Source organism: Oncorhynchus masou, chromosome 28, assembly GCF_036934945.1.
Source record: "Oncorhynchus masou masou isolate Uvic2021 chromosome 28, UVic_Omas_1.1, whole genome shotgun sequence".
NCBI classification, from domain to species: Eukaryota; Metazoa; Chordata; class Actinopteri; order Salmoniformes; family Salmonidae; genus Oncorhynchus; species Oncorhynchus masou.
In genome coordinates, this window is record NC_088239.1 from 17,871,903 (window position 1) to 18,158,039 (window position 286,137).

Sequence of the window (286,137 nt, forward strand, 5' to 3'; positions counted from 1 at the left end):
AAGAGCAGCCCAACACAGTAAAGAGCAGCCCAACCCGGTAAAGAGCAGCCCAACCCGGTAAAGAGCAGCCCCACCCGGTAAAGAGCAGCCCAACCCGGTAAAGAGCAGCCCAACCCGGTAAAGAGCAGCCCCACCCGGTAAAGAGCAGCCCAACACAGTAAAGAGCAGCCCAACACAGTAAAGAGCAGCCCAACACAGTAAAAGAGCAGCCCAACACGGTAAAGAGCAGCCCCACATGGTAAAGAGCAGCCCAACACGGTAAAGAGCAGCCCCACATGGTAAAGAGCAGCCCAACACAGTAAAGAGCAGCCCCACCCGGTAAAGAGCAGCCCCACCCGGTAAAGAGCAGCCCAACCCGGTAAAGAGCAGCCCAACACAGTATAGAGCAGCCCAACACGGTAAAGAGTAGCCCAACACGGTAAAGAGCAGCCCCACATGGTAAAGAGCAGCCCAACCCGGTAAAGAGCAGCCCCACCCGGTAAAGAGCAGCCCAACACGGTAAAGAGTAGCCCAACCCGGTAAAGAGCAGCCCAACACAGTATAGAGCAGCCCAACACGGTAAAGAGTAGCCCAACACGGTAAAGAGCAGCCCCACATGGTAAAGAGCAGCCCAACCCGGTAAAGAGCAGCCCCACCCGGTAAAGAGCAGCCCAACACAGTAAAGAGCAGCCCCACACGTTAAAGAGTAGACCAACACAGTAAAGAGCAGTCCAACCCGGTAAAGAGCAGATGGTTGTGTTTCTCTACGCCCAACCAGGTAAAGAGCAGATGGCTGTGGTGGTGCATTTTCGACTGGCATGATTGCCTCCCCATCTCAAAGAGACAAAGAGTACTTGCACAAAGTACCATATGCCCCAACGTTGCAGAGCATATGTTGCTGGCCACATGAAATGGAAAAACATCATTCGAGTAATGAGGTTTCTTGTCAAAGCGTCCATGCACTTCAACCTGGAGGCTGGCACGGACATGGACTTCAGGCGCACAGTCCAGACGGTTCCACTTTAACCTTGGAATTGTAAAGGATGATATCATTCGACTATGCCATCTTGAATGGTATGATCATATGTGACGCAGGCAGTGGGGTTGTGTTCATTAGGGGACATGTTGGAAACTGGTTTAAAATGTTATACAATGGAAAACAAAAATGAGCGTTTCTTATTGGTCAAGTCCAGTGTCATATACACTAGCCAACAAATGGCAGAAAACAGACTGAAAGGGGGAGGGACTACCTATACTTGTCCAATAAGAAAACCTTGTTTAATTTTCCGTAGCGGTGTGCACTAATGAATACGACCCAGGTAGTCCCTCTCCGTTTCTGTCAACTTTCATTCGTTTGATGCCTACTGAACACAACCCAGATATACTGATTGTGACCTTTGACCTTTGAGCATGAAACAATTCCTCTTACAGCCTGCACGTGTGGATGTAAAGAAAGAGCGATGGGAAGGCATGCATGTTACTGTGCCCAACACATTATGATTTATTACACCAATCACAACCCAACCTCATGGTAGAAGTGAAAATTCGCACCCTCACTTTAGAAGTGGTGGCTCTCATGGCTCTCGGGACGTTGGTGTGTATGACCTCACTCAGTTCAATGAAGGTGATTAAAACCGTGTCAGTGCACCATTGACTGTACAGTTTGAGGGGGAGCCTCAACGGGAGAATACAGTAGGTGCTATTCATCACCCATTCCTTAGTCACTTGTACTGTGGAGAATAGACCACAGGGTCAAAGTTATTCAAGGTTATGGGGTTTACGAATAATAGACAGAGCACCCTGCTGTCATTATTGACTTCGTTATAAAAACCATTGATGGAATGTTGAAGCAATGTTTACTGACAAAAGTGTAAAGTGGGCAGGTGGCGCCACAGATAGAGCAAGCCTTATGGGGGCCTTATGGGAGCGCTCGCCTACAGAATGGGCCTGTGAGTAGTACCCTTGACAATAGAAAATGTCTCTGTCATTACAGTTTCATTCCTCAGGAGAAAAGTAACTGAAAATCAATAGAATGTTAGTATTCTTCTAGGAAGACTGAATCTATTTCAACGGATGAAAACAATCTCTGTCTGTAACCTCCAACTCCCACTCACCAAGAGCAGACTGTGCGTGAAAGGGTAACTGGATGTGTAAGCCTAATACGTAACAGTGTAGGCCCTACACACGGTGGAGAGGCATAAACCTAGTATCCTAGATAAACCTAGTATCTCCAAAACTTTCAGGAATTGAAAACAATATATATCTTCAGATCTATTGGCATGTGGGCCTAATGACTCAACACCTGAGATACAAGGTTTTTTCAGGATGTCGATGAATTTCTTCAACCCTGGTGATTCAATGTACTCCCTTAGGAAGAATATTACTGACAAAAAATATTTAGATTAACCATATGCATCTTTTGTTTCTGATTATCTTAAAAGGCCCGGTTTAGTCAAAAACATGATTTTCCAGTGTTTAATACAATGAACAAAAATATAAACACAGTTCATATAAGGAAATCAGTACTTGAAATAAATAAATGAGGCCCTAAATCTATAGATTTCACATGACTGGGAATACCGATATGCAGCTCTTGGTCACAGATACCTTAAAAAAAAAGTAGGGGCGTGGATCAGAAAACCAGTCAGTATCTGGGGTGACCACCATTTGCCTCATGCAGCGAGGCACATCTCCTTCGCATAGAGTTGATCCGGCTGTTGATTGTGGCCTGTGGAATGTTGTCCCACTCCTCTTCAATGGCTATGCGAAGTTGCTGGATATTGGTGGGAACTGGATCTGGCTATAGTACACGTCGATCCAGTGTATCCCAAACATGCTCAATGGGTGACATATCTGGTGAGTATGTAGGCCACAGACGAACCGGGCCATTTTTCCATGCTGAAACATGAGATGACGGCGGATGAATGGCACGATAATGAGCCTCAGGATTTCGTCACGGTATCTCTGTGCATTCAAATTTCCATTGATAAAATGCCATTGTTTTCGTTGTCCGTAGCTTATGCCTGTCCATACCATAACCCCACCACCACCATGTGGCACTCTGTTCACAACATTGACATCAGAAAACCTCTTGACCACACAACGCCATACGCGCTGACTGCCATCTTCCCGGTATAGTTGAAACAGGAATTAATCCATGAAGAGCACACTTCTCCAGCTTGCCAGTGGCCATTGAAGTTTGTGCGTTAGCACACTGAAGTCAATTAGGACGCCAAACTGCAGTCAGGTCAAGACCCTGGTGAGGACGACGAGCACGCAGATGAGCTTCTCTGAGACGGTTTCTGACAGTTTGTGTAGAAATTCTGTCAGTTGTCCGGGTGACTGGTCTCAGACGATCCCACTGGTGAAGAAGCTGGATGTAGAGGTCCTGGTCTGGCATGGTTACATGTGGTCTGCGGTTGTGAGGCACATACTGCCAATTCTCTAAAATGACGTTGGAAGCGGCTTATGGTAGAGAAATGAACATGGTGGACATTCCTGCAGTCAGCATGCCAATTGCACACTCCCTCAAAACTTGAGACATCTGTGGCATTGTGTTGTGTGCACATTTTAGAGTGGCCTTTTATTTTCCCCAGCACAAGGTGCACCTGTATCATTATTATGCTGTTTAATCAGCTTCTTGATATGCCACACCAGTCAGGTGGATGGATTATCTTGGCAAAGGAGAAATGCTTACTAACAGTGTTGTAAACAAATTTGTCCACAACATTTGAGAGAAGTAAGCTTTTGTGCGTATGTACAATTTCTGAGATCTTTTATCTCAGCTCATGAAACATGGGCCCACTATATGTAATTTTAACTTACATGTCCGAAAGAGCCCCTACAGATCCGAACGCGACTGCTACAATAGAGAGAAATTTAACAATTTATGCTGCTGCTCTTGCATTTCACGAGAGTGGAGAGTGACGCTTGTTGTTGTTGTCAAAGTTATCAAAGCCACAGTAGGCTAGTCATAGAGCCTCAGTGTATAGCAAAAGTTATCAGATATCTAATTAATGGAATTAAAAGTTGAAGGAGAAGGAAAGGCTACAACGACCACGACTATATGAATGGAATTATTTGTAAGTGTAGGATGAGAAAGCGTTAGCACCGCAGCCTCAACTGGCCTAGCTCGCTAGCTTTACTAGCTTCTCCCGGTTGGATGCAATCAAGATTTGCACTATGCAATCATATTTGATAAATAATTGAGCTATGGCAGCTATTCATCTACTTGTTGCGTTTATAGTTTTGTTCAGTGTATATACAAAACATCTGAAGTAAAATTTTGTTTTTAAGGATGGAGGTCTAGTGGTTTAACATAACTGTTTATAATGGGCTTTGAGAAGATTGAAGATAGTGAGTGATTTCTTGAAAATTTCTGTTCTAGAGCTTCTATAAATACATTTTTTGCGATGGTTTGTGAAAAGTGTCACACTTGAATGGATTTGGTGTGTACAATTTCAGTTTTATTTTAATGTTACAGATCTATTAGTCTCTCGTTGACAAACTTTTTCTTTCCAACATTTAATCATTTTCAGTGGTGATTGGATTTAGTGTCCTAATATTTACACAGAAAACACTTGATTCTAAATCGATCATATTCTATACCTTTTCACTTGACATCAAGACACACAGATACCCATTCAAGTAATATCATTGAGACAGGTCAAATAACCTCCTAGACTAAGTCTAACAAAACCTATACAGGTCAAAGGCCATAACCATTAGGTTTTACAAGTCAATGATTGAGGCATTACTGTTGCAACACTTCAGTTTTAATTGGACAGCCCATCATGCTGTGTGTTTTATGGCCGGAGATTGGTGAAATTTTACAGCCTTAGATTGGTTGAACTTGTCTGCTCATTAGCTAAAATCCAATGACCCATATGTTCGCCTCAGTAAGCCGCTTGTTGGAACAGAGGGGTATTTACCCTCAGATGTGTGTCTCTTTGTGCAGGTGTTGGTCCATTTGTGTGGACTGGAAGTTAATTGTGTAAACTCTTGCTCTTCAGTGAAGAGTGAATATGAAATGATCTTGGGAACAAGCAATTATATGGCCACATTTACTACATTTACTACATTTTATTCAGAGGAGAGTAAAAGACAGAAAACATAGCAACAGTTTAAGCTAGAATACCTTTTATGTTTCCAAATTCCTTCCCTTTTCTAATCAGCAGAGGACCCTATACAGCATATTCCTCAGTTTCACTAATATTCATTGTGAGCTGAGAAATATGACAACACCAGCAAAAGTGATACTCGCCATTGTTATACACATTGTTATATTGTCATGTTATACGTTGTTGTATGGTGCGGCAGGTAGCCTAGCAGTTAAGAACATTGGGCAAGTAACCGAAAGGTCTCTGGTTGAAATCCCTGAGCCGGCAAGGTGGAAACTCAGCTGTTCTGCCCTTGAGCACGGCCGTTCACCCCCAACAACAACTGCTACAAGGGCACGGACGATGTGGACGTGGATTAAGGTAGCCTCACCTCTCTGATTGAGAGAGATTGAGTTAAATGCTGCAGTCAAATTTTGGTTGAATGCATTCAGTTGTGGACCTGACTAGGTATATCCTTTCCCACCCTGAAGCATAACAAGGTGACAGAACTTGAAAGGGAAAAATCACTTTATCATTGATTGAGGGTGGAATTGTCAAATAAGGTGAAATCAACAACAAATGTCACCATGTTATTGGATTTATGTTAAAATTTGGGTGGAAAAAATATAAAATGCCCTGACGTTGATGACTTTTTCAAATCCAATCAGTTTTCCACATTGATTCAATGTCATCACATAGATTTTTTTGGTTGAAATTACATGGAAACATCGTTGATTCAACCAGTTCTTGACTAGCGGGATAACACATGATTGGTTTCCTCTCGTCTCATACTGACAAAAGTGACAGCAAGAATAACCATCTACATGGGGGAAAGTAAACCCAGAAATACAGACACATACACATGTGAAAAATTAGATTTTCTTTGCGGCAGAGATTCAGATACTTGTTTTTCTTGCAAAAGTTTACGTCACTTTAAAGGGCAGATTACGTCAGTGACTGGAGCAGCTGCACAGAAAATGTAATTAGTAAGAGATGAACGCCACCCTGAGAAGCGCTGTGTATTTCCGAGAAGCTTTTTGGAAACAAATGTATCACAGCTCAAAACCCTTTCCATTATGACCTCATGCAGCCTATTGACTATGGTTTTAAGACCTAAAGTGCACCTTATGTGGCACCTTCAATTCTCCAATAGGTGGTTGAGGAGACGGAACAAGGAAGTAGTGAAATAAATGGAAATACTTAAAGGTCCAGTGCAGCTGTTCTTATCTCAATATCAAATTCTTTCTGGGTAACAATTAAGTACCTTACTGTGATTGTTTTCAATTAAAATGGTCAAAAATAGCTTCTTAGCAAATAGCAATTTTCCAAGTAAGAATTTAGCTATCACTGTCTGGGAGGGGAAAACTGAAAACTAGATGTTATTGGAAGAGAGGTTTGGAACTAAATTTCTTATTGGTCTATTAACTAATTTAACTACAGTATTTGAACATTGCTCAGCCTAGATCAGTTTCCAGGCACCATAGTGATGTCATATTCCGGCGTTTCACATCTCCCAGAGGGGATAGAGACACGCTAATGTTCAATGCAGCATTTGTCTGGCCCAGACGTGCTCCACGACATAACATGTTGTGCCAAAAATAAAATCACACAATCAATTGAATGTGTTCCCAAGAGGCTTTCCTGCCAAATATCATGCAATGTGGCTAGGATAAAACTCCAAGAGTGATTTGGGGGAGGAAAGGCATTGGTTTGGGTGGTGCTTCCCATACTGCTAATACAATTAGCGCATAGGCTCTTGACAACTGAAATCATTCCTAACTTTTTTTCAAGGGGAGGAAAGAAAATGCATGTTCTACTAAACACACCGATCCACCACTAGGTTCATTTCATAAGGGACTGTCTCTCTCTGTTTTCAATGAAGGCTTGCACACTTTTATAACTAGATTTAAAGATCTAAATGTCAGTAAACTATCTCAAATTACAGGAAGGAAGGAAGTGAAGGAAGGAAGGACGGAAGGAAGGAAGGAAGGAAGGAAGGAAGGAAGGAAGGAAGGAAGGAAGGAAGGAAGGAAGGAAGGAAGGAAGGAAGGAAGGAAGGAAGGAAGGAAGGAAGGAAGGAAGGGTAGAGGTGCATCTGCACATCTATCACTCCAGTGTTAATGCTAAATTGTAATTATTGTTGTTTTTGTCGTACTTTGCTTAATCTTGGCCAGGTCGCAGTTGTAAATGAGAACTTGTTCTCAACTGGCCTACCAGGTTAAATAAAGGTGAAATAAAAATAAAAATAAAAATAAAAAAGGAAGGAAGGAAGGAAGGAAGGAAGGAAGGAAGGAAGGAAGGAAGGAAGAGACAGATACAAGGCTATCGAGTGATGTCTAGGGTATAGGGATCTGTGTCTATTTAGAAAAATGGGATGAACTAGAGAGGAATGTGCTCTGTGGGGATTTGGGGCTATACCTGCCTGCCACAGTGGAAACCGATGGAATTATGTTGAAATAAGGCCTTCACTGAGTGGCTTAACATACCGATTAAAAATGCCCTCAAGCAGTCCCTTGTCCATCACGCTTCAATACTGCCAAAATCTGATGAGTCATTTCTCACCCTAGCTGTGTGATGTGGCTTCAATACTGGAGGAAGGGATTTGGATAGGAAAAATGCTAACTAGTCCCAATTAGGTAGATGTTCATGAATCAGATGTGTAACACAATGAAGTATTTGCTCTTACCAATCCAGAAGATTGTCAACCGTGGATGAATTTGGGTTCAAACAGGAAAAGCAGATGTTGGACGTGGAGATAGCAGCATTTCCAGGAAATACACCACAATTTTGGCAGAAACAGGTGGAGATGCATTCTCCAGTCAGTCCTGCACCCAATCAGACCGCACAATAAATTAATTCAAACAGGCAAATACAAAAGCATATACATTTTACTCTAAAATAGGCACCTCTACCCTGTTACCCTGTTGACTTCGCATTTAGGACATTTTTCAGTTTCATTCTGTGTAGGCTGTAAACTAGTAGCACCATAATTCCCCAAAAATGATATTACATTTATGTAATTTAGAAGACACTTGTCCAGAGCAACTAGGGTTTAGTGCCTTGCTCAAGATCACATCGACAGATTTTTCACCTAGTCGTCTTGGGTAAAACAAACCAGCAACCTTTTGCATACTGGCCCAACGCTTTTAACCACTAGGCTACAGTTACATGGCAAACATACAATAATGGCACTTTAACACATCAGCACCGAACCATCTGGATTTCACAAGAGCACTCTTGACATAGTATTGTCAATATGTTAAGAATTTGTTGTGCTTAAGATCCCGGACTGCATCTTTAAATACAGTGAAAGATCTTAATAGAATGTGAATGAAATCCACAAAGTATAGTGTGGTTAATGATACAGAGAGAGAGAGAGAGAGAGAGAGAGAGAGAGAGAGAGCGAGCACACGTGCCTGTGCATGTATTGGTATTGCTCCATGCCCTTCCAGTGAACTTTAGGATACTTTTTTTTTGCCCGTCCTTGATTTATTGTATGTTGATTTATTGTATGTCTCCTCTCCATCGAGGAAGCTGACTTCAGATCTTTGGTCAACAAGAGAACTAATTAAATGCAATTACGGAGGGGTTGGAGCAGGCTAGGCTAGGTGCTCTGTCCTAGCACATTATAGGAACTTAAGGTTCTAGCTAACATGCTCCGCTGCCTTCAATCCCTACAGGCAAATAACTAAGGTTAATGTCAAAACAGTCCACCAATGTACAAAACTGAGGACAGTTCTGTGCGACGAGGTCATTTGCACCAATGGTCATTCATTAGCAATAGAGCCCCATGTGCATGTGGAGTATTTTTAATCAACCCTCCATAGGGACTGGGTGCCCTAGCTAATTATCATTGAATGACATGTTGAGTAAGTCAAATAGTGGCTTTTACTTCTATACATTTGCTGAGTACAATTAACATGTTTTTTGATAGAACGTCACGGTTAGCTCTGTTTGATATAGCTTCAATTAACCCAAACAAGTCAAATGTCTGTTTACGAAACTGCAAAATACACATAGGCCTACCTTATCCTGACAACTGAATGATCTATCTGACTGTGAGGGGGGAGTCAGCCTGTATCTCTATCATTGTGCTCGTGCTAAGTGCTATCAGGCCTTATTGAGGCCTGGGTCAGGCTAGTGCTCTGACTGACAGTATGTTGCTCTTCGTTCTGTTTATTATTTTGTAAATATTGTAAGTATTTGGTGCTAGTTTATTTGCACTTTGCAAAATAAAATACTTCACCTTGGGCAGAAAAACAATACTATCCGTGTGTGCCTCCTTCCTGCAACAGTATATTCACTGTGGTAGCCTACCGCACAGACCAACACACGCAAATGGTTTATATGCTAGGCCCACTGCGTTATAATTCAATGGTGTTTTGAAGTGATCCCATTCTAATGAAAGGGCTATGATAGCCTAGGCTTCTTCTCGGCCTGTCCTCTCGATGCCCTTTAAAGAAAATGCCATATCACAGTATAAAAATTAAAGTTTCCCAGCAGTCAGGGAACATAATTTGCACATTGGAGATAGGGAAATTATCCCAGGATATAAGTCAGTCCAGTTTCACACTGGGCCTAGTCTTTCAATTAACAGCTATTTCCTTTCTCCAGATTAGAAAACCATATGGTGTTCAGAAATCGATATAACTCTATAACTCTCTATTATCTTGGGAAGATATGAACCTGTATGAATCTGCTCTGAACATCACATAACGTTAATGGTATTTGTTAATTCATATTTTTCTCCTTGAATATGGTCAATTTCAGGTTTATTCTTCTTACGTTTATGCAAGGATACAATGCAAGGACACTTTCCCTAGGCTACTTGAGGTGAAAAATGTATTTTGAGCAAGCTATTATTATTATGATCACTTAAACAGCCATAGATTGTAAGAAAAGTACCCAAATTATCCGAACAGTCAGAGATCGTGCCAAATTAGGTTTGATATTGACCTGTGACATTGAACTACTAACACATAAAATTATCAAAAACTGAACTTGATGCCCTCTCTGCACCAAATAGTTAATATTTGCATAAAAGATAGGCAGATAGGAGTTCATGTACGGCACTGGATGCGTTGTAATACTGCAGCACTGTGAGGCACATAGCATCCTAATAATGCAATCCAGATACGCACCAATAGATTTGCATAGTTCAATTAGACATGTTGCGGAACACAATCTGATCATAAATAATGAGTGTAAATGCGTGGGCTGCCATTTTGGGAACAAATAGGCACGACATTTGAAGGCATCATTGCATAAACATCCTTTATTTGCATTCTTAAACGTTAAAAGAGCTATAATGCCACCTCTTAGTACGTTTCAAGCTGAAAAATAACCATCATTGTGTGTGCTAAAAGGGAGCAGAGTCAAGCCTTCCACTACTGACTGCTAAACAAATGGGGTTAAAGCATGAATAAATGGCTGCACACAAGTACTCTTACAGCGCCACCACAGAAGAGTGCATGTTCCTAATAGAGCACCAGCACTCAATCGCAGAGATTATGTTGCAGATTTCAGTTCATTTCCCTGACAAGTGTGTGGCATTTTGTCATGGCACTGCTGTAATCATGCTACACGGTCTGCCGCCAGCCGTTTCTATGGTTTATGGTCTGTAGACTGGCCAGCGTTTAGCATATGATTCAACAAAAACATACAGAGTAGAAAAATGTTCATGGTTTGATTAAACATGCACTGTGTAACTACGTTTGTACAGCTGTTTTTGGAGACCCCTCTGGCAAGAATTGAGTATTTATATTATTTTTTTCTAGATTTGAACACGATATCCCAGAAACCTCATATTACATTGGTAGTTGCCGCTGGGATGATGTAGCATCAACATCTGTTCTGAGACTTTGTGGCTGTGTTATCTAACTGAAACTCAGTGTAGACCATTTTTACTTTGTGGCGGTGGTAACTAGTGACAACCCAACAGAGTCTGGAAATGTGAGACTGTCGATGCGATAACAGTTACGTACAAGATGGAAGATAACCCAATTCAATTTGAGCAACAATGTTGTCACAACCAGTACTAAAAAAGTTATACATGTTATATTTACATTTTCAGCCCCTTCTTTGGACACTGTGTTAACAAACCTCGAAATGAGCTTCAATGCCATACAACTCTCCTTCCGTAGCCTCCAACTGCTCTTAAAAACTAGTAAAACTAATGCATGCTCTTCAACCGATCTCTGCCCGCACCTGCCCGCCTGTCCAGCATCACTACTCTGGATGGTTCTGACTTAGAATATGTGGACAACTACAAATACCTAGGTTTCTGGTTAGACTGTAAGCTCTCCTTCCAGACTCAGATTAAACATGTCCAATCCAAAATTAAATCTAGAACCGGCTTCCTATTTCGCAACAAAGCATCATTCACTCATGCTGCCAAAACTGACCATCCTACCGATCCTCGACTTCGGCGATGTCATTTTGCAAAAACAGTCTTCAACACTCTACACAGCAAATTGGATGCAGTCTATCACAGTGCCATCCGTTTTGTCACCAAAGCCCCATATACCACCCACCACTGCGACCTGTATGCTCTCGTTGGCTGGCCCTCGCTTTATTCTCGTCGCCAAACCCACTGGCTCCAAGTCATCTACAAGACTCTGCTAGGTAAAGCCCCGCCTTATCTCAGCTCACTGGTCACCATAGCAGCACCCACCTGTAACACGCGCTTCAGCCGGTATATCTCACTGGTCACCCCCAAAGCCAATTGTCTGCTCTCAATGACTGGAACAAACTGCAAAAAATCTCTGAAGCTGGAGACTCTTACCTCCCTCACTAGCTTTAAGCACCAGCTGTCAGAGCAGCTCACAGATCACTGCACCTGTACATAGCTCATCTGTAAATAGCCCATCCAATCTACCTCATCCCCATACTGTATTTATTTATTTATCTTGTTCCTTTGCACCCCAGTATCTCTACTTGCACATTCATCTTCTGCACATGTACCATTCCAGTGTTTCATTGCTATATTGTAATTACTTCGCCACCACGGCCTATTTATTGCCTTACCTCTCTTATCCTACCTCATTTGCACATGCTGTATATAGATTTTCTTCAACTGTATTATTGGCTGTATTTTTTTAATTTCATGTGTAACTCTGTGTTGTTGTATGTGTCGAACTGCTTTGCTTTATCTTGGCCAGGTCGCAGTTACAAATGAGAACTTGTTCTCAACTAGCCTACCTGGTTAAATAAAGGTGAAATAAGATAAAATAAATAAATAAATGTAGCGGTTTATTGATTTTATTTAACCTTTATTTAACTAGGCAAGTCAGTTAAGAACTATCCTGGCAAGTTAGTTAAGAACAAATTCTTATTTACAATGATGGCCTGGCCAAACCCTGACAACACTGTGCCAATTGTGCGCCGCCCTATGGGACTCCCAATCACGGCCGGTTGTGATACAATCGAACCAGGGTCTATAGTGACGCCTCTAGCACTGAGATGCAGTGCCTTAGACCACTGCACCACTGATGCCTGTTGACCACTAGCAAGTTATTGGAGCTTTTGAATATTTTAAAAATACAAACAGTTGCAGCTTTAAGTGTGTGATGTATAGTCATTTCAAGTGGTGTAGCCTACACACAAACCACCAGAGTAAGGTACAGGTATCAATATATCTGGGCCAAAAGTATGTATATTTTGTCTCTATGACAGCTACATGCCCATACCATAATCATAAGTAGAGTACATTTAACCAATTTAATCCGTATCACATCAAGAATGTGTAGCAATTTGCATTTGAATTAGAAGAAATAAGAAAACTATAGGCCAAATCTGGACAATCTATGGATGTGTTACAATCTTGGTACATAAGAACTGCATGATTATGACGGCAAGAACTATTTCACCAAAAATACTTGGTTTACCCAAAATCCTTTTCGGAGGATTGCAGATTTAATGCTTAGTCACTCATGACTCAGGGAATAATCCAACCAGGATTTGGGAAAACCAGGGAATTTATTGAACATTCCAGGAATTGTGCAACCCTATACATAGCCCTGGGAGTAATATAGCACACTGTTTTGTGTGTCTGAGGTAAAAGAAGTATCGCCCCCTTCTAATGCACCCATGTAAAACACCTACCTTTTACATACCTGAAGCTTCCAAGGTTTTCTACAGGTTTGATCTTCTGGTTAACATTCTACTACTGTATTGATAATCATTACTCTCATTTCGGTTACATTTTTGTTGCTTGATACAATAATTTCAGAGACATTATTGCAGTGTGTCCAGGTAAACATTATACCTTGTTAAAACAAATTTCACCATGCCCGTTGAAACTGAGGGTACAATTTTTGGAATACAATTATACAATACAGTGAAATTATGCAAATCCGGGGATTTGGCCATAAATGCACCCTCAAAATGTTGTGATGTACGACACCACTGTTTTTCACTGTGAAGTGTGAACAAATGCTTGTTGTTTGACGAAGATAATTACATATTTTGTCACAGTGCCTTTCATTGAGTACGTTCACACGAACACTAATAATGTGATATTAATAACCTGATTATGGCAGTAGGCCGAGTATGGCATTAGTCATGTAAACACCTTACTCTTCGTATCTTAATCCGTGTAAACTCATAATCGAAGTAAGCATACCGTTTATTAAAACACCTGGTTTTCTGAGCAATCTTTTGAAATATTAGGACATGTAAACGCCTTAATCAGAGTTAGAGCGAAACATTGAATCTGCGCACGTGCAGTGCGAGTTTCCTTCTTTTGCGCGAGTGAAATTAATTCGGAGAAACTAAAAGTATGCATTTAAGAAATAGTTTTCACATACAAACCATAAATGTCTGAACTCCGCACCAAATAAGCATCACAAAAATAACATGGTTACTGTGGTACATTTATTCTGATTGGCAATTTTCTGCATCAGGTGGCCTGATTTGAGATGTGTCGACGCAAACAGGATTATTAGGGCAATCATTCTTCTTGCAAAGCATGTAAACGTTAAAATCGAACTATTACTATTCACATCGTATTATTGTGTGCATGTAATCACACTCATTGTATTCATTCCTTAGGATAAATTAGATATCATATATGATATAGAATATGTTGTTAATTCAGTTTATAATTCAGTTTATAATAGTAATTTAATATGGTTTTAGAGACAAGGAATTCCACTGTGGGCGTTGTATTGTAAACAAATAATTACACGTGTAGGCCTATAGGTAGGTTTTTCTTGCGTGTGTGAGAGGAACGTAAATGTGTGTTGAGAAGTGGGTGTCGCTGTGCATGCTGGTCCTAGAGCAACAGAACAACCGGGTTTTCACTGGTTACCACGGCCACAAAGTGATAATTGGCTATATTATTTAAAATAAATGTTGGTCTTAATTTGACGTTAGGCATAAAGTTAGCAGTGTGTTTAAAGTTAGGGCTGAGGTTAGGTTAAGATTTGAAAATCAGATTTTAAGAAGAGAAATTGTAGAAATGGGCGGGATTTATGATTTTGTGGCTGTGGTAACTAGTGGCGACCGAACAACAGTGTAGAGAGGGAAGACGATTCGAATGCTTCTTACTTTGGTAAGAAGCGAACAGTTCTTCTGACTGTCGGCGTAGCAGGGTTCAAAGTTGCTTCTGATCCGCAGCTTTGGATTTTTGCCAACTCGGATTGAGGTTGCTCTGTGAAAGCGGGCGAGATACAATGTATCCAAGCCTGATCTCTCATTGCTCCGTGGTCCTCTGACGAGCTAAAACCCCACTGTCTATGGAGGGACAAACGAAGAGCGCAACGCTCAGGTACCAAGTACCCCCATTTCGGTTATCTGGGAGATGGTAACAAATGAACGGCACTGGAGGGAACATGGTTGAGAGGACCAGCAAATTTTTGTTGATCGTCGTCGGATCCGTCTTCTTCATGATGATTTTATATCAGTACGTGGCTCCTGGGGTGATGAACTTCGGGTCTCCACAGGGGTACCTCGCCGAGGACAATATGGATATTTTCCCTACTCCGGATCCCCATTATATAAAAAAGTACTACTTCCCTGTCAGAGACTTGGGACGCACCGTTGATTTCGAGATCAAGGGTGAAGACGTGATAGTGTTTCTTCACATACAGAAAACTGGCGGAACCACTTTTGGCAGGCATCTAGTGCAAAATGTTAGACTAGAAGTCCCATGTGATTGCAGACCAGGGCAGAAAAAGTGTACATGCTACCGTCCCAACAGAAAGGAGACCTGGCTGTTTTCGAGGTTCTCCACTGGCTGGAGTTGCGGGTTACATGCAGATTGGACCGAGCTCACAAACTGCGTTCCTGGAGTGCTCAACAAGAAGGAAAACAAATCGAAAAAACTGAGGTATGTTGTTTTGACATTCCGTTTGCCATCTCATCAGTGGTGCCGTAGGCTATATTAGAATAAAGAGCCACACAACCACAGCCTATGCTGTTGACCCTATGCCCCACTCAACCCAGCGGGCGGTGTAAACACGGGCAATCTGCTCCCAACTGTGAAGTGAAAGTGGAAAATTACTGCGTTATCAACAGCTCTTGTAAACACCGATGGGATTCCTGTTCTGTTTTAAGTGGTTGCAATATCACACCAGGGTACATGTTCACATCGGTGTCCTCTGGAGTAGAAAGTACACTTTTGCTACCTTTTTACCATGACATTATAGGCTACTTAAATGTGTCTATTTCTATGACTACATTATTTAGCACACTGAACAATATAATGATTCTCTACGATTTTATCACACTGCTGTAGCTTACCTCATGTATTCACTTGACTTCAAACCTTTGTTGTTCATGGAGTGCTGCAAAAAAACACATACATACCATGAATTCACACATTCTGGGTTTGGACCAGATATGGCCCACTCCCTGCTTCATAAATGCCCGTTTTCACCTCAGTGTTGTTGAGATGTGTGGTACAGGCTGCAGTGCAAACTTTGCAGTTTTTTGGTGGGAGGCTTTGTTACACTCTAGCATCTTCCAATGCTATTTTGACAACAGAGACCCTCTGCAGAATTCTTCCCGTTCATTTGGGTGGTGCGAGGGTTTCCCTCTGAGTGCGGGTCTCCTGGCACATGGTACCACAGTAATCAGCATGCTCCCTAGCTGTGGACCACACTATTATGGGTGTAGTTTCACCTATCACTATGCTTCCAGGGCCATCTTTGTAGTAGTTTTAATGGCCAGAGAGTCCAAGTGCTGGTTTCTTTTAGCCTGGTGAAAACCAAGTTCCACATTGGGGCTTAACAATCACTAATAACCTAGTTAAATAAAGGTTAAATACGTTGTTTAAAAAACAAACACCTGTCCGTTATGTTACTATCAAATCATCATACAAAGTTGGGTAACAGAATGACGGCACAAACGGTCATTCTGTTGCGAAACTTTACATCTGCTCTGTTCTTCAAGTAAATGTGTTTTTGTTCAATTAAAAGTTCTATGCACAGCGATTTTTGAACTTTTACTATCGAAAAGCAATATCCCAAGTATAAATACATTAAAGTACACACACTAAAGGGTAAAAAAAAACATGTTTTTAACAAAATAGTGGGGGGGGAGGGGTTAGACACAACTGCAAAGTTCTAGGAGTAGGGCATTCAAGGAGTTTGTCTAATGGTAATACTTGATGTCATCGGCCTTCCCCTTCCTTGAGGAACAATGGAGAACAAAAGAGGAAAGCCCCCCCCCCACTTGTGCCATGTCATGACTTATCTGGACCACCTATTGAGATGTGCCTTGTGTTAAGTAAATGAGGTGAAAAGCAGACTGGAGTGCCACTATCTTTGCAATCATTGGTTTTTGTTTGGCATACCTACATTTTTTTAAGTGAAAAATCTTGAGTCTCGGCATCACTATGCTACCGTGAAATTGCCCTCATGCAGTATTATGAAAGTTGAGCCACAGTTTTAGGAGCGCAGTGGTTTGGAACATAGAATTGTGTCTGGGGTAATCATTCAAAAGGCATGCCGCATGCATGTTGCATACCCGTGTTTCCATGGCCAGTGTTAGTTGCCCTGATTCAAGGTCTCCTGACATGCTGTCAAATATGCATGGCGGTGAACAGTAATACATTTGGTTAGTTTTATTTTGTCGTGGCAGACGGAGCCAACATCTGAGATTGGTTTATATTGGTTTACTGTTTTTTCTATGTACATTTCCATGTATATTGAGACATTCATATCTTAGAAATGCTTATTATATTTGTATGCCAGTTTTTTGGAGCTCTATTTCCTGGGGGTGTTTTCATCTCTACCGTTGACCATTCAGTGTGAGTGATTGGCCTCTTTCCCTTATATGAGCTCTGGATACCACTGGCTGTTGTTGTTCCAGTCTCTGATGTGCCTGTATCACGGACGCATTTTAATAACGACTATATCCCTCCTTTCCCAACCACCGTGAAAAACAAAGCCCTGGATTGTGAGCGCCCCAAAAGACATGAAAAGGGGCCTTTTTAGAATGCGGCACAATGGCCGACCATCACGGATGGTCCACCACAGGCTATACTGATGGAAATTGGGCATTTCATGGATGATTATGTCCAATCACTGGCTGAGAAGGGGGTAAAAATACAAGCTCAAGTGGTCTATTGCTGCACACTGCTGGCTGAGCGCATCAATTATGTCCTGAAGCGCGGGTCTAATCTGGTTCTGCTGCCAGCAAAACCTCATAGTTATTACAGATGTGCATCACAACCTGCAGCTCTGACCAATAGAGCCACATCAACAAGTATCCCTCCCACCCACCTCTCTGTTTTTAACAACATGGATTGTGTGAGTGAGTTGGCTTACCCCTTGGCTTAATGAATGCACCACGTATTAGAAACCTGATTACGGTCCCCTCCAGCAGCTCATATTTTGTATTATATTCTACACAACATGACATGGCATCTGTCTGATAATGAATATGCTAGATGCACATTACATTTCGCTTCAAAATAGACACATGATTATCTGTGTGGTAATGTGAAGTAAACATGAGCATGATGTTTAGGTACCTCAACCTCATCATTGCTGGGTTTGACTGGTCACAGCCAGGGCATGCTATTCATGTGTTTGTTTGAACATCTAATTCAGAACCTCTAGAAAAGTAATGCAAGTACTTCAATCAAATAGCTGATAAGAGTGATGACATCAATGCCATTTAAATTGTGTATTTGAAAAGAAAGAAATGTCCTAATCACATCATACAGGGCATTCAAAACCTGTCTGTTGTTTTGATCACTATAATGACCCTTTTTTGCAGTTTTGAAAGTGGCTCCTGTAGACTGTGTGTATGCCTCGGATTAATCCTCCTTGTTAGTTATATGTGGTCATGTGATACTGATGTAATTCAGTGCAGAGCTCAGACTTTTTCTTTTATATATATCCGCCTTTAATGGATTTAATGGAGGGGGCAGTAACTCATTATGGCCATCATAAAGTACACAGTAAAGGCTCATTATCGGTGGCTGGCGCCCCCCCCCCCCCACACACACACATTTTCTGCGCTAAAGCAAACCTCGTTTTGTTGTTGTTGGTCATAAGACTGTAAAGTCACCAGGGCATCACCTCAAAGCACATTTACATGAGGACATCTGTTCCCAAGTATTCCCATGCATAACTAGAGAGGCATTTGTGATTTGTAATGTAATCAATGTTTGCCATTTTTCTGGTTTTGTCAAATGCTATGTCTGTTTGGGATTCTAGTGGTCAATTTGCAGTGTACAAATGATTTAGAACTATGTTCCGGCCCCCCGACCATCCACTCAAGGAAAAATCGGTTGAATGTAATTGGGGACCCCTGGCCTATATGTTATCACACGCACTCATGCATATATTACATAAACACGTGTACTGTACACACACGTGACAGGGGGGAAGAAGGTGATGAATGGGTGCTTTGGAGTTAATCTCCCTTGATGAAAGAGCAGTCTGTTGCATTAAGGTCTTGAAGGCTCTGAATGAAAACATGAAAAAAGATCCCTGAGTGTTCTCACAGCAAAACCTCTCTGGGGAGTAGGATTCTCAGGGTACTCATGAAATATCAAAAGTGCTTCCCTCAAGTATTGGTGTCTTTTTTCCCCCCGAAGTCAAGCTTCATCACCGTTGTGGCAATAACAGCTGCAGTGAATGAGGTCTTGCGAGCCGACAAGTACCTCAAACTAACTGAGGCATGGACCATCACCCTATCTCATCACAAGTATGCTCATATCACCCATGTTAATCTCTTCCATATGTCATGGGTCATTCCACAAGAAAGAGGATTTTGACACCCACCATCTTGGATTGTTCTGAAAATGTTTCTGTTAGAAACGGATAAGATTAGCATTCCTGCAACATTATTTTGTTGAAATATGATTTGATCTCTGAGAAATTAAGCTAACTGATTGTCTGCAAATTTGCCATTTTTTTTTAATTTATAGGATTCATGTAATATTCAATAAATATATAGTACCTAACATCCGATTTAGACTTTTCTAACAGTGAGTAGGCTGGCATGAGGAATCCAAAGAAATGGTCAAAGCCACACAATTAGCTTAATTTCTCAGAGATCAAATCATATTTCAACAAAATAATGTTGCAGGAATGCTAATCTTATCCTGTTTCTAACTACAGAAATGATTTCAGAACAATCTGAGATGGTGGGTGTCATGGCTTGCTTAAATTACATGGAACGACCCTCATGTTTTCCTAACCTCCTTGCTGCCTTAAGCAGAAATGGGACCATTTTCTAATCCGCTTGCATGATTAATTATATAGTCCCTCAAGAATGAAGACAGAGTTGCCCAGGTGTGGCAACGCTTTTGCTTGCATCGGTTTACGTGGGTATGTGAACTTTGGCAGACCGAGTTTCTTTCACATTCTCTCAGATTCTGCAATGTGTTTTTTCTAGAACGGCTGTGTCCTGTATTTGCGTGGGACTGGGTCAGGAGAGTTGTTATATCAATTTTACAGTATATTGCCTAATCTGTGTATGTCCTTCAAAATGCATTCAACAACATTTCCTCCCCCCACAGCACAAATGATTAGTTCCTGGAAAACATTCCCGACCTAGAAACAAGTTTGTGTGTCTACTCTACCAAATTCACTTACAATGGTTGATTATTTGAGCACTAATCTCTTAAGTATCCCTTGGCAACATACTATTTTGATTCCCTGTGGGACTGACTGTCTTGTCCTTTGTCTGCCAACAACAGAAAACATAATATTTAGAAAACAGGTACAATTACCCTATAGCCTTTGGGTTTTAATGACCCTCCCCGAGGAAGTTACCGACACTATTTCAATGTAATTCCCTGTCCTAGAGAGAAAATGCACGTTTAGGTTCCAGCTCTGAAGAATGACAAAGGCTACTTATACAAATTGGGTGTGGGAATTTCCAGGTGGAGTTGATAAACATCAACAAATAGGGCACTGACGGCTTTCGGTGTAGCTAGCTAGCATGCTAACCTAATCTCGCTATTTTGCTAATTTTTATCGAGTGAGCTTATGTTATGTTGTATTTTTTCCCTTATTTTTCCTTCACCATGTTCAAAAGATTAGCCAGCTGGCCCTGGCTGATTCTGGAGCTGGATTTGTCAAACGCATTGATTTATGGAAATATTTGCCACCGATAGAAACCACTGGCCTATCCCTGAAGTCTATGTGTTTTTCTACATTGAAATGGACACCGCGTTGTGCAACGTTTGCCGGCTGCGGCACAGAAAAGCCAAGTCAGTCCATGCTCATGGTTCTCACAGGGGAAGTGAAATGATGGGCTATAATGACCTTTGAATTTTATTTTGTGGGTGCCTTTTATCTGGTTTCTAGCTAACGATACACCAATGAAAGCAGTGGAGCATTTAGTGAAGCAAATCTTTAGTGGTCAAAAAACATTAATCTTGGGGGGACTGGGGGAGTAGGTTTGCAAAATGCTGTCATATCGTGCAATTATACAATTTTGTAAAATGGTCAGATACTGTATATTAATTTTGAATACAGACTAACTTAAAAATAAAGGAAAATTGACCAATTATCCAATGGATTATGGTAATTTTCACGTAAAAAAAAGCAGAGGTGCAAAAACATACAATTTGCACCCCCTGTTTTAATGTGCTCCATGGTTCAGGTGGCCAAGTGGACACAAGGCTGTTTGGCTCATCTCAGTCGTGAAGACGACTGACGTTGCATCTGTTTCTGATTAATATGCACTGCCAGGCTAGTGGGTGGTAACATTCAAATAAAACCCATCTCTGAAACTAAATGTTGGCTGAAAAAATGTAAAAGTCATATAGGAAAAGACACCGCATTTACACAGATTTTCACAAAGTGGGCAGTTCAGATTTGTCACTTCAAGCCCAAATATATCATACTTTGAAAACAACAATGATTTATTGACGTAAATCGTTGATCAATATCATGGATAAGATCTGGCCATCATCTTTAAGCTTTCTACTGGTGTGGCTGTTTTTAAAATTGTCAGTCTAGTCTCTTGCTTTGTCATTTAGACAGACATCAACAATTCTTCCCCCTAGAAATTGAAGTGAAGAATTACAGTTTGTGGCGTTAACCTACTCAACCTGCACACTGAAGAGGATCAGTATGCTGAAACATTTCTGCATAACTTGACTGCCGCGCGCATTTACAAATTTGGCCTCATGTTAATGAATAGAAAAATGTGATGTCCCTAAGAATGTCTTGTATGAACAACGATTCGCTAATGCGCTGGTATTCCTGCAAAGGACAAATGTCGTCTACTAGTCCAGCAGCCCAGACTGTGCAACAACATTGGTGTTGAGTGTAACTACTGCCTCAATAGCAGCTTGCCTTTCGCCCAAGTGATGCCATTGTTCCAGATTTGCCACTGTAGCTTTTCTTGGAACTGAAGGTGATCTATTTCATCAAATGAAAGGACACGGTATATCCCCCAGATCTGATTATTAGTGAGTGGTTGTGGGGTTGGACATTTTATTGGATGTACCACACTTACCACCTCAGATTTGAATGCTGGTGACAATAATCATTAATAATCAAATAGACTAGTCACCTTGTATTTATTAATCATTAGGTGACAGATGCTTAATTGATGCAAATATAAAGAGAGGCCCTAGATATTTTTGAATAGCATATTCTACCATCCTCTTAATAGAACAGGAATTCAGTAGCCTATTCTAGATGAAGGATAATGTGTTGAGCTAGTAACTACACTATCACCTATAGAGGCTTGGTGGGATACCGTGCTTGGTGTATTAAAATATAGGCTAGCTTGAGCAATGGACTTGGGCTGATTTTTCAAAAGGGGTCAGGAGGGTACGGGGGATGAGCAGATATAAATAACCTGTCAATTGGGGAATCCTCCTACCCCTGTAATCCTGTTGAAAGGTGTTCCTTAGAGGTAATAATAGCACCGGTGGTTTACGAATGTGATTTAGTGCATGGCTGTGGGACAGGGCCCGGCCAGCATGTGGCAGGGTATGGGGGCCATGGCTAAGCTACTAACGGGCTGTCTGTGGAGACAAATGAAAAGCCAAAGCCTCTCTGGCTTGCTTTCCCTCTGTGTGCAGTGTTTCCCCTATAGGCATTTAGCAGTGGCGCAAATAATACTTTTCGGGATGGTAAAAGGTTTTCAGCAATGGTGGGAAAAGTACCCTATTGTCATGCTTGAGTGATGACTTAAGTAAAAAATACTTTCAAGTACTACTTAAGTACTTTACACCACTGGTTTTCAGTGTAAACTAAAATGAGTAAAACCAGATAAAGCATGTAAAAAGATAATGGAGTATTATATTTTTTAATAACATCATCTTTGAGAACTAACATTCACTGTCTGGGAGAATATAAAATTCCAAAAATGTAAAATTCCATTTCGATGGCTTATGCCTTGTTCTTATGCTATGTCAAAAATGTGTTTAATTGAAGGAAATTAGCTTTGAAACTGATATTTTTCTCTCAGCCCCATGACAAAAGGTGTAGAATTGCAGTAAACTAGCTTTATTTAAATATATGTGTGTGTTATATAATATACAGATGAAGTCGGAAGTTTTACATACACCTTAGCCAAATGCACTTAAACTCAGTTTTTCACAATTCCTGACATTTAATCCTAGTAAAAAAATCCCTGTTTTAGGTCATTTAGGATCACCACTTTATTTTAAGAATGCGAAATGTCAGAATAATAGTAGAGAATGATTGTCATTTCTTTCATCACATTCCCAGTGGGTCAAAAGTTTACATACACTGAATTAGTATTTGGTAGCATTGCCTTTACATTATTTAACTTGGGTCAAATGCTTTGGGTAGCCTTCCACAAGCTTCCCACAATACGTTGGGTGAATTTTGGCCCATTCCTCCTGACAGAGCTGGTGTAACTGAGTCAGGTTTGTAGGCCTCCTTGCTCGCACACGTTTTTTTAGTTCTGCCCACAAATGTTCTATAGGATTGAGATCAGGGCTTTGCGATGGCAACTCCAATACCTTGACTTTGTTGTCCTTAGGCCAGTTTGCCACAACTTTGGAAGTATGCTTGGGTTCATTGTCCATTTGGAATACCTATTTGTGACCAAGCTTTAACTTCCTGACTGATGTCTTGAGATGTTGCTTCAATATTGTCACATAATTGTCTTTCCTCATGATGCCATCTATTTTGTGAAGTGCACCAGTCCCTCCTGCAGCAAAGCACCGCCACAACATGATGCTGCCACCCCTGTGCTTCACGGTTGGGATGGTGTTCTTCGGCTTGCAAGCTTCCCCCTTTTCCTCCTAACATAACGATGGTCATTATGACCAAATAGTTTTATTTTTGTTTCATCAGACCAGAGGACATTTCTCAAAAAGTACGATCTTTGTCCCATGTGCAGTTGCAAACCGTAGTCTGTTTTTTTATGATGGTTTTGGAGCAGTGGGCTTCTTCGTTGCTGAGCGGCCTTTCAGGATATAGATAGTTTCAAACATGTTTCCTCCAGCATCTTCACAAGGTCCTTTGCTGTTGTTCTGGGATTGATTTGCGCTTTTCACACCAATTTACGTTAATCTCTAGGAGACAGAGCGCGTCTCCTTCCTGTTCGGTATGACGGCTGCGTGATCCCATGGTTTTTATACTTGCGTACTATTGTTTGTACAGATGAACGTGGTACCTTCAGGTGTTTGGAAATTGCTCCCAAGGATGAAGCAGAATTGTGGATGCCCACATTTTTTTTCTGAGGTCTTGGCTGATTTCTTTTGATTTTCCCATGATGTCAAGCAAAGTTGCACTGAGTTTGAAGGTTGGCCTTGAAATACATCCACAGCTACACCTCCAATTGACTCAAATGATGTAAATTAGCCTATCAGAAGCTTCTAAAACCATGACATAATTTTCTGGAATTTTCCAAGCTGTTTAAATGCACTGGAAACTTAATGTATGTAAACTTTTGACCCACTGCAATTGTGATACAGTGAATTATAAATGAAATAATTTGTTTGTAAACAATTTTTGGAAAAATGACTTGTGTCGTGTACAAAGTAGATGTCTTAACCGACTTGCCATAACTATAGTTTGTTAACAAGAGATTTGTGGAGTGGTTGAAAAATGAGTTTTAATGACTCCAACCTAAGTGTATGTAAACCTCCGACTTCAACTGTATATAATGCTATTTTACCTTTTTTTTAACCTTTTTGTTTTACATTTGAAAACAAAACTTTTTTATACATGTCACCTACAACTTATAGACACATAAAAACAACGACTACATCTGCCCAGCCCTGCCTGCTCACCCCCCCGTCCCTAATGCCTGCGTTATTGTTTGCCACCTGGTCTTAAATTGTACCAATTGTGTTTTTTCTCATTCGCCCAAGCTATTTCAATAATAAATTATTTGATATTTCCATTGTGTCAATGATAGTGATTGACTTTACTATGTTTTCTAAATGAGTGACGACAAAAAAAGAATAGTCCAGCCCATCGAGTATCTCACTACACACCTATATGTCATGTCTTGAAATATGCAGACAGATGGATTAAAAATATGCTAATACTGTAATACTTCTGACAACCAACTTTCTAGCTCCGCCTACAACTTCAGAAGTTTGTAGTGTTACCAAAAAGCATGGAGTGAGTCATTATTAGTTTTACACTTATTTTGTCTCTTGTATAATAACTTCTATACATTAGTTTACACTGCATTTGAAAGTATTCAGACCACTTGATTTTTGTCCACATTTTGTTATGTTGCAGCCTTATTCTAATATGGATTCAATTGTTTTTTCTCCCTCATCAATCTACACACAATACCCCATAATGACAAATCAAAATAGGCTTTTAGACATTTTTGAAAATGTATAAAAAATAAAAACTGAAATATCACATCTACATAACTATTCAGACCCTTTACTAAGCACTTTGTTGAAGCACCTTTGGCAGCGATTACTGCCTCAAGCCTTCTTGGGTATGATGCTACAAGTTTGGCACGCCTGTATTTGGTAAGTTTCTCCCAATCTTCTCTGCAGATCCTTTCAAGCTCTGTCAGGTTGGATGGGGAGCATCGCTGCACAGCTATTTTCAGGTCTCTCCAGAGATGTTCGATCAGGTTCAAGTCCGGGCTCTGGCTGGGCCACTTAAGGACATTCAGAGACTTGTCTCGAAGCCACTCCTGCGTTGTCTTGGCTGTGTGCTTAGGGTCAGTCTCCTGTTGGAAGGTGAACCTTCACCCCAGTCTGAGTGGCTGAGCGCTCTGGAGCAGGTTTTCATCAAAGATCTCTTTGTACTTTTCTCATCTTTCCCTTGATCCTGACTAGTCTCACATTCCCTGCGGCTGAAAAACATGTCCACAGCATGCTGCTTCCACCACCATGCAGTTTGGCATTCAGGTCAAAGAGTTCAATCTTGGTTTGATCATGTGCCTTTTACTGAGGAGTGGCTTCCGTCTGGTCACTCTACCATAGACGCCTGATTGGTGGCGTGCTGCAGAGATGGTTGTCCTTCTGGAAGGTTCTCCCATCTCCTCAGAGGAACTCTAGAGCTCTGTCAAAGTGACCATCAGGTTAAGGGTCACCTCCCTGACCAAGGTCCTTCTACCCCGATTGCTCAGTTTGGCCAGGTGGCCAGCGCTAGGAAATTTCTTCAATTTTAATGATGATGGAGGCCACTGTGCTCTTGGGGGATCTTCACAGCTGAATACATTTTTTTGGTACCCTTCCCCAGATCTGTGCCTTTCAACACAGTCCTGTCTCGTAGCTCTACGGACATTTCCTTCGACCTCATGGCTTGGTTTCTGCTCAGACATGCACTGTCTACTGTGGGACCTTTATATAGACGGGTGTGTACCTTTTTCCAAATCATGTCCAATTAATTTACTTTACCACAGGTGGACTCCAGTCAAGTTGTAGAAACATCTCAAGGATGATCAATATAAACAGGATGCACCTGGGCTCAATTTCAAGTGTCATAGCAAAGGGTTTTAATATTTATGTAGATAAGATATTTCTGTTTTTCATACATTTGCACACATTTCTAAAAACCTGTTTTCACTTTGTGGCATTGTGTGTTGATTGAGGGAAAGCATTTATTTTATGAATTTTAGGATAAGACTAATGTAACAAAATGTGGGAAAAGTAAAGGGGTCTTAATACTTTCCGAATGCACTGTACACTGGATTAAGAATACAAACTGTATTAAAACTGTAAAATATATGTTACATCTGCCCCATTGCAAAATTAATAGAAATGTGGAAAATGTGCTTTAAAACAGCAGTATTCTGGCTCTGCCACCAAGAGGAGGGCCTCTAAAACCGCACAAATCCTAGTGAAAACAGTGTGTGTGTGAGCGAGCGACTGGTTTTAACCCAACCATATTTTACGAGTAAATTCTTTACTGTGGGATCTTGACCCCCGAGTGTGTTATCCTAACCCTGTAGCATGTGTAGACAACAATCTCTCTTGCTCATTTCTTTACCCACACTGTTCTGCTAATAAGAAAACAAAGTGCTTATCCAGATGATGATGTGTTCAATAGCTGCTGTTTATTATTTTTTTAAATGCCCACAGTTAGCATGTGTGGCCAGTCTGGGCTTTTGACTGTGGTAGGTTATTTAGGAGAGGGCATTTAGCTGACTTGATTAAATTGCCCGAGCCATTGCCCGAGGCATTTGTCAGGCTATCAAGTGTTTCCCCTGTATTCATTTAGCAGGGGTGGGTCGTGGCTGAAAAATCATTACCGCCACTCCAACAAATAATAATTTTCGGGATGGTAAAACGGTTTCAGTGTAAACTTAAACATCATTTTAGAGAATATGGCAGTACATCAAACCGACCTCACAACCGTGTAACCATGCCAGCCCAGGACCTCCACATCCGGCTACTTCACCTGTGAGACCAGCAACCCTGACAGCTGATGAAATGGTGGGTTTGCACAACCGAAGAATTTCTGCACAAACTGTCTTAGGGAAACTCCTCTTCGTAGCATAAGCTACGGAAAACAAACACCATTGCATTTTATCGATGGCAATTTGAATGCACAGAGATACCGTGATGAGATCCCGAGGACCATTGTCGTGCCATTCATCTGCTGCCGTTACGTCATGTTTCAGCATGGTAATGCACGGCCACATGTTGCCAGGATCTGTACACAATTCCTGGAAGCTGAACATGTCTCAGTTCTTCTATGGCCTGCATACTCACCAGACATTTCACCCATTGAGCATGTTTGGGATGCTCTGCGTCGAGGTACGACAGCTTGTTCAAGTTCCCGCTAATACCCAGCAACTTCACACAACATTGAAATGTAGTGGGACAACATTACACAGGCCACAATCAACAGCCAGATCAACTCTATGCAAAGGAGATGTGTCGTGCTTCATGAGGCAAACGGTGGTCACAGCAGATACGGACTGGTTTTCTGATCCACACACCTACTTCTTCTTTGTTTTTAAAGGTATCTGTGACTAACATTGTTTTAGAATTGCAGGAAATTCGAATTGGCTCCAGGCAAAAGTTCAAATTCTTCAGCCATTCCTGAACCTGCTGTGACCAAAAAACAAGCTACATATGGACAGTACCAAAACAAATGATCTAATTATTCTGTCTCTTCGCAGCAAAATCTGCGCTGAATTTGCCACCCCTGCTAAAAAAGAAATCCAGTGGGCTATCCGCATTAGCCTCCATCCATGAGGACGGCCACCCCAGCCACACATTCCAAGTAATTGGGAGTCTTAGTCACTCTCACTCCCACCCAATCCCCTTTGGCAACAGTGCATGAACTGTTCAGTCAAGTATGGCCTGCCCGCTATAACACCATTAGCTTTGAGGAGAAACTGCTTAAAGTGGCTAAAAAGGGGAGAAGATAGGAGAGGGAGGATGGCTTAATTGAAGTAAATTATTGAAGAGGCCCACTTCGCCACTGCCAATAAGCAGAAGGAGGTCAGACCCTAACTATTTTAGGTCTGACTCCTCTGGATTTAATTTAGCTGCTCCTCTGAACCTTGTTTTGCTCTGTCTCTGAGCAGAGTGGAGAGAGGGGTCTGTGCCACGGCATCTTGACAATCTATTTCAAGCTTATATTTGATTTCTGTCGTTATGTATTGGAGAGTGTGGGTCTTCTTGCCGTGCATCTGTTGCCAAACCTTCAGTTAGTGGGTTAGTCAGTCAGGGGCAAGCTAATACAGTCATTGGCGCATCTGAGGGTTTGGCTTCAAAATGGAAGTGCAGATTGAAATGGAATGCATAATGGGATTTCATATCAGATAGCGCCCTTTGTGCCCTATTTGTGTGCGGTCAATCCGCCTGCAATGGTTTTTCTCGTATTACGATAACCTGCTAACCAAATGCCAGTATTAGCCTACCTCACGATAACCTGCGAACTGGATACCAGTTGACAGTCTTTAGGTCATCCGAGTTTCTCCTAAATCATTTCTCCCCGTTGAATCCGTCTGACCTGACTTTTAGGCGAGCCCAAGGCACCGGAGCAAAGCCATGGCTCTCTGAGCCAGCGCCAGCATAGTCCTCGTGTTAATCCAATCAGATCAGTGGGGATTAAAGGCCGTCGGCACCAAAGAAGGCTCTGCGGCTTTGAAAATCCTTCAGCTTTGTTTGCCTGGGCAAGGATTGTACAGTGTTCACTGCTCTGTTGCTGTGTACATGTAGGCCTATACTGTATACAAGACAAGTTAGTAGTAGTTTATTTTTTAGGCAGTAAATCCAGTACATGCCTAAGGAGGAGGAGGATTTCTTTTGATTATAGAGTTGTGGAATATTACAGCATAAACGATGCACTAATAATAACGTGAGAAGACACTGGGCTTAGATCCACCTGTTGGACTTGATCCTCTAAACAAATAATTTGATGCTTGCTATGTTCTGATTGAGAAACATTTTACCCGTGTTAGCTTATCTCAAGGCATGCTATAATGGCTTACGTTGCTCAGCTCACAGATTCTAGGCTTTCTTTAACATGGTTCATCATAAACTCACTAGGAGGACAAGGACAAGAAATGTGCCTGAGTACAGGGCATTCGGAAAGTATTCAGAACCTTGTGTTATGTTAGTGCCTTATTCTAAAATGGATGAAATATTTTTGTCCCTTATCAATCTACACGCCATAACCCACAACGACAAAGCAAAAACATATTTTTAGACATTTTTGGAAATTTATTAAAAAAACAAAAACATGATTTACACAAGTATTCAGACCCTTTGCTATTAAACTCGAAATTGAGCTCAAGTGCATCCTGTTTCCATTGATCATCCTTGAGATGTTTCTACAACTTGATTGGAGTCCACCTGTGGTAAATTGAATTGATTCGACATGATTTGGAAAGGCACACACCTGTCATAAGGTCCAACAGTTTTCAGAGCAAAAACCAAGCCATCAAGTCAAAGGAATTGTCAGTAGAGCTCCGAGACAACAGGATTGTGTTGAGGCACCGATCTGGGGAAGGGTACCAAAGAATGTCTGCAGCATTGAAGATTCCCAAGAACACAGTGGCCTCCATCATTCTTAAATGGAAGAAGATTGGAACCACCAATCTTGCTAGAGCTGGCCACCTGGCCAAACTGAGCAATCTGGGTAGAAGGGCCTTGGCCAGGGAGGTGACCAAGAACCCGATGGTCACTCTGACAGATCTCCAGAGTTCCTCTGAGGAGATGCGAGAACCTACCAGAAGGAAAACCATCGCTACAGCACTCCACCAATCAGGCTTTTATGGTAGAGTGGCCAGACGGAAGCCACTCCTCAGTAAAAGGCACATGACAGCAAAAAGGCACCTAAAGGACTCAGACATTGAGAATCAAGATTGAACTCTTTGGCCTGAATGCCAAGTGTCATGTCTGGACGAAACCTGGCACCATCCCTATGGTGAAGCATGGTGGTGGCAGCATCATGCTGTGGGGATGTTTTTCAATGGCAGTGAATGGGACACTAGTCAGGATCGAAGGAAAGATGAACAGAGAAAAGTACAGAAAGATCCTTGATGAAAACCTGCTCCAGAGCGCTCAGGACCTCAGACTGGGGTTAAGGTTCACCTTCCAAGAGGTGAACAACCCTAAGCACACAGCCAAGACAACACAGGAGTGGCTTCGGGACAAGTCTCTGAATGTCCTTGAGTGGCCCAGCCAGAGCCCGGACTTGAACCTGATCGAACATCTCTTGAGAGACCTGAAAATATCTGTGCAGCGATGCTCCCCACCCAATCTGACAGAGCTTGAGAGGATCTGCAGAGAAGAATGGAAGAAACTGGCACACCTGTATTTGGGGAATCTTGTAGTGTCATACCCAAGAAGACTCAAGGCTGTAATTGCTGTTGAATGTTCTTCAGCAAAGTACTGAGTAAAGGGTCTGAATACTTAATTGTACTTTATTGTACTTTTACCCTCTTTCCTCCCCAATTTCGTGATATCCAATTGTGCGCCGGCTCATGGGTCACCTGGTCACGGCTGGCTGTGACACAGCCTGGGATCGAACCCGGGTCTGTAATGATGCCTCAAGCACTGCGAGGCAGTGCCTTAGACCTCTGTGCCACTTGGGCTGCACTCAGTTTGTTTATCTTTTTAATACATTCACAAGAATAAAATGAACTGTTTGTGCGTGGTTATCATAGAAATGTAGTGCCCTTAGTAGTGTGTAGATTGATAGAAGAGAAAAAAAACGAATCCATTTTAGAATAAGCCTTTAACGTAACGAAATATGGAATGTCAAGGAGTCTGAATACTAACCAAATGTGCTGTGTGGTTAACCCACAGAAATCTGAATGGATTCTAGTTTCAATTGACCCAGCTATCATTCCTGAGCGCTACTGTTAAAGCTTTTCTGTAATATAGTGTTTCCATGAAATGCTTCAGAAAATGTAGCTAGATATCGACCTCGGTCGCTAAACACACGACGACACACGTTGCTAAACAGAAACATTCAATGAATCCCTGCCTTATCTGTTTGCTGAGTTAGACAGAAGAAAAGCAAGCAGCATTGACTTTGCCCAGGCCATTGCACAAACAAGCCGTTTTTACCTCTTAGATCTATCAATTGAAGATATACCTGACTCAACTGTAGCAATTTGAAGAAACAAGGCTTAAGAGCTCTGTTAAGGGTTATCATCTTCTGTCAGCCATTGACTGATTCAACCCAATTTGATTCTCCTTGAGTAATTCTAGCCTCCTTATAGGCTCAATGTGCCTATGATTGACAGCTCACGGAAAATGTTGCCTCATGATATCTCCACTGTCAACGCTGCCATCGATTACAGTAGATATCATATAGGATTGCCTATCTTATCAGCGCAACATGTCAGCAAGCCTTTGGAAAATGTCATTCCCCTTGGCTTTTTTTGCTAAATGAACTTGACCTTGGTGGTGGGGTGTCTTTCTCAAAAGAAAATATTTGAACCAGGCCTTGATGGAGTGGCGTTCTGTCTTCTATCACACGCCGGCTAACTTGTTGAAAAATGGCACCCGGTAGTCATTTATAGCACAAAGACATGGTAAATGGGACATCTTCTGTGTGCACTAAATTGATTCTCCCGACAAGGGACAAATTGCAATGAGATGACTGATTAGCCGGAAAAGGGTTCTTTAATTAGGACTTTGTGGCCTTAACGTATGAGTTTGAAGGACAGCGTTGGTTTGGTTGTGTTCATGAGTTGACAGTGAAATAACAACTGATTTTGTAGCTTTTTCTCTACTCTCTTCCCCATCTTTTTTTCTGTGACCCAAACTTGAATAAAGAGTCCTCAAATGGTTCAGTCTAATAAAAGATAAGAGGCCTATCACATCAATCTGAGGTAATGTGTCTCCTCCAACTCCCCTGGAAGGGTAAGGTCCTCAGAGGCCACCGCTGTGTCAAGGAAACACTCTGGCAATTGAGCACATGCCAGCAGGATGTCTAATAGTTCGCTTAGTTTCGGTTTATGTGACTAAACAGGCAAGTATAATGTAGAGAGTCATTGTACTGTCTAAACCGCTATAGAATTATATTTTTCACAAGTACAAATATTGTATTTTCAGCTGTTTGAAGCTGGTGCACAAAACCGATAGTAAAAGACGCAAAAACAAAACTTAAGAATGGGAAGCATAGAAAAATTGCACATAGAACAGAGCTACCGCTTCTTAGACTTGCTTTTAATGAGAAAGAAATGTGTGTTATAGATATGTCAATGTGAATTTGGTCGGGTCGCCCAAAAAGTTACATATTACTGCTTAAATGTTCATACCCCTGAGTCAATAGAATATAATCAATAGAATCACATTTGGCAGCGATTACGACTGTGAATCTTTGTGGGTAAGTCTCTAAGAGCTTTGCACACCTGGATGGTACAATATTTGCACATGATTCTTATTAAAATTCTTCAAGCGCTGTCAAGTTGGTTGTTGATCATTGCTAGACAGCCTTTTTCAAGTGTTATGCCATAGATTTTCAAGCAGATATAAGTCAACTGTAACTCGGCCACTCAGGAACATATGCTGTCTTCTTGTTAAGCAACTCCAGTGTAGATTTGGCCTTGTGTTTTAGGTTATTGTCCAGCTGAAAAGTGAATTAGTCTCCCAGTGTCTGTTGGAAAGTAGATTGAACCAGGTTTTCCTCTATGATTTTGCCTGTGCTTAGCTATATTCCGTTACTTTTAATCCTAAAAAAACCTCCCTAGTGCTTGCCGATGACAAGCATACCCATAACATGATGCAGCCACAACCATGCTTGAAAATATGAAGTGGTACTCAGTAATGTGTTGGTGGATTTTCCCAAAACATAACGTGTTCTATTCAGGACATAAAGTTAATTTCTTTGACACATTTTATGCAATTTTACTTTTAGTACCTTATTGCAAACAGGGTACATGTTTTTGGCATATTCTGTACAGGCTTTCTTATTTTCGATCTGTCATTTAGGTTGGTATTGTGGAGTAACTACAATGTTGTTGATCCATCCTCAGTTTCCTCCTATCACAGCCATGAAACACTGTGACGGTTTTAATTGGCCTCACAGTGAAATCCCTGAGTGGATTCCTTCCTTCGGTGCCGTTCTTTGCTAGGCATTGGAAAACCTTCCTGGTCTTTGTTTGAATCTTTCAAATGAACTGCTCACCGGCAGAACCTTACAGATAATTTTATGTTTAGGGTTCAGGTCATTCAAAAATCACGTTACACTATTATTGCAGAGTAAGTCCATGCAACTTATTATGTGTCTTTTAAGCACATTTTTACTCCTGAACTTATTTAGGCTTGACATAAAAGGGTTGGATACTTATTAACTCAAGACATTTCAGCTTTTCATTTTGAATTCATATAAATCCACTTTGACGTGATGGGTTGTTGTGTGTAGGCCAGTGACACAAATCTCAATGTAATCCTTTTTAAATTCGGGCTGTAACAACCAAATGTGGAAAACGTCCAGGGGTGTGAATACTTTCTGAAGGTGCTGTACATGACCCATAGGGCTGATGGTTGCCAGGGATCTCATAATACGATATTATAACAACACTTAGGTGCCGATGTGCATTGCGTTGCTAACGATTCTATATGTATTGCGATTCGATACTGTGATTTTTGTTGCGATTCGATGTTCCAAACATATTGCTCACCATATGTCTCCGGCGGGGGAACAAGAGGAGAACCACGAGAGAACGAGAGTTTTGATCAGTTATGGAAAGAAGTGCTAAAAACAAATGGGATTTTTGGTGCAGGTACAGCAAACTAGCGCAAAAATAATATTGCAACATTGATATACCGTCAAAAATAATATCCTGATATGTAACTGTATCGATCCCCCCCCCCCCCCCCTTAACAACTATTGATTTACTGTAGAACCACAGAGTTGCCGCAAGTCGCAAAAAAACCAGGAGCTGCCTCTGCTAACGTCATTTCTGCACCATTTCAACATCCTTCAATCACCTATGCTTAGACTAACACCGTGACAACTTGCATACCGAAAACATTGTAGTCCAATCAACGCAAGCTAAATATCATGCGGCTCTCCATGGTGCTGATTCCTGTGTGTATGCGCATGTTTTGTTGTCGTCCTAGAAAAGGCTACCTGTCTAAAAGGCTTTTTGATGAGCCAGCTAGTTAACGTTAGCCTACTACATCTAGCTACATATTGAACTTCCGTTCTCTCAGGCTAGGGGCACAATGTATGAATTTATGGTTGAATCCGCATTATTATCATTGGCCGGTACACCATGTCCAAATCCCTATCCCCATTCATGGTTGCCCGAGAGGACGACGACACAACAAGATGCAACAATTCACGTTTTTTTCTGTCATTGACATTTTGCCTGTGATGTGAATGGTGTGAAGCTAAATTCAATCTGGCTTCCCTTGACAATTTATTTTTTTGGTGCGCCAGGACCATTCAGAGTTGGGCTCACTCAGCTCAACTCAACGCTGATTGGCTATTCTTTTAATAATAAAAAATATCAGGGAGGCCAAATGCTTGCTTGCTTCCCTTGCTATTGAATTCAGTGCTACTGGTGGCAACAATGTCATACTGTTTTTGACCAGACAGCATCAGATAGATGGGCTACACATACTGAGACAGAGGGACGCTGTTTTGCTCAATCGGATGCTTTCTCTGGTGACATACATTCAGCCACTTGTGGAATGAAGGACAAACACAGAGAGAGAGAGACTAAATAAAATTATTTTATATTATTTATTTATTTTTTAAAAATTTTTTTGGGGAAGCCTGGCTTCCCTTGGCATCCATGAATACACACCACTGCCTATTGGCCTTTATATATGACATTGGATGAATACTATTTTGATCCATCTCACTGATATGATGGACTTCTCATCATATCACCGCTGTAGTTCTAGTAATGTGATGGTCGCGCCATACTACACAATGTGAATGAGAAGGGGATGGGGAGAGGCAAGGAGAAAATGCCTGTAGTGATGTATTGCCCCTGCAGTGTTAGACAACTCAAGATGATCTGCTGCAGAGGGAAAGGGAGAGTGAGGGAGGGACAAGTAGAGAGAGGGAGGGAGAAGAAGAGGGAGAGTGAAGCCAGGGACAGTTGCTGCAGTGTTACAGCGTGGTTGTTAAAGGGTTTCACATTTAGTTTGTAATGGTACTCCATTCACACAATTGTTTCCAAATGTGGCTGCATCTTGACTGTATTCGCCCCATTTGTGTGTTCCTCCCCCCCATTTCAGTGTGTGAGTATAAGTCAGTGCAGTGGCTTCTAGTTTCCTAGGGTCTAAACCTATAGGAGAGGCCTGGTTGCCTATTCCCTCGTCTGACATGTATCCTAATGCCTCCCATTCAGAGCTGAGCGAGATTACCCTTCAGTTCTGCGTGCTGGTGCTGCTACCGCCACTTATGACGCCCACGACCTTGCCTACCACTCCTCACAGAGCACAGCCATCAACAGAACCCCTGTGGGTTGGAGGAGCCCTATGGTCTGTTCTGTAAGAAGGTGCTCCCATTTTAAAACCTGTGGCATGCAAATAAGCGAAGGAAATTGCGTGTATCCATTGGTTACATATTGAGATCCACTCTTCTCAGAGTGTGCATCATTCAATGGGACCACCCCGGGCTAGTAAAACAAATGATGTGGGTTCTGACAGCAAGGGTTCCCATTTAAATCATACATGTGGGGAAATTAAAGCCATCCATCATGTAACTTCTACAGAAAGTGTCAGCCATTTTGATTTGGCCGATTTTTATTTATTTTTTTAAATATTTTTTTTGTATGAGTTTTTAACCAATTTGTCCTTAGAAAGGCATTTCTCATACTGTACATACCACTGGGGTTGTAGCATTTGACAAGCAACCTCGACTCGGGAGCAATTTTGGTTACGTTCTATGCCTCACTCATGCCTTGTGCGATGGCTGACTCGGGATACAAGTCTGTCTCACCAAGCTACATACTCAATTCCAGCTTACTGTCAAGAGCATTGATAGACAAGAGGCTATGGTAAAGGGGAAAACCAAAGCCAGGAGAGAAATCTGAGGGAAGCGAGCGTCTGACAAGTAGGCGAGAGATCTCCTACCCGGTACGCAGCGAAATGTGACACGAGTGGGAGATGGGACTAGAGAAAAGATTGATGCGCATTCCACAGCAAAGATATTAATATCTATGTGGGCCACTATTTATATCGGTGCTATTGCTCTATACAAAGGGGATCCGAGGGCAGATATGTGGGGATTGCCAGAGGGTGAGTTACTCTACCAAGCATGATATACACTCACCGGACAGTTTATTAGGTACACCCATCTAGTACTGTACGATCCACAGGCGTGTTCCATGCTGACGTGATGGCATCACACTGTTGCTGCAGATTGGACGGCGGTACACCACCGCCACCAGCCTGTACCATTGACACCAGGCTGGATGGGTCCATGGGCTCATGCTTCCTATGCCAATTCCAACAGGAACCGGGATTCATCAGACCAGGCAATGTTTTTCCCCCTTCCACTCCTCAATTGTCCAGTGTTTGTAAGCGTGTAGCCACTAGAGACCCTTCTTGTTTTTAGTTGGAATCCGGTGTGGTCGTCTACTGCAATAGCCCATTCGCGACCAGGTTTAGCGAGTTGTGCATTCCGAGATGCCTTTCTGCGTACCACTGTTGTACTGCGCCGTTATTTCTGTTTGTGGCCCCCATGTTAGCAGGCACGATTCTTGCCATGGCCCTTTGACCTCTCTAATCAACAAGCTGTTTCTGCCCACAGGACTGCCGCTGGACTGGATGTTTTTTGTTTGACACACCATTCTCAGGAAACCCTAGACACTGTCATGCGTGTAAAACCCACGAAGGCGGATGTTTCTGAGATACTGGATACGTCGAGCCTGGCACCGACGATCCTACCATGCTCAGTCACTTCGGTCACTCGTGTTTCCCATTCTAACGTTCAATCGAACAGTAACTGAATGCATTGATAGCGGTCTGACTGCTTTATGTAGCAAGCCACGACAAAGTGATTCACTATCTGTAGGAGCAATCCATTTTTGTGAATGTGGTGGTGTACCTAATAATCTGTCGGGTGAGTGTATATTACTGCCGATCAAGGGCCAGAACCTCATGGCAGATAACCGAAGAAGAGCACAGTAAAGGTTGCTCAGTGATAACTTATGTGATGATGGAGTGTTTTGGAAATGCATATACCTTGGTCGGGGTGGGAACTTTGCATGATACCCACTGCGATTTACCAACAATGCAGTGCTCTAGGTGGTGGTATTCGTTGTGTCGGCCCTTGAATGGAGAATGCATTCGCTCATCTGTGGACCCCATTTGTGACTCAGTCAGCATGAAGCCAGAAATTGTGCAGCATTTATCCTATTTCCCTCCCTCCCGCCGATATTATTTGCAGTTATTCTTGGACCCAGCCTCCACTCCCCACAGCTGTTCTATTGGATGACTCACAAATGTGCCCATCAGTGCAGAAAGAAATTCCAAACAAGAAATCATGGATCAAGAAAAAAAAAGTAGGAAGACTGGTGAAATGAGGGAGGGGGGAGAGGGAGACCGAAGGTACAGTCCTGTAGGCTACACGTTGACCTCTAAAACTGTTGCCGAAGAGTAATTGATGACAAAAGCGAACAATCGTTTATCTCCTCCTCTTCATCAGGGTACACAAAGGCGTCGCTCCAGAAAATAACTTGCCGCCTTTCATAGTCTTCTATACCCCAGCTTCCCGAGGGGTGCTCATTCACTCCATCTGCCGGGCCGATAGTGTCGGCGTCAGTCTTCCTGGAAATCATGTCTTCAATCCAGTCCGTGTGTCTCCCCCATACCCCCACCCTGCTTCACTTTATAGCTCGCCGTGAATGAGCTGTCCATCAAAACCCAGATGTGTTTTCCCCTACGCTAGAAATCCATGTCAACTCTGGCATAAATCAAGTCACCTTTTTTATTCAAACCTTCAGAAATCTGACAAGTTATCGCTCATCTTTAATGTTTTTTTTAAAGAATAGTGACTGATACCTTGACTACTCTCTTAATTCCATTTTGATAGTCACATACAATGTTCCCGCAAAACATTATTTTCCGGCACAGAGCAAATTTTTAGGTCTGCTGAGCACAAACTTGAAAGTTTTGAAAAGTTTACGTGACTTCCAGTGTGCGTTTTACTGTAAACACTGAGTCTGTACCCCTTTAAGTTACAGTGGTCATGTAGGCTACTGTGGCTATTTGATCATAATGTAGGTCTACCAGAGTGGCCTGCCATCAAAAACAATAGAGAAAAAGCATCCCAAAACGTTTTAACATGGAAATAGCTGTTCTATCATTCAGCCTACAGTAGCAGCCAATATGTGGTGTCCAATGTAGGTCAACATTCCATGAGACTTTTGAAAAACCATGCAGGACTTGACATTAACCTGTTTAACCACTTGACCTTCAGATAAGGTGACTGAAAATTATGTTGTTTGATGCAAGAAACTACTTACAAAATAAAATGAATTATTATTCTCATATCGATTATTACAGAGAATCAGGTAAATTATGCTTTCCTCTGCTACTTAGCTGAGTAGTGCATGTCAATGCAATAGAATCCTACTCTGATGTGTTCTTCCTACTACAAAATTGCTTGCATAAATCATTTTGTTTCGGTATGTTGCATTGAAAGTGGCTAACTTTGCGTTGATTCGATCACAATTGTCACAGTAAAGGGAAATGTTGATAGTGTTAACAGGGAAAACTTGAGAACAGTGGTCACCAAACGTTTTTTTCAAGATGAAAGCTGAGATCTACCGTGTAAGCCTATGCAACATTAGCCAATTAAAAACAGTTCTGTAGCAATGAAGTTTGTGCAGTAAGCTATAGGCCCAATACATTATCACCGCATATCAACTTTCCTTGAATTACCCTGCCAATGCATTGTCGTTTTGGGCCGTTAAAAAAAATAAAAAAATATCCACATTGTAGGTAGGCTATATGATCACACCAGTAATAGATCCGTTGTTTTATTACTTGTGAGGCACAGCTGAGTGAGCATACATTTTAAATAATTAGCTTTTTTATTTTACTGGGCTGATGATGCTTGCATCTGATAGTCCGCTCTCCCTTTAGTCCGCTCTCCCTTTCCTCCACTGACACTGACCAAAAAGCCACACCGTCTTGCAGAGGATGGCGACACTCGAGTCACACCGCTTTATTTCTGCCTCCTGCACAAATTCATGTTGTTACTCCTATGAACAGAGAGTGTGAAATATTCATCAATATTAAAGACCAAAGCCTCTAATGATATAGATACACTTTCCTACTCATTCATTACTGCTGCAGTGCTTGTTGTAGCGCTGAGTGGAAATAGGAACAAACATTTTTATGGCTTATAAAAGTGTTGGATACAATGTGTTGACGGTCTCTCTAGTCTTGGTTTTAAACATTTTGATATCTCACAGTATCAGTTTTGCTGTAGCTTTCTTTTATGCTTGCTACTTACTGCAGACTTGTTAATCTGAGCAATCTGATTGGCCAGTGTTAGGCCTATAGTGCACTTGATTTGCTCTCTGGGCCCGCTGTGAAGGCAGAGTTAGTACCTTCAGACACATGAAATGGTTCAAAATGGCAACCACTCGCCTAGCCGGCACACAGGGCAGCTGAATCGGGTGCACCTCCCGTTAACAGCCCGAGACAAATAAAGTATGAATACAAGGCTTTATTGTTTGTTTTTTTTTTTTACAGAAATGTTTGCCAATCGACTAGGAATGCCTCGGAGATCGACCAGTCGACCGCGATCGATCGGTCGGTCGGTGACCGCTGCTCTAGAAAATTGAGTGAAATTCAATCTCGTGCTTCTCTGTTGGGCAGTCCCGGGAAGCTGTGCGGTAATCTCTGGGTACTGCACGCGTGCAGTTTAGAGGGAACATCGGTCACATAGGACTGCAGCTGTAGCAGTATTACTATTGAGTTTCATTGGAAATGGAACACGATGTGGCTAATGTGTTAGCAAGGTAGCAAATAACATCAGGAGATTCCAAATCAACAATCTTATGTCATGCTTTTAAGAACCTGAACGATGACACGAGGGTTTCAGGCGACTTCATTTTAGTCCAGTTGGCTCTCTGCGAAATACTGCAGCTCCATGTCCTGCAATATTCAAACATTTTGCTTTGAATTACTTTCAATACCAAACTCTGGCGCCGGTCCAGCATCTCTCCAGAGTTGAAATGTGATTCAGTGTTTTTCTTTCATTTTTTAAACCACCATATGGTGGACTCCCCTCTCTCTCTCTCAACACCATACTCGGAGGAGATTACATTTTTTGTATTAATGAGATAAAAGATGTAGTAGGGGCTGTATAAAAAGACATGAAACTGCAGCTGGAGAAGCTAATTTGATTTTGAGATTGCCCATACTCGATTGCCTTTCGTTTGGTTCCATTGTTTCGCTTATATCTGCTCTGGCCTGGAATATTTCACCGGCAACATTCCCAGGGAACATCAACAAAACACATTTGTTTATGTTTTTTGGAGAAGACTTCACCATGCCCCAAAAAATGCATATGAAGATTAAGATTTTAAAACCGTCTGATAGGAAGTTGAGGGATGTGCCTGATTGACTGATTGCCTGAGGACCTACCGACATTAAAATAGAAGATTGAAAGACTCCTATTAAAAAAAAAACCTTTAAGAATGATCAGACTTTTTTTCTCCACATGCACTCGACTAGTGGCTTCAGTCCACTCCTCCACCTCCTCTCCCTCTCACTGCATTGTAATTATTAGCCCTATGGAGCCCTGGTGGAGGGAATTCTTTAAGCTGCCATCTTGGCGCCCTTCCAAAACAGATGTTTTTGAGAACACAGAACAGAGACCGGCATAATCCTCTGTTAGTGCACTACTGAGCGGCGACCAGAGCTTGTTCCTTGAAAGAGATTCAAAGAAAGAGTACTTGCAGAGGGTATTTGAGGTTGAGTTTCCCGTTCCGTGCCCTCCTTTGTATGCTCTTTTGTGTCACAAGGTAACACCTTTAAATAGCCCCTTCAGAGGTCAATGTTTCAAGTTGGATTCAAAGCAACCCACTAAGTGTTGTGTTGGGCGAGCTTGAGAGTGTTCGGGTGGGGAGAAAGCTGGAAGGGGTGGGAGGGGCAGCATTCATTTCCCCAAAAAGCTTAGAAGGGTCAGTGTGAGTCGCAGGGTGCCAGTCTTAGTTGGACGGCATGTGAACAGGCCCAAGCGTCTGACAACCGTGCTAATTGAATTGTGGAAAAATGCAAATGCCAAACCGAGGGACGTATTGGGTTCGCTCTTAAACCGTGATGCACTACCTCCCATTGATTCATTAATTATTTTTCTCTCTTCAACTGACCACAGACAACAGCAGCTGCAAGCAAACTTGCTAGGCAGGTGGCGTCGTGGAGAAGTCGATTTCAGGCGTTTCACTCTCCCCTGCAGCTATGTCTTGAATGCACAGCTATGGGGCTTGGTGATTCAGTTCTGGTCTTTGAATTCATTATATACTGTTTACCTAAGGGCATTTTTATACTTGAATTCCTGTGGCCAATGTTAGCCCTGTAATTGGCTGGCATTGTAATGGAGTTGAACCCAACCCCTCTGTATTGCAATAGGAGCTTCAATTTGTAAAACTGGGAAATTGACAAATTTGTGACCTCTGTTAACCACTTTATTCTAGCCTTATGCATTGCTTACCCATATTCCCTTACATGCTTTTGTACGCAATGTAGGCCTACTGCATAATGCTATTTATTGTGGCATGGTTCTGCAAAATGTATTCTCTGTGGAAGTGTGACAGCAATAACTAGTGGATGATATTTGCAGGTCACACAACATAACCCCACGGTAATGGGAACCCTTGAGAACCTGAGGGGGAGAGATATATCTTCTTAGCTCTTAGGCCTTCCCCCACCCCATCCCGCTCTCTTCCTCTGAGCTCTGTTTCTCTTGCTGTCTCGTATTCTCGCTCCCTCTCCATCTCAGCAGGTTATGAATTAAACTTTGGAAGAGACAAGAACCCCGTCTCAACATTGTTTCCGTTTTACAGCGGGAGTTGAGAGGACAGGCGTGGGGCGGTACCCTAGTCAGATTGGCGTTGCTCTCACACAAACACAGAGTGAACAGAAATTTCAGCAGATTGAGTAAGAACAGTGCATAGGAAGTTCATAGGGAGGTATAGAACCCAGACAATACACCCCCCACCCCCATGTCTCTCTCTTGGAACCTTCCGCTCTCAGAGCATGCACAGTGCATGGACTGAATGGAATGCCCCAGGGGCGGGGGTGTGAAATGTGCCCCTCATGGAAGGAGAAAAAATAGCCTTATTCCTCCAGAGTCTTGTCTGCATTTGTAATTAACAGAGGGGCGGGGTAAAACGTTTGTGGGGCTTGTTTTTCTGTAAATAATTTATTTATCGTGCCGCAAACCCGCACAGGGTGTGGACATGCACCAGACAAAGTCATGTGCCAGGGCAGAGAAAGGAAATGGGATATCTATTTCACTACCCCCGCTCTTATCTGCGGGATGCATCTCTTCCTCAGTGTGAATTTCAGCACATCTTTTAAGCTTTTGTTCCCACCTCAAATGTTTTATGTCAGAGGAAGACTGCAGTGCTGAACACTCGTTTTTCATCTCAAGGGCAAAGGGGTTTTACAGTCTCAGGGCCAGGACCTGGCCATGGCAAGAGCCTGTCATTCCAGACTACAGTGACATGAGCTAAAATCCACATTTGAGGTACAGTACGTACACATGCACATTCAGTCTATATAATGTATGTGGAAGTATACCTTCATGACTATACTATACATAGTTAAACGTTTTCCACCTTGAGTCAGGATTTGTGCCATTGGTTTCAACTTGTTGAAATGGAAGTTAAACCCTGATAATGTGGTTCCCAATATTGTTGGGGTTGAGGCCATAACCCACCCAAAGCTGTGCAAGTGACCACGGCACCACGCAATAAACAAAGCAAAAGCCTCCAGGGAGCCATGTCCATACATACAGTAGAACCTGGGAAGAATTTGTCATGTTCCACCGGTCGTTCCTCCTGATCTGCCATTTGTGAAACACCACCATGCTGCAGGCCTGCATACCCAAACTGCATACAGATTCCTTCGGGTCTCTCTCCATCCCCAACATGCAGTATGTCTCTCCAATTCAGCATCCCCTCCAACACCACACCATCCCCTGCTTACTCACTCTTGCCCTCTCTCTCCATGTGGATTTGGTATGTTCCAGGCCATGCACTTCAAAGGGCCACCAGGCTCATCCCTCATTCAGCCAGAGACACGGAAATGGAGCGCGGGAAGGAAACAGGATATGGACAGGATAAAGAGAGAGGGGGGGAATCCCCCTCTTTGTGATTTACTGAGCCTCAAGTTATTCTGAGGTCACCGTATGGAACGTAGTAGTGGGTAGTGGAGACTCCACTGCCTCTTTACACATTGTGTAGACCGCTCTCCTCCTACCACCACACGTGTCAGCTGGTCTAACAAGTTCTTGCTTTTGTCCCATTTCATCCACCTCTCGCTCTTTCTCTCTCTCTCAGCCTCTGTCTCCTTTGGTTGTCTGTCATTTTTTTCTCCACATTCCTTCGCATCCTCTATGTATGGCGCTCGTGTGGCTGTGTAGCATATCCCCCTCCGTGCAAAACTTTTTTTCTTTAAAGCCCCCACCCCCTTACCCACACACAAAATGTCATGAAGCTCTCTTAGCAGTTTAACACTAGCTTGTGTGTTCATTACAATATTGACCAAATGCATTTGCATTTGTTTGCATGTGTCAGTGTATGAATGTCTGTGTGTGCTTGGGGGCCACAGACACACATTGACATTATAGACTGTTGTGGTCAAGGACCCCTGCCACCCCCATGGCCATTAAATACAGGAAACGACCACTGGTTCATTGTGGCAGTAATCACTCTGTGTACCAGCTCCCCTTCCCAAATGGTCACGTTATTAGAAAGCGCCAATTACATGTTTGGTAGCTGAGGGTAGTTGCCGCACAGAGGGGACGGACGCTTCCGCTTATCAAAAAGGTGGCGTCTGTACCTCATTATCATTTAGTGGGGTCACAGTAACCCTGCGCCAACGGGTGGTTAATGTAAGGCCCTGGACACTACCACAAAAAGCCCAGAATCTTCAACGTACTGCCATGTGTCCATTTAAAAACAAACTGCAGCTCAAGCCTTTAAAACTAATTAGGGGGTGAGAGGTCAATTTAAAGCTTTTAACATAGGCATCAAATTTATGGGACCTTTTAATGCGCACTGGTTTCCTTGAAAAGGTTTAAATGGAAAAACTGCCCATCTCTGTCTGAATACACTGGAGGTTGGCTTCTGAAATAGAAAAAGAGGACTATGGTGTCCATGTTCAGTCCTAAAATGAACAATGTATTATGGACAACGTAGAAGGAGAAAGAGGACCTTCTACATCTTGACTGTAGTGTTTACATTCAGACATGTTGGATTGTTGACTCAGGAGTTTCTCTTCTGAGTGTTTTCCTTGATACTATGAGACATTTTAATCTCCTATGCACAGGCTGTGTAGTCTTCATCAAATGGATAGCTGCCTGGAGTCTTATTAGAAGACAAATGCCATGTTGATAACAGTATGGCTACTTACAAGCTCATGCATCAGTAGAGATTGTGCCTTACCCTGACCACTACTATATTCATGCTTATGTATTTCCTAGAAATACTAACGTCTCATTCCGTGGTGCTATTTCCAACACAAAGCCTTGGGGGACAGTGTATGGATTGCTAATGGTCTGCTCTACTGTGTATAGACACATCTGGGGTATTGAAGGTTTACACCACTGTATAGCCTCAATGAGGCCCGGCCAGGGTTCCTGTGGGCAGGAATACATTAAAAAAAGAAATATATATATATTAAGTGGAACACGAGGGCAATTAGAAATCAATCTTACATTTGTTGATTTTTTTCGTTCTCCGGATGGTGTCAGATTTGTTATTTTTTTGTGAGTACTTAATGATATACTGTGTGTTCTTGTTTGGTCAATGATGATTGTCCGTGGTCTACGAGGTGAGACCACACTGTTTGAAAAGGGAGTAGGGTCACTGTTTGGGGTAGTCAGTAACTCTATGAAGAGTGTTTTAAGCCTCTCGTTGGTTAATGATAGCCTCCCATCTGAAACCAATTTTGGAGTTTGTTAAGTCCCTATTTTTGTATTAACTTTTTATTGTAATAAAAAGCATGAGCTGCCGCACACCCAGAGAAAAATATTGAGTGTAGAGGTGCTGACTAACGGTGAATAAACTGTAGGATATAAATAGTTACACACTCATATATAACTCCCAGTCATTTATTGGGTAAACCACCAATGTTTCGGCATCACTCTGCATTCTTCCGAGTTTTTATTGCAAAAAATGGTGGTTTCATAATCATACGTTTTCAGAGAAGACCGAGTTTATGATTTAAATATATTTTTTAAGTCTAGTCAATGGGAACAATTTACATAAAACATAACTTTCAGCTGCACTTAACCTTTATCATCCCTAAAGTAACATGGCACTTGGAAAAATTCAAGAAGAACATTTGAGAAAGAATGAGGCCCAATGATTGAATTTACTGATCTAATTTGACCCTGTGTAAAAAAAAAAAGAAAAAGCAACGTAATTACAGCTCAGAGAAACTGCTTGGCTGGTCTGTGGGACACAACAGACCGACACATGTTATTTGACGCCTCAGACGTTTCTATTTTCCTGGAAGATCACACTTTAACATGCCAAAGCTTCTTCTCCATGCTAAGTAGTCCAATCTTCTGGTACCTTAGCATATACAGTGCATTCGGAAAGTATTCAACCTCTTCCCCTTTTCCACATTTTGCTATGTTACAGACTTATTTTATAATGGTTTAAATATATTTTCCCCTCATCAATCTACACACAATAACCCATAATGAAGAAGCGATAACAGGTTGTTCAAAAAAATTTTTTTTTGTTCAAACTAAAAAACAGAACTTATTTACATAAGTATTCAGACCTGTTGCTATGAGACTTGGAAATGAGCTCAGGTGCATCCTGTTTCCATTGATCATTCTTGATGTTTCTATAACTTGATTAGAATCCACCGGTGGTAAATTCCTTTTTGTTTGGCATGATTTGGAAAGGCCCACCTTCTATATAAGGTCCCCAAGTTGATATTGCATGTCAGAGCAGAAACCAAGCTATGGTGTTGAAGGAATTGTCCATAGAGCTCAGAGACAGGATTGTGTCAAGGCACAGATCTGGAGAAGGGTACCAAAACATTTCTGCAGCATTAATTGTCCCGAAGAACACAGTGGCCTCCATCATTCTTAAATGGAAGAAGTTTGAACCACCTAGACTCTTCCTAGAGCCGGCTGCCTGGCCAAACTGAGCAATTAGGGGAGAAGGGCCTTGGTCAGGGAAGTGGTTGAGAACCCAATGGTCACTCTGACAGAGGTCCTCTGTGGAGATGGGAGAACCTTCCAGAAGGACAACCATCTCTGCAGCAATCAGGCCTTTATGGTAGAGTGGCCAGACGGAAGCCTCTCCTCAGTAAAAAGCACTCAGAAAATCAGACTGGAGTGAAGGTTCACCTTCCAACAGGACAACGACCTGTTGGACACAGCCAAGACAACGCAGGTGTGCTTCGGGACACGTCTCAATGGCCTTATGTGGCCCAGCCAAAGCCCAGACTTGAACCCTATCTAACATTTCTGGAGAGACCTAAAAATAGCTGTGCAGTGACTCTCCCCATCCAACTTGACAGAGCTTGAGAGGATTTGCAGAGAAGATTGGGAGAAACTCCCCCAATACAGGTGTGTCAAGCTTGAGGCGTCATACCCAAGAAGACTCGAGACTGTAATCACTGCCAAAGGTGCTTCAACAAACTACTGAGTAAAGGGTCTGAATACTTATGCAAACATAACATTGAATGCTCTAATTTTAATACATTTGTTAAAAAAAATGTAAATCTGTTTTTGCTTTGTCATTATGGGGTATTGTATTCAGATTGAGGGGGGAAACAATTTAATCCATTTTAGAATAATGCTGTAGCATAATGTGGAAAACGTCTTGAGTCTGAATACTTTCCAAATGCACTGTATGCCGGGTGTATGGTTGACTTCTAGGCATCCGACGTATAGCAGACATTATCACTCACTGTCTGTGATGTACACTTCACCAAGTCTTACACACTGGCGTGCAGAGGATATCTGCCTCGTTGCCACTGTCTAGTCAATAGAGCTATCTTACACTGTGACTTTTTCGGCAATAAGCTAAGAGGGGCACTTGTATGACTTTATCTCATAGGGATGACAGCTGAACTCTTGTGCTGGTTTTTCTTAAAGTTTCGTAATCATACGCCTGGTGTTTGAGTCTCTGCCAAAAGGCAGAACGTCTGCTCTGAAGCTTTTTTCAGCCAGCATCTGTTTGAGGTTAGTGGCGCATGGGATAGTTATGGTAGAGAGCTCATGGAGTGACAAATTAAAGAGTTTACCCACACAAGACACACTATGCCCTCCCTCTTTGTTTCAAAGAAGGCTGAAAGCCTGGTTAGCGTAGCTACGCCGTTCAGGTTACCAGTTAGTTGGCTGTTATTTGTCTTGGATAATCCTTGTTTTGGATTCTGTACAGTCTGAACTTACTCACGGACTCATCAAACCTGGCCCTTTCTGTAGCCCCCCCACTATCCAGAAGGTCACAGTTCATTTAGCATGGTTGCCTGAGTGGTTGCCGCCAGACAACAGAAGGAGAAAGGTCAAAGGTCAGCATGGGGACACGTTTCCGAGGGGCGCTCCTTTATTGGTGTGATTAGATTACCTCTCCGGAGGGGGAGGCATCTCGTGTCAAACGCTGCTGTTTATCAAGACCTTGGTGGTGAGGTACTGTCCAGCCAGACAAGGCAGGGGGCCTAGCTAAGGTCCCAGCACGGTCCCAGCACGGTCCCAGCACGGTCCCAGCACGGTCCCAGCACGGTCCCAGCACGGTCCCAGGATGCCTGTGATTTATCGCTCTTTTCCTTCCTCTGATGTTTATCGTATATGACCACTCTCTTCGAATCTTGATAAAAACCAGTAGCCTTGTTGAATCAGTTCATAGTACTATGTCCATGTTACCCCAAATCCAATCTGGATGGGACAATCTAACTAAAAGGCCGTTATGGTAATCATCTTGATTGATGGTTGGTGTCTTGGCTCTTGGCGAGGCGGGTGTCATTGCATGAGCCTGACCCCCACTGGTCCCCATCACCCTGTTTTATACTCAGCCAAGGGGGTCAGAAAGGGGTCAAGTGCCCAGTCGTCATTCATGTCGCAAGACCTTGAGATCAAAGTACCCATCCACTGGTCCTCTACCTCGTGATAGTGGAGGAATCATAGTGGTTGTGGGGTACCAAAGGGAGTGATGATGCAATCAACCATGAGACCAAATAGAGTCCTGTCAGGTAGCATTGTCAGCAGTGCCTAGCATCGTTAAGACAAGGTTTGGTGCATCCACTCCTAACAGTTAATGCCAACAACAGCTGTGGTACTGACAGTGTTTTATATTACTATAATGATGATGGTGATTATGATTGTGGCTCATTTGTTAGATCAAATGATGGGGTGGATATCCCACTCAGTGGGTATCTCTTTGTAAATCCACACCCAGAGTTCAGGAGGGCTTCTGTGGATTGTCAGTCCCTGGTGGTTAAGATTATCCCTCGGTGAGATCCCCTTTGCACATTGTAAATACTACTAATCTGTCCCCCACAGCATATTGTGTGGCATTTAGGGGCCCTATAAAGCGATGAAATACTGTACTGCACACAGACTGCTCCAATGGGGGTTCAGTGGCACACATAAAGGTAAAGATTGAGGCTAATATAGACTATCCATCCTTTAACTTCTCCAACATCCAGCATCATTCCCCCCTCTCTTGCTACCTGGTCTGGGATTAGTCAACAGGAATCGGATGGATTATGAATGAAATATGTTTTTAAATGCAGTTCAAGCTGCCATTAGCACAAAAAAAAGCTGCACTGAGCTTATTTCTCAAATAAGCTATTTTACTGATCCCAGTGTCAGTTCCCCTCTGTCCAATTACAACATGCAGTAGTACAGCTTCATCTGCAGCCTCTTTCAACACTAACCAAAACATGGCGTCGTTTGTGGACACTTCCTGCCAGGAAGGTAGAAAATAATAAAAACGTGCATTTGGCAGGAAAATTTGTGATCCATTTCTCTACAACGGCAGCTTTTCCTTCCCCATGCTGCTCTCCTTCTGGTCAGAACAGCAGCTCTTACCGGCAGCTGACAAAGGGCAGCTGACGAGGGTCTCTCTCGCACTCGGGAGAACAGGAGAATACCACTCCGCTTACCCCGTGTTACAACGAGCCATGCATATTGCATAGACTCCTTTCTCTCAGAATCCCATAGAATTGTACAGAGTGAATACAGATGTACATGGGAATGAGATGTATTGTACACATCCTAAGAATAGAATCGCTTAATGTGGTCTGGCACCTCCTAAATATTTAATGCGCCATTGTTTCAGTCTCTTAAATGAACTTGCATGTGTGCACACACACACACACACACACACCGAAATTCCTTTTTTTTAATGCATTCTGTAGTTAATCCGTTGGCGCAACCCTGGCTTCAAAAGACATGTTTTGATGAAGCGTAAACATCTTTTGTTTGACTGTATTCATATTCTCTTACACCCCTTTTTTCTTTTCTGACTTTCTCTCCTATTTGGTTTGCTCGCTGGCTGCTTCCTGCCTTGTGGTGTAACACCTACTACCTCGGGTCAAGGTAAGAGTACTACTTCCTAGTACTTCCACATCACTGTCCCTTTCTTGTCCTTCGGCCCTCATTTCATTAAACAGCAGTTTGGTGTGGATGTGTCAATTTGATTGAAACAGTGTTTGAAACATTTTCTCATGTGGATGCCAATAGGAATGCCCCACGGGAAACAGTGTCCCATTCCACATCGGTGGCACTGCCTTTTGACCATATGGGCCCCAAATAAGGCGGACATGTGACAGCAAGCACCGCGGAGGCCTTGAATGAACTGGTGCTCTTTGATGTGGAGAAGGGGACGCTGCAGGAAGACAAATGACTTGTGTGGGGGGAAGGAGGCACAGTCAGAAAGATGCCAGGCCTGACAACAGGAGAAGAAAGTGTAGTCTGAGGAAGTGGTGAAGTGGACAGGGAATAAGCACAAAGATGTAGAAGCAGGGTGACAACAGGAGAAGAAAGTGTAGTCTGAGGAAGTGGTGAAGTGGACAGGGAATAAGCACAAAGATGTAGAAGCAGGGTGACAACAGGAGAAGAAAGTGTAGTCTGAGGAAGTGGTGAAGTGGACAGGGAATAAGCACAAAGATGTAGAAGCAGGGTGACAACAGGAGAAGAAAGTGTAGTCTGAGGAAGTGGTGAAGTGGACAGGGAATAAGCACAAAGATGTAGAAGCAGGGTGACAACAGGAGAAGAAAGTGTAGTCTGAGGAAGTGGTGAAGTGGACAGGGAATAAGCACAAAGATGTAGAAGCAGGCTGACAACAGGAGAAGAAAGTGTAGTCTGAGGAAGTGGTGAAGTGGACAGGGAATAAGCACAAAGATGTAGAAGCAGGCTGACAACAGGAGAAGAAAGTGTAGTCTGAGGAAGTGGTGAAGTGGACAGGGAATAAGCACAAAGATGTAGAAGCAGGGTGACAACAGGAGAAGAAAGTGTAGTCTGAGGAAGTGGTGAAGTGGACAGGGAATAAGCACAAAGATGTAGAAGCAGGGTGACAAATAAGCGGGAGAAGGGAGAAGAAAGTGTAGTCTGAGGAAGTGGTGAAGTGGACAGGGAATAAGCACAAAGATGTAGAAGCAGGGTGACAACAGGAGAAGAAAGTGTAGTCTGAGGAAGTGGTGAAGTGGACAGGGAATAAGCACAAAGATGTAGAAGCAGGGTGACAACAGGAGAAGAAAGTGTAGTCTGAGGAAGTGGTGAAGTGGACAGGGAATAAGCACAAAGATGTAGAAGCAGGGTGACAACAGGAGAAGAAAGTGTAGTCTGAGGAAGTGGTGAAGTGGACAGGGAATAAGCACAAAGATGTAGAAGCAGGGTGACAACAGGAGAAGAAAGTGTCTGAGTCTGAGCACAAAGATGTAGTGGGAGAAGAAAGTGAAGTGGACAGGGAATAAGCACAAAGATGTAGAAGCAGGGTGACAACAGGAGAAGAAAGTGTAGTCTGAGGAAGTGGTGAAGTGGACAGGGAATAAGCACAAAGATGTAGAAGCAGGGTGACAACAGGAGAAGAAAGTGTAGTCTGAGGAAGTGGTGAAGTGGACAGGGAATAAGCACAAAGATGTAGAAGCAGGGTGACAACAGGAGAAGAAAGTGTAGTCTGAGGAAGTGGTGAAGTGGACAGGGAATAAGCACAAAGATGTAGAAGCAGGGTGACAACAGGAGAAGAAAGTGTAGTCTGAGGAAGTGGTGAAGTGGACAGGGAATAAGCACAAAGATGTAGAAGCAGGGTGACAACAGGAGAAGAAAGTGTAGTCTGAGGAAGTGGTGAAGTGGACAGGGAATAAGCACAAAGATGTAGAAGCAGGGTGACAACAGGAGAAGAAAGTGTAGTCTGAGGAAGTGGTGAAGTGGACAGGGAATAAGCACAAAGATGTAGAAGCAGGGTGACAACAGGAGAAGAAAGTGTAGTCTGAGGAAGTGGTGAAGTGGACAGGGAATAAGCACAAAGATGTAGAAGCAGGGTGACAACAGGAGAAGAAAGTGTAGTCTGAGGAAGTGGTGAAGTGGACAGGGAATAAGCACAAAGATGTAGAAGCAGGCACAAAGATGTGACAACAGGAGAAGAAAGTGTAGTCTGAGGAAGTGGTGAAGTGGACAGGGAATAAGCACAAAGATGTAGAAGCAGGGTGACAACAGGAGAAGAAAGTGTAGTCTGAGGAAGTGGTGAAGTGGACAGGGAATAAGCACAAAGATGTAGAAGCAGGCTGACAACAGGAGAAGAAAGTGTAGTCTGAGGAAGTGGTGAAGTGGACAGGGAATAAGCACAAAGATGTAGAAGCAGGGTGACAACAGGAGAAGAAAGTGTAGTCTGAGGAAGTGGTGAAGTGGACAGGGAATAAGCACAAAGATGTAGAAGCAGGGTGACAACAGGAGAAGAAAGTGTAGTCTGAGGAAGTGGTGAAGTGGACAGGGAATAAGCACAAAGATGTAGAAGCAGGGTGACAACAGGAGAAGAAAGTGTAGTCTGAGGAAGTGGTGAAGTGGACAGGGAATAAGCACAAAGATGTAGAAGCAGGGTGACAACAGGAGAAGAAAGTGTAGTCTGAGGAAGTGGTGAAGTGGACAGGGAATAAGCACAAAGATGTAGAAGCAGGGTGACAACAGGAGAAGAAAGTGTAGTCTGAGGAAGTGGTGAAGTGGACAGGGAATAAGCACAAAGATGTAGAAGCAGGGTGACAACAGGAGAAGAAAGTGTAGTCTGAGGAAGTGGTGAAGTGGACAGGGAATAAGCACAAAGATGTAGAAGCAGGCTGACAACAGGAGAAGAAAGTGTAGTCTGAGGAAGTGGTGAAGTGGACAGGGAATAAGCACAAAGATGTAGAAGCAGGCTGACAACAGGAGAAGAAAGTGTAGTCTGAGGAAGTGGTGAAGTGGACAGGGAATAAGCACAAAGATGTAGAAGCAGGCTGACAACAGGAGAAGAAAGTGTAGTCTGAGGAAGTGGTGAAGTGGACAGGGAATAAGCACAAAGATGTAGAAGCAGGGTGACAACAGGAGAAGAAAGTGTAGTCTGAGGAAGTGGTGAAGTGGACAGGGAATAAGCACAAAGATGTAGAAGCAGGGTGACAACAGGAGAAGAAAGTGTAGTCTGAGGAAGTGGTGAAGTGGACAGGGAATAAGCACAAAGATGTAGAAGCAGGGTGACAACAGGAGAAGAAAGTGTAGTCTGAGGAAGTGGTGAAGTGGACAGGGAATAAGCACAAAGATGTAGAAGCAGGGTGACAACAGGAGAAGAAAGTGTAGTCTGAGGAAGTGGTGAAGTGGACAGGGAATAAGCACAAAGATGTAGAAGCAGGCTGACAACAGGAGAAGAAAGTGTAGTCTGAGGAAGTGGTGAAGTGGACAGGGTGTAATAAGCACAAAGATGTAGAAGCAGGCTGACAACAGGAGAAGAAAGTGTAGTCTGAGGAAGTGGTGAAGTGGACAGGGAATAAGCACAAAGATGTAGAAGCAGGCTGACAACAGGAGAAGAAAGTGTAGTCTGAGGAAGTGGTGAAGTGGACAGGGAATAAGCACAAAGATGTAGAAGCAGGCTGACAACAGGAGAAGAAAGTGTAGTCTGAGGAAGTGGTGAAGTGGACAGGGAATAAGCACAAAGATGTAGAAGCAGGGTGACAACAGGAGAAGAAAGTGTAGTCTGAGGAAGTGGTGAAGTGGACAGGGAATAAGCACAAAGATGTAGAAGCAGGGTGACAACGGCATTGCTCAATTTGACTTTTCCATTTCAATTTGTTTTCGTGACAAAGATGAAAGCATATTGGCAAAGCCAAGCTATTCTTCATATCTTCCAGTCAGTGTCCTCTTTTATACTTATCCTAGCATCTCTCTGAGGTTTTTGAGTTGGCTTCTTGGCCAGGTATTTCTAAATAGATATTCTATATTTCAGGATAATATCCTTTTTTTAAAACTCTTGGTTAAAAAATACAAGCTAAATAAGGTCAACTATTTATCGAAGTTGTTCATCAAGGAATGGATCTCAAAACACTGCCACGTTGTCTTATCGGGGAAAACATATTTAAAGGTTAATCACCCATCAAAGCTGTCTTCTCTCATAAAAAGTTACCTCACTGTTAAATGTATCAAAGCAGTTGAAAGAGATGAAATGTCAAGAAGTGGATGGGAAAGTAATTTTTAGAGTTTCAAGTGTCACTTTCATGTGTTTAATAGCTCTTTGGTGTGCTGATAAATACACTACATGACCAAAAGTATGTGGACACCTGCTCGTCATCTCTCGAACATCTCATTCCAAAATCATGGGCATTAATATGGAGTTGGTCCCCCTTTGTTGCTATAACAGTCCAGAACACTCTTCAGTAAGGCCATTCTACTGCCATTGTTTGTCTATGGAGATTGCATGGTTGTGTGCTCAATTTTATACACCTGTCAGCAAAGGTTGTGGCTGCTATAGCCGAATCCACAATTCGAAGGGGTGTCCCCATACTTTTATATATCTATAGTGTAGCTCTGCCTCTTGGCCCGTACCTCAGTGGTGTCAAGCAATACCATTGTTTCTTTTCTGACATGCTTATTTTTGCCAGTGAGAGATTCATGCTACTGACCCTATGGATGTTCTAGCATTGGGAACATGCTATCATGTATTATGGACAACCATTGCTGCTCCCAGATATCATAAAGAATAGATGTCGTGACCGCTGTGGTAACATTCTGTATGGTAAATTCACCTTTCTCCAATCTCTCTGGACTGCTGATGCCTTTTGTCATAAATGTCATAAGGAGTATGTATCTATTGGAAAACCACCCTTTTCCATATGTGAGATTAGGCCTATACTCTTGTCATGAGCCAACGGGTAATAACCCTTTGAATGAATTGTTCAATATAGAGTCAATGTGGAAGGGAAAGCGAAAACCAAATTTGATAAGATTAAGGGGTTTATGTGTGAGTATTGAGTGTTTTGTGTTGTCTCTCCTTTGTGTTTTGTTTTTACTTCAGAGTTTTCCTTTAGCTCCAGCTTTGACTCTAGGGTTTTGTTCACAGAGACATGTTGAAAGGTCGCGCCCTTTCTGTGACCCCCAGAGAAAGTTTGCGACCCTCTGGCATTTGTGTTGTGACGTGTCCCTGTGGCCGGAACCTAGCTGGCTCTGAGCGTTTGTGTTTCTCCTGTACATTTGCTTTAGAATTCTCTCAGCAGTGACCTTCCCACAGATTCTTCAATGCGTTATGTTTAGGAGGATGGGCCCTGACAGTGGAAAGCAACACCAGCTATCGCCATAGAAACAGAATTATGGTGGTACGTTTTGCAAGCCAGTTTTTTGCAGTGTCAGGTAGAGCTTGGTTATATGGACAAAAATCCATATTGCAATAAATTGCCTGAATTGATGGGACAACGATAAATGGTAGGATAAGTTTAACATTAATGTGCACCACATGTTTTTATGTATTATCTTTGAAAATACTACTACTAGTTTGATGGTTGTTATTAATTAAGATATTAATTGTCACATTAACAATCACCTATATTAGCAAACTTATTTCATTTTAAACTTTAAACACATTTCTCTAGCATAGGCTACTTATCATTAATGAAGGATATCAGCGAAATTCCTGCTGTTAGTGATCGGTATGGTCGTGTCGATCATGTTCGGTTTATCGTCCCAGCTCTATTGTCGAGCTCATTGCTCAGCCCATGAAAGGTGGGTGATAAGACCTGGGTGTTATAGATGCTTAACTTCATACAAAGGTGTATGTATTGCATGGAAAATCCAATGCCCCTCTCTCCTTTATGTAAATTGAGATAAAGAGAGAACATTTTGGCACTGTTTAATGACCATCATGCATCACTTTAACTCCACAGGATGAGTCACAGTGTGTAGGAGTATTGAGAGATAAGAGAAGCTACTGACCCTGTTTCCAACTTGACACCCTGCCCTTTAAAACAGAGATGGGTCTAAATTTAAATAAAGATATCTTGAGATGAGTAGAAAAGCCAACTTTCAATATAGGGTCTGGCATGTATTAAGCACTTATTCTTTAGACGTGCTTAGTCAGTCGACAGATCCCCAAACCTTAGAAGAGACCCCCTGCCCCACAATCCCACCCACTCCTTAGTTCATCCCACCGTTCCCCATGGTCCCATCACTCCCTTGTGGGCATGTCTTGAGACATAGTGTGGAGAGCAGAGCAAGACCTCTTTGAGTAAGCGCCATCTGTGCATAATACATGTCCCCAGCACCTCCAGAATGAATGAAATATTCAGCGGTTTCAGGGGATGAAAAAATGATGAACCGAGTTGGAAGGAATCCCACTAATTTCAAACTAGTCAGCTCCTTCTCCCACTTTGTAGCCTAGATAAGAGAAAATGCCCTATAACCGGGAATGGAGGCCAGCAACATTTCTGTTGTTTACAACCAGTTTGAAAAGAGTACTTCCCTGACCCCCTTTTCTCCCGATGGACTGGAGAACACCTGGATGGAACTGATTTGTCATTTTCTTTTTCATTCTATTTTGTTTGGTCTGTTGTCCTGAAATTGACTTCTTTGTTCCCGGTTCAAACCAGCTGTGATATTGTTGTGCTCTTCGGCGCTTCCCCAGCGTAGCAGACAGACACCAGCTAGGATCAAACTGTGATTTGTGTTCTACTTTTTACCTTGTACTGTGAGCTGTTATCAACTAAACCCACTGCGTAAGCTTCTGTGTTATAATCTGCCAAAATCAACAACATGAATAATGATCAAAGGAGCCACGCCATCTTGCAGGACAATGCTCTGTCTCTACAGTCTTTATGAAAGCGAAACTTGTCGGAATCAGACTCTCTCTTATGTGTGCGTGGGGGTTGGCAAGAAGGCTATGACGAGAGGGAATGTGAATACATATCGGCATGCCCCATAATCTAATAACCCCTCCTTGCAGGTGCAAGCGATTGGCACAGTTCCCAGCCTGCACCTGCCTAAACCAACCCTGAATAAGTATTTTATGTTTTTGTGGGCAGTTGCGTATCTTGGAATTGTTCGGTCACCAAGATCTACCTGCATCCAACGGGGATCCATTCCCTGGCGCTTTGATTCCTCCATCAGTGATTCACGGCATAATTATTATGCACCAATTATGTTTAAGCAAAATGATTCAAGGTGCATATGGCCTTGACGGTAAACCTTGTCTATTAGTGTAGTGGCCAAGTCAGGCAGAAGGTGCTGAGGAATGATGGCGAGATGGAGATTGAGAGGCTGAGGCTACCGGGGAGGGTGGTTATGCTTGTAAAGGCCCTTATTAGCTAGTGGGATTTAGCTTATGTCTCTTTGCGAGTTAAAGGAGAACAGGAGAAGGGGTCATCGGGGAGCGGCTATTACATAGCTCGGTTCAGGCCCTCTTCGTCTCAGAGGTTAATCTCAGCGGAGCGGTGCGCTTCTCTGCCCCGTATTTACAATAATGGAGATTAGCTCTTCGCTACGGTTCCGCCGGGTCTCAGCTAATATCTTTCTGCATGCACTCATTTGTTTATTCCTTCACACTTTGAGACCTCTCCGATATAAAAGGTGAAGCCTGAGCGCTTGAGACGTCCGCAGTTTTTTTTGGCTTCACTGATGGAGAGTAGCAGAAGGATAGTGCTAGAAAAGGCTATGACCTTGAACATGCCTTACATGAAAACATTACATGAATAGGTGAATATATGACCACAGAACAAAAGGCTGACTAACAGATGGAGCCAATACAGACCCGAGACAACGAGTAAACACTTGTTCTCTCGCAGACAAATGTGGACACAGGGAGAAATCTAAATGATGGCCATTGTGTCTAAATTGAACAGGAAAATTGACGAGAAAGATGCACAAGTACCAGGTTGAGGGAATTCCAAACAAAGCATAGGTTACAAACGCGGGTGTCATGTCTCGGGCAAAAGATAAATGGCAGGCTGGTTGTCTCCTAATGATTATGGAGGTATAATTTGATTTCACATTCGCTCAACCTGTCCTTTTCACTCTCTCTCTCTGTCCTTCTTTTTTTTAAATGGTCGGTTACGGATGCCAGACATAACTCCCGATCTTAAAGGGGAAACAGTGGTATTAGCCTATCTACAAAAATGTGATCTTCAAATGTAGTTTATTTGATTGACTGGTTTAGACCTATAAATGTATGGGCCTAATATGTTCCAGGGAGAGATGAAAACAGACCCAAAGACGTTAGTGTTGACACGTCACCATACCAGAACTTTGACTTGGATACCGGTACCAGGTTTAGTGTCCCGATGCTCGATTATGATACCACAACAACAGAAAAGAAGGCATATTAACCAAAGTTACAGAATGGCACTTGATCCACAGATAAACTCAGCTACTGCTCAGTTCAGTCATTGGGCATCTTTTGAGTACAATGTCATTACATTTGAATATTTTCATTGACATTTGTCTAGAGACAGCCATGTATGCATTATGTTAAAAAAATGTAACTAGGCAAGTCAGTTAAGCACAAATTCTTATTTTACAATGATGGCCTACACCGGCCAAACCCTCCCTTAACCCAGACGACGCTGGGCCAATTGTGCGCCTCCTTATGGAACTCCCGATTTAAGGCTAGTAGTGATACAGCCCGGGATCGAACCAGGGTCTGCATCAATTATACAAATACAAACAATTTGGCTTTGTTTTTACCAGTCTAAATACAAAAAAACTAAATGGTAATAATTTATTTGAAAGGTAAATCTATATTGATAAGCTGGGTAAATCAAGATGTAGCTAGCCTAGGTCTAATCACAATTCAGGTGAATGCATATTATTCACTAGGAGTGTGTGCATGCATTGAGTTATTGGGCTTGTTTTAGTTCATTTCATGGCGCTACAGATTACAAACAATCCTTTCCATTTAGGACTTTATTTTATTGACAACTGCTAGGATAACATATTTTATTGTACTGATCAACAGCATTTGCATGGAAGAAGCAATCTCTTCGTTTATAAATGTGTGCGTTGTCTCTTTAAGAAAGTAATGATGTAATTTTCAAGGCAGAATATGGCTATGGAATCTAGTGAAACCAGACAGGAGACAAAAAAATAGTTTTTGGTGGCGAGGGAGACAAAGTGAATTAATAACGTTTTTGGTCACACTCAGCTTTGAAATCAACATATTTTGTGTTATGGTTTGCATATAATCACAGAGTACTATGGTAGTGAATTCCACTGTAAGCAAGCAAGGAAAGTTGGCCTACAATTAAAGCTGGAAGCTACAAGTATCACCTTGCATTGTGAAGTGTTTCTAGCCTGTATGGACATTGTTTTGCGAACAGTTTCAACATTTCTACATGCCATGTTGCATTATTCAAGTGTGTTAACTGCTGTGCAGCATGAGTGGGGAGCGAACATGGGTCCTCACATCTCCAAAAATGTCTACAGCTGCACCATCGAGAGTATCATGAATGGTTGCATCACCGCTTGGTAAGGCAACGGCTCGGCATCCACACTATAATGGGGCTGTGCTGATACAGTCCCGATCCTCAATCACAGGACTCATTTGACAGAAGTACCGAACGTACCAAACTATTTTTATTTTAGTCAGAAGTACAGGAGTTTTGGTATACCACACAACACCAGAAAACACTGCATCCATTGAGGGACGACGTTGTGCAACCCTGACCTAAGATTAGAATAAAAGACTGAACGACTGATATTGAACTTTAGGACTCGTGACTCAATTTTCGCAGAAAATTCTCAAATCTATTTAGAATCAGAATGAAGAATAATCTTGTTAATACAGTGTCCGAATGCATTTTAAATGTGCCTTTAGAGGCCATGCAATTCAATACTAGTCTTTAAAGCAAAAGCAATTTAGGTCAAAATAATTCATATTAACAAAGGAAATAGAGGAACTAACAGTACAGATGGCAATAAAAAACTGTACCATAGAGGCACACTATACATTAGAAGAAAAACAAAAATAAATGGAGGAAATTATTCAAGAAAGATTAAGTTTAATATATTGTAAAATACATTTTAAATGGTATTCAGACCCTTTACGCAGCACTTTGTTGAAGCACCTTAGGCAGCGATTACAGCCTCAAGTCTTCTTGGGTATGACGCTACAAGCTTGGCACACCTGTATTTGGGGAGTTTCTCCCATTCATCTCTGTAGATCCTCGCAAGCTCTGTCAGGTTGTTTTGGGAGCGTCGTTGCACAGCTATTTTCAGGTCTCCAGAGATGTTCGATCGGGTTCAAGTCTGGGCTCTGGCTGAGCCACTGAAGGCCATTGAGAGGCCATTGTCCGGAAACCACTCCTGCGTTGTCCTGGCTGTTGGAAAAACATTCCAGGTGAAGCTGGTTGAGAGAATGCCAAGCATGTGCAAAGCTGTCATTAAGGCAAAAGATGGCAACTTTGAAGAATCTCAAATATAAAATATATTTAGATTTGGTTAACACTTTTTTGCTTACTACATGATTCCATATGTGTGATTTCATAGTTTTGATGTCTTCACTATTATTCTACAATGTAGAAAATAGTACAAATAAATAAAAACCCTGGAATGAATAGATGTGTCCAAACTTCTGACTGGTACTGTATATATTTACAAACAAAAATATATGGGGGATTGGAAATTATGCAGACAAGTACATTGATGGAAGCCACAATTTATCTGCACTATTAAAGCTGATCTACCCTCTAAAAAAATAACAAAAATAATCACTATGCATTAGAGGTCGACTGATTATGATTTTTCAACGCCGATACGATTATTGGAGGACCAAATAAGGCCGATACTGATTAATCGGCCAATTTATAAATAAATAAATTAATTAAAAAAATAAACATAATAATAATAATAATGATAATAATAATAATAAAAATAAAATTTAAAAAAAGTCACACAAAAAATATATATATACAGTGCCTTGCGAAAGTATTCGGCCCCCTTGAACTTTGCAACCTTTTGCCACATTTCAGGCTTCAAACATAAAGATATAAAACTGTATTTTTTTTGTGAAGATTCAACAAAAAGTGGGACACAATCATGAAGTGGAACGACATTTATTGGATATTTCAAACCTTTTTAACAAATCAAAAACTGAAAAATTGGGCGTGCAAAATTATTCAGCCCCTTTACTTTCAGTGCAGCAAACTCTCTCCAGAAGTTCAGTGAGGATCTTTGAATGATCCAATGTTGACCTAAATGACTAATGATGATAAATATAAATAAATACAATCCAACAGCCAGAGCCGTCAGTCAGCATGGAGCAGCCAGAGCCGCCAGTCAGCATGGAGCAGCCAGAGCCATCAGTCTCCCAGGATCTGCCAGACTCTTCCAGATCCGCCAGTCAGCCAGGATCTTCCAGATCCGCCAGTCAGCCAGGATCCGCCAGTCAGCCAGACTCTTCCAGATCCGCCAGTCAGCCAGGATCTGCCAGAACCGCCAGCCAGCCAGGATCTGCCAGAGCCAACTACTTGCCTGAGCTTCCTCTCAGTGCTGAGCTTCCTCTGTGCTGAGCTTCCTCTGTGCTGAGCTTCCTCTCAGTCCCGAGCTACCCCTCAGTCCCGAGCTGCCCCTCAGTCCCGAGCTGCCCCTCAGTCCCGAGCTGCCCCTCAGTCCAGTGGGGTCCTTGGTGAGGGCTACTAGGCCAAGGTCGGCGGCGAGGGTCGCCTATCTAAGGACGCGAGGAAGATGGACTAAGACTTTGTTGGAGTGGGGTCCACGTCACGCGCCGGAGCCGCCACCGTGGACAGACGCCCACCCGGACCCTCCCCTATGGGTTTTGGTGTGCGGCCGGGAGTCCGCACCTTGGGGGGGTCAGGCCAGGGTGTGACATGGGTTTTGGTATGTGGTGTGTTTTGTCTTGGGGTTTTTCATAGGTATTGGGCGTAGTGGGGTTTGCTAGCAAAGTCTATGGCTGTCTGAAGTTGGTTCTCAATCAGAGGCAGGTGTTTATCGTTGTCTCTGATTGGTAACCATATTTAGGCAGCCATATTCTTTGAGTGTGTGGGTGATTGTTCCTGTCCCTGTCCCTGTGTTAGTTTGCACCAGTTTAGGCTGTTTCGGTTTTCACGTTACGTTTGTTGTTTTTGTATTGATTCGTGTTCCTTGTTGTATTAAACATGAATCTAAATAGCCACGCCGCATTTTGGTCCGACTCTCCTTCACATAAAGAAAGCCGTTACACTAACCATAAACATCAATGCCTTTCTTAAAATCAATACACAAGTATATATTTTTAAACCTGCATATTTAGTTAAAAGAAATGCATGCTAGCAGGTAATATTAACTAGGGAAATTGTGTCACTTCTCTTGCGTTCTGTGCAAGCAGAGTTAGGGTATATGCAGCCGGTTGGGCCGCCAAGCTCATTGCGAACTGTGTGAAGACCATTTCTTCCTAACAAAGACGGCCAACTTCGCCAAATGGGGGATGATTTAACAAAAGCGCATTTGCGATAAAAGCACAATCGTTGCACGAATGTACCTAACCATAAACATCAATGCCTTTCTTAAAATTAATACACAGAAGTATATTTTTTAAACTTATATTAGCATACTTAGCATATTTAGTTAAAAGAAATTTGTGTTAGCAGGCAATATTAACTAGGCAAATTGTGTCACTTCTCTTGCATTCATTGCACGCAGAGTCAGATTATATGCAACAGTTTGGGCCGCCTGGCTCGTTGCGAAATAATTTGTCTGAATTTTACATAATTATGACATAACATTGAAGGTTGTGCAAGGTAACAGCAATATTTAGACTTAAGGATGCCACCCGTTAGATAAAATACAAAACGGTGCCATATTTCACTGAAAGAATAAATGTTTTGTTTTTCAAAATGATTTGACCATAATAATAATAATAAAGACCATAATAATAATAACGAGTTAAGGCTCGTATTTCTCTGTGTTATTATATTATAGTTAAGTCTATGATTTGATAGCGCAGTCTGACTGAGCGGTGGTAGGCAACAGCAGTCTCGTAAGCATTCTTTCAAACAGCACTTTCCTGCGTTTGCCAGCAGCTCTTCGCAATGCTTCAAGCATTGCACTGTTTATGACTTAAACCTATCAACTCCCGAGGTTAGACTGGATTAGGCTAAAGTACCTATTAGAACTTCCAATAGTCAAAGGTATATGAAATACAAATGGTATAGAGAGAAATAGTCCTATAATAACTACAACCTAAAACTTACCTGGGAATATTGAAGACTCATGTTAAAAGGAACCACCAGCTTTCATATGTTCTCATGTTTTGAGCAAGGAACTCAGCTTCTCTAGGGTATGTGGGACGCTAGCGTCCCACCTGGCCAACATCCGGTAAAATTGCAGAGTGCCAAATTCAAAATACAGGAATACACATAATAAGCATTCATAAAATATACAAGTGTGATACATCGGTTTAAAGATTAACTCCTTGTTAACCCAGCCACTGTGTCAGATTTCAAAAAGGCTTTACGGCGAAAGCATACCATGCGATTATCTGAGGACAGTGTAAAAAAGCATACAATCATTTACCAGCCAAGTAGAGGAGTCACTAAAGTCAGAAATAGCGATAACATTAATCATTTTGATGATCTTCATATGGTTGCACTCACAAGACTCCCAGTTACACAGTAAGTGTTTGTTTTGTTCGATAAAGTCCTTCTTTATGTCCCAAAAACTCAGTTTTGTTGGCGCGTTTTGTTCAGTAATCCAATGGCTCCAAGGCTCTCACAGCAGGCAGACGAATACATACTAAAAGTACTGGTAAAGTTATTTGAAACATGTCAAACGATGTTAACTTGTTATGGCTGCAATCCCACTAATGGGATAAGTGTCATCAACAACCGCTGAATGGCATAGCGCTACATTCAATAAATATTACTACAAATATTTATATTCATGAAATCACAAGTGCAATATAGGAAAACACAGCTTAGTCTTTTGTTAATCCACCTGTCGTGTCAGATTTTGAAATTATGCTTTACAGCGAAAGCAATCCAAGTGTTTGTGTAAATGTATCGATCGCACGACAAAACATTAAGTACACTTCGCATCAGGTAGCTTGGTCACGAAAATCAATCAAATTAATCGTTTACCTTTGATCTTCGGATGTTTTCACTCACGAGACTCCCAGTTACACAACAAAAGTTCCTTTTGTTCCATAAAGATTATTTTTATATCCAAAATACCTCCGTTTGTTTGGCGCGTTATGTTCAGAAATCCACAGGAAAGAGCGGTCACGACAACGCAGATGAAAATTCCAAATAGTTTCCATAATGTCCACAGAAACATGTCAAACGTTTTTTATAATCAATCCTCAGGTTGTTTTTAAAATATATAATCGATAATATATCAACCGCAAATGTCTTTCACAGTAGGAGAGGGAAAATCAATACCTATCCGAACTCTGTTGCGCGAGCAAAACTCATGTGACCACTTGACACAATGTTATCGTTCTGGCTCATTTTTCAAAATAAAAGCCTGAAACTATGTCTGAAGACTGACACCTTGAGGAAGCGATAGGAAAAGGAATCTGGTTCATATCCATTTAAATCCAGCAATGGGAGGCTATGGAACATGGAGTTTTCAAAATAGAGGCCATTTCCTGTTTTGATTTTCCTCAAGGTTTCGCCTGCAATATCAGTTCTGTTATACTCACAGACAATATTGGAGACTTTAGAGAGTTTTCTATCCAATACCAATAATAATATGCATATATTAGCAACTGAGACTGAGGAGCTGGCAGTATACAATGGGCATCTTTTCATCCAAGCTACTCAATACTGCCCCTGCAGCCATAAAAAGTTAATAATTAATCCTCAGCTTGTTTATTGTCTTTATAATCAATAATATTTCAACCGGACAATACTGTTTTCAATAGAAAGGAAAAATAACAAATGCGCCGAATCAGGTCTGCAAAGTTCTCTGACCAAAATGGCTGTTTACTCGTCGTTTTTCAAAATACAAGCCTGAAACCATGTCTAAAGACAGTTGACATCTAGTGGAAACCATATGAACTGCAATCTGATTCCTAAGCCATTGGATTCTCTATAGGCATTGAGTTGAAAAACAGCCACATGGAAATAAGTCCACTTCCTGGATGGATCTTTCTCAGGTTTTCGCCTGCCATATCAGTTATGTTATAGTCACAAACATTATTTTAAAAGTTTTGGAAACATAATGTTTCCCATCCAAATCTACCAATTATATCCATATCCTAGCGTCTGGGCCTGAGTAACAGGCAGTTTACTTTGGGCACACTTTTCATCCGGAGGTGAAAATACTGACCCCTACCCAAGAGGTTAAACGTTATCTTTTTTACATGGCACATATTGCACTTTTACTTTCTTCTCCAACACGTTGTTTTTGCATTATTTAAACCAAATTGAACGTTTCATTATTTATTTGAGACCAAATTGATTTTATTGATGTATTATATAAAGTTAAAATACGTTTATTTTTTTATTTTTTATTTCACCTTTATTTAACCAGGTATTTTTATTTATTTTTTATTTTACCTTGATTTAATAATGGCCTAGGAACAGTGGGTTAACTGCCTGTTCAGAGGCAGAACGACAGAATTGCGACCTGGCCAAGATAAAGCAAAGCAGTTCGATACACAACAACACAGAGTTCAACATGGAGTAAAACAAACATACAGTAGAAAAATAAGTATATATACAATGTGAGCAAATGAGGTGAGATAAGGGAGGTACAGGCAAAAAAGGACATGGTGGTGAAGTAAATACAATATAGCAAGTTAAACACTGGAATGGTAGATTTGCAGTGGAAAAATGTGCAAAGTAGAGAGAAATAATGGGGTGCAAAGGAGCAAAATAAACAAATAAATAAATAGTGTTTATTGTTCATTCAGTATTGTTCATTCAGTATTGAGAGATATTGTATATTGAGATACTATCTATATATATATATATATATATATATATATATATATATATATAATACACACACACACACACATCTCAATACTGAATGAACAATACTGAATGAACAATAAACACTGTCTCCTCGGTAAGAAAAGCACCACTTATTTTTAAAATTAGGAATCCAATGTGCCATTTGTTTATTTCTGTGTTTACGTGACTAATGCTACTACTTTTTGGAAAATGTGTTGATTAATCGGTATCATCCTTTTTTGGTCCTCCAATAATCGATATAGGCTTTTTTTGGTCCTCCAATAATCGATATAGGCTTTTTTTGGTCCTCCAATAATCGATATAGGCTTTTTTTGGTCCTCCAATAATCGGTATAGGCTTTTTTTTGGTCCTCCAATAATCGGTATTGGCGTTGAAAAATCATATTCGGTCGTCCTCTAGTAGGTATTTTGAAATACACCGGTATTTGGTATAAACGGTATATCGCCCATGCCGATGACTCACAAAACTCAAAGGCGCAGTCTAAACCTAGACTCAGCCTTGAATGCAGTTGTGTTCCTACACAGGTTTTAATTGTTGCTGAATTGTTATGTTACAGTACAGACCTTTAAGTTATCAGTGCACAACACCTAGAGCTTGTAGGTTTCTGATTAATCTCGCGCCAGCGGAATGGTCTCGTGGGAGGCCAATATTGATTCTGGAGAGAGTTTACTACCCGGCTATAAGTGTGTGTCTACGAAAACAATTTTTGCTCGCACAGCCCAGTCTGTCTGAGTCTGAGCGGGCAATTCAAAGCGAAGTCTCATAAGGGCCCTTGTTGTTTTTGCCAATGTTTCTTGCCCCCACTGTTTTGATGCTATAAATAGAATTTGTGGAGATGAATGCCCTCAAGGTGTTCTTAGACGAAGCTCGGAAGAAGTTTTAGCCACTTCATAAACTCCCTGGTTTCTCCATGGCTGGTTGGTTGTTTTGCCTCAGTGATGTGACCACTTCTGCCATTATAGGCCTGTGATGCCTGGTTGGCAGATGCTGATACAGTAGGTTGTCTGTTTACATGGCAAAAGGCTCCGAGTGGCCACAGGTCAGATCTTGGGCCAGTGCCAACGACTTGGCACTGTTGCATTGTTGGCACTGGCAGATTAGACGGAGGTGCGATGTGATGTTGGGTTCCTTTGATTAGGGTGGGTGTGTCTACAGAGTGAAAGCCTTTCAGTCTAGCGGGCCCCTGAGCTCTAATCTGTCATTTAATTAGCTGGGCTATCTGTCACTCTAATTGGGGGGCGGTCACAGCCTGTCAGATTGGCCCTGGCATACCCGCTTTTACCCCATCCCCCGTTCAGGAACGGCAAGGGCTGTCTAACCTCGGGGAATGTGGCACCTCGTTCTGTAAACGGGACAACAGGCTGCAGGCTTTCCTTTGAAGCTCCATGCCGCTCCTGCCGGAGTATAACCAACCCGAACTCTCCTCCATCCGACTCCCTAACCACAATGTGCGAGTAAGCACTTGTCAACGAGGGTGTCTAGCAACTCACCCAAAGCGTATATTGTTCATAAATGTTTCAACTGCCCTAAGCCTCCTGAAATACAGTACCAGTCAGAAGTTTGGACACACCTACTCATTCCAGGGGTTTTCTTTATTTTTACTATTTTCTACATTGTAGAATAATAGTGAAGGCATCAATACCATGAAATAACACATGGAATCATGTAGTAACCAAGAAATATTTTATATTTGAGATTCTTCAAAGTAGCTACCCTTTACCTTGACAGCTTTGCACACTTTTTGCATTATCTCATCCAGCGTCATGAGGTAGTCACCTGGAATGCATTTCAATTAACAGGTATGTGTTGTTTAAAGTTAATTTGTGGGATTTCTTTCCTTAATGCGTTTGAGCCAATGACTTGTGTTGTGACGTGGTGGTGTGTGTGGGGGGGGTGGGGGGGGGAGGCGCAAGTCCATATTATGGCAAGAACAGCTCAAATAAGCAAAGAGAAACGACAGTCCATCATTACTTTAAGACAATCAATCTGGAACATTTCAAAAACTTAGAAAGTTTCTTCATGTGCAGTTGCAAAAACCATCGAGTGCTGTGATGAAACTGGCTCTCATGAGGACCGCCACAGGAAAGGAATACCCAGAGTAACCTCTGCTGCAGAGGATAAGTTCATAGAGTTAACAGCCCCGCAAATAAATGCTTCAGAGTTCAACAGACACATCTCAACATCAACTGTTCAGAGGAGACCTTCATGGTTGAATTGCTGCATAGAAACCACTACGAAAGGACACCAATAAGAAGACACTTGCTTGGGTCAAGAAACACAAGCAATGGACATTAGACTGATGAAAATCTGTACTTTGGTCTGATGAGTCCAAATTTGAGATTTTTGGTTCCAACTGTTGTGTCTTTGTGAGAGGCAGAGTAGGTGAACGGATGATCTCTGCATGTGTGGTACCCACCGTGAAGCATAACGGAGGAGGTGTGATGGTGTGGGGGTGCTTTGCTGGTGACACTGCCAGTGATTTATTTAGAATTCATGGCACACTTAACCAGCATGTCTACCACAGCATTCTGCAACTATACCCATCACATCTTTTTTTGCACTTTTGTGGGGCTATCATCTAGTTTTCAACAGGACAATGACCCAATACACCTCCAGGCTGTGTAAGGGCTATTTGACCAAGGAGAGTGATGAAGTGCTGCATCAGATGACCTGGCCTCCACAATCACCTGACCTCAACCCAATTGAGATGGTTTGGGATGAGGGACCGCAGAGTGAAGGAAGTGAAGGAGAGTGAAGGAAAAGCAGCACAAGTGCTCAGCATATGTGGGACCTCCAAGACTGTTGGAAAAGCATTCCAGGTGTAGCTGGTTGAGAGAATGGTAAGAATGTGCAAAGCTGTCAAGGTAAATGGTGGCTACTTTATTTAACACTTTTGTGGTTACTACACGATTCAATTTGTTTTATTTCGCAGTTTTGATATCTTCACTGTTATATTATAGAAAATAGTACAAATAAAGAAAAACCCTTGAATGTGTAGTTGTGTTCAAACGTTTGACTGGTACTGTATGTCCGAGCAGCCTCGGTTGCTTGAGTCCGAGCAACAGTATCACCCCAGAAATACAGAGTGCTATTTGTATCGACTTACACAAACAATTGCCAGGCACAAACCCTCATGCAGCTATGCCCAATATCAATACGGGCCTCTTTCCTTCTCTAAAGGAGCATTCCTAATCAATGTATGCTTCTTTGGATTGGATATCTCCCTCTATCTCTCTCCCTGTCCCTGTATGAACTGGAATGAAAATAATGTACTCCTTTGGCATATTAATTATCGGCATGCGGAATTAAACCGGAATTGTCCCTGTCCCCGAGGGATGAGCTGTGCATGGGGAATAAAGAGACTTTATCTTCTGAGGTTATTCACTCTGAAGCGTGACAGTCAGGCCCACCCTTTTCTCACGTAATAACATACTGTAACCAACTATTGAATCATATCAGCACCTTTAGTGAAATACAGCCCCACTGGGGATTGTCTCTTTCCTTTTTTTGCTTGGTGATTCTACTTGGGAGATATATTAGAGAGGGGGAGGAGGCGGATAGGGTTCATAATAATGTAGTAGGGCTGTGACAGTATTTTGGCCAGCCAAATGACCGCGGTCACCATAATAATAGTTCAAAATAAAAATAGTGTTCTTTTTTTAATGAAAATGTTCTTCTCTCACCGCTCCTGACTACGTGCTGCCATATAAGTTGAACATGCGTCCCCATTCAAGTCAATGATAGCATAATGGTTGTACTGGCAGCCATTGTGAGTGTCTACATTGTAGATGACAAAGGTTAAAGCTGCAATATGTAACTTTTTGGCGACCCGACCAAATTCACATGTGAGTTATAGATCTGTCATTCTCACTGAAAGCAAGTTTATAAAGTGGTACAGGACTCCCGGGTGGCGCAGTGGTTAAGGGCGCTGTACTGCAGCGCCAGCTGTGCCATCAGACACTCTGGGTTCGCGCCCAGGCTCAGTCGGTGTTTCCTCCGGCACATTGGTGCAGCTGTCTTCCGGGTTGGATGTGCGCTGTGTTAAGAAGCAGTGCGCCTGGTTGGGTTGTGTATCGGAGGACACATGACTTTCAACCTTCGTCTCTCCCGAGCCCGTACGGGAGTTGTAGCGATGAGACAAGATAGTAGCTACTACAACAAATGGATACCAGGAAATTGGGGAGAAAAAGTGGTAAAAATTCATTCAAAAAATGTAAATTTTAAAAACATGTTCTATGTGCGCTATTTCTATGTTTCCCATTTCTAAGTTTTGTTTTTGTGTATTACTTTCGGTTTTGTACACCAGCTTAAAACGGCTGAAAATACAATATTTTTGGTTATGGAGAAGATATTTCACAGCGGTTTAGATGGTACAATGATTCTCTATACTTGCCTGTTTTATTACATAGTTTACCTAATTTCAATTTATCAATTTGGTAAACCGGAAATGGCAACGCGATCTCTGCATAGTGCATCTTTAAGACAACAGGACAACAATATCCCATAACTCTTTGCAACAATGGAACCAGCTATGCTAGTTCATAGTGGCCCTGGAAATAAGTCTCTCACTGTTGTCGCCTGTTATAGACCCCCCTCAGCTCCCAGCTGTGCCCTGGACACCATATGTGAATTGATGGCCCCCATCTATCTTCGTTCTGTTAGGTGACCTAAACTGGGATATGCTTAACACGCCGGCCGTCCTACAATCTAAGCTAGATGCCCTCAATCTCACACAAATCATCAAGGAACCCACCAGGTACAACCCTAAATCTGTAAACATGGATACCCTCATAGATATTATCCTTACCAACTTGCCCTCCAAATACACCTCTGCTGTTTTCAATCAGGATATCAGCATTCACTGCCTGCATCCGTTATGGGTCCGCGGTCAAACGACCACCCCTCATCACTGTCAAACGCTCCCTAAAACACTTCTGCGAGCAGGCCTTTCTAATCGACCTGGCCCGGGTATTCTGGAAGGATATTGACCTCACTGATACAGCCCTTGGTTCACTCCAGACCTGACTGCCCTCGACCAGCACAAAAACATCCTGTGGCGTACTGCACTAGCATCGAATAGTCCCCGCGATATACAACTTTTCAGGGAAGTCAGGAACCAATACACACAATCAGTTAGGAAAGCAAAGGGTAACTTTTTCAAACAGAAATTTGCATCCTGTAGCTCTAACTCCAAAATGTTCTGGGACACTAAAGTCCATGGAGAATAAGAGCACCTCCTCCCAGCTGCCCACTGCACTTAGGCTAGAAAACACTATAATCACCGATAAATCCACGATAACCGAGCATTTCAATTAGCATTTCTCTACGGCTGGCCATGCTTTCCTCCTGGCTACCCCAAACCCGGCCAACAGCTCCGCACCCCCCGCAGCTACTTGCCCAAGCCTCCCCAGCTTCTCCTTCACCCAAATCCAGATAGCAGATGTTCTGAAAGAGCCTCAAAACCTGGACCTGTACAAATCAGCCGGGCTAGACAATCTGGACCCTCTCTTTCTCTAAAATTATCCGCAGCCATTGTTGCAACCCCTATTACTAGTCTGTCAAAGCCCTCTTTCGTATCGTCCGAGATTCCTAAAGATTAGAAAGCTGCCACGGTCATCCCCCTCTTCAAAGGGGGTGACACTCTAGACCCAAACTGTTACAGACCTATATCCATCCTGCCCTGCCTTTCTAAAGTCTTTGAAAGCCACGTTAACAAACATATCACCGACCATTTCGAATCCCATCACATTCTCCACTGTGCAATCCGGTTTCAGAGCTGGTCAGGAGTGCACCTCAGCCACGCTCAAGTTACTAAACGATATCATAACCGCCATCGATAAAAGACAGTACTGTGCGGCCGTATTCATCGACCTGGCCAAGGCTTTCATCTGTGTCAATCACTGTATTCTTATCATCAGACTCAACAGCCTTGGTTTCTCAAATGACTGCCTCGCCTGGTTCACCAACTACTTCTCAGATAGAGTTCAGTGTGTCAAATCGGAGGGCCTGTTGTCAACTGATCGCTGTCTGCCCGACTAGCATCACTACTCTCGACGGTTCTGACTTGTGGACAACTACAGAATATGTGGACAACCACAAATACCTAGGTGTCTGGCTGGACTATAAACTCTCCTTCCAGACTCATATTAAGCATCTTAAATCCAAAATAAAATCTAGAATTGGCTTCCTATTTCACACCATGCCTCCTTTACTCACGCTGCCAAACATACCCTCGTATAACTGACTATCCCACTGAGCCTCAACAAAATAGCCTCCAAAACTCTACTCAGCAAACTGGATGCAGTCTATCACAGTGCCATCCGTTTTGTCATCAAAGTCCCATATACCACCCACCACTGCGACCTGTATGCTCTTGTCTGCTGGCCCTCGCTACATATTCATCGCCAGACCTACTGGCTCCAGGTCATCTATAAGTCTTTGCTAGGGAAAGCTCTGTCTTATCTCAGCTCACTGGTCACGATAACAACACCCGCCCGTAGCACGCGCTCCAGCAGGTATATCTGACTGGTCATCCCCAAAGCCAACACACCGTTACTGGAACGAATTTCAAAAATTGCTGAAGTTGGAGACTCATATCTCCCTAACTAACTTTGAGCATCAGCTATCTGAGCAGCTTACCAATTTGCTGCAGCTGAACACAGCCCATCTGTAAATAGCCCATCCAACTACCTACCTCATCCCCATATTGTTTTTATAGACTTTTTTGCTCTTTTGCACACCAGTATTTCTACTTGCACATCATCATCTGCACATATCACTCCAGTGTTAATTTGCTAAATTGTAATTACTTCGCTACTATGGTCTATTTATTGCCTTACTTCCTTACTCTATTTGCACACACTGTATATAGATTTTTTTTTCTATTGTGTTATTGACTGTACCTTTGTTTATCCCAAATGTAACTCTGTGTTTTTTGTTGCACTGCTTTGCTTTATCTTGGCCAGGTCGCAGTTGTAAATGAGAACTTGTTCTCAATTTTGTCTTAACCTGTATATTTTTGACCTAGGCGAGTGTACCAATAGGAGCAAAGCAGGAAGTAAAATATGTGCTGTGATTCGTTGATTCAACTCAACTGTTTTGTTGTTTTTATATACATTTTTTAATTCAAATGACAAAAAACAACTTACATTGCTACATCAAACATGTCTAACAAAACAAAGGTATTTACAAGAAAATACTAAAACGTACAAAAAGTATGAATACAAATAAGAATAAGCATTTCTAGTGCAATTGTATTCACTCTGAAAAAAATCTTGTTATAATGATTCAGGAACATGTTATTCTTGTTGTTATTCACTAGGGATAATGTCTTAACCAGATAACTAAATTCAATCAAAAATGTGTCATTTTGGTATAGAATTCCAGAATTTAGTTTTTTGTATGAAGTATTTGGCAACAAGAATAAAATAAAACAATCACAATAATTTCAATGGTCTTGTTATCATTGCAATAGTAACATATAATATCCTTCATGTCAAAAACATGGGTAGTGTTCATAATGGTAAATAAGTATTCTGCAAGGTTTTCACAAAATTCTGACAAATTTACATTCAAAGAACAAGTGAGTCAGATTCTCACCCTTTTCACACAAAAAAACTCATATCAATAGCAACAAATTTGGACAATGTAGAATTACGTGAATATATCTTTAAATTTGTTTTGTATACAATATCTGTAAGGCCTTATCCAAGCTTTTTTCCAGACAATGTCAGGAATAACCATGTTCCAGAAAAATGTTCCTCTAGGCGTAAGTTGATTCTGTGAATGGAGAATTTGTCTTATATATTTATTACAACAAGATTTCTCAAGTAAGCCCACGTCTTCCAAACTGAGTTCTGGATACGCTTTGTGATCATCACCAAAGCTAAGATGAGTTTATTAGTGTAGTTAGACCACTGTGAATGGCTTTGATCACAGAAATAAATTATCTGAAAGGTATTGGAAACTCATTCAATGTTATAAGTTGTCCATATCTAAGAATATTACCCCTGTTGTCAAAAACATCAAGAACAAAGTGAATATTCCTCTCATGCCTGCTGGGGTAGAACAATGACTTATTCCTTACAGTCATGTCTGAATTATTCCACAAAATAGCCTTATGTGGGGAAGAATTGTGCAAGAAACACATTTTCCAGGCCATTAAAGCTTGTTGGTGAAACCTAGCCAATTTAGCAGGTAATCTTTCAGGAATATAATTACATTTCAGTAAAAATTGAAGACCTCCCAACTTATTAAACACATAATTTGAAATGAAATACCAGGCAGTGTAGCCTAGTGTAGCCTATTGGTTAGAGTATTGGACTAGTAACCGAAAGGTTGCAAGTTCAAATCCCTGTGCTGACAAGGTTCAAAATCTGTCGTTCTGCCCCTGAACAGGCAGTTAATCCACTGTTCCTAGGCCGTCATTGAAAATAAGAATTTGTTCTTAACTGACTTGCCTAGTAAAATAAAGGTTTAAAAAAATCTTCTTGAAAGTGTTATTCATGTCAACAAAATCCATTCTCTAATTCTTTTATTAGAGAGGACTGACTTTTTTTAGTTTGACTTATTTTTCCAGATGAAGGTCTTGTTGATCTCTTTACAAGTAGAGGGATTTACAAATAAAGATAATGAGGGGTACACAAAGCGAGACAGTCCCTCTGCCTTGGACAGAAGCACTCTCCCAAGTATAGAAAGATCCCTTTATTGCCAGTTATTAAATATATTCACGGTTTTCTTAATTTCAGGAGAGAAATGCACATGTTGTTTGACTAAGTGTTTTTTTGACAGATGTATTCCTAAATATTTAGCACAGTCCTTTCCAGGAATATCTTCTATTTCTTTATCATCAGTCATATAAATATAAGATTTCACATTTAGAATCATTCCGTTTTAATCCTGATGCAATAGAGAATGCAGTGATCACTTTAAGGGCATGGGCAACCTGGGCTTTTTCTATATAAAAAAGAGTCATATCATCAGCCAGTTGGGAAATGTTTATTTCTTTGTTAAAAATGGTTCAGCCATGCAGATTTGCATTATTCAGAATATTAAGAGATAGAAGTTCCACACCCAAAATGAATAAAAACGGCAAAATTGAAACATCAAATTATTAGTCAAATATATTTTTGCAAGAAAAGACTTGGGTCATGGAAGTAGATGGGAATTTCTCAAAATATAAAATCAGAGTTGTAGCCATTAAATGTGCCAAAGAGCTGATGCACTTAAAGAATCTTAAAGAATAATAGTTGATGAGATAGCTTGACAGTTTTCTAAAGAAAAGATAATCTATCTCAAATCTGCATTTAAATCTTTACAGCTGGAATTAGAACAGCTTCACACAGATCTGGCAAAGACCAAGAACAAAATGGATTGAAGAGGGGGAAAGAAACACTAGTTTATTTTTTTGCACTTGAAAAGAGAAACTACAAAAGACTGCACTCAAAATGAATGATGTGTTAGGCAAAGATCCCATTACAATATCAACACATATCAACATTCCTTTTATGAAAACCTTTACAACTCACAATTTCAGGAAGATGGCTGTGAAAGCTACATTTGCGACATTCAGAATTATGTCCCTGTAATTGAGGATGATTTCCACTCAGTTTGCGATTCACCTGTGTCTATTGAAGAAATTAGAGGCCCTGAATTCAATGAAATTCTATAGACAGTTTTGGGAGTTACTAGAAGACCCTATTTTTAATGTTTCAAGAATGCATTAAAAATGGGGAAATGGTCTCCACTATGAAACTGGGGCCAGATTCACCAAACCTTCTGAAGACTACATTTCTTCTTAACTGCCATTTTATTCCTTACCTGTAGACTTAAGAAGAAAGTTATTGGAAATGTTCTTAGGGTTTTTCCTCAGTTTCTCCCTAAGGCAAAAGTTGGAATGAAAAATAAATGGGATTCTTGAAAATAATGCTTTAGGATTTCTTCTTGGAAATGTACTTAACTTTATGACGGCTAAACCCTTGTCTTGAGACGAATGGATCCTTTTGGAAACATGAAAATGTTCTTGCATCACAGACACAGTTGGCTACCAGATATTTAAATACAGCAAAAAAAAAAAAATTAAACATGCATTATCTAGCTAGCTAGTAATTAACAATATTTGAGAAGTGTTAAATAGCTAGCATTAGCTCGTCAATTTGCAAAGAAGAACTTTGCTATATTACACTGGGGCGGCAGCGTAACCTAGTGGTTAGTGCGTTGGACTAGTAACCAGAAGGTTGCAAGTTCAAACCCCAGAGCTGACAAGGTACAAATCTGTCATTCTGCCCCTGAACAGGCAGTTAACACACTGTTCCTAGGCTGTCATTGAAAATAAGAATTTGTCCTTAACTAACTTGCCTGGTTAAATAAAGGTAAAATAAATAAAAAATGTTGTTGGCTATAATGTTGGGACGCATTGGCTAGCTAAGGTAGCTACCTAAATTACCGGTTGTGCAGTCCCCTCTCCCATCATGGACAACACCTTCTCCTCCAGCTGGTACACATGAATGGTCTCTTAGCAGCCGACTTGATGTCGGACCACTTCTTTTTTTTACGGCGTCACTGTGCTTTGCCATACCCCCGACGGCAGAGACAGACTTGGCCCACCCTCTCTTTTTGGTGTCTGCGGTGACCCCACAGTTATCAAGTCTCCCCAACAGCAACCTTTTCCTGGTTGCTATTTCCTCCACCATCACTTCAAGCTCTTGTTTGCTGAAGTTTTTATTGCGCTTTCCTTGGTTATCTATTTTTGATTTTGATGTACTGTAGCTAACGTTTAGTCTGGCTGTAATGTGTGAAAAATAATGTTTTTTTGTGTGTGTGTTGCGAGCCAACTACAACATTTTTAATCTCAAGACCAAGCAAAAAAATAATTGTAATGAAATGTAAATCAACACTTTATAATAGTGGGCCAAATCCTATCATCCCGGTCACATAGGCTTATTTATTTGTTTCAAGCGTGTCACAAATGTCAATGCCACATAAGAAGATATTTACAAAGTTCCTAAGAACACTACGAATTCCTAAGAACATTTTGAGGAATTGCATTTACAAACTATCTTATGAACTTCTTATTTTTTGTCTTAAGCAGCTTCTTAAGTTTTTTCCATAAGTAATATTCGTGAATCCGGTCCCGGGGTCTTATTTCACTGATTCCGAAGCCCGATAATGATTCAACTCAACTGACATTACAAGAAATACATTCCATTGCATGAGCACACATCAGTGAACATCATTTCAATTAACATTCTACATTATGGAGAGGCAGGGAAGCCTAGTGGTTAGAGCGTTGGACTAGTAACCAAAAGGTTGAAAGTTCAAATCCCCCCAGCTGACAAGGTACAAATCTGTCGTTCTGAACAGGCAGTTAACCCACTGTTTGTTCTTTTAACTGACTTGCCTAATTAAATAAAGGTCAAATAAATAAAAAATTACCGTGGCATCACAATACCAGGCACCCATGAGTTTACTCGTCAAATTGCTAGGGTTAGAGGTTCCAAGCCTGTTATTTGGTAGGCTAGTATTAGTCAATGAGTTTAACTTTCACATAATTGAAATGACTAACTGCTTTTTTTATTGAATTCTTACCCCTTTTTTCTCCCCAATTTCATGGTATAGAATTGTTATCACTACAACTCCCGTATGGGCTCGGGAGAGACAAAGGTTGAAAGTCATGCGTGCTCCGATACACAACCCAACCAAGCCGCACCGGAAGCCAGCCGCACCAATGTGTCTGAGGAAACACCATGCACCTGGCAACCATGGTTAGTGTGCCAAACCCTCCCTAACCCAGATGACGCTATGCCAATTGTGCGTCGCCCCACAGACCTCCCGGTCACGGCCGGTTACGCCAGAGCCTGGGCGCGAACCCAGTCTCTGGTGGCACAGCTGGCGCTGCAGTAGAGCGCCCTTAACCACTGTGCCACCCGGGAGGCCCGACTAACTGCTTTTACGGGGTTTTATTTTCAGTTGTTAGTTAGGCCTCCTTGAAATAACCTTGTTCTATATGGTGAGTGGTTCTGTAAGATGATTTACTTGCCTGGTAGGTGGGAGTAGTCTAAGCTGTTTTACCATCCTGGAGATATCTTCTGGCCATTTTAAGTGTTGCCCATTAGCGGAGGTGACAGACTGACATGACTGGAGCAGGGTCAGGCCCAGCAGGTTGCTCCACCCTCATTCCCAGCTGTCATCCACTGCGCCAGACAGGCACGGTGGCATTCCCCGGATACCAGGAATGACGACACAGCCAACAGAGTGGCAACGGAATGGAATTAGATCTATTACGCCCCGCTCTTTCCCCGTAATTATTTTCTCCGTAAGTGAAAGAGACCGACATGCACATTCCCCTGTGACGAAAACCTCTTTCCATATTGACATTTTAAGGAAAGTGAGCTGGCTGTACTACAGTAGCACACAGCTGTTATTTGAATACTGGTATGGGAAGCGTACTCTCTTCTGTCTGGGAATGTTTGCTGTATCAAGGTGATCATTCCTTATGGACACAGCTCCAGATTCTCTTGGAAATGTGTTTTGAGTAAAGCTGACCCACAGTGATTTTCTCCACCTGTATCCTCTGCTGCTACAGAGTGTCTGTGTGCAGAAGTAGGCTAGATGGTGCAAGGTCTCCGCTGCAGCGTGCACTGCATATTGGAACAAAGGCCTCAGACCATTTCTATCCAACTGCCCTTTCTTACGCATCCCCGCACTCTCTCCTTCTTATGACAATCATTTATTCGAATATTTTTAATAAATGGACACTTCCGAACATCCTTGAGGATTGAAAGGATTTTAGTATGGAATTGATAATACATTTCCAAGTTTATGGCCCACTACTTTACACTAATGGTCTGTGAGGGAAATGTTGAAGCTGTTTAGAGCGAGTAAACACACAAATCGCTCCCTAATAATACCCAAAGGACGAGACTGACTGAGTGCCTTGAAGCAGCGTTTTTTTTAATCATTATTTGAACCTACTGAAACTATTTACTTTTTGGAATGCTTTCTGCTGTGGGGAAATAGCCTACTTAAAAGCACTTTAGGTTGTCAATTGATTTTAGTGTTGTTTTCTCTTATTTGCAAGGCCATTCCATAATAAAGAGTACTAACACCTAACAATTTAGAGATGATTGCGATTTCCTTTGTCGAAGAATTGCATCTCAGAGCCGACTTTCTTAGCACAGCAATATCCAAATAAAATCTGGTGCAGAGAGTTGGACATGAAGCCCTGTTATAGCGTATTGCTAAGGTTTTATACTTCCTTGAATAAGAACCAATCAGGAAATGGATGATTGTGTCAGGGCCACGGTCTGAATGAGCCCAGAGGAAAACTCTCCACAGTCAGCCATCTTACATTCAACAGTATTTCCATTCTGCTGGGCCCATTCTTCCCCTAAAGAGGGGCGATGCAGAGGGCAGGGGATCTTTAACCTGCCACAACATTCCTTTATTCTGGCGTTTTCACGGCTTATCCTATCGCGCCTCAAGTCTATGTTTACAGGGCTTTGCAGATTTACCATGAGAATAGGGCCACGTCGGGGGATTTTTGCCGTGCACGCTCGACTGCATCTTGTTCAATATCACAACACTTTGATTTGCATGTTAATATGGCCCCCGCTGAAGTCACCCCATGAGACTCAACAATAAGCAAAGAAAGGATAGAGACTATATTCTCCGTATGTCTGTCTCTCTCTTCCCCCAGGAATAGTGATATTTCTTGTATCTTTTTTTCAGGGGGTGATCTTTTCTCCTCTTCGATATGCTCATAAATCAAAACACAAGACCGCTGCAACATAATTGAGTCGTTAAAGGCCAAAACGGTCATTTATAGGATTGCTATTGCAATTTGGGAGAGTACTCCCCTGCAAATGAACGCCGGCATCCAACTCGATCGATACAGGGCTGTGTGGTTGAGTCATCCAATCTTTCACGGATGCCTCCGTGAGAATAGGGGTTGTCTTGCTCAGAACCCCCCCCCCCCCCCAATCTCTTTTGTGCACATTCTAGTTTTTAGTTTTAGAGCTTCTTTTTCTTTTCCTATAGTGGATTCATCCCAGGAGTTTTCCAGGGCGATTTGTCAGATTCATTCTCTCATTAGGTACACATCTCCCATAAACCCATCCGGCGTTGCCTCAGTAAGGAGCCTCCATTTCCTGGGGGCCCAGCTGCTTGTTGGGCCCCAGTGCTCCTGCTGTGTCTTGCTCCCCCCAACCGTCTTCGCTCTCTACCCCCTACCTCATCTTGACTGGCTTACAGTGTGCAGTAGCATCCTGCCACGCATCCTGAAAAACATGTATTTTTGTGTGTCATGAGATGGGATTTAATCCTCACATGCGCAAACAGTCGCACTCTCTCTCTCTCTCTCTCACACACACACACACATTTGAATTAAACATAAGCTATGGAAGGTAATTGTGTCAAAGCTTCACAGGGAGGTAAAACTGAAAAATGAGACCCATTAGCATACTGAGCAGGGGAGATGGAGGGAAGGAGAGATGGAGGGTTGGGGAGGAGAGCCAGTGAGAGCGGGAGCATTTCTAGAGAATTTCAAAGAGTACGCCTCACCATCGTCTCATTAACTCTCTTTAGCTGAGGTGGCATGTTGAGTTTGGATTTGAGAATCTTCGAGGGTTTCTCAGATCAAATCATGTTCTCCCCAACAGCCCTCTGGATCTTTGATCAGCCTGTGTTTCCCTAGGCAGGGCGATAGGTGATCACCGCGCAAACGGATAAGCATGTAGATGACAAGTGAAGGACAATAGCTCGATTACAGTGGGAGCAGCAGATGATGACGTAGTCTGAGCTTTTCATACATCGCTCAAGTTCAAACACGCTTTTGGTGGTGTTATTTGGATGTTTCTGTGATGTTTGGAGATTAGGAGTTGTTCGAGATGTTTTTAATCCACCGTGTACTCAAGATCAGAAACACAGCTGCAATCCCTTAGGGAAAGAAAAGTGAAAGCTGAATGGGATTGAAAATTGAAGGAACAAATGTAAAGATTTTTTTTCAGTCGTCGTAAGCGTTGTCGGCGCCCGAGGCGTACAGTGTACTTGGCAGGGGCGTTTTGTTGTTCAGTCCGGCCATGATACAGTGGGGCAAAAAAGTATTTAGTCAGCCACCAATTGTGCAAGTTCTCCCACTTAAAATGATGAGAGAGGCCTGTAATTTTCATCATAGGTACACTTCAACTATGACATACAAAAAGGAGAAAAAAAACCAGAAAATCACATTGTAGAATTTTTTTATGAATTTATTTGCAAATTATGGTGGAAAATAAGTATTTGGTCAATAACAAAAGTTTCTCAATACTTTGTTATATACCCTTTGTTGGCAATGACAGAGGTCAAACATTTTCTGTAAGTCTTCACAAGGTTTTCACACACTGTTGCTGGTATTTTGGCCCATTCCTCCATGCAGATCTCCTCTAGAGCAGTGATGTTTTGGGGCTGTTGCTGAGCAACACGGACTTTCAACTCCCTCCAAATATTTTCTATGGGTTTGAGATCTGGAGACTGGCTCGGCCACTCCAGGACCTTGAAATACTTCCTACGAAGCCTCCTTCGTTGCCCGGCGGTGTGTTTGGGATCATTGTCATGCTGAAAAACCCAGCCACGTTTCATCTTCAATGCCCTTGCTGATGGAAGGCGGTTCTCACTCAAAATCTCACGATACATGACCCCATTCAGTCTTTCCTTTACACGGATCAGTTGACTTGGTCCCTTTGCAGAAATACAGACCCAAAGCATGATGTTTCCACCCCCATGCTTCACAGTAGGTATGGTGTTCTTTGGATGCAACTCAGCATTCTTTGTCCTCCAAACACGACGAGTTGAGTTTTTACCAAAAAGTTATATTTTGGTTTCATCTGACCATATGACATTCTCCCAATCTTCTTCTGGATCATCCAAATGCTCTCTAGCAAACTTCAGACGGGCCTGGACATGTACTGGCTTAAGCAGGGGGACACGTCTGGCACTGCAGGATTTGAGTCCCTGGTGGCGTAGTGTGTTACTGATGGTAGGCTTTGTTACTTTGGTCCCAGCTCTCTGCAGGTCATTCACTAGGTCCCCCTGTGTGGTTCTGGGATTTTTGCTTGTGATCATTTTGACCCCACGGGGTGAGATCTTGCGTGGAGCCCCAGATCGAGGGAGATTATCAGTGGTCTTGTATGTCTTCCATTTCCTAATAATTGCTCCCACAGTTGATTTCTTCAAACCAAGCTGCTTACCTATTGCAGATTCAGTCTTCCCAGCCTGGTGCAGGTCTACAATTGTGTTTCTGGTGTCCTTTGACAGCTCTTTGGTCTTGGCCATAGTGGAGTTTGGAGTGTGACTGTTTGAGGTTGTGGACAGGTGTCTTTTATACTGATAACAAGTTCAAACTGGTGCCATTAATACAGGTAACGAGTGGAGGACAGAGGAGCCTCTCAGGTCTGTGGGAGCCAGATCTAGCTTGTTTGTAGGTGACCAAACACTTATTTTCCACCATAATTTGCAAATAAATTCATTAAAAATCCTACAATGTGATTTTCTGGATTTTTTTTCTTCTCATTTCGTCTGTCATAGTTGAAGTGTACCTATGATGAAAATTACAGGCTTCTCTCATCTTTTTAAGTGGTAGAACTTGCACAATTGGTGGCTGACTAAATACTTTTTTTGCCCCACTGTATGTTTATGCCCAGGCTTCTGTCTCTGGATCTGCCTCGGCTGGTTTTGAAGGTCTGGAAGAGCTGACTAAATCTCCAGGTTGTTTTAGCGAGTCTTTCATAACGCACGCCCACCAATCAAAAGACTGTCTTTTCCCATAATCCCCAGCACAAGGCCTTGAGAGTGACGGTCGTTTGGAGCTCTGACTGCACCATCTGTTTCATCATTAGCCCATCATTAACTAGCACTTAGTTACCCCATGGCTGATTGTCACTTCTCTGACACACACACACACACACACACACACACACACACACACACACACACACACACACACACACACACACACACACACACACACACACACACACACACACACACACACACACACACACACACACACACACACACACACGTACGTCACAACAGGCCTCTTGTTTGGTGCAGTGTTCAGTGCCGCACTGTAATTGTGTAATGGTAATCCACTCATCTTGGTCTCTCTGAGGTGCTGGCCTCTCCCTCCAGAACTCACACAGGTCTGTGCCTCTTCTCTCCCACTGGGTTGTAAAAGAGCATCTCTTAGCTTCCTGTCCTACACAACCACTGATTTGATTGCACTTGACGGGAGACCGCAATACCCAGGCCTTTTCTCTCTAAATACCTATGTATCTAGTTCACTCTCCCTCTTTTATCAGTGGTAGTGATAGAAAGAAAATGAATTTCTATAGCAAGCCTGCTTCATGATTTTAATCCTTAAATTCATGCAGCTTTTGTTGATTTGTGGTTGGAAAAAAATCAATAGTAACAAATTGCAATATTATTTTTGGATGGTAGTATATTTGTGTGTGTGTGTATTTTCTATTTTTCTTCTAGTTGGCTGTAGCTGCCCCAAAACTACTATTTTTCATCTTACACTACAGCTTGTTCTCCATCTTATTTTTAAATAGTGAGCCAATGTGTTTTCAGCACTTTTATTTCCCTGACTGATAAACTAATTTTCTCATGGTCTCTTTTGTCTATCTGCAGAATACGTATAGAGAGCAATATGTTTAGATTGTCAAATCGCGGTATCAGATCACACTGAACAAAAATGTTAATGCATTATGCAAGAATTTCAAAGATTTGACTGAATTACAGTTCATATAAGGAAATCCGTCAATAGGCCCTAATCTATGGATTTCACATGACTGGGAATACAGATATGCATCTGTTGGTCACAGATACCAAAGAAGGAAAGGGTTGGATCAGAAAACCAGTCAGTATCTGGTGTGACCACCATTTGCCTCATGCAGCGCGACATCTCCTTCACAGAGCATTTCAGGCGGTTGATTGTGGCCTGTGGAATGTTGTCCCACTCCTTTTCAATGTTTGTGCGAAGTTGCTGGATATTGCCGGGAACTGGAACACGCTGTTGTACACTTCAATCCATTCCAGAGCATCCCAAACATGCGGAATGGGTGACGTGTGGTGACTATGCAGGTGAATTGTGTACAGATCCTTGGAACATGAGGTTGTGCTTTATCATGCTGAAACATGAGGTGATGTCGGCTGATGAAATGGCACGACAACGGGACTCAGAATCGCGTCACGGTATCTCTATGCATTCAAATTGACATCGATAAAATGCAATTGAGTTCGTTGTCTGTAGCTTATGCCTACCCATATCATAACCCCACCTCCACCATGGGGCACTCTGTTCACAACATTGACATCAGTAACCTGCTCGCCCACATGACGCCATACATGCTGTCGTCTGGCATCTGCCCAGTACAGTTCAAACCGGGATTAATCTGTGAAGAGCACACTTCTCCAGTGTGCCAGTGCCATCAAAGGTGAGCATTTGCCCATTGAAGTCGGTTACGGGCACTGAACTGCAGTCAGGTCAAGACACATTTGTTGCCCCACATTTGAGAGAAATAAGCTTTTTGAGAGTGTGGAACCTTTCTGGGATCTTTTATTTCAGCTCATGAAACATGGGATCAACACTTTACACGTTGCCTTTATATTATGGTTCGGTATAGAATCGTGAGAATCGCAATGCATATCGGCACCTAAGTAACGTGATCATATTGTATCCTGAAGTCGCTGGCAATTCCCAGCCCTAGTATCATTTGCACTGCAGCAATTAACACAATTGTAATATTTTATAATTGTTTGTTGTTTTTCTGTGTGCTTTCTGCTGGATGTTGTCACACCCTCGCTGGCCTTGTCCTTGGCCCTGGTTTGTTGTAGGTAAGTCAATTGTTAATCTCCTGCCTCTCATAAAGCCAGCTACTGGGATGAAATATGGCACTCGTTTTTGTCCTGTCGTTGAAACAGTGGCCACTACTGGCAATAGATGTTCATTGTAATTTCAACATCCTAGCCCTGCCACTTTGTTCGGGAAGCTGAGGGATGGGGCTGGTGAATTGTAAAACCAATGGGTATATCATTCATAAGCTATGTCGTTCATTGAAATGACCATTGAACAGAAAGATTGTTCCTTTAATTAAAATAGGAGAAAGAGGGTTTTTCTTGCATACCGCCATTATATACAGTATAGTGTATGTGTGCCAAATCTAGACTCCTTTAGCAGTTGGCATTTGGCACTACTGAAAATATCTAAAATCCCATCAAAAGAATCCTGGATTGATTTCATAAATTCCACCTAACTTGTTTTCTAATTGTAAAAGATTGATTTGAAACAGACCTGCATAGTCTAGACTGAATTGCTTTAGCAAACAGCTGCTAAAGTAATGGCATAATAGTGTTATCAACAAGGCTGCTAAAGTAATGGCAGAATAGTGTTCTCAACAAGGCTGCTAAAGTAATGGCAGAATAGTGTTATCAACAAGGCTGCTAAAGTAATGGCAGAATAGTGTTCTCAACAAGGCTGCTAAACTAATGGCAGAATAGTATTATCAACAAGGCTGCTAAAGTAATGGCAGAATAGTGTTATCAACAAGGCTGCTAAAGTAATGGCAGAATAGTGTTATCAACAAGGCTGCTAAAGTAATGGCAGAATAGTGTTATCAACAAGGCTGCTAAAGTAATGGCAGAATAGTGTTATCAACAAGGCTGCTAAAGTAATGGCAGAATAGTGTTATCAACAAGGCTGCTAAAGTAATGGCAGAATAGTGTTATCAACAAGGCTGCTAAAGTAATGGCAGAATAGTGTTGTCAACAAGGCTGCTAATGTAATAGCAGAATAGTGTTATCAACAAGGCTGCTAAAGTAATGGTAGAATAGTGTTATCAACAAGGCTGCTAAAGTAATGGCAGAATAGTGTTATCAACAAGGCTGCTAATGTAATAGCAGAATATTTCTATCAACAAGGCTGCTAATGTAATAGCAGAATATTTCTATCAACAAGGCTGCTAATGTAATAGCAGAATATTTCTATCAACAAGGCTGCTAATATAATAGCAGAATATTTCTATCAACAAGGCATATAGCATCCTGTTCACATGTGTCTAATGACACACAACAAAAGAGAACCAAACAGACCAACACATTACTACCAGATGGTGTACCCCATCACGGCGGTGCGTAAATAAATAGCCAACAGCTCATTTTGCCAGCGCTAACTGGCATTTAGTGCATTAAGCGACATCAAATGCCTGATGATTTATTTTCCGACGACTTTCATTAAGTTTAATCCGCCACCACTAAAAGGTGTTTAATTGCTGGGCTGCTCTTAAGAAAAGGAACCCGGGTAGCAATAATGCAGATTCATCTAATAGCGTCAATTTGTATTACTATGATTTTAAGAAGTTTTTTTTTGTATGGGTTTGTGTGTGCAAGGCATTTTCCCCGGGCGTTGGTAGCTATAGGCTATATTGGGAGTTGCTTATAATGATATTTTATTGGTATGCATGCTCTTATACATGTAAAGGTAATAATGTTTATGGAGCGGTGTTTTTTTTAGTGAGAAGTTCTGATTAGAGTTATGTCAATGGGTACCTGCGGTAGACTGTATACTGCCGTAAGACAACGTCTGCTTAGACAGGTCATTACTCGTGTTGACGGAACCTTGCCCTAAAGTCACATGACATAACCTTGTTAGAAAGCATAGAACAGTTATGACCGTGCACCATGGCGTTATACCGCCACAGTTACTACGTCTGGCGTGTGTGTGTGTGAAAGTGGCAGGCGCTATATCATTCCCATAAGAGTTCATACAGGCTTGGTGTGTTTGCTAACATCACGGAGAAGTGTGCTAAAGTAAGTCAATGCTGCCCAAGGACAAAATAATGACCTGTTAATCCACAGCTAGTGTTGTGTGTGTAAATGAAGACAGAAAGGGGCTGTCACACTTGACAGGTACCCACTCCAGGCTTTCCAATGGGGGGGGATGTTTATAACTTACTGACTGTTTTAAGAGGAGGGAAAAATGTCTTGCCACCTCGCTATATTTTCCTCGGCTTGAAAATTGTTAGTAACGCTGTCTCTTTGTTTTGATGGAGAACATCAATGGGAATCTGGAATCTTCCGTGGAATAGAAAGGCATGATATACTATACCTGCATGCCGCAGCCATCTGGCGTTTCCAAGGTGACTGTATTATGAAAAATAAGCAAAAGGTTGGTAGACTGTGGGGGCTATCAGCTGTCAGGGAAAGTCCGGCTATTGACGGTGTTAGAGCCAATCTAGAACGAGTGGCTCCTACAATTATTGTGTGAGAGATACGGTTCGGCTGCTGGGTGAAAGGAATTCCGTTCAGTTTCTGTGTTTATTTCCTCAGTGAGGTCTGAACTGTGAGATTTGACAACCTCTTCTGAGACCTGTGTGATGTAGGTGTACCATTGCATACGTCTTGCATCACATTCCCATCGTCAGATGACATTGTCGTTGTCTTTGGCCACGGCAGTCCCTTTTGACAGATTTGCCCCGTACAGTACTAGTCAGAAAGTCTTCCCAGTTCTGTTTGTGCTGTCTTGCCATGGTCATTGCGTTGGCATGACAACGACCATAGGAGTTTGCTATGTAGAGCTCTGAGACAAGGCTAATGCAATACGTCAAGGAACTGTGAATTTCTCATTTGTCCTGCTGACATTCTCTTTGACACCTCTGTTAATGCCATTCTAGCCTTTGTGCGTGTATGTGTGTGCGTATGACCGCCATTCAGGAAGTGGTGACTCACCACCTCTACACTCCTTCACGGGGACTTATTCCAACGCCTCTACAAGCGCACCACGCAGCACGGCCACGGGATATATCAAACCTGTACAGACCTGGGGTCAAAAGTCATTTGAAAATGTGTTTGTGGTCATATTCAGTATAATTGCTAGGGAGACAAGCTCACTGTGGATATCTAAAGTAAGGGTCGTGCACCGACTCCCTCATGTCCCAACACATGCCCTGTATTATAGGAACAAGACTGTCAATGCCCCGGGCCAAGCAACTTTTTCCCAACCATGGTATGTGTTGGCACATAGTGCAGCTGGGGCCCTACACTGGACTTTAAACTTCACATGCTCTGAAATATGAGGGGAATGGAAATGGTGAATAAGCAGCGTTGAATGAATGGAATGAGTTTTTCAGAGAAGTCAGGATGTCATCTATTGCCACAGATGAGCGAGCAGCGAGGCAGTGAGAGTTCCCTAAAACAAGGCAGTTGTTTCTAAGTGCTAGGCTGCTTGATGGAGTCCTATTGGGCAACACACTCATGTACACGCACACACGTACACGCACACACACACAGACACACACAGACACACAGACACACACACACACACACACACACACACACACACACACACACACACACACACACACACACACACACACACACACACACACACACTGAAACTAAATGCGGAAGACACATTTCAGTTGAAGGCATTCAGTTGTAAGTTATTCAACTGACTAGGTATCTCTCTTTCCCAAACGCACAGCATGTTCCCTGATATTAATCTGTGAAAACAGCCATGAGAGCCATGGTATAGACTGGGCAGCGCCACCAGAGGTCCCTGTACTAGTTGATCTTATCACATGTGCAAATAGGTTTCTCTGGGATTGACTTATCTCTGGCCACAATGGTATGGGAGAGGGAATGATTGAGGAACATAACGGTGTGTGTGTGTCTGTCCATACGTGCCGTCTGTACGTCCGTGTGTGTGTGTCCACATTTCAAATCAAATTTGATTAGACACATGCGCTGGATACAACAGGTGTAGACACCTTACAGTGAAATGCTTACTTACAAGCCCCTAACCTACGGTGCAGTTTAAAAAAATATGGATAAGAATAAGAGAAAGTAACAAGTAGTTAAAGAGCAGCAGTAAGGGGGCACCGGTTAGTTGAGGTAGTATGTACGTGTAGGTAGAGTTATTAAAGTGACTATGCATAGATGACAACAGGGAGTGGCAGTGGTGTGGTGTGGGGAGGGGGGGGTAGAAGCCTCTTGGACCTAGACTTGGCGCTCCAGTACCGCTTGCCGTGTGGTAGCAGAGAGAACAGGATATGACTAGGGTGGCTGGAGTCTTTGACAATTTTTAGGGCTTTCCTCTGACACCGCCTGGTATAGAGGGGTCCTGGGTGGCAGGAAGCTTGGCCCCAGTGATGGTAGTGCGATTGTCCCAGTACCTCTGTAGTGCCTTGCGGTCGGAGCCCAAGCAGTTGCCATACCTGGCAGTGATGCAACCAGTCAGGATGCTCTCGATGGTGCAGCTGTAGAACCTTTTGAGGATCTGAGGATCCATGCCAAATCTTTTTAGTCTCCTGAGGGGGAATAGGTTTTGTTGTGCTCTCTTCACAACCGTCTTGGTGTGCTTGGACCACGTTAGTTTGTTGGTGATGTGGACACCAAGGAACTTGAAGCTCTCAACCTGCTCCACTACAGCATCATCGATGAGAATTTCCTCTAGTCCACAATCATCTCCTTTGTCTTGATCACAATGAGGGAGAGGTTGTTGTCCTGGCACCACACGGCCAGGTCTCTGACCACCTCCCTATAGGCTGTCTCGTTGTTGTCAGTGATCAGGCCTACCACTGTTGTCATTGTCAAATTTAATGATGGTGTTGGAGTCGTGCCTGGCCGTTCAGTCATGAGTGAACAGGGAGTACAGGAGGGGGCTGAGCACGCACTCCCGAGGGGCCCCTGTGTTGAGGATCAGCGTGGCGGATGTGTTGTTACCTACCCTTACCACCTGGGGACGGCCTGTCAGGAAGTCGAGGATCCAGTTGCAGAGGGAGGTGTTTAGTCCCAGGGTCCTTAGCTTTGAGGGCACTATGGTGTTGAATGCTGAACTGTAGTCAATGAATAGCATTCTCACATAGGAAAGGGCCGTGTGGAGTGCAATAGATATTGCATCTGTGGATCTGTTGGGGCGATATGCAAATTGGAGTGGGTCTAGGGTTTCTGGGATAATGGTGTTGATGTGAGCCATGACCAGCCTTTCAAAGCACTTCATGGCTACAGACGTGAGTGCTACGGGTCGGTAGTCATTTAGGCAGGTTACCTTAGTGTTCTTGGGCACAGGGACTATGGTGGTCTGCTTGAAACATGTAGGTATTACAGACAGGGACAGGTTGAAAATGTCAGTGAAGACACTTGCTAATTGGTCAGCGCATGCTCGCAGTACACGTCCTAGTAATCCGTCTGGCCCTGCGGCCTCGCGAGTGTTGATTTCTGCGTAGTACAGTGTGTTACGTGCGTCTGTATGACTGTCTTGTGTGTGTATCTAATGTGTTTACCCCCTGTATTTAGACATTAATAATAATATATTTGGCTTAATTACGTTCCTAATTACACATGTTTGGCCCCACGCTGGCTCCCTCTGCGGGGAAGTGACAGCTGTTCATTTCCTGGCTCTGACTCAGACACTTGCGTAACTCCGGAGTCGAAAGGGAACAGATCTCCTGCGGCTCCATCTTTCTGAGAAAATGCCCTTGGCTTCTTCCCGGTCTGAAGGAGTGTTTGCGGGAACGTTTGGGGAAAGGCAGGCTGGTAGAGTGTTATAGGGGGAAATGGAAAACTGTTCTGCAGAGAAAAGACACACACACACACACACACACACACACACACACACACTCTGCATCTATGTGATGGCGGTGTCTGCCTTATCAACGTAATTAATGTCAACATTAGTGCTTGGCTCGGCCCATAATGGCCTCTCTCTCTCTCTCTCTCTCATACACTCTCAATGCAGGCAGTGCTATTATACTCAGCCACAAACTACCTCTTTGAAAGGGACAGTCTCTTATCGATCCAAAGCCCAAATCTGTCTGTCCTCCTCCCTCTACCTCTACTCCCCCCCCCGCACCTGACTGTGTGATAGTGGGAGACGTGCTCAGCCAAGCCTGACGCCCAGGAGGAAATGGGCAGAACAAAGTCGATTTTAGGGAGGAGGGAGGGCTGACAAAATGCGAAAGACCCAAGTTAATGTGCAGATGAACTGATAATCATCTCAAAGCCAGAGTACAGCTAGTGGGAGAGTGAGCTCTACAGCTGTGGTGCGTACAGCACTAAAACACCGTCATTCATCCACCCGCAGTATGTGGGATGACAATGTATGAGCCAAGATCTCACATGTAGGAGCCAAATGTTACTGAAGGATCTACACACAACCACATTTGATGTTCAAGATGTTCTATATTGTCATATACTGTCATTCTCTCTCAAGTCATTTTTTACTACCTACCCATTCTCCCATCACCCTCATTTTATTTTTTAGGATCATAATGTTGCCAATTCAGTCAGTAGTCACTAAATAATACACCACCGTCATTATTGCTCCCCCATTCTCCTTTTCCCCTGTCCATCCATCTATCCCTCCATTGCTCCATCCCTCCTTACCTTGCTCCCTCCTCTCTCTCTCTCTCTGTGAGATTTGAGCCGTATAGTATTAAAATGTCAAAAGGCCTGCTCTTTTGGACTCTCCCGTCAATGAAGGCCAGTGGCGATGTTTAAGGGATGTGAAGTATGAGGATGTCGGAGGGCAGAGCTCCAACTGTTTACTTTGCTATGTCACGTATCATTAGGCCAGTCGGTAAGGCCTCGCTGCTCATCTCACCTGGCCCTCCACACCAAGGCCTCCCCCACCATAACATGCCCCAGGCCGCTCATTGATCAAACTCAAAAGCCTTTTAACAGCTTTTTTTATTTACACACACCATGCCCCTCATGGTGTGTGTGTGTGTGTGTGTGTGTGTGTGTGTGTGTGTGTGTGTGTGTGTGTGTGTGTGTGTGTGTGTGTGTGTGTGTGTGTGTGTGTGTGTGTGTGTGTGTGTGTGTGTGTGTGTGCACTACATTGATTCAATACCCATCTATATCTATTGGCTCTGTATGCAAATCTCCTTTATTTCTGAACGTGAGCACCCCAATGATTCTGTTAGCAGATTTCTCACCTTACCCAAGGAGTGAAACAATAAACAAACCTGCCGCATAATGAGCTCAGGGGGAAAAATCATGTTTTCCCCAGCAAGACTTGGTGCTTCCAATTATCACTGTGTTACTGTGACAGGCTCCCCGCGGGCTGGGATCTCAGCGCTTCTCCTGAGTGTTTGTTTACACATGTGTACAGTATGTGCCTTAGCATTTGTCTCTGAGGTGTCAAAGAGGCAGTGTGCATCTGATGCTCCTTGTCCTAACAGAGTTTATTCGCTCATAAGCACATAACCCACCATACATTCATCTTATGCGATAACTCGCCTGTGCGGCAGACGGCTGCTTTACCCTGACTCCACTTGGGAGTCATTCCGAGCGTTGCACGAAGCTAGCTAGTTCCATAATGCACATGGATATGCAGGAACTGTGGTCGACTGTTAGAATAATCATTTTTCCTAATTTTGTTGTTATTGCGGAGTTTGAGAATCTAATTTGGCTCAGAAGCTTATGAGATATTAGTGTCATTCATCAAGAGTACGCTGTTGTCAGCCAGACAGAGAGAGAGAGAGAGGGGGGGAGACAGAGCGGGAGAGAAAGAATAGACGACTGATAGAGAGGGACTCTGAGATGGTGAAAGCGAAATGGACAGAGAGCGGGAGAGAGGCTGTCTGAGAGAAACCTTAGGCGTGGTAAAAGCTATGGCGGGCTCCCCGTTGTGTGTGTCGCTCACCCTCACGGCTGAGCTCTGCCAAAACCACCCAACCAACCCTAAAGCTTGAAAGCCCTGGCCCCCAAGAAAATGACAGCATTTTGACAGCAAATGTTTTTCCCCCCTTCCCCTTTTTACTCCCACACTTCTCTTCATGTGCAGCCCACCCACTCTCTCCATATTGTTTAGGCTGACAAGACAGGAGCTAAGCGACTGAGCAAGCCAGGAAAAGGAGAGGGAGAAAAGAAATGGGCAGTTCTCCAAAGAAGGCAAGAATGAGGAGAGCTAGTAAGGAGAATGGAGGACGGCGAGAGGAGGGGGGAGAAGAAGCAGGGGAAAGGCAACTGCTTCTCGCTTCATCGATTCTCCAAAAAAAGAGGGGAAAAGGAGCCACGTTCCTTTCAGATGGAAGGGGAGCAGCACGGCTGCTATCAACTGCCTGCTACCTCACATGGAGGTACATTTCCATGGCAACCCTATTAGAAAGCCAATAGAAAGGGACCTAAGGGTGAAAGGGGAATGCCAAACGCTGGGGCAAAGATGGTTGACTGTGACAGATGGTATAGGCCAGGGTACGGAGAAGGTTATTACAGAGAAAGGAGGGTGGAAACCCCTACACATGTTGGATCGTAATTTGATCACCCCGTTGCAGGATAACTTTCCATTGAAACTTGAACTGTATTTGAGGTTTAAAAAGGCTTCTGAAGTTGTCATTTCCACTTCATCACTTGACTTGATTTTACAAATGCATCAACCCCTACATAAATGTCCGTTAATTATAATCCACATAATAATTCACATTTTGCTGCTGTAGCAAAGGGACTCAAATGTAAGTCCTGCATCTGTAGATGGATATAATCGTGTTAGGTACGTCTCCCGACCTCTTCATGTAGAAATTCAGGAAATATTTGCTGTCATGTTAGTCCCCGACTATGTTTTTCTCAACTGTATCGCTGTGTCTATGTATTGTGATTCAGCCCTGCTCTGAATTTGAACCAGCAAACCACAGCAGTTTGCACCCACAAAGACACTCACTGTGCTCTTCAGGCAATAGTTTCTTGATTTTCACCCTTCTACAGATCTCAAGCAAAGTAACACAGCATCAATACTTAAACTATTATGCCTCACTTGCATTCATTCATTCACTTTCCCCCTTAAAACACAGACACACACTTGCTGTAGACACAAGCACACGCATTCTGGCTCTGAAAAGTTCCACACAGCCGGCTAGCCAGCGCGCCTCTAAAGCATGTAATCTTCAAAAATGTACAAAGCCAAAATCCCATTGCTTCTGCAAGAAACCTCTGAGGTAATATGCGTGTAAAATATGACGTTTGAGATCCAAGGCTTTCCTTTTTTTCTCTTTTCCTCTCGTGTCTCTTCCTGCAAGCTTGTTTAGAACACACACCTCTCCCTGCATGACAAGCAGGATCTCCGAAATGAAAAACCTTGAAGTTCATGGATTGCGGGTCAAAGGTCGCCGAGAGGTGTCCCACCACCGCTCTTATTATCTCCTGGATTTATGGAAGTGTTTCATTTTCCTATCCTTTATTATTCCGCCAGGCTCCACCTGGCAGGAGTTAGTCATAAATAACCATAAAGTTAACCATGAAGCTCTCTGTATATCACTCGGGGTCTGTCGAGTTTGAAGAATAACAAATGTCTTTATTAAGTAGCCATACCTCTGCAGTATATCAAGTCTGACTGTAATTCCAAGCCCCCTCCCTCTGTTCTCCCCCCCCATGTCTTCTCTTTCTCTCCCATGTACATTCCCTACTGCGTTCCTGTTCATTAGTTTGGAGATATTATTCTGCGGGGCTCTGGACATGATTCACCGCCATGACACCTACTCACGTCGTCTCGACAGAATGGTTCAGTTTAGTGCACATTTATATCTCTGCTTGACTCGAGCTCGGCACTTTCCCTAGCTCCTCCAGACATCCTCCACCAGCTTTCCCCAGTTGAAATGGCAATCTCACATGGACCCCCAACTGTACCCAGTTAAAATGGCAATCTCCAATAAGTGGCCAAAAAGGAGAGTTAAACGTCACCTGTTGCCAAGTATGTTGCCCTTAGCTTTCAGAAACTGCTAGAAAGGTTAGATATGACCTATACTTTGCTGTGAACTCTAGATAATCACTGGTATTACTACAGATAGGTAGCTTTTGTAAGTGTAAAGGTCAAAAGAAGAAAGGAAGGAAAGACTATACGTTTCTTTAAACAAACTGTCAAGTGAAAATCTCACTTTTAAACGATCATATTCTATTAATGCATATACAAATAATGTTGACTCGTCCTATACTCATACTTGTGGCCAAAGCATACATTGGAGAAAAAAAAACACTTCAAAAACCCACCTCGAACTTGTACCTCAGACAGTTTCAGAAATGTTTGCTCTTTCCTAATTGAACATGTCATCTTCCACACCATTCAAACACAGAAAAGCTGCTTTTTAACATACTTAATTAAAACATTTTGGAAGGAAAACTATTTCACTCATATTGTAATTAATTATAGGTCATATTTCATAGAAATCTGGAAACGCTGGACAGTTACTTTAAGTAATAGGCTGTGTAATGCAGTTTAGTTATGGCTGTTTCTCCCCTGGCCTTGTATGTTGGCAATGGCGTAATGTAAATGAAGGTAGACCTAATGCTCATATCAAGTAGCCTTTATCTGTCCTTTCTGTACTTTTGCACTCACCCTGAAGGCTGTATCTAGCTAAGTGTAAGCCTTAATTGCTAATGCTAATAGCCAGTCATTATGCAGCTGTGTCAAGATGGCGACTGCTGGGTTGGGTATTTGGTTATGTTAAAAACAACAACAAAAAAGGTACTCTGGTCCTTCTGTACTGCAGTCAGAGCTTTTGTATACCGGCCATTATCAAAGGTGTCTAGCATATACTGGATGATTTGGGGCTGGTTTCCCTGTATATTGGATAGATTAAGATGATCAATACAACCAAAGTCATCCACTGATTTTATGACAATTGTTGTTCGACACAATTTCGGGCTGGAAGACTGGGACCTGATTTGTTTTTTTGCCTCGTTATTTATGACCTACTCTCTCTTGCAGAACACCTGCCACTGTTGAGCATCGTTGACCATTTAACGACACCCCCCCCCCCCCCTCGAGTGACAGGGAGACGATCTTGAATTCCACCAGTGTCCGGATTTATCATGCAGTTCTATTCGGCACACCTATCTGCACAAAAAAATGGATAATCTTTTATTTCACCACACTGGGTTCTCTGGCATCAAGGGGGCATCTGCCAGTATCAGACATGGCTGTGACAGGAGCCAATCCTTTTTTCCACCCAAAGGTTATTTATCTACCAATGGTCCCAGTACTGAAAACCCTGGCCGTATTAAACATGTCGAAAAAACCTTATTTCTTATTGCAGGAAATGTAATCTAAATTTGTAAGAAAAAAAACTTAGCTTTATGAACAAATTCAGAGAATTCAGGAAATGTGGCTTAAAAATGCAAACATTTCAGAAAAACCCAACAAGTTGGGGGCTTCTAAAATGGTCTCTAAAATTCAGCCACACCGACAGCGCCCATTGCCACGCCCCTTCCACACCCACCAATTAAGCCGTTTTTTTTTAACCAGAAAAAACCCTGGACATGTTCACAATTCCAAGAAAAGCCTGAACTGATAAATTATTCTGGCTCCCAAAAAATAAAATATTCTGAGCTTCTTTGATAGTAGAGGGAAACCTAATTGAAATTCTGCTCCCTGCCTTTCTTTCTCTCTCGCCTCTCCCTCTTTTTATTTCACCCACTTTACTGCCTCGCTGCTGACACTGTGAAATTTCCGCCTACTGCTGCCACCGCTACCAACTCTGCACCCACTCTTTGAGCGGTTCAGTGGGAGAGCAGAGCACACCGTCCGCTATCCATGTAACCGCGTGGGGGGATTACAGCTTGTCCTAAAATGCCACTGTGTCTTTATCACTGTGAACATTTCTCATCTAAGTGAAACACCCACCTGCACAACCATCCAGTTGTTTCTATTTAATATAGAAATGGATGATATGATCCTGGGCGACTTCTGTTTTATATTTATCTCTATGGATGTGTGTTTGTAACCTTCATTTCTTGATTATGGTTATTATATTCAATCTCCTCCCGAGGACTTGTGGGTCTTAGAATAAATAACTCACGGTGACAACGGGTAAAGGACTATCTTGTATTAGTTCTCCAAACACAATAACACAGCCAAGTAGGAATCACATCAACATCAAAAGCTATTTTCTTTCCCTGTGGACACGCACAAGTGCCTTCTGGGAATAATTTAAGTGCTAAACAATAAAAGGTGTACTGTCAGTAATAATGACTCAATATACACTACCGTTCAGTTTGGGGTCACTTAGAAATGTCCTTGTTTTTTAAAGAAAAGCACATTTTTTGTCCACTGAAAATAACATCAAATTGATCAGAAATACAGTGTAGACATTGTTAATGTTGTAAATGACTATTGTAGCTGGAAATGGCAGATTTTTTATAGAATATCTACATAGGCGTACAGAGGCCCATTATAAGCAACCACCACTCCTGTGTTCCAATTGTAGTGTTAGCTAATCCAAGTTTATAATTTTTAAAGACTAATTGATCATTAGAAAACCCTTTTGCAATTATGTTAGCACAGCTGAAAACTGTTGATGTGATTAAAGAAGCAATAAAACTGACCTTCTTTAGACTAGTTGATTATTTGGAAATGTACAGAAACAAAGAACTTTCTTCTGAAACTCAGTCTATTCTTGTTCTGAGAAATGAAGGGGATTCCATGTGAGAAACTGACAAGAAACTGAAGATCTCGTACATTGCTGTGTACTACTCCCTTCACAGAACAGGGCAAACTGGCTCTAACCAGAATAGAAAGAGGAGTGGGAGGCCCCGGTGCACAACTGAGCAAGAGTACAAGTACATTAGCGTCTAGTTTGAGAAACCGATGCCTCACAAGTCCTCAACTGGCAGCTTCATTAAATAGTACCCGCAAACACCAGTCTCAACATCAACAGTGAAGAAGTGACTCTAGGATGCTGGCCTTCTAGGCAGAGTTCCTCTGTTCAGTGTCTGTGTTTTTTTGCCTGTCTTAATCTTTTCTTTTAATGGCTTTTTCTTTGCAACTCTGCCTAGAAGTTGTGCACTGGGGCCTCCCACTCCTCTTTCTATTCTGGTTAGAGGCAGTTTGCGCTGTTCTGTGTGTTTCCAGCCTCAATAGTAATTTACAACATTAACAATGTCTACACTGTATTTCTGATCAATTTGATGTTATTTTAATGGACAGAAAAGCGTTTTTCTTTCAAAAACAAGGACATTTCTAAGTGACCCCAAACTTTTGAACGGTAGTGTACACTGAACAAAAATCTAAAACACAACATGCAACGTGTTGGTCCCATGTTTCTTGAGCTGAAATAAAAGATCCTAGAAATTTCCCATATGCACAAAAAACGTATTCCTCTCAAATTTTGTGCACACATTTCTTTACATCCCTGTTAGTGAGCATTTCTCCTTTGCCTAGATAATCCATCCACCTGACAGGTGTGGCATATCAAGTGGGTTTGAAACTGTGGGTTTGCACTAGGGTTGGGCAGTATGCAGATTTGCACACCTTCGTACCTGTGGCATCCCGGGATATATATGGTATTACCAGTAGTGCACACAAGGGGCTAAAAAAGCCCAAAAACATACTTTACCAGAATGCTAACAAGTACTAAGGAATTCTCATAGTAGATGCTAGGTAAATGCTAATGAGTGCTTGCAAACTTTTTTCTCTCAATCAACCAACAAAACACATTCCACATTCACAGATGTGACAGACTGAAAAAAAATATATACATTTTTAAATAATATATATATATTTTTAATTACATTTGTTTTTTGTTTGTTTTATAAATATATATATATACATACATATCATACATACATACATACATACATACACACACATATATACATATATACACACACATATATACAGTGCGGCAAAAAAGTATTTAGTCAGCCACCAATTGTGCAAGTTCTCCCACTTGTAATTTTCATCATAGGTACACTTAAACTATAACAGACAAAATGAGAGAGAAAAAATATAATTTTTAATGAATTTATTTGCAAATTATGGTGGAAAATAAATATTTGGTCACCTACAAACAAGCAAGATTTCTGGCTCTCACAGACCTGTAACTTCTTTAAGAGGCTCCTCTGTCCTCCACTTGTTACCTGTATTAATGGCACCTGCTTGAACTTGTTATCAGTATAAAAGACACCTGTCCACAACCTTAAACAGTCACACTCCAAACTCCACTATGGCCAAGACCAAAGAGCTGTCAAAGGACACCAGAAACAAAATTGTAGACCTGCACCAGGCTGGGAAGACTGAATCTGCAATAGGTAAGCAGCTTGGTTTGAAGAAATCAACTGTGGGAGCAATTATTAGGAAATGGAAGACATACAAGACCACTGATAATCTCCCTCGATCTGGGGCTCCACGCAAGATCTCACCCTGTGGGGTCAAAATGATCACAAGCAAAAATCCCAGAACCACACAGGGGGACCTAGTGAATGACCTGCAGAGAGCTGGGACCAAAGTAACAAAGCCTACCATCAGTAACACACTATGCCACCAGGGACTCAAATCCTGCAGTGCCAGACGTGTCCCCCTGCTTAAGCCAGTACATGTCCAGGCCCGTCTGAAGTTTGCTAGAGAGCATTTGGATGATCCAGAAGAAGATTGGGAGAATGTCATATGGTCAGATGAAACCAAAATATAACTTTTTTGGTAAAAACTCAACTCGTCGTGTTTGGAGGACAAAGAATGCTGAGTTGCATCCAAAGAACACCATACCTACTGTGAAGCATGGGGGTGGAAACATCATGCTTTGGGTCTGTATTTCTGCAAAGGGACCAAGTCGACTGATCCGTGTAAAGGAAAGACTGAATGGGGTCATGTATCGTGAGATTTTGAGTGAGAACCGCCTTCCATCAGCAAGGGCATTGAAGATGAAACGTGGCTGAGTCTTTCAGCATGACAATGATCCCAAACACACCGCCCGGGCAATGAAGGAGTGGCTTCGTAAGAAGCATTTCAAGGTCCTGGAGTGGCCTAGCCAGTCTACAGATCTCAAACCCATAGAAAATCTTTGGAGGGAGTTGAAAGTCCGTGTTGCCCAGCAACACCCCCAAAACATCACTCCTCTAGAGGAAACCTGCATGAAGGAATGGGCCAAAATACCAGCAAGTGTGTGAAAACCTTGTGAAGACTTACAGAAAACATTTGACCTCTGTCATTGCCAACAAAGGGTATATAACAAAGTATTGAGAAACTTTTGTTATTGACCAAATACTTATTTTCCACCATAATTTGCAAATAAATTCATTATAAATTCTAAAATGTGATTTTCTGGATTTTTTTTCCTCATTTTGTCTGTCATAGTTGAAGTGTACCTATGATGAAAATTACAGGCCTCTCTCATCATTTTAAGTGGGAGAACTTGCACAATTGGTGGCTGACTAAATACTTTTTTGCCCCACTGTACATACACACAAAGAATCATTATTAAAAAATAAATATATATATATATATAAAACTTGCAGCAGCACTATCAAGGTTCTTATTAGCTATTTCCAGCCTTAGCTGAGACAATGAGCAAATAATTTGTTTTTAGATTTTACAGCACCTTACATTTCCCTAATCACCCCATTCACTCTGTCCAATTTGAAATACAGTTGAGTAGTGGAGACCAGAGTCTATCAAACTTGGGCTGTCTCTTGCGGATGTCATAAGTGAGCTTTTCAAGAGGGAGAAAGTCAACAATCTGGTCAATCCATATTTTAAATGTAGGAGAGGTCTTAGAGGCCCACAATAGAATAATACATTTCTTAGCTAAGTATGTAATCGTCATAAGCAAATTTCCTCTGTCAGGATCAAGAACAAAGTCCTGCTGGGCATTAAGAAGATAGATACACGTGGTCATATCAAACTGTACATCTAGTATTTTCTGTGCAGAAGTATGTATAGATTGCCAGAATCTGGCAATCTCTCTCCTGCTCCAAAACACATGCATATAAGTTCCACTTTCAGAGGTACATCTTTTACAGTTAGGAGAAATGTCTGTTTTCATTCTAGGGAGTCTCAAAGGAGTGTAATAAAATGTGTACAAAAATGTGTAATTAGATTCTTTCATTTTTACATTAGTAGAGGAGCAGTATACCCTGTCGCAAACCTCCGCCCATAACTCATCACTGATAGTCAGACCAAGGTCCTTTTCCCAGATTATTTTCAAAGGAGTAAAGGAGGAGCCTCCTTTCTCAGAAAGGAGTCTGTAGATATAAGATATTTTGCCTTTAATGGATTGTGCTGTGACAAGAAGGGTTTCAACTTCATTCAACTGAGTTCTAAATTTCCTCTTGAAAGTAAATGAGGAAATTACATGTCTAATTTGAAGATATGTATTTTTTAAATGGGCTCTTGGCACATTGAATTCACTGCAGAGCTCTTGAAAGGATTTCAGTGTAGTGGTTTTCTGATGAAATAGGTCTGAAAAGGTCCTGATTCCTAGAGTATGCCAAAGATTAAAGTTGGCATCCCTCAGGGCTTTTGGCAAGTCTGGGCTGCCTACTATAGGCGAGTGAGAACATATTTGGGAGAAAATGCCCAGGTATTTCTTACAGTCCCTCCACGCTAGTAGGGTGCTGTAAATCACAACGGTTTTGGCTATGTTGCCCACTTCACTAAAGTTATTAATGAATATAATTGAGCTTAAGGGCAATGAACCACAGGATTGGGTTTATATCTGAATCCACTTTGACTCTTGTCTGTTTGTGATCCATGTTAGCATGTTGCGGATTTGGGCAGACCAGTAGTACAATTGAAGAGAGGGAAGGGCAAGACCACCCTTAAATTCAGGTTTCGATAGAGTGGAGAACGATCCTAGGTTTTTTATTGCCCCATATAAATTTGGTGATGCTTTGGTTAGTTGTTTTGAAAAAGGAAACTGGGAGATAGCATGGGAGCATCTGAAATAAATAGTTCAGTCTAGGGAGGATGTTGATACGGATGACATTAATTCTTCCTACTGAGCTAATTGGCAGGGAGATCCAGGTTTGGAGATCGTTCTTGATTCGATCCAGGAATGGAAGTTAATTTTCCTTGAAAAGGTTATTCAGATCTGGTGTTATGAAGATCCCAAAGTATTGAAACCCCTGTGTCTTCCATTGGAAAGGACATAGTGTCTTCATAGAGCTGGTGAGTGTAATATTGAGAGGGCAGACAGTGGATTTGTTCAAATGTATCTTATAACCTGAACTTGCCATACTGAGCAATTGTGTCTAAAATGGGAGGGATTTCTCAGGGTTGGATATGTAGAGCAGGACATCTTCCGCGTAAAGCGAAATCTTGTGCTGCAGGCCGCCTGCAGAAACACCCATAATACTTGGATTGCTCCTTATCAAGGAGCCAGAGGCTCCGCCCCCAACAAGTAGAGCAGAGGGGACAGCGAGCACCCTTGTCTTGTGCCCTGTCCCAAAGGGAATCTGTCAGAGTTCAGTCACCATGGCATTTGGATGAGAGTATAGTGATTTGATCCATTTAATAAACTTTGGGCCCATATTGAACTTGTCTAAGACTGAGAACAGAAAGCTCCACTCCATCCTGTCGAACGCCTTCTCAGCATCCAGTGAAGCCAGCAGGACAGGGGTCTTCTGTGCGTTTACTTGATCAATAATATCAAAAAGATGGTGAATGTTATCAGAGTAGAGGGTGTTATCAGAGTAGAGAGTATCTGACAGAGTATCTGTCTCTAAAAAAAAACAGTTTGGTCTGCTTTGATTATTTTGGGAAGGAGAGTGTTTTTGGCAAGCAATTTGGTAATTATCTTGTAGTCGAAATCCAACAAGCTTATGGGCCGGAAGGACGAGCAGGATAGAAGGTCCTTGTCTTTTTTTGAGCAACACTGTAATGCGAGCTGTGTGCATTGAGTCTGGGAGAACTCAGTTTTTGCAAAAATCCTCCAGCATTGGCATGAAGATAGGGCTGAGCTGGGGCCAAAAAGCTTTGTAGAACTCTCTGGGGAATCCATCTGGGCCTGGGGACTTATTAGGGGGCATGGAGGTAATTGCCTCCAGGATCTCCTCAGGTGTGAAAGGGGGGGTTGAGATCTTCTTGGTCGATCTCTGATAGTTTAGGTAGCGAAATTCCCTCTAGAAAGGAGTGGAGTTCTCCCTCTGCGTGTTTTCTCTCAGAGGTATATAGTTTGCAGTAAAAATCATGAAAAGTTCAATTGATATTTTTTGCATCATATGTGACCTCGTCCTCTGCTGTTCGGATAGCCACGATTGTACGCTCTGACTGCTCTTTTTTGAATTGGTAAGCAAGCAATCTACTAGGCCTATTGCTATACTCATGGTATTTCTGTTTAGTAAAGAAAAAATGTTCAGTCAAAATTCAGTTTGGCTTTGGCTGCTTTAAGTTGACTCCAGGAGGTGCTGTCTGGGGATTGTTTATGTACTTTTCACAGCTTTCCAGCTCCCTCTCCAGATCTAGCCTGTGTGCTTCCATTGCTTTTTCTTAGAGGAAGCATATGCAATTAGATGACCTCTTAGTGTGGCTTTAGCAGCGTCCCACATTGTGGCCGGAGAAACATGAGAATCTTTGTTGTCTTGTGTGTAGTTGTCTATCCATGTAGTTACCAATGTATGGAACGCTTCGTTTGATAACACGGAGGTGTTGAATTTCCAGCTCTTTGACCTCGGGATGTTTTTGCAGAGGTCGAAGCTGAGGAGGACAAAGGCGTGATCTGAAAGTGCTATGGGTCCGATTGTACACGTGGTTGAATTTATGAAACTCTTTGGGATAAAAATGTAATCTATACGGGAGTAGGTGTTATGGACATTAAAGTAGTATGCATAGTCCATAGATGAGCTATTGGTCTCTCCAGATATCTATCAGTCCCATCTCTTTAGTAAGAGAGTTCAACATCTTTGCAGATCTAGGATTTGTGGTGGGGACTTGAGATGATTTGTCTAGGGTTGGGTTAAGGGTACAATTAAAATCTCTGGCCACGACGCCAAAGGAAACACAATGCTCATTGAACAGGGTTATCATTTAGTCCATACAGTGACCCAGTTATCAAAATAAATCTCCCCTCCGGATCAGATATGTTTTTTGTCAATTATGAATGGAACATTCTTATGGATAAGTATGGCTGTGCCTCTACTGTTTGATTTGAAAGATGAGAAATACACCTGTCCCACCCAAGCTCTGCGGAGTTTGGCATGTTCGGCATCACAGAGGTGTGTCTCTTGTAATAGCGAGATGTCTGCCTTTTCCTTTTTTAGAGGACATAGTATATTTTTCCATTTTATTGCATGACCGAGACCATGGCAGTTCCATGTCATGGCAGTTCCATGTCAATAGATTTAAGGTGCTAGTCATCGTCATCGAACAGTAATCGAACTTTAGTGCAAGTCATCTCTGGGTAAAGGTGGATAATAGTTGTGTACATAAAATAACAATATCTGAACACCCCAGCTGAGTTCCCAAACAACTAGACATACCCCGTTAGATCTATTACCTCCCGCTCAGTCTCAATTCTGTGTTCTGAAAAAAAAAAAAAAAAACGGGAACAGTTAGCAACGCACAACATCTCCCCCTCCCCACCAAAGAAATGCCTCATCCTCTCCTCTCCACCCCGCATTGAGTAAATGACAACGTAGCCCCCGTCCAGACCACATTAAAAGAGGTAGAAAATAAAATCAATAGCCCAGCCTACATATACCTCCCCCCACAGGGAACCACAAGTAATAAGAGGGGGGCTTCTTGGAGGCTTTTTCTGTCGCTAATGCTCGAGTCCGGGTAAAAAATGTTGCCTTTTGTAGCCGCCATGACTTTTTGACTAAAGCTAAAGGAGTTTAAACCTGAAGTGGAGGTAAGATTAGGAATTGGAAACTACTTGTGAGGAGCTCCTAGTTCATGTGGCCATCTCGTTCAACGGTCACGTGATCCCCGCTTGCAAACTTTTACTACTACGACAGACAACCCACCTCAAAGTTAAGCAAGTATCTCAAAATGCAGTTTGCAGCACGCACAAAACAAATATTAGGCAGCAGGGATCTTAATCCAGGAGGGAATTGTTACCAATTAGCTTGATCTTGCAAGCTAATGTTAGCAATTAGCTAAACCCAGCTGGAGAGAATTTAGATATATACCTTACAAACATAAGTAGTGAATGTCATACAAGTGTAACTTGATCACCTCACTTAAGTTTGCGCTGCAGGAGTAACTCACCTCATGAAGCTCACATTTTGCTTGTTGCACTTCTTTGTAAACAAACACACATAGCTGTCTCAAACCGCTGTTTTGGGAAACTAGTACTGGAAAGCTTCATACTGAAAAATGATCTAATGGGCGAAATGAACGCGATCAGCTTTATCTATTACCTAGTGCACAAGTTGACTGGAGGTGGTTATTTAAAAAGTACTAGTATTCAAAGCCCAGAAAATGTCACTTACCAGAATGCTAACAACATTTTAACAAGTACTAAGGAATCCTCAGAGAACTGCTAACTAAATGGTAACGAGTGCACTGTGAACATTTTGTGACCTAAAGTATACAATTAACTAAAAAATGCTACACAGTTTGCTGCGCGCACAAAACAAATATTAGCCAGCAAGGCTCTTGATCCAGGACAGGATTGATTATCTGCGGTTCCCAAGCAAATGCTTGATTTTGGAAGAAGCTAACCACTTAGCTAACTAGCTACTAAATTAGCAAACCAAATGCAAAACTGAAGAACATCTATCACATTAGACTGTTAGCTTATAAGATATCTAGCTGGCAAACATTTAGTTGTGAATTCCATACTGTAATTACATCACCCGGCGTATGCTGCACGACAGTAAGTGACTCAATAATCCGGTCTCATCATTGTGTGCTTGTAAACAATCACCACGTGACAGGGGGACTACCGTAAACTACATAACAATGTGACAGGTGAAATGAAGAATGCGATGTTCTTTATCTCCTAACGTATTGCTCAATTTGACTGCAGGTATCTACTTAAAAAGTAGACACAAATATTCACATTTATTAAGACTTTCAACGGTATTGAAAAACCATCCTGAGGATTTTTCTAAATACCCAGGTATATGGTGTATAAGGTATACCACACAAGCCTAGTTTGCAAAAACTGTCACAAACCATCCCAGGGAACCTCATCTGCATGCTCCTCGTCCTCACCAGGGTCTTGACCTGACTGCAGTTCGGCATCGTAACCAACTTCAATTGGCAAATACTCACCTTTGATGGCCACTGGCACACTGGAGAAGTGTGCTCTTCAGAGATTCATTCCTGTTTCAACTGTGCCGGGCAGATGTGTATGTGTGTATGGCGTCGTGTGGGCAAGTGGTTTGCTGGTGTCAAAGTTGTGAACATAGTGCCCAATGGTGGTGGTGGGGTTATGGTATGGGTAGGCATAAACTATGGACAATGAACACAACTGCATTTTATCGATGTCAATTTGAATGCACATAGATACCGTGTTGAGATCTTGAGGCCCATTGTCGTGCCAGTCATCCGTCGCCATCACCTCCCGTTTCAGTATGATAATGCACGACCCGATGTCGCAAGGAACTCTACACAATTCCTGGAAGCTGAAAATATCCCAGTTCTTCCATGGCCTGCATACTCACCAGACATGCCACCAATTGAGCATGCTTGGGATGCTCTGGATCAACATGTACAACCACGCCTTCCAGTTTTTCCAATATCCAGGAACTTCGCACAGCCATTGAAGTTGGACAGCATTCCACAGGCCACAATTCACTCCCTGATCAACTCTATATGAAGGAGGTGTCATGCTGCATGAGGCACAGTGGTCTTCTGATCCACGCCTCTACCTTTTTTTTGTAAGGTGTCTGTAACCACCCGATGCATATCTGTATTCCCAGTCATGTGAAATCCATAGATTAGGGCCTAATGAATTTATTTCAATTGACTGATTTCCTTACATGAACTGTAACTCAGGGAAATCTTTGAAATTGTTGCGTGTTGCGTTTAAAAAATATATTTTGTTCAGTGTAGGTTTAGAATAAACGTATAATTACAAAAACGGAGGCAACAGTCGTCCCCTGTTTCAGGCACTTAAATATATTTATAATTTGCTTATGCTGTATACCATAGAATTAACAGTTTGCTCATTTTTTTATAATAAAAAATGCACAACATACAAAAATAGCATGAATCGAGAAAGGCACTGAACATAACAGCATCTTTTGTGATTAAGTCAATGACTCAATATAGTTTCTAAGTAGAAGTGTAATTCCAAACCCCAGGCTACATGTTCAATCTCTTGTCTATTTAGAATCTAAGATCAAGAGTGTCTATTTAAAGGAAGTACTTCCCCTTCATATCTACAGTATTAAGGCTGTAGGGAAGGATCATCATTTCTATTTTGTATTTATCTTTGAATGTTAATGTTCATTCTCTATGTATTATCTATGATCAGGAAAGACTATTTAACGGAAATACTCCACTCCCTATCTGTCATAGTGCCCCTCTGCATCTCCATATCTACAGTATTATATTATGGCCGTAGAGGAGGCTCATTTGAGCCTAATTTAAGATGACATGTTCCACTGGAACGCAGAGTAGAAAGAACAGCAACCTGGAAGATGTTACAGTGCTAATGATATGCGACCATCTTGGTGAAGTGCACAGGCAATTTGCTGCAAATGTATTAGTGGTCTCCGTGATATCGGTATCACCCAACCCATTATTTAGGCTATGGGCTTATTGATGTTCTAATGAAGATGATTTGGTGTCGTATCATATTTCTGTGTTGCGATGTTGCTGTCCAAATACGTCACAATGGTATTATCATTTATAAACACGGAATAAAAATAATTGCAATGTTCAAGACGAGTCAAGTTCTGCAGTTCACACTGATAATCCCAGAGAAGCACAAGATGAGCCATCTTTTAGGTATCTACTTCAAATGTACGTCCAATACCATTGCCTTCGATTCCTATAGATGCCGTGTTTATCTCTTTCTCAAAATGGACACTGATGAAGCAATAGTAATTCAAATGGCCTCGGGATACAGCCACTTAACTCCCTCTCACTTACTTAATGCACTCCGGAAATCTAAAGCGCTTTCTTTGAGAGAAACTTTCCGTTGAGAGTCAACAGCGCTGTTGTGTTCGACAAGGCCTCTGAAAGGCTATGTAAATCCTTGCTCTATATCCCCCACGTTCAAGTCAAGTACTTCTGGCCCCCGAAAAGCTGAAAAGAGACTGCGTTCTGAGTTGTTTGCTGTTGCGGCTGAATGCTTGGTTAGACGCCCTGAAGCCAGTCTGTGCAGCCTCTCGCTGTAGCCTAAAAACGACGGTGTTGCTTGCCGTGTTCCCACTACCAGTGTTATTGATGTGTTTTCCTTTGAAATCCTGTGTTCCCGGGAATCTTCAAAGGGTCTTTAATGGGTTTTAATGTGACGTTGGAATTAGACGCCTTACTGTTGCGGCGGTGGCAGGTTTAGGTGTAACTAACCCAGTGGTGCTCCACGAAGTGTCTCTTCCCCCAGTGTTGAATTATTCAGCGTCGCTCTATTTTCACAGTTTGAGAATGCCAGCGGGGTGTTCTTAGTGGAAGACGAATAGAGATGGAGAATCGTGTGTGGGTGTGCCTCACTGCCTGCATATGTGTCTATGAGGTGGCCTTCTTCAACCAAGGAGTACACCACTAAGTCCCTGTCTGGCGACACTAGGCTGCATACTAATTGAAAAACCATGAAGCTCCAGCAAATACAAAGAAAGTGCACGGGTGGATTGGATGAGGCTACGTGTCCAGAACCAGTCCAAATCTAGTCTACCTCCGGTCTGTTCATCTGTTTTTCCTTTCTCCTTTCCTTCTTTCGTTCTTCAATCTGAAATGTGTGTTGAGTGCCTTTAACATCTGGCCCCGGGCCCCCAGAGTCCTCTTCAGCACTGAAGCCCCTCTCAAATCCCGTAGACTGTCATCTCTCCTATCAGCATGACAGGGCCTCTTTCTCTCTTTCTCTCTCTCTGCGGGTTCATCTCAATAGTCTAAGCTGGCTCATCTCTACTCTTCCATCTGCACTGATGTGGAAGAACCTGACAGGGGAAATGACATGACACTCATACACAATCCATGTCTCAATTGTCTCAAGGCTTAAAAATCCTTATTTAACCTGTCTCCTCCCCCTCCTTTACACTGATTGAAGTGGATTTAACATCAGGGTAACATCAGGGATCATAGCTTTCATCTGTTCAGTCTACGTCATCGAAAGAGCAGGTGTTCCTAATGTTTTGTCCACTCAGTGACAGTTTCCAGATCACTGCAGATGAAAGAAAATAGAGGAGAGGAAACTATTGAGATACACACTTGCTCTAGGACTATACTAGCCACAGCCCCACAGACCTCTCTCACCTGCCCATCCTTCTGAGAATATTACCAGCTGGACAGTGTTTCCCCTGCCATTGTATAGGCAGGGCGAGCTCCCCTGCTGGATCCATTGCCCCCCACCTAAAGGATTGGACTGTTGGTGTCAGAGGATGTTGCCTCAGAGGCCTTTGCATGTGGCCTGGAGAAATTAACTGGGGATAAGACTGCAGCTGGGTGATGCTGAGGTTAGTCAAAGGTGTCACACTTAATAGTAACCATCTTCATTTGGACGTTGTAGTAGGTGCATTCATTTTGTTCGCTTGCCGTTGTACCCGCCAAACTCTTTACCCCGGGAACAGTATATTCAGGTGTTGACGTCATGCCAATTGAAGATGACATCAAGTCAATTCAAGGCGGACAACCAAGGACTTCATCACTTTCTTGCTGTCCCTTTTGGAGCTGACGTCCCACTTAGAAATGGCTGCCCCTGTTTCCTGTTTGTTGTGTAGAAAATAATTAGTTTAAAATCTAGTCCCTATGGAATCGGGAGTGGAGAATGGATAATCGTCCTCACCCAGAGAGAGCTAGTTTTTCTGCAGAGAAAGAAAAGAAGTGAGGAGTGACTACTGACGTGAGGAGTGACTACTGACGTGAGGAGTGACTACTGACGTGAGGAGTGACTACTGACGTGAGCAGTGACTACTGACGTGAGCAGTGACTACTGACGTGAGGAGTGACTACTGACGTGAGCAGTGACTACTGACGTGAGGAGTGACTACTGACGTGAGCAGTGACTACTGACGTGAGCAGTGACTACTGACGTGAGGAGTGACTATTGACGTGAGCAGTGACTACTGACATGAGGAGTGACTACTGACGTGAGCAGTGACTACTGACGTGAGCAGTGACTACTGACGTGAGGAGTGACTACTGACGTGAGGAGTGACTACTGACGTGAGCAGTGACTGCTGACGTGAGGAGTGACTACTGACGTGAGGAGTGACTTCTAATATCAGATGGGAGTCTTTAGAGACATTCCACTTCGTCACACACACACACGTAATATAGTCTGTCAATGACCTACTCTTTGAGAAACACACACATACATTTATATCCACAGATTTACACACACAGATGCTTTAAACAACATACTGAAACCGTAGTCATACATTTTCACTACACATCAAATAGGCTAGTAGCCAATCCTCAAAAAGGCCTTTCGTTTTTGATACCCATAGTTTTTGCCTTTAGTTTTTGATAACAAACACAACAATTTTACGTCTTTAATGTCTCCCATTTTGTGAAATGGATGGTTGTGGGAAAATATTTTACTGCAAAAGTGGTTAAATTGCCAGATATTGTGACACACCCCCTAAACTCAAAACATGCAGAATAATGTCTGGCTGGACGGGGATGGGCCACATAAGATCATGTAACCTAATATTGCAAGCTCTAATATAGCAAAAATTGGAATACAAGTAGTCAGTTGTCTGCCCTACATACACAAACAAACAGCATTAGGAGATCTTAATGCTTCTTGGTAATATAGACCTGTAAACAGAGAGATGCAATAGGTGGAAATATCAACTACAAATGATTTATGATGAATGTAAGCTTTACTTTTGGGTAGCTGATAAATAGACAACTTTCCAAGTCAAACGTGGTGACGTTCAGTGCTTGTTGGTCCTGCTAGACAAAGATACACATAGTTACATGTTTTTTGATGATGTAGTTATTGTAATCTAATGGGCTTTAAGGAAAACAAGTGGGCTGAAACAACGAAAACTGTCATTTATTTTCAGTCAAAGGGTCCCCTGTAGATGTTATGTTAAGCTTCTTGCAATTACGTTAGGGGACCCCCTAGATTTGACTGCCACGATACCATTAAATGGTGGTTTAATCAGCTGTATTTACATGTTTTAAATGAGACATCTTTCAAATTTGTGTACTCTACTTATGACCTGTACTCAATAATATTTTTGTCCAATATAGCTATGTTGGGTATCCAGTAGGCCTGCCATAATGACACTCAAACACCATCGTCTGGATACAGAAAAGGCAGCTGACTGCTTGGCACCAACTGTGTTATAACCTGTACCTCCAGGATTGGGCTCTTAAGTCACCACCTTATTATTAAGAAGTAAGCTTTGATTCATTGCTAGTCCGAAAAGGCTGCCTGAATCCAACATGGCCTTCCGGTGGCTCGCTGCATTTGTGATGCGCATTGGGACGTTGTCGTGCACTCTTATGCTGTTTGGGTTGAGCTGTCTGCCCTGTCCTCGATAGGCCCATGCCACCATCAGTCCTCCCCTCTGGCAGTTACTAGAGACAGAGACATGTCAGGAGGCCATTCACCAGCCAAGATGCCATCTGGAAAGTGCTGCTGTGCATTGCCCTTATATGTACCTATTTTGTTACCACCAATGGCTGGCCAGCCCATGTGACACCTGAAGAATGAGCTCTCATGCTGGGGTGACTCATGCATTGATCTGGGAAACTGTGCACTAATCCCAACACCCCTATAAGGACATAATGGCACATTTGGCAAACAAGAGGTCCCTTAGGATGGTAGGACTTATAGAAAGATGCTGTTTGTCATTGTGTATGGTGGCTGGGGATTGACTGGGGGATAGTGGTCCTTATGCCCCCTGCTTGATCAGCTCTACCACCTCTGCAACCCCTTTTTACTTTTCATCAAAGGAATTATTTTCAAATATATATGTGGCTGGGGCTGTGCTCATAACCAACGCCTCATAACCAACCTTTCATAGTCTATGACCTACACTCTAAGTAACCTCTAGGAAACCCGAGGTCACCCTCAGGTTCTGTCACTCTCCTCATGCCCTGCTGGCCCTGCCCCCAGACCCTAATCACAACCAACTACCCAGAGTAAATATTGGCCAAATAATCATCCTACATGACTTCCAAAGGAATATAAAGGAAAATGTTTGACTTTACCTGCAGGACTTTTTGCCGCATTCAACATAACAAACTCTGGTCACGCTTTATTTGGATAGTCCCATCTGCTCTACAGATGGTCATACTATATGCAACTGCTTGCTAAGTTTAGGGTTAGGTTCAGAATAAGGTTAAGGTTAGAGCTAGGGTTAGTAGATGGTTAGTTTAAATGTTTCTGATTAGTCTGTAGAGCATCTACAGATGGACTAACCAAATAAACTGTTACCAACACTCCAACCACATGTCAGTTAGGTGGTGGAAAGATCTAAGGGAAGATCTGTTTCTGACAGCTCTTTCACAGACTCTCTCTTAAACAAGTGGCTAACCAACCATTCCACAACTGGAGTAGATTAAGATGTTACTGGGATCCCCGTTAACCGACACCAATGACTACAGCTAGTTTTCCTGGGGTCCGACACATTTTTTATTTTATTTATTTTTATTTCACCTTTATTTAACCAGGTAGGCAAGTTGAGAACATGTTCTAATTTACAATTGCGACCTGGCCAAGATAAAGCTAAGCAGTTCGACATATACAACAACACAGAGTTACACATGGAGTAAAACAAACACAGTCAATAATACAGTAGAAAAGTAAGTATATATACAATGTGAGCAAATGAGATGAGATAAGGGAGATAAAGGCAACAAAAAAAAGGCCATGGTGGCAAAGTAAATACAATATAACAAGTAAAACACTGGAATGGTAGATTTGCAGTGGAAGAATGTGCAAGGTAGAGATAGAAATAATGGGGTGCAAAGGAGCAAAATAAATAAATACAGTAGGGGGAGAGGTAGTTGTTTGGGCTAAATTATAGATGGGCTATGTACAGGTGCAGTAATCTGTGAGCTGCTCTGACAGCTGGTGCTTAAAGCTAGTGAGGGAGATAAGTGTTTCCAGTTTCAGGGATTTTTGTAGTTCGTTCCAGTCATTGGCAGCAGAGAACTGGAAGGAGAGTCGGCCAAAGGAAGAATTGGTTTTGGGGTGACCAGAGAGATATACCTGCTGGAGCGCGTGCTATAGGTGGGTGCTGCTATGGTGACCAGCGAGCTGAGATAAGAGGGGACTTTACCTAGCAGAGTCTTGTAGATGACCTGGAGCCAGTGGGTTTGGCGACGAGTATGAAGCAAGGGCCAGCCAACGAGAGCGTACAGGTCGCAGTGGTGGGTAGTATATGGGGCTTTGGTGACAAAACGGATTGCACTGTGATAGAATGCATCCAATTTATTGAGTAGGGTATTGGAGGATGGTCAGTTTTACAAGGGTATGTTTGGCAGCATTTGTGAAGGATGCTTTGTTGCAAAATAGGAAGCCAATTCTAGATTTATCTTTGGATTGGAGATGTTTGATGTGAGTCTGGAAGGAGAGTTTACAGTCTAACCAGACACCTAGGTATTTGTAGTTGTCCACATATTCTAAGTCAGAACCGTCCAGAGTAGTGATATTGGATGGGCAGGCAGGTGCAGGCAGCGATCGGTTGAAGAGCATGCATTTAGTTTTACTTGTATTTAAGAGCAATTCGAGGCCACGGAAGGAGAGTTGTATGGCATTGAAGCTCATCTGGAGGGTTGTTAACACAGTGTCCAAAGAAGGGCCAGAAGTATACAGAATGGTGTCGTCTGCATAGAGGTGGCATCATTGATGTATGCAGAGAAGAGAGTCGGTCCAAGAATTGAGCCATGTGGCACCCCAACAGAGACTGCCAGAGGCCCGGACAACAGGCCTTCTGATTTTACACACTGAACTCTATCAGACAAGTAGTTGGTGAACCAGGCGAGGTAATCATTTGAGAAACCAAGGCTATCGAATCTGCCGATGAGGGTGTGGTGATTGACAGAGTCGAAAGCCTTGGCCAGGTCACATCAATAACACTGGTAGTGGGAACACGGCAAGCAACACCATCATTTTTAGGCTACAGCGAGAGGCTGCACAGACTGGCTTCAGGGCGTCTAACCAAGCATTCAGCCGCAACAGCAAACAACTCAGAACGCAGTCTCTTTTCAGCTTTTCGGGGGCCAGAAGTACTTGACTTGAACGTGGGGGATATAGAGCAAGGATTTACATAGCCTTTCAGAGGCCTTGACGAACACAACAGCGCTGTTGACTCTCAACGGAAAGTTTCTCTCAAAGAAAGCGCTTTAGATTTCCGGAGTGCATTAAGTAAGTGAGAGGGAGTTAAGTGCAACAATTTCGGCAGATCATTTTAGAAAGAAAGGGTCCAGATTGTCTAGCCCGGCTGATTTGTAGGGGTCCAGATTTTGCAGCTCTTTCAGAACATCAGCTGACTGGATATGGGAGAAGGAGAAATGGGGAAGGCTTGGGCGATTTGCTGTGGGGGGTGCAGTGCTGTTGACCGGGGTAGGGGTAGCCAGGTGGGAAGCATGGCCATCCATAGAGAAATGCTTATTGAAATGATCAATTATAGTGGTTTATCGGTGGTGACAGTGTTTCCTATCCTCAGTGCAGTGGGCAGCTGGGAGTAGGTGTTCTTATTCTCCATGGACTTTACATTGTCCCAGAACCTTTTTGAGTTTGTGTTGCAGGAAGCAAATTTCTGCTTGAAAAAGCTAGCCTTGGCTTTTCTACCTGCCTGTGTATATTGGTTTCTAGCTTCCCACTTCACTGAAGTGTTTCAGGGAGCGTTTGACAGTGATGAGTGGAGGTCGTTTGACCGCTGACCCACTACGGATGCAGGCAATGAGGCAGTGATCGCTGAGATCTTGGTTGAAAACAGCAGCGGTGTATTTAGAGGGCAAGTTGGTTATGATGATATCTATGAGGGTGCCCATGTTTACGGCTTTGGGGTGGTACCTGGTATGTTCATTGATCATTTGTATGAGATTGAGGGCTTCAAGCTTAGATTGTAGGATGGCTGGGGTGTTAAGCATGTTCCAGTTTAGGTCGCCTAGCAGCACGAGCTCTGAAGATAGATGGGGGGCAATCAGTTCACATATGGTGTCCAGAGCACAGCTGGGGGCAGAGGGTGGTCTATAGCAGGCAGCAACGGTGAGAGACTTGTTTTTAGAGAGGTGGATTTTAAAAGTAGAAGTTAAAATTGTTTGGGTACAGACCTGGATAGCAGGACAGAACTCTGCAGGCTATCTTTGCAGTAGATTGCAACCCCGCCCCTTTGGCTGTTCTATCTTGTCTGAAAATGTTGCAGTTAGGGATGAATTTTTGGTGGTCTTCCTAAGTCAGGATTCAGACACGGCTGGAACATCCGGGTTGGCAGAGTGTGCTAAAGCAGTGAATAAAACAAACTTAGGGAGAAAGCTTCTAATGTTAACATGATCTAGCAACCTTTCAGTTACTAGTCCAACACTCTAACCACTAGGCTACCTGCCTCCCCTGTACAGGCATTACTGTTATATATTCAGGCTGAGATAACATTCCAGTTTGTTAATGGGTCTCGTTGGCATTGAAGCGGCATCTGCCTGAATCCAACTGTTGTAGAAATGGAAACTGATCACCTCGCAGCCCTGTATATCCTGCCAGCCATACAGGAAGGATACTGGCCTTGTCGCTGCAGCTTGCCCAGAGTCAGTTAGCTGTGCAAGCTGGTCAGGCCCCAGAACTACAACCACTACTGGCTACTTTGTCTACTCACCCTGTTAGGACACACACATGTCCTGTAACCTCAAAGACGCTGAATCCACCAAAGACGTTGAATCCACCTATACGCTACTCGAGTGGCTGACTGTTGTATTACAGGTTGCTTTCCTGTTACTTGGTTATGCTACTATGTACTTGTGTGTGAAAAACATGGACACCATCTAGTTGGCTTCAGCTTTTCATACACAGCGGAGGCATGACAGTGCCACACAGTTCTCATACCAAGAGACGTATGAAACCCTTCTAAAATATATCTATCAATTTACCCACTTTTGCAGTAAAATATTTGTACACAACCATCCATTTCATAAAGGGGAGACATTAGATGTGGGAAAACATGGTTGTGTTTTGTTCTACCTCAGGTAGGGGTATCACAGCCTTGCCACTAGCCTAAAAAAAGTCACATGGCCATAGAAGGGACACACATCTTCCAAGCTGATGCTAGCAGGATGCCACTGAGTCTGGACTTTCCCCCAGCCCTCTCTCCTAACCCCATGTTTACCTGCGGTATCTTATACTTTTCACCCATTTGAGCCACACGCCAAAGTGCTCGAGAGGGCAAAATGGTGACTTCTAGAGAGATAATGAAGCAGCACTACTTCAGCAAAGTGTCAGTCAACAGAGCTAAATCCTGAGCCGTATGACCAGCCTCCTACGCCTCAGTAATAAGGCTAAAGCCTTGGCCAGTATTAGTATTGACTGGCCGCGCGTAAAGCGGGCAGGTAGGTAATTACCAGGTTATTGGCTCATGCAGCCACCCTCTAATGCTGTCGGGGCATGCACACGGCTGCCCAGTTTAATCACTGTGGAAACAGGGAGAGATGGGTGATTAAAAAGGGAGGGGGGGTCTATCAGTAGTCAGGACTCGGCCTCGCACCAATGGGCTCCAGGGGCCTGCAACACCATAATGACCTCATAGGAGAGCGGAATGGAACAAGGCCTCTCCCCTTGGCAGCAAGAGAGATGGGAAGATAAGCAGGAGATGGAGAAAGAGGGGTGACAGAGTGAGATTAGAAAAGAATGAGAGAAAGAGAGAGAGAGGGAAGATTGGTGGTAAGTGGACAAAGGAGAGGAGTGTGAACGATTTGGGGGGAAGGCGAAGAAAACATTTGGGCGACAGACAAAAAATAGAGAAGAAGAAAGAGAGAGAGATTCTGGAAGTGAGACGGGTTAGAAGGAAAATACTCCTAATTCTCCCTCTTCGCTCCTCTGTATCACTGCAGTGCACCGCTCCCGCCCTCCCTGCATTGGGACTTTGGCTGAAGTGCCTTTGGTTCTGGTCCAGATATGGCCGGGGCGGTGGAGTGTGTGTGCCTGCGCGGATGGCAGGTGAATGGGAGGATATGTCATCGTAATGGCTCTGTGTAATGTGGTGTCACGCCGTGTGAGGAACAGGCACCATTGTAAAAGGGTGCCTATGCAAGCGTTATTCAGAGGCTTCCACAGCACAGCACTGCTCTACCGACTGTGTGGCTCAGTGGTTCGATTCCCGCTGGGGCCACCCATATGTAAAAGTAGTGGCCCCAGCCGACTTGTAAGTCGCTTTGGACAAAAGCGTCTGCTAAATGGGATATATTATATATATTATTATATATTACAGTGCAGCAGCAGCAGCACCAGCACCGGCCCCGGTCACTCTCCTTCCTCCTCTTTGCCATTTTCAATCTTTCTCATTTCACCTCGTGCTGTTTAATTTCCCTTTTCATTCTCTCATTCTCCTCTGTCTCTTTTGTCTTGGTTATATTTAACGTTTTCTCTTTCCTTTTCTGAAGCTGTCCTCTATTTACCCCCACCCCCCCACCCCCTTTCTCGCTCTCTCTCGGTTCTCTTCCCACTCGTTCTCTTTAACTTCCCCTTCGCGTAGCTGTTGCCTCCTACTGTGCATATCTTAACGTCAACATTGTTTGTTCTACTTCTCTTAATCTCGGGTTTGTCTTTCATCTTTTCAACCAAAGGCGGCCGACCTATAGTCTTTATGTTGTTAGTTAGAGAACTGGTTGATTTTTAAACTACCACTTGAGAATCTATTGAGTTTAGTGTTACCTAATTGTTTGAGAAACACTACTCTGTCCATCTATCTCACTCAATGTTGTGAACATAAGAAAACATGGCCTCACTTATCTTTTTAGAGAACAATGTAAAAACGGACGTCACGCCGGCTGAGGGGCTTGTCAAAATATTGTGGTATGGATATCTCTTGTGGTATGGATATCTCTTGTGGTATGGATATCTCTTGTGGTATGGATATCTCTTGTGGTATGGATATCTCTTGTGGTATGGATATCTCTTGTGGTATGGATATCTCTTGTGGTATGGATATCTCTTGCGATATGGATATTGGAATGTGATTTCAATGAATTGTGCCGCCTTAATCCGTGTGACTTAATTTACTATACAGTAATTGTAAATCAACATGTTCTCAGTGATTTCAAGGAATATTTTGTGCATACTGCCATCAAGTGGCATTGTTGTGAATTACATCCTAACTAATTCTGTGCTGCATCCAAGTGTCTGTTTTTAAATGTTTGTAAAGTATTTTGTATGTAAGGTCTTTTTCTTTATGTGTCGGACCCCAGTAAGACTAGCTGTCAACATTGGCGTTGCCTAATGGGGATCCTAATCAAATCCAAAATCAGTCATGGTTGGTCTACTACACAAAGAACACGTGTGTGTTATAACACTCTATCCATCTTGTGAGACGCTGTCCTGTTTCTGAAATACTCATCTTATGGCAAATTGTCATCATTATTGCTATCCCATTAGAACAGCGCAGTCAGCATTTGTGGCTGATGGATGGGCCCAGTACTGGTAGTATCTATCAACAGTGGTGCAGAGTTGCTCCGCTGTGGGTGGGTGTGAGAGTGCGACTTCATCGCCTGCTGTGTGGTTTCTTGTGCGTGAATGTGAGTGTGAACTAGATGGTCTGTGTGTGTATGCAAGAGAAAGACACATACACACTCAAATACAACAGCGTGGTGTCTAGCAAAAACTCTGAGAGAGAGCAGACACACAAAGTCTCTGTGTCTCAATTCCAACCCCATCATATCTCATTCTACCAGGTGTGATGGTGGGGTGGGGTGGGGGGGGTCCTGCCATGTCGTACACTATGATTCGCTCGTAATGTTGACTGAGCAGAGCGCTAATTTGTAATGAGATCAGAACTCCCACTTGAAACCCACCTCCAGACTCCAGTTCTCCCCAATCCAGCTCAGCCATTCATCAAGAAATGCTAATTTTTTCCCCCTCTCTCACATTAGTTCCCCTTCTTATCTTCTCTAGTCATACCAGGGGGCATGGCAGGGTATTGAGGTGTGATATTCTATTCTTCTTTTGTTTTGTGCATCTGTATGCTAAAGGGGATAAACTACTTTTAAAAAGTTAACAGTTCTTTTGTTTCTCAATGTGAGAAAGGGCCATTTTTCCCACACCCAATTCACTCCAATTATACAAAACTCGCTAATGCGGTCAAGTCCCCTGGAATTTTCCTGAGAATCGCGAAAACCCCAAAGGACTAGAATTCCAAACTCAAAAAGTATTGAACCTTGACTACTACACTGATACTAGACAGAGGTGGGCGCGATTGGACACGGAATGAGAGACGATAAGAAGAGTAGTTGTCATCCCCTGTGTACCCCTTCGAAGACCTGAAAGTCTGACCCTTTCACCTGCACCTGCCAAAACAAGGGGCTCCTCTTTTCCCCCTCAGTTACCTGGCACAAAATGGCCGCCTTGTTGCGTCACTGTCTCTCTTTTCCAGCCAGGGGTGTAAACGAAGTAGCAGTTGGCTCTATTGTTGATTGAATTGAACTTGGCATTACTGTGCCCACTGTCTCTGTTTTAAAGGTTGTGTTATGACCCGGCAAATGTAGATAAGAGTATAGGGATCACTCTGAATCATTATCAGACCCCGTCTCCAGCTCTCTAACCCAAATCCTATTACCATGGTCTGTCTGTTTTGCCAAGGCAGTGACCCTTGGCCGTTTCTCTAGTCAGATTGAATCTTAATGTTGTTATGACATAAGTACAGGCCAGACAGTGGAGTTTAATGGGAAGAATAGCGAACAGTTTGTTCATCTGGCGTGTAAAGGAGAACAGGGTTGTGTAGGCGGGGGCTATGGATGTTGGGGTCAGGGTTGGTCAACAACAATACACACACACACACACACACACACACTGCCCCCCGGAGTTGGAATGTATTTACTGTTGTCTCGGTGTCTGTGAATGTCTGGCTGCCGCTGCAAAGCAGTAGAATACCACACCAAGGTCAGGCCTCTTGCCATTGCACGACAGGTATTTGTGATTACACAGATGCAGAGGAATGTTCCGCCCCTGTTTTCTCTCTCGCTCTCCCCATCTTTTATCCTCTGGAGATGATTGTTTCAAGATGTGCGTCACTCCAGGTCTCTGGTCTGGACCCCGTAGCCCCTGAGGTCTGGAATTTTTGCTATCTGGTTAAGCGCCAACAATAATTTCCCCAATATATCAAAACTGAAGTCAATGTCAACATTCACTGCAGTGATTTGTGATGACACGAAGCACCCCTGATTCTTCAGACTGCCTCCCCCCCCATTTGAGTACATTTATACGTTTCACAGGTGTGCTCATCATAATTCACATCAGTTTTTGACAAAACTTCCAAGTGGCCGGTAGAATGTGCATGGAAATCTTTATATGGTCACTGTTGATCCTTGAAGGCTTCCGTAGTTCATCTCATGTTGAGGAGACCACAGCGCAACCAGATTTGATCCTGCTGCCTTAGTCAGTCGTCGCTCATTCGTGTTTCTTGAAATATCACTGTGTTGATTTAGTTTTCAATCACTGTGATTTCCTCTGTTGTGTTTTGCAGGAAGTTCTACTACATCACCCTGCTGAGGGACCCTGTGTCACGCTACCTGAGCGAGTGGCGCCATGTGCAGCGCGGCGCCACCTGGAAGACGTCCCTCCACATGTGCGACGGGCGCACGCCCACGCCCGAGGAGCTGCCGCCCTGCTATGAGGGTACGGACTGGTCCGGCTGCACCCTGCAGCAGTTCATGGACTGCCCCTACAACCTGGCCAACAACCGGCAGGTGCGCATGCTCGCCGACCTCAGCCTGGTGGGCTGCTACAACCTCTCCACTGTGCCCGATAAGCGGCGCTCGCAACTTCTCCTCGAGTCAGCCAAGAAGAACCTGCGCGACATGGCCTTCTTCGGTCTGACTGAGTATCAGCGCAAGACGCAGTTCCTGTTTGAGCGCACCTTCCGACTGCGATTCATCCGCCCCTTCGTGCAGTACAACAGCACGCGGGCGGCCGGCGTGGACCTGGACAATGACACGGTGGCGCGCATCGAGGAGCTCAACGACCTGGACATGCAGCTGTATGACTACGCTCGCGACCTCTTCCAGCAGCGCTATCAGTACACTCGGCAGCTGGAGAGACGTGCGCACCGCTTGGCACTTCGGGGTCGCGGTCTCGACCCCCGGGATTTTCTCAGAGATGAGGGCGGTATGGGGGGTGAAGGGACAGCCAGGCTGCCCACAGAGGACTACATGAACCACATCATCAACAGGTGGTAGCCCCCACCCACCTCGACACCCACTTTCCTGACCTCCCCATTGTCTTTTCTGGTGAGGTTGCATCAGAGTGATTGTTTAGGAAAGGTGAAATTTGGCACTTGTGGTTTGGGAAGGAGACCGTTGCAGAGGATTGGGTGACTTACCTATGGACTTTGCATGAGCCAAGCTGTGGGTTGCGGACCTGATGATATCCCTTCTAGCTCCTGGATGACATAGACCTTTTGGTTTTCTTAGACTATGTGGAGAGGTCAGATATTTGTGATTGGAGGCCCATGATAAACCTGAGTCACCCTCTGGAGTTCTAGAAGCAGCAACTGTCTCTACACTCCTCAGATTTTCCTTTACAAAGTAAACAAACTTGTTTGACTTGCCGTTCTATGTCTTAGCCCACAAGAATAACCTATGTGCTTAATAAGTTGTTTGAGGAGTTTCAAAGCAGTGAGATGAGAAATTACCTGTACTTTGGGCCAAAAGTATTTCAATAGTGTCTAAGCGAAGGACATTTCCGACAAGCTATCTTTTTATTTATTCAATTGCTTCTGATCATTTGAAATAGATATTTTTCCAATGTGAGAGACTATTTGGCCCAACTTGATATACAGTATGGCACTTGTAAGTGATATAAAGTCATGATTGTCATAACATAACCATCAATTTGCTGAAAGTTTACTAACATGTATCAAAGTTTAGAGTTATATCTTAATATAAATGACGGATAAACAGATTTTTTTTTACACTTGTATGTTTTTACCATTTTGTCTGAATGTCTATGAAGAGGCCAGTCTCTTTGGTTCCGATGTATTTTAATTCACCCGTTGGATTGTGATCTGTACACTAAAGGAGATGTACATGAATGAGAAGGTAAATGATTGACATGAAGGTTTGTTATGCGGTTGTCTATGAACATTTTCGACCACATAATCTAGATACAACAATGGATGCTCACCAGGAGACGGACTGGGGGTCTCATACTGAAGACACTAAAAACAGGAAACACTGTCCTTCTTATTACTTGTACAAAGTTCTCTGTGTGTGTGTGTGTGTGTGTGTGTGTGTGCGCGCGCTTTTGTTTCTGTGCTTTCCCTTCTCTGTTTGGGATCAAGTGTGTCATTTAAAACCAGAATCCATGTAATGGATGGATTATTAGTCGAGGTTACCATGCTCTCCAAGATTTGTTTTATTTTTAATAATGCATATTTAAGTGTCTAAAATTGCAACAGGTAAAATATTAAAGTTGAAGAATGGACAGCCTCTTTCCAACCACACTCTTTTTTTTGTTAATAATCTTTTAAAAAAAACATTTCTAGATAGAATGATCCCCTGGAGAACGGTGTGTTTAATTAAAATTCAAACACAATGGGTATGGACATGATATAACCATTATCATTAAATACTTGTGTATATGGAACATCCATATTTATCCTATTTATAATTCTGCTCACAAAGTCTCCAATCCAACAGCAAATACTGTGATCCCACAGGCATGGCCAGTACTAAAACCAGGGCCACATCTGAATGTTTTGGGAGTGTTAAGATGCTAAGGGATTATTATTATTATTATTATTATTATTATTAAGGAAATGTGGACCAGTGTGTGCAGATTCTGCAAATGACTCATAGTCGTGTCATCAATAGCAGAATGTTTGTTTGAGTGACTTCTACTTATGTCCCAGGGCTCATAAGCAACCATTTCATGGTAAAGTCTACACCAGTTGTATTCGGTGCACGTGACAAAATAACATTTGATTTGATTTGACAGTCTCCAGAGCAGAGGTCAAACAATAGGTTCCAGAAGGTTTCGCTGATGCAAAGTATTTTTTATCTTATTTGGGAAAGGTGTGTGTGTGTGTGGACATGTTTAACTATACTTGTGGGGACTAGAAGCCCCCACACGAATAGTATATAACCAAATATATACTGACCAACTGGTGACATTTTGTTAGTCCCCATTAGAAAAATTGATATTTCTAGGGAGTTAAGGTTCAAACTAGGGGTTAAAGGTTACTGTTACGAGTTACGGTTAAGATTAGGGTGAAGTTTAGGGTTAGGGAAAATAAGATTTTAAATGGTAATCAATTGTGTGTCCCCACAAGGTTAGTTAAACAAGACTGAGTGAGTGAGAATTGAGTGATGTAGGGCATTTGTAAACAAAGTCTCCAGTCTGGTCTGGTTTTACCCATATTGTATTATTGCTGTGAGTATTTCTGTTCTTCATGCAGATTGAATCTTCTATTCAACAATAATAATAAAAAAAAAGATATTCCTTTGTATTTCAGTCTCTGCTCCTATTCCTTGTACTCAGAATGGACCGGGCAGCATCATTTGTACTCAGAGTGGACCGGGCAGAATCCTAAAAACGGCTCTGAGATCAACCTCTCTTGGAGCGAGCTACAGCATGTTGCCAAGGACTCAAAGACATGGGAGCACATTGTGGTCATGTCCCATAGGGGATGAAGAGGGTAGAGTAAGTAAGTATTGGTTGTTTCAGTTCACACACAAATGACCTCATCAATGACCCACAATGAAAAGGATGACGCTGCTAATACATATCATGGTAGCATCTCTATGAAATGTTTTCATAAGTAACATAGCCCATTTCATTTGATCAACACAGAAGTAATTCCCTTTATGAATAATATCCACCCACATTGTGGCCAGATGGAGAAAAAAAAATCAGATAAAACATCTTCCAAGTAAGAAACATAGCAGACAATCACTCTGGCCTTTTTGTCAGGCAGACTCATGGCCAAGGTAAGTTGACGCTTAAGCTTAAATGAATAATCGGCAGATGAATGAGTTGCTTTGGGTTGAGAACAGGGACTTGTTCTTAACCCAGTGTCGTCTGCACAAAGTCAGGAAACGGAAATCAGGAAACGTTTTGAGATTGTGTCCAGTCGTGTAGGGTTTGAAGAAGCGGCAGTGGAAACGGAGAGGGTTTGTGGACTATCATGCCCTCCCTGTCCCTGCAGAGCCAGGCAAACAAATGGCAACAGCTGGCCAGGTTTAACCCGGGGGGAAATCTGCTCGAGTTGAGCTCCACATGAGGCATAGCTGAGGGCATACCGTGGTCACATTCAATCACCCATTATGTATAATTATTCTCTCCAGAAAAACATTGCATTAACAATGTATAAAAGCACTGCCACAAAACACACCACAGCACCACAGCTGTTCTCTTGGAATACTGATACTGTGTTCATGTTTTAACTTATCACACCATACAGGAGAGCAAACCGCTTGATGGGAAATTGGGTTATTTATAGGTGAAGTTGGTCATAAACGTTTTAGTATTTTCTAGTGTAAGCATGATTTTGATAAACAATGTAAACCTACATTTGTTGTCATATGTAGTGCTTGTGAATGCCTAGCGGAGAGAATATAAACATAAAGATGGAATCCGCAGTACAGGGAAACAGTGCCACTGGCTGCCCCACTACGTTATTGTTTTTGTAGCAGAGCTGAAGAGCGTCGCGCTGCTCGCCCAGCGAAACAAAAGAAGAAATACATGATTGTGCTCTTCTATTGCTTGTGCAATGATGTCTGTGGTGGAGAACTCTGTTTATTGTTTGCAGTAACATCTAAGTTGGTGTAATATTGCACACTGACATGTCTGTTTCACCATTAAAGATTCCATCTTTAAGGGTTCCATTGTTTTTTTCTTCAATTTGACTGTTGAAACATTACTTGAATTTGTTTCCCACTTACCTCACAATTTCAGTTCCATTTTTACAGTTTTCTTTCAAATGTGTGTCTCAATTTCCCACTGCGTTTAAAATGAACATGTGTCCACAAACACAACTAGGTGCACGTGTTGCTATATCTGACCTCAACCCCAGACATCATGAATGAACTGAATAACTAGTCTTTATACTGATATAGGTATACATGTTGTCCGGTCAACTGGTGGCTGTGTCCGGAGAGAACTCCAAATAAAGATATCATCAAAACACTGCATGGAAAAATCTGTGGATTTGGCAGAGAAAGAGAGAGGCTGAGGAAATAGCAGGAAGATAACCCATGTAGTATTGTGCATTTTTCAGTTTGCTCCAGAAATGCCATTTTCCTTATACTTCTCTTCACATTCAAATGGTGTTAGTGGGGACAGAATTGAATTAGCAGAGGTATTAGTGTATGTGAGATAAAACTGGTTTACTTCATAGAAAGCTCTATATGCCACAAGATCAAAAGGGGGAGGCATGTAGCCCAGAGGTTTGAGTGTTGGGCCAGTAACCGAAAGGTTGCTGGATCAAATCCCTAAGTTGACAAGGTAAAAATATGTCATTCTACCCCTGAACAAGGCAGTTAACCCACTGCTCCCAGTAGGCTGTCATTGTAAATAATAACTTATTCTTAACTGACTTGCCTAGTTCAATTTAAAAAAAGACTGCCTCAAAACTAAGGCTGCTTTTGTTATGGTCTCAATGATTCAGACTATTTGTCTATTTGGTCTCCCTTGATGAGTGATTCTGTTACATTAATTGAATCAAACACAACAGCATTCCAACTCTGAGCGGTATTTATATCATTGAGCAAAGTATTGATTGACATAACAAAATCGTTTATGTGAGGTGACATAGGGTGACTGCACCAAAACTTTTCACTGAGCCTTGAGTGGATGTTGATTGAATATGGAACCGTTTAACAAAGAGCTCTGTCTCCATCTGCTGGCTCTATGCTGCCTTTCAACAACAATTCCTGCTCATGTTAGCTGGACATGTCCCCATTTATTGTTTGAGTGAAAGATTAACTTAGAGTCAACATGTATACTGTATAATTACATGTAATAAGCATGTATAAGCAGTAAAAACATTTATAAGAGCTTTATATTATATTATTTTTCAATGCTGTACATTTTCAAGTCTTACAACATATACAATTGCATTATATAACCACATACAGTTGAAGTCGGAAGTTTACATACACCTTACATACACCTTAGCCAAATACATTTCACAATTCCTGACATTTAATCCTAGTAAAAATGTCCTGTCTTAGGTCAGTTAGGATCACCACTTTATTTTAAGAATGTGAAATCTCAGAATAATAGTAGAGAGAATTATTTCAGCTTTTATTTCTTTCATCACATTCCCAGTGGCTCAGAAGTTTACAAACACTCAATTAGTATTTGGTAGCATTGCCTTTACATTGTTTAACTTGGGTCAAACGTGTTGTGTAGCCTTCCACAAGCTTCCCACAATAAGTTGGGTGGATTTTGGTCCATTCCTCCTGACAGAGCTGGTGTAACTGAATCAGATTAGTAGGCCTCCTTGCTCGCACACGCACATTTTCTACAGGATTGAGGTCAGGGCTTTGTGATGGCCACTCCAATACCTTGAATTTCTTGTCCTTAAGCCATTTTGCCACAAGTTTAGAAGTATGCATTATTCATTTGGAATGGAGGACCCATTTGCGACCAAGCGACCAGGCCTCTCTCATCATTTTTAAGTGGGAGAACTTGCACAATTGGTGGCTGACTAAATTCCCCACTGTACATCCACAGGTACACCTCCAAATGACTCGAATTATGTCAATTAGCCCATCAAAAGCTTCAAAAGCAATGACACAATTTTCTGGAATTTTCCAAGCTGTTTAAAGGCACAGTCATCTTAGTGTATGTAAACTTCTGACTTCAATTGTATGTACAATGCTACAGGATTTTCCATCAGCTGTTCAATTTTCTTAATTTGAAAATATCCCAGGTCTAGCCAGTGAGCATGGCAAGCTCATCACCATCATGTTCCTCCTGTGTGCTTTCCCTCAAGGCATTCTCAAGTCTGATCCAGAACACCTCCTGGTCACGCTCGTCTGTGGGCCACAACAAGTATGTTTTCCGACGCACCATCTTTCATAACCAAGTGTAAGGAGAGAGACAGTAGAGTGTAATGAGAGAGACAGGGATCTCTTCGAGAAACACCATCAGAAGAACATCGCTCCCCTCACACAGAAGTCTGACTGGCCACCTGGAACTCCAGAGCCACCACTCACTGCGGAGAAAGTCACGGGACACCACTCAGAGTGTGCATCTGTTTCTCTAGGATAGCCTCTACTCTTGAAAGGTTGAAAGGTCTTGAAAGGTTGTCCGTCACATCTGGGAGGCTCCAAATAGTGAAATTAGATCTTTCAAGCGAGAAAGAGAATGCAACCATTGAAATAGTTTTCTTTGTCTCCAATTGAATTCCAGCCAGGAATTCTGTTTCTATCCCCATAAGGAGCAAGAGCTTCAATCTGTGGTTGTGAGCAAAAATGCATGACTTTGGATGTAATCCATAGTTGTTTGTTTATGTAGGCAAGAGCAGGAAAGCCACTGACGTTGAAATAGTCAATGTTGTTGCCCAAAAGACTAAGCCAGGACAAAGAGATGGTGTTGTACACCCCATTCTGTACACTTTGTAGTTTATTCATAGAAATGTCAGCCGATTCAATGTTAGGAAGGAACTAAAAAAATTAAATGGACATTTTGTTCATTAGTTTGTTTTTTACAAATCGAGGACCCGTTAACTGTTTCAGGTTGTGGAATGCGTCAACCTTGATCACTGAGTTGTTTCTGGAGATGTTTCGAAAATAGAGAATGTGTAGTCCTTTGAATTCACCTCCACTTAGAGATGCGAGTTTGTTCTGGTCCCGGGTTAGTACACCCAAATGACGGAACTTGAGAAATGTCTCAGGTGAACTGTTTTGAATTTTGTTCTTGGACAGATTGATCTTGGTGGCATTTTTGGGGATGGTCTGTAGAGCATCCGACACATTCACAATGGTTTGACTCCTACACCAGATAGTGGTGGGGTCATTATGATGAGAAGCATGAATAAAAGAAAGGATCTTGACATCTTCTCTTCACCGCCAATTTAACCTGAAATACAGAAAAGTAACACGAGCTAGTAAACTTTAAAAAAAAATCACCACAGCTGTGATGGAAACAGGTCGTTTCGGTAAATATTATAAATGCCGACAGATCATTTGTTCGTTTCACATGGTAGAATACTTTTGTGTCGGTAAAATGTATTATGCAATAAATGGTGGTGGAAACGCCTTTAAGAGCAAATATTGATATAATAGCCATCATATCGAAAGTAAATTTGGAGTCACGCGATGATATGGTGTGTGGTCCACCCACTATGACTCGGGAAACCATGCAGTTTATTAGGCTACAGATTATTATTATGATGATGATGATGATGATCTTCACAGGGGGGTGAACGTGCACAGTGATCTTGTTGCTACTTTCCAATAAATATGAAGGGTCTTTTTCTGGTGACATGTTGATTGGTGCTTGACTGCCATTTGACAAATAAAAATATAATCCCATGTAGACTAGTCTACCTGCACAGCCTACCCCCACTGTATCTGCGAGCGCACATGACAAGACGACAGGCACATTTTCTATTAAACGCTAACCGTTTTTGTGACTAAACTATCAATGGAAACCCATTGAACATACATTTTGTGTGCTACGTAATCGCGCACTGACTTTTCTACAGACCAGAGAATCTTCTTTCTCATGGTCTTAGAGTTGGTGCCTTTTGGAACATGATTCCATATGTGTTATTTCATAGTTTTGATGTCTTCACTATTATTCTACAATGTAGAAAATTATAAAAAATAAAGAAAAACCCTTGAATAAGAAGGTTTGTCCAAACGTTTGACTGGTATAGTACCACGGCTAAGGGCTGGGTCCAGGCACTCCGTGTTGTGCCGTGCTTAATAACATCCCTTAGCTGTGCTATATTGGCCATATACAACACCTCATCGGGCCTTATTGCTTAATAATAAACCTTGCTGAAATGTATCCCCTGCATACAATGCTGCCTTCAATCATAATACTGCATAATAATAAGTTGAGACGTCTTAACCTAGCGGTTAAGAGCATTGGGCTAGTAACTGAAAGGTTACTGGTTCGAACCACCGAGCAGACCAGGTGAAAAATCTGTCTGTTCCATAATTGCACCTGTAAATCGCTCTGGATAAGAGCGTCTGCTAAATGATGTACATTTAATTCGCTGTGGCTTTGCTTAAGCTGTAGCTAGTACCTAGAAATAGTCTACCCCCAGGTAGTCATATGATATGGATGTCATACTAAGACAATGATTAGTCAATCATGGTAAATACACAAACGCACTGTGATTTAACGTACTTCTCATAATAGAAGATGATATCTCCAACTTAATACCTTATTGCATTATCTATGTGTGTTTCTCTTACAATACATCTATTAAGCCTCACCACACCTCAAAAATAACATTTACCTGATTAATCAATAACATGATTTGATTTGATCTATTTTACAGTTACACACACACACACACACACACACACAAACAAACACACACACACACACACACACACACACACACACACAAACACACACACGCACACGCACACACACACACACACACACACACACACACACACACACACACACACACACACACACACACACACACACACACACACAGACCGACAGACAGACAGACAGACATAATTCAAGTATCATTAGCGTTGCCAGACTTTAATGACCTCTCGTGTATTCATATGTGGACAGGCATTTGTTCGACTTATTCCTCTGCTGGTTTTCAGTGGATTAGTCATTCTGGCTAGGGCTAACGTGTTTATGGTTGCCATGACAACAGTCAAACTTTGTCAGAGCAATTCACCCATTGATTGTCTTTAGCGTCAGCTAGCTGAGCTGACTCTAGAGGCTCTTTTACCACACATCCTGGCAGGAGAGCAGCAAGAGACAGAGCAGAAAAACTGAGGGGAAGGTCTGGTATATTCAACATTTAATTTAGAAATTGTTGGATTATTTATCCTGTGTTCTTTTCCATTTGTGTGGATGCGCATAGTGAATGTTATGGAAACACTTGAACTACAGTATCCATAGACAGTGCAGCGCATTGTTTGATTTCATATTATCATTACACCTGGCATAGGGCATTAGACAATTGCGCAATATAAGTTATTCTAATAATAATTTTCAATGGACCAATGGGTTTATTTGTTAAAACTATGTTGTTCAATACTGCAATAAACTTATGCGTAGATCATGTAAAGGTGTAAGATAATTATAGAAAACTGGATCAAATTAAGATCCTACACTTGACTAGACCATGTCGTCTAATAGTTTAAAACCCAAAAGTGACTATTAACTAACTCCTCTGCGCTTTAAGATGTGTGACACTAAGAATCTCCAGCCAGTTGAAGTAGTGGACCCTGAGGTGGATGAGGGGTCCGGCATCCCCCCAGTGGAGAAGGTGGATCCAGAGGAGGAAGTGTCCAATCCTCCCACAGAGGAAAGCCTTGATGCTGGGAAGACGATGCAGGACAGCCCTGAGGAAGCAAAGAGGGAACCAGAGAACAAGGCCGACGGAGAGCTAAGCCAGACAACTGCACCCGACCATTCAAATGAGTTAAAACCTCCACTTGTTAGTATACGAAAAGGTAAAGTGCAAGTGCAGTGTCTTGCGAAAGTATTCACCCCCCTTGGCATTTTTCCTATTTTGTTGTCTTACAACCTGGAATTAAAATAGATTTTTGGGGGGGTTGTATCATTTGATTTACACAACATGCTTACCACTTTGAAAATGCAAAATATTTTTTATTGTGAAACAAAGAAGAAATAAGACAACAAAACAGAAAACTTGACTGTGCATAACTATTCACCCCCGCAAAGTCAATACTTTGCAGAGCCACCATCTGCCGCAATTACAGCTGCAAGTCTTGGGGGTGTGTCTCTATAAGCTTGGAACATCTCGCTACTGGGATTTTCACTCATTCTTCAAGAAAAAACTGCTCCAGCTCCTTCAAGTTGGATGGGTTCCGTTGTACAAAATCTTAAAGTCATACCACAGATTCTCAATTGGATTGAGGTCTGGGGTTTGACTAGGTCATTCCAAGACATTTAAATGTTTCCCCTTACACCACTTGAGTGTTGCTTTAGCAATATGCTTAGGGTTATTGTCTTGCTGGAAGGTAAACCTCTGTCCCAGTCTCAAATCTCTGAAAGACTGAAACAGGTTTCCCTCAAGAATTTCCTTGTATTTAGCGCCATCCATCATTCCTTCAATTCTGACCAGTTTCCCAGTCCCAGGTGATGAAAATCATCCAAACAGCATGATGCTGCCACCACCATGCTTCACTGGGGGGGATGGTGTTCTCGAGGTGATGAGAGGTGTTGGGTTTGGGCCAGACATAGCGTTTTCCTTGATGGCCAAAAAGCTCAATTTTAGTCTCATCTGACCAGGGTACCTTCTTCTATATGTTTGTGGTGTCTCCCACATGTCTTTTGTCGAACACCAAACGTATTTGATTATTTTTTCTTTAAGCAATGGCTTTTTTTCTGGCCACACTTCCATAAAGCTCAGCTCTGTGGAGATTATAGCTTAAACTGGTCCTATGGACAGATACTCCAATCTCCGCTGTGGAGCTTTGCAGCTCCTTCGGGGTTATCCTTGGTCTCTTTGGTGCCTCTCTGATTAATGCCCTTTTTGCCTGGTCTGTGAGTTTTGGTGGGCGGCCCTCTCTTGGCAGGTTTTTTGTGTTGCCATATTCTTTAAATTTTTAAATAATGGATTTAATGGTGCTCCGTGGGATGTTCAACATTTAGGATATTTTTATAACCCAACCCTGATCTGTACTTCTCCACAACTTTGTCCCTGACCTGTTTGGATAGCACCTTGGTCTTCATGGTGCCGCATGCTTAGTGGTGTTGCAGATGCGGGGGCCTTTCAGAACAGGTGTATATACAGTGGGGAGATCAAGTATTTGATACACTGGCGATTTAGCAGGTTTTCCTACATACAAAGCATGTAGAGGTCTGTAAAATCACATTGTATGATTTTTAAGTAATTAATTGGCATTTTATTGCATGACATAAGTATTTGATACATCAGAAAAGCAGAACTTAATATTTGGTACAGAAACCTTTGTTTGCAATTACAGAGATCATACGTTTCCTGTAGTTCTTGACCAGGTTTGCAAACACTGCAGCAGGTATTTTGGCCCACTCCTCCATACAGACCTTCTCCAGATCCTTCAGGTTTCGGGCCTGTCGCTAGGCAATATGGACTTTCAGCTCCCTCCAAAGATTTTCTATTGGGTTCAGGTCTGGCTAGGCCGCTCCAGGACATTGAGATGCTTCTTACGGAGCCACTCCTTAGTTGCCCGGGCTGTGTGTTTCGGGTCGTTGTCATGCTGGAAGACCCAGCAACGACCCATCTTCAATGCTCTTACTGAGGGAAGGAGGTTGTTGGCCAAGATCTTGCGATACATGGCGCCATCCATCCTCCCCTCAATACGGTGCAATCATCCTGTCCCCTTTGCAGAAAAGCATCCCCAAAGAATCATGTTTCCACCTCCATGCTTCATGGTTGGGATGGTGTTCTTGGGGTTGTATTCATCCTTCTTCTTCCTCCAAACACGGCGAGTGGAGTTTAGACCAAAAAGCTCTTTTTTTGTCTCATCAGACCACATGACCTCCCATTCCTCCTCTGGATCATCCAAATGGTCATTGGCAAACTTCAGACGGGCCTGGACATGAGCTGGCTTGAGCAGGGGGACCTTGCATGCGCTGCAGGATTTTTATCCATGACGGCGTAGTGTGTTACTAATGGTTTTCTTTGAGACTGTGGTCCCAGCTCTCTTCAGGTCATTGACCAGGTCCTGCCGTGTAGTTCTGGGCTGATCCCTCACCTTTCTCATGATCATTGATGCCCCACGAGGTGAGATCTTGCATGAAGCCCCAGAAAAAGGGTGATTGACCGTCATCTTGAGCTTCTTCCATTTTCTAATAATTGTGCCAACAGTTGTTGCCTCCTCACCAAGCTGCTTGCCTATTGTCCTGTAGCCCATCCCAGCCTTGTGCAGGTCTACAATTTTATCCCTGATGACCTTACACAGCTCTCTGGTCTTGGTCATTGTGGAGAGGTTGGAGTCTGTTTGATTGAGTTTGTGGACAGGTGTCTTTTATACAGGTAACGAGTTCAAACAGGTGCAGTTAATACAGGTAATGAGTGGAAAACAGGAGGGCTTCTTAAAGTGAAAATAACAGGTATGTGAGATCCGAAATTCTTACTGGTTGGTAGGTGATCACTTAAAAATCATACAATGTGATTTTCTGGATTTTTGTTTTAGATTCCGTCTCTCACATTTGAAGTGTACCTATGATAAAAACTACAGACCTCTACATGCTTTGTAAGTAGGAAAACCTGCAAAATCGGCAGTGTATCAAATACTTGTTCTCCCCACTGTATACTGAGATCATGTGACAAATCATGTGACTTTATTTAACCAAATTATGTGACTTCTGAAGTGAATTGGTTGCAACAGGTCTTATTTAGGGGCTCCATAGCATTTATTTAATTTCTTATTTGAAAGTAATTATTTTCATTTCACTTCACCAATTTGGACTATTTTGTGTATGTCCATTACATGAAATCCCCCAAAAATCTATTTAAATTACAGGTTATAATGCAACAAAATAGGAAAACTACCAAGGGGGATGAATACTTTTACAAGGCACTGTATATGGGTAGAACTATAGACATACAGGAAGTACAAACACAGACCATGCCATACAGTACATTGAAGCTCTGATTTTATTGGCCACGAAAATAGACAGTCATGTTTTGCCATATCAACAGACGTGGGTGTGAGTGGACACAGGCGAATAGGAGGTCACAACCCTAAAAGCACCAATCACACGGCATCGGCAGCTCTTCCTTCCTCAACTGCCAGTACAACTGTGAGTATTTACGAAGTCAAGACAGCTGAAAGGGCACAAAGGGTGTTAACCCCTCAGTCATTTTAACTTTTGATGGGCATCAACTGATCAGTTATTCATATCTCACAATATGGGTGAAGTTTCTTAATGTGGAGAACCCTAAACCCTGTCTCTCTAAACGAATGTCACAGTAGCTCCGCCAGGTTGTGTTTTCTTTCACTCCCATTCTGTCTGGATGTGATTAGGTTTCAGGGAAACGGACGATGGTACTCTCCAACGAAGCCAGGAAAGAGATGGCCAAGCAGGCCAGGGCTGCCAAGGATGAGCGTCGGGCCATGCTAGATGCCCGCCACAAGTACCTCATAGCCAAGCTTGTGGACAGTGTGAGCCTGGGGGAGACTGAGGTGGAGGAGGCCTTTATATCAGATGACAAGGTAAGGGATTTGGTCAGACATTCACAAAATGCATCCAAACTCCAATAATACTAACTGTCATAAACTCTGCTCTAGTTCAATTTGATAGATGAGTTTTTTGCGCCTAATGGATCAAAGAGGTTGATATTCTTCTATCAAGACATAAAAGTGGTAAACTGACCTTTCTCTTCATTGTCATCATTAAAAAAATGGAGCGAAGAACATCAGTCCTATAATATAACATGATGGTGCTTTTTCCCATCTCCCTTTTTCAGCCTTCATCAAACCACCCCACCTGGGCAGACACAGTCAGTTCTACCCCTGGGCAGAAAAAGCTCTTTCTCACCACTGGTACTTCAGAGGTAACGTTTTGCTGCAGAACTGATTGAAGTCCGTGTTGGTTCTACTTCTATTTGAAATCCTTGTCCGGAACTTCTTCCATTTAATAATTGTCTCTGACAAAGGTTTCTAGCCCTAAAAGGGGACTTGAATGCCATCATGGCTTACAAGACACAGTCTGTAATTTTCACATTCTTTCTTTAAAGTATACACTCCTGCACTCAACACCTTGCAGGCACAGTAATGGGGAAGAACACTCTTCGTGAAATATACCAGAGCCCCCTTCTCCAAACAAGCGTATCAGAATGACCTCATAATTACTAGTTTGGTAATGTTTGTATTACGTTGGTATTGGAGACAGAGCCTCTGCCACTTCTTAAGTATTGATTTCCATGGTATCAGTAAAAAACAAGACTCTTTCTTTGTTTCTCTCATTCAGTCTCATCACCAGACCGTGTGATGTGTTGGCTCTTATGTTTCAGGCCTTACTTGAAAAGTGTTTGTTTTTCTTGAGAACGACAGACAAGGCCATAACGACCGCCAATGTTTCTCAGGTCAGTAAGCCTAGCGTTTCTAGCCACCACTTTAGTGGCACTGTTTACGAATTGTTTCACTGTTTTGCTATTGCTCTTGTACTGCTTGTTTCTTCCAGGAAGTGAATTTCGGAATGCTGGACTGCACTAATGGGAGCATTCTGTACAGTATGGAGAAACTGTTCTCACAAATTATGCTGCCTGCACTCAAGTCTCAAGAGGTAATTCCCTTTTGAGTATAATGCCCTATCAACATGCATGCTAAGTTGTTCAAAGTAGACAGAATAATCAAACACAACATAACAGGGCGCTGTAGTGAAGCGGGTCGAAAGTTTCAAGTTCCTTGGTGTCCACATCACCAACAAACTATCATGGTCCAAACACACCAAGACAGTCGTGAAGAGGCACGACAACACAGTATCCCCCTCAGAAGACTGAAAAGATTTGGTATGGGTCCCCAGATTCTCAAAACGTTCTGCAGCTGCACCATCGAGAGCATCTTGACCGGTTGCATCGCCACCTGGTATGGCAACTGAGGCCAAGCTTTCTGCCATCAAAGACCTATATACTAGGCGATGTCAGAGGAAGGCTCCAAAAATTGTCACAGACTCCAGTCACCCAAGTCATAGACTGTTATCTCTGCTACCGCACGGCAAGTGGTACCGGAGCGCCTAAGTTTAGGTCCAAAAGGCTCCTTAACAGCTTCTACCCCCAAGTCATAAGACTCATAAACACTGTATCTGTCACGTCCTGACCATAGAGAGTCCTTATTTTCTATGGTGGAGTAGGTCAGGGTGTGACTGGGGGGTTAGTCTAGTTTATTATTTCTATTTGGGTGTTCTAGTTTTCATGTTTCTATGTTGGTGATTTGTATGATTCCCAATTAGAGGCAGCTGGTAATCATTGTCTCTAATTGGGGATCATATTTAAGTAGTGTTTGTTCCCACCTGTGTTTGTGGAATATTGTATTTTGAGTAAGTGTATGTAGCACCTCTGTAGTCACGGTTCATGTTAGTTTATTGTTTATTGTTTTTGCTAAGTTTCACTATTAATCAATTATGTGGAACTCAACATTCGCTGCGCCTTGGTCCGTTTCTACAAACGATCGTGACAGTATCCAATGACCACCCAGACAATTTTCATGGACCCCCAGGCCCCCCCCCCCCCGTCCCCGTCCCCCACACCTTTGTTTTTACACTACTGCAACTCTGTGTTTATCTATGCATAATCACTTTACCCCTACCTACAGTGCCTTGAGAAAGTATTCGGCACCCTTGAACTTTACGACCTTTTGCCACATTTCAGGCTTCAAACATAAAGATATAAAACTGTATTTTTTGTGAAGAATCAACAACAAGTGGGACACAATCATGAAGAGGAACGGCATTTATTGGATATTTCAAACTTTTTTAACAAATCAAAAACTGAAAAATTGGGCGTGCAAAATTATTCAGCCCCCTTAAGTTAATACTTTGTAGCGCCACCTTTTGCTGCGATTACAGCTGTAAGTCGCTTGGGGTATGTCTCTATCAGTTTTGCACATCGAGAGACTGAATTTTTTTCCCATTCCTCCTTTCGAAACAGCTCGAGCTCAGTGAGGTTGGATGGAGAGCATTTGTGAACAGCAGTTTTCAGTTCCTTCCACAGATTCTCGATTGGATTCAGGTCTGGCCTTTGACTTGGCCATTCTAACACCTGGATATGTTTATTTTTGAACCATTCCATTGTAGATTTTGCTTTATGTTTTGGATCATTGTCTTGTTGGAAGACAAATCTCCGTCCCAGTCTCAGGTCTTTTGCTGACTCCATCAGGTTTTCTTCCAGAATGGTCCTGTATTTGCCTCCATCCATCTTCCCATCAATTTTAACCATCTTCCCTGTCCCTGCTGAAGAAAAGCAGGCCCAAACCATGATGCTGCCACCACCATGTTTGACAGTGGGGATGGTGTGTGTTCAGGGTGATGAGCTGTGTTGCTTTTACGCCAAACATAACGTTTTGCATTGTTGCCAAAAAGTTCAAGTTTGGTTTCATCTGACCAGAGCACCTTCTTCCACATGTTTGGTGTGTCTCCCAGGTGGCTTGTGGCAAACTTTAAACAACACTTTTTATGGATATCTTTAAGAAATGGCTTTCTTCTTGCCACTATTCCATAAAGGCCAGATTTGTGCAATATACGACTGACTGTTGTCCTATGGACAGAGTCTCCCACCTCAGCTGTAGATCTCTGCAGTTCATCCAGAGTGATCATGGGCCTCTTGGCTGCATCTCTGATCAGTCTTCTCCTTGTATGAGCTGAAAGTCTAGAGGGACGGCCAGGTCTTGGTAGATTTGCAGTGGTCTGATACTCCTTCCATTTCAATATTATCTCTTGCACAGTGCTCCTTGGGATGGTTAAAGCTTGGGAAATCTTTTTGTATCCAAATCCAGCTTTAAACGTCTTCACAACAGTATCTCGGACCTGCCTTGTGTGTTCCTTGTTCTTCATGATGCTCTCTGCGCTTTTAACGGACCTCTGAGACTATCACAGTGCAGGTGCATTTATACAGAGACTTGATTATACACAGGTGGATTGTATTTATCATCATTAGACATTTAGGTCAACATTGGATCATTCAGAGATCCTCACTGAACTTCTGGAGAGAGTTTGCTGCACTGAAAGTAAAGGGGCTGAATAATTTTGCACTCCCAATTTTTCAGTTTTTGATTTGTTAAAAAAGTTTGAAATATCCAATAAATGTCGTTCCACTTCATGATTGTGTCCCACTTGTTGTTGATTCTTCACAAAAAATACAGTTTTATATCTTTATGTTTGAAGCCTGAAATGTGGCAAAAGGTCGCAAAGTTCAAGGGGGCCGAATACTTTCGCAAGGCACTGTACATTTACAAATGACCTTGAATAACCTGTATCCCCGCACATTAACTCGGTACCAGTACCCCCTGTATATAGCCTCTATATTAAGTTATTGTGTTACTTTCTATTTAGTAAATATTTTCTTATATATCTTAAACTGCATTGTTTGTATGTACCTATTCAGTACATGTGACATATACAGTTTGATTTGAACTCTCCTATATCTCCTCTACTTCAACCCCAATAAATGTTTTGTTCAATCCTCACCAGAACTGGGGCTCCATGAAGGATGGACTTCAGAATGCACAGATTCAGGACTTCCTGAGTTCAGTGGACAAGTTCATTAGCCACCTCTCCTCTGCCAGACTGAATATGGAGGGAAGGTTCCATCTACACAGAGTGGACACTGGACAGAGCCTAAGCAGCCTGCTAGGCCCAGCAGACTACACAGCTGCAGGTATAGATGTTACCTCAGTTATGGTTTTGGTGTTTAAGTGTTTGTGTGTGATTAGCGACTGTCCACTCTGTTGTATGTTGTGGGAAATGTATTCATTCTTACGTATGTGCCTGTCATTGTATGTCAAGCAATTATCCCCCCTTAGGGATTAATGCAGATGATTTAATTTAATTGGTAGTCCTGTGAAAAGACCCACTGAAAAATCTATTTGAGTAGAATAGACGATGTATAGTCCAGCACATACACAGGAGGCTGCTGAGGGGAGAACGGCTCGAAATAATGGCTGGAATGACACAAACGGAAAGGCATCAAACCATGCGTTTGATGTATTTGATACCATTCCCCTGATTCCGCTCCAGCCATTACCACAAGCCCGTCCTCCCCAATAAAGATGCCACCAACCTCCTGTGAGTACATCCTACAAGGGCAGATACTACAAGCTCATACTGCACATGAGAAAATAAATGCTCAAAGTAAGTCTGTAACATATACAGTTTGTCTCTTCCCTCAAGCCAATAACTCCGAACTGGTGGAAGAGCTGGAGGGAGTTCTCCTTCACTGGGCCCACCAGATCGAACAGGTGCTGACAGAGGGCGAGCAAATGAGGAAGGAGGCCGATGACATAGGGCCCTCTGCTGAACTGGAGCATTGGAAAAGCCGCATGACCACTTTTAACAGGTACACATACTCACTTGTCATGCCACCCACCAGAACATTTCCCCCTTTTTCTGACACAAGTGTCAACTCCACACTCAGTCTGTCTCATTACAAAACCTTAGAACATCTGTTACATTTACGTAACTTAGCAGACATTAGGGTCAAGTGCCCTGCTCAAGGGCAAGGCCCTTTCGATTACTGGCCCAATGCTCTTAACTGCTAGGTTTCCTGCCTATTCCAATGACTTGTTCTGTTATGCTGGCCAATATATTTTTTTAATGCTGCATGTCTTGTTTGGTGTGTTGGTTGAGTGCACACTAGTCTATATTGATTGTGATCAATGTTTTCTCAGCCTAATGGATGAGATCAAACGACCTCATGTGAAGAAAGTTATTGGAGTGCTGCAGGTGGCCAAGTCAAAGACACTAAGGACATGGAGAGAGCTGGTCAGTTTCACTCTCTCTATTTTCTATATACTCTATATCTAAAGGCCTCTATTTTCTATATACTCTATATGTAAAGGCCTCTATTTTCTATATACTCTATATGTAAAGGCCTCTATTTTCTATATACTCTATATGTAAAGGCCTCTATTTTCTATATACTCTATATGTAAAGGCATCTATTTTCTATATACTCTATATGTAAAGGCATCTCTTTTCTATATACTCTATATGTAAAGGCATCTATTTTCTATATACTCTATATGTAAAGGCATCTATTTTCTATATACTCTATATGTAAAGGCATCTATTTTCTATATACTCTATATGTAAAGGCAAGCATTTATTATCAGTTGCATTCCATCATTTTGAACATGGATATTTTGAAATCAAGTGTTACATTTTGGACTAATGCTCATATATGCTTATAATATATATGCATATAATGCTTGAACTGCACCGTTGGTTAAGGGCCAGTAAGTAAGCATTTCTCAGTAAGGTCTACACTTGTTGTATTCGGCGCACGTGACAAATTGATTTGATATCCTGCGACAGAGTACAGTGATTTTTATTGTGCATTTCACACAGTTCAGTGGGGTTGTGTGGAAGTAAAAATCAAGCCCTGTAGAAACATAACACACATCTTATCTACGGTAGGATGGAAACATCACTGTTGTGGCAAATGAAGCAAAAGACAATATGAAATACCTCTACACGTTGGAGAAGTTCTTTGGCCCACTTGGAAAGTGCACTCCGGTAAGAACTTTGACACCAAACAACATTGTATTGGTTGCATTCACATATTCAGCAGATGTTATTGCAAGTGCAGCGTATTGCTTGTGTTCCTAACTCCAACAGTGCAGTAATATCTAACAATACACAACAACACACACAAATCTAAAAGTAAAAGAATGGAATTAATAAATATAGAAATATTAGAACGAGCAATGTCGGATTCTGGAGTGTGTGTATATATATATATATATATATATATATATATACAGTTAATTACATTTTAATACATACATATAGACTTTATATAGACAGTATGTGATGGGATGAACAGACATTATGGACAGTATGTGATGGGATGAACAGACATTATGGACAGTATGTGATGGGATGAACAGACATTATGGACAGTATGTGATGGGATGTACAGACATTATGGACAGTATGTGATGGGATGTACAGACATTATGGACAGTATGTGGTGGGATGTACAGACATTATGGACAGTATGTGATGGGATGTACAGACATTATGGACAGTATGTGATGGGATGTACAGACATTATGGACAGTATGTGATGGGATGAACAGACATTATGGACAGTATGTGATGGGATGTACAGACATTATGGACAGTATGTGATGGGATGAACAGACATTATGGACAGTATGTGATGGGATGTACAGACATTATGGACAGTATGTGATGGAATGTACAGACATTATGGACAGTATGTGATGGGATGTACAGACATTATGGACAGTATGTGATGGGATGTACAGACATTATGGACAGTATGTGATGGGATGAACAGACATTATGGACAGTATGTGATGGGATGTACAGACATTATGGACAGTATGTGATGGGATGAACAGACATTATGGACAGTATGTGATGGGATGTACAGACATTATGGACAGTATGTGATGGAATGTACAGACATTATGGACAGTATGTGATGGGATGTACAGACATTATGGACAGTATGTGGTGGGATGAACAGACATTATGGACAGTATGTGGTGGGATGAACAGACATTATGGACAGTATGTGGTGGGATGTACAGACATTATGGACAGTATGTGATGGAATGTACAGACATTATGGACAGTATGTGATGGGATGAACAGACATTATGGACAGTATGTGGTGGGATGTACAGACATTATGGACAGTATGTGATGGGATGAACAGACATTATGGACAGTATGTGGTGGGATGAACAGACATTATGGACAGTATGTGATGGGTTGAACAGACATTATGGACAGTATGTGGTGGGATGAACAGACAATATGGACAGAATGTGATGGGATGTACAGACATTATGGACAGTATGTGGTGGGATGAACAGACATTATGGACAGAATGTGATGGGATGTACAGACAGATTGGACAGTATGTGATGGGATGTACAGACAGAATGGACAGTATGTGATGGGATGTACAGACATTATGAACAGTATGTGATGGGATGAACAGACATTATTAACAGTATGTGATGGGATGTACAGACAGTATGTGATGGGATGAACAGACATTATGAACAGTATGTGATGGGATGAACAGACATTATTAACAGTATGTGATGGGATGTACAGACATTATGAACAGTATGTGATGGGATGTACAGACATAATGAACAGTATGTGATGGGATGAACAGACATTATTAACAGTATGTGATGGGATGTACAGACAGTATGTGATGGGATGTACAGACATTATGGACAGTATGTGATGGGATGTACAGACATTATGAACAGTATGTGATGGGATGTACAGACAGTATGTGATGGGATGAACAGACATTATTAACAGTATGTGATGGGATGTACAGACATTATGAACAGTATGTGATGGGATGAACAGACATTATTAACAGTATGTGATGGGATGTACAGACAGTATGTGATGGGATGTACAGACATTATGGACAGTATGTGATGGGATGTACAGACATTATGGACAGTATGTGGTGGGATGTACAGACAGTATGTGATGGGATGTACAGACATTATGAACAGTATGTGATGGGATGAACAGACATTATTAACAGTATGTGATGGGATGTACAGACAGTATGTGATGGGATGAACAGACATTATGGACAGTATGTGATGGGATGTACAGACATTATGGACAGTATGTGGTGGGATGTACAGACATTATGTGATGGGATGTACAGACATTATGGACAGTATGTGATGGGTTGAACAGACATTTTGGACAGCATGTGATGGGATGTACAGACATTATGGACAGTATGTGGTGGGATGTACAGACATTATGGACAGTATGTGATGGGATGTACAGACATTATGGACAGTATGTGATGGGATGTACAGACATTATGGACAGTATGTGGTGGGATGAACAGACATTATGAACAGTATGTGATGGGATGTACAGACAGTATGTGATGGGATGTACAGACATTATGGACAGTATGTGATGGGATGTACAGACATTATGAACAGTATGTGATGGGATGTACAGACAGTATGTGATGGGATGAACAGACATTATTAACAGTATGTGATGGGATGTACAGACATTATGAACAGTATGTGATGGGATGAACAGACATTATTAACAGTATGTGATGGGATGTACAGACAGTATGTGATGGGATGTACAGACATTATGGACAGTATGTGATGGGATGTACAGACATTATGGACAGTATGTGGTGGGATGTACAGACAGTATGTGATGGGATGTACAGACATTATGAACAGTATGTGATGGGATGAACAGACATTATTAACAGTATGTGATGGGATGTACAGACAGTATGTGATGGGATGAACAGACATTATGGACAGTATGTGATGGGATGTACAGACATTATGGACAGTATGTGGTGGGATGTACAGACATTATGTGATGGGATGTACAGACATTATGGACAGTATGTGATGGGTTGAACAGACATTTTGGACAGCATGTGATGGGATGTACAGACATTATGGACAGTATGTGGTGGGATGTACAGACATTATGGACAGTATGTGATGGGATGTACAGACATTATGGACAGTATGTGATGGGATGTACAGACATTATGGACAGTATGTGGTGGGATGAACAGACATTATGGACAGTATGTGGTAGGATGTACAGACATTATGTACAGTATGTGGTGGGATGTACAGACATTATGGACAGTATGTGGTGGGATGAACAGACATTATGGACAGTATGTGATGGGATGAACAGACATTATGGACAGTATGTGATGGGTTGAACAGACATTATGGACAGTATGTGATGGGATGTACAGACATTATGGACAGTATGTGATGGGATGAACAGACATTATGGACAGTATGTGGTGGGATGTACAGACATTATGGACAGTATGTGATGGGATGTACAGACATTATGGACAGTATCTGATGGGTTGAACAGACATTATGGACAGTATGTGGTGGGATGTACAGACATTATGGACAGTATGTGATGGGATGTACAGACATTATGGACAGTATGTGGTGGGATGAACAGACATTATGGACAGTATGTGATGGGTTGAACAGACATTATGGACAGTATGTGTTGGGATGTACTGACATTATGGACAGTATGTGATGGGATGAACAGACATTATGGACAGTATGTGATGGGATGTACAGACATTATGGACACTATGTGATGGGATGTACAGACATTATGGACAGTATGTGATGGGTTGAACAGACATTATGGACAGTATGTGGTGGGATGTACAGACATTATGTACAGTATGTGATGGGATGTACAGACATTATGGACAGTATGTGATGGGATGTACAGACATTATGGACAGTATGTGGTGGGATGTACAGACATTATGTGATGGGATGTACAGACATTATGGACAGTATGTGATGGGTTGAACAGACATTTTGGACAGCATGTGATGGGATGTACAGACATTATGGACAGTATGTGGTGGGATGTACAGACATTATGGACAGTATGTGATGGGATGTACAGACATTATGGACAGTATGTGATGGGATGTACAGACATTATGGACAGTATGTGGTGGGATGAACAGACATTATGAACAGTATGTGATGGGATGTACAGACAGTATGTGATGGGATGTACAGACATTATGGACAGTATGTGATGGGATGTACAGACATTATGAACAGTATGTGATGGGATGTACAGACAGTATGTGATGGGATGAACAGACATTATTAACAGTATGTGATGGGATGTACAGACATTATGAACAGTATGTGATGGGATGAACAGACATTATTAACAGTATGTGATGGGATGTACAGACAGTATGTGATGGGATGTACAGACATTATGGACAGTATGTGATGGGATGTACAGACATTATGGACAGTATGTGGTGGGATGTACAGACAGTATGTGATGGGATGTACAGACATTATGAACAGTATGTGATGGGATGAACAGACATTATTAACAGTATGTGATGGGATGTACAGACAGTATGTGATGGGATGAACAGACATTATGGACAGTATGTGATGGGATGTACAGACATTATGGACAGTATGTGGTGGGATGTACAGACATTATGTGATGGGATGTACAGACATTATGGACAGTATGTGATGGGTTGAACAGACATTTTGGACAGCATGTGATGGGATGTACAGACATTATGGACAGTATGTGGTGGGATGTACAGACATTATGGACAGTATGTGATGGGATGTACAGACATTATGGACAGTATGTGATGGGATGTACAGACATTATGGACAGTATGTGGTGGGATGAACAGACATTATGGACAGTATGTGGTGGGATAAACAGACATTATGGACAGTATGTGGTGGGATGTACAGACATTTTGTGGTGGGATGAACAGACATTATGGACAGTATGTGATGGGATGAACAGACATTATGGACAGTATGTGATGGGTTGAACAGACATTATGGACAGTATGTGATGGGATGTACAGACATTATGGACAGTATGTGATGGGATGAACAGACATTATGGACAGTATGTGGTGGGATGTACAGACATTATGGACAGTATGTGATGGGATGTACAGACATTATGGACAGTATCTGATGGGTTGAACAGACATTATGGACAGTATGTGGTGGGATGTACAGACATTATGGACAGTATGTGATGGGATGTACAGACATTATGGACAGTATGTGGTGGGATGAACAGACATTATGGACAGTATGTGATGGGTTGAACAGACATTATGGACAGTATGTGTTGGGATGTACTGACATTATGGACAGTATGTGGTGGGATGAACAGACATTATGGACAGTATGTGGTAGGATGTACAGACATTATGAACAGTATGTGATGGGATGAACAGACATTATTAACAGTATGTGATGGGATGTACAGACAGTATGTGATGGGATGAACAGACATTATGGACAGTATGTGATGGGATGTACAGACATTATGGACAGTATGTGGTGGGATGTACAGACATTATGTGATGGGATGTACAGACATTATGGACAGTATGTGATGGGTTGAACAGACATTTTGGACAGCATGTGATGGGATGTACAGACATTATGGACAGTATGTGGTGGGATGTACAGACATTATGGACAGTATGTGATGGGATGTACAGACATTATGGACAGTATGTGATGGGATGTACAGACATTATGGACAGTATGTGGTGGGATGAACAGACATTATGGACAGTATGTGGTAGGATGTACAGACATTATGTACAGTATGTGGTGGGATGTACAGACATTATGGACAGTATGTGGTGGGATGAACAGACATTATGGACAGTATGTGATGGGATGAACAGACATTATGGACAGTATGTGATGGGTTGAACAGACATTATGGACAGTATGTGATGGGATGTACAGACATTATGGACAGTATGTTATGGGATGAACAGACATTATGGACAGTATGTGGTGGGATGTACAGACATTATGGACAGTATGTGATGGGATGTACAGACATTATGGACAGTATCTGATGGGTTGAACAGACATTATGGACAGTATGTGGTGGGATGTACAGACATTATGGACAGTATGTGATGGGATGTACAGACATTATGGACAGTATGTGGTGGGATGAACAGACATTATGGACAGTATGTGATGGGTTGAACAGACATTATGGACAGTATGTGTTGGGATGTACTGACATTATGGACAGTATGTGATGGGATGAACAGACATTATGGACAGTATGTGATGGGATGTACAGACATTATGGACACTATGTGATGGGATGTACAGACATTATGGACAGTATGTGATGGGTTGAACAGACATTATGGACAGTATGTGGTGGGATGTACAGACATTATGTACAGTATGTGATGGGATGTACAGACATTATGGACAGTATGTGATGGGATGTACAGACATTATGGACAGTATGTGGTGGGATGTACAGACATTATGTGATGGGATGTACAGACATTATGGACAGTATGTGATGGGTTGAACAGACATTTTGGACAGCATGTGATGGGATGTACAGACATTATGGACAGTATGTGGTGGGATGTACAGACATTATGGACAGTATGTGATGGGATGTACAGACATTATGGACAGTATGTGATGGGATGTACAGACATTATGGACAGTATGTGGTGGGATGAACAGACATTATGAACAGTATGTGATGGGATGTACAGACAGTATGTGATGGGATGTACAGACATTATGGACAGTATGTGATGGGATGTACAGACATTATGAACAGTATGTGATGGGATGTACAGACAGTATGTGATGGGATGAACAGACATTATTAACAGTATGTGATGGGATGTACAGACATTATGAACAGTATGTGATGGGATGAACAGACATTATTAACAGTATGTGATGGGATGTACAGACAGTATGTGATGGGATGTACAGACATTATGGACAGTATGTGATGGGATGTACAGACATTATGGACAGTATGTGGTGGGATGTACAGACAGTATGTGATGGGATGTACAGACATTATGAACAGTATGTGATGGGATGAACAGACATTATTAACAGTATGTGATGGGATGTACAGACAGTATGTGATGGGATGAACAGACATTATGGACAGTATGTGATGGGATGTACAGACATTATGGACAGTATGTGGTGGGATGTACAGACATTATGTGATGGGATGTACAGACATTATGGACAGTATGTGATGGGTTGAACAGACATTTTGGACAGCATGTGATGGGATGTACAGACATTATGGACAGTATGTGGTGGGATGTACAGACATTATGGACAGTATGTGATGGGATGTACAGACATTATGGACAGTATGTGATGGGATGTACAGACATTATGGACAGTATGTGGTGGGATGAACAGACATTATGGACAGTATGTGGTAGGATGTACAGACATTATGGACAGTATGTGGTGGGATGTACAGACATTATGGACAGTATGTGGTGGGATGAACAGACATTATGGACAGTATGTGATGGGATGAACAGACATTATGGACAGTATGTGATGGGTTGAACAGACATTATGGACAGTATGTGATGGGATGTACAGACATTATGGACAGTATGTGATGGGATGAACAGACATTATGGACAGTATGTGGTGGGATGTACAGACATTATGGACAGTATGTGATGGGATGTACAGACATTATGGACAGTATCTGATGGGTTGAACAGACATTATGGACAGTATGTGGTGGGATGTACAGACATTATGGACAGTATGTGATGGGATGTACAGACATTATGGACAGTATGTGGTGGGATGAACAGACATTATGGACAGTATGTGATGGGTTGAACAGACATTATGGACAGTATGTGTTGGGATGTACTGACATTATGGACAGTATGTGATGGGATGAACAGACATTATGGACAGTATGTGATGGGATGTACAGACATTATGGACACTATGTGATGGGATGTACAGACATTATGGACAGTATGTGATGGGTTGAACAGACATTATGGACAGTATGTGGTGGGATGTACAGACATTATGTACAGTATGTGATGGGATGTACAGACATTATGGACAGTATGTGATGGGATGTACAGACATTATGGACAGTATGTGGTGGGATGTACAGACATTATGGACAGTATGTGATGGGATGTACAGACATTATGGACAGTATGTGATAGGATGTACAGACATTATGGACAGTATGTGGTAGGATGAACAGACATTATGGACAGTATGTGATGGGTTGAACAGACATTATGGACAGTATGTGGTGGGATGAACAGACATTATGGACAGTATGTGATGGGTTGAACAGACATTACGGACAGTATGTGATGGGATGTACAGACATTATGGACAGTATGTGATGGGTTGAACAGACATTATGGACAGTATGTGGTGGGATGTACAGACATTATGGACAGTATGTGATGGGATGTACAGACATTATGGACAGTATGTGATGGGATGTACAGACATTATGGACAGTATGTGGTGGGATGTACAGACATTATGGACAGTATGTGATGGGATGTACAGACATTATGGACAGTATGTGATGGGATGTACAGACATTATGGACAGTATGTGGTAGGATGAACAGACATTATGGACAGTATGTGATGGGTTGAACAGACATTATGGACAGTATGTGGTGGGATGAACAGACATTATGGACAGTATGTGATGGGTTGAACAGACATTACGGACAGTATGTGATGGGATGTACAGACATTATGGACACTATGTGATGGGATGTACAGACATTATGGACAGTATGTGATGGGTTGAACAGACATTATGGACAGTATGTGGTGGGATGTACAGACATTATGGACAGTATGTGATGGGATGTACAGACATTATGGACAGTATGTGATGGGATGTACAGACATTATGGACAGTATGTGGTGGGATGTACAGACATTATGGACAGTATGTGATGGGATGTACAGACATTATGGACAGTATGTGATGGGATGTAGAGACATTATGGACAGTATGTGGTAGGATGAACAGACATTATGGACAGTATGTGATGGGTTGAACAGACATTATGGACAGTATGTGGTGGGATGAACAGACATTATGGACAGTATGTGATGGGTTGAACAGACATTACGGACAGTATGTGATGGGATGTACAGACATTATGGACAGTATGTGGTGGGATGAACAGACATTATGGACAGTATGTGGTGGGTTGAACAGACATTACGGACAGTATGTGATGGGATGTACAGACATTATGGACAGTATGTGGTGGGATGTACAGACATTATGGACAGTATGTGATGGGTTGAACAGACATTATGGACAGTATGTGGTGGGATGTACAGACATTATGGACAGTATGTGATGGGATGTACAGACATTAAGGACAGTATGTGGTGGGATGTACAGACATTATGGACAGTATGTGATGGGATGAACAGACATTATGGACAGTATGTGATGGGATGTACAGGTATTATGGACAGTATGTGATGGGTTGAACAGACATTATGGACAGTATGTGATGGGATGAACAGACATTATGGACAGTATGTGATGGGATGAACAGACATTATGGACAGTATGTGATGGGTTGAACAGACATTATGGACAGTATGTGGTGGAATGTACAGACATTATGGACAGTATGTGATGGGATGAACAGACATTATGGACAGTATGTGATGGGATGAACAGACATTATGGACAGTATGTGATGGGATGTACAGACATTATGGACAGTAGGTGATGGAATGTACAGACATTATGGACAGTATGTGATGGGATGTACAGACATTATGGACCGTATGTGATGGGATGTACAGACATTATGGACAGTATGTGATGGAATGTACAGACATTATGGACAGTATGTGATGGGATGAACAGACATTATGGACAGTATGTGGTGGGATGTACAGACATTATGGACAGTATGTGATGGGATGTACAGACATTATGGACAGTATGTGGTGGGATGAACAGACATTATGGACAGTATGTGATGGGTTGAACAGACATTATGGACAGCATGTGGTGGGATGTACAGACATTATGGACAGTATGTGATGGGATGAACAGACATTATGGACAGTATGTGATGGGATGTACAGACATTATGGACACTATGTGATGGGATGTACAGACATTATGGACAGTATGTGATGGGTTGAACAGACATTATGGACAGTATGTGGTGGGATGTACAGACATTATGTACAGTATGTGATGGGATGTACAGACATTATGGACAGTATGTGATGGGATGTACAGACATTATGGACAGTATGTGGTGGGATGTACAGACATTATGGACAGTATGTGATGGGATGTACAGACATTATGGACACTATGTGATGGGATGTACAGACATTATGGACAGTATGTGGTAGGATGAACAGACATTATGGACAGTATGTGATGGGTTGAACAGACATTATGGACAGTATGTGGTGGGATGAACAGACATTATGGACAGTATGTGATGGGTTGAACAGACATTACGGACAGTATGTGATGGGATGTACAGACATTATGGACAGTATGTGGTGGGATGAACAGACATTATGGACAGTATGTGGTGGGATGAACAGACATTATGGACAGTATGTGGTGGGTTGAACAGACATTACGGACAGTATGTGATGGGATGTACAGACATTATGGACAGTATGTGGTGGGATGTACAGACATTATGGACAGTATGTGATGGGTTGAACAGACATTATGGACAGTATGTGGTGGGATGTACAGACATTATGGACAGTATGTGATGGGATGTACAGACATTATGGACAGTATGTGGTGGGATGTACAGACATTATGGACAGTATGGGATGGGATGAACAGACATTATGGACAGTATGTGATGGGATGTACAGACATTATGGACAGTATGTGATGGGTTGAACAGACATAATGGACAGTATGTGATGGGATGAACAGACATTATGGACAGTATGTGATGGGATGAACAGACATTATGGACAGTATGTGATGGGTTGAACAGACATTATGGACAGTATGTGGTGGAATGTACAGACATTATGGACAGTATGTGATGGGATGAACAGACATTATGGACAGTATGTGATGGGATGAACAGACATTATGGACAGTATGTGATGGGATGTACAGACATTATGGACAGTAGGTGATGGAATGTACAGACATTATGGACAGTATGTGATGGGATGTACAGACATTATGGACCGTATGTGATGGGATGTACAGACAGTATGTGATGGGATGTACAGACAGTATGTGATGGGATGAACAGACATTATGGACAGTATGTGATGGGATGTACAGACATTATGGACAGTATGTGGTGGGATGTACAGACATTATGGACAGTATGTGATGGGATGTACAGACATTATGGACAGTATGTGATGGGATGAACAGACATTATGGACAGTATGTGATGGGATGTACAGACATTATGGACAGTATGTGATGGGATGAACAGACATTATGGACAGATGTGATGGAATGTACAGACATTATGGACAGTATGTGATGGGATGTACAGACATTATGGACAGTATGTGATGGGATGTACAGACATTATGGACCGTATGTGATGGGATGTACAGACAGTATGTGATGGGATGTACAGACATTATGGACAGTATGTGATGGGATGTACAGACATTATGGACAGTATGTGATGGAATGTACAGACATTATGGACAGTATGTGATGGGATGTACAGACATTATGGACCGTATGTGATGGGATGTACAGACAGTATGTGATGGGATGTACAGACAGTATGTGATGGGATGTACAGACAGTATGTGATGGGATGTACAGACATTATGGACAGTATGTGATGGAATGTACAGACATTATGGACAGTATGTGATGGGATGTACAGACATTATGGACAGTATGTGATGGGATGTAGAGACATTATGGACAGTATGTGATGGGATGTACAGACATTATGGACAGTATGTGATGGGATGTACAGACATTATGGACAGTATGTGGTGGGATGTACAGACATTATGGACAGTATGTGATGGGATGTACAGACATTATGGACAGTATGTGATGGGATGTAGAGACATTATGGACAGTATGTGATGGGATGTACAGACATTATGGACAGTATGTGGTAGGATGAACAGACATTATGGACAGTATGTGATGGGTTGAACAGACATTATGGACAGTATGTGGTGGGATGAACAGACATTATGGACAGTATGTGATGGGTTGAACAGACATTACGGACAGTATGTGATGGGATGTACAGACATTATGGACAGTATGTGGTGGGATGAACAGACATTATGGACAGTATGTGGTGGGTTGAACAGACATTACGGACAGTATGTGATGGGATGTACAGACATTATGGACAGTATGTGGTGGGATGTACAGACATTATGGACAGTATGTGATGGGTTGAACAGACATTATGGACAGTATGTGGTGGGATGTACAGACATTATGGACAGTATGTGATGGGATGTACAGACATTAAGGACAGTATGTGGTGGGATGTACAGACATTATGGACAGTATGTGATGGGATGAACAGACATTATGGACAGTATGTGATGGGATGTACAGGTATTATGGACAGTATGTGATGGGTTGAACAGACATTATGGACAGTATGTGATGGGATGAACAGACATTATGGACAGTATGTGATGGGATGAACAGACATTATGGACAGTATGTGATGGGTTGAACAGACATTATGGACAGTATGTGGTGGAATGTACAGACATTATGGACAGTATGTGATGGGATGAACAGACATTATGGACAGTATGTGATGGGATGAACAGACATTATGGACAGTATGTGATGGGATGTACAGACATTATGGACAGTAGGTGATGGAATGTACAGACATTATGGACAGTATGTGATGGGATGTACAGACATTATGGACCGTATGTGATGGGATGTACAGACATTATGGACAGTATGTGATGGAATGTACAGACATTATGGACAGTATGTGATGGGATGAACAGACATTATGGACAGTATGTGGTGGGATGTACAGACATTATGGACAGTATGTGATGGGATGTACAGACATTATGGACAGTATGTGGTGGGATGTACAGACATTATGGACAGTATGTGATGGGATGTACAGACATTATGGACAGTATGTGATGGGATGTACAGACATTATGGACAGTATGTGGTAGGATGAACAGACATTATGGACAGTATGTGATGGGTTGAACAGACATTATGGACAGTATGTGGTGGAATGTACAGACATTATGGACAGTATGTGATGGGATGAACAGACATTATGGACAGTATGTGATGGGATGAACAGACATTATGGACAGTATGTGATGGGATGTACAGACATTATGGACAGTAGGTGATGGAATGTACAGACATTATGGACAGTATGTGATGGGATGTACAGACATTATGGACCGTATGTGATGGGATGTACAGACAGTATGTGATGGGATGTACAGACAGTATGTGATGGGATGAACAGACATTATGGACAGTATGTGATGGGATGTACAGACATTATGGACAGTATGTGGTGGGATGTACAGACATTATGGACAGTATGTGATGGGATGTACAGACATTATGGACAGTATGTGATGGGATGAGCAGACATTATGGACAGTATGTGATGGGATGTACAGACATTATGGACAGTATGTGATGGGATGAACAGACATTATGGACAGATGTGATGGAATGTACAGACATTATGGACAGTATGTGATGGGATGTACAGACATTATGGACAGTATGTGATGGGATGTACAGACATTATGGACCGTATGTGATGGGATGTACAGACAGTATGTGATGGGATGTACAGACATTATGGACAGTATGTGATGGGATGAACAGACATTATGGACAGTATGTGATGGGATGTACAGACATTATGGACAGTATGTGATGGGATGTACAGACATTATGGACCGTATGTGATGGGATGTACAGACAGTATGTGATGGGATGTACAGACAGTATGTGATGGGATGTACAGACAGTATGTGATGGGATGAACAGACATTGTGGACAGTATGTGATGGGATGTACAGACATTATGGACAGTATGTGATGGGATGTACAGACATTATGGACCGTATGTGATGGGATGTACAGACAGTATGTGATGGGATGTACAGACATTACGGACAGTATGTGATGGGATGTACAGACATTATGGACAGTATGTGATGGAATGTACAGACATTATGGACAGTATGTGATGGGATGTACAGACATTATGGACCGTATGTGATGGGATGTACAGACAGTATGTGATGGGATGTACAGACAGTATGTGATGGGATGTACAGACAGTATGTGATGGGATGTACAGACATTATGGACAGTATGTGATGGAATGTACAGACATTATGGACAGTATGTGATGGGATGTACAGACATTATGGACAGTATGTGATGGGATGTAGAGACATTATGGACAGTATGTGATGGGATGTACAGACATTATGGACAGTATGTGATGGGATGTACAGACATTATGGACAGTATGTGGTGGGATGTACAGACATTATGGACAGTATGTGATGGGATGTACAGACATTATGGACAGTATGTGATGGGATGTAGAGACATTATGGACAGTATGTGATGGGATGTACAGACATTATGGACAGTATGTGGTAGGATGAACAGACATTATGGACAGTATGTGATGGGTTGAACAGACATTATGGACAGTATGTGGTGGGATGAACAGACATTATGGACAGTATGTGATGGGTTGAACAGACATTACGGACAGTATGTGATGGGATGTACAGACATTATGGACAGTATGTGGTGGGATGAACAGACATTATGGACAGTATGTGGTGGGTTGAACAGACATTACGGACAGTATGTGATGGGATGTACAGACATTATGGACAGTATGTGGTGGGATGTACAGACATTATGGACAGTATGTGATGGGTTGAACAGACATTATGGACAGTATGTGGTGGGATGTACAGACATTATGGACAGTATGTGATGGGATGTACAGACATTAAGGACAGTATGTGGTGGGATGTACAGACATTATGGACAGTATGTGATGGGATGAACAGACATTATGGACAGTATGTGATGGGATGTACAGGTATTATGGACAGTATGTGATGGGTTGAACAGACATTATGGACAGTATGTGATGGGATGAACAGACATTATGGACAGTATGTGATGGGATGAACAGACATTATGGACAGTATGTGATGGGTTGAACAGACATTATGGACAGTATGTGGTGGAATGTACAGACATTATGGACAGTATGTGATGGGATGAACAGACATTATGGACAGTATGTGATGGGATGAACAGACATTATGGACAGTATGTGATGGGATGTACAGACATTATGGACAGTAGGTGATGGAATGTACAGACATTATGGACAGTATGTGATGGGATGTACAGACATTATGGACCGTATGTGATGGGATGTACAGACATTATGGACAGTATGTGATGGAATGTACAGACATTATGGACAGTATGTGATGGGATGAACAGACATTATGGACAGTATGTGGTGGGATGTACAGACATTATGGACAGTATGTGATGGGATGTACAGACATTATGGACAGTATGTGGTGGGATGAACAGACATTATGGACAGTATGTGATGGGTTGAACAGACATTATGGACAGTATGTGGTGGGATGTACAGACATTATGGACAGTATGTGATGGGATGAACAGACATTATGGACAGTATGTGATGGGATGTACAGACATTATGGACACTATGTGATGGGATGTACAGACATTATGGACAGTATGTGATGGGTTGAACAGACATTATGGACAGTATGTGGTGGGATGTACAGACATTATGTACAGTATGTGATGGGATGTACAGACATTATGGACAGTATGTGATGGGATGTACAGACATTATGGACAGTATGTGGTGGGATGTACAGACATTATGGACAGTATGTGATGGGATGTACAGACATTATGGACAGTATGTGATGGGATGTACAGACATTATGGACAGTATGTGGTATAGGATGAACAGACATTATGGACAGTATGTGATGGGTTGAACAGACATTATGGACAGTATGTGGTGGGATGAACAGACATTATGGACAGTATGTGATGGGTTGAACAGACATTACGGACAGTATGTGATGGGATGTACAGACATTATGGACAGTATGGGGTGGGATGAACAGACATTATGGACAGTATGTGGTGGGATGAACAGACATTATGGACAGTATGTGGTGGGTTGAACAGACATTACGGACAGTATGTGATGGGATGTACAGACATTATGGACAGTATGTGGTGGGATGTACAGACATTATGGACAGTATGTGATGGGTTGAACAGACATTATGGACAGTATGTGGTGGGATGTACAGACATTATGGACAGTATGTGATGGGATGTACAGACATTATGGACAGTATGTGGTGGGATGTACAGACATTATGGACAGTATGTGATGGGATGAACAGACATTATGGACAGTATGTGATGGGATGTACAGACATTATGGACAGTATGTGATGGGTTGAACAGACATTATGGACAGTATGTGATGGGATGAACAGACATTATGGACAGTATGTGATGGGTTGAACAGACATTATGGACAGTATGTGGTGGAATGTACAGACATTATGGACAGTATGTGATGGGATGAACAGACATTATGGACAGTATGTGATGGGATGAACAGACATTATGGACAGTATGTGATGGGATGTACAGACATTATGGACAGTAGGTGATGGAATGTACAGACATTATGGACAGTATGTGATGGGATGTACAGACATTATGGACCGTATGTGATGGGATGTACAGACAGTATGTGATGGGATGTACAGACAGTATGTGATGGGATGTACAGACAGTATGTGATGGGATGTACAGACATTATGGACAGTATGTGATGGAATGTACAGACATTATGGACAGTATGTGATGGGATGTACAGACATTATGGACCGTATGTGATGGGATGTACAGACAGTATGTGATGGGATGTACAGACATTACGGACAGTATGTGATGGGATGTACAGACATTATGGACAGTATGTGATGGAATGTACAGACATTATGGACAGTATGTGATGGGATGTACAGACATTATGGACCGTATGTGATGGGATGTACAGACAGTATGTGATGGGATGTACAGACAGTATGTGATGGGATGTACAGACAGTATGTGATGGGATGTACAGACATTATGGACAGTATGTGATGGAATGTACAGACATTATGGACAGTATGTGATGGGATGTACAGACATTATGGACAGTATGTGATGGGATGTAGAGACATTATGGACAGTATGTGATGGGATGTACAGACATTATGGACAGTATGTGATGGGATGTACAGACATTATGGACAGTATGTGGTGGGATGTACAGACATTATGGACAGTATGTGATGGGATGTACAGACATTATGGACAGTATGTGATGGGATGTAGAGACATTATGGACAGTATGTGATGGGATGTACAGACATTATGGACAGTATGTGGTAGGATGAACAGACATTATGGACAGTATGTGATGGGTTGAACAGACATTATGGACAGTATGTGGTGGGATGAACAGACATTATGGACAGTATGTGATGGGTTGAACAGACATTACGGACAGTATGTGATGGGATGTACAGACATTATGGACAGTATGTGGTGGGATGAACAGACATTATGGACAGTATGTGGTGGGTTGAACAGACATTACGGACAGTATGTGATGGGATGTACAGACATTATGGACAGTATGTGGTGGGATGTACAGACATTATGGACAGTATGTGATGGGTTGAACAGACATTATGGACAGTATGTGGTGGGATGTACAGACATTATGGACAGTATGTGATGGGATGTACAGACATTAAGGACAGTATGTGGTGGGATGTACAGACATTATGGACAGTATGTGATGGGATGAACAGACATTATGGACAGTATGTGATGGGATGTACAGGTATTATGGACAGTATGTGATGGGTTGAACAGACATTATGGACAGTATGTGATGGGATGAACAGACATTATGGACAGTATGTGATGGGATGAACAGACATTATGGACAGTATGTGATGGGTTGAACAGACATTATGGACAGTATGTGGTGGAATGTACAGACATTATGGACAGTATGTGATGGGATGAACAGACATTATGGACAGTATGTGATGGGATGAACAGACATTATGGACAGTATGTGATGGGATGTACAGACATTATGGACAGTAGGTGATGGAATGTACAGACATTATGGACAGTATGTGATGGGATGTACAGACATTATGGACCGTATGTGATGGGATGTACAGACATTATGGACAGTATGTGATGGAATGTACAGACATTATGGACAGTATGTGATGGGATGAACAGACATTATGGACAGTATGTGGTGGGATGTACAGACATTATGGACAGTATGTGATGGGATGTACAGACATTATGGACAGTATGTGGTGGGATGAACAGACATTATGGACAGTATGTGATGGGTTGAACAGACATTATGGACAGTATGTGGTGGGATATACAGACATTATGGACAGTATGTGATGGGATGAACAGACATTATGGACAGTATGTGATGGGATGTACAGACATTATGGACACTATGTGATGGGATGTACAGACATTATGGACAGTATGTGATGGGTTGAACAGACATTATGGACAGTATGTGGTGGGATGTACAGACATTATGTACAGTATGTGATGGGATGTACAGACATTATGGACAGTATGTGATGGGATGTACAGACATTATGGACAGTATGTGGTGGGATGTACAGACATTATGGACAGTATGTGATGGGATGTACAGACATTATGGACAGTATGTGATGGGATGTACAGACATTATGGACAGTATGTGGTAGGATGAACAGACATTATGGACAGTATGTGATGGGTTGAACAGACATTATGGACAGTATGTGGTGGGATGAACAGACATTATGGACAGTATGTGATGGGTTGAACAGACATTACGGACAGTATGTGATGGGATGTACAGACATTATGGACAGTATGGGGTGGGATGAACAGACATTATGGACAGTATGTGGTGGGATGAACAGACATTATGGACAGTATGTGGTGGGTTGAACAGACATTACGGACAGTATGTGATGGGATGTACAGACATTATGGACAGTATGTGGTGGGATGTACAGACATTATGGACAGTATGTGATGGGTTGAACAGACATTATGGACAGTATGTGGTGGGATGTACAGACATTATGGACAGTATGTGATGGGATGTACAGACATTATGGACAGTATGTGGTGGGATGTACAGACATTATGGACAGTATGTGATGGGATGAACAGACATTATGGACAGTATGTGATGGGATGTACAGACATTATGGACAGTATGTGATGGGTTGAACAGACATTATGGACAGTATGTGATGGGATGAACAGACATTATGGACAGTATGTGATGGGTTGAACAGACATTATGGACAGTATGTGGTGGAATGTACAGACATTATGGACAGTATGTGATGGGATGAACAGACATTATGGACAGTATGTGATGGGATGAACAGACATTATGGACAGTATGTGATGGGATGTACAGACATTATGGACAGTAGGTGATGGAATGTACAGACATTATGGACAGTATGTGATGGGATGTACAGACATTATGGACCGTATGTGATGGGATGTACAGACAGTATGTGATGGGATGTACAGACAGTATGTGATGGGATGTACAGACATTATGGACAGTATGTGATGGGATGTACAGACATTATGGACAGTATGTGGTGGGATGTACAGACATTATGGACAGTATGTGATGGGATGTACAGACATTATGGACAGTATGTGATGGGATGAGCAGACATTATGGACAGTATGTGATGGGATGTACAGACATTATGGACAGTATGTGATGGGATGAACAGACATTATGGACAGATGTGATGGAATGTACAGACATTATGGACAGTATGTGATGGGATGTACAGACATTATGGACAGTATGTGATGGGATGTACAGACATTATGGACCGTATGTGATGGGATGTACAGACAGTATGTGATGGGATGTACAGACATTATGGACAGTATGTGATGGGATGTACAGACATTATGGACAGTATGTGATGGAATGTACAGACATTATGGACAGTATGTGATGGGATGTACAGACATTATGGACCGTATGTGATGGGATGTACAGACAGTATGTGATGGGATGTACAGACAGTATGTGATGGGATGTACAGACAGTATGTGATGGGATGTACAGACATTATGGACAGTATGTGATGGAATGTACAGACATTATGGACAGTATGTGATGGGATGTACAGACATTATGGACCGTATGTGATGGGATGTACAGACAGTATGTGATGGGATGTACAGACAGTATGTGATGGGATGAACAGACATTATGGACAGTATGTGATGGGATGTACAGACATTATGGACAGTATGTGATGGAATGTACAGACATTATGGACAGTATGTGATGGGATGTACAGACATTATGGACCGTATGTGATGGGATGTACAGACATTATGGACAGTATGTGATGGGATGTACAGACAGTATGTGATGGGATGAACAGACATTATGGACAGTATGTGATGGGATGTACAGACATTATGTACAGTATGTGATGGGATGTACAGACATTATGGACAGTATGTGATGGGTTGAACAGACATTATGGACAGTATGTGATGGGATGAACAGACATTATGGACAGTATGTGATGGGATGTACAGACATTATGGACAGTATGTGATGGGATGAACAGACATTATGGACAGTATGTGATGGGATGTACAGATATTATGGACAGAATGTGGTGGGATGTACAGACATTATGGACAGTATGTGATGGGATGAACAGACATTATGGACAGTATGTGGTGGGATGAACAGACATTATGGACAGAATGTGGTGGGATGTACAGACATTATGGACAGTATGTGATGGGATGTACAGACATTATGGACAGTATGTGATGGAATGTACAGACATTATGGACAGTATGTGGTGGGATGTACATACAGTATGTGATGGAATGTACAGACAGTGTGGACAGTATATGGTGGGATGTACATACAGTATGTGATGGAATGTACAGACATTATGGACAGTATGTGATGGGTTGAACAGATATTATGGACAGTATGTGATGGGATGAACAGACATTATGGACAGTATGTGATGGGATGTACAGACATTATGGACAGTATGTGGTGGGATGTACAGACATTATGGACCGTATGTGATGGGATGTACAGACAGTATGTGATGGGATGTACAGACAGTATGTGATGGGATGAACAGACATTGTGGACAGTATGTGATGGGATGTACAGACAGTATGTGATGGGATGAACAGACATTGTGGACAGTATGTGATGGGATGTACAGACATTATGGACAGTATGTGATGGGATGAACAGACATTATGGACAGTATGTGATGGGATGTACAGACATTATGGACAGTATGTGATGGGATGAACAGACATTATGGACAGTATGTGATGGGATGTACAGACATTATGGACAGTATGTGATGGAATGTACAGACATTATGGACAGTATGTGATGAGATGAACAGACATTATGGACAGTATGTGATGGGATGTACAGACATTATGGACAGTATGTGATGGAATGTACAGACATTATGGACAGTATGTGATGGGATGTACAGACATTATGGACCGTATGTGATGGGATGTACAGACAGTATGTGATGGGATGTACAGACAGTATGTGATGGGATGAACAGACATTATGGACAGTATGTGATGGGATGTACAGACATTATGGACAGTATGTGGTGGGATGTACAGACATTATGGACAGTATGTGATGGGTTGAACAGACATTATGGACAGTATGTGATGGGATGAACAGACATTATGGACAGTATGTGATGGGATGTACAGACATTATGGACAGTATGTGATGGGATGAACACACATTATGGACAGTATGTGATGGGATGTACAGACATTATGGACAGTATGTGATGGGATGTACAGACATTATGGACAGTATGTGATGGAATGTACAGACATTATGGACAGTATGTGGTGGGATGAACAGACATTATGGACAGTATGTGATGGAATGTACAGACATTATGGACAGTATGTGGTGGGATGTACAGACATTATGGACAGTATGTGATGGGATGTACAGACATTATGGACAGTATGTGATGGGATGAACAGACATTATGGACAGTATGTGATGGGATGTACAGACAGTATGTGATGGGATGAACAGACATTATGGACAGTATGTGATGGGATGTACAGACATTATGTACAGTATGTGATGGGATGTACAGACATTATGGACAGTATGTGATGGGTTGAACAGACATTATGGACAGTATGTGATGGGATGAACAGACATTATGGACAGTATGTGATGGGATGTACAGACATTATGGACAGTATGTGATGGGATGAACAGACATTATGGACAGTATGTGATGGGATGTACAGATATTATGGACAGAATGTGGTGGGATGTACAGACATTATGGACAGTATGTGATGGGATGAACAGACATTATGGACAGTATGTGGTGGGATGAACAGACATTATGGACAGAATGTGGTGGGATGTACAGACATTATGGACAGTATGTGATGGGATGTACAGACATTATGGACAGTATGTGATGGAATGTACAGACATTATGGACAGTATGTGGTGGGATGTACATACAGTATGTGATGGAATGTACAGACAGTGTGGACAGTATATGGTGGGATGTACATACAGTATGTGATGGAATGTACAGACATTATGGACAGTATGTGATGGGTTGAACAGATATTATGGACAGTATGTGATGGGATGAACAGACATTATGGACAGTATGTGATGGGATGTACAGACATTATGGACAGTATGTGGTGGGATGTACAGACATTATGGACCGTATGTGATGGGATGTACAGACAGTATGTGATGGGATGTACAGACAGTATGTGATGGGATGAACAGACATTGTGGACAGTATGTGATGGGATGTACAGACAGTATGTGATGGGATGAACAGACATTGTGGACAGTATGTGATGGGATGTACAGACATTATGGACAGTATGTGATGGGATGAACAGACATTATGGACAGTATGTGATGGGATGTACAGACATTATGGACAGTATGTGATGGGATGAACAGACATTATGGACAGTATGTGATGGGATGTACAGACATTATGGACAGTATGTGATGGAATGTACAGACATTATGGACAGTATGTGACGAGATGAACAGACATTATGGACAGTATGTGATGGGATGTACAGACATTATGGACAGTATGTGATGGAATGTACAGACATTATGGACAGTATGTGATGGGATGTACAGACATTATGGACCGTATGTGATGGGATGTACAGACAGTATGTGATGGGATGTACAGACAGTATGTGATGGGATGAACAGACATTATGGACAGTATGTGATGGGATGTACAGACATTATGGACAGTATGTGGTGGGATGTACAGACATTATGGACAGTAAGTGATGGGTTGAACAGACATTATGTTCAGTATGTGATGGGATGAACAGACATTATGGACAGTATGTGATGGGATGTACAGACATTATGGACAGTATGTGATGGGATGAACACACATTATGGACAGTATGTGATGGGATGTACAGACATTATGGACAGTATGTGATGGGATGTACAGACATTATGGACAGTATGTGATGGAATGTACAGACATTATGGACAGTATGTGGTGGGATGAACAGACATTATGGACAGTATGTGATGGAATGTACAGACATTATGGACAGTATGTGGTGGGATGTACAGACATTATGGACAGTATGTGATGGGATGTACAGACATTATGGACAGTATGTGATGGAATGTACAGACATTATGGACAGTATGTGGTGGGATGTACATACAGTATGTGATGGAATGTACAGACAGTATGGACAGTATATGGTGGGATGTACATACAGTATGTGATGGAATGTACAGACATTATGGACAGTATGTGATGGATTGAACAGACATTATGGACAGTATGTGATTGGATGAACAGACATTATGGACAGTATGTGATGGGATGTACAGACATTATGGACAGTATGTGATGGGATGAACAGACATTATGGACAGTATGTGATGGGATGTACAGACATTATGGACAGTATGTGATGGAATGTACAGACATTATGGACAGTATGTGGTGGGATGAACAGACATTATGGACAGAATGTGGTGGGATGTACAGACATTATGGACAGTATGTGATGGGATGTACAGACATTATGGACAGTATGTGATGGAATGTACAGACATTATGGACAGTATGTGGTGGGATGTACATACAGTATGTGATGGAATGTACAGACAGTATGGACAGTATGTGGATAGAATGTGTAGTATATCTGAGGAATAGTATATGTACAGCAATAGTTAAATAGGGTGGCCTTGACTAGAATACAGTTTTTACATGTGAAATAGGTAAAACACTATGTAAACATTATTAAAGTGACCGGTGTTTCATGTCTATGTACATTGGGCAGCAGCCTCCAAGGTACATAGTAGAGTAACCGGGTGGTAGCCGGCTAGTGACAGTGACTAAGTTCAGGGCAGGGTACCGTGTGGAGGCTGGCTAGTGACAGTGACTAAGTTCAGGGCAGGGTACCGTGTGGAGGCTGGCTAGTGACAGTGACTAAGTTCAGGGCAGGGTACCGTGTGGAGGCTGGCTAGTGACAGTGACTAAGTTCAGGGCAGGGTACCGTGTGGAGGTTGGCTAGTGACAGTGACTAAGTTCAGGGCAGGGTACCGTGTGGAGGCTGGCTAGTGACAGTGACTAAGTTCAGGGCAGGGTACCGTGTGGAGGCTGGCTAGTGACAGTGACTAAGTTCAGGGCAGGGTACCGTGTGGAGGCTGGCTAGTGACAGTGACTAAGTTCAGGGCAGGGTACCGTGTGGAGGCTGGCTAGTGATAGCTATTTAACAGTCTAATGGCTTTGGGATCAAATCTGTTTTTCAGTGATATCAGGATGGGTGGAAATATGCAATAAGACGATATATTCTGAGAGCTTCTAAGGCTAGAAATTCTAATGCTTATAACTTTAACCATTCAGATGAATGCTTTTGCAAAGTGCAAACAGTCCTCCCAGCCTTAACTCATGTATGTTTATACACAGATCCTTGGAACTGTGCATGCCACAAACAAACATAAGATATAAGACGACAATATTAAAACGCTGCACCTGTATGTGTACGACCAATTAGACAAGACATGTCACTGTTTATTACCTCTTCTAGACGACCATGTTGGAACACATTCCCAGACTGATGAACAGCATCCGTATGATCCACAGCATCTCCCAGTACTACAATACCTCAGAGAGAATGACCTCTCTCTTTGTCAAGGTCACCAACCAGATGATTACAACCTGCAAGGCCTACCTATGCCAGGATGTGACCAAGGTCTGGGATCATGACAGGTATTTATCCAGATATAATCATATATGTGATCACTGAAGGAATTGAACCCACAGCCTAGGCATTGCTAGCAGCTCACTCTTAGCAAATGAGCCACACAGTTGGCTTTCATGCTCCCTGGTACAAAATCAATTATGCTCTGCAATTTTTCTGGTCTGCTGAAGTTAACATGTATTTCATGTCCTTAGCAGTGTCCCTGCCTGGTTGCTACAGAAACACGAGTGGACATTATCAATGTTTTAAACCTGTATTGTCATATTTATGACATGTTGCATTCTTAACATAAAACAATTCCCCTTGTTATATACAATTTATATATATATATATACAGTATATATATATAAAATGTTATGTTACATTCGTATTCTAAAATGGATTAAATAGTTTGTTCCCTCAACAATCTACACACAATACCCCACAATGACAAAGCAAAAACAGGTTTTAAGAATCGCAAATGTATTTAAAATAAAAAATGTAAATAAAATATTTACATAAATATTCATAAGCTTTGCTCAGTACTTTGTTGAAGCACCTTTGGCAGCGATTACAGCTTCGAGACTTCTTGTGTATGACACTACATGCTTGGCACACATGTATTTGGTGAGTTTCTCCCATTCTTCTCGGCAGATCCTCTCAAGCTCCGTCAGGTTGGATGGGGAGCGTTGCTGCACAGCTATTTTCAGGTCTCTCCAGAGATGTTAGATCGGGTTCAAGTCCGGGCTCTGGCTAGGTCACTCAAGGACATTCAGAGACTGTCCCAAAGCCACTCCTGCATTGTCTTAGCTGTGTGCTTAGGGTCATTGTCCTGTTGGAAGGTGAACCGTCGCCCCAGTCTGAGATCCTGAGCGCTCTGGAGCAGGTTTTCATCAAGGATCTCTCTGTTCTTTTCTCTCTTCATCTTTCCCTCAATCCCGACTGGTCTCCCAGTCCCTACCGCTGAAAAACATCCCCACAGCGTGATTTACCATAGGGATGGTGTCAGGTTTTCTCCAGACGTGGCGTTTGGCGTTCAGGCAAAATAGTTCAATCCTGGTTTCATCAGACCAGAGATTCTGGAATCCTTTGGAATCCTTTGGGTGCCTTTTGGCAAACTCCAAGCAGGCTGTCATTTACCTTTTACTGAGGAGTGGCTTCTGTCTGGCCACTCTACCCTAAAGGCCTGATTGGTGGAGTGCTGCAGAGATGGTTGTCATTCTGGAAGGTTCTCTCATCTCCACAGAGAAACTCTGGAGCTCTGTCAGAGTGACCATCGGGTTCTTGGTCACCTCTCTGACCAAGGCCCTTCTCCCCCGCTTGCTCAGTTTGGCTGGGTGGTCAGCTCGAGGAAGAGTCTTGGTGGTTCCAGAGTTCCATTTTAAAACCCTGAAGGCCACTGTGTTCTTGCGGACCTTCAATGCTGCAGACATGTTTTGGTACACTTCCCCAGATCTGTGCCTCGACACAATCCTGTCTCTGAACTCTACGGACAATGCCTTCGACCTTATGGCTTGGTTTATGTTCTGACATGCATTGTCAACTGTGGAACCTTATATAGACAGGTGTGTGCCTTAATGGAAACAGGATGCACCTGAGCTCAATTTCGAGTCTCATAGCAAAGGGTCTGAACACTTACAGTATGTAAATAAGGTATTTCTGTTTTTTTTATTTTTAATATATTTGCAGAGATTTCTAAAAACCTGTTCTCATTTTGTCATTGTGCAGTATTGTGTGTAGATAAATGAGGAAAACATTTTAATTTAATGCATTTTAGAATTAGGCTGTAACGTAACAAAATGTGTAAAAAGTCAAGGCGTCTGAATCCTTCCCAAATGCACTGTATGTGTATGTATATATATATTGGGGTCACTGTGGAGGCCAGGTCATCTGATGCAGCACTCCATCACTCTCCTTCTCGTTCAAATAGCCCGTACACAGCCTGGAGGTGGATGTGTGATGGTGTGGGAGTGCTTTGCTGGTGACACAGTGATTTATTTAGAATTCAAGGCACACTTAACCAGCATGGCTAGTACAGCATTCTGCAGTGATATACCATCCCATGTGGTTTACACTTAGTGGGACTATAATTTGTTTTTCAACAGGACAATGACCCAACACACCTCGAGGCTGTGTTAGGGCTATTTGACCAAGGTCTTTTTGAGGGCTATTTGAGTGCTGCACAAGATGATCTGGCCTCCACAATCACCCGACCTCAACCCAATTGAGATGGTTTGGGATGAGTTGGACTGCAGAGGGAAGAAAAAGCAGCCAACAAGTGCTCAGCATATGTGGAAACTCCTTCAAGACTGTCAGAAAAGCATTCCTCATGAAGCTGGCTGAGAGAATGCCAAGAGTGTGCAAGGCAAAGCGTGGCTAATTTGAAGAATCTAAAATCTATTCTGATGTGTTTAACTATTTTTGAATACGGCATGATTCGATACGTGTGTGACTGACGCTTTCAAATCAGTCTTATGTAGTAAAATATGAAATTGTGTTTTTTACATTGGATAAAAGTAGAGACGCAACGCTACAAAATGGTATATCATACACTACAGTTGAGGAACAATGGGGAAGAAATTTGGCTTTGGAAGTTGATAAACTTGATAAACTATAGCTAACCAAGCAAATACAGTGCCTTGCGAAAGTATTCGGCCCCTTTGAACTTTGCGACCTTTTGCCACATTTCAGGCTTCAAACATAAAGATATAAAACGGTATTTTTTTGTGAAGAATCAACAACAAGTGGGACACAATCATGAAGTGGAACGACATTTATTGGATATTTCAAACTTTTTTAACAAATCAAAAACTGAAAAATTGGGAGTGCAAAATTATTCAGCCCCTTTACTTTCAGTGCAGCAAACTCTCTCCAGAAGTTCAGTGAGGATCTCTGAATGATCCAATGTTGACCTAAATGACTAATGATGATAAATACAATCCACCTGTGTGTAATCAAGTCTCCGTATAAATGCACCTGCACTGTGATAGTCTCAGAGGTCCGTTAAAAGCGCAGAGAGCATCATGATGAACAAGGAACACACCAGGCAGGTCCGAGATACTGTTGTGAAGAAGTTTAAAGCCGGATTTGGATACAAAAAGATTTCCCAAGCTTTAAACATCCCAAGGAGCACTGTGCAAGAGATAATATTGAAATGGAAGGAGTATCAGACCACTGCAAATCTACCAAGACCTGGCCGTCCCTCTAAACTTTCAGCTCATACAAGGAGAAGACTGATCAGAGATGCAGCCAAGAGGCCCATGATCACTCTGGATGAACTGCAGATATCTAAAGCTGAGGTGGGAGACTCTTTCCATAGGACAACAATCAGTCGTATATTGCACAAATCTGGCCTTTATGGAAGAGTGGCAAGAAGAAAGCCATTTCTTAAAGATATCCATAAAAAGTGTTGTTTAAAGTTTGCCACAAGCCACCTGGGAGACACACCAAACATGTGGAAGAAGGTGCTCTGGTCAGATGAAACCAAAATTGAACTTTTTGGCAACAATGCAAAACGTTATGTTTGGCGTAAAAGCAACACAGCTCATCAGCCTGAACACACCATCCCCACTGTCAAACATGGTGGTGGCAGCATCATGGTTTGGGCCTGCTTTTCTTCAGAAGGGACAGGGAAGATGGGAAGATGGATGGAGCCAAATACAGGACCATTCTGGAAGAAAACCTGATGGAGTCTGCAAAAGACCTGAGACTGGGACGGAGATTTGCCTTCCAACAAGACAATGATCCAAAACATAAAGCAAAATCTACAATGGAATGGTTCAAAAATAAACATATCCAGGTGTTAGAAGGGCCAAATCAAAGTCCAGACCTGAATCCAATCGAGAATCTGTGGAAAGAACTGAAAACTGCTGTTCACAAATGCTCTCCATCCAATCTCACTGAGCTCGAGCTGTTTTGCAAGGAGGAATGGGAAAAAATTTCAGTCTCTCGATGTGCAAAACTGATAGAGACATACCCCAAGCGACTTACAGCTGTAATCGCAGCAAAAGGTGGCGCTACAAAGTATTAACTTAAGGGGGCTGAATAATTTTGCACGCCCAATTTTTCCGTTTTTGATTTGTTAAAAAAGTTTGAAATATCCAATAAATGTTGTTCCACTTCATGATTGTGTCCCACTTGTTGTTGATTCTTCACAAAAAATACAGTTTTATATCTTTATGTTTGAAGCCTGAAATGTGGCAAAAGGTCGCAAAGTTCAAGGGGGCTGAATACTTTCGCAAGGCACTGTATATACAGTGGCAAGAAAACTATATGTGAAACCTTTGGATTTACCTGGATTTCTGCATAGATTTGTTGATCTGATCTTCATCTAAGTCACAACAATAGACAAACAAAGTCTGCTTAAACTAATAACACACAAACAATGATACATATTTAAGTCTTTATTGAACACACTGTGTAAACATTCACAGTGCAGGGTGGAAAAGGTATGTGAACCCTTGGATTTAATAACTAGTTGACCCTCCCTTTTGCAGCAATAACCTCAACCGAACATTTTCTGTCGGAGCAGATCAGACCTGCACAGCGGTCAGGGGGAATTTTGGACCTTTCGTCTTTATAAAAACCATGTCAGTTCAGAAATATTCTTGGGATGTCTGCTGTGAACCGCTCTTTTGAGGTCATGCCACAGAATCTCAATCGGTTGAGGTCAGGATACTGACTTGGCCACTCCAAAATGCATATTTTTTTTTGTTAAAGCCATTCTGTTGTTGATTTACTTCTGTGTTTCTTGCCGTTGTCCTGTTGCATCCCTGCAAAATGTCTTGATTAAGTTGGGAATTCATGTTTCCGTCGATGATAGCAAGCCGTCTAGGCCCTGAGGCAGCAAAGCAGCCCCAAACCTTGATGCTCCCTCCATTATACTTTACAGTGGGGATGAAGTTTTGATGTTGGTGTGCTGTGCCTTTTTTTCTCCACACATAGTGTTGTGTGTTCCTTCCAATCAACTCAACTGTAGTTTCATCTGTCCACAGAATATTTTGCCAGTAGCGCTGTGGAACATCCAGGTGCTCTTTTGCAAACCTCAGATGTGCAGCAATGGTTTTTTTGGACAGCAGTGGCTTCTTCCGTGGTGTCCTCCCATGAACACCATTCTTGTTTAGTGTTTTACGTATCGTAGACTCGTCAACAGAGACGTTAGCATGTCCCAGAGATTTCTGTAACTCTTTAGCTGAAACTATAGGATTCTTCTTATCCTCATTGAGTATTCTGCGCTGTGTTCTTGCAGTCATCTTTGCAAGACAATCACTCCTAGGGAGAGTAGCAACAGGGCTGAACCTTCTCCATTTATAGACAATTTGCCTTACCGTAAACTAATCAACATCAAGGCTTTTAGAGATACTTTTGTAACCATTTCCTGCTTTATGCAAGTCAACAATTCTTAATCTTAGGTATTTTGAGATCTCTTTTCTTCCAGGGATGGTTCACATCAGGCAATGCTCCTTGTGAATAACAAACTCACATTTTGTGAGTGTTTTTGAAAAGGGCAAGGCAGCTCTAACCAACATCTCCAATCTCGTCTCATTGATTGGACTCGAGGTTAGCTGACTCCTGACTCCAATTAGCTTTTGGAGAAGTCATTAGCCTAGGGGTTCACATACTTTTTCCAACCTACCTGCACGTTTAAATTATGTATTCAATATAGACACGAAAAATACAATAATTTGTGTGTTATTAGTTTAAGCACACAGTGTTTGTCTATTGCTGTGACTTAGATGAAGATCAGATCAAATTTGATGACCAATTTATGCAGAAATTAAGGAAATTCCAAAGGGTTCACATACTTTTTCTTGCCACTGTATATATACTGTATGCCATAATTATACCACATTATACACATAAATATACCCCATATTAATCAATCTCCATGTGTGACAAATTAAACCCTGAATGAAAAATATTGATTTATTTTGCAATCTAACAAACTGCAGCTATAAAACCGTTTTGACCTATTTCCATAAAGTAAGTAAGCCTCTGAGATTGAGGTAAGGATGCAGCATAGTCATGGTATGCAAGCAATATTATAAGTCACCCAATAACTTCTTGCAGAAAGTGGCCCTACTTTCCAACTCATATTTCAGGACAAGTCTACTCTGAAAAATGTTGCTTCATTCATAAGTACATTTGTCTATTCTAGAGGATATTCAAATGAAAGCAGTTAATTTTACATTTTAGCTTCCAACTAATCAACAATTATGGTGATGCATGTGAGGTTATGTTTAAAATTGTTCTTAAGTAAAGTAAACCTACGACTGTGCCAAGCAACTATTGCGAAATAAATATTATAGTATAATTATATTATTCACACTCTGGAAGGATTTCTATGCCTTATTTGTTAGCATATGGAACCGTGTTACTGAAGGACGTCTATGGCATGTCTCCTCTCAGAAACGAGATGTTGAGAAGGATCAGAGAATGCACACAGCTCAACCAGGAGTATCAGCTGTGCTTCCAGAGGGTGCGAGAGAAGCTTCGGGACAACCCCAACGACAAGCAGTTTGAGTTCAGGTAAACAAAACAAAAAAGTAGACGAGCTGGAGAATATAGACCCGGGTCAATTACCTATGCTTTTATTTTCCTATTCTCAGTTACATGTAAAAAACAGTTTTTTTAACCAATAAAATAGTTCAAAAACGAATTGAGTGCATCTCAAATAAACACTTCATCTGTGTCACTGCAGTGAGAATTACATCTTCGGCAAATTCGACACATTCTGCAAGCGCCTGGAGAAGATTGCAGACATGGCCTCCATTTTGGAGGACCTCGCATCTCTGCAACACATGAAAGTGGAGGGGATTGAGAAGATCTTTGTTCGCTATCAGACCATTGTGACCACCACCAAGTCCAAGACCTACAATGTGCTTGACCACCGCAAGTTGGAGGTGCTATTTTATTTTATTTATATATTTTACCTATATTTTACCAGGCAGGTCCAGAAACATTGCATTTACAATGATTGCCTGGCAAGAGACATAAAGCCTACTGTGGGGCAGGGGGTGGGGATACAAATAAAACACAGACGGAAGACACTTGGCAACAGTACAGATACATCACCAGACAGTGGAAGCAAAGCACATCACAACAAGAAAGGCATCGCCGCACGACATGAAGAGAGTCCTATGGCAACAAGCACCATGGCACAAACAATGTTAAGGGGAGGCAACAGAACATGAGAAAACAACAAAGTGTCAGACCACAATACAAGTAGCATAGCACTACTGAATAGCCAAATGGACAGATAGAGGCAACAAATAATAGCAGCGCAAGCAGCCAGTCAGAAAACAGTGAGAGTGTCCATGATTGAGTCCTTAATATCAAATGTATGATGAAGTGCTGGTTGTAAAAACAGACGATAATCTGGCTATTACAACTGCCATAACTCCATGAAATTGTAATATAATGGTTTCTGTGAGGGTTTTAAGTTGATCAAAAGTGTTGTATTGAATTGCCTCTGAATTGTATGAGTGCTACAGATCCTGCTCTTTGCTCAGTTTGACAGTGACTACACAGAGTTCAAGTTCCAGATCCAAGGACTCTTCCAGTCTCTCCAGTCATTGCTAGTGGCCTGGTTTGAGCAGTCACTAACCGTGAGTTCTCACTGATCCAAAAGTCTCTATGACATCTAAGGGTACCAACTAATCTCGAATTGTAAAGCATGTTTCTATGATGATTCGTCACCTTTCACCTCGCTGAATTCTTTCTCTACCATTAGACTGAGCGAATGCTTGACCTCCTCTCCAAGTTTGAGAATGGCGTCGGTAAGCAGCTGGACCTCACAGACAGATACATGGCAGTACTGCAGCGCTATAGCCGAGACCTGGAGCTTGTCAGGAAGATCTATCAAAAGCAGAAGGACAACCCTCCCATTCCGCGAAACATGCCTCCTGTGAGTCCATGTAGTCCAACTTTTCGTAAATGTGCCGCACATAGAAAATTGGTAGCATTTCATGATAAAAGCATGATGAATTATGTGTTTTTCTTCCAGCATTCAACTTACACATTCACTGTTTTGTTATAGAATAATGTACTTAGCCCTCTGTGGTCACTGCAAAATACATTTCACACATTTGCTGGCTGCCCACAGAGCTATGCAGCACTTCCTCAGTTAAATTTGATGTGGGGTGACTATGGTGTTAATGTCAAAGCCTGTATGAAAGAGGATCTAAAGTAGGGCTCTACAACCCTGTTCCTGGAGAGCAACCGTCCAGTATATTTTTCACATCTGATTATAATAACTAGCTGGTTGATAAGATGAATCCGGTTAGAACCAACCCGGGTTGGAGTGAAAACCTACAGGAGGGTAGCTCTTCAGGAACAGGGTTGGAGAGCCCTGATATAATGCATTTATCCCTTTTCAGACATTTAAGGCATACTAAACATACAGTGTGAAGAACATGGACAGCACATACAGAATGTCAAGAGTCTTTTTGGTCTTCATAGGTTTTAAAATGCTTCTCTCTCTGGCAGGTTGCAGGGAAGATTATGTGGTCGCGGCAACTATTCCGAAAGATTGAGTTACCTATGTCTATCCTGAAAAACAAAATGGACATTCTAAAGGTAGTCTTTTACAATTTCAACAACATTTCCTCAATTGTTTTGTTTGATATGTAACCCTAAATGAGGTAGATGTGATACTTTGGGTTGACACTTTTCAAACTTTGTGTCTTCTGAATTCATACTTTTGTGTGGGAAATTAAATATAATGTGACATCAATGAAATGTGATATCTACAGTAACTAATTTGTATGGTCCCCAAAGAAAAATATGGTTTCATTTATACTCTCATTATATTTAGAATGCATGCCCAGTACATTGCTTCATTCTGAGCAGTATGCTAGTGTAGATATTGTTACAGAGACTCATGCTTCTCTTTTTGTCTGGCAGACCCCTGAGATGAGGAAGGTGATCAGAAGCTATAACAAAATGGCCGCCGTTCTCCTTGAGTTCGAGCTCCTGTACCACAGAGGCTGGAGCCAAGCCGTGGAGATGGGCCGTCACGGCCTGAATGCATCGCTGCTCGTCAGAGACCCAGAAACAAAGGTTCTGCCCATTCCAAAGTGCCGCTAATGTCGACATTATATTCAGATAATGGCCTTTTCCTTAGAGGCCAAAGCTATAGAACTAAGCAACACCTTGCATTATTTTTCATAATGTTAGCATTCTATAAGTGTGTGTTGTGCAAATTTGAGATTTCATTAACATTTTCGTCATTTAGCAGACGCTCTTATTCTTAGCGACTTACAGGAGCAATTAGGGTTAAGTGCCTTGCTCAAGGACACATTGGCAGATTTTTCACATAGTTGGCTCGTGGATTCGAACCTGCAACCTTTCCTTTATTTGCCCAACGCTCTTAACCGCTAGGCCTACACTCTCCGATTTCACTCTGTTAACTCACCCTTCAATATTGTGATTCTTGCTTGCCCAGAAGATATATGTTAATCTTGACTCCTTGGTCCTGGAGGTTCTGCATGAGGCTAAGTGCATGCATAAGCTTGGCATCGCAGTCCCAACTGTGATCCTGAATATGTGTGCCAAAGAAGTCGAGCTGAAGGCCCAGCAAAACAGGTGAGATATTATTGATTGAATCAAGTGTTTCAGTAATCAGTAAAGTGTTGAACTAAACCAAAACACCCTGTATCTCCCAGGACCAGGTTTGGTGACCAGGTGTTGACTATGGGTCTAATGTACAATACATGTCTATTTTTTACAACAGTTGAAGCAAAAATGCACATGGTATCATAGAGGATGTTTTAATAGTGAAATCCCTTTGTCCCAGGCTACAGGAAATGCTGCAGGACTTTGAAGCAGTCTTATCCAGGATCCCTCCCATCCTCCTCCCCCTGATGCAGCCCTTCATCAGACACGTGGAGAACTCTCTCTCCCCAGGGCTCACTACTCTCTCCTGGACATCACTCAACACTGACAGATGTGAGAGTAGTTTACTGGTAAAATTCGACAGGGTTCTCCTATTCAAGTCCTGGAGACGGTTGTATAGTATGTGTGCAGGCGTTAGTTCCAACCCTGTGGTAATACACCTCGTTCAGCTAATCATAACCCATAAGGAGGATTATGTTTGGGTTAAATATCTGAATCAGGTGTGTTACTGCAGGGCTGGATTTAAGCATTGAATCTGGGATTGTGTTCTTTCAGTAATATTCAGACTTAACCAAACAGACTGTCCTTTTCTTGTAGTCATAGAGAATGTATATGGAGTACTGCAAGAACTGGAGCAAGTTGCAAAGGTTGCCATGGATACACTGGAGTGTCGCATCGAGAGAATCCTACAGGCCATGTCGTCCACTGCCCTGCTGGTGCTGCCCGAGGATATGCCCGTTTCATCCCAAAACTTTCATAGCCAGGCTGAGGACACTGTGAGGTCTGCTGGGAAGGCACTGAGCATGTGAGTGTTGACTGAGCTCTACAAATTATACAGAAAGGTCAATTATGCCTATGTTTGTTTAGTCCAATATGTGACATCTTAGTGTCATTACATGGTTTGTTATGGACTTGCAAAAAGTGACCAACAGACAAAGGAAAATAAAGGATTGGTGTTTTCAGAGTAATCGTCTCTCTATTACCATTACCAAGAACAGCATCATTGATCAAATCATCAGGGTATCATTGTTTGAAACGTTTGCTCAGTTTCTCTTCAGCTCTTTATCTTGATTTCACTGCAGCCAAAGTAAACAAGTAGAAATGTCTATGTACGAGATGACTGACGAGCTGAAAAAGAGGATGACGCCAGCAGAAGTAGTCAACCTAAAGGTGGGTTAGTGTGACTGACTCGGGGAACAGCGCAAGTTTTCAGGTCTCAGGACAAAGTTACTTTTCACACAAGTGTGGTTCAAGAAGCCACCTCTGTTACATTAGCAGTAAACGCACAACTACACCTGTCAACAATGATAGAGCCTTTGTGTAACGCCTCAATGTTCTCTGATTCAGGGGTCTCTCCAGTGTCTACACCCGGATGCTAAACAGAAGACACGCTGCCAGTTGTGTCTAGCCTGTTGCTTTTACAACCTGATGGCTCAGCTGTGCCAGAGGAACACAGAGGCCCTGGTCAAAGGTGAGATTTCCAATTGTTCTTTTACCTATGTGAGGTCATCGGGGTTGGGATCAAACCAAGACATTAATTCAAATGCAATAATTCAATGAAAACAATACACATTGGCAATAATAGTTAGTTGCTTTTGACTGAGTACCAAAACTGCCCCAAACTGACGTATGTTTTCCTATAATCATTTACATTTTCATAGCTACAAGGTCATCCCTTGATTCTCTGAGGCGAAGGCTTCATGTGGCGAGTTCCAAGTACCAGTCGTCCTCGTACCTGAGTCGACCACAGGTCCAGGTTCCTCTCTTCGAGGCCTCTATTCAGCTGGCCATTCCCAACATCGTCCTCAAGCCCAGTCTAGAGGACATCCAGGTACTCCTTGACACATTTAAAGAAATAGTCCAAAGTCAAAGTTTATTGGCAAATTGGATAGAAAAGATTAATGGAAATTCTATATATTTAAGTCTATTTTATGTTATGAATATACACATTAGTGTGTTTATTGCTATCTCTTCAATATTCAATTATTTTCCACTGATAAATCACATAGTATGGTGGCATTGTCCTCTGTCTTTGTCCCTTGCTTGTGTCTCACAGAGTACTGTCAACAAAGTTGTGAGCATTGTGCTGTCTATGGCTACAGACATCCCACTATGGACATTTTCCCATCTACATCACACGCAGCTTCAGGTAGGCTTGCTATCTGGTCGATATATCTGCTGCTTATTACGTCTGCTGTGTTGCCTTGGACTTTTCTGCTCTAACCCACTGTCAATATTTCTTATTGTTCTATATTTGATGAATTGGTACCTTTTCTCCATATAGTGTGTTTTATTTATTTTTAGTGGTATTGTGTGTTGTCCTGTTCACTGTTGGCCAGGTTGTATTGTAAATGAGAATTGGTTCTCAATTGACTTATCTGGTTAAACAAAGGTGGAATAAATAAATCAAAGAAATAAACTAAAGATTTCTGAATGGTATTACTATCATGTTTTCACTTATAATTATTCCTACCTTAAATATTGTTGAGAAATTGAATGTAAGAAGTGATCCAAATTGGGGTCTTTCCCTGTGCCCCTCCCCAGGCAGAGCAGGCTGCAGTCAGGGACGCTGGGGACGACGGCCCCCTGACCAAACAGCTGGTCCTCAAGCCCCTGGACCGGCAGCTGGCCGAGCACAAGGACGTCACCAAGGCCGTCATCCAGCTGGGTTCCATCGTGTCCTCCCTCAGGACCGAGGCCGGGGATGTACTGCAGGAGTTCCATCACTTCTCCACCCTGTGGAATCAGGTCTGCTGGGCTGGAAATGTTAGCGATACATAAAAGAATGCTGGTGGCATCATCTTTGAATGATCCATTAGTATTCAAGTTTTACCAGAGCCAGGATGTACTAAGCCAAGAATGAAAGAGAGAAAGACTCTATGTCGATGAATTGATGTACTGTATACAATGATTTGATATGATTTGATCATATTTGACCGTTCGGATCTATATAACATGACTCGTATTGTTCTCCCCAGGACCCAGAGGAAGAAGTGAAAACCTTCCTGGAGACCAGTCCATCCCTCCCAGCGTTCAGCACTCAGATTTCCTCCTACTCTGTTAGTGACATTCACTCATTGTTTTACATATTGGATGGTTGTCATTAGATTTTGATCGGTTTGATGTGTTACTTGCTCACCTCATGCAGAAAATGGAAGCTCAGATTGACAGCTTGCCAGCCTCCTGCACTGTGGGTTCAGTCCTGTTCCACACAGAACACCTTAAGCTCTCCCTGACCCAGGAGTGCCGTGCCTGGAAACGGGCCTTTGGATCTGCGCTGAACAGCCAGGCCTCAGCCGACATGGCCGACATCTACTCCTTTGTGGACGGCCTGACCAAGAGGCTCCAGAGGCCCGTCGAAGACCTGGAGGACGTTAGGGGAGCCATGGCCTCTCTCCGAGAGGTCAGAGAGGCAGAGATCCGTATAGACGCCACCATCGGCCCCGTGGAGGAGTCGTTTGCCCTGCTCAACCGCCACGAGTTGATCTTCAGCGACGGGAACGCAGAGAAGGTGGACGGGCTGACGTACGCCTGGAGGAACCTCAATGCAATGGTGGGTGGAAAATGTCATGTATTTCACGTCACATTTTCTCACCTGACATTTTATTGTTCCTCTATTCACTTGTCTTGTGTGGAGTTTCTGATGCCAAACATTCTCTTGTCCTGTGTGGAGTTTCTGATGCCAAACATTCTCTTGTCCCGTGTGGAGTTTCTGATGCCAAACATTCTCTTGTCCTGTGTGGAGTTTCTGATGCCAAACATTCTCTTGAGCTCTGCTTGACTTGTCAATCACCTTGTAACCCACTGAGGCAAAATATAAGAAAAGGAATGTGGAATTTGATTAAGTTTAAGACTCACGTACATCGACTGTGGTAGTTGTTGCAGCCAACCAAGACATATATTCTGTACATGTGGCAGTAGAGGGCAGCAAACCACTGAGTATGTGACGAACATGCTCTTCTTGCTCTCTCTCAAGTATGAGTCAAAGATGGTGGATAAATGAAGACCGTTTACCATTTTTATTTATGTCACGGTTCCTGTCTGCTTTAAGGCCCAGTGCAGTCAAAAACATGATTTTCCTGTGTTATATATATATATTTACACACCATGCGGTTGGAATAATACTGTGGAATTGTGAGAATTATGATAATGCCGTTTTAGTGTGAGAGCTGTTTGAAAAGACCGCCTGAAATGCCCACCTCTTTTAGTGGGATGGATTTTTGGCCTGCCTGGTGACCAGGCAGTAAATTAGTTAGACTAAAAATAAAGACTTCCAAACCTCTGCCAGCTTGACCATTTTCATTGAAAACAATCACAGTAAGGTATTTCATTGTTACCCAGAAATGATTTGATATTGAGATATAAACAGCTGCATTGGACCTTTAAGGGCTGGCTCTCCCATAGGCACCAATGCTTTAGCAGCTTGATCTGGTCTGCTTAGTTCATTAACTGTAAATTAATCAGAAAAAAGGAGCAAGTGAGATGTTTCACTTCCTCTTCCATCTCTGTTTGAGCTGTGCTCTGTATCTGAAACCAAAACAATGTCCATCAAAAGGTGATGGAAACCCAAAACACCCTGGTGAAGATTCAACCTGCCATGAAGGCAGACCTACTGTCAGGGGTAGAGACCTTCCAGAACTCTGTCCAGACCTACTACTCAGATTATGACAAAAGGTAGAATACAGTTATATTTTCCATTCAGACATTTTGCTCAATAGTTGATAGATTCCTGTAATCCACATGCTTTATGTTCATCAAGTGGCCCTGGAGTTGAGGGGTTGACCCCAGATGAAGCCAGCGACAGACTGCAGAGCTTCCAGGCCCAGTTCAATGAGCTGTGGAGAAAATATGTTACCTACTCTGGAGGGGAGGAGCTATTCGGCCTCTCAGTTAACGGTGACTATTCTCACATTTATATCCACATTGAAATACACTGTTTCCTGGACCCATATTTTACATATCCTTGGACTTCAAAACACTTTCAATGGAGATTCAGGACTTGGCTAATATGGCTAATATCTCTCATTAACAGATTATCCCGATCTTCAGAGAATTAAAAGAGAGCTGGGTCTTTTGTCAAAACTTTACACACTCTACAACTCTGTCACTGAAAGTGTCACTAGTTACTATGATATCCAATGGGCCGACCTAAACATAGACAAGATCAACAATGAACTTCAGGATTTCCAGAACAGGTAGAATCCCATGGACTGTGATATATACATGTCAATATGCTGTATTGGAAAATAATCTAAACGATAGATAAATTAAAATTGAGTTGCTGACTAATCCTTGTGAACATTATGATTACTCTATTTTTCCACTTTCCATAAGAATCCGGAAACTTCCCAAGGCGTTGAAGGAGTGGCAAGCCTTTAGTGACCTGAAGAAGACAATCGATGACTTCAACGAGACGTGCCCCCTACTTTACATGATGGCTAACAAGGTGAAACAATACCTTTAATTTAATCATCTACAACTCATATTGCTTTTCCTGGCGTTTGTCCCTTTCAATCCCCTCTCCCTTTCAGGCGATGATGTCCAGGCATTGGAGCCGCCTGAGTGACCTCACAGGTCACATCTTCGAGGTGGAGTCGGAGAGCTTTGCCCTCAGAAACATCATGGAGGCACCACTGCTCAAATACAAAGAGGATATTGAGGTACTATGTCACCAAATCCCCTCACCAAAATGGGCAAACAATATACTTGTAAAATAAAAGTAGGTGTGCTGTGTTTATCTGGACAGGATGTGTGCATCAGCGCCGTGAAGGAGAGGGACATCGAGGCCAAACTGAAAGACGTAGTGGCAGAGTGGAGCAGCCACACGCTCACCTTCGCCCCCTTCAGGAACCGGGGGGAGCTGCTACTGAAGGGTACTGACACTGCAGAGAAGGTGGCCCTCATGGAGGACAGTCTGATGGTGCTGGCCTCGCTCATGAGCAACCGGTAGGTACCACCACATCCTCATGTCTGATTTGATCGACTGGATTTCGAACCCAGGTACCACAATATTAGTAATCAGACATGAATTCAGAATTGAATTCAATGTTTACTGTATCTCTTCTAGTTGACCATACAGATAGTTGTCGATAGCGGCAGGTAGCCTAGAAGTTGAGATGCAGGCAGCGTAGCGGTTTGAGAATTGGGCCAGTAACCGAAAGGTCGCTATTTTGAAATCCTGACACGACAAGGTGAAAAATCTATCTGTGCCCTTGAGCAAGGCATTTAACCCTAATTGCGTCATGGTCACTGTTGATAATGGCAGACTACTTTTCCAGGTATAATGCCCCATTCAAGCCTTCCATCCAGCAGTGGGTGCTGAAGCTGTCTAACACCACTGAGGTCATAGAGAAATGGTTGACGGTTCAGAACCTGTGGATCTACCTGGAGGCCGTATTTGTCGGAGGGGATATCGCTAAGCAGCTGCCCCAGGTCAGAACAAGCTGAACCATGCTCTGTTTACCTGTTGATTCACTATTGTTTCACTTGAATGTAGATTCAATTGGAACTTAGTGTGGATTCCAGGCTATTCAAGTAAGGATATGGCCACTAAATCTGTCCCATATAGGAAGCCAAGAGGTTCCAGAACATCGACAAGTCCTGGCAGAAGATCATGCAGCGTGCCCACGAGGTGACAGGTGTGGTGCAGTGCTGTGTGGGGGACGAGATCCTCAGCCAGCTGTTGCCCCATCTTCTGGAGCAGCTGGAGGTGTGTCAGAAGTCCCTGAGCGGGTACCTGGAGAAGAAGAGGCTTGTGTTCCCTCGGTTCTTCTTTGTCTCTGACCCTGCTCTACTGGAGATCCTGGGACAGGCCTCAGACTCCCACACCATACAGGTACTGGACTGGTCAAACTAAAAACATTCTATGGCTGGGTTACGTTAGGGCAATATTTTCTTCTACTGTACTGTTTCTCCATGTCTGGTATGGCCAGAGATACCATTGATACACGACCATGCCAAAAGTATGTGGACAGCTTCTCATTGAACAGCTCAATCCAAAATCATGGCCATTAATATGGAGTTAGTTTCCCCTTTGCTTCTATAACAGCCTCCACTCTTCTGGGAAGGCTTTCCACTAGATGTTGAAACATTGCTGCAGGGACTTGCTACCATTAATCCACAATAGCATTAGTGTGGTCGGGCACTGATTTTGGGTGATTAGGCCTTGCTCGCAGTCGGCGTTCCAATTAGTCTCAAAAATGTTCGATGGAGTTGAAGTCAAGGCTCTGTGCAGGCCAGACAATTTCTTCCACACCGATCTTGACAAACCATTTCTGTATGGACCTCACTTTGTGCACGGGGGCATTATCATGCTGAAACAGGAAAGGGCCTTCCCCAAACTGTTGCCGCAAAGTTAGAAGCACAGAATCGTCTAGAATGTCATTGTATGCAGCGTTATATGTAGCGTTATGATTTCACTTCACTGGAGCTAAGGGGCCTATCCCGATCCATGAAAAACAGCCCCAGACCATTATTCCTCCTCCATCAAACTTTACAGTTGGCACTATGCATTAGGGCAGGTAGCGTTCTCCTGGCATCTGCCAAACCCAGATTTGTCTGTCGGGCTGCCAGATGGTGAAGCGTGATTAATCACTCCAGAGAATGCGTTTCCACAGCTCCAGAGTCCAATGGTGGCAAATCCCTCCCATTTTAGACACAATTGCTCAGTATGGCAAGTTTTCAGGTTATAAGATGCTCGGACATGGAAACCCATTTCATGAAGCTTTCGGCAAACAGTTATTGTGTTGACGTTGCTTCTGGAGGCAGTTTGGAACTCGGTAATGAGTGTTGCTACAGAGGACAGATGATTTGTGCACGCTTCAGCACTCAGTGGTCCCATAGCACTTCGCGGCTGAGCTGTTGTTGCTCCTAGACATTTTCTCTTCACAATAACATCACTTACAGTAGATCGTGGCAGCTCTTGCAGGGCAGAAATGTAACTAACTGACTTGTTGAAAAGGTGGCATCCTTTGACGGTGCCACGTTGAATGTCACTGAGGGGCAGCAGGTAGCCTGGCCGTTAGGAGCGTTGGGCCAATAACCGAAAGGTAGCTGGATCGAATCCCTGAGCTGACATGGTAAAAATCTTTCGTTCTGTCCCTGAGCAAATCAGTTAACCCACTGTTCCACAGGCGCTGATGATGTGGATGTTGAGTAAGGCAGCCCCCCCTCGCATCTCTCTGTTTGAGGGGTTGGGTTAAATGCGGAAGACACATTTCAGTTGAATTCATTCAGTTGTATAACTGACTAGGTATCCTCCTTGCCTTCTTCAGTAAGGCCATTCTTCTGCCAATATTTGTCTATGGAGATTGCATGGCTGTGTGCTTGATTTTATACACCTGTCAGCAACGGGTGTGGCTGCTATAGCCGGAACCACTCATTTGAAGGGGTGTCCACATGTATTAATTGCTTGGTGTTTTAACTATTGTCTCAATGTGTAACTGTGCAGTCTACATTATGTTTTTTGACTGCATAAAATGAAATCAATCAAAATCAATGAAATGTAGTGAGTTTCTAGTTCTATCATTTGTCGTTATCACAAATTAAACCTCTCTCAAACTATAACTTGTCATCTCCTTTGGGTACAGGCTCATCTGCTGAGTCTTTTCGACAATGTGAACTGTGTGGTTTTCCATGATAAGAACTATGACCAGATCCTAAGCTTCCAGTCCCAGGAAGGAGAGACAGTAGAATTGTCCGAACCTGTTTTGGCTCAGGTACACTTAACCTACTGTACACTCTGCTGAGTTGAAGGCAATGCTCCTCAATGCATGACTCACATTTGGCATTGGTGTTCTGATACATTTCAATACAAAATTGAAGTTTCTTATTCCCATAATAAAAAGCCATTCTGCTTTGATTCCTGATCATCCATCTACTTTATATGTTCAGTGGTAGACTAATCATGAGGCGCAGATCCATTACTGAACATTGTCCTCTGATGGTGTCCGATAGGGAAATGTAGAAGCCTGGCTGGGGCTCTTGCTGGACAGAGTGAGGAAGACCATCCATGGCATTATCCGGCAGGCTCACATGTCCATCAGTGACGCAGGACTAAAGCTGGTGGAGTTCCAGTCTGTGTTCCCAGCCCAGGTGGGTCTGCTGGGCATCCAGATGATCTGGACCAGGGATGCAGAGGAAGCACTGGGGTTCAGCAAGGGAGACAAAAAGGTAACAGTCTGTGCATTCAAATACTGTACATGTAAGATACTTGCAAGTATTTGAGGTGTGCTTGATTTTGCTTGGAGCTTCCACTTTTGGGACCATTCCATTGGTGCTATTATACTGGGTAAAGTTTATATTGTAGAATGTGGTTATACTGTACCTGAAAGGGAATTGTATTTTTATTTATTTTTTAACCTTTATTTAACTAGGAAAGTCAGTTAAGAACTAATTCTTATTTACAATGACGGCCTACCCTGGCCGAACCTTAACCCGAACGACGCTGGGCCAATTGTGCACCGCCCTATGGGACTCCCAATCACGGCCGGTTGTAATACAGCCTGGAATCAAACCAGGGTCTGTAGTGACGCCTCTAGCACTGAGATGCAGTGCCTTAGACCTCTGCACCACTCGGGAGCCGGAATCTTCACCTCTAGACAAGAAGTAGCTTTATTTCTAAAATTTGATTTTGTGGATACATTGTTGAATAAATTATTTTGTGTTTTCTTTTTACTTCTTGACTTGATTGCACAGGTCATGCAAACTACCAATCAAAAGTTTGGGGATATCCTGAATGAGCTGATTGATATGACCACTCAAGACTTGACCAGGAATGAACGCACCAAGTATGAGACTCTGATAACCATCCATGTGCATCAGAAAGACATATTCGACGACCTGGTGAGCATACCCTTCGCATTGTTTCAAAGACTTTTCCCCAACCACATACAAGTTGATGTATTAACTTTCTTAGAAGCCTTATAGTATTTTTAGCAAAAGTACAGCAATAGTAAGATATTGGAATGCCATCTTTTTTTTTTCAATGCAACATTTATACAACCTATTTTTCAGTAAGAAAGGGGGCACATTTTTCATGAATAACCTCTAGAATATTCATTGGGCATTTCGTAAGGTATCTTCTAAAGCTTTGCATGAGTCTCCATCAGGTTGTACTATATAAACGTAATCCATGACTAAATCCACATCCCAATATCACTCAGGTGCGAATGAACATCCGATCGACATTAGACTTTGAGTGGCAGAAGCAATCCCGCTTCTACTTCATCGAGGACAAGGACAGATGTATAATCCAGATCACTGACGTGGAGTTTAGCTACTGCAATGAGTATCTGGGCTGTACGGACAGACTGGTCATCACCCCTCTCACTGACAGGTCTTTAATAATTACACTAATGGTATTCTATCTACTCTGAAACTCCTGCTTGTATTATAGTGTTATTGTCTTACTGGGACATATTATGGGCAGATTTCCCAAGCACAGATTAAGCCTAGTTCTGGTCAAAAAAGCATATTCAGTGATGATTCAGGATAAATCTCTGGGAAACCAGCTCTGTGATATCTACTATAATGCATACCGGCACAGACAATACGCCTGGCTGAAAAGATCTTATCCAATTGCCAGAATGAGTTTGTTGCAACAATTAAGCAGATTTTACCAAATTTTTACCAGCATGTCACATGTGCAACCAGAGAAAAAAATTCCTAGACAATCTTTATGCCACATACAGAGATGCATACAAAGCTCTCCCTCGCCCTCCATTTGGCAAATCGGACCATAATTCTATTCTCCCGATTTCTGCTAACAAGCAAAAACTAAAGCAGGAAGTACCAGTGACTCGCTCAATAGGGAAGTGGTCAGATGACGCGGATGCTCCACTACAGGACTGTTTTGCTAGCACAGACTGAAAAATGTTCCGGGATTCATCCAATGGCATTGAGGAGGACACCACTTCAGTCTTCGGGTTCACAATAAGTGCATCGACAACGTCGTCCCCACAGCGACTGTACGTACATATCCCAACCAGATGCCATGGATTACATGCAACATCCGCATTGAGCTAAAGGCTAGAGCAGCCACTTTCAAGGAGTGGGAGACTAATATGAACGCTTATAAGAAATCCCGCTATGCCCTCAGACGAACCATCAAACAAGCAAAAGTGTCAATACAAGATTAAGATTTAATCCTATTACACCAGCTCTGACGCTCATCGGATGTGGCAGGGCTTGAAAATTATTGTGGATTACAAAGTGAAACCCAGACGCGAGCTGCCCAGTGACGCGAGCCTACCAGATTAGCTAAATGCCTTTTATGCTCGCTTCGAGGCAAGCAACACTGAAGCATCCATGAGAGCACCAGCTGTTCTGGATGACTGTGTGATAACTCTCTCGGTAGCCGATGTGAACAAAACCTTTGGTCAACATTCACAAAGCCGCTGGGCCAGACGGATAACCACGATGTGTACTCAAAGCATGCACAGACCAACTGTCAAGTGTCTTCACTGACATTTTCAACCTCTCCCTCACCGAGTCTGTAATACCTACATGTTTCAAGCTGACCACCATAGTCCCTGTGCCCAAGGAAGCGAAGGTAACATGCCTAAATAATTACCGCCCCGTGACACTCAAGTCGGTAGCCATGAAGTGCTTTGAAAGGCTGGTCATGGCTCACATCAACAGCATCCTCCCGGACACCCTAGACCCACTCCAATTCGCATACCACCCCAACAGATTCACAGATGACGCAATCTAAATCGCACTCCACACTGCCCTTTCTCACCTGGACAAAAGGAACACCTATGTGAGAAAGCTGTTCATTGACTACAGCTGAGCATTCAACACCATAGTGCCTACGAAGCTCATCACCAAGCTAAGGACTCTGGAACTGAACACCTCCCTCGGCAAATGAATCCTGGACTTCCTGACGGGCCTCCCCATGTGGTAAGAGTAGGCAACAACACGTCTGCCACGTTGATCCTGAACACTGTACTTTGTCCCCCCCTGTATTCTCCCTTCACCCACGACTGCGTAGCCAAACACGACTCCAACACCATCATTAAGTTTGCTGACGACACAACAGTGGTAGGCCTGATCACCGACAACGATGAGATGGCCTATAGGGAGAAGGTCAGAGAACTGGCAGTGTGGTGCCAGGACAACAACCTCTCCCTCAATGTGAGCAAGACAAAGGAGCTGATCGTGGACTACATGAAAAGGCGGGTCGAACAGGCCCCCATTAACATCAACTGGCTGTAGTGGAGCGGGTCGAGAGTTTCAAGTTCCTTTGTGTCCACATCAACAACAATCAATCATGGTCCAAACAATCATGGTCCCCCTCAGGAGACTGAAAAGATTTGGAATGGGTCCCTAGAACCTCACTACAGCCCCGTTGATGTTAATGGGGGCCTGTTCGGCCCGCCTTTTCCTGTAGTCCACGATCAGCTCCTTTGTCTTGCTCACATTGAGGGAGAGGTTGTTGTCCTGGCAGCACACTACCAGTTCGCTGACCTTCTCCCAATAGGGAGAAGTTCGGCTGCACCATGGAGAGCATCCTGACCGGTTACATCACTGCCTGGTATGACAACTGCTCGGCATCTGACCGTAAGGCGCTACAGAGGGTAGTGCGTATGGCCCACTTCATCACTGGGGCCAAGCTTCCTGCCATCCAGGACCTATACAATAGGCAGTGTCAGAGGAAATCAGAGACTCCAGCCACCCAAGTTACAGACTGTTTTCCCTGCTATCACACGGCAAGCGGTACCGGAGCGCCAATTCTAAGACCAAAAGGCTCCTCAACAGCTTCTACCCCCAAGCCATTAGACTGCTGAACAATTACAACAATTTCCACCGGACAATTTACATTGACCCCCCCCTCCCTTTTGTACATTGCTGAAACTTGCTGTTTATTATCTATGCATAGTCACTTCACCCCCACCTACATGTGCAAATTACCTCAACTAACCTGTACCCTCACACACTGACTCGGTACCGGTGCCCCCTATTCAGTGGGGCAAAAAAGTATTTAGTCAGCCACCAATTGTGCAAGTTCTCCCACTAAAAAAGATGAGAGAGGCCTGTAATTTTCATCATAGGTACACTTCAACTATGACAGACTAAATTTGAAGAAAAAAAAATCCAGAAAATCACATTGTAGGATTTTCAATGAATTTATTTGCAAAATATGGTGGAAAATAATTATTTGGTCACTTACAAACAAGCAAGATTTCTGGCTCTCACAGACCTATAACTTCTTCTTTAAGCGGCTCCTCTGTCCTCCACTCGTTGCCTGTATTAATGGCACTTGTTTGAACTTCTTATCAGTATAAAAGACACCTGTCCACAACCTCAAACAGTCACACTCCAAACTCCACTATGGCCAAGACCAAAGAGCTGTCAAAGGACGCCAGAAACAAAATTGTAGACCTGCACCAGGCTGGGAAGACTGAATCTGCAATAGGTAAGCAGCTTGGTTTGAAGAAATCAACTGTGGGAGCAATTATTAGGAAATGGAAGACATACAAGATCACTGATAATCTCCCTCGATCTGGGGCCCCACGCAAGATCTCACCCCGTGGGGTCAAAATGATCACAAGAATGGTGAGCAAAAATCCCGGAACCACATGGGGGGACCTAGTGAATGACCTGCAGAGAGCTGGGACCAAAGTAACAAAGCCTACCATCAGTAACACACTAACACACCGCCAGGGACTCAAATCCTGCAGTGCCAGACGTGTCCCCCTGCTTAAGTCAGTACATGTCCAGGCCCGTCTGAAGTTTGTTAGAGAGCATTTGGATGATTCAGAAGAAGATTGGGAGAATGTCATATGGTCAGATGAAACCAAAATATAACTTTCTGGTAAAAACTCAACTCGTCGTGTTTGGAGGACAAAGAATGCTGAGTGGCATCCAAAGAACACCATACCTACTGTGAAGCATGGGGGTGGAAACATCATGCTTTGGGGCTGTTTTTCTGCAAAGGGACCAGGATGACTGATCTGTGTAAAGGAAAGAATGAATGGGGCCATGTATCATGAGATTTTGAGTGAAAACCTCCTTCCATCAGCAAGGGCATTGAAGATGAAACGTGGCTGGGTCTTTCAGCATGACAATGATCCCAAACACACCGCCCGGGCAACGAAGGAGTGGCTTCGTAAGAAGGTCCTGGAGTGGCCTTACCAGTCTCCAGATCTCAACCCCATAGAAAATCTTTGGAGGGAGTTGAAAGTCCGTGTTGCCCAGCAACAGCCCCAAAACATCACTGCTCTAGAGGAGATCTGCAGGAGGAATGGGCCAAAATACCAGAAACAGTGTGTGAAAACCTTGTGAAGACTTACAGAAAACGTTTGACCTCTGTCATTGCCAACAAAGGGTATATAAAAAAGTATTGAGAAACTTTTGTTATTGACCAAATACTTATTTTCCACCAAAATTTGCAAATAAATTCATTAATAATCCCACAATGTGATTTTCTGGATTTTTTTTCTCATTTTGTGTGTCTTTGGTGAAGTGTACCTATGATGAAAATTACAGGCCTCTCTCATCTTTTTAAGTGGGAGAACTTGCACAATTGGTGGCTGACTTTTTTGTCCCACTGTATATAGCCTCGTTATTCTTATTGTGTTACTTTTTATTATTACTTTTTATTTTAGTCTACCTGGTAAATAGTTTCGTAACTCTTCTTGGAATGCACTGTTGGGTTAAGGACTTATAAGTAAGCATTTCACTGTAAAGTCTACACTTGTAATATTCTGTGCATGTGACTATTGAAGTTTGATTTGATTTGATCATCAGCACAATGATGACTGACATGTTAGGACTCCACTAGGTGTTACATCACCCTGTCCCAGGCCCTGGGTATGAGTATGGGCGGAGCCCCGGCAGGGCCGGCTGGTACAGGTAAGACCGAGACCACCAAAGACATGGGCCGTTGCCTGGGGAAGTACGTTGTCGTCTTCAACTGCTCTGACCAGATGGACTATAGAGGGCTTGGACGAATCTATAAAGGTACTAAAGCTTGTCCATGGGGAGATGACATGGAAAGGTCTCTGACTTGACAATTAATCAAAGCTGAATATGATCTGTCAATACTCATAAAACATTGCTATGAATGTTGCTCTGACACACATAAAGAGGTTATGAGGGTTTTGCTAAATGTGTCACAAAGACATATGTACAGTACGGCCCCTTTAAATTAAGCATTTCCTAAATAATAACCACCATAGCATATGGAATTATGCAGAGTACATAAAGGGTATAAACGGAGAGCAAACATTATCTGCAGGTTTGGCTCAGTCAGGTGCATGGGGCTGCTTTGATGAGTTCAACCGCATCGAGCTCCCTGTCCTGTCAGTAGCAGCCCAGCAGATCTATATAGTGTTGCAGTGCAAAAAGAACAAGAAGACACAGTTTATCTTCACGGATGGCGACTTGGTGGAAATGGACAGAGAGTTTGGCATCTTCCTAACCATGGTGAGAGAATATCACATTTCACATTTTCACTAACATTGTGTTAAATTGCATGTAAGGTTCAAATACCAACTGTGAAAGGAAGATTTACTAGACATTATTTAGTGTGGTTTGCACACTCTTTTATTTATTTTTATTTTTTTCACCCCAATTTCGATCTTGTCTCATCGCTGCAACTTCCCAACGTGCTCGGGAGGTGAAGGTCGAGTCATGCATCGTCCGAAACATGACCCGCCAAACCCCACTTCTGAATACCCGCCCGCTTAATAACCTCTTGAAACTCCCCATCCCGGATCCGGGATTGTGACTAAGCCTCAGGCTCATTAGCATAACGCAACGTTAACGATTTCTGAAAATCGCAAATAAAATTAAAATAATGCGTTTGCTCTCAAGCTTAGCCTTTTCTTAACAACACTGTCATCTCAGATTTTCAAAATATGCTTTTGAACCATAGAAATTGACTAATTTGTGTAAGAGTATGCAAAGCTAGCATAGCATTTTGTGTAGCATGTAGCATGCAACATTTTCACAAAAGCCAGATAACCAAATAAATAAAATCATTTACCTTTGAAGAGCTTCTGATGTTTTCAATGAGGAGACTCCCAGCCACATACCAAATGCGCAGTGTTTCCTGAAAGCGTCTGTGTGTAGGAGAAATCGTTCCGTTTTCTACATTGCGCCTGGCTACCGAAACGAACCGAAAATGCAGTCACCTACAAGTGAAACTTTTTCCGAATTAACTACATAATATCGACCGAAACATGGCAAACGTTGTTTGGAATCAATCCTCAAGGTGTTTTTTCACATATCTCTTCATTGACATGCAGTTCGTGTGCCCCATGGAAAAATACTGGCAGGTGACTTTTGCGCACCAATTTCGGCGCAGGACACCGGGCGGACACGTGGTAAATGTGGTGTCTTATGGTCAATCTTCCAACGATCTGCCTACAAATACGTCACAATGCTGCAGACACCTTGGGGAAACGACAGAAAGGGCAGACTCATTCCTCTTGCGTTCACAGCCATATAAGGAGATCATGAAAGACAGAGCCTCAAAAATCCTTGTCATTTCCTGGATGCCAAGTCATCTTGGTTTTGCCTGAAGCTCACGTTAAAGGGCACGCACAGAGAAGATATTTGTATTTCTGGACACGTCAGAGTGTTTTCTTTCGAACAGTAGCAATTATATGCATAGTCGAGCATCTTTTTGTGACAAAATATCTTGTTTAAAACGGGAACGTTTTTCTTCCAAAAATGAAATAGCGCCACCATAAGTGTAAGAGGTTAACCCGGAAGCAAGCCGCACCAATGTGTAGGAGAAAACACTGTTCACCTGACGATTGAGGTCAGCCTGCAGGCCCCCGGCCCTCCACAAGGAGTTGCTAGAGCGCGATGAGCCAAGTAAAGGCCCCCCCTGCCAAACCCTCCCCTAATCCGGGCAACGCTGGGACAATTGTGAGGTGCCTTATGGGACTTCTGTTCACGACCGGTTGTGATACAACCAGGGATTGAACCGGGGTCTGTAGTGATGCCTCTCGCACTGCCTTAGACAGTGCCTTAGACCGCTGCACCACTCGGGGGGCCCCTTGGTTTACTTAATCCCTTCTTGAGTCAATTGTCAATGTTATGTCTCCTATTATCTCTGTTCTACTGGTCTTTTCAAATGGCAGAACCCTGGATATGCTGGCCGCCAGGAGCTTCCGGAGAACCTGAAGATCCAGTTCCGTACGGTGGCCATGATGGTTCCAGACAGAGCCATCATCATGAGGGTGAAGCTAGCCAGCGCTGGTTTCCGTGACAACCAAGTCCTCAGCCGCAAGTTCTACACCCTGTACAAGCTGTGTGAAGAGCAGCTCTCCAAGCAGGTAACATCAAGGTGGTTGGTTTCTCAAATGACTGCCTCGCCTGGTTCACCAACTACTTCTCAGACAGAGTTCAGTGTGTCAAATCGGAGGGCATGTTGTCCGGACCTCTGGCAGTCTCTATGGGGGTGCCACAGGGTTCAATTCTCAGCCAACTCTCTTCTCTGTATACATCAATGATGTCGCTCTTGCTGCTGGTGATTCTTTGATCCACCTCTACGCAGACGACACCATTCTGTATACTTCTTGCCCTTCTTTGGACACTGTGTTGACTAACCTCCAGGCGACCTTCAAAGCCATACAACTCTCCTTCCGTGGCCTCCAACTGCTCTTAAATGCTAGTAAAACTAAATGCATGCTCTTCAACCGATCGCTGCCCGCATCTGCCCGCCCGTCTATCATCACTACTCTGGACGGTTCTGACTTAGAATATGTGGACAACTACAAATACCTAGGTGTCTGATTTGACTGTAAACTCTCCTTCCAGACTCACGTTAAGCAACTCCAATCCAAAATTACATCTAGAATCGGCTTCCTATTTCACAACAAAAGCGTCCTTCACTGCCAACATACCCTTGTAAAACTGACCATCCTACCGATCCGCGATGTCATTTGCAAAATAGCCTCCAACACTCTACTCAGCAATATTGGATGCAGCATATCACAGTGCCATCCGTTTTGTCACCAAAGCCCCATATACTACTCACGACTGCGACCTGTATGCTCTCGTTGGCTGGCCCTCGCTTCATATCGCCAAACCCACTGGCTCCAGGTCATCTATAAGTCTTTGCTAGGTAAAGCCCCGCCTTATCTCAGCTCACTGGTCACCATAGCAGCACCCACCCGTAGCATGCGCTCCAGCAGGTATATTTCACTGGTCACCCCCAAAGCCAATTCCTACTTTGTTTGCCTTTCCTTCCAGTTCTCTGCTGCCAATGACTGGAACGAACTGCAAAAATCACTGAAGCTGGAGACTCATATCTCCCTCATTAACTTTAAGCACCAGCGGTCAGAGCAGCTCACAGATCACTGCACCTGTACATAGCCCATCTGTAAATAGCCCATCCAACTATCTCATCCCGACACTGTTATTTATTTATTTTTCTCCTTTGCACCCCAGTAGCTCTACTTGCACATTCATCTTCTGCTCCAGTGTTGAATTGCTATATTGTAATTATTTTGCCACTATGGCCTATTTATTGCCTTACCTCCCTTATCCTACCTTATTTGCACACACTGTATATAGACTTTTTCTACTGTATTTTTGACTGTATGTTTGTTTATTCCATGTGTAACTCTGTGTTGTTTGTGTCGCACTGTTTTACTTTATCTTGGCCAGGTTGCAGTTGTAAATGAGAACTTGTTTTCAACTAGCCTACCTGGTTAAATAAATGTGAAATAAAAATTAAATGAAGGTCAAAAGGTCACAGTAGCACCATAGACGGTACACACTTGTAATCAATCCTCATCAAGAACTTTGGTCACCAGCCAGATTGATTATAATCGTCTCCTCTCACATGCTCTTCAAGGTCCACTATGACTTTGGGCTAAGGAACATCTTGTCAGTGTTGAGGACACTGGGTTCAGTGAAGAGGTCCAACCCCACTGAGCCAGAGAAAACGGTAGTGATGCGGGTGCTGCGCGACATGAACCTCTCCAAACTGGTACAGTCAAGTTTTCTTCTACCCTACAATCCAAGTGGTACTTCACCTCTATCCTTCACACTGAAACTAGAAGTATCTGAATTTGTGTCATCCTCAATGATTTTATGAATTTACATGAATGATTTACATTTTTTATTGTTAAAAAAAATAAACAAAATCCCTGGGTCTCTGATCAGGTGGATGAGGACGAGCCTCTGTTCATGAGTCTGATCAACGACCTGTTCCCTGGGATCATTCTGGACAAAGCAGGCTACCCCGACCTGGAGGCTGCCATCCACGCCCAGACCCAGCAGGCTGGCCTCATACCTCACCAGCCCTGGGTCCTCAAACTGGTGCAGCTCTATGAGACCCAGCGGGTTCGCCACGGTCAGTCAACGTGCACTCAAACCTTCTGTTTTAAAGCTGTAGTGGAGATGGTTTGCTGTTCGCCACGGTCAGTCAACGTGCACCCGAAACTTCTGTTTTAAAGCTGTAGTGGAGATGGTTTGGTGTTCGCCACGGTCAGTCAACGTGCACTCGAACCTTCTGTTTTAAAGCTGTAGTGGAGATGGTTTGGTGTTCGCCACGGTCAGTCAACGTGCACTCGAACCTTCTGTTTTAAAGCTGTAGTGGAGATGGTTTGCTGTTCGCCACGTTCAGTCAACGTGCACCCGAAACTTCTGTTTTAAAGCTGTAGTGGAGATGGTTTGGTGTTCGCCACGGTCAGTCAACGTGCACTCGAACCTTCTGTTTTAAAGCTGTAGTGGAGATGGTTTGGTGTTCGCCACGGTCAGTCAACGTGCACCCGAATCTTCTGTTTTAAAGCTGTAATGGAGATAGTTTGGTGTTTGCCATGATCAGTGATTCTTCACTACAGGGTTTGGCAACTTCTGTCCTGGAGGGCCGAAACCATTCTGTTTTTTCTTCTTCTACCAGTTAGTTAATTGCACTCACCTGGTGTCCCAGGTCTAAATCCATCTCTGATTAGGAGGAAATAATAAAAACCTGCCATTTTATGGTATTGGAGCTTGCTTTACCACAGCCCTATATTGTAAAGCATGCATTAGACTAATGCATGTCATAACACATGCCATAAGCAGTTGTAACAGATAGTGCAAACTAGTGTGAACCGTTTGCTCTACACACTGATATTCCTCTGCAGACCACAGCCCCGTCTCTTCCTCTCATTCTATGTTGATCTCATTCTCTTGCCTGTAGGTATGATGACACTAGGTCCCAGTGGAGCTGGAAAAACCACCTGCATCCACATACTGATGAGGGCCATGTTGGATTGTGGCACCCCTCACCGAGAGATGAGGATGAACCCCAAGGCCATTACTGCCTCCCAGATGTTTGGTACCCTGGATGTAGCCACCAACGACTGGACTGATGGGGTCTTCTCAACCCTGTGGAGGAAAACGCTTAAAGCCAAGAAGGTCAGCAAGGTCTATAGAGTTGGGATGGAAGGGTAGTGCCTTCAGTATGCTGTTCTAGTTACAGTGTGCTCCAAAAGTATTGGGACAGTGACACATTGTTTGTCGTTTTGGCTCTGTACTCCAGCACTTTGGATTTGAAATGATACAGTGAGGACTACGAGGTTAAAGTGCACACTGTCAGCTTTAATTTGAGGGTATTTTCATCCATATCAGATGAACCATTTAGAAATTACAGAACGTTTTGTACATAGTCCCCCCATTTTAGGGGACCAAAAGTATTGAGACAAATTCACTTATGTGTATCAAAGTAGTCAAAAATGAAGTATTTGATCCCATATTTATAGCACGCAATGACTACATCAAGCTTGTGACTTACAAAGTTGTTGGATGCATTTACTGTTTTTTGTTTTGGTTGTGTTTCAGATTATTTTGTGCCAATAGAAATTAATGGGACATAATGTATTGTCTCATTTAGGAGGCACTTTTCTTGTAAATAAGAATATGTTTCTAAACACTTCTACATAAATGTGGATGCTACCATGATTATGATGAGTGAGAAAGTTAGACACACAAAGTGTCACTGTCCGAATACCTTTGGCGCTCACTGTAGTTAGGTGTACTGGGAAGTTAAAGGGGCAGTGTGGTCCAAACAAATTGGATCGCCCTCCTCTGCCAATAACAGCTATTCAGGTTACATATCCTTCCCATTAGACTCCTCCAATTAGGCCCCTCACAATTAGTTAGTTACCACTATCTAAGCCAGATGGTTGTCGTACTAGTTCTCATTTCTATTCCATTTAACTGTTTCTCTTCCCAAGGGGGAGCACATCTGGATCGTGCTGGATGGCCCTGTGGACGCCATCTGGATTGAAAACCTCAACTCAGTCCTGGACGACAACAAGACCCTGACCCTGGCTAATGGCGACCGCATCCCAATGGCACCTAACTGTAAGGTGGTGTTTGAGCCCCACAACATCGACAACGCCTCCCCGGCCACAGTGTCCCGCAACGGCATGGTGTTCATGAGCTCCTCTGTGCTGGACTGGAAGCCTATCCTTCAGGCCTGGCTCCAGAGGGTGTCACCACAGCAGGCAGAGGTTCTCCTGGGCTGCTTCCATAGTGTTTTCCAGGTCTGTCTGAATATCATACTGTACTTCCATTCTCTTTCCCTAATGTAGGGTCAAACCCAAAAAGAGACACAAACACATGCAGTATGGAGGCATACACACACTTTGCTGACATGTGTTCCCATGACAATAATCCTCTGTGGTCTTCCTGAATCTGCTGAGTCTCTACCTTATTCCCTGTACAGGATCTGATCAACTTTGTCTTCACTGCTGTGTCTCCCAAAATGCCCATCCTGGAGTGTATGTACATCAAGCAGACCATTGACCTTCTGCAGGTAAGCAGAATAGCCACACTAAAATCCTGTAAAAGACACACTTGAAATTCAAATATTTTACCTATTTAGTCTTAGAAATATATGTAATTTGAATCAAACTGAATTAGTCATAATACCTCCCCCATTCTATTATGACAATAACATTGAATTCAATAGACATGTCCACCCCAATGGCTGAAGTGTTGAACATATCAAACTTATTTAAAAGGCAAAGCTCAATGTGGAACCTTTTTCCAGGGTCTACTTCCTGCAGTGGAGGAAAAGCAGTCTCAGGGGGATGTATCAAGGCTCTTTGTGTTTGCTGTCATGTGGTCAGTGGGGGCTCTGCTGGAGCTGGAGGACAGATCCAAGATGGAGGCCTTCTTAGAGGCACACCCTGCCACTCTGGACCTGCCCCAGACCCAAGGCGACCAGACCATCTTTGAGTTCATGGTCAATGAACGTGGCCAGTGGGAGCACTGGTCCAAGAAGGTATGGCTTGTGCTGTTGCTGTTAATTGATCAATCAATCACTCCACTAATCCCTACTCTCTCTCTGCATGATGATGTCACCTCCAGGTGCCAGAGTACAAGTATCCCACAGACTCTGTCCCGGACTACTCATCTATCCTGGTGCCCAACGTGGACAACGTGAGGACAGACTTCCTGATGCAGACCATCATGAAACAAGGCAAAGCCGTGTTGCTCATCGGGGAACAGGGGACTGCTAAGACTGTCATGATCAAGGTCTGAGATATAGATTTGTGACTGTAGATGTGAGTTTTATGACTATCTATGACCATAATACCTCTTTATAGGATCTCAATCCTAGTCATTCTATTGCAGGGCTATACCAGTAAGTTTGATCCTGAAACCCAGCTGAGCAAGAGCTTGAACTTCTCCTCGGCCACCCTGCCCAGTATGTTCCAGAGGACCATAGAGAGCTACATTGACAAGAGGATGGGCTCCACCTACGGGCCGCCAGCAGGCAAGAAGATGACTGTGTTTGTGGATGACATCAACATGCCCGTTATCAACGAGTGGGGTGACCAGGTTAGTGCCGGTTTTGTAACATGAATCCAGATGTCAATTTTAACTATCAACATGAACATGAACAATCAACATGAACCTGGCTTTATTTACACTTTACCAACATATTGTATTATTTCTCTTAATAAATTGTAATCTCCCTGTCTCTTGCACACAGAAAACCAATGAGATTGTGCATCCGTCCAACAGATGATCAATGAGATTGTGCATCCATCCAACAGATGACCAATGAGATTGTGCGTCCATCCAACAGATAACCAATGAGATTGTGTGTCCATCCAACAGATAACCAATGAGATAGTGCGTCAGCTGATGGAGCAGGGTGGTTTCTACAGCCTGGAGAGACCAGGGGAGTTCACCAGCGTGGTGGATGTTCAGCTAGTGGCGGCCATGATCCACCCCGGGGGCGGGCGCAACGACGTGCCTCAGCGCCTCAAGAGGCAGTTCAGCACCTTCAACTGCACTCTGCCCTCCAATTCCTCCATCGACAAGATCTTCCGTACTGTGGCACATGGCTACTTCTGCCCCGAGAGGGGCTTCCCTGAGGAGGTGTGCACCCTGGCCAGCGCCCTGGTGCCCACCACTAGGAGGGTGTGGCAAGCTGTCAAAGCCAAGGTACAGTACTGTGACATACCTAACACAGCCAGAGGAGGATGGAGGGAGTCTGGTTCCTCTTGAGATTATTTTTTCCTTGCCACTGTGCTGCTGCTTGTGCTTCAGGGGGTGTAATGAATGATTAATTCATCCATCCATTTATGTGACATCCTCAGATGCTGCCCTCCCCAGCCAAGTTCCACTACATCTTCAACCTGCGAGACCTCAGTCGTATCTGGCAGGGTATTCTAACGGTGAGGACCGAGGTGTGCCAGGGGCCAGAGGTGCTGGCGTCACTCTTCCACCACGAGTGTACCCGGGTCATTGCTGACCGTTTCGTTGACCACAAGGACAGACAGAGCTTTGACAGCATGCTGGAGAAGGTGGGTATAGAGTGTAGATTCTGTTCATATATCCTCTGTTATGCGGTTTGAATTGGTGTCCTGTTCTCAACAGGTGTAACTTTATAAAAGATGGACACATAGCTATGCATTTGAATATCACATTTTATAATTATAGATTTTTTGAAATTGGCTTAGTTTTGTTATAGAATAACAAGTGTTTTGATTTCATATTTTACTTTTAATAACACTACATCTTTCTCACTATATTTCTGAAAGCATATTTATAAAGAAAGCATAGTTAAACACATTATCAAACTGGTTACCAACCACAGAGAACTGTCTCCCTTAGGTTACAGTGGAGGAGCATGGAACAGCCATGATAGAGCACCCCCAGTGGGAGGCCTACTTTGTGGACTTCCTGAAGGATGCCCCCGAGACCACAGGGGAGGAGCCAGAGGACATGGAGCTGGAGGCCCCCAAGGTCTATGAGCCCATCCCGTCCTTCCAGGCCCTGTCGGAGCGCCTCGCCACGTTCCAACTGCAGTACAACGAGGCAGTCAGAGGCAGTGCCATGGACCTGGTCTTCTTCGAGGTAAAAGCAAACTACAGTATTAGCCCTTTCACACTACCGAAACGAGCCAAGCAATACATCAGTGACCTGGTTACACTGTACAGCACGGTTCTGGTTGGCTTGACAGTGTGAAAAAGATAACAGTGAATTGAGCGTTCTATTCTAAATTATAAACTGGGTGGTTCGAGCACTGAATCCTGATTGGCTGACAGCCGTGGTGTATCAGACTGTATACCACGGGTATGACAAAATATTTATTTTACTGCTATAATTGCATTGGTAACCAGTTTATAACAGCAATAAGGCACCCCTGGGGTTTGTGGTATATGGCCAATACACCACGGCTAAGGGCTGTATCCAGGCACTCCGCTTTGAGTTGTACATAAAACAAGCCCTTAGCCGTGGTATATTGGCCATCTACCACAAACCCCCGAGGTGCCTTATTGCTTAACTATTCCATATCATGGGATTTACCAGTTAGCATACTCCCCTATCTTCTGGTAGCTTCTGGTAGCCATTGTCATTATTGACTGACACGTTAGTACACACAAATGCACTACCATGTTTTCACTCAACAACATGTAGTAGTATCCTGCTGTCGCTCTGTATTCCTATTGGCTGATGCTCCTTCTCTTTATCGCCGGGCAGGATGCAATGATCCACCTGATGAAGATCAGTCGTATCGTCCGCACCCCTCAAGGGAACGCCCTCTTGGTGGGGGTGGGTGGCTCAGGGAAGCAGAGCCTCACCCGCCTGGCCTCTTTCATCGCTGGATACCAGAGCTTTCAAATCATCCTGACCAGGTCGGCCTTCTAGATACAAGCCTAATCATCATCATAAAGACACCCAAACCCTAATCATCATCATGAAGACATACTAACCAGTGGTTCCCATCCCTGGTCTGGATCCTGTGGTCTGTACTCTGTATTCAGTTACAGAGAGATTGGGTTAATAATCACATAATTGATCATCACAGATCTAATTCATGGATAATCACAGGTAAATTCATTGATAATCACAGATCTAAATAGATCAGTGGAGCATGCGGTAAACCATGTACCTTTTTGATAGGCTAATGACAGTAGCATAGTAGATTTTAGAAGATAAAATAGTGGATTACCGTTTGATTGAATCTTGTTAACTGGAGTTGGTGTGAAGAAAATTCTGTTTATCTCATTCATTCGACAGGACGTACAACACCAACAACCTCATGGAGGACCTGAAGTCGTTGTACCGCATCGCCGGACAACAGGGCAAAGGAGTCACCTTCATCTTCACCGACAACGACATAAAGGAGGAGTCCTTCCTGGAGTACATGAACAATGTGCTGGCCTCGGGCGAAGTCTCCAACCTGTTCGCCCGTGACGAAGTCGATGAAATCACCCAGGACCTCATCCCAGCCATGAAGCGCGAGCACCCTCGCCACCCACCTACTGCCGAAAACCTCTACGACTACTTCCTGTCGCGTGTGAGGAGCAACCTGCACGTGGTGTTGTGCTTCTCGCCGGTGGGGGAGAAGTTCCGAACAAGAGCCCTCAAGTTCCCAGGTCTGATATCGGGCTGTACTATTGACTGGTTCCAGCGTTGGCCACGGGACGCACTAGTGGCAGTCGCACATCACTTCCTGTCCCAGTATACGTTCCAATGCTCTGAGGAAGTGAAGCAGAGTGTAGTCCACACCATGGGGACCTTTCAGGACCTGGTGGCCGAGAAGTGCACAGAGTACTTTGAACGGTTCCGCCGTCAGACCTACGTCACTCCCAGGTCCTACCTGTCCTTCATCGACGGCTATAAGATCATCTACTCAGAGAAGATCGCTCAAGTGGGCATGCTTGCTGAGCGCATGAAAACAGGTAAGGTAAAACTATTCAAAAACAAATATATGTGTTATGTTTTATTGCCACATACACCGGATAGGTGCAGGGAAATGTGTTGCTTTACAGGGTCATCCATAGTACTACGGCACCACTGGAGCAAAGCTGGAGACATTGTAACAAGTGCATTGTTGCACTTTTTGCACGGACAGACAGTATTCATTTATTATAAGTGAAAGGCTATAACGTCTTGTTTATCGCCATTAATCAAATTAAATTTCAAATCAAATCAAATGTATTTATATAGCCCTTATTACATCAGCTGATATATCAAAGTGCTGTACAGAAACCCAGCCTAAAACCCCAAACAGCAAGCAATGCAGGTATAGAGGCACGGTGGCTAGGAAAAACTTCCTAGAAAGGCCATAACCTAGGAAGAAACCTAGAGAGGAACAAGGCTAAGAGGGGTGGCCAGTCCTCTTCTGGCTGTGCCGGGTGGAGATTATAACAGAACATGGCCAAGATGTTCAAATGTTCATAAATGACCAGCATGGTCAAATAATAGTAATCGCAGTGAACAGGTCAGGGTTCCATAGCCGCAGGCAGAACAGTTGAAACTGGAGCAGCAGCATGACCAGGTTGACTGGGGACAACAAGGAGTCATCATACAAGGTAGTCCTGAGGCATGGTCTTAGGGTTCCGGTCCTCTGAGAGACAGAGAGACAGAGAGACAGAGAGACAGAGAGACAGAGAGAAAGAAGAGAGAGAGAGAGAGAGAGAGAGAGAGAGAGAGAGAGCGAGAGAGAGAGAGAATTAATGAGAGCATACTTAAATTCACACAGGACACCGGATAAGACAGGAGAAATACTCCAGATATAACAGACTGACCCTAGCCCCCTGACACATAAACTACTGCAGCATAAATACTACAGGCTGAGACAGGAGGGGTCAGGAGACACTGTGGCCCCATCCAATGATACCCCCGGACAGGGCCAAACAGGCAGGATATAACCCCACCCACTTTGCCAAAGCACAGCCCCAAACCACTAGAGGGATATCTTCAACCACCAACTTACCATCCTGAGACAAGGCCGAGTATAGCCCACAAAGATCTCCGCCACGGCACAACCCAAGGGGGGGCACCAACCCAGACAGGAAGACCACGTCAGTGACTCAACCCACTCGTGTGACGCACCCCTCCTAGGGACGGCATGGAATAGCATCAGTAAGCAGTGACTCAGCCCCTGTAATAGGGTTAGAGGCAGAGAATCCCAGTGGAGAGAGGGGAACCAGCCAGACAGAGACAGCAAGGGCGGTTCGTTGCTCCAGTACTTTTCCGTTCACCTTCACACACCTGGGCCAGACTACACTCAATCATAGGACCTACTGAAGAGATGAGTCTTCAATGAAGAGTTAAAGGTTGAGACCGAGTCTGCGTCTCTCACATGGGTAGGCAGACCATTCTATAAAAATGGATCTCTATAGGAGAAAGCCCTGCCTCCAGCTGTTTGCTTAGAAATTCTAGGGACAATTAGGAGGCCTGCGTCTTGTGACCGTAGCGTACGTGTAGGTATGTACGGCAGGACCAGATCAGAAAGATAGATAGGAGCAAGCCATTGTAATGCTTTGTAGGTTAGCAGCAAAACCTTGAAATCAGCCCTTGCCTTAACATGAAGCCAGTGTAGGGAGGCTAGCACTGTGGTAATATGATACAAAATGTTGGTTCTAGTCAGGATTCTAGCAGCCGTATTTAACACTAACTGAAGTTTATTTAGTGCTTTATCTGGGTAGCCGGAAAGGAGAGCATTGCAGTAGTCTAACCTAGAAGTAACAAATGCATGGATTAATTTTTCTGCATCATTTTGGGCAGAAAATGTCAGATTTTTGCAATGTTACGTAAATACCGAGGTCCTTCACAGTTATGAGACGACTGTACAACCATCAAGATTAATTGTCAGATTCAACAGAAGATCTCTTTGTTTCTTGGTACCTAGAACAAGCATCTCTGTTTTGTCCGAGTTTAAAAGTCATCATAAAGATGACAGCCATCCACTTCCTTATGTCTGAAACACAGGCTTCCAGCGAGAGCAATTTTGGGGCTTCACCATGTTTCATTGAAATGTACAGCTGTGTGTCATCCACATAGCAATGAAAACTAACATTATGTTTTTGAATGAAATCCCCAAGAGGTAAATGTAGTGAAAACAATTGTGGTCCTAAAACAGAACGTTGAGGAACACCGACTAAAGCTCTTTTTCACCACCTGACACAATCTCACTCTCCCCAGGCCTGGCCAAGCTGATGGAGGCAGAGCAGTCTGTGAGCCAGCTGTCCAAGGAGCTGGCTGTTAAGGAACAGGAGCTGGAGGTGGCCTCCAAGAAGGCTGATGGCGTCTTGCAGGAGGTAACAGCCAAGGCCCAGGCGGCCGAGAAGGTCAAGATGCAGGTTCAGAAAGTGAAGGACAAGGCTCAGGCCATCGTGGACGAGATTGAAGCCGATAAGAAAGTGGCCGAGAGGAAGCTAGAGGCAGCCAAGCCTGCATTAGCAGCCGCGGAGACCGCATTGCAGGTGAGAATAGGATTTGCTACATTGTTGAGTTTGCTTTTTCTGTCCATCGTATCAGTCGAAGTACAGTAATGACCCTGCACCATTAGTGCAGTAATGATCCTGCACCATTAGTGCAGTAATGATCCTGCACCATTAGTACAGTAATGATCCTGCACCATTAGTGCAGTAATGATCCCGCACCATTAGTGCAGTAATGATCCCGCACCATTAGTATAGTAGTGATTCTGCACCATTAGTACAGTAAAGATCCCGCACCATTAGTACAGTAAAGATCCCGCACCATTAGTACAGTAATGATCCCGCACCATTAGTACAGTAATGATCCTGCACCATTAGTCCTGCACCATTAGTACAGTAATGATCCCGCACCATTAGTGCAGTAATGATCCCGCACCATTAGTGCAGTAATGATCCCGCACCATTAGTATAGTAGTGATTCTGCACCATTAGTACAGTAAAGATCCCGCACCATTAGTACAGTAAAGATCCCGCACCATTAGTACAGTAATGATCCCGCACCATTAGTACAGTAATGATCCTGCACCATTAGTCCTGCACCATTAGTACAGTAATGATCCCGCACCATTAGTGCAGTAATGATCCCGCACCATTAGTGCAGTAATGATCCCGCACCATTAGTATAGTAGTGATTCTGCACCATTAGTGCAGTAATGATCCCGCACCATTAGTGCAGTAATGATCCCGCACCATTAGTATAGTAGTGATTCTGCACCATTAGTACAGTAAAGATCCCGCACCATTAGTACAGTAAACCCCACCTCTTCAAGGAATACCTAGGATAGGATAAAGTAATCCTTCTCACCCCCCCCCCCCCTTAAATGATTTAGATGCACTATTGTAAAGTGGCTGTTCCACTGGATGTCAGAAGGTGAATTCACCAATTTGTAAGTCGCTCTGGATAAGAGCGTCTGCTAAATGACTTAAATGTTAATGTAAATGTAGGATCCCGCACCATTAGTACAGTAATGATCCTGCACCAATAGTACAGTAGTGATGCCTCACCATTTGTACAGTAATGATCCCGCACCATTAGTACAGTAATGATCCTGCACCATTAGTATAGTAGTGATTCTGCACCATTAGTACAGTAAAGATCCCGCACCATTAGTACAGTAAAGATCCCGCACCATTAGTACAGTAATGATCCCGCACCATTAGTACAGTAATGATCCTGCACCATTAGTACAGTAATGATCCTGCACCATTAGTACAGTAATGATCCTGCACCATTAGTACAGTAATGATCCTGCACCATTAGTACAGTAATGATCCTGCACCATTAGTACAGTAGTGATGCCTCACCATTTGTACAGTATAAATCCTGCATCATTATATGGCCACCAACCTCAAGCTAATAATTTTAGAAAGTGACGAAAATGAAAACCATTTGAAAAGGGAAATCAGAATTATTTTGTTCAGTGTCCTGTTTTCCCCAGACCATCAAGCCTGCGGACATCGCCACAGTGAGGAAACTTGGCAAGCCCCCACACCTGATCATGCGCATCATGGACGCCGTGCTGCTGCTGTTCCAGCGCAGGGTAGACCCTGTCACCCAGGACCCAGAGAGACCCTGCCCCCGGCCCTCGTGGGGCGAGGCCCTCAAACTAATGCAGCAGTCTGGCTTCGTCAGCATGCTGGTCAACTTTAGTAAGGTAAGCCATATTAATGGGTGAAAAGGTTCCAAGATGTATGGGCATATTTAATCGGTCTTAAATGATCAAATTCACCTTGTCCAAGTGCATTCTCGAGTGGTTATAAGTCTTAAGACACATAGACTTACACCAGTGGTCACCAACCTCAAGATCACTTTCGCAGTCAAAAAGCAGCTGAGATCTACAGCTCATATGTTTTTTAACGTTAGCCCCACACAAACAGTTTTGTAGGAATGAGGTTTGGACAGTAGGCCTAATACATTATCACAGCATATTGGCTATATGATTGTCCTGCCAATATTGTTAATCGGACCATATTATATTTCAAAACTCGAGGTTTGATAACAAAATAGATCAGTTGGTTTAGCACTGCTGAGGCAATGTGGAGAATGAATTGAAATCATTTGCTTTTTTATTTTACTGGACTGATGGTAACTACATCTGATGGTCAACAAGGTAAAATCAAAACATCAATTATCTTCAGGTCGAAAAGTCGGAGCTCTAGAAAGATTCCAGAGTTTCCGACTTGGAATTCAGTTGGATGACCTTTCAAAATGATTTTTCCCAACCATCTCTCACGGTCCCTGCTCTCTCCTCCCTTTCCTCCGGTGAGACTGACCTGAGAGAGGGGACACCGTCTTCCACCTGACTTGAGTCGCACCGCATCTGCTTCATGCACAAATTCATGCACAAAGTTTTGCCAGCAGCAGACTATGATTGATAATGTCAAAGGTCAGACTCAAGTCTAACAAAACATCCCCCACAATCTTTTTATTATCAATTTCTCTCAACCAATCTTCAGGCATTTGAATTTTTCAATTCCTCATCTACACATGGGGATTTAACTGTTTTTACAGTCATTTTCTTAATGGGTGCATGCTTATTATAAACTGGAATAAGCAGTTTCATAAATGTGTCAAGTGCAGTCTCTGTTTGCTCGTCATTACACACCACGAACCAATAGACATTCTTACATCAACAACATAGGAATCACTACAAAACTTCTTGCATGACCTCTTATACACTATAATAGGCCCAGCCTACTATATTGTGATCACTACATCCGATGGATCTGGATACTGCTTTCAAGCAAATTTCTGCAGCATTAGAAAAGACATGATCAATACATGTTGATGATTTCATTCCTGGGCTGTTTGTAGCTACCCTAGTAGGTTGGCTGATAACCTGAGACAGGTTGCAGGCACTGGTTACAGTTTGAAGCTTTTTCTTGAGTGGGCAGCTTGATTAAAGCTGTCTGTCTGAGACGTGTTAACCCTATGGGGACTCTGTCTAAAATGTCTCACCGACAGTACAGCTAACAGGTTTCAAAGTAAAGCCCCTTCTCAGATCATTACTAGCCTAGGTTATAAATACAACTCTGTCATTCACTGTCTATCAGTATTTGTGGCTTCAATACAGCACTTTCATTCACTGTCTATAGCAGCTCTAGAGTTTTTTTCCCCCAACTGTCTACACTCATCTGACTGACACACACACACACACACACACACACACACACACACACACACACACACACACACACACACACACACACACACACACACACACACACACACACACACACACACACACGCGCACATACTGTAACGGTTTTGACTTGAGGTTATTATTTATAGGGGTGCCAGGTAGGTTTTGCCTACCAGAGAAAACATTGGTTTCTCCTTTTAGGCCACGAAGAACGGAGAGGTGTAGTCCACGGACGCAAAGAGTGGATCCGATCCTAGGTAAACTCTATTAGGCTACAAAACACACGTTTAACGGCAACAAAACAATGGAATAGAGAAGCGTCGGGAACTGAGAGTTGAACACATCCTCCTTCACGTCTCCATCACAACCCCCCTTTTGCGCAGCTGATGCTGGCTATTTAATTGGGAATTAAAGGGAAAGAAACCTATTGGAAGGAGCTGCACTGAGACGGTTCAGAAAAATTCAGGGCCATCACAATACACACACACACACACACACACACACACACACACACACACACACACACACACACACACACACACACACACACACACACACACACACACACACACACACACACACACACACACACACACACACACACACACACACACTTACTTAGGAGGGGATTAGGAAAGCTGTCCAGGCAGTGAAATATGGACGCCAGGGGATAGCCCCCGCATAGTGACTGTGTGGCAGTGTGAAATAGAGACAGAGGTGCCAGTGAAGTCAAGGAACCTGATATCACAGCCCTTTGTCCCATAAACACTCAGAGAAACATGGTGTTTTTGGAGTTGTGAAACAACATGCCGTCTGAGATGATTGACTGACCTTCTTCTGTCCAATCTGTCATGAGCCTTTTAATAGATGTTTTTCTAATGAACTAATTGGCCAGATAGCCCACTTACCTGGTGCCCCTGATTTAAAAGAGAGACTGAACATGAGAATTACAGTTTTCCAGTCTTCCTTCCCTGAAGTTGAATATCCCTGTAATATAACATTTAATTACATGTAATTACAACATAACGGATGTCAGATTCCAGTTTTCAGTACTTTCCATTACGACTTATGCCCCCACATCACTTCCAATGAATTTGTTTACTCTTGTACTCTCACGTCACCAGGATTCTATCACTGAGGAGGTAGTGGAGCTGTTGGCACCATACCTGGACATGGAGGACTACAACCTGGAGGCAGCCAAGAGGATCTGTGGTAACGTGGCTGGCCTCTGCTCCTGGACTGAAGCTATGAAGGACTTCTTTTCCATTAACAAAGAGGTCCTCCCTTTGAAGGTACACTACTCAACAACCATGGACCCTTCTTTGAAGGGAATATACTGTATACTTATGTACCAAAAGTAGGTTGAGAAAGATTTGACCCTGGTCTTTAACATTGTGTTGGCCCACTGACCCAAAGCCTAGGCATTAGTTCAGGGAGTTAACACAATTATGTACACTACTGTTCAGAGGTTTGGGGTCAACTAGAAATGTCCTTGTTTTTGAAAGAAAAGCAAAATGTCCATTTTTTATTTAACTAGGCAAGTCAGTTAAGAACAAATTCTTAATTTCAATGATGGCCTAGGAACAGTGGGTTAGCTGCCTGTTCAGGGGCAGGATGACAGATTTGTACCTTGTCAGCTCTGGGATTTGAACTTGCAACCTTCTGGTTACTAGTCCAACGCTTTAACAACTAGGCTACCCTGCCACCCCATTAAAATAACATCAAATTGATCAGAAATACAGTGTAGAAATGTTAAAACGGCAGATAAAAAAAAATGAATATCTACATAGGTGTACAGTTGTGCACCGGGGCCTCCCACTCCTCTTTATATTCTGGTTAGAGCCAGTTTGCGCTGTTCTACACAGCATTGAACGAGATCTTCAGTGTCTAGGCAATTTCTCACAAGGAATAGCCTTCATTTCTCAGAACAAGAATAGGCCGACGAGTTTCAGAAGAAAGTTCTTTGTTTCTGGACGATTTGAGTCTGTAATCGAACCCACAAATGCTGATGGTCCAGATACTCAATTAGTCTAAAGCAGTTTTACTGCTTCTTTAATCAGAACAACAGTTTTCATCTGTGCTAACATTTTTGAAAAATGTTTTTTAATGATCAATTAGCCTTTTAAAATGATAAACTTGGATTAGCTAACACAACGTGACATTGAAACACAGGAGTGATGGTTGCTGACAATGGGCCTCTGTACGCCTATGTAGATATTCCATTAAAAATCAGCTGTTTCCAGCAACAATAGTCATTTACGACATTAACAATTATTGATTTATTGTATTTCTGATTAATTTGATGTTATTTGTATGGGGAAAAAATGTGCTTTTCTTTCGAAAACAAGGACATTTCTAAGTGACCTCACATTACACCTCACCCCCCCTTGACTGGCTGGTTAAAAACCCAGATCTTCTGCACACTACTGTGCAAGTCCGTGTTAGCCCACTGAGTTACATACAGCCTAGTCATTAGCTCAGGGAGCTAACGCAAGTCCTCAGTTCTCAAACAAGGTTACTCACCAAACCAATTATTTTAAATATGTCCCCAGGCCAACCTGACCCTGCAGGAGGCCCGACTTGGTGTGGCCCAGGGGGAGTTGTCCCGGGCCCAGGAGCAGCTAGACGCTAAGCAGAGGGAGCTGGATGAGGTGCAGGCGCTCTATGACTCCGCCATGAGGGAGAAGCAGACCCTAATGGACGACGCCACGGTCTGCCGACGCAAGATGGCCAACGCCACCGCACTAATCGACGGGCTTGGTGGTGAGAAGGTGAGGAGCTTTAGCCAACTCCTCAAACTGTCATGCCATATTGTTGTTGACATCTCCATGCGTCTATCTTTGTTGTGTTTGTCTGTCAGATCCGCTGGACCGAGAGCAGTGCCCTGTTCCAGACTCAGATCAGACACCTGGTTGGAGACGTGTTGCTGGCTACTGGCTTCCTGTCCTACGCTGGTCCCTTTAACCAGGAATACCGCAACCTACTTCTACAGCTCTGGAGAAAGGAGATGAGCAGCCACCACATCCCCTACAGTGATGTAAGACTCAGCTCCACTCTTCACTGTTCTTGTCCCTTTTGTCCATATAGATACAAGGTCTTAACTTTGTAACAATGATGTTAGTACGTAGTCACTACATTTGATATTATCATTGGACAAAATTATCACATTGAGCTGATTAGTTGTGCTGCTTGAGACCATACTGGAATTGACCTTGAATTTACCATAACCGCTGTAGGAGCTGAATGTGATCAGTATGCTGGTGGACAATGCCACTGTGGGGGAGTGGAACCTTCAGGGCCTACCCAATGACGACCTGTCCATCCAGAATGGCATTATCGTCACCAAGGCCTCACGCTACCCCCTCCTCATCGACCCACAAGGCCAGGGAAAGATCTGGATCAAGAACCGTGAGAAGGATAGGGAGCTAGAGGTAACGAGGACCGAGTAGCTACAGTTATCTCACCCATAAAAAGTCAATCTGTATGAGATAAATGTCTGGAGAAACACATTTCTTTAATCCAAATGAACTTGACCTTACCTGTTTTGTATAAAACAATAAAAATAAACCATGATGTGAACATAGGTTTTTATTACCATCTCTGTTACTGACTGTTTCAGGTGACATGTTTGAACCACAAGTACTTCCGCTCCCACCTGGAGGACAGCATGTCTCTGGGCCGCCCCCTACTGATCGAGGACGTAGGAGAGGAGCTAGACCCTGCCCTGGACAACATTCTGGAGAAGAACTTCATCAAGTCTGGCTCCACGTATAAAGTAATATATTGCTTTTTGTCATCAATGTAGATGTATGGGGTTTGTGCTGTCTTGGAGTTAAACGTCTTGGAGTCATGTTTGTGCTTGCACAGCTGATAGTTTGCAAATACTATTTGATAAATAATTATAATAGTGCCTGGAAAACTAATTTTTGCTCTAGTTTCGACCCCCTTTTGTTTTATTAAGCTCTATGGGGGATATGAACGTAATCGTTTTTAATATTGGCTCCAAGATGCCTGTGCTATGACAAGAAGCCTCCGGCTCTCTGTTGCCATTTCATAGAGTATCTCTTCCAGCCCTCTGTTGCCTGTCCTGTCCCTAGGTGAAGGTAGGCGACAAAGAGGTGGATGTGATGAAGGAGTTCACCCTCTATATCACCACTAAGCTGGCTAACCCGGCCTACACCCCTGAGATCAGTGCTAAGACTGCTGTGGTGGACTTCACTGTCACTCTCAAAGGCCTGGAGGACCAGCTGCTTGGCCGGGTCATCCAAATAGAGAAACAGGTACATGGATCCCATTTATGCAGTATACCTATAGAGTGCATAACTGGGGATGCCATTCATATTGTTTGGGTAAAGCTAGTCAAATACAGCTGTCAGTCACACAGAGTTTATACAGAGTTTCAAGAAATACAAGTACCTCCTTGCTCTTACAAGACATGCTTATTTCTGTCTGTCTGTCTGTCTGTCTGTCTGTCTGTCTGTCTGTCTGTCTGTCTGTCTGTCTGTCTGTCTGTCTGTCTGTCTGTCTCTCTCTCTCTCTCTCTCTCTCTCTCTCTCTCCCTCTCTCTCTCTCTCCCTCCCTCCCTCTCTCTCTCTCTCTCTCTCTCTCTCTCTCTCTCTCTCTCTCTCTCTCTCTCTCTCTCTCTCTCAGGAGCTGGAGTCGGAGCGTGTGAAGCTCTTAGAAGAAGTGACTTCTAACAAGAGGAAGATGCAGGAGCTGGAGGATAACCTCCTGTACAGACTGACCAGCACTGAGGGCTCTCTGGTGGAGGACGAGTCCCTTATAGAGGTCCTGAGAGTCACCAAGACCACAGCAGAGGAGGTATCTGTGTGTTTGGACTGTGTGTGCATGATTTCTTTCCAATGATGATGTATGAAAGAGATTAATGCATGCAAGAGCATCATTTTTGAAATACATTTTTAGATATACCTATATGTATTTCCCCTATATGTATTGATTTAAATGTTCTCAGATTTGTGACACAGTAGTCCAACATTGTACTTGAAATGTTCCCAACAGGTGAGTGAGAAGCTTAAGGTGGCAGCCGATACAGAGGTGAAGATCAATCTGGCCAGGGAGGAGTACCGCCCGGTGGCCACACGGGGCAGCATCCTCTACTTCCTCATAGTAGAGATGAGCCTGGTCAACATCATGTACCAGACCTCCCTCCGCCAGTTCCTGGGCATCTTCGACTCGTCCATGGAGAAATCCACCAAGTCCCAAATCACCTCTAAAAGGATCCTCAACATCATTGAGTTTCTGACCTATCAGGCGTTTAGATATACAGCTAGAGGCCTGTATGAGGATCACAAGTTCCTCTTCACCCTCCTGCTGGCCCTGAAGGTCGACCTGCAGGCCAGGAACATCTCCCACAGCGACTTTCAAACCTTCATCAAAGGTTTGGCCAGTTACATTCATATTTTCCATTGCAACTTTCAGACCTTTATCACATTAACATTGGATTGTTTCAGTACCTCCTGATTTGTTATGAATGTGGCTGATGTTTTGACTAGGTTATGATAAGACTGAACATGACCTGGCCAGGATAAACTGTGAGGCCTAACTGTAGTCTAGAGCCTATATTTTCCTGGTCACCTATCTGCGATTTAAAAAAAGACCATTTCAACGTAACCCTTCAATTAATATCAGTCATTACCAATCACACATACCTATATCAATGTGTCTTTTCACAACGAAAAGAGTGACACCCATCACTTTGCTCTTATCACCCATGTAGGGTATCTCATAGTGTGTCTCACATGCAACTTGGCCTACCCACAAGGGGGGTAACTGAATACCCCAGCCCTAGTTCAGCTTACATCACACTGCTGACTGTATGCATCCAGATCTATTTTAGCCCCCTGAATTCCCCCTCTCACACACCAATGGTATTAGGACCTTCTTTGACTGCTATAATGTACATCAAGCTATGTATTTGGAAGAACTCTTTGTTTTCTCTTATTGTATTTGCATGCAGTTCCTCTTATGTCCAATATTGACTACTTTTCAACCTTTACAGTAAAGAGAATTGTTATCTGTCAAGCTTCCATCTTAAAATGAAGCCAGTATTCCCTAAGCAAACCCTCTGAGTTTAATGCGCTTCTTAACCCTCAACCCCACTTAGATTTGTGTAAATTGAGATGTGAGATTTGTTACAAATCAGCAGTGCGTCGTCATATGGGAAGCTTAATAATTCTCACTTTCTATCTCTTACATTTGTTGCCGTTATTCAATTCAATCATTATTGAACCATGAGTAGTAAGGATATTAACTGTGCACCATGCATTACAGAATATCCTACACAAATTTAGAACTTCAAATGATTGTATAGTTATACACATATGGAATATATCTCCTCCTCTCCTAGGAGGTGCAGCCCTGGACCTGAACTCTGTGGAGCCCAAGCCGCGGCGCTGGATCCTGGACATAACGTGGCTGAACCTGGTTCAGCTGTCTAGCGTGCACCCCTTCACCCAGCTGCTGACCCAGGTCACCCACAACGACCGCTCCTGGAGGGCCTGGTTCGACGAGCCGGCCCCCGAGGAGGCCCCGGTGCCTGATGGTTACGACAGCATGCTGGACACATTCAGGAAGTTATTGTTGATCAGGAGCTGGTGCCCCGACCGGACCATTGCACAGGTGGGTGGGCCTATCTGTTGTTATTTAGACCTCATGTACAAATTGGGTCAGTGTCTGCTCAGTCAACATTTCCTGTGCTATCGGCAACAATATATTTTTGTTTCAACAGAAAAAATGCATATCAGTGTATTTTCAAGATACTAGTTTGTATTTACCCCTTGAATAAAATGTCATTTCCCACATACGGCAAAAGCTTTTTACCCAGAACAACCCAAACGTTATTCATCTTTCCTTGAGTCTGGATGGTACCTTTAATATTTTTATGCAGGCACAGTGCTCTAGAATTAAAGGTGGCAGGTAGCCTAGCAATCAAGAGCTTTGAGCCAGTGGCAGAAAGGTCGCTGTTTCAAATCCCAGAGCCGACTCTGTGAAAGATCTGCCGATGTTCCCTTGAGCAAGGCACTTCATCCTTATTGCTTCTGTGTGTCGCTCTGGATAAGAGCATCTGCTAAAAGACTCAAATTTAAAATCAACGTGCTGCCCTCAAACTTGTCATACCATTCAAGAGCAAATTATATTAATTTCAAATCTAAATTAAGACTTGCTGAGTGATATAATTTGACAAGTTAATTTACTTAGTAACCGTGGAAACTCTGGGGAAGACGGTGAGAGAGAGAGAAAGGCACAGGTGTACTGTAATCATTTACAAATGCGTACGTTACAGACAAGCGTCTCCCCTTTCAGTTCTGACTTGGGAGGGAACTATAAAAAGCCTCTCTGAAATGAGCGAACAGCTGACAGTCCGCATAGCCAGCAATTACCCATTCAAATCCACCATCTCTCCTTCTCGACCAAACCATTGCCAAGTTACACAAACCAGACTGTGTAGGGTGGGTCCAAATCCTTCAAACACTGAGTAAATGTTATGTTTGTCTGAAGAAACAAGACAAAGAACTGTTGATGGTACGATGCCTAGTTTTACATCAGTTAACCAAAGTGAACACATTTGATCCTAATTTAATATCAGCGAAATATAATGGCTTTGAAAATATTTCAACAAGTTCCAAATGAATTTGGCACTAAGTGTGCAGGAACTCTATTAAAATAGGCATAGAAGTAGGGTGTCACGCCTTGGTCTTAGTATTTTGTGTTTTAGTTAATTAGTTGGTCAGGCCAGGGTGTGACATGGGTTTATGTTTGTTTGTTCCTGTCTCTGTGTAGTGTTCACCAGATAGGCTGTAATAGGTTTCACGTTCCGTTTGTTGTTTTTGTATTTATTAGTTATTTCATGTATCGTTCCGTTTTTTCTTCATTAAAGACATGAGTAACCACCACGCTGCATTTCGGTCCGACTCTCATTCAACAAACGAAGAACGCCGTTACAGACTCACCCACCACACACGGACCGAGCAGCGTGTTAACAGGCAGTGACAGCAGGAGCAGCGAAGGAAGGTCGTTATGGACAGCAGAAGCATGGAGTATACGACGCGGGATGAAATAGACAGGTGGGCGGTCGACCCAGAGAGAGTGCCAGAGCCCACCTGGGATTCGCTGGAGCAGTGCGAAGAGGGCTATAGGAGAATGGAGTTGGAGAGGCATTCACGACGGCGCAGAGGAAAGCCCGTGAGTCAGCCCCAAAAATTTATTGGGAGGGGGCTCAGAGGGAGAGTGGCTGAGTCAGGAGACAGACCTGAGCCAACTCTCCCTGTTTATCGTGAGGAGCCAAGGAGGAGACCAGAACCGGTGTTGGAGGTGAGCGAAGCAGAGACTGTGAAGGAGTTAATGGGGAAATTGGAGGAGAGAGTAATGAGGGAGTTGCTAGCTTGGTGCTTTAGGTACAAGATTCGTCCGACGGAGCGTGTCGGGGATTTAATGGCACCTGGGTCAGCGCTCCATACTAGTCCTGAGGTGCGTGTTAGTCGGCTGGTAAAAAATGTGCCAGCCTCACGCACTAGGCCTCCTGTGTACCTACCTAGCCTTGCACGTCCTGTGCCAGTCCTGCTCTCAGGCTCTCCAGTACACCTTCACGGTCCAGTCCATCCTGTGCCACCTTCACACACCAGTCCTCCGGTGGCAGCTCCCCGCACCAGGCTTCCTGTGCGTGTCCTCGATCCAGTACCACCAGTTCCAGTACCACGCACCAGGCCTTCAGTGCGCCTCGCCTGTTCAGCGCAGCCAGCACTTTCTCCCTCTCCTGCGCTGTCGGAGTCTCCCGCCTATTCAGCGCTTCTAGAGCCTTCCTCCTCTACAGCGCTGCTGGAGTCTCCTGTCTTTTCAGCGCTATCAGAGCCTTTCTCCTCTCCTGCGCTACCGGAGTCTCCCGCCTCTTCAGCGCTTCTAGAGCCTTCCTCCTCTACAGCGCTGCTGGAGTCTCCTGTCTGTTCAGCGCTATCAGAGCCTTTCTCCTCTCCTGCGCTACCGGAGTCTCCTGCCTGTTCGGAGCAGCCTGAGCTGCCAGTCTGCATGAAGCAGCCAGAGCTGCCAGTCTGCAAGGAGCTGCCAGTCTGCAAGGAGCTGTCAGCCTGCATGGAGCAGTCAGAGCTGTCAGCCTGCATGAAGCAATCAGAGCTGTCAGTCTGCATGGAGCAGCCAGAGCTGCCAGTCTGCATGGAGCGGCCAGAGCTGTCAGTCTGCTTGGAGCAGCCAGAGCTGCCAGTCTGCATGGAGCTGCCAGTCTGCATGGAGCTGCCAGTCTGCATGGAGTTGCCAGTCTGCAAGGAGCTGCCAGTCTGCATGGAGCTGCCAGTCTGCATGGAGTTGCCAGTCTGCAAGGAGCTGCCAGTCTGCAAGGAGCTGCCAGTCTGCATGGAGCTGCCAGTCTGCATGGAGTTGCCAGTCTGCAAGGAGCTGCCAGTCTGCAAGGAGCTGCCAGTCGGCAAGGAGCTGCCAAAGCTGTTAGTCTGCATGGAACAGTCAGAGCTGTCAGTCTGCAAGAAGCCGCCAGAGCTGTCAGTCTGCTTGGAGCAGCCAGAGCAGCCAGTCTGCATGGAGCTTCCAGTCTGCATGAAGCTGCCAGTCTGCATGGAGCTGCCAGTCTGCATGGAGTTGCCAGTCTGCAAGGAGCTGTCAGCCTGCATGGAGCAGTCAGAGCTGTCAGTCTGCATGGAGCAGTCAGAGCTGTCAGTCTGCATGGAGCAGCCAGAGCTGGCAGTCTGCATGGAGCGGCCAGAGTTGTCAGTCTGCTTGGAGCAGCCAGAGCTGCCAGTCTGCATGGAGCTGCCAGTCTGCATGGAGCTGCCAGTCTGCATGGAGCTGCCAGTCTGCATGGAGTTGCCAGTCTGCAAGGAGCTGTCAGTCTGCAAGGAGCTGCCAGTCTGCAAGGAGCTGCCAGTCTGCATGGAGCTGCCAGTCTGCATGGAGTTGCCAGTCTGCAAGGAGCTTCCAGTCTGCAAGGAGCTGCCAGTCTGCAAGGAGCTGCCAGTCTGCAAGGAGCTGCCAGTCGGCAAGGAGCTGCCAAAGCTGTTAGTCTGCATGGAACAGTCAGAGCTGTCAGTCTGCAAGAAGCCGCCAGAGCTGTCAATCTGCATGGAGCAGCCAGAGCCGCCAGTCAGCATGGAGCAGCCAGAGCCGTCAGTCAGCATGAAGCAGCCAGAGCCGTCAGTCTGCCAGGATCCGCCAATCAGCCAGACTCTTCCAGATCTGCCAGTCAACCAGACTCTTCCAGATCTGCCAGTCAGCCAGACTCTTCCAGATCTGCCAGTCAGCCAGACTCTTCCAGATCTGCCAGTCAGCCAGACTCTTCCAGATCTGCCAGTCAGCCAGACTCTTCCAGATCTGCCAGTCAGCCAGACTCTTCCAGATCCGCCAGTCAGCCAGACTCTTCCAGATCTGCCAGTCAGCCAGACTCTTCCAGATCTGCCAGTCAGCCAGACTCTTCTATATCTGCCAGTCTACCAGACTCTTCCAGATCTGCCAGTCAACCAGACTCTTCCAGATCTGCCAGTCAACCAGACTCTTCCAGATCTGCCAGTCAACCAGAATATTCCAGATCTGCCAGTCAACCAGACTCTTCCAGATCTGCTAGTCAACCAGACTCTTCCAGATCTGCTAGTCAACCAGACTCTTCCAGATCCGCTAGTCAGCCAGACTCTTCCAGATCCGCCAGTCAGCCAGGATCTGCCAGAACTGCCAGCCAGCCACGATCTGCCGGATTCAACTGCCTGGCTGAGCTTCCTCTCAGTACTGGGCTGCCCCTCAGTCTCGAGCTGCCCCTCAGTCCCGAGCTGCCCCTCAGTCCCGAGCTTCCCCTCAGTCCCGAGCTGCTTCAGTCCCGAGCTGCCCCTCAGTCCCGAGCTGACCCTCAGTCACGAGCTGCTCCTCAGTTCAGTGGGGTTCTGGGTGAGGACTATTAGGCCATGGTCGGCGGCGAGCGTGGATTATCCCAGGACGCGAAGAGGAGGGTTAATAATAAACTATGACATTTATGGAGTGGGGTCCACGTCCCGAGCCGGAACCGCCACCATGGACAGACGCCCACCCGGACCCTCCCTATGGTTTTGAGGTGCGTTCGGGAGTACGCACCTTAGGGGGGGTTCTGTCACGCCTTGGTCTTAGTATTTTGTGTTTTAGTTAATTAGTTGGCCAGGGTGTGACATGGGTAATGACATAATGACAAAATGAAAACCTCCAATAAAGCCATAGATTTATCCAAAGCTAATGAACCGTGTTGAAAATCCTCAGCGGCAGTGGTATAGCCTGTGTTCCCCACATTAGCTGGTGAATCCCTTTGGTTTTTGTTCCAGGCACGGCATTACATCGCTGAGTCGCTGGGGCCTAAGTACGCCGAGGGGGTCATTCTGGACATGGAGTCTATGTGGGCGGAGAGTGACAAGAGGACTCCCATGGTGTGCTTCCTGTCTATGGGCTCCGACCCCACAGAGAACATAGAGAGGCTTGCAAAAGCAAAGGTAGCTTTAGTGGCAAGTTTTTCAAACCTAGATTAAGCCTAGTCCTAGACTAAAAAGCATGATGCATCTGTTTTCTACTGTATGTAGTTGACTGTTTTGCTGATGTTGTGTCCGCCGTGTACTTGTAGGGAGCACCCTGCAGACCCATCTCCATGGGGCAGGGCCAGGAAGTGCATGCTCGCAGGTTATTGGCCAACAGCATGGCTGATGGAGGTTGGCTCCTCCTCCAGAACTGCCACCTGGGCCTGGACTTCCTGGATGAGCTGCTGGAGTCGGTCACCAACACCGAAAGCATCCACAGTGGTTGTAGGGTGTGGTTGACCACCGAGGTCCACCCCAAGTTCCCAATCAACTTCCTGCAGTCATCCATCAAGTTCACCAATGAGCCTCCTCAAGGTACATGTAAACCACTTCTGTGTTAATTTTCATAATCTGGATTGATGAACATGGCATATACAGTATCTTTGTATTATTCATTTGTGTCATACCAGATTTGTGGTCTTATGTTGTGTCCAGGTATGAAAGCAGGGTTGAAAAGGACCTACAACGGTGTGACTCAGGAGATGCTGGAGATTACTAACCTGCCCCAGTGGAGACCTCTGTTATACGCTGTGGCCTTCCTCCACACTACTGTTCAGGTCAGACTGAACAACATCATTTCGAACCTGATTCACCCCCGTATCATAACCCATATCATAATCCCATATCCCAATATCCCACCATCATATTAAATACCCATATCCCCAATTGCTGTTGCTTCTCTAACATTTTCAGCGTTCACATCAATAACAGTCTTTCCATCTACTGTTCCATGTTTTCCTTCCCTTTTCTCTGGTTATTACTAGTACTCTGACTCTGTAATTCTCTGGTTATTACTAGTGCTCTGCCTCTGTATTTCTCTGGTTATTACTAGTACTCTGCCTCTGTAATTCTCTGGTTATTACTAGTACTCTGCCTCTGTAATTCTCTGGTTATTAATAGTGCTCTGCATCTGTATTTCTTTGGTTATTACTAGTACTCTGCCTCTGTATTTCTCTGGTTATTACTAGTGCTCTGCCTCAGTATTTCTCTGGTTCTTGCTAGTGCTCTGCCTCAGTATTTCTCTGGTTCTTGCTAGTGCTCTGCCTCAGTATTTCTCTGGTTCTTGCTAGTGCTCTGCCTCAGTATTTCTCTGGTTCTTGCTAGTGCTCTGCCTCAGTATTTCTCTGGTTCTTGCTAGTGCTCTGCCTCAGTATTTCTCTGGTTCTTGCTAGTGCTCTGCCTCAGTATTTCTCTGGTTCTTGCTAGTGCTCTGCCTCTGTATTTCACTGGGTCTTACTAGTACTCTGCCTCTATACCTCTCTCTTTCCCCCCTGCAGGACAAGGAACCCTTTGAAAATCAGTAGGTCTTCTGTGAAACGCTCACATTCTTTACATTACAATCTATGCTTTAACTCTACAGTTATTACTTATAATGATATTTTATCCAGTGAAAATAAATGAATGAATGGATGAACCAATGATGTCCATCAATCTCTCTATCAATCTCATGTGTGTTGGTTTTCTCCATCCAGGAGAGGCGTAAGTTTGGCCCCCTGGGCTGGAACATCCCGTACGAGTTCAACCAGGCAGACTTCACCTCCAGCATGCAGTTTGTCCAGAACCACCTGGACGAGTTGGACGTGAAGCGTGGCGTCAACTGGAGCTGCCTGCGCTATATGCTGGGCGAGGTCCAATATGGCGGCCGCGTAACAGACGACCTGGACAAACACCTTCTCAACACCTTCACCCGCGTGTGGTTCAGCGAGAGCACATTCGCCGACAAGTTCTGTTTCTACAAGGGTTATACTATACCCAAAGCCAAGAATGTGCCGGATTACCTGCTCCACATTGAGACCCTGCCACTGGTCGACTCGCCAGAGGTAAGAGGGGGGAGAGATGTTATTGGTGTGACATTAATGCTGCATCATTATTTTCTGCTTGCAGTTAGCAGACGGTTAATGTTAGACAGGTTTTGGTTATTTTTGAATAGGCTACTATCACACTGGAGCAACAAACATCATTTCTACTACTCAAACATACAACACATATACTAATCACAGTTGTGTGACCAACAGGTGTTCGGTCTTCATCCTAATGCTGACATTACGTACCAGACAAACATGGCCAACAAGATCCTAAGCACCATCATCAATATCCAACCCAAGGACAGTGGAGGAGGGGGAGGGGAGACAAGAGAGGCCACTGTCCAGAAACTGGCCAACGAGATGCTGGACAAGCTGCCACCAGACTACGTCCCACATGAGGTAACCAACCAGATATGGACAAGGTTGATTGTGTCAATCATGGGTTGGAGTCAACAATTGTTATATCTTGGCTCTGTAAAGATACCATATGTACCACAGATCAGCTGAACAACTACATCAATAATAAGGTCCCCTGTACTTTGTGCTTCAGGTGAGAGCTCATCTACAGAAAATGGGCCTTTTCCAGCCCATGAACATCTTTCTGCGGCAGGAGCTTGACCGCATGCAGCGAATCATAGGCTGTGTACGGAGTACCCTCACCGATCTGAAACTGGCCATTGATGGTAAGTCTCTAAAAAACACATACTGTAAATGCATACAGAGGTACAATGAAAATGATCAGTTAGCAACTTTTTATAAGAAATTAGACAACATTTTTCTCTACTCCAAAATCGAAGTGAGACCTTTGAGTCTGGTTATAGGTTTCGAGTCCCTGAACTAAACTATCTACCATTAGGGACCATTATCATGTCAGAGGATTTGAGGGATGCCCTGGACAGCATGTATGACGCCCGCATCCCCAAGCTGTGGCAGAAGATCAGCTGGGACTCTGCGACGCTGGGCTTCTGGTTCACGGAGCTACTGGAGAGGAACCAGCAGTTTTATACCTGGATCTCCAGTGGACGGCCCCACCAGTTCTGGCTCACTGGCTTCTTCAACCCACAGGTAGGATATACGTGACCGACCGCATTGAATCGGTCTTATGTAGCAGAATTTGAAATTGTGTTTTTTTACATGGATAAAAACAGAGACACAGAGCTACAAAATGGTATATCATACACTGCATTTAAAGGAACAATGGGAAAGTCATTCTGCTTTGAAAGTTGATCAACTTTGAGAAAATGGCCTTTGAATGTGTTGGTACCTACTGGAGAGCTCTTCTTTGTCTACACCCCTTCAGCATCGTTCATAACCTCTTAAGTTTTAGCCCCACCCAACTCTTTAAGGGTTGATCTGAGTGTTCTATCCTAACAATGACAGTCAAGCACCCAAGCTAACTGGCAAACGTTGGCTAGCTACTTCAAGACACAAATGAGAGAACAGCTCACTGACTATTTTACTCGCCCGAGCATAGCAGGTTAGGCTGTTTATATGTTATCCAGAGTGTTGGTGACTGCAACTGTGCTGCTGGCAACAATTTATGCTTTTTTGCCAACATTTACTGACACCGGACATATTCAACTGGTGTTGAGCGTTCGTAAATTTGTCAGTTATTCTGCACTCTGGCATACTCAGACGAGAGTGCTCTGAAATCGGAGTAGTTAGCCAGAGTGAATTTACCAGCTACATCTATCAACAGTTGTCGCTGTGACATTCTATTGAAATGGTTACTTGCATGGAGTCCTTTGTTAAGACATGTAGCTAGCTAGCTGGGTAAACAATTAACCATAATCACAACTCATGACGTTACTACCCTGCATGAATCTGCAGGTAGCTAACCAACCAGGTTCAATGTTAGCTAGCTAACATTAGGCTATAACTAGCAAAGCAAATGGCTCTGAGATACAAATAATAAGATCATACACGTAATGTTAGCTAGCGAGCCAGCCAGCTAACATTAGCTAGCTAGCTAACAGTACACTTTTTAACTTAAAATGAAAACTACTTTACGTTCAAATGGCTCTCCTGTGAAGTAGTGACTCGCGACATATGCCTAGTTTCCTGACACGAGTCACATACTGCAAATGTACAAGCTCAGAGGTGGAGCAGACATGGCAGTCGCACCAATGAATATCTGGTTACAGTACTTCGTGTGGAACTTGTACTGTTTATGTATTACCCGGGAATAATGTATATTACGTTATGATATAAATGTTAGGATTTTAAATAGTGTTCTTTTAAAGCACCCAGAAAAAATGTTTTCAAAGTCATGTCATGATAAACTGTGGTTTGTCATAGGGCTTTCTGACTGCCATGAGGCAGGAGACCACGAGGATGAACCTGGCCAAAGGCTGGGCTCTGGACACTGTTGTCCTGCACAACGATGTCACCCGGATGATGAGGGAGGACGTCACAGCGCCACCGCCAGATGACATGGGCGGAGTCTACATTTACGGACTCTTCCTGGATGGCGCAGGGTGGGACAAGAGAAACGCCAAACTCACAGAGTCACCTCCAAAGGTTAGCATATAGCATTATCAATATTTATGCTCATTATTATTTGCATCTCTAAGATCGATGGTAAAAACATTGAATGAACTAGACCTAGGTTCTGTCAACAACAACTAAATGTATATGATCATACCAATGAAACAGTCCCAAAAGTGAAAACTCTAAATTCAATTGCACCTTGATTAATTGTATTTGACATAATGTATTTGACCCAGGTCTGTAATGAATTTCCTTTGAGTCTGAAGTTGTTAGAAACCAGCCTTTTGAGTCTCACCCCCGTCTTTCACTTCCAGGTCCTTTTCACAGTCCTCCCTGTGGTCCACGTCTATGCTATCAGCACGTTGGCTTCCGATGCCAAGCGTCAGCAAGGGATAAGCCTGTACCCCTGTCCCGTGTATAAGAAACCCAGACGCACAGACCTCACCTTCATCTTCTCCCTGCTGCTGCGCACCTTCCAGTCCCCTGACCACTGGACTCTGAGGGGAGTGGCTCTGCTCTGTGACTGCAAATGAGTGGGAATTTCATTTCAAGTGGTAGCCATTTTAGTTTTGCAAAACATGTTTGTGTGGGCGGAGGCAGTGGATAGGTAGGGGTGCGTGTGTGAGTGAGTGTGTGAATGAGTGATAGTGTGTCTCAACCACATTCTGAATATGACAATGACGACAATGTGTGTGTTTATCTAATTCCAAGTGATTTCTCAGAATTACTATTTGTCTACGTAGTGCAAATTATTTGATTAATCAATAATGCTAGTATTTTGTGCAGCCAAATTACTATATTTGGAATTTTTATTAAACATATTTTCAAAGAATAACAGTAGATGTAAACAATGCACAAGTCGTATAGAAATTCTTGTTTTTGAATAACTCATCATGTCCTGGTATTTTATTGGTTGAAGTGCTGTAGAAAAGATAGTTGTTATGACATGTTTCCCCTATTCCAATTTATCCACTAAAATCAACCCCTCTAACACTTCACCCTGTCAAAAAGCATTTGAATAGCATCATGTAGCATCATAGTAATAACACCTTTATCAAATTGTAATAATTATGTAATAAATCAGAGCATAGCAAACAAGGACACCAGTAACATTTTTTCACAGTTCTATACCTTCTTACTGGGTTGTGTGTGTTGTAATACGAGTGTGGTTGTCATAAGCTGTTACGACACATTTTATGGGAAAAAACTATTGTCTACTATCTTAACATATGTTGGACGTGTAGTAAATAATTACCATAGCAACAGTTAGTGTAGTACTGCACTGAGTTTAGACCTTTTTCAACTGTGTTCATTGAATATAAACAAAATCTACAGTTAACAATAGTATTGGACAATTGAATAAGATAATGACATGCACAATGTGTTACATCTCCTTAGCAGCAGAGAGGCTTAAAATCCATCATATATATGTAAAGTGGCATAAACTCTCAACTTCATTAAATAATATCTATAGTCATGCCAAATCACTCACACTATAACAGAAAAAAATATCTAGAAATGGCTTCATATATTTAACAATACTAAATGAGCAGAAGATGCATAGGGAGTTAAATTATGTACTTACAATGTCTGTTCCTACTGGCCATTTGTATAGGTAATTATTATTATTTTTTTAAATGTCATATCCATAGATATTTGACATAATGCACAGTAGTTTCCTCACCCACCGTTTCATATAATAATATATGCCATTTAGCAGAAGCTTTTATCTTAGTCATCCGTGCATACACTGTACGTATGTCTGGTTCCGGGAATCGAACCCACTACCCTGGTGTTAGAAGCGCCATACTCTACCAACTGAGCTACAAAGGACCAATTTAGAAATTCACCCATTTTCCTATGAAATGATATATACTTGTTATATATGTTTATATATACATTACTCCTCAGACAACAGCTGATTTTAGTTTTCTCTGAAAAAACTGCACAAGAAATGTTATCTATTCCCTGAATTCTGGTTCGGCGGGCATGAATTGACATTATTCAGTCCTAAAGCTCATCACTCTTCACATACCTTCACACAAGACATTTCTCTGTCAAGTTATTGTTTAGCATATGTAACATTAACCTTAATTAAACCATTCATACCAAAACTCAATTTCAATTTCCATAATTTCAGTAGTTTAGCCTTAACATCCCATATTCAGCCTTTCAACATGCAAATTAAGGACAATTGAATGTCCGTTATGTTGTAAGTATGTTGATTATGAAGATGTTGAAAGTCTGTAGAAAATGTCCAATCCCACAAACTTGCTGTAATTCTTTTCAGTCTATTTGTTTTGCACACTTGAAAGTCCATGTCTAATGTAAACAGGAAAAAATGAAGAAGAAAAATATATATAAATCCTTGAATTGGCAAAACAAAGATGACTTCCAAATGTTACAGGAGTGTGTGGATTATATAAAGTCATCGTGTTGACACCCTAACTGGCCTGTTTCTGGGACCAGGACTACTGGGACTATGGGTCACAGGTCAATCCTAAAGATAAAATAAAAAAGGAAAAATCACATGTATGTTGTTGTTTTTCAGTTTCCTTGACCTCTGTTTTCGGAGAGCTGCTTGATATAATTTATCGGTACCTCATCCTCTCCATCCTCCGCCTCCTTGGTCACCTCCGTGGAGGCGAGGTCAGGGCTTGCGGATTTGCGTCCCTTGGGTGGTGGGATGGGTGCGGCACCCTCAGTGACCCCCTCGGCCCCCTCCTGGCCCTCCGCCACAGTCCTCTCCTTCTTCAGTTTGGCTGGCACATGGCTGGCAATAGATTCCTTGAGCCGCGAGCCGGACTGCTTGAGCCTCTCCCCGGACTGGCGGATCTTCTCCCGGCGCTCGGTTGATACGATGCGCTCACCCATCTGGCCAACCTTGCTGTTCATGTTCTCTTTCGTCTTGGTCATGTTCGCGCGGGAGAAGGTAGATTTGAAGCTCTCGATGCGGCTCAGGCCTGATTTCTTAATCGTGGCGGCCGTGGACGAGGCTTCCTCCACCACCATGTACTCCTCATCAGATTCAGGGGGGAGCTCAAAGTGGTCTGGCTCCACTTCGGCCGCCGACGGTTTGGGTGCCTTGGGTTGACTGGGTCCTTTGGGTTCCTTTTCGGCTGCCACAGCTGGCACCTCACTGTCACCCTATAATGAGATCAGAAACCAGGTTGAGTGTCTCAGAAACACCTCAAAACAACCAAAGGGATACACAAAAGCGCTTGTGTGTCTGCTTGCTAGTATACATCTGTAACCTGTAAAATCACACATTTCACTGCACCTCTCCAGTGTATGTGACAGTAAAACATTCCTTTTTTTTGTCTGCCTGCTAGTATACATCTGTAATATCAAGTGGTAGCACTTTGTTTCAGGTTTAATGATATCTGAGCTCTGACACAAGGATTGCAATAGTATTGAGGTTTAATACATAGAAAATAAAGACCGAAATTAAAAGTCTTGATGTTGGGAGGAGAATGACCACCATAATATTGACGTTTTTGCCTTAGTTGTTGAATGAAGAATCTGACATCTTGACGATCCTGAGAAGCATAGACCAACTGCTCTCGCTTAATGCTGCGTGTCCCATAACTCCGTTATTTAATGGGTTCATGTTTCATACAGTACTTCACTCATTAAAGTCAATGTTTGAAATGAGAGCAGCCACTCATGAAGACATTGCCAAGAACCATAAATAATTGTATGAATTACCATAGATGGCAGCTAAACTGGTATCTGCAACCCAACACTGCATCCAGCCCAAACTGTGAGTTTCAGTTAATCAGTGAATTTGGTTCAAACCATTATTTATATCTGTATATCTGTTAACCCAATGAGTCCCACCGTGATGACGGCGCAAATTGGAATTCTAAGCACTTTTAAACGTGGTGTTTGAGCTACAGACTTTTGAATGACTTAAGCTACATTGAAAGTCTCTCACAAACATGCACATGTAACATGTTCTGCTCTGTGATGCTCACAAGCTACACAAGGTCATTAGAAGTTAAGGGGTTCTTCTACATAGAAGATCATAGGAAATCCAAGGACATGGCGTATATAATACTGTAATAAGCTCACATAGTTGCTGTCTTAAACACCAAACTCTGCACAGTTGTCTCTGACTAGTTGGATATTCATTTCCCAGTTAGCAAACTATTTCTGTACTTACAGCATTCATATAAATAAATACAAAATGATCATGTTTTTGCTTTGGCTGACCTTTTCTTATTGACATTGGTCAATAAAACTTATGAATGCAACTGTTTATGTCAGATTGTTTTGAGTTGTATTTGTAGCCCCGGTTGTCCTGAAAAGAAAATGGTTAAACACTTAACTGTGAGGCTAAATATAAAGGCTGGACATGAAGATAAATGAAAGTCAATGAAAAGGAGATTTTTGATGGGGTCTCGGGACTAATAGGGTTAATAAGACAGGTCAACAAAATTTCACAGATTGACCCTAATTGGTTGTTTTTTCCCCACCTACAATCACTTAATACCAGTATGATTTCAGTATTACAAAAAAACACCCTCCATTCTAAAATGTAAATTAACTATGTTCTATGTGCATCTCAGAATTAAGTTATTAGCCTCTAATATTCTATGAAAACACAAGACTTTAATGATATTTCAAAAAGAATAATTTATTACATAATTCGAAATGTATGCACTTTATAGACTATGCCATAAAGGCCTACAGTATTTCACAACATGTCAAACGTTGGGTAGAAAGACTAAGGTTTTGATACAACATTGTGTCACCTGAGAGTTCAGCACCATTCATTTAGATATGTGTTCATTAAATAACGCTTTTAATGAGAACTGGTTTGATAGTCTTTGGCATATATCAGATGTGTACTGGTTCACTTGGGTCTCTCGTTTCCCTCTCCTGCTTGAAGTTATTTGGGAATTGGAGATGCTTCAGTACGTTTTCCATGGGCCTCCAGCTCATTCATCCTTTCAAGAAATGTTCACAAGAGAAAAACCATGTCTTAACATCATATCTTAACATTATACATCAACTGTTTCATGTGTTTGAATTGCAGTTACATACAGTGCATTCAGAAAGTATTCAGAACCCTTCACTTTTTCTACATTTTGTAACATTACCGCCTCAATTCTAAACTGGATTAAGTAGTTTTTTCCCCTCATCAATCTACCCCATAATGACAAAGCAAAAACAGGTTTTAAAAACAGTGTATTAAAAATAAAAAATGGAAATATCCCATTTACACAAGGATTCAGACCCTTTACTCATTACTTTGTTGAAACACCTTTGGCAGCGATTACAGCCTCGAGTCTTTCTGGATATGACGCTACAAGCTTGGCACACCTGTATCTGGGGAGTTTCTCCCTTTCTTCTCTGCAGATCCTCTCAAGCTGTCAGGTTGGTTGGGGAGCGTTGCTGCACTGCTATTTACAGGGTCGTTGTCCTGTTGGAAGGTGAACCTTCACCCCAGTCTGAGATACTGAGCGCTATGGAGCAGGTTTTCATCAAGGATCTCTCTGTACTTTGATCTGTGCATCTTTCCCTCGATCCTAGCCTCCCAGTCCCTGGTACTGAAAAACATCCCCACAGCATAATGCTGCCACCACCATTCTTCACAGTAGGGATGGTGCTAGGTTTCCTCCAGACATGACGCTTGGCATTCCGATCAAAAAGTTTCATCAGACCAGAGAATCTTGTTTCTCGTGGTCTGAGAGTCCTTTAGGTGCCTTTTGGCCAACTCCAAGCGGGCTCTCATGTGCCTTTTACTGAGGAGTGGCTTCCGTCTGGCCACTACCATGAAGGCCTGATTGGTGGAGTGCTGCAGATATGGTTGTCCTTCTGGAAGGTTCTCCCACCTCCACAGAGGAACTCTAGAACTCTATCAGAGTCACCATTTGGTTCTTAGTCAACTCCCTGACCAAGGCCCTTCTCTCCCGATTGCTCAGTTTGGCTGGGCGGTCAGCTTTAAGCATTAACTTACTCATTATTTTTTTTATAAATTAGCAAAAATGTATATAAACCTGTATAGTGTGTAGATTGAAGAGGGAAAAAAGTAATTTAATCAATTTTAGAATAAGGCTGTAACATAACAAAATGTGGAAAAAGTCAAGTGGTCTGAAAACTTTAGAATTTCAAAGTATCGTGCCAAAGCCTTACACGTATTCAAGTTCCATTTATGGGTGAGGAAGTTTGCTTCCAATGCTGAATTCAGAGTTACAGTGCTGTTCCAATATACTCTAACGAGGCATGTACCATTTGCTACATGACATATTACTACTATTAATGTACTGTATCATTAATATACATCTTACGTATTATAGAACACCTGATCTAAACACTTACACCAAAGGTTCAAACCTTTGACTTTATAAAACTACAGCCTCACACACGTAACATGGATTAAAGGATTAATCATAAAGGATTATAACAACCTTTATGATAGGCCAAGCCCAATAAAACTCTGCCAAATGATGCCAAAGAAATTATGACTTTTGAAGTCTATTAAATAGAATTTCAATATATAACTTAGCCCTATCACGAGGACATCATTCTGAGAATGTCCTCCCTCATTGTCTGTATAAACTATGTCATTTTGTACACAGTTATATATTTACTTACTTATTTACATACTGACTGACTTACCTACTTACTTACTAATTGGTCTTACTTATTTAATTACCAATGTGTCTTACTTACTAAACTACTTACTTACTAATTTGTCTTATTTACTCATTTGTTTTACCTAGTTACATATTAATTTGTATTACCTACTTACTTACTCATTAATCTTACTTACTAATTTGTCTTACATACTAATTTGTCTTACTTAATTACTAATTTGTCTTACTTAATTACTAAATTGTCTTACTTACTAATTAGTCGTACTTAATAATATGTCTTACTTACTTATTCCCTTGCGTTCATATAATTCTAAGAGAGGTTTATTGACATTCACAGCCTCATACCTAATGCTTTATTAGGAGGTGAGGGCCTTGACAAGAAAAGGCTCTCAGCATAAAAACAGAAAGAGGACCCTGTGCACAGCAGGCTCTCAGAATAACCTTGTATAATAACTTTGAATAATGTTGTCAGCTGTCATTTAGACCCAGCAAATAACACCAAACCCATTTACAAAGACTGGAGGTGCTCTTCATTATTAGAGAGAGAGCGAGACTGTTCTATTCGTGGTATATTCTGACTTAAATTCCAAATAAGTATATATATTTTTGCCATTTCAATGTTCTCTTTCCCAATATTACCTGGAAAAACAAGGAGGGTGTTCTTAATTAATATTCATGAACTGCCTTACAGTACGACGAGCTGATATCTGTCAAGAGAGTAACTTGTTTTACAGTTTATTTCTCTAAAGAAAGTGGGAGATACTTTAATGTGTTGTCAACATTAGAGCCATCTCTTTTCCTGAGACCAAACATTGTCAATTATATTACCTCAATCACCTCAGCTACCTCGTACCCCCATTGAATCGGTACCGGTACACTTGTTGTTGTTATTTTATGTTACCACTGTATATCCTTCATCTTTAAAAAAACATTTATTTTTTAGTTATTTTTTACACATGTTCATACTTTTCAGCTCTGCATTGTTGGGAAAGGGCTCGTGAGTCAGCATTTTACAGTAAAGTCTACACATGTTGTATTTGGCGCAGGTGACAAATAAGATTAATCTGTGCTACTGCAGGTTTAGGCTACAAGGGAAATCTAGGAAGATTAGTTCCATCCGTTATATTTTTCTTTCGATCTAAATATAAGTGAATCATCACTAACCATGTACATGTTGGGTCTGTGCAGCTTATCCCAAAAAATTGCTACATTTTAATTCTAATTTGCATTGACCAATTTTCATTTAAACGATGACATACAAAGAGCACCTAGTGGTCACTAAATGGCACAATTGCAGAATGGCAGACAGTGTGGTGAATTAGTCAATCCCAGTATACCAAGAGAATCAACCAACATTACTGTAACCATGCCACAGATGTCCCCACTCCTTGTTTGATTCCTAAACCTCCCTACCATGTTTCATTTTCACTTCCCCCTTTAGAGTAAAAATAGAATGGAACGGTCTTAACCCGTATGACCCATTGTGGACCAGGCAAACTGAGCAATTAGTAGAATTAAGTTGGTATCACTTTACTTTACAGCCCCCTTATTACCTGGTATTTACTTCAAGACTGTAGGGAAACAGCATAAGTACGTACTGTTAGAAAAATATTTGAAATAACTTCTAGAAATAACTGCTTGTAGTAATTTCACAATAAAGAAATTATAAACACCAGTGGTAATATTAATATAAAATAAAGCATTATCTGTCATGCATTTGAGTAAAAACTAGTGTTAAAATGTTTGAAAATTGATCCGGTTTTAGAGTCATCTTTAATTACAGCATCCATTTCATAGCAGGGAGAGTATGAATTAAATCAACTCATTGCATGCCTTCAAAGCAATAGTTTCTTATTCAACATTAGTATTGTATGTCACACACACACTTGCATGCCAAACTGCATATTGTTCATTGATTATGCGGCTGCCAGTGAATCCAGTCTGTTTATAGAAAAAGCATGTTGTTCTTTGTTATTTGACCTCCCCTTTCTTTCCTAGTCTGAAATAAAATGGCAGCCAAGATCCGCCCCATCCGTGGCTGCTTAATCCAAATCGTATCGTCACTGGCAATCTGCCACATAGATTCGTATTCTTGAGTGCAGCATCTAACCTTTTAATAGACTGCACTATATCTTACGTCCTGTCAAGGCAACTCAGGCCCTGAAATAATCAAGTCAACGGCAGGCCTGCAGCTGTTAGCTTTGAAGGCCAAAGTAAAATTAAGCCTGCACCATTCAACCATCTGAAAGAATCATGCTTTGATTTCACTTTTAACACGCTCAATTTTAACAGATTCTTTCGGGCCCCCTGTCTCCATGTTGTTTCTGCAATCAAAATCTCAACTAAAGTCTATGAGTTTGAACAATTTACCACATCCCTCTACAGCTCTTGAGTGTATGATCCTTAAATAACTAGTTAGAGGATGAAGATGACAATGGTGAGTACCCCTTGCTTCTGACAGCAATGACATTGGCTGAATGGGCTTACCTGGTAGATAACAACCCGGAACTTGTTCTTGGCCAACAGTTCCTCCTGGGTTATTTCCACCTTCTTGACGCGGATGTTCTGATTCTCCACCCGTACCCGAACGTCCTTGATGTGGCAGCTGACCTTCCGCGTCTTCTCCAGCAGCTTGTCCACTGTGCTGCTGGTGGCGGCGTGGTTTACCGTCAGCTTCACCACGTCCTCCTGGATGGTCTTGACGCTGTTCTCCAATTCTAGCTGCCTCTCCTCCATACGTGTCTGACACGTCTGCACGTTGTCAATGATGCCCGCCACACGCTCCAATAGTGCCATGATGGACGTTGTGTCGTCCCCCACAGCCAGACCCAGTTTATTAGCCATGGTTGGTGTCGTCAACCACCTCGTCTTGGATCCAAAGGGAAAGGGTTGAGGATAGAAATCTTTTTTTTTCTTAGTGGTCAGTAGAAACCGCAGAAAGGGTAACGAGGCCTCTAGGTAGCTTCAACCTGATACTTGTCAGACCAGCAGGTGTTAGGAAGGGTTTGGTTGCTGGATCATTGGGCCATGGAGGGCAGCAGACACCTCGGCCAAAGAGACTCACCGTGCTACTGGTCCCTCACCCAGGTCAAATGCAAAAGGACATGGAGGCTCCACCTCTCTAGGGTGTGGGCAGCTCAGTGGGATATGAGAGGGCAGATGCCACCAGTCAGGGCTCAGAGAGAGAGACAAAGAGAGAGACATGGGGGCCAGACTTGACATGCGTTCGCCCTAGCTAAAAATACTGAGCGTTAAGTGACTCCTCTACATTTTTGGAAGATGTGTGGCTGGGATAATGGAACCCCCCCCCCTATCCATTCTACACTCATCTTCTATAAGCAAGTTATTATTTTTTCCATTGCACCATTGGACAACTAGCTACAGTTGAAGTTGGAAGTTTACAGTCATTAAAACTCATTTTTCAACGTCTCCACATATTTCTTGTTAACAAACTATAGTTTTGGCAAGTCGGTTAAAACACCTACTTTGTGTATGACACAAGTAATGACACAAACTCAGTGACACTTTTTCTTGCGTTCATGGGAAAATCAAAAGAAATCAGCCAAGACCTCAGAAAAAAATTGTAGACTTCCACAAGTCTGGTTCATCCTTGGGAGCAATTTCCAAACCCCTGAAGGTACCACATTCATCTGTACAAACAATAGTACGCAAGTATAAACACCATGGGACCACACAGCCGTCATACCGCTCAGGAAGGAGATGTGTTCTGTCTCCTAGAGATGAACATACTTTGGTGCGAAAAGTGAAAAACAATCCCAGAACAACAGCAAAGGACCTTGTGAAGATGCTGAAGGAAACAGATAGAAACGTATCTATATTCACAGTAAAACGTCCTATATCGACATAACCTGAAAGGCTACGCAGCAAGGAAGAAGCCACTGCTCCAAAAACCACCATAAAAACGTCAGACTACGGTTTTCAACTGCATATGGGAACAAAGATCGTACTGTTTGGACAAATGTCCTCTGATCTAATGAAACAAAAATAGAACTGTTTGGTCATAATGACCATTGTTATGATTGGAGGAAAAAGGAGGAGGCTTGCAAGCTGATGAACATCATCCCAAACATGAATCACAGGGGTGGCAGCATCATGCTGTGGGGGTGCTTTGCAGCAGGAGGGATGGCATCATAAGGAAAGAAAATTGTGTGGATATAATGAAGCAAGATCTCAAGACATCAGTCAGGAAGTTAAAGCTTGGTCACAAATGAGTCTTCCAAACGGACAATGACCCCAAGCATACTTCCAAAGTTGTGGCAAAATTACTTAAGGACAACAAAGTCAAGGTATTGGAGTGGCCATCACAAAGCCCTGACCTCAATCCTAAAGAAATTTGTGGGCAGAACTGAAAAAGTGTGTGCATGCAAGGAGGCTGTAACAATGTGCTGGGTTCGTTGTCTGAGTCAGGCGCAGGACACAGGTTTGAGGAAAAAACACAAAAATCTTTACTCAAAATATTAATACAAAAAAACGGAATATCTCCAACAAGGAAACATTACGTATAGAGAAAACCCTCCAACACACACAGTAACACAAAACAATCACGGACAAAACAGAAAGGTAGACGAGAGGTTAAATAAAGAACATAATAAGTGAATAGAAATCAGGTGTGCTTAATCAAGACAAAACAAAAGGAAAAAGGAAACATGGATCGGTGATGACTGGAAAGCCGGTGACGTCGACCGCCGAACAAGGAGAGGAGCCGACCTCAGCCGAAGTCGTTACAGAGGCCTACAAATCTGACTCAGTTACACCAGCTCTGTCAGGAGGAATGGGCCAAAATTCACCCAACTTCTTGTGGGAAGCTTGTGGAAGGCTACCTGAAACGTTTGACCCAAGTTAAACAATGTAAAGGCAATGCTACCAAATACTAATTGAGTGTATGTAAACTTCTGACCCACTGGGAATGTGATGAAAGAAATAAAAGCTGAAATAAATCATTCTCTCCACTATTATTCTGACATTTCACATTCTTAAAATAAAGTGGTGATCCTATCTGACCTAAGGATTAAATGTCAGGAATTGTGAAAAACTGAGTTTAAATGTATTTGGCTATGGTGTATGTAAACTTCCAACTTCAAATGTATATATTGCTTTGAGTGCCTATAGCACAATCAAGAGCATACCTTTATATTCAGAGGTCTACGCTGTCCCCTGGCACACCCCTCGGAACAGAGGTTGGGCATGCGTTCCATGAAGTATATGCTAGTATGGAGGTTGGAACAGCCCAAGCCTCCTGCATACTATGGGAGTGACATCACACTTGTGACCTTGTGATACTGCATACAGACTTAACACATGGGTCCAACAGGATTACAGGCCTAAGAGTTCAATAATTGTGTATTCCCTTGTGTAGTGTTGTGCCTTTTATGATATGAATGCTAAGCTTGTCTTCTACCCAAGCTTGTCTTCTACCCATTTAGGCTAGTCCAAGGGAACTTCCATGATTGGGTATCTCAGTATAGCATGGGTAATGTAATCTCTGTTAATCATAGGAAGATTATTATTGGACAAAGAATTTGACTCAATTCAGTGTGTCAGTACTCAGTATCCCCAGTATAAAATAAAGTAAACTAATCAGTTACTGATTGGTCCATTAAATTCTAAAAGGTGCATGGAAACCATTATACATTATCAGTAGAATCAGAAGCCCTTGCGAGTTGTGGATCCCTGCTGTAGATTGACTTTTTCTCTTGCCACTGAAAAAAAAATATATTTCATATGATAAGTTACAATTGAGTTGCAAGCAGGTTGTTCAGAGTGACACACGGAGCGACCCAGGCGCAACGTCGATGGAAGAAAACAAAGGGCGTGTGTTGAATGGTTTTACTTTCATTTCAACAGGTACGTTGATTGAGAACAAATTCCCATTTACATCAACGAGCACATATTTTTCTAAATACCAAAAGGTCGGGCTGGATGAGTAGCCCTCCATCACTTAGCAATCTGTGCAAGGCGATCCTTCCTGACAGGGAGGGGGCTAGGCACCTCCAGTGGGAACTAGGGAGGGAAAAGGGGACTCTCTAACTCCTAAAATGATGCCACCAGCTGTTGTCTATAATTAAACTCTTGCCATATCTATAATTATCCTTGTCCTGTCGTAGCAGAGGGCAGGCTTACTTCATACAAATGAACTCTTCATCCATATTAAAGTTACCCCTCACTCACTAACATAACCCAATGTTGATAATATCCTCATGTGTCCCTCCCAGAGAACTCTTAAACTATTTCACACCCCTGTTTTATGCTGACAGAATTGAACTCCTTACAATCACGGGGCAATCCTAGAGAGAATTGGCTAAACCGGTCAAGTCCTAATAATATATGCCATTTAGCAGGCACTTACCCAAAGTGCTAGTCATGCGTGAATTAAGTTTACATATGGGTGGTTGTGGGAATTGAACCCAGTACCCTGGTGTTAGAAGCAGCTGCATGCTCTAACATCTGAGCTATACAGTGTCTGTAAGTGTAATGAATGTTGAGAAGTGAAAGGGTCGGCTGCCAGACACTTTTCTACCCGTCAGCATCGTACACATCAGGGTTCTCTCCAGAAAATGACGTTTATCATGTGAAAGGGGTGTTACACTTCATTTAATACAGTGTATAATATAAATAGGGGCGGCGGGTAGCCTAGTGGTTAGAGCGTTGGGCCAGTAGCCGAAAGGCAGCTGGATCAAATACCTGAGCTGACAAGGTAAAAATCTGTAGTTCTACCCCTGAACAAGGTAGTAAACCTGCTGTCTTTGTAAATAAGAATTTGTTCTTGAATGACTTGCCTAAATAAAGGTTTTTAAAAAAACGATATTATTCAGTGATGCCTCTTTGCTCTTTAAACTCTCCTCCTCTGCCCCACCTTTTAGGCTGGCTTATGTATCATTCTAAAAACACTGACCTGATGTGCCAAGTGTGAATCTACTGCATCTTTGATGAGTAAGGTGTCTCCCTTTAGGTAATTGGCCCCTGTCAGTTGATAGCTTGAAGCTTCACTTGGGCTCATTGCAGCAGGTTTAGTTGTGTCTTTCTAATGAAAAACAAAACAAAAATAATGACATTTTGTCATTTCAATTCAACTCAAAGTCCTAATTTTGAAACGCTAAAAAGCTCTAAGATTTCAGCACATCACCTTTAGTCATTCACTCTGATCCTATTCCCTGACATGGAATCTTCAGAGACATTTTGACAGCAATGGTCAGAGGTATAACAGGCACTGTGTGTGGCTTTATCTCCCTCTGCTGTAGCCTTGAGTCTACTGTAGTTCTAATGAGGACACCAATGTAATGGCTTTTTACCCCTACCCAAGTAAACCAAAAACCTCGTTTTATTTATTTTTATCAAATCACATTTTATTTGTCACATGCGCTGAATACAACAGTGAAATGCTTACTTACGAGCCCTTAACCAAAATACCTTAAAAATATATCATGTAATATAATATAAAATATATATATATAATAATAATAATAAAAGTAACAAATAATTAAGAGCAGCAGTAAAATAACAATGATGAGGCCATATACAGGGGGTAACGGTACAGTGTCAATGTGAGGGGGCACCGGTTAGTCGAGGTAATATACAGTATGCATGAAGGTAGAGTTATTTAAGTGACTTATGCATAGAAAATAACAGAGAGTAGCAGCAGTGTAAAATAGTGAAGAGGGTGTGCAGAGGGCAATGCAAATAGTCTGGTTAGCCATGTGATTAGATGTTCAGTAGTCTTACGGCTTGGGGGTAGAAGCTGCTTAGAAGCCTCTTGGACATAGACTTGGCGCTCCGGTACTGCTTGTCGTGCGGTAGCAGAGAGAACAGTTTATAACTTGGGTGGCTGAAATCCATTTGCAGAGGAAGGTGTTTAGTCCCAGGGTCCTTAGCTTAGTGATGAGCTTTGAGGGCACTATGGTGTTGAATGCTGAGCTGTAGCCAATGAATAGCATTCTCACATAGGTGTTCCTTTTGTCCAGGTGGGAAAGGGCAGTGTGGAGTGCAATAGAGATTGCATCATCTGTGGATCTTTTGGGGCGGTATGCAAATTGGGGTGGGTCTAGGGCACATATGTCAGAGTCAAGGCCCGCGGGCCACATCCGGCCCGCGAGAAGGTTTTTTACGGCCCCTGGGATGATCTTGATTTATTATTAGAACCGGCCCGCAGACCGCAGCAAGCCGGCAGCCCGCAGATCTTTTACACGCACCAATACTACATTTCCCACAATGCAACGGTGACGCACCGAGCAGTAGGCTGCTTCATTTCAATATTTATTGGCACAGCAGTCGTCAGCATCACAGTAAAATTAACTTTCAGATACCCATCAAAAATGGCAAAACGGAAGGTGGACACTGAGAACCGGGGGTTTCAAACAAGGTGGGAGTCGGAGTATATGTTTCGCCCGTTTCCTCCCCGACACAATGCCCCAGCTGCGCATCCAGGCTGCTCAAACGTTGTCTATGTTTGGCAGCACATACCTGTGTGAACAACTTTTTTCTTTGATGAACCTGAACAAAACATCACACAGAAATCGACTTACTGCTGAACACCTCCACTCAATTCTGAGGATTTCCTCAGCTCAGAGCCTTACCCCGAACATTGATGAACTTGTGGAAAAGATGGGACACCACTAAGTATCACCCTCAACCTCAAACAAGTGAACATTACTGTGCAATCACATATTTAGAGTTTTTACTCAGTTCAAGTTTAAAAGTTAAAGTTTAATATTTGTTTTCACTGCATGTTACTTCTCCTTAAACAAAGTGTTGTTTTTGATTAATAGATTTTTGCACTTTATTTTATTGTATTTCAATCCAATTATATTTTAAAAATATTTCAGTTGAGTGGATGATAGAAAATTGCTATTATTGTTTTTTTCTTTGAAGTAAATTTAGCCCACTTTTGCTAAAATAGAAAATATAGGCTACTGATGGTGCCTTGAATACCGGTTTTAATTCATTTAATGTTCATGTTATGGGGATTTTTATATAAAGGAAATTTGTCTTTTGTGTCTGTTGAAAATTAAAGATTACTGACAGAGCCATAAGAAAATATTGCTTTATTTATCTGATCATATTGGAATATATTTGTTAGGTTTTCAGTAGGTTCAATTAGGTTCACTAGACTATATGCGTCATTTAAAATTTTTTCAATGAACATTCGAACAGTCCGGCCCTCGGCTTGTAGCTAAATTTTTTATTTGGCCCTCCGTCCATTTGACTTTGACACCCCTGGTCTAGGGTATGTGGGGAAATGGTGTTGATGTGAGCCATGACCAGCCTTTCAAAGCACTTCATGGCTACAGATGTGAGTGCTACGGGTCGGTAGTCATTTAGGCAGGTTACCTTAGTGTTCTTGGGCACAGGGACTTTTTAGTTAAACCCAGTGTAATTGTGTCTCTGAGTATTATTGTCGCGTTCTGACCTTAGTTCCTTTATTATGTTGTTGTGTTAGTTTGGTCAGGGCGTGAGTTGGGGTGGGTAGTCTATGTTCTTTTTTCTATGTAGTTTTTATGTGTTTGGCCTGGTATGGTTCTCAATCAGAGGCAGGTGTCGTTCGTTGTCTCTGATTGAGAATCATACTTAGGTAGCCTGTTTTCCCCATTTTAGTTGTGGGTGATTGTTTCTGTCTCTGTGTCTTTACCAGACAGAACTGTTTCCTTTTCATTCGTTCTCCTTCTTATTTTGTTTTTGGTGTTCAATGAAAATAAATTATCAACATGGACACGTACCACGCTGCATATCTGTCCGATCCTTCATACTCCTCGTCAGAGGAAGACGAATATCATTACAATTATATTGTCTATTATGCATATATTTTTATTAATTGCACCCTGTCCTGGATAACTGGTGTAGCTCTCTCAGGTGTGAGGGGTTAGATCTCAGAGCTGAAGACAGACAAGACGAAGCCTTCTTCTGCATCCTGCAAAAGAAATGGGATCTGTCAAATCTAGATCTTACAAAAACACATACAGTACATGACGATAAAGTAGATGGTACTACAGAGGTCTCAAACTATCAACCTTTCTTTATTATATCCACATTTATAGAAAAGATGGATAAGTAAATACAACAGAATATTGTATATCTCGTACACACTAAAAGGACTGACCTCAGTGTCTCCAATTTACACCAGGGATTTTTCAGTCCAGCAGAGAGGTTTCACTCCTGAATCCTGTAGGTTGTTGTAACTCAGGTCAAACTCTCTCTGATGTGGTGGCAGGTAGCCTAGTGGTTAGGGTGTTGGGCCAGTAACCGAACGTTTGCTAGATCGAATCCCACAGCTGACAAGCTAAAAACCTGTTTTGCCCCTGAACAAGGCAGTGATCCCATTGTTCCTAGGCTGTCATTGTAAATAAGAATTTTTTCTTAACTGACTTGCCTAGATAAATAAAAGATGTGACCTAAGAACTGATGCCAACACCTCACAGCCTTTCTCTTTGAATTGACATTGATTCAATCTGGACAAGAGAAATGAAAGACTTGAAAGACTTCCAGCACCTCTTCTGAAGTCAGCAATGCAAAGAGCATTGCTGACCACTGTGCAGGTGAGAGTTCAGCTTCGAAGATACTTCAAGTAGCTTTGGACCTCCTCCTCCAGAGAATGGTTATTCAACAGGTTAATGCATTTTTCTGGGGAGGGATTCTCCCTGATCCTCTGCTTGATGTACTCTCTTGTATCTTCATTAGTCTGAGAGCTCTTTTTAGTTTTTGTTCTTAGGCCTATAATAGTCTGAATGGACTCTAGTAAGAGGCCGAGAAGGAAACAGAAGAGCAGGTCCAGGTGTCCATACATACTCTGTATGGACTCATCCACTGCATTCTTGTATACTGTATGTTGATTGATAGTTGACATTTCAACAATGTTGGACATTTGGGAACTCATCTCTGGCTGACGAGTGGATTAGTATTGCTGTCATTGAAGGTGAGAAACACATATAAAGCAGACAGAAACTCCTGGATGTTCAGATGCACAAAGCAGTAGACCTTTCCATGGTGCAGCCCATAATCCTCTCTGATGATCTGTGTACACACTCCTGAGCACAATGATGCATCTCTGGCATCAAGGCCGCACTCTCTCAGGTCTCCCGCGTAGAAAATCATATTGCCTTTCTCCAGCTGTTTGAAGGCCAGCTTTCCCAGTGCCAGAATGCTCTTTTTACACCAGACAAGGTCCCCGTCATGGTCTCCAACATACGTCTGATTCCTCTGTTTGGTTAGAAATATCAGGAAATATATGTACATTTGAGTAAGAGTGTTGGGGATCACTCCACTCTCCGCTTCACCTAACACTACCTGTTAGAATAATTGATGTAATCCCGTAGAAGACAGATATGTGGCACATGATGTGGAGGCTCCTTCACGTCTTTATGTGTGAGATTATTCTTCTGGCTAGGTTCTCATCAGGGTTCTCTTCCTGAAGTAGTACTCCTTCTGCGGGTCATTGAACTCTCGTACCTCTGTCACCTGACCAACACACTCAGGAGGGATCTGATTGGCTGCTGCATGATGGGAGGTTATCCAGAGGAGAGCAGAGGGAAGCATATTCCCCTTGATGAGGTTTGTCAGCAGCATGTCCACTGAGGTTGGCTTTGTGACATCATACAAGCTCCTTATGTTCTTGAAGTCTAGAGGATGTCGGCACTCATCAAGACCATCAAGGACAACCGGAACCTTGTATTTGTTGTAGTTAGATATTCTTGATTCTTTTTTTTCAGGAAAGAAATATCAAATAAGTTCAGAAAGGCTGTGTTTTGTCTCTGTCATCAAATTCAGCTCTTGAAAAGGAATTGGGAATATGAATTGGATATCCTGTTTGGCTTTTCCAATTCAGAATTAATTTCTGCACAGACACTGTTTTTACCAGTGACACCCTTTGTCAGTACAGTTCTGATAGGTTTGTCTTTTCCAGGTAAAGGTCTGAAGAAGTTGTTGCACGTGATTGGTGTATATTGGATGGCTGGTCTCCAGGATACTGTCTCAATCTGTCTCATCTCATGTTCATCACGGACCTCTCCATTTCCACCGTCTGTGATGTAGACCTCTGTGTGTGTGTCTTATATTGACAAGTGTTGAGTTTCCTCATGCTGCAGTTCCTTCAAATACACTTTAAAACTTCTTCAGGTTTGATTTTAGTTTATCTTGGCTCTCGTCAATAAACTCACTTTATAGAACATTTGTTTGGCTGTTTGTTTTTACCACTTCCAACTGATTTGTCTCCAGTCATGCTATTTCTATGTGAAAATACAAAGTATTGTATCTTTTACTTTTCTACAGCGTGTCAGCGAGCTCCGTTTGACTCATGTTTCTCATAACATGTAGTGTGATGTTCAGAGCACCCTCCCTGGCACTGCTCGGCTACTTCTGATGTTCAGTGTCCATCACTTCCTGTCTGTCCCCTCTTGGTATGCTTTACAAAGAATCCCCTTGATCCTCTTCAGGTCGTTCCTTACAAAACAAATATGACATTTCCCTTAACCAATTGAAACAAACAATTAAAAATAAATGAAATAGAGAAGATAAGGTAATGACTGTGGGGAAATGTATATGAGGCTCTATGTATAGGTTAAAGGCATACATTGAAGACATAATGTATCAAGCATAAACAAATATGTCAGTCCAAATTATGTCAGGTGTTTATCATACAATCAAGACAAACAGAAAGATGTTCACTGTTTACTAAATGTCTGTTTGCTGACATATTTTGTAGCTTACACTGAATGTGGAGTCCAGGTCCGTTTGATGACTCTGGGCAGATTGACCACTGGAAATCTGATCTCTCCTGTTGGTCTCAATGTAATAACACAAATGTGCATTCAATTTGATCAATTCATTGCACTGCCAAAAATATCTTAACAGGGCCCAGTTCTCCCATGACCGCAAGGACGTATGTTGTTACCCTTGTTCAGATAAGGGTCTCTGCTTGAATTCTATTGGCACTATCATGGCGCTGTCACTCTTCATAGACAGATAGCTGGGTGCTGGTGAGTCTGGACTCTCCTGATTGGTCCTTGCAGAATAAAGTTTAATTTCAAATACTTCAATTGTATTTTTGCCAGTTGTTATTTCAAAGGTGATCTGAAGACAAACAAGACTTTCTTACCTTTGTTCATGGGTGAAGTGAAGGTGAAGTCTCCACCCTTGAATTCTATTGGTGCTTTCATGGAGATGCCACTCTTTATGGACAAACAGCTGGGTGCAGATGAGTCTGATTTCTCCTGCTGAACCCTGTCAAACACAGACACCAGCGTTCCTACATCTTCACCAAGAGATTGTGTCTGTTTTTATTTCGATTTTCAAGATTTTACCATTTAAAAAACATGTAAAAGAGAAATGCATAAATAAAATGATTGAGGGTGACACAAATGTATCATAATAAAACTATTTGGTTAATGTGTCCCTATATAGTATAGTCTCTCTTCTCACCCCATTGCTTCATAGTGGGAGTCAGTCTCAGCTTCAAAGTGGGAGGGAGTCAGTCTCTGCTTCATAGTGGGTGTCAGTCTCAGCTTCATAGTGGGAGTCAGTCTCAGCTTCATAATGGGAGTCAGTCTCAGCTTCATAGTGAGAGTCAGTCTGAGCTTCATAGTGGGAGTCATTCTCATTCAGACTAATTTTAGAGACAGAGATGTTCTCCCTTTGTCCAGACAGCCTCCTACTGAATGAATGAATGAATGAATGAATGAAATTGGATTTCCGTGTCAAATCATCAATTGGCAAACCATCCCTTATGGGATTAATTGACACATAAACAAACAATACAATAATTCACTGTGGTAATGAAATGATCATTCTTCTTCCGCGGTTCTCTGCATAAAGAGTGAAAACAAATGTAAGGTAAAAATCTATACATAATTGTAAATAAGGTTATCCAAATAATAATTATATCTCTAGAGCAGTAAAATAATATACATACATACATACATACATACATACATACATACATACATACATACATACATACATACATACATACATACATACATACATACATACATACATACATACATACATACATACATACATACATACATACATACATACATACATACATACATATATATACAGATAAATAAATACAGAAAAAAGAAACAGAAGGCATTTGAACCCAGTCTGGCAAAAAGAGAAGACACATATGGCAGACAAGCCTATACACAATCTATATACACACGTGCCATTTACGAAATAGAAGATAAATATTTTTACAATTTAATTATAGGTAGCCCTTTTTGATTTATTCCAGACTTTATAAGTATTCTGCAAATGGAAATACACAATGGACAAAAAAACATTTCAGTTTCTCCTCATCACTCAGCCACATAATGCCAGCCACATAATGTCAGGGTATATCTGGTGTGCTTTCTGGAATAAGAGCCAGCATTATTCCATATGGTAGAAAGGGCAATAGAGGATAAAATGAGTTTCATTCTCTATTTCTTTGAGGTCACAATAGTTACATAGTTGTTCCTCTTCCATTTCACCTCAATACGGACATGTTTCAATACGCAGAGGAAATATCCCTGATCTTACCTGTGCACATAGTGATCTCTTGCTTTTAGGTAGGTTCTACATAATGTCTCTCACATATGAATTCAACACACAGCTCTCTGCGTCTTCCCCCAACATGCATTGTTTGTAGTTTTCCTCTGGACATGTAAGAGAATCTTACAGAACTCTGTATGCAGGGTGTGAATGGGGTGTTTTTCCCATTGGGGAATGGTGTTTTACAAGTGGACTCCACACCTCGCTGCCATAAAGTACAATTGGTTCAATTACATTTTCAATTAGTTTTGGCTGAATGTATTTATCTGTCAGTTCATTCACTGTCTCATTTAGGTGTCCAGTTGAGCTTGTTTTTTTAAACCTAAGTAATATTTGTGTGTGCAGTACTCTATATATTTAGGACCATTTGAGAACTTTGGTCTAGTTTGCTGAAATTTGGATATTCTTCAGAAAATCATTATTTTTGTGTTTTTGGGGTTTACTGCCAGGGCCCAGGGCTCTGCTGTGGGTGACAGCAAGCACAGGTAATCTGCGAAGAGCAGGCATTTAACCTTTGAACTGTGAACAGTCCTGTATGCCAAATAGAATCAAATGCTTTTTGGAAGGTGATAAAGCAAGCGTACATTTTGGTATTATTTTGGTGGAGATGTTTATACAGTATATCAGGATGTGTATGGGTGTAAATATGATCGGTCGTGCGATGTTTTGGTATAAATCCAATTTGGCATTTACACAGGACATTGTACTTATTAAGGAAGTGTCATGACGTTGGCCTGGGGGTAGGTTTACGACAGTCATAAATACCTCTTCTCCCCATTGTCCTCTCTCTACCCTACTGATCTGACATTTGAAAATCCCTTGGTTAACATAGAGATTCTGGGAACATCAGAATGTGGGGGGGAAATGAACTATATTCTGGTAATCTGACCAATTGGTACTTAATGAATATGATGTCAGTTCGGTTGTCATCTGAGACATTCTCCTCAATGATAGGATGACATAAACTCTACAGTGGAAAGTCTACACATCAGAGTTATTGGATTCACATGGAATTGTTGTTCAATTTAAATGTTTGAATATAAAATTATTGGTGAAGAGATTAAATGTAATTTTAGCTTCCAAATGAGAGATTTGGGTTTTCATAAGGTTAGGGCTCTGCTCAATCAGTGGCCCCTGTGAAGAGACATGGGTTATAAAACCTTTCAAATATGCCCTCCTCTCCCTTCCTATATAAAGCTTTGACAACAATATAACTTCCTGTTCCAAGTACGTGAGGTCTGCAGCCTCTGCGTTACAGTTTTTCCAACTGCTTACACTCAAAATCTTTTCATGATTTTTTGTCACACGATTTTTGAAACCTCTCACTCAAAGTGCAAAACTACACACCAAATATCCAAAACCATAAGCTATTTCTCAGCCTTTGATTCAGTTGTCAATTGCATAAAACACTTTTTTCAAAACACTACACACAATTCTTTACCTAAAACACAAAAATCTAACAGGAAGTAACTTGCTTTCCTTTTCCAAACACAACAAATCAAAATGCTACACTTATTCACCAGGTCACACACACACTCCTCACATGTGAAAACACTAATAGCTTTACTTTAACTCTTTACTTATCTGTATATCCTTTTGTCTGTTACAGAGAGTATTGGAGCTGGATGCCCATGTAATTCGCCATTAATTTATTTATGTCTATGAGGTTGGCTTCAACCTCACCAAAACCAGGCGCCGCGGAAGAAATGTAATAGGACAGAGGGCAATTACCAATGTCCTTGGACAACGTGGGGGTAATATAACTATGTGTGCTGCCATCACTCAAAACGGGGTCCTCCATCACAATGCCACACTGGGTCCGTACAACACCGGTCATATGCTCACTTTTCTGGATGCAATTTACACAATGCTTGTCCATGATCCAGATCAGGAGCCTGCTAGATTTGTGGTTTTATGGGACAATGTTAGTTTTCACCGGGCTGTTCTGGTCCAAAACTGGTTTGCCACCCATCCACAATTTGTAGTTTTGTACCTACCCCCATATTCACCTTTTTTAAATCCCATAGAGGAATTCTTCTCAGCCTGGTGCTGGAAAGTGTATGATCGCCAACCTTATGCCCGCATGCCGCTTCTCCAGGCAATGGAGGACGCATGTGGGGACATAGAGGTTGCCTCTGTCCAAGGTTGGATACGCCATGGTAGGAGATACTTCCCTCGATGTTTGGCAAGAGAAAACGTATCTTGTGATGTGGACGAAGTATTGTGGCCAGACCCAGGCCGGAGAAGAGATGAAGCGTAGCTTACCACTGGTGACCAAATGTTGTATTGCTGATTCAACTTGTTAGCCAGGTTTCGTGAAGACAACCAAAAATGTACAACTTTTAGATGAGACTGAATTAAGGTGACAATTAATATTGACTGCTATTTATGTAAAATATTACTAGGTCTTTAAGAGTTTATTCAGAAGATAACAGCTCTATAAATATTATTTCAAGGTGCCCTGACTCTCTAGTTAACTTCTTGAGTGTAGGGGGCAGGATTTTCGTTTTTGGCTAAAAAACGTACCCATTTGAAACTGCCTATTTCTCAGGCCCAGAAACGATAAAATGCATATAATTGTCAGATTAGGATAGAAAACACTCTAAAGTTTCCAAAACTGTCCAAATATTGTCTGTGAGTATAACAGAACTGATATTGCAGGCGAAAACCTGAGGAAAATCAAACCAGGAAGTGCTGTTTTTCCTGAAAGCTCTCTGTTCCATTGGACGCCTTGCCTCCATTTAAAGGGATATCAACCAGATTCCTTTTCCTATGGCTTCCTCAAGGTGTCAACAGTCTTTAGACATAGTTTCAGGCTTTAGTTTGAAAAATGAGCGAGAAAGATAACATCGTGTCAGTGGAAAGCTGAGTGTTCTCAGAGTTTTGCTTGCGCAACAGAGTGGGGCAGCCATTGTCTCTCCCTCTCCTATTGAAAAAGCGACAGTCCCGGTTGATATATTATCGATTATATATTTTAAAAACAACCTGAGGATTGGTTATAAAAAACGTTTGACATGTTTCTGTGGACATTATGGATACTATTTGGAATTTTCGTCTGCGATGTCGTGACCGCTTGAGCCTGTGGATTTCTGAACATAACGCACCAAACAAATGGAGATATATTGGATATAAAAATAATCTTTATGGAACAAAATGAACATGTATTGTGTAACTGGGAGTCTCGTGAGTGCAAACATCAGAAGATCATCAAAGGTAAGCGATTTAATCTATTGCTTTTCTGACTTTCGTGACCAATCTACTTGGCTGCTAGTGTTTGTAATATTTTGTCAACTGAGATGTTCTTATATAAATGCTTGTTATGCTTTCGCCGAAAAGCTGTATAGAAATCTGACACGCCAGGTGGATTAACTCTTGAAACTCCCCATCCCGGATCCGGGATCGTGAATAAAGCCTCAGGCTCATTAGCATAACGCAACGTTAATGATTTCTGAAAATCGCAAATAAAATGAAAATAATGCGCCTACTCTCAAGCTTAGCTTTTTCTTAACAACACTGTCATCTCAGATTTTCAAAATGTGCTTTTGAACCATAGCAATTCACTAATTTGTGTAAGAGTATGCTAAGCTAGCTTAGCATTTTGAGTAGCATTTAGCACGCAACATTTTCACAAAAACCAGATAACCAAATAAATAAAATCATTTACCTTTGAAGAGCTACGGATGTTTTCAATGAGGAGACTCTCAGTTACATAGCAATTGTTCAGTTTTACCTGAAAGCATCTTTGTGTAGGAGAAATCGCTCCGTTTTGTACATCACATTTGGCTACCGAAACGAACCGAAAATTCAGTCACCAACAACGTCAAACTTTTTCCGAATTAACTCCATAATATCGACCGAAACATGGCAAACGTTGTTTGGAATCAATCCTCAAGGTGTTTTTTCACATATCTCTTCATTGATATATCGTTCGTGGAAGCCTGCTTTCTTCTCTGAATTCCATGGAAAAATACTTGCAGCTGAGTTTTGCGCACCAATTTCGGCGCAGGACACCGGGCGGACACCTGGTAAATGTGGTCTCTTATGGTCAATCTTCCAATGATATGCCTACAAATACGTCACAATGCTGCAGACACCTTGGGGAAAAGACAGAAAGGGCAGACTCATTCCTCTCGCATTCACAGCCATATAAGGAGACAATGGAAAACGGAGCCTCAAAAATCCTGCTCATTTCCTGGATGCCGTCTCATCTTGGTTTTGCCTGTAGCTCACGTTCTAGGGCACGCACAGAGAATATCTTTGCAGTTCTGGACACGTCAGAGTGTTTTCTTTCCAAAGCTACCAATTATATGCATAGTCGAGCATCTTTTTGTGACAAAATATTGCGCTTAAAACGGGCACATCTTTTTATCAAAAAATGATATAGCGCCCCTAGAGTTTCAAGAGGTTAACAACAAGCTAAGCTGTGTTTTGCTATATTGCACTCGTGATTTCATGAAAATTAAATATTTTTAGTAATTTAATTTGAATTTGGTGCGCTGCAATTCAGCGGGTGTTGATGAAAATGATCCCGCTAAAGGGATGGGTGTGTCAAGAAGTGAATTACATTTACACGATTAGCTCAATCAGGTAATATTAATTACGGAGAAAGGATTTTATAGAATAGCATGTCATATCACTTCATCCGGCATAGCCAAAGACACGACAGAAGTTTAGAACTCTTACATTTATAATACTACAGAAAACATTCCCCAGGTTAATGTTCACACAAATGCCTCAATAGTTCGTAGGGTCAAATTTGTTTCCGTTCTTAAAGATTTGGGGTTATGAGTCCTTGAATCCAGATGTCAGAGAAATAACCTACACTCAGGATGAAATTAAACTGTTTTAATATAACCAATTGAAATTTTCCACTAGAGAATTTTTTTGAGCATGTAATTTGGGATGCCATCAGGTCTGCATGCTTTTTAAAATTTGAGGTCCTTTATTCCACACACAGAGATGCGTGATCATGCTCTCCATAGCCGATGTGAGTAAGACCTTTAAACAGGTTACATTCACAAGGCAGCAGGGCCAGACGGATGACCAGGACCTGTACTCCAAGCGTGCGCTGACCAACTGGCAAGTGTCTTCACTGACAATTTCAATAATAATGTAATACCTACAGTACATGTTTCAAACAGACCACCATAGTCCCTGTGCCGAAGAACACCAAAGTAACCTGCCTAAATGACTACTGACCTGTAGCACTCACGTCTGTAGCCATGAAGTGCTTTGAAAGCCTGGTCATGGCTCACATCAACATCATTATCCCAGAAACCCTAGACCCACTCCAATTTGCATACCGCCCCGACAGATCCACAGATGATGCAATCTCTATTTCACTCCACACTACCCTTTCCCACCTGGACAAAAGAAACACCTATGTGAGAATGCTATTCATTGACTATAACTCAAAATTAAGGACCTTGGGATGAAACACCTCCCTCTGCAACTGGATCATGGACTTCCTGACGGGCTGCGACCAGGTGGTAAGGGTGGTAACAACACATCTGCCACGCCGATCCTCAACACGGGGGACCCTCAGGGGTGTATGCTCAGTCCCCTCCTGCACTCCCTGTTTTAATAAATTATTTGGTGACGTGAATATATTTAGTATAGTTTTATCTAAAAAGGATAACTTCAAAATGTTCCACTATTTTTATGAAATTCGCTAAGATTGTCCTCCCCTTTTTCTGAGGAGCCTCCACTGCCATAACATGATTTAGCCACCACTATGCTTAAAAATATGGAGGACAAGAAAGTAAATTGCTTTTTTTTTGCGCTATTACATTTGTGCCTTTTTGCAAACAGGTTTTAGAATATATTTATTCTGTACAGGCTTCCTTCTTTTCACTCTGTCATTTAGGTTAATATTGTGGAGTAACTACAATGTTGTTGACCCATCTTTATTTTTCTCCAATCACAGCCATTAAACTCTAACTGTTTAATGGTGAAATCCCTGAGCGGTTTCCTTCCTCTTCGGAAACTGAGTTAGGAAGGACGTCTGTATCTTTGTAGTGACTGGGTGTATTGATACACCATCCAAAGTGAAATGAATAACTCCACCATGCTCAAAGGGATATTCAATGTCTGCCTTTTTCTTTTTTTACCCATCTACCAATAGGTGCCCTTCTTTGTGAGGCATTAGAAAACCTCCCTGGTCTTTGTGGTTGCATTTATGTATGAAATGTACAACTCAACTGAGGGACCTTACAGATAATTGTATGTGTGGTGTACAAAGATGAGGTAGTCATTCAAAAATCATGTTAAACACTATTATTGCACAAAAAATCTGTCCATGCAACTTATTATTTGACATGTTAAACACATTACTCCTGAATTTATTTAGGCTTCCCATAACAAAGGGGTTGAATACTTATTGACTCAAGACATTTCAGTTTTTAATTTTTAATGAATTTGTAAAAATGTCTAAAAACATAATCCCACTTTGACATTACTGGGATATTGTGTGTCGGCCCGTGACAAATAATCTCAATTTGAATCCATTTTTAATTCAGGATGTAACACAACAAAATGTGAAACAAGTCAAGGGATGTGAATACTTTCTGATAGGCACTGTACATGCAGTTTTATAACTAGGGCTCAGAGTCTTTCCCAACCATGTGACTTGTCCACATTCCAAATGTTATAGATTTTTTTTTTATAAATCAAGAACTGCATTAAAATCAGTGCATTTATTTTTACAATAACATCATATGAATACGCCTTCTCTTCCATAACAATTTTAACATTGTGATAAATTATTTTCTGAAAATTATTTAGGCTCCGTCATTGATCTAGTCATAATAATATGAAGGCAACACGAGTGTTTGAAACACAGATAATTTAATATTACTAAAACTACATCACTAAACACATTCACAGCTCATGCTATATGCAACTATTTCATTAGCATTAATACAAACAACATTAGAACATAAAAATAAAAATAAATGATATATAAAAACATTTAAATTAGTACCTAGTCAAAAAAATTGTTCCATCCCCGGAATGGTATATTGAAAAGTAACCAAAACAAACTGTACACATCAGCTTTTACCTCCTTTATAGAAAACTGCATTTGGTATATAGTTGTATTTCATTAAAAAAAAGAAAAGGTACTGAGAGAAAGTCAGAGACGCTGATAAATAGTCCAGACCCTGGCTATCCAAGGTTTGTGTGCCTAAAGATACCAATACCACCTTGCAAACAATGGACGATCAGAGGAGAATGGCCGTCCGTTTTCTGCCCGTGGGAACAAATAAATAATGCAGCAGTCTGAAAAAAAGCAGCAAGAACTGCATATGTCCAGAAGGGAGAGAAAACTAAGGCCCCATTAGAGAAAATAAATAAATAAACATCCATTCAAAATAAAGGAGACAAAACAACAACAACAGAAAATTGTGATCCATATGGTGCAGAAATGCACACAAAAAACTGCTACATCATCCTGGATGAAGTCCCAGAGGGAAAGTGTCCAAGGTGTTGCTGTTGTCTTCGTCCCCTCTGGGTTTTGGGACACCTCCTATTCAACAAAAGACAATGGAATAACATCAAACTCTCATTTTTCACTGCCTCACAAAACACATTACTCAGCACTTTAGAAACGAGTTTGAAAAATATTAAATCAATTACAATTGTAAAAATGTGTATTGCTAAGTATACACCTTTTACAGAGTAACAATCTTTTGTCAAATGACACACATTGTCACATTTGGAATAGAATCTTCCATAAGACTTGCTCATTTATGCTACTGTATGTTGTTTACAAAACACGGCTTATAAAATGCAGAATATTTAAATCTGTTTATCAGAAATGTGCTAATAAGATCAGATAGATCACTTTGGAGAGCACACCCACCTTGTGAAGCACATGACAACAGCGACAATGATGGCGATCTGTACGGCTCCGATGACAGCCGCTATGAGAACGTAGTGGAGTTTCTGTCCACTGGGCACCACGTACAGGATGTTGAAGTCTTGGATTTCATCACACTGCTGGCCAGTGTAGCCCGAGTCACACCTGGGGAGACAACCAAACCGCTAACACTTAATTTCATGACACAATAATTATCTATGAATTAGGTCAAAAAGAGATGAAACATAGCATACGCAGGTATGTAAGAAAAAAGGATACCATGTTATCTTACCGGCAGGTGGGGATGCTATACTTAATTTCACATTGGCCGTGTTCACAGAAGTTGGCGTAGTCCTTTGTGCAGAGGGTGGGGATCCCTCCATAAGCTCTGTCCTCCCCTATGTCTACCGTGTCTTTAAAGGTATACAGACAATCACAAATATTAATATGGATGATATAAATATTAAAGAGCGAGCTAGGCCTGGTCCTCAGTTGCAATTCAAATATAACTGACATGACAGAGCAGAAATATGCATTGCAGATATGTAAAAGTACAACAGTATTATTTCCATATAGACAACATGAACCATGGTCTGAGGTAAATCAACGACCATAACAACATCATAACAGAGTGTGGTAAAAGGGAGCAGCCATACCAAAAAGATCCGTCTTGCTGTTGCTACCATCGTCTTCGTTTTTCTTCTTCCCTTTTTCTGGAAAAAAAACAAAACAAATATTTTTGAGTGCATGACAGAAATGTCCCATTATTGAAAATCGGGTTCAAAACAACATTTCTGAGCGAGCCTTCCTTTCAAAGCTATAGACAGAAGCATTTTAAATGTGAAAGAATTCATAGGACTAGAGGTTGCTTAAAAATAGTTTTTTAACTGTAAGAAGTTGAAAAGAAATCATATTGGAGGAACTCAGGGAAATAGTGTTCAAGCTCCATGTTCTAAGAGAACCCTAATCACAAGGATTATACGATTATCTGAGAGCGCACCATGGCTTGATTATCAGAGCCCTAATCACAAGGATTATATGATTATCTGAGAGCACAGCATGGCTTGATTATCAGAGAGCGCAACATGGCTTGATAGTCAGTCAGAGAACGCAGCATGGCTTGCTTATCAGAGAGCGCACCATGGCTTGATTATCAGAGAGCGCAACATGGCTTGATAGTCAGTCAGAGAACGCAGCATGGCTTGCTTATCAGAGAGCGCAACATGGCTTGATAGTCAGTCAGAGAGCGCACCATGGCTTGATTATCAGAGAGCGCACCATGGCTTGATTATCAGAGAGTGCACCATGGCTTGATTATCAGAGAGCGCAACATGACTTGATAGTCAGTCAGAGAACGCAGCATGGCTTGCTTATCAGAGAGCGCACCATGGCTTGATTATCAGAGAGCGCAGCATGGCTTGATTATCAGAGAGCGCAGCATGGCTTGAAAGTCAGTCAGAGAACGCAGCATGGCTTGCTTATCAGAGAGCGCACCATGGCTTGATTATCAGAGAGTGCAGCATGGCTTGATTATCAGAGAGCGCAGCATGGCTTAATTATCAGAGAGCGCACCATGGCTTGATTATCAGAGAGCGCACCATGGCTTGATTATCAGAGAGCGCACCATGGCTTGATTATCAGAGAGTGCAGCATGGCTTGATTATCAGAGAGTGCAGCTTGGCTTGATTATCAGAGAGCGCACCATGGCTTGATTATCAGAGAGCGCAACATGGCTTGATTATCAGAGAGCGCACCATGGCTTGATAATCAGAGAGCGCAGCTTGGCTTGATTATCAGAGAGTGCACCATGGCTTGATTATCAGAGAGTGCACCATGGCTTGATTACTGAGAGTGCACCATGGCTTGATTATCAGAGAGTGCACCATGGCTTGATTACTGAGAGCGCACCCTGGCTTGATTATCAGAGAGCGCACCATGGCTTGATTATCACAGAGTGCACCATGTCTTGATTACTGAGAGTGCACCATGGCTTGATTATCAGAGAGTGCACCATGGCTTGATTACTGAGAGCGCACCCTGGCTTGATTATTAGAGAGCGCACCATGGCTTGATTATCAGAGAGTGCACCATGGCTTGATTATCAGAGAGCGCACCATGGCTTGATTATCAGAGAGCGCAGCATGGCTTGATTATCAGAGAGTGCAGCTTGGCTTGATTATCAGAGAGCGCACCATGGCTTGATTATCAGAGAGCGCACCATGGCTTGATTATCAGAGAGCGCACCATGGCTTGATTATCATAGAGCGCAGCATGGCTTGATTATCAGAGAGTGCAGCTTGGCTTGATTATCAGAGAGCGCACCATGGCTTGATTATCAGAGAGTGCACCATGGCTTGATTATCAGAGAGCGCACCATGGCTTGATTATCAGAGAGTGCAGCTTGGCTTGATTATCAGAGAGCGCACCATGGCTTGATTATCAGAGAGCGCACCATGGCTTGATTATCAGAGAGCGCACCATGGCTTGATTACTGAGAGCGCACCCTGGCTTGATTATCAGAGAGCGCACCATGGCTTGATAATCAGAGAGCGCAGCTTGGCTTGATTATCAGAGAGTGCACCATGGCTTGATTATCAGAGAGCGCAGCTTGGCTTGATTATCAGAGAGCGCACCATGGCTTGATTACTGAGAGTGCACCATGGCTTGATTATCAGAGAGTGCACCATGGCTTGATTACTGAGAGCGCACCCTGGCTTGATTATTAGAGAGCGCACCATGGCTTGATTATCAGAGAGTGCACCATGGCTTGATTATCAGAGAGCGCACCATGGCTTGATTATCAGAGAGCGCAGCATGGCTTGATTATCAGAGAGTGCAGCTTGGCTTGATTATCAGAGAGCGCACCATGGCTTGATTATCAGAGAGCGCACCATGGCTTGATTATCAGAGAGCGCACCATGGCTTGATTATCATAGAGCGCAGCATGGCTTGATTATCAGAGAGTGCAGCTTGGCTTGATTATCAGAGAGCGCACCATGGCTTGATTATCAGAGAGTGCACCATGGCTTGATTATCAGAGAGCGCACCATGGCTTGATTATCAGAGAGCGCAGCATGGCTTGATTATCAGAGAGTGCAGCTTGGCTTGATTATCAGAGAGAGCACCATGGCTTGATTATCAGAGAGCGCACCATGGCTTGATTATCAGAGAGCGCACCATGGCTTGATTACTGAGAGCGCACCCTGGCTTGATTATCAGAGAGCGCACCATGGCTTGATAATCAGAGAGCGCAGCTTGGCTTGATTATCAGAGAGTGCACCATGGCTTGATTATCAGAGAGCGCAGCTTGGCTTGATTATCAGAGAGCGCACCATGGCTTGATTATCAGAGAGCGCACCATGGCTTGATAATCAGAGAGCGCAGCTTGGCTTGATTATCAGAGAGTGCACCATGGCTTGATTACTGAGAGCGCACCCTGGCTTGATTATCAGAGAGCGCACCATGGCTTGATTATCAGAGAGCGCCGCTTGGATTGATTATCAGAGAGCGCAGCATGGCTTGATTATCAGAGAGCGCACCATGGCTTGATTATCAGAGAGCACAGCATGGCTTGATTATCAGAGAGTGCAACATGGCTTGATTGTCAGAGAGCGCAGCATGGCTTGATCATCAGAGAGCGCAGCTTGGCTTGATTAATAGAGAGCGCACCATGGCTTGATTATCTGAGAGCGCACCATGGCTTGATAGTCAGTCAGAGAGCGCACCATGGCTTGATAGTCAGTCAGAGAGCGCACCATGGCTTGATAATCAGTCAGAGAGCGCACCATGGCTTGATTATCAGAGAGCGCACCATGGCTTGATTATCAGAGAGTGAACCATGGCTTGATTATCAAAGAGTGCACCATGGCTTGATTATCAGAGAGCGCACCATGGCTTGATTATCAGAGAGCGCAGCATGGCTTGATTATCAGAGAGTGCAGCTTGGCTTGATTATCAGAGAGCGCACCATGGCTTGATTATCAGAGAGCGCACCATGGCTTGATTATCAGAGAGCGCACCATGGCTTGATTACTGAGAGCGCACCCTGGCTTGATTATCAGAGAGCGCACCATGGCTTGATAATCAGAGAGCGCACCATGGCTTGATTATCAGAGAGCGCAGCTTGGCTTGATTATCAGAGAGTGCACCATGGCTTGATTATCAGAGAGCGCACCCTGGCTTGATTATCAGAGAGCGCACCATGGCTTGATTATCAGAGAGCACAGCATGGCTTGATTATCAGAGAGCACAGCATGGCTTGATATTCAGAGAGGGCACCATGGCTTGATTATCAGAGAGCGCACCATGGCTTGATTATCAGAGAGCGCAGCATGGCTTGATTATCAGAGAGCGCAGCATGGCTTGATTAACAGAGAGGGCACCATGGCTTGATTATCAGAGAGTGCAACATGGCTTGATTGTCAGAGAGTGCAGCATGGCTTGATCATCAGAGAGCGCAGCTTGGCTTAATTAATAGAGAGCGCACCATGGCTTGATTATCTGAGAGCGCACCATGGCTTGATAGTCAGTCAGAGAGCGCACCATGGCTTGATAGTCAGTCAGAGAGCGCACCATGGCTTGATAATCAGTCAGAGAGCGCACCATGGCTTGATTATCAGAGAGCGCACCATGGCTTGATTATCAGAGAGCGAACCATGGCTTGATTATCAAAGAGTGCACCATGGCTTGATTACTGAGAGCGCACCCTGGCTTGATTATCAGAGAGCGCACCATTGCTTGATTATCAGAGAGGGCAGCTTGGATTGATTATCAGAGAGCGCACCATGGCTTGATTATCAGAGAGTGCACCATGGCTTGATTATCAGAGAGCGCACCATGGCTTGATTACTGAGAGCGCACCCTGGCTTGATTATCAGAGAGCGCACCATGGCTTGATTATCAGAGAGCGCAGCTTGGATTGATTATCAGAGAGCGCATCATGGCTTGATTATCAGAGAGCGCACCATAGCTTGATTATCAGAGAGCGCACCATAGCTTGATTATCAGAGAGCGCAGCATGGCTTGATTATCAGAGAGCACAGCATGGCTTGATTAACAGAGAGGGCACCATGGCTTGATTATCAGAGAGCGCACCATGGCTTGATTATCAGAGAGTGCAACATGGCTTGATTGTCAGAGAGAGCAGCATGGCTTGATCATCAGAGAGCGCAGCTTGGCTTGATTAATAGAGAGCGCACCATGGCTTGATTATCTGAGAGCGCACCATGGCTTGATAGTCAGTCAGAGAGCGCACCATGGCTTGATAGTCAGTCAGAGAGCGCACCATGGCTTGATAATCAGTCAGAGAGCGCACCATGGCTTGATTATCAGAGAGCGCAGCATGGCTTGATTAACAGAGAGGGCACCATGGCTTGATTTTCAGAGAGCGCAACATGGCTTGATTGTCAGAGAGAGCAGCATGGCTTGATTATCAGACAGAGCACCATGGCTTGATTAAGGACGGACTATAAATACTAAGTATGCCGTAATATAGTTAATATATAGCAGTTAACTAGCAGTCTGACATGGCCTCATTAAAATACATTTGGTTAATCAACAAACCAGTTGAATGTTAGATATATGATGTAGATTTTGTACAAGATTTAATTACAAACTAATAACCGATGGTGCTGTTTAGGATGCACATTTCTGATATATAACAATAAGATGACCATAGATACAATGTGAGAGGTATGGCGGGTTTCTATTTGGGCCAGTCGAAGCATGAGGCTGTTGGTAACATTACTCTGACAGACAGTTATTGTAATGCGTGCATGCCTTTGCAATGCTCATTTGCATTACAAAATTAAATAAATGACAGATAAGTGGCGAGTGACTGGGTTTAACTTGAGGGCAATTTGGCCTGTTGAGATGTAGGGTGACACACAGGCATGCTTCACTACAGTTAATGGCCCTCCTGCAAGAATTGGCCAACTGCACCATCAGCAGAAATGCCTCCAAACTGATTTAAGAGATAGACACGTACATAGGGCCACATGACAAATGTTGTTAAGAAACATCTCAGGACATGCAGAACAATTACTCTCTGAGAACAAATGTAATATCACTATGGTAACAAATAATATCACCATGGTGATTTAGCAGACGCTCTTATCCAGAGCGACTGACATTAGTAATGTGAAATGATAGGAATCCAATTGTAGGAATATTGGAACATCCATAACTAGTTCTCAGATTTCCAGGTTGGGATGTATTCTATTGTATTTTGAACAAGGTATGCAAGTTCATGTAATATAAAGGGTCAATGTATGCTCTGTGAAACAAAAAATATAGATTATTTATGTAAATAGATCTTTTAGCCCTACACTTTAGAACTAGATTGTGAGACGTTTTTAAAAACAGGGCCATATAGTAAATCTTCGCCCTCAAATGGAGAATGACATTTTTAAAACGGCTTTAAACAGATGTTCTGGTAAGAAACATCTGAACAGCTGGTTGCCCGATGCCCCTTGGTCGTAATAATGTGGCCCAAATCCTAATTGTGTGCATCCAGATTGAGGTCATGTCTGCGTTTGAAAGAAGAATCTTCAGTCTTTTGATGCGCTGTAGAAAGATGTATGTCGGGACAAACCTAATAATCTCAGTCATCACCACACAGCACACGGCATTGTCATAGTGAGGATCAATCAACCAATTGGGGTGGTCGTCATAAACATCAGAGTTTGACAGGAACTAGCCATCATATAGGTCACTGGCAGTATAAAGTGTTAAAGATTTAGAGGAAAGTCAAGACTGGTGGGTGGGACGCTTATATAAACACAGCACATATCAGGAATATCAAGACTGGCACCAAGAACCCATGCACGGGACAATATCTAGGACACTGTATTCAACTATTAAGTAGGATGTCGCATTACAGCAGGATCCCCTCATCTCTACACCAAAAATCTCAGTCAAATATTAAATTGTGATTTATTTTCCTTCCTTGAGATTGTGAATAATAAATCAAATCCTTCGGAACCCACAATCCATTGTTTTTTCCCCACAATGCAGTGTAAATACAGTACATGGGGCATAAAATGACATGTTTCTAAATGACGTTTTAATGTTAGAACATGGCATTACCTGGACAACTCCCTAGATGCTTCACGTCAATCTTCACCTGCTTCAAGCACGAAGCCTCTCTTACGTGACAGGGGGTAATGTAAGATTTTCCGTCTGTTCCACACACCGGGTTGTCATTATGGCCACTGCAGTCAATGTTGCACATACACCTGGGTGTCGAAGAAAACATTTATATAAAAATCCATTTCATGAACACTGTATTAACACTGCGTTCACTAAAAGAGCTAAACATACATCATCAACCAATTTGAATCTAATTTGACAAACCAGGACCACAGTATATGGCGAAAATAAGCAAAAATAAGATCTATGAGGTACTAGTGGTCACTAGTCGTCTTCCAGATGAAGATGAGACCTCCTTTCAGTGACTGAGAGCACAACAGCTGATGAAGACGAGTCCTCCTTTCAGAGACTGAGAGCACAAAAGCTGATGAAGACGAGTCCTTTCGGAAACTACTGAGAGCACAACAGCTGATGAAGACGAGTCCTCAGAAACTACTGAGAGCACAACAGCTGATGAAGATGAGTCCTCAGAGACTACAAGAGTACAACAGCTGATGAAGACGAGTCCTTTCAGAAACTACTGAGAGCACAACAGCTGATGAAGACGAGTCCTCAGAGACTACTGAGAGCACAACAGCTGATGAAGACGAGACCTCCTTTCAGAAACTACTGAGAGCACAACAGCTGATGAAGACGAGTCCTCAGAGAATACTGAGAGCACAACAGCTGATGAAGACGAGTCCTCAGAGAATACTGAGAGCACAACAGCTGATGAAGACGAGTCCTCCTTTCAGAAACTACTGAGAGCACAATAGCTGATGAAGAGTGCTTCTTTCAGGAAATACTGAGAGCACAATAGCTGATGAAGACGAGTCCTCCTTTCAGAAACTACTGAGAGCACAACAGCTGATGAAGACGAGTCCTCAGAGAATACTGAGAGCACAACAGCTGATGAAGACAAGTCCTCCTTTCAGAAACTACTGAGAGCACAATAGCTGATGAAGAGTGCTTCTTTCAGGAACTACTGAGAGCATAACAGCTGATGAAGACGAGTCCTCAGAGAATACTGAGAGCACAACAGCTGATGAAGACGAGTCCTCCATTCAGAAACTACTGAGAGCACAACAGCTCATGAAGACGAGTCCTCAGAAACTACTGAGAGCACAACAGCTGATGAAGATGAGTCCTCCTTTCAGAAACTACTGAGAACACAACAGCTGATGAAGACGAGTCCTCAGAGAATACTGAGAGCACAACAGCTGATGAAGACAAGTCCTCCTTTCAGAAACTACTGAGAGCACAATAGCTGATGAAGAGTGCTTCTTTCAGGAACTACTGAGAGCACAACAGCTGATGAAGACGAGTCCTCAGAGAATACTGAGAGCACAACAGCTGATGAAGACGAGTCCTCCATTCAGAAACTACTGAGAGCACAACAGCTCATGAAGACGAGTCCTCAGAAACTACTGAGAGCACAACAGCTGATGAAGATGAGTCCTCCTTTCAGAAACTACTGAGAGCACAACAGCTGATGAAGACGAGTCCCCCATTCAGAAACTACTGAGAGCACAACAGCTGATGAAGACGAGTCCTCCATTCAGAAACTACTGAGAGCACAACAGCTCATGAAGACGAGTCCTCAGAGACTACTGAGAGCACAACAGCTCATGAAGACAAGTCCTCCTTTCAGAAACTACTGAGAGCACAATAGCTGATGAAGAGTCCTTTCAGAAACTACAGAGAGCACAACAGCTGATGAAGACGAGTCCCCCATTCAGAAACTACTGAGAGCACAACAGCTGATGAAGACGAGTCTTCCATTCAGAAACTACTGAGAGCACAACAGCTCATGAAGACGAGTCCTCAGAGACTACTGAGAGCACAACAGCTCATGAAGACAAGTCCTCCTTTCAGAAACTACTGAGAGCACAATAGCTGATGAAGACGAGTCCTTAGAGACTACTGAGAGCACAATAGCTGCAGTGGAAAGTACTCACAATATATCCTCAGAGTCCACATCGCATTCTGCTCCAAACTTGCAGTTGACGCATTTTGTGGGCTTTTTTCCTCTGCCTGATCCTTCATCATCTGTAGAAAAGGAGAGTATTTCAAAAATGTTAGCTGTCAAACAGAGTTAATATTGTTCTATTAGTGGTTTGATCTGCAAAACTTTTGTTTAAGCAGGCTATGTTTAACCAGCTTTCATTGTAACATTGTAACATGGGTTGTCAAGTCAAACGTATTAAAGTGAAGCAAGACCAAGTTACTACACTGTACCTCTGTCACCAGATCCAGAACTGCCATCTGTGTGTTACAGCATAGAAAATTAGTTACCTTCAGCTTGGTCTAAAATTACTTAAAACAAAATGACTAGGTGATGAACCCGAGTGATGAAAAATGCGCTCCATAAAGGGGAGTCTGTACTCTCGGGTGAAAGTGTGCAGCCTGCGACTAAGACTCACCTGTATAGCAGGCCCCTTCAGAGACCTGTGATATGGACTTCTGCTGCTTGCACGCTGCTCTCCTCAAGAAGCACTCATTCTGATAGGTGTCTCCGTTGGACCCACAAACAGGGATGTACTTCTTAGAGCACTAAGACACAACGGGCAATGAAAGGATGTTACTGAACCATCACAGCCTAGACCAGGGATCATCAAGTAGATTCAGCCACGGGACGATTTGTTTTCTTGAGCGGATAGTCAGGCGGCCAGAACAAAATGACAAATCATTTGTACACTGCAAATTTACTGCAAGAAGCCCAAACAGATATAACATTTGACTAACACCTTGTTTACATTTGTATATGATCACATACAGTATATCTCTATATTATGTGTGGGAATACTATGGAACAGAGTTCCGAGATTAAGATCAGTTGGAGCTGATTTGCTTTGGCAAAGCCCTTCCTGCTTGCTTTCTTGCTCATGGCAATGGTAATGACAGTCTTACTTGACAACAGAGAACATGATAGCCTTTATTGCACTGTGTTACTTACATGGAACTGGCAGACACATTTCAGGTCAGCCCCATTCTCTTGACATGTCCCCCCGTAACGACATGTTGCAGTGTCACACACTCTCAGGTCACTTTTCTTCTCAGACAAATCTGGTAAAAACAAGGTGTGAAATACCATTATTTTAGTTCTCCATTTGTAAAACCACATGAATATCTAGTATAGTCTATGTTGTGTACTAGTATTTACGTGACATTGCTTTTCTATCTGGGAAAAACTTTCTAACATGAAGATTGGAGCAAATAGTGTGTGAAAACGTTCAACTCAAAACACAATTCTTTCCCAAACTACAGTCTCTGAGAAAAAAACTCCTCTGGTATAGCCTAGCTGGAAACACTCTTCTTTACCTAAAATACAGTTAGCCTTGAATGCAAAATGATATGCTCTGTTTCATCACAAAACAGAGTAAATCACTCTGAATTCCAGGCTAAAATGCACTAAGAACCAAAGCCGTGACAACTTAAGAGTTTGCGGCCACTTGAATACTTCTTCCAGTAATGACTTTCATCCATCCGACACGCAAAAGCCCATAGCCTCCCCTTTAGCCAGAAATACACTTGAACATCTCTCACTCTCTCACACTGGGCGGAATTTATCAGAGGAAGGAGAAGGACAAATCAATGGAAGAGAGGAGTCAATGTAGCGAAGACCCGGGTCATTAGCAACACGTAGCCATCCAACTCCTTTGCCACAAGACATCAATAGTCATCGCCTCATTTCTTCAATGGTTGGACTAATGAGAGATCCGGTACAGAGAGAGCTTAGCTACGCATCATTTGTACAACTTTATTGAGAGTCAGTGGAATGTGCAATGTACAACAGTCACTGCCCAGCATAACTGGACTAAGAAATGTAGTCACTACTGTTCATTCGGACAAGTTGGTCCTCATTTACACAGTAATGCCTTGGCATTGCATGATCATGGGAAAGCAAAGCCAAGAACCATCAACAGGGACCCAGAAAGCTGACTTGAAAAGATTGGAGAAGAGGGTCAAGTCCGATCTGATAATCGTTGATCAGGAGGTCAAGCACATAATGCGTGAGAGGGATTCCTGATAGTAATGATAGGATTTCAGGTTGTCAAAGTGGGCTTACAAGGCACTTATAGTAAAGTATGCCATCACAATATTGTTTGAAAAAGTTCATCATTAGCCTGGTCATAAGTAGGGATAACATCATTGGATTGGATTACATCATCAGGATCAATGAATTTGGTCAAAACAACTCCTCCGTGCTGCAAGTCTTCAATATTAACTTTAACCAAACTGTCAAAAACATTATGGATGAAGTGAACTTACAGAGGATTTTATTTCCCCTGCTGACAATCAGTTGTAGTATAATCTGTTTTTCACTAGCTTTGATAACTACAGTAGGTGTGTAAAATGACTGTTGTGCTACTGTGCTAGAACAACTCTAGGTTCATGGACACCCTGAGGGAGAGTGTTTGAATCTCACGGAGCTCTAATGGAGGAATGAGAAGACCATCCCAGCCTTCCAGGCAGGTTTGACAGCAGCCATTTACATCCTCCTGGGGTCAACAGCATTACCACCAAGCACTCCTATCAACTAGCAGAACATTGGAAAACCCCTGGTCTGTGAGATTTACAGGCAGGGGGAGACATAAGGGGGAGGGAGAGAAGGAGAGGGAATGAGAGAGAAATGAAGACATAAAAGGAGAGGAAGAGTTAAAAGAGGGAGCGAAGGAGAGAGAGAGAGAGAAAAAGAGAGAATAGGAGAGGTGATGGGAATGGAAGAATCCTACCCCACTGAGGTTTGAGCTGAAGTTCCCCCCTGCTCTCATCGCCAGTCCCCACGAAGGAAGACATATCTCAACATGCAGTAGGAGCTTTATGTTGTCTTATCCCCACTGTTAGAGAAGGTTTCAGAAGAGAAAGCCACTATACAACTAATCCATTGTCTTGAGACAGGTAAGCATGCCACATGGACTAATAATAACCCAACCTTTCAACAAATGGGAGGCAAAGTAGTTCCAGGCCAAAGATTATAATCAGCCTCTCCTAACAATCCCCTCCTCTCCTAAATAGATCTGTGTGTTACTCAACCAATGGTCACAGTCTCGATATAAAGGGGCTAGCCCCGATCCTAGTCACCCTGTACTTAAAGGACTATTGACCAAACTGTTCATTTCCTCATTACAGTCACTGTCGCCCTGGGATCCCGAAGCTAGCCCATTAAATACAGGCCATGACCTAAAACTCCTCTGTAATCAATCAATACCACCACTGTATAGGAACACTAGTCTTTAAAAGACTGCAGTAGAAGTCATAGTGGGACAAGGGCTTTAATTAAATCAAACCCTAATGAAATAGCATTGATCCTGACCTGCAAAATAGGCGCATAGGTGCAGTAATGTAAGTATGATAATTCTGGCTGTTCTACCGATGTTTGTTCTTTACAGCAGTGCAGGATAACAACCACGCTTCCACTGAATTCAACCCTCATGCCTTGAGAAATACAATCTGCATTTCTCAGTAACAGTGGGGAAACACCACACTTCACTGCATTTAAAGGGACAGTTCACTCTCAAATTAAAATGTTGTCCGATATTTTCAGAAGTAGTCTAATGTCAGGTCAAGCTGAATCCACATCCCACATTATCATTTGGGTATCCTAGATCCAGCAACATGCCTCAACCTGAAAACCATGGAAAAGAAAAGCTGAATAAAGGAAAGAAATGATACAGTGATTATATTTTCCATTCATTTCTGAAATTAATCTTTATATCCAGAATACTTACGGTTGCTAAGGTCACATCTGCTATGGAGTTTCCTAAGAGGTTTGGGATCAGCACCCAATTATGGGTTGTTTTTAGGAGCATTGAAGAGCAACCAGGACCATGGGGAGAAGGAATAGCCTGCTTATTTTTATTTTTTTACTAGGCAAGTCAGTTAAGAACAAATTCTTATTTTCAATGACGGCCTAGGAACAGTGGGTTAACTGCCTGTTCAGGGGCAGAAGGACAGCTTTTGTGTCAGCTCGGGGATTTGAACTTGCAACTCTAACCACTAGGCTACACTGCCACCCCAGTGATGGAAGTTAATCAGGCAAATAGCTTGACAAGAGTAAAACAACTGGCTTTATCAGGACAGCTCACTCTTGGTTTTAAATCGGACTGCTTTTAAATAAAAGGGGAAGCCTACTGAATGAACACAATACATAGACCTTTATGACAAACAGTTATTATGGGAACGAGAGGACATCACTCATGGTTTATGGGATTATGGAGAGGGTGGAACTACATCCACAACGGGTTTACGTTTCCATTCATCTTAAATACCATCAAACATAGGCCAATCTGTCAAAGTCACACTGAATGTTGGCTTTGGGTGGAACCCCTTAGGAAACCACATAGCAGATGTGAACTTTTAGCAAGCATATTATATATTCCGGATATAAAGAGTCAAATGAATTTACCCTCAATTTAACCCACGATGACACTGTATACCAGTGTTGTAAAGTACTTGAGTAAAACTAAAGTAATACTTAAGTCGTTTGGGGGTGGAGGGGTATTTATATTTTTGATAACTTTTACTTCACTATATCCCTAAAGAAAATAATGTACTTTTTACTCCATACATTTTCCCTAACACCCAAAAGTACTCATTACATTTTGAATGCTAAGCAGGACAGGAAAATGTTCCATTTCACGCACTTATGCAGAGAACATCCCCGGTCATCCCTACTGCCTCTGATCTGGCGGACTCACTGAACACACATGCTTCGTTTGTAAATTATGTTGAAGGGTTGCCCCTGGCTATCCGTAAATGAAAAAAACTAAGTGGTGCCTTCCGGTTAACATAAGGAATTTGAAATAATTTATACTTTTACTTTTGATACTTAATTAAGTATATTTTAGCAATGACATTTAATTTTGATACTTAAGGATATTTAATACCAAATACTTTTAGACTTTAACTCAAGTACTATTTTACTAGGTGACTTTCACTTTTACTTGAGTCATTTTCTATTAACGTATCTTTACTTTTACTCAATTAGGACAGTTGGGTACTTTTTCTACAACTGGTGTATATAAACAAAAGTCATTACTCCTAACCAGGAAACTGATAAATTACTGTTTCCATTTAAAATAATGAAACCCAAACAATAATGATAATAAATAAATAGATAATGATAATGAAACCCAAACAACAGCAGGACAATCCAGGGTGGGGTTCAAATATGGACATTTTTCCCTGCATGCACCTCACCAACAAGAGGGGACAGATCGAGCCACCCCCCAATAAACATACGCCTATGAAATTACATTTCCCAAATGTATACATATATTTTTATTTTTAAACATGCATTGACTCAAAGTGATTCCTCTTATGAAGCAATGACAGTGCCAGCCTTATGTCTGTCTAATCCAGACCAATTGAGCATGATGTGCTTTGTCTGCTGGTCAAGGAGATTTGCCCAATTACCGACCAGCGTTCATTCAGCAAGGACGATAAACACCTCAGGAGCGCCTGTGTTGCAAAAACACAGGATGTGTGTCTGATAAACACAAAGTATTCCCATAGAAGTGCTTGCTTTGGAAAAGTTAATTGATAAAGAAAATGTATTGATACTCACCCAAGCAGTCCTTGCCTTTTCCTAAAATACATTCGCTGCTCTCAGGGTAAGAGGCTTGAGCTCCAGGCAGTGTGGAGACGGCCAAAAGGCAGAGGAGAGAGAAAAAACGGCCTGCTGAGGGTCCGTGAGATGAGAGGGGATATCCTATGGACATGATGCTTACAATGCTGTGTAGAGTGGACACCGTCTTTTCTCCAAATCACAACATATGCCTTTTTTCATTCAAATTGCAGAAATACATCAACGAATCCACCAGATGTGAATTGGTAGACGGAGAACAAAACGCGTTGTTGTTGGCAAACTGTTTCACCCACGGCTAAAAAAAACAATAATCTCCTTTGCAGAAAGGGGATTATCTCCCAGCATAGCCATATATAAAAAAGGCATTATATCGGACTTTAGCTCACAAATTGCACAAACGAAATGTTGGCTTTGCTCTATTGATCGCTCGACTGGCCGTTGTATGGGATAGGGTGTGCGATAATGAGCTGTTTTGACTGTCGCATTTACCTTTGACGCGTCTGCCTCTATTTTATCCCAGCGGCAAACAGCTGGTTTAAAATGTCCCTCCGAGAATATCTCTGCATCCTTCCACAACACAATCCCACAAAGGCGAAAATAAATTATTTTGTGGTAGCAATTTACCCAGACAATGTCTTGAGTGAGATTTTGTGAATCACCATCAACAAAGGACTTCGGTGACGCTTGGGTATCACATGACGCGAGACCACCCCCAATCATTGAAGCACGCTTTGCGGTGGAGCGGCAAGATCACACCATAAATGTGTGGGGAGGGGATTCCGGTTGTAGCCTAGTGGGATACGTTATAAAGCGACATTTGCTAAAACTGTACAATGGCTACAGCCTAAGCCTACTAATTTTTTTTCGTAATCAAGGAGTAAGACAATTACATTCATTAAAATATAAAAATGCAAGCCATATGCGCTCTTTCACATAAATAAAAATAAGAGGAATGGGCCTATCTGGCAGATAGAAAATACAGATTGACAGTTTACCAATCCATGTTAAATTGATTATTCCCAGGTTACTTACCAACTAGTATAAATTACAATTTCACAAATTGTGAATCATGACATTTCTAAATAATAATTATGTTCAAAACACTCAAACTGATTGTTCTGGCACTGTCAGTCGCAGTTGACCTCATGAGAAGCCTAACTAGAGGCTTATTACATGGTTTATTACACGCTTATACATTTTTATTTATTTTATTTCACCTTTATTTAACCAGGTAGGCAAGTTGAGAACAAGTTCTCATTTACAATTGCGACCTGGCCAAGATAAAGCAAAGCAGTTCGACACATACAACGACACAGAGTTACACATGGAGTAAAACAAACATACAGTCAATAATACAGTATAAAGAAGTCTATATACGATGTGACGATGTGAGCAAATGAGGTGAGATAAGGGAGGTAAAGGCAAAAAAAGCCATGGTGGCAAAGTAAATACAATATAGCAAGTAAAACACTGGAATGGTAGATTTGCAATGGAAGAATGTGCAAAGTAGAAATAAAAATAATGGGGGGTGCAAAGGAGCAAAATTAATAAATTAATTAAATACAGTATGGAAAGAGGTAGTTGTTTGGGCTAAAATATAGGTGGGCTATGTACAGGTGCAGTAATCTGTGAGCTGCTCTGACAGTTGGTGCTTAAAGCTAGTGAGGGAGATAAGTGTTTCCAGTTTCAGTACTTTTTGTAGTTCGTTCCAGTCATTGGCAGCAGAGAACTGGAAGGAGAGGCGGCCAAAGAAAGAATTGGTTTTGGGGGTGACTAGAGAGATATACCTGTTGGAGCGTGTGCTACAAGTGGGAGATGCTATGGTGACCAGCGAGCTGAGATAAGGGGGGACTTTACCGAGCAGGGTCTTGTAGATGACATGGAGCCAGTGGGTTTGGCGACGAGTATGAAGCGAGGGCCAGCCAACGAGAGCGTACAGGTCGCAATGGTGGGTAGTTTAAGGGGCTTTGGTGACAAAACGGATTGCACTGTGATAGACTGCATTCAATTTGTTGAGTAGGGTATTGGAGGCTATTTTGTAAATGACATCGCCAAAGTCGAGGATTGGTAGGATGGTCAGTTTTACAAGGGTATGTTTGGCAGCATGAGTGAAGGATGCTTTGTTGCGAAATAGGAAGCCAATTCTAGATTTAACTTTGGATTGGAGATATTTGATATGGGTCTGGAAGGAGAGTTTACAGTCTAACCAGACACCTAAGTATTTGTAGTTGTCCACGTATTCTAAATCAGAGCCGTCCAGAGTAGTGATGTTGGACAGGCGGGCAGGTGCGGGTAGCGATCAGTTGAAGAGCATGCATTTAGTTTTACTTGTATTTAAGAGCAATTGGAGGCCACGGAAGGAGAGTTGTATGGCATTGAAGCTTGCCTGGAGGGTTGTTAACACAGTGTCCAAAGAAGGGCCAGAAGTATACAGAATGGTGTCGTCTGCGTAGAGGTGGATCAGAGACTCACCAGCAGCAAGAGCGACCTCATTGATGTATACAGAGAAGAGAGTCGGTCCAAGAATTGAACCCTGTGGCACCCCCATAGAGACTGCCAGAGGTCCGGACAGCAGACCCTCCGATTTGACACACTGAACTCTATCAGAGAAGTAGTTGGTGAACCAGGCGAGGCAATCATTTGAGAAACCAAGGCTGTCGAGTCTGCCGATGAGGATGTGGTGATTGACAGAGTCGAAAGCCTTGGCCAGATCAATGAACACGGCTGCACAGTAATGTTTCTTATCAATGGCGGTTAAGATATCGTTTAGGACCTTGAGCGTGGCTGAGGTGCACCCATGACCAGCTCTGAAACCAGATTGCATAGCAGAGAAGGTATGGTGAGATTCGAAATGGTCGGTAATCTGTTTGTTGACTTGGCTTTCGAAGACCTTAGAAAGGCATGGTAGGATAGATATAGGTCTGTAGCAGTTTGGGTCAAGAGTGTCCCCCCCTTTGAAGAGGGGGATGACCGCAGGTTGGGAAGGGTTCGCAAGCAAGCATTTCACGGTAAAATATTCGGTACAATACATTTTGAATTGATTACATGGCTTACATTTTACATGATTTATTACATGGCTCATATTGCGTCTCTATGGTTCTCTCAGTCCTTGCACTGCAGTGGCGCAGCATGCCATGTGGTGTTGGAGACCACAACATCAGTGGCATTATTGATCCCTCTTTGGCATTCATAGTGGAGGTGGACACGTCCGAGGCTGGGATAGGAGCTGTGCTCTCACAGCACTCGTGTACGCCACCTAAACTCTGCCCATGTGCTTTCTTCTCGAAGAAGCTCAGCCTAGTGGAGCGTAACTATGAAAAGTGGATCGATGATGGCTAGAAGACCTGCGACGCCGTCCGAAAGAGGAGAGGAACCAACTTCGGGGGAGGTCGTGACAAGATGAGAACAAATGTCAACACGCGCATTGAAGAACTTCGAATGGTAAATGGTCTGTTGTATAACCCTTTCACGATGTATGTAACTGAGGGATTGAAAATGTTGGGTCCAGACTATTGCTATACTGTCAATCGCTATGTATTTTCACGGTTGCACGGATCACCGGTTTCAGAATGGAAAGTGTACAAGATCTCATCAAATTAATTTACTTTTTTGTTACTTTGTTTCTTCTTTTTTCCCTCCCTCCCTCCCTCCCTCCCTCCCTCCCTCCCTCCCTCCCTCCCTCGCTCCCTCGCTCCCTCGCTCCCTCGCTCCCTCCCTCCCTCCCTCCCTCCCTCGCTCCCTCGCTCCCCTCCCTCCCTCGCTCCCTCCCTCCCTCCCTCGCTCCCTCCCTCCCTCCCTCCCTCCCTCCCTTTCTTCCACTTCTCCTTGCTTCTAATCAGGTCATGAAGAGGACAGAACAGTTCCATGCGACTGCCCTCACTACAGCAGCAGCAGCAGCCAACCTCCCGGAGTGGACCTCTAAAGAAGATGAAGACCATCTATTACACACTGAACCTGTGTAACATAGACATCACACAGAAGCTGATTGTTGCTGAGATTTGGTGTCCAGTGTCTGACTTAAACCTGCTATGATAAAGGGATCAATAAGTACACTGAACTTGATTTAATTACAAAGCATTCTGGGTGTACACAGACAGATTTAGGGTGCACATCAATGTATATTTCTTAAAAATGAACTGTGTGCGTGTGCATGTGAATACAAACACATGCACGTGAATACAAACACATGCATATGCGCGCGTGCACACACAACCTGATATAGCCTTCAAATTCTGTAACACTCCATTCACATAACAGACCAGTAGCTAATTAACACAAATGAAGCAGCAATGGCAGCCAATACTGAGGATTGAAATCACTACAACAATAAGACCAGAATTGAACTACAGTTTTATGATGTTTCCAAACGTTATGTTTTTATGTCTCATCTATCCTTTACCGGGTTCAATCCCAAAACAAATTCTACAAAGAATCTGGGTACAAGTTCACACCACTTTACTTTGACAGGATGCTCAACATGCAGTGATTTCAGATAGAGAAACATGCTATTGCTATTGCTAAAAGTCCTTTCTCATATGCATTTATTGTTTATGTAGATATGTGTTTGTGTTAGTCATTGATCACATAAAGTTGAGCTCGATATGTGTATCCTATATGCAATCTGTAACTGTTGTCATTGCATAAAAAAAGATGTGCAAGCAAGGTGTATCATTTGCCACAAGATGGCAGCACAGAATCCTCAATCAGTCAAGAATGACCAAAAGCAGTCAATACAGAGAGATGTAGATGCACATCTACTCACTAAAAGATGTGTACATGTTCTGTTAGAAAAACAACAACATGTAAATAAAAAGTTACATTCAACAAATCTGTGAAATGTCTTGGGATAGAATATTGAAAGATAAGTTATTCTGTTGTGATTGCCTGTAGGGATTCTTCTTGTGCGTGCTTATTAGTGCATTGAAAGTAAAATCCCAAACCAATCAGTGTATATGTTGTCTTGCAATAGGATTCATATCAAGAGTAATGCTAAATAAATACTTTCTTCTATTAACTAATTGGTCCTAAGTGGCAAAATATTAAATCAGAGAGAAAAGCTTGATCTGTAGATTTGGGGGACAGATTAGTTATTTGTGGATTTGATACACTCTGTCGCCCACTCGAGGAAAGAAAAGTGCATCCTTACCTAAACATCGACATTAGAATGTTCCATTGAAGAAACCACCAAGGACTGTAGGCTATATCTGCAGAGTTATTTAGGCCAGTTGTTGTTCAAATCTAAAAAACAGTCTAAAAAGCATTGTAAAAACAGAACTAAAAAGGCTCACCTAACTTAATTTGCTTTCAACCGCTTGAGGAAAGGAAAGGTGTTTCCCACAGTTACTTTCAAGCATAACAGTTGGTCTACATGACCATTCAGATTGACAATAACAATTATCAGCAACAAAAAAATGATTGTAGCATGTTCATATTCAGAGCTCAATTCGATAAGGATGGACACAACCCTCTGAAGACTGACCAAGTGCATTCAGATTTGAAAATGACCACGTCTATAACACAGCTGTGAAACCATACTGGTCACTGTGGGTATCCTGGCGCTAGTCCATCCTTATGTCTGCCACAGTTTATTCTAAGCATGGCAGTATATGCCTCTGTTCCTTTGTCTTTGTAAAAAAAAAGAGGAAGGTTGGGACTTGACTATGATGGTAATCCCGGGGATTGACTGCACATGTGCTTCAGCCATTATTAGACATGGAATAGGTACATCTTTATGTCTTCTTTCATTTCGATGTGACACGGTGCATCTTGTGTGCCAAGACCTCAGAGTTTTGTCAACACACAACTCCTCCAAATGACTATAACACACAGCTCAGAAGACTTATTAATGCACAACATTCAAGTGTTGAGGCCAGTTCCATCCACTTACAGATATTCAATTTAATACTAATATATGTCAAATATGTCTACAACTTTGTTCTGTCTCTATGACATATGCAATGGCCTGCCAAAAAAAAGGATGACTGGTGGCCTTGCCTAAATCAGTTTGCTTAATTCTGGAGATTTGGTTAAATCATAAAACTTTGCTAGCGAGAGGGGGAGGGCAATCAGTGCTTAAAATCTGGACTGTGCTTTTGCAGTAAATGCAAGTTGCGAGAGGCAGGTGAAAGCAGGTTAATTGAATTGGGCTTTAAAAAAAGTGGATTGAATATGAGAGCAAGTGTGTGGTCACCTCTTTGCCCTCATTCCTTATTCTCCTCTGAGGGCACTTTTCCCACTTGCTGAGCAGAATGTGCTTCATGCATGATCAAATCTCACTGAGGGGTCTCAACATAAATGTTTTATGCACAGGTTTCATTGTGTGTGTGTGTGTGGGGGAGGGGGTGGTTGGTTCTTCTATCTTTGTGGGGAAACAATGAAAATTCTCCCATTCTCCCACATTTTCCACATCCACATGAGAACAAAGACTATTTTAGTTTAGGGGTTAGGATTAGGGTTAGAATTAGAGTTAGGGTTAGAATTAGGGTTAGGGTAAGGGTTTAGTGGGTAGGTTTAGGGTTATGGGTAAGGGTTAAGGTATGGAATATGATTGGGGTTAGGTTTAGGGGTTAGGGAAAATAAGATTTTAGGTCCACACAAGGATAGAATAACATAACGCGTGTGTGCATGTGTGTGTGTGCACATAAAGGTTATTCATTATATTATAAAACTGAAATGATAACTAATGATGAAAAAACAATATTTTAATTATTTAGTCAACTGAAATAAAATTATTAACAAACCCATTTGAAAAACGAAAACTATACTGAAACTATTGGACTCCAAAACTAACTAAAATAAAATAAAACAATCACAAATTATTTTCGGGCAAAAACCTGATGGGGTTTTCAAGCTACTGAATTTGGTGGGTAAATGCAACCAGGAGAAGCTGATGTTTCAAATAGACCTAGCTTGAACACCACTATTCCTAGCTATCGCTAGCTGACGGGGGGAGGGGGGGGGGGGTGAGTTCATCGTGTTCGTGAGTCTCCCCGTTCTATAGAGTAGTCATATTATTTTGTAGGCCAAACTGTTCGGATTCTAGAGGTTTTCGTGCGAAGACCGATTTTCGGGATGTTTCCTGGTCTGACAAATAGTGATGGAGCTCTGCCACTTCCCACCGCAGAGGCAGAAGGGCGACATAGGTGGATGTGGTGGATTGAGACACAACCCATACAAAAAAACAGATCTCTACAGTCGTGGCCAAAAGTGTTGAGAATGACATCAATATTAATTTCCACAAAGTTTGGTGCTTCAGTGTCTTTAGATATTTTTGTCAGATGTTACTATGGAATACTCAAGTATAATTACAAGCATTTCATGAGTGTCAAAGGCTTTTATTGACAATTACATGAAGTTGATGCAAAGAGTCAATATTTGCAGTGTTGACCCTTCTTTTTCAAGACCTCTGCAATCCGCCCTGGCATGCTGTCAATTAACTTCTGGGCCACATCCTGACTGATGGAAGCCCATTCTTGCATAATTAATGTTTGGAGTTTGTCAGAATTTGTGGGGTTTTGTTTGTCCACCCGCCTCTTGAGGATTGACCACAAGTTGTCAATGGGATTAAGGTCTGGGGAGTTTCCTGGCCATGGACCCAAAATATCGATGTGATAACTAAGTGGCTCGGGGAACAAAACATGGATATTTTGGGTCCATGGCCAGGAAACTCCCCAGACCTTAATCCCATTGACAACTTGTGGCAAGGGGCTCCATCATGCTGGAAAATGCATAGTTTATCACCAAACTGTTCCTGGATGGTTGGGAGAAGTTGTTCTCAGGCAAAATTGTGAGTGAGCCCACTCCCTTGGCTGAGAAGCAACCCCACACATGAATGGTCTCAGGATTTTTTACTGTTGGTATGACACAGGACTGATGGAGGCGCTCACCTTGTCTTCTCCGGACAAGTTTTTTTTCCGGATGCCCCAAACAATCGGAAAGGGGATTCATCAGAGAAATTTACTTTAACCCAGTCCTCAGCAGTCCAATCCCTGTACCTTTTGCAGAATATCAGTCTGTCCCTGATATTTTTCCTGGAGAGAAGTGGCTTCTTTGCTGCCCCCTTGACACTAGGCCATCTCCAAAAGTCTTCACCTCACTGTGCGTGCAGATGCACTCACACCTGCCTGCTGCCATTCCTGAGCAAGCTCTGTACTGGTGGTGCCCCGATCCCGCAGCTGAATCAACTTTAGGAGACGGTCCTGGCGCTTGCTGGACTTTCTTGGGTGCCCTGAAGCCTTCTTCACAACAATTGAACCACTCTCCTTGAGGTTCTTGATGATCCAAAAAATGGTTGATTTAGATGCAATCTTACTGGCAGTAATATCCTTGCCTGTGAAGCCCTTTTTGTTCAAAGCAATGATGACAGCATGTGTTTCCTTGCAGGTAACCATGGTTGACAGAGAAAGAACAACGATTCCAAGCTTCCAGCCTGTTATTCGAACTCAATCAGCATGACAGAGTGATCTCCAGCCTTGTCCTCATCAACACTCACACCTGTGCTAACGAGAGAATCACTGACATGATGTCAGCTGGTCCTTTCGTGGCAAGGCTGAAATGCAGTGGAATTTCTTTTTTTGGATTCAATTCATTTGAATGGCATAGAGGGACTTTTTTGCAATTAATTGCAATTAATCTGATCACTCTTCATAACATTCTGGAGTATATGCAAATTGCCATCATACAAACTGAGGCAGCAGACTTTGTGAAAATTAATATTTGTGTCATTCTCAAAACTTTTGGCCACGACTGTATTTTAAACTGAAGGATTTTTTAAATGATGTTTTATTATGTTACTTAGATTAACGCACCTGGGTTTCAATAGACTAGGGGTTTAAACTAAATAAAAAACGACCAACTCGACTTCCAACGAAGGTGGCTCCTTTTCCTATTCGGGCGGCGCTCGGCGGTCGTCGTCACCTGTCTACTAGCTGCCACTGTTTCCCTTTTTTCTGTTTTCTGTTGGTTATGTCTTTATTGGTTTCACCAGTTTCTTGTTTGGGGGTTATTGCAGGGATATTTAAGCCGTTTATGCCCGCCTGCTTATGTGCGGGCTTGTTCTCTGTTTTGTCATGGATGGTTATTGTTTGTGCATTTTTCCGGACTGTTTGGTGTCCTGTTTTGGGTCGGTCTTTTTCGCCTGTCTATTTTGGCGTGACCATTTCAACTGAATAAATACGGTTTTCCCGAAACTGGTCTCTGCGCCTGATTCCACACCCACCACTCCTAGCTATGTGACAAAATCAGGTTTGAAGACTGACTGAAAGTTAGCTGAATTAAAAATAAAAATGGAAAAACTCATAGAAATAAATATAAACACAAATCTATAATAACTTTGGTGCACATGTGCCCAATGCCAGCGTGTCAGAGTCTCTGCATGTGAATCTCCTCATTATTGTAAAAATAAAGAGTATGTACTCAGCCATATAAATTTAGGTGAGGATACACAGGGTTGGGTAGGTTACTTTCTAATTGTAATCTGTTACAGTTACTAGTTACCTGTCTGAAATTGTAATCAGTAACGGTGCAAAGCTGTCATTAAGGCAAAGGGTGGCTACTTTGAAAAATGTCAAAAATAAAATATATTTTGATTTGTTTAACACTTTTTTTGCATACTACATAATTCCATATGTGTTATTTCATAGTTTTGATGTCTTCACTATTATTCTACAATGTAGAAAATACAAAAAACGAAGAAAAACCCTGGAATGAGTAGGTGTGTCCAAACTTTTGACTGGTACTGTATATTTAAGGACATGTTGTTTTGCATTGTCCACAAGAAGAACAACTTCTAAGATGTATGGTGTATTATATTGAAGCAGATCGCATACTGAAACATGTTTCAAACTTCACATCCTCAGTCAGAGTTAACCTGGGGTCTTTTCCCACTGAACTTTTCTCACCTTATCATAGACTGCAGGTTCTCATTTTAACACATTTGACAGAGCAATTAATTTATGTTGCTCATATAGTCGTCATCCCACTGGATGCTCACCCTGGTTAAGACATTTGGTTAACCTGTTAGCGTTATGATCCAGGTGACCTTGGTTGGACAGTTTCTGTTATTTAGCAATGTGGGATTATGTTTCCTTTACTGTAGTATTTTCCCAGCAAACATAAGACAAGTAAACAAAATGGAAGACAGAGATATTCAAATTAGTTATCCACACATTTCTTGGATAAATGCCGTTGTAAATGTGTTAAAAGTGGACATTTCAGTCAAGATTTTCGTTCTGCGGGTCTTGACTTAATGCTTCCGCTCAGTGGGTAAGAATGCACTTCCAAATTAATTTATTTCACTGTCGCCTAATGTACTTTAAAGAAAAAAGGTAACCCATTTGCCTTAAAGCTTTGTGTACTCAGAAATGCGTTGTTCGCAAAGTGATTCATTGTGCATGTTGAAAGCCTTTTTAAACAAGAAAAAGTATAATCGAAACAGTTTAATAATGCATGTTGCATTGAAGGGCTAGTGAGGGCCTCTCATGTTTATTCCTAATCAACACAGTAGACCTCAAACTGCATTTGATGTAAAGTGATTTATTGATAGTTTTAGTGATAACAAATTGAGTGGTTCCTACATTAAACTATGTGTCTCCCCACTGCATGGACGAAGATAGAAATTGTGTACGGGAAATATGATTTTTGATTCAGTAGCGTTGTACTGAATGTTTTGATTCACTGTTCTGCATTGAGGGCGGTGTACATACTTGTTCCTTGGTTGCGCCATGAGCCTGCCATTACCTGAATCTTAAACAAATTGTTCAGACTTGTGGTGTGGTATTTCTATTTCTTTCCAAAGAACAAGAGGATGTTGACTATTTGTCTGATGCATACATTTTTTTGTGCCATCCTAATCAAGCAATCACTTGTTTGAGGTTGTTTCTTCATGGAGACTGTTTCTATGTGGGTTGATATCAAGACTGCCATCAGAATAATTGATGGCAAATAGAATACAGATGGGTATAGGCAGCCTACAGTAGTTGAGCGGAGCATTGAACTAATCTTGCCTGCCTTGGGGTAGGAGGGTCACACACGCATTTGTGGTTTATTTGACATTTACATGCTCAGAGGAAATACGGGGGTGCATTAACCTGCTCAACAGACCCATCAACCTAGAAGGGTATGTTGTGATAGACATTTGATATGCATCATATGCATGACTCAGGCTATCACATTGTAGCCGTTGCATCTACAAATGGTAGTAAAATGTGTCTCTTATCCCTCCACTGTGTCTGCATTGAAACCAGATTTATTGGTGCCTCCCTGTATGCAGCTTATTTACCAGATATTCTTTCAAAATAATATTTATTTATTTTAAGACAATTATTGATGCCATATGTCAATGATTTTAGAGGCTGGTTTAATGATGATTTAAATGGTTTGACCATAGAGATCTGTTTACGCTTGATTGATATCCAGGTACAATGGCTCCCTGACTACCTCCGGAGGTGGTCAGGAAGATCTGATCACAATCAGACCACAATGTGTCTTTAACCGTCTATACCTGTCTAAAAATTGGGGCATAATCAGATGGTGGACCAGATCTGGAAAAAAGACAGCGTTTACTGACATTCCATTGCAGTGAGTGAGCTGAAATGCCTTAAGAAACCTAAGGCAACAAACAAAGTGGTGTCTTAGACAAGCTGTCTTCAACCTTTTCTTACTCAGGGAAACCGGCAACCCAGGGACCTCAATCATATTGTAATGACCTGGCTAGATCATGAAGGAGCAATTGTCCAGAAAGAGGACTGAGTTTACGAATTCACAGTCTATTAACCCAACTCCACACAAGTTACTGTTTGGCTGTAGCCCACACCAAATAAATGAAAGATATCTGTATAAAACAACCATGACCTTCTCTTGTGAAAACCAGATGTAAGAAAGAGAACCATGGCTAAACATGGTCTTAACTTGCAATGCTCCCCCCATGCATGTTGCATTGAAGGGCCAGTGAGGGCCTCTCATGTTTACTCCTAATCAACACAGTAGACCTCAAACTACATTTGATGTAAAGTGATTTATTGATAGTTTTAGTGATAACAAATTGAGTGGTTCCAACATTAAATTATGTTTCTCCCCACTGCATGGGCGAAGATAGAAATTGTGTAATGGAAATATGTGTAAAAAACAAATATATAAAATTATATCATGCCCTGGTAGGATGATGTATGTTGCCATAATGTACTTGTTTTTTGATTCAGTAGCGTTGTATTGAATGTTTTGATTCACTGTTCTGCATTGAGGGCGGTGTACATACTTGTTCCATGGTTGCGCCATCAGCCTGCCATTACCTGAATCTTAAACAAATTGTTCAGAGTTGTGGTGTGTTTTTTTTCTTTCTTTCCAAAGAACAAGAGGACATTGACTATTTCCGTGATTGGCAGATCACAGGGTCTGATATGCCAATCAAACTGCTAACACTGGGTACTGGTAAGCACAACACAACCAACTAACAGCATAACACAAAACACACAGCTGTCTGAAATATGTTTGTAAAAAAAATAGTTTTGACATGTCTTGTACATCAGGAAAAGACAAGGAAAAGAAATCAACATTTTAAAATGAATAGATTTGGTAAATAGTTGTTCATTATTTTTACCGCATCCCCACGTTATAATTGGAAGTTGAAGTGTAAACTCTAACATAACCTATTAACTAGCAAGGTAACGCCAAACACATCGATAATCGATAATAACAGCTGTTAAACAAAGGTTAGCCATGTGTTGGCAAAAATGTATGTCCAAGTCAAGAAAGCTTACCAGCAGCCAGTGGCACTTGCGTCGACTGGTACTTACAGTTGCTTTTTTAAAGCCTATTTCAGTAGTTGCCAACCTGTGGTCTGTGGATATATGATATTATAAGCAATTCTACATTACTTTCAAAATGCAAATTGTTTAACAAACATCCATCTGTAATATGTCTTAAAGGTAGACTCAGGGAAAACTTCACTCTCACCCAGTCACACACCCGGTATCTACACATGTGTATGGGTTCGCTTCACGCTCTTACAGCGTGGGATCCACGGCACCAAAACAGTGGAGAAGTTGAGCCTCGTGCTTCAACGCTCTTAGCTGTTGCGGAAATTGACCCACTGTGCTGTTTACTTTCTGCATCTACGTCATATTGCTACCTTTAACTCGGTTACATTCACTGATAAAATGTACTCTAAATCATGTTAAAGGCCCACTGTAATCAGAAACGTGACTGTTTTTTAATTTTTGTCACACTATGAGGTTGTAATCATACTGTGAAATTGTGAAAATTATGGTAATGCACTTTTAGTGCAGGAGCAGTTTGAAAAGATAAAAACAGATGAGTCTAAGTGTCACTCTGACCATAGAGAGCCCTTGGTTCTTTGCCGAGTGCTGATGTGCGCTCTGTTTGTTCACGGTTGGTGTTTGTTTATTGTTTTGTTTAGAAGTTTCAGTTTAAATAAATATGTGGAACTCAAATCACGCTGCGCCTTGGTCTGTCTTTCCTCACGACGTGACAGAATATCCCACCAAGCAAGGACCAAGCAGCGTGTTCATGAGGTAAAGGAGTTTTGGACATGGGAGGAAATCATGGGAGGATGGGAGACCCTTCCTTGGAGGGAGTCGCAGAGGACTCAGGAAGGACAGTGATGACGCTGGGGCCTGCGGCCACAGAAACCCCAATAGCTGTCGACTGAGCAGCGGAGAGTGCAAGAGCCCGAATGGCAAACGGTGGAGGAATTCAATGAGGGTTACCGGAGAGAGTGTATCATCAGTCCGGTGCCATCTGGGCCGGCTCCATCTGCACCGGTACCCAGTCCAGGCACGGTGTCCAGTCCCGCTCCAATGCCAGAGCCCTCCTCTGCGCTGATGCCCAGTCCAGGCACGGAGTTCAGCCCAGCGCCATAGCCGGAACCGGGGTCTGGGCGGAGGCTACGACCCGCACCGGAGCCGCCACCGACACAAGTCACCCACCCTACCCTCCCCATTTGGTTTCAGGTTTTGAAAGTCCGCACCTTTGGGGGGGGGGGTCCTGTCACACCCTGACCATAGAGAGCCCATAGAGGGCCCTATGGAGTTTAGGTCAGAGCGTGAGTAGGGGGGTGTTCTAGTCATTTCTATGTTGGTGCTCTTAGTATGGTTCCCAATTAGAGGCAGGTGATGTTCGTTGTCTCTAATTGGGAATCATATGTAGGAAGCCCTTTCGCCCACCTGCTTTGTGGGATATTTTTGTTGAGTGCTGATGTGCGCTCTGTTTGTTCATAGTCGGTGTTTGTTTATTGTTTTGTTTAGAAGTTTCACTTTCAATAAATATGTGGAACTCAATCCGCTGCGCCTTGGTCCGTCTTTTCTCATGACCGTGACACTAAGTTTGTAACAGTTGTAAAGTTGTCTATCGACTGTCAAATGTGAGCGAAACGGGAGGTGTCATGCCCAGATTTGTCCTCTTAAAAATAAAAATATTCTGTATTTAGTTTCAGATGCACGACATGACCAAACTTGTGTGTGGATACTTGCTCGTCGAACATCTCATTCCAAAATCATGGCCATTAATATGGAGTTAGTCCCTCCCTTTGCTGCTATAACAGCCTCCACTCTTCTGGGAAGGCTTTTCACTAGAGGTTGGAACATTGCTGTGGGAAATTGCTTCCATTCAGCCACTAAATAATTAGTGAGTTTGGGCACTGATCTTGGGTTATTAGGCCTGGCTCGCAGTTGGCGTTCCAATTCATCCCAAAGCTGTTAGATGGGGTTGAGGTCAGGGCTCTGTGCAGGCCAGTCAACTCCATCTTGACAAACCATTTCTGTAGGGACCTCGCTTTGTGCACAGGGGAATTTTCATGCTGAAACAGGAAAGGGTCTTGCCCAAACGGTTGCCACAAAGCTGGAAGCACAGAATCGTCTAGAATGTCATTGTATGCCGTAGTGTTAAGATTTCCCTTCAATTGGAACTAAGGGTCCTAGCCCGAACCATGAAAAACAGCCCCAGACCATTAATCCTCCACCAAACTTTACAGTTGGCACTATGCATTAGAGCAGGTAAAGTTCTCCTGGTATCTGCCAAATCCAGATTTGTCCGTCGGACTGCCAGATGGTGACGCGTGATTCATCACTCCAAAGACACTCCAAGTTTCCACTGCTCCAGAGTCCAATGGCGGCGAGCTTTACACTACTCCTGCCGATGCTTGCCATTGCACATGGTGATCTTAGGCTTGTGTGCGGCTGCTTGGCCATGGAAACCCATTTCATGAAGCTCCCGACTAACAGTTATTGTGCTGACATTGCTTCCAGAGGCAGTTTGGAACTCGGTAGTGAGTGTTGCAACCGAGGACAGACCATTTTTACGTGCTACGCGCTTCAGCACTCAGCAGTCCCATTCTCTGAACTTGTGTGGACTACCACTTCGCCGCTGAGCTGTTGTTGTGGCCTACCACTTCGCCGCTGAGCCGTTATTGCTCCTAGACGTATCCACTTCACAATAACAGAACTTACAGGGGCAGACCGGGGCAGCTCTAGCAAGGCAGACATCTGAGTTGTTGGAATGGTGGTATCCTTTGACGATGCCATGTTGAACGTTACTAAGCTCTTCAGTAAGGGCATTCTACTGCTAATGTTCGTCTATGGAGATTGAATGGCTGTGTGCTCTATTTGATACACCTGTCAGCAACGAGTGTGGCTAAAATAGCCGAATCCACTAATGTGAAGGGGTGTCCACATACTTTTGTATATATAGTGTACGTAATAAGTAGGCCTGTCGTAAAATAAATAACATTAGCCTATTGCTGTCAATTGTTGAGTACAGTAGGCACTAGCCTTTGTTGGTAATTAATGCAATATAGCCTGTTCAAAACGTTTGGGAAGGTTTAAACCAAATCGTAATTGTTTTGTTTAATTCTATTTAGCCATTTTCTTTGGCCAAATTCAGTTCCAACTGTGATGCTGTTTCCCTCAGTATAACAGCCTTCTCATATTTCTCTAATGAACAACGGCTTGACTTACATCTGATATTATCCTAATAAAGTTTAGAATGGTTTGGTGTGGTGTGGTGTGGTGTGGTGGGGATATTATTAAGATTTAGCTACTGCAGGCCTATGAAGGCTGTGCTCACTGGTGCTCCAACTGACAGATGAACTTGAGGTGAGAAAGAATGTTTCAGGCCTACCAGAGTTAATCCTATAATATAACAAAATAATGCTTATCTTTATCCAAAATATTCAGATTTTTTACGAATTAGCCTCCTGTACGGCTATATCCGCATAGCAGACGCAGTAGCCATCTGACATAAAGAAATGTATGTTGGTGTCATGGCATGGCACTGGCATATCTCTATCTCTCTCCATTTCTCTCTGCAGCTGGGCCTAATCTTCTCTTCCTTTTATATATATATATATATATATATATATATATATATATATATATATATATATATATATATATATATATATATATATATATATATATATATATATATACATGAATATCATACAGTGGACTCCAAAGCCTTTAGGCCTTTGCATGCAATGCCCTCATGCATTTAATGCTCAAATCACCGACAGCTGAACCGTGAGGTGGACGAATATTGTTTTAGGAAAAACAATAAAAAAAATAATTGACTATAAAGTTTTGCGTATACTACACATCAAAACACAAGGAATAGTATTTTTGTAGTTTGTTATAGGCTGTTTTTAAGGACATGTAAATGTGGCTCATTTGGTCAACGTCACTCATTTATTGATGGCGCTGACTGCGCCAAGTCGGATTTGAGGGATGTCCGGTAAACTTTTCAAATGTCTGGAAAATTAAAATCTTCCTGGTCAATTTTTCCCAAAAACCCAAAACCCTATATTACTAACCACCTACAGATGGAAATGTGAATTATTATTTGGAATCTAATTCATTGATATTTTTGTATGGGTTGATACATTTTTCGTAAGGGAAAATAGTCTGTAATTTGAATGTGGAAATTAAAAAACTTCAGAAGCCTTTTTAAACCTCAAATACACTACAAGTTAAAAATGTCCTGTATTGCAGGAAAGTTCTCCTGCAACTGGGTAATCAAATTAAGATCCTACATCTGTAGCCATTTTTATGAAGTTGCCTTTAGCAAAGCCAGTTTCCCAATCTCACAACTTTATAACTAGCTACCAAGCATTTTCAGGCTATCAATTAAGTTAGAGAAGCTAGGTTGGTAGACTTCCGAAATGCAAGCAATTGCTAAATGTACTGAATAAGACTCACATTCCTTTAAATCTTTTACCCAGATTTTGCAGAGATGCAGAGAAGCATATCAAATCAAATCAAATCAAATCAAATTTTATTTGTCACATACACATGGTTAGCAGATGTTAATGCGAGTGTAGCGAAATGCTTGTGCTTCTAGTTCCGACAATGCAGTAATAACCAACAAGTAATCTAACTAACAATTCCAAAACTACTGTCTTATACACACAAGTGTATCTAGTTTCTTTTAAAAAAAAACCGCCAGTCAGGAGGATACAGACAGCTCAAGAGGTATGCTTGGATAGGCCCAAAAAAAGCACAATGATTGCAGGAAAAAAGCAGTTTCAGGTGTTTGAAAAGTGCTAAATTCTCCAACTTCCAGATGGGGACATATCCCCCCTCCGGCCCACCCCGCTGCCATCTTCACATACTTTGTGGGGCTGAGTCACTGGCTTGCTGGGGCTCTCTCATGCCGTCCCTGGAGGGGGTGCGTCACCTGAGTGGGTTGATTCACTGATGTGGTCGTCCTGTCTGGGTTGGCACCCCCCCTTGGGTTGTGCCATGGCGGAGATCTTTGCGGGCTATACTCAGCTTTGTCTCAGGATGGTAAGTTGGTGGTTGAAGATATCCCTCTAGTGGTGTGGGGGCTGTGCTTTGGCAAAGTGGGTGGGGTTATATCCTTCCTGTTTGGCCCTGTCTGGGGGTGTCTTCGGATGGGGCCACAGTGTCTCCTGACCCCTCCTGTCTCAGCCTCCAGTATTTATGCTGCAGTAGTTTATGTGTCGGGGGGCTCATCAGTTTGTTATATCTGGAGTACTTCTCCTGTCCAATTCGGTGTCCTGTGTGAATCTAAGTGTGCGTTCTCTAATTCTCTCCTTCTCTCTCTCGGAGGACCCGAGCCCTAGGACCATGCCCCAGGACTACCTGACATGATGACTCCTTGCTGTCCCCAGTCCACCTGGCCGTGCTGCTGCTCCAGTTTCAACTGTTCTACCTTATTATAATTCGACCATGCTGGTCATTTATGAACATTTGAATATCTTTGCCATGTTCTGTTATATTCTCCACCCGGCACAGCCGGAAGAGGACTGGCCACCCCACATATGCTCTCTCTAATTCTCTTTCTTTCTCTCTCTCGGAGGACCTGAGCCCTAGGACCATGCCCCAGGACTACCTGACACAATGACTCCTTGCTGTCCCCAGTCCACCTGGCCGTGCTGCTGCTCCAGTTTCAACTGTTCTACCTTATTATTATTCGACCATGCTGGTCATTTATGAACATTTGAACATCTTGGACATGTTCTGTTATAATCTCTACCCGGCACAGCCAGAAGAGGACTGGCCACCCCACATAGCCTGGTTCCTCTCTAGGTTTCTTCCTAGGTTTTGGCCTTTCTAGGGAGTTTTTCCTAACCACCGTGCTTCTACACCTGCATTGCTTGCTGTTTGGGGTTTTAGGCTGGGTTTCTGTACAGGACTTTGAGATATTAGCTGATGTACTAAGGGCTATATAAATAAATTTGATTTGATTTGATTTGTGCCCGCTTAGATTTGTGTGGGGCATCGCGCCCCTTAGTGCAACAGAGCCAGTTACAACTGAATTATCTGATCATCAGTAGATTAGACAAAAAGCAAGTTGTTTTTAAACACAGTGGCCACATATCATCAGGTAGGTCCTTGTTTAATAGCCTATGACATGTTGAAATGTTGGCGTTTCTTACGATAACCTACTTCCAAACCAAATGTTACATAGACACAAAGGTAGAAGGGGTGTTTGTTATATTATCTCTTAAACAAAAAATTAATGGAACGAATTTGGAGCAGCAGTTCATTTTTTCTATGAGCACTTCTATGAGCGATTTTTAGTGGAGTGGGGAAAGGAGGTTGAGCACTGGAGCGGTGCGCAAAGACGTGGAGCGATGAGTGGGAGCTCACATACTCTGCTTCAGGGAGTGTAATTATCTCTAATGAGTGCAATTTTCGCAATATTAGGAGTTGAGAAATAAATTTGACAATAGAAAGAAGATATCATCATCTTTTCTACTGTAGGTAGCCTATGTAATTCAAAATGTATTCAAAATGTATTCAGCCCTAGGTTGAATACACCCCTGTTAAGACAATAGCTTGCCATAAGAATCCTAGGCA

At 42.5% G+C, this 286,137-nt stretch overlaps 4 protein-coding genes across 4 annotated transcripts; 2 read left to right on the forward strand and 2 right to left on the reverse strand.

Annotated features, from left to right (window-relative positions):
* The first annotated feature begins 14,345 nt into the window (after positions 1–14,345).
* Positions 14,346–123,423, forward strand: LOC135517285 (heparan-sulfate 6-O-sulfotransferase 1-B-like). Its single transcript, XM_064941448.1, has 2 exons — positions 14,346–15,408; positions 120,442–123,423. Exons 1-2 carry the CDS (start codon positions 14,891–14,893, stop codon positions 121,151–121,153), a joined length of 1,230 nt encoding a protein of 409 aa, XP_064797520.1. The 5' UTR covers positions 14,346–14,890; the 3' UTR covers positions 121,154–123,423.
* A 6,894-nt stretch (positions 123,424–130,317) lies between these two features.
* dnah5l (dynein, axonemal, heavy chain 5 like) lies at positions 130,318–223,876 on the forward strand. Its single transcript, XM_064941449.1, has 76 exons — positions 130,318–130,588; positions 133,789–133,904; positions 134,114–134,302; positions 134,378–134,452; positions 134,557–134,643; positions 135,103–135,174; positions 135,273–135,374; positions 138,276–138,462; positions 138,975–139,140; positions 139,472–139,565; positions 140,220–140,318; positions 165,602–165,783; positions 172,163–172,282; positions 172,455–172,656; positions 173,266–173,361; positions 173,487–173,660; positions 174,242–174,331; positions 174,659–174,814; positions 175,200–175,339; positions 175,551–175,702; positions 175,967–176,174; positions 176,452–176,539; positions 176,717–176,840; positions 177,031–177,200; positions 177,426–177,518; positions 177,914–178,117; positions 178,348–178,428; positions 178,518–178,922; positions 179,925–180,043; positions 180,129–180,265; positions 180,402–180,564; positions 180,704–180,815; positions 180,901–181,029; positions 181,116–181,315; positions 181,648–181,801; positions 181,938–182,204; positions 183,958–184,086; positions 184,325–184,540; positions 185,066–185,212; positions 185,533–185,705; positions 190,155–190,333; positions 190,611–190,798; positions 192,466–192,660; positions 194,187–194,321; positions 194,498–194,687; positions 195,519–195,736; positions 196,555–196,866; positions 197,049–197,138; positions 197,376–197,609; positions 197,696–197,863; positions 197,963–198,169; positions 198,452–198,781; positions 198,937–199,143; positions 199,454–199,696; positions 200,324–200,478; positions 200,864–201,528; positions 203,777–204,057; positions 205,515–205,730; positions 208,343–208,510; positions 209,771–209,989; positions 210,079–210,255; positions 210,455–210,649; positions 210,838–210,993; positions 211,316–211,498; positions 211,869–212,039; positions 212,238–212,616; positions 213,586–213,857; positions 218,540–218,704; positions 218,833–219,100; positions 219,221–219,342; positions 220,258–220,605; positions 220,801–220,989; positions 221,141–221,273; positions 221,447–221,655; positions 222,889–223,110; positions 223,395–223,876. The coding sequence occupies exons 1-76, from the start codon at positions 130,318–130,320 to the stop codon at positions 223,611–223,613; spliced, it is 14,097 nt and encodes a 4,698-aa protein (XP_064797521.1). The 3' UTR covers positions 223,614–223,876.
* A 23-nt stretch (positions 223,877–223,899) lies between these two features.
* Positions 223,900–232,850, reverse strand: LOC135517288 (caveolae-associated protein 4a-like). Its single transcript, XM_064941450.1, has 2 exons — positions 232,173–232,850; positions 223,900–226,227 (listed from the first exon to the last, which is right to left on the reverse strand). Exons 1-2 carry the CDS (start codon positions 232,527–232,529, stop codon positions 225,628–225,630), a joined length of 957 nt encoding a protein of 318 aa, XP_064797522.1. The 5' UTR covers positions 232,530–232,850; the 3' UTR covers positions 223,900–225,627.
* An 18,205-nt stretch (positions 232,851–251,055) lies between these two features.
* LOC135518535 (tomoregulin-1-like) lies at positions 251,056–267,483 on the reverse strand. Its single transcript, XM_064943705.1, has 10 exons — positions 266,783–267,483; positions 262,169–262,278; positions 261,636–261,765; positions 261,451–261,477; positions 261,171–261,261; positions 259,171–259,319; positions 252,741–252,797; positions 252,377–252,497; positions 252,088–252,249; positions 251,056–251,751 (listed from the first exon to the last, which is right to left on the reverse strand). Exons 1-10 carry the CDS (start codon positions 266,934–266,936, stop codon positions 251,667–251,669), a joined length of 1,086 nt encoding a protein of 361 aa, XP_064799777.1. The 5' UTR covers positions 266,937–267,483; the 3' UTR covers positions 251,056–251,666.
* Positions 267,484–286,137: the final 18,654 nt, after the last annotated feature.

What these genes read in the sequence shown, in the direction of transcription:
- LOC135517285 (XM_064941448.1), top strand. Translation starts at nt 14,891, where the DNA reads ATGAACGGCACTGGAGGGAACATGGTTGAGAGGACCAGCAAATTTTTG. An exon ending in AACAAATCGAAAAAACTGAG is followed by an intron (nt 15,409 to 120,441) that starts GTATGTTGTTTT and finishes TGTGTTTTGCAG; the next exon opens with GAAGTTCTACTACATCACCC.
- dnah5l (XM_064941449.1), top strand. Translation starts at nt 130,318, where the DNA reads ATGTGTGACACTAAGAATCTCCAGCCAGTTGAAGTAGTGGACCCTGAG. An exon ending in TCAACGAGTGGGGTGACCAG is followed by an intron (nt 198,170 to 198,451) that starts GTTAGTGCCGGT and finishes TCCATCCAACAG; the next exon opens with ATAACCAATGAGATAGTGCG. An exon ending in AGTCTGGCTCCACGTATAAA is followed by an intron (nt 210,994 to 211,315) that starts GTAATATATTGC and finishes TCCTGTCCCTAG; the next exon opens with GTGAAGGTAGGCGACAAAGA.
- LOC135517288 (XM_064941450.1), bottom strand. Translation starts at nt 232,529, where the DNA reads ATGGCTAATAAACTGGGTCTGGCTGTGGGGGACGACACAACGTCCATC. An exon ending in TCCGGGTTGTTATCTACCAG is followed by an intron (nt 226,228 to 232,172) that starts GTAAGCCCATTC and finishes ATCTCATTATAG; the next exon opens with GGTGACAGTGAGGTGCCAGC.
- LOC135518535 (XM_064943705.1), bottom strand. Translation starts at nt 266,936, where the DNA reads ATGTCCATAGGATATCCCCTCTCATCTCACGGACCCTCAGCAGGCCGT. An exon ending in GTGGACTCTGAGGATATATT is followed by an intron (nt 259,320 to 261,170) that starts GTGAGTACTTTC and finishes TTCGACACCCAG; the next exon opens with GTGTATGTGCAACATTGACT. An exon ending in TATAGCATCCCCACCTGCCG is followed by an intron (nt 252,250 to 252,376) that starts GTAAGATAACAT and finishes TTGTCTCCCCAG; the next exon opens with GTGTGACTCGGGCTACACTG.